We start from the raw sequence: 288,358 nt of genomic DNA, 5'->3' as shown, positions 1-288,358 counted from the left end.
AAACATGATCAAAATAAATTGTATGTTAATTTAAGTAAATAAAAGACCTAAAGAAGCAAGTAATGCAGCTGTAATGTTTCTTTAAAAAGGTTTTGCAGCCTTTAATTTTATTTTATCATTCAATAATTTGAAGAAATGAGGCATGAAACACCTACACTTGTTTAAGCATTGATCACTTTTTCAGAAATGAGTTGTGCATGAATTAGTTTCTACCTGGAGAATTATTAGTTCCCAGACTGGTCAATACCATGATTGATTTGTATTTTTGGTGTATGCTGGAGGAGAGGGATGAAGCAGCAGTACTGCATGAGAAGTAATTAAAACTCTATTAGAAGAGCTCTGTGACTGAACACGGTTTGCAGCCAAAGACTGCAAAGTGTCCAGACCTGTCTTCAGCAGTGTTATATTGCTTCCATTTTAGAAATCATTTTGTTCCCTTTCAATGACTGATTGTTTCTGAAAACAGTAAGTTCAAATTTAGTTACATTTCAATAGCAGACTCTATTAAATAACCTCCCATTTTAGACATTTTTGATGCATTTTTTATGAATTTACCCACCGGCACCATTAATCGCTATGTAATTTATTTATGAAATATTGTTTGTTATACTGAAATTCAGGCACTATATATATTCAAATAATTAATTACCAACTGTAATTATGCTTTTAGATTAATAGCTAAGGTTAGATTTCTATTTAAAAACTTGAAAATAGCTTTTATCACCGAGAAATTTTGTCTTAAGGTTTTTGCAAGGCATAAATTTTTTTCCACTGGACTTCAAATTATTCTGTATTTTAGACTGAAAACTTTGCTATTTTACTACTGTTGCCTACAAACTAACATTTGTTAATTACCTGAGGTTGGGTCAGACAGCTTGGACTACCTAATGATATTCTGGGGATTCTCAGAAAGTAGAGTAGACATTGTTATTAAATGTCAGGTTGACACTGCTTCTTGGCAGCAACTGCATTTGTGTGGTATTATTTCTACATACAGTTAGCTAAGTGAATTATTCACTGGTTCTGTGGATAACATTTTATCCAAATAACATTACAGAAAGCCACACACTAAATTCTCTTATTTATGTATAATCTGCCTTTAAATCATAAAAAATCCTTGCATAAAAGATTATGCTTTTTACAGTAACTTATTTTTCAATAAGCTTGTTTCTAATTTCAATTCAGGATTTTGAAAAAAAATCACACACACTTCAATGAAAATGATTTTTCAATCATAGTTATACTCAAAAGGTATTTTTATATGCAAATTTTCCCCATCAAAGAAAAGAAAACAGCTAACATCATATCAAAGTAACTGTGCAGAAATAGTGGGTCAATTCACTTTTCCTGTTTTCCCCTCATATTGTGAATCTTTGCAGGCAAATGATAGGTTTGTGAGTCTTAATCACGGTTTTGCATAAACATCTTTTTATGCTTCAATGAAAATGTTTTGAAATTATAATTAAAACACTCAAAATATATTCTTATTCATTATATATCCATCCCCATACCAAAAATAGTGATCCCCATAAAACATTAGGATTCAGAAAGATGCTTTTTATGACAAACAATATAAAGATATTTGTGAATTTAGAGTGAATTATTAGTATACAACCAAGGCACTGGAATTTTAAAATACTCTATGTTAGAGCTACAGGTTCATGATGAGTTTGAAATGAGTTGTTTGATAAATTTCATCATGAGCCTTACAGTATAATAATGCTTTATCCAAAACAGTGTTATAACCAGCACAAAGATGCTTTGTAAAATTGTTTCCACACTGAATTATAACATTGTTTAGCTTTAAAAACTCGGAATCTAGTGGGATTTCCCTTTTACAAAAAGGCACAACGTTATGCACCCATGGAACTTTCCACTTTTGGAAGGAGTTTTCCTTCTGTGTCACAGACACAGATGACATTATTTGCCAACAGTGATTTCTTATTATTTGTAGCTGCCATGTCAGTAAGTCGTATTTATTTTCTAGCCCAATTATATACTTTAAATACTAGAGCTAAAATTTAGCTGAAATCACAGTACAAAATAAACAAAACCAGAAATTATAGCTGTAGCATATATTTCATTTTAATGATAGATATTCCTAATTAAAGAGTATGCTTAAAGCTACCAAATATAATCATAGAATATCACAAAATATATTCTAATGCTTTTGGTGTTAGTGAAACCTGCCCATGTTTGGAGTAGCTAAAAGAATGCTTTTATGTTTATAGAAAAGGTAGTTAAATAGGATGCTGGGTAGCTTTATGCCAACTTGACACAACTTGGAGTCATTTTGGAAAAGGAAACCTAGGTTAAGAAAGTGCACAGGGTACACGTTGTCAGTGATATACAAGTCATTAGATACATGTACTTCCCAGGGTTACTGCTCATCAATTATTCCAGCAGGCTGTGTTCTGCTGGTGGTGCCAGTTTTGAGATCTTGTTGCATGACTATCTATTTTCTCAACCAAGTCAAACAATGCCGGCAACTGATGAAGCTATCATCAATAGCTAATGCACTTTTAGGCATCCCTAAGTACAAGCCTAAGAAGGGAAAGAACAGCTTTCCACACACATACATGTGATCTCTCCATGCACTGCAAACCAATCAGTTAGGCTTGGAGCCAGCAGTTGGTAAGCACCAGTTACTAACTTCAGTTCTTCAGTGTTTGACAAAAATATTAACCATTGATTTAATAATCAATATTAAGAGACAACCCCAGAAAATTGATGACCAAAATTCAGAAGATGAACTTTATAAGTTTTTTGTTGCTCAAACTTTGAATCTGGAGCCAGGGAGAAGGCAAAGCAGAGGACCTGTGGTCAATGCCCAGGGCCCACTGGGTGGAAGGAGAGAATGGTGTCCGGAGGGTTGTCCTGTGTCCTACACACACATTCACAGATGCAAACAGTAAATGTTAGGAAAAAGATTTATTCAACTCAAGTTAAAAATTAAAACAGGCTTCTAGCTGACTTCGAAGTCAAGCCAACCTTAAGTACACGGAGTTTACCATACCATTCAGACACAAATATCAGCTCTATGGAACAAAAACTGGCTAAATATGTCTCTTTTCTACATTATATATTTGTCTCAGGTTTGTGTTAGTCTGTGTCTAGTTAGTCTGTATTTCATAGTCACGTAATCTCCCAACTTGAAAGAGGCCTTCAGATGGCATCTTATATTTTTATAAACATGAATATAAAATGTTATGTTTTATTTAAAATAATTTTTCTGTAGGCAAAATTTATGAACAATTAAGTAAAAGTGAAATTTTCTCTGTTAAAAAAAGAAAATGAAAATGCCTCCACTAGATTGGCCTGTGGGCAAACAAACCTGTGGTATGTTTTCATAATTGGTGTGTGAAGAGTCAGTTTATGTGATCAGTGCCACCTGAGTGCTATAAGGAAGTAGGCTAAAGAAGCCATGATGAGCAAGCCAGTAAGCAGCACTCCTCCATAGCTTTTACATCAACTCATGCCTCTAGGATCTTACCCTGTTTGAGTTCCTGTCCTGATTTCCCTGGATGATGCATTACAGGCTGTAAGATGAAATAAACTCTTCCCTCCCAAGTTGATTTTGGTCATGGTCTTTATCACAGCAATAGACATAACTAAGACAACAGGCAGCCACAAAGCTGCTCTTGCTCACCAATCTCTCGTTTCAATCCAAACTTTCCATGACCAGAATAGTACCTGATTTTTTGGTTCTCAGTGAAGCTATTGTGGCTTGCCCAACTCTTTCAGTAGGTGGACTTACAATGCCAATAAGTTATTAGAAAAGAGACACTGCTTTTTCCTGAGCACAACATAAAGAACAAGATTTGGGGCAAGCCTTTCACACAGTAGGTAATTTGTGAACTTTCTTTTTTTACATTTAGTTATTTGTGTGTGTATGTGTGTGCTAAAGAATGGGTACAGAGGTCACAAGACAACTTGCAGGAAGAGGCTCTCTCCTTTCACCATATAGTCTCAGGGACTGAACGCAGGTCATCAGGCTTAGCAGCAAGTACTTTTACCCATACCCATACACCATTACCCATACAGTGGCTCTTAATTGTCACTTTTTAAAAATGAATGTAAAAGTAAGAGCCTGGATGACTAGGGGAGTTCTAAATAGGATATTATGAGGCCACTTCTGTGAAAGAAATTACTAATATTACTCATGTTTCTATGACTCACACATCCTGTAATATAGAAAAATCAATCTAAGAACATATTAGATGGCATTATTATGTTCCTATACTTAAGGAAGAAGGGAAAGTGAATTTTCCAAAGATCTGCAATGAGTCAATGGCAGATATGACCTTTTATCTTAGAATTTAATTACTAACAAACCCTTTTACTCATATGGCAAGTCAATACTTGTAACTTTAATTAAAATTCAGTATAATCTTAATGAGTCTGAGAATCAGCAAAAACACATGAAGAATTAAGACATCACACAAAAATCAAAGTTAATTCTATTAGGAGAGAAAGATGCTTAAAATTTTTTATTTTTGAAAATTGTATTTGAGAGGGGAGGTTGCAAGGCCAGAGGGCGGATGCAAGGGGATGGGTAGAAAAGTGGGATAGAAATGCATGATGTGAAATCCACAAAGAATCAATAAAAGTTAAAAAATCATATTTGAATGCTAGAGTTTTCCCCCAGGAATGATCTACAGAAGTCATGTATTGCTGTGACTCTGCAAAAATGGACTGTAATAGCCTAATGAATTGTGCTTTGACAGTGTGGAATATTTTATTGTTATGAGTCAATGAAATTTAAAGAACTGGCTTGGTTCACAAACTGTTGGTTACTATAGAAATTGAAAACTTTTATAATGTTCAATATTCTGCCTAGTATAAAAATAAATTGGAATTTATATTTTATATGTCTCACTTAAAACATGTTTTTCCAATAATTCATTCTTATTAATAAATAAAATATGATCTTTCAGCTAGTTTGAGCAGCTATTATTGAAGCCAAAATGCATTTTGGAAATACTTACTCAACACCTTTATTAGGCATTACAATGTATAAAACATCATATTTGGAACTGGTCATATGAAGGTGACTAAGGCTGAATCTTCTTTGAAGTAAAGGTGAGATGGGTGGTAGATGGTTGATTGTGTTTGTTGTTGTTGTTTTTATTTTGAGGTAGGATTTTGGTTGATGGTTCAGTAAGGCCCGGGAGTTACTATGTAGCTCAGGTTGGCCTTAATCTCTCAAGGATTGTGATTATGGGTGTGTGCTTCCACACATAGACTATAGGAACTTTTAAGACACTGAATCCTTGTAGGCACAGTAATGACTAGGAAACTCTTCTTTGATTGTTGTTACAGGCAAGTTATTTAATTGCTGTGATATGTAAAATGGGCATAATAAACAGTTCCTTGCAGTTGCTCTGAAAATTAAGTCAATGTATATGGGTATATTTGATCGGTATTACCTATCATTTAGGGATGACAATCACCTACCTGTATGAGTAACTATTATATAGGGCACATGTGACAAGACTCTTGTAGCTGCAAATATTTTCTGTAAGTGATGCAGGTGTCACAAACAAGGAAACATTTGAATTGATCTTTGAAGAATGAGTATGATTTGGCCACAGACTTATTATAGGACTCTAGAGTAATAATGACTTGATTTTGTAAAACCATTTGGGTTATAATCTTTAGATTATGAGGAGTTATTATCTGAAAGAATATTTTTCATCATAAATGGTGCTTGATGAAAGATTGTAAGAGCCAAAGGGGATGGATGGCACCAAGGAAGCAATGGCTTCCAGATAGAAGGACTGATGTACATATATATGAACTTACGGAGACTGTGGTGTCATGCACAGTGCCTACAAAGGTCCAAGCCAGTCAGGATTCCAGTGCTGAGAGAGGGAAGTGGACACAGCTTTCACTCCAAAACAAGAAGCTGTCTTCAGCTGATAACATCTCCAATGGAGTCTCACTGGGTATATTAACCACACTTCAGTGTAGTCCCCATGCCCAGAAGTAGACAGTCAACACAAAATGAATTCATTTGTCTTGTAGGATTTTTTGTCTCACAATGCTTTGTGTGGGCATTTTTAAACCTTACTGGTCTTTTGTTTGTATATTGTGGTTGTTGATTTTGTGTTTTGATGTGTTGGCATGCGTGTGTGTTCCTTTTTGTTTTTTTATTTTTTTTTAATTCTAGTTTATTTGTTTTTTTGTCTGTTTTTTTTTCCTAAAGAGAAAAAGAAGGCATGAAGTTGGGTGGGTGGGGAGGTAGGGAGGATCTTTAGGGGAAGTATTAGAATAAAGTTATTTTCCTAAGCATGTTTGTTATTGGTTTATAGAAAAGATACTTTGTTTCACATGTCTATTTTATATATTGCTACTTTGATGAAAGTGTTTCTTAGTTGTAAGGATTTTCTGGTGAAATCTTTAGAGTTTCTTATGTATAGAAATCTTATCTGCAAACACAGATACTTTGACTTCCTTTCCTATTATTTCCCATTGTTTTTATTACCTTCTCTTGTTTTATTACTCTGGTGTGGGAACTCACAGAGGCTTCCAAGTGAGAATTTACTCAGGGTCAGAGATTCTGAACTTGCTTTACCCAGCAGGGCTGTGTAAGGAGATGATTTGGTCACAAACAGGTGTTGGGAAGGGTCTACACTTGGCTGTGCAGTGTGCTTTGATCTAGCAAGGGGGAGGTCTTTTGCCTCTCCCCTTGGCATATTATAAAAAGCCCTTTTTAACAAAGGATGAGGCTGGTGGGTATTGATCCAGGCCCACCCAAAGCTATCCTTTGTTTCTGTCTTTCCTCTAGTCATCTAGGTCTCTCTTTCTATCTATCATTTCTTAATTCCTCTCTCTACCACCTAAGAACGCTTCAAAAGGTGGGAGCAGGTTGGAGCTGGACTCCCATATACTCCCACACTCTGGCTGGCTAAGACTTCAAGTACTATGTAGAAAAAGAGCAGAGAGAGGTTGGAGGGGATGGTTTGGCAGTGAATCATACTTACTGCATTTCTGAAGGATCCAAATTTGGCTTCCAGCACCCATATTAGGCAGCTCACAACCACCTGTAACTTTAACTTGAAGGGACCCCGAAGGGACTCTGGCCAGCTTGAGCATGGCAAGCATGGCTCTGGCAGGCCACTTAAATTTTTCCTCCCTGCTTAATGAAGGATCTCTCTATGAAAACAGGTGTTTGAGTGTGGCTTGTGCCTAATCTGGGCTTGGAAGGGATCACCTATGGTGCAGGGGGTCTCCTTCAGATCCAACATCCTCTTCTGACATTTTGGGATATCTACATATGTATGAAATATATCCACATTAAAAAAAGAAATATATCCACATCAACACTCACATATGTATAAATTGAAGGGTCCAGGAATATAGAAATATAAAATTATAAGCTTAAGAGATGAAAACTGACAGTCACCAGCTCTACAGGTTAACTGCTAACAATGGCTCTCTGCTTATAGCCAGCTCCTCTGTCAACAGCCAGGGGTTAACATTTAACCCCCTTGCCCCTTAGAGCCAACAACTGCCTGGACCAAAGTTAACTTTTAATAGTTGTTTCTACGTGATTTCTAGCATGCATCCCGTGCTTGGTCTTTCTACATGACTCTTAGCATGCACTCTGTGCCTAATGCCTTCCCCCTTACTATAAAAAGGGGCTCATAATCCCCCTCCAACTGCCAGAGCCTTAAAATCCAACTCTGGCTGTGGTCTCAGCTAGCTGATAAGCTTTTGTGCCCCACAGTGATTTTTTTCATTTCACTTTTTTTCTGGAATAAAGTTTGCTTCTGGTTTAATAGATTTTGGTGGTCTGTCCCCCATTATTGTGAGACCCCAGACCCAACATAAAAAATAAACCTTTATAAAAATAATGGAGAGGGTTTACACCATTGTCTTGTTCCTGATTTTAATGAAAACACAGTGAGTATTCTCCGTTTAGTTGTTTTTTTTTTTCAGGTATTTTATTATTTTCATCAAAGGCATTTTCTGCACCTATAGAGATGACCATGCCATTTCTTTCCTTGAATCTGTTAATATAATGTACTACATTTACTGAAGTGCATATGTTCAACTTTCCCTGGAATTAAAACCACTTGGTCATGGTCTATAATCCATTTTATGTGTAGTTAAATATGATTTTTGCATCTGCCTTCATCAGATTGGCCTGTAATTTTATTATTTTTATTGTTGTGTTCTTATCTGGTTTTGGTACCAGAGGAATATTAACTTAATCAAATCAGTTTAGTGCTACTTTTCTATTTTCTAGAATAATTTCAAAGAATATTGGTGGTTTTTCTTTTATGGTCTGGTAGAATTCAGTAGAAAATACATTTGGCTGGAGTTTTTGGTTGGGAGAATTTTTATTACTATTATTGCTTATATATCTATTAAACTTGTCTAGTTTAATTTTTGGTATGCTACATGTGTTCAAAAATTTATCCATTTCTTCTTGATTTTCCAATTTACTGGAATGATTATGAAGTATGCCTCAATGTTCCTCTGAATGTCATTTGTTTCTGTTGTAATATTTCTTTTCCTTTTTGTCCTGATTATTTTTATTGTCAGCTTGACATATCTGGGAAAAGGGACCTGCAGGTATTATTATAAAGAATTATTTCGGTAGGATGGGCCTGTGGACATGTCTGTGGGACTTTTTCTTGCTTGTTAATTGACATATTAGGACCCCGCATATTGTGGGCTCTACCATCCTTAGGCTAGTTATACAAAGAAGATGTCTGAGTAGAATCCAGAAAGAAAGGCAACAAGCAACATTGTCTACAGTCTCTGCTTCAGTTCTTGTCTCTTAAGTTCTTTCTGTGACTTCCTAGGGTGACTGACTGTTACCTAGAAGTATAAGCTGAAATAAAGCCTTTCCTCTCCAAGTTACTTTTGGTTATGGTGTCTGTCACAGCAACAGAAAAACAAACATGGAACACTTTCTAATTTTATAGGTTTGGGTCTTCTTTAACCTTTTGTTTTACTTGGCTAAGGGTTTTTCAATCTTGTTTATCTCTTTGAACAACGAACTCCCTGTTTCCATGATTCTTTGTGTTATTCAGGTCTTTTAGTTTCATTAACCTCTTCCCTGATTTTTATTATTCCTTTCCATCTGATTTTTGGGTTGGCATGTTTTTTTTTCCCCTAAGACTTTAAAGTTCATTGTTAAGTTATTGATTTGAGATTTCTCTGATTTCCTTTAGTGGAGGGTTTAGAGCTATAAACTTTCCTAAGAGTTACTTTTATTGTCTTCTATAGGTTAGGATTTTTTACATTTTCATTTTCTTTTTTAATTTTTACAATTTATTAGTCATGTCTTTAGGCATCTGCACCATCATTACAGACCAAAGTCACTACAGAATATTTACTTTTTTCTGCTGCTATTGTTATGGGTAGCCGAACAGAGGTGACTAGTCAGCTTATAGCCAAGTGAAAGTCTTTATTCTAGCGGTCTGGGACTACACCCAGGTATTTAGGGGCCTAGGTGTGGCACTGAGTATCCAAAGCACAGGGTTTTTGAAGGGACAAATCCTGTTCTGGCATCTAGGTTTCAGGGGCTGCAGGGGTCTTTGCAGAAGCAAGCAGTTTAACAGAAGCTAAAATAAGCTGTTAGCTGCAGTGAGTCTCATGCAAGCAGGCAATTTAACAGTCACTAAGATAAGCAGATACCTGGAGGGGCTCCTGCACAGGCAGGCAGTTTAACAGAAGCTAAGATAAGTTAGCTAGGGCAAGGATAATTTTCCATGGGATTCTCCATCAAGATCAAATTCTAGTTGAACCTGATGGGTGGCCCACGCCTTTAATTCCAGCACTTGGGAGGCAGAGGCAGGTAGATCTCTGTGAGTTTGAGGCCAATGTGTTCTACAGAGAGAGTTCCAGGACAGCCAAGGCTACACAAAGAAACCCTGTCTTGAAAAACAAAACCAAAAACTGAAAACCAACCAAACAAGATGAATTCAAGATGGAGGAACCTTTGCACTGTCTTGCCCTGTCACACTATCAAATCTCCAGCTCATTGCTAAGCATTTTATTCTTTTTTGCCAGCACTCATGTTGGCCTTTGTAGTCCCATGACTTTTTAAATTCTACTCTTTGCTATTTTCCTGAGGTATTTTGCTTTCATACAGGCCATGCCTTGCAAGTCTGTATTTGGGCTATACTTTTTTTTTTTTTTTTTTTTTTTTTTTTTTTTTTTGTAATTCAAAAACTCATAGGTCATGCAGAAGCCGGTAGTTTTGCCACCACCAAAATGAGTTCTGAATCCACCTACAAAGATGGCATCTGGTGTGGCATTGCACATTCTGGTAAGTTTCTCCCAAATTTATGCCAAGGTACTACTGCCTTCCTAGTGTGAAGGCCACCAATGACTGTTTCCTATGAAGTAGCTGGTTATTAACTTCCTGGTCTGGATAGTCACTGTGTCGCTCATGATGGTGGTGATTCTTAAGTAGCCCAATATGTTGCATTTTCATTTGATTCTGGTAATTCTAAATTTCCCTCCTGATTTCTTTGATCACTCATTTATCATTCAACACTGTGTTGTTCAATTTATGAGTTTATGTTTGTCTTGATTTATTGATTCCCATTATATGAGATTGTGTATTCATGATTCCTTTAATCATTACGAAGTAACCTTATTTATCTCTCCTGGGTAATTTTGGTTTGAAGTATATGTTGTTAAATATTAGAGCAGAGATAATCCACTTGCTTTCTGCCTCTCTTTGTTTGAAATATCATTTTCTATCCTTACACCTAATACTGGGTCTATAATTGCCAGTGAGGTACATTTTGTGGAGGCAATTAATAGATTGTATTTCTTTTTCAATCCAATCTGACAGTCTGTGTCTTTTGTTTGGATAATTACAACCATTAGCATTCACGGTTATTATTGAAATACATGTGTTAGTTCCTATAATTTCGTTCATTATCCATTCTAGTACAGTTTATTCATTCCTATAGCCTCATCCGTATGTTTATTTTTCTTTCAGTGTATAGTATTCATTTACTTATTTTCTATAGTAATAGCATAGTGGTCATGAATCCTATGCTTTTTTTTATCATGGAAATTTTTTCTTTCTCTGTCAACTGTGATTAGCTATCCTGAATACAGTTGTCTTGATTCACAGCTGTTGCCTTTGAGAGCTTGGAATACATTGTTCCATGTCTTCCTGGTTTTTAGAGCTTTTGTTGAGAAATTTACTGTAACTCTGATGGATTTGCCTTTATATATGACTTGGTGCTTCCTTTATGCTACTTTTAATATTCTTTGTTATACTTAAAGTTTAACTATAATATGATACAGAGACTTTTTTTTCTGGTCTTGGTCATCATTCTGAGTGCCTTTCTCTCAATAGTCATCTGTTCCCTAAGTTTAGGAAATCTGATTTTATTGAATGGATTTTTTAGATTTTTGGTTTGAAATTCTCCCTTTTTATGCAAATAATTCACAGTTTTGATGTATATATGTAAGTATTAAAAAAGGCTCGGCAAAATATCTCACATCAGTTTGTTTCTAACTGAATTTCCTGAGTAAAATATGTGCCCTCATAGACTGAGACAATTCCAGAAGGCATGCAACAACATTAAAGAAAACTGTCAGTAAAATCATTGTTGATACTTCAGAAGTTGAGCGGATTCTATAACATCCCCAAAGTTTCCAAGCTTGGGGATTGAATAGAAATACTCAAAATCTTTTTTTTTATAGGGATGTTTGTGAGCTTGGGTTTAATTAAAGTTAAATTCAAACCTAGGGACTGGAGAGATGGTTCAGCAGCTAAGAGCAATAGCTGCTCTTCCAGAGGATTCAGGTTTAATTTACAGCACCCATATGGCAGCTCACAGCTATTGGTAGTTCCAGTTTCAGGAGATCAAATGCCTTCTTCCAGCATCCTCTGGCACTAGGCATATATTTGGTGCAGATACATGCATGCAGGCAAAACACTCATACACATAAAATAAAAACATCTTTTAAAATAATAAAATAAATTTAAACCTAGTTCTTTGTTGATAAATGCTTCATATACTAAAGTGAGTTTTACATATGATAATCCTCTGGTCATTTCCAGGGTAGAATAAGCTAAACTAAGTGTCATCAGCCTATCTTTTTGTGCCATAGAGTGTCACAGATTTAGAGTGCATTATTTACCCTTGAAGTCCTGGGCAAAACTGATGCCAACCTCCACCTTTAATCTGTGCTTCAGTTCCTTAGTTTTTCCCTTCTTAGTTTCAATATAAACCATTTTCTGAAAATTTCTTATTTAAAAATTGTCATAATAGGGGTGGAGAACTTCTTTTAACATAGCCTCTGAAGTGAATATTGCTATGTCAATGAATAGCATTAATTTATCACATCTTCATAAAGATTGATGTAAAACTCAACACAGGGCTCTGACAGGTTGTTCATTGCTTATTCAGTGTTCTTTCTGTTGTTGCCTGTTGCTCCTCCCCAAGGTATTAAATAAATAGCTGACTCCTTAATGAATAAAAATAGGAAAAAAATCTGAAAACCTGGCAGGTTAGCAACCATTTTTTTGCAATGAATATGTGTATTAAAAAGCTCTCCAGGAAAACCTGGAAGAACTCACAGAGTGGATTGAAAGTATAATTTTGAAAGCATAGTTGACAGAATAAGAGTTCAAAACTTCCCCAAACATTGAGAATGGTCTTTATTAATATTTCTACAGTACTTTAGAGGCTATAGTCTCATGCTTATCACCTATGGTTAGTGATTTGTTCCCAACTAATGTTTGGCATCTGTCAGTGCAAATCTATTCGGAAGGACAGATTAGACCATGTGAAGGATGAGAAAGCAGGCAGGCCGTTCTCAGTACACCAAAGGACAGAAAACAGTCATTTATTTTGAAAACTAAGTGTTTGAGAGTTTGGAAATGTTATTGTATAAATTTCAAGAATATGACATGTTTCACTCTCTGGAACGAACAGCCAAAGATATCTTAAATAATAGAAATCATGATTTAGTCTTCAAAAGTGTTCATGTAATTATTTTCTTTTAAAAATGCATACAGATACTATTCTCACATATTCACCAATTCTTTTGAAATATTTTCTATGATGTAAGCATGAAATGCTATGTTGAAGCTAATATTTTTCAGAAATCCTATACCTCTATCAAATGCTTAATAAAAATATGGAGCAGTGTCAGTGACATTTCATAGTCCTTGGTGTTTCTACTGTTGGAAATAACTGTGAGTAGGATTGGCTTTGCATTGTCATTTTTGACCTATCTGGAGAACTTTATTGCTCTAGGATGTCTTTCTGTATGCTGTGAATATATGTTGCTCTGATTGTTTGATAAAGAAAGCTGTTTGGCCTATGGAAAGTCAACTTAGAGGCAGGCAGGAAATCCAGGGGAGAGCCAGGAAGAAGAAAGGCAGAGGCAGAGGAGACGCCATCCCACTGTCCAGAGAGCAGCATGTAGTGGCACACAGGTAAAGCCATGGAACACATGGCAACATATAGATGAATAGAAATGGGCTGAGTTTAGTTATAAGAGCTAGCTAGCAAGAAAATTGAGCCATAGGCCATGGCCATGCAATTCATAATTAATATAAGCCTCTGTGTGTTTACTTGGATCTGAGCAACTGCAGGACCAGGTAGGACACAGGAAAACTTCCAGCTACACATTATGTTGTTGTTTATATAAAATTACAAAATATAACTCATGCATATATTAGAAGCAAGACATTAAAAATTATAGGAACTGACTTGCTGCACAAATGACCTGAGTTCTAATCCCAATATGCACACACACACACACACACAAAAACCCTTCGATGTGTCCACAGGTGCCTTCAATCCCTGTGCTGTGGTAGTCTGAGATAGGATCATTGGAGCTTGATGGCCATGGGAGTTTCAGTGAAAGACCCCGCATAAAGGCAATAAGGTGAAGTGTGACAGAGAAGGACATAATAGAGAAGAGTGATAGAGACTGGCCTCTTCATGAATGCAGAGAGACATGCACTTACACACACACACACACACACACACACACACACACACACACACACACACACTATAAGCATGTACATCACATCCATATACTTATATATATCCATACACGTAATAAATTAAAGATTTCAATGTACTTCTCAAAGATGAACATATAGTATGTCTGTTTTATAGAAAATATTTACCAGCAAGATTAACAAATTGGCTCTGGAAACTGGGTACTTGAATCCAAATTTTAGCTTCATTACCTATTCTTGTAGCTTTAACATAGTTATATGGCCATTCTATGCCTAATATTTCTGAACTACACATGGTAGGGGCATTGACACCATGAGCTTCTCCTAGCAATTGTTCACATTATATTAGGTAATTTATTGAAGACCTTAGAGCAGAGCCGAGGAAATGGCTCAGCAGGTGAATGTGGTATGAGAGCTGAGTTTGATCCTGGGATTCCATGGTGGAGGGAGAGTACTGACTCCCTAAAGTGTCCTCTGACTTCCTCATGAGTGCTGTGGCATGCTTACACCCCCCCCACATGCATACACACAGTTTAAAAAGAACTTATAACAGAGCCTAATATATCACAAGGTTGTCAGTAAATACGACTGTTACTGTTATCTATTTGTGTGCCACTGCTACCGCTGTTATTACTATAGACACAATGACAGTACACACTAATATAACATATACATGAATATAAGAGAAGGCAAATGTTCCTTGTACTGCTATGCATTCATATCCAAGATTATTGTTGTTCCTAGGATGAGAAGTCAGCAGATTTTAAAATTCCTTTCTTTCTGAGTAGTCACCTTTCCTCATCTCGACTTATAGAGAAGAAATTCAAGTCACTATGGCCTTTATACTGCTAATTTCTCAACCAACACATACATTCATATGTCAGTAATTTCTGCATCAGTGCATCTAAAGTGTTGGCTGTCTTGTGAAATTTTGACTCTATCTAGAATATGTTAGGTCCAAAGGCCTGCAAAAAATGGGGAACAGACCAATGAAGTCTATGAAACCAGAAGCAAACTTTATTCTGAAAGTCATCGTGGGGAAAGAGAATCCCAGTTAACTAGGATTATAGTCAGAGTCTGAGATTCTGACACTGTGGCAATTAGGGGTGGGTCATGAGCCTCTTTTTATAGAAAGAGGCAAGCATTAGACATGGACAAAAGAATTTTTATAATTTCAAAGTTAAACTTTTAGAGACAAATTGCATTTTAGTATTGACAGTTTTGCTGACAAGGTTTCAGAAGATTCTAGCTAATTAATGTTTGTAGAAGTCTGTAGTCTTTCCTGACACAGCTAATTGATGTTTGCCCAAAACCTGCAACTTTTCCTGACATAGCTGGGTTCCTATGGCAGGGAGAATATGAAACAAAGCAAACCACGTTGTCATGTAGAACTCATTAAAGGCTAACTTTGGTCTATGGCAGCTGTCAGTGGTAGGGTTATAAGTGGTAGGGAGAATAGCTAACTCCAGGCTGCAGAGAGCCATCGTAAAAAGAAAAAAAGAAAAGAAAACAAAACAAAACAAAAAAACCAAACCTTTGGATTGCTGACAGAGCTGCCCGCTGTAAAACAAAGAAAGGCCTAGTTAAAGGTTAATCCCTCTTTGTTGGCAGAGCTGATGCCTGTCAGTTTCCATCTCTTAAACTTATAAAAAGGGAACGTTTTATTCCTACATTCCTATCTTATTTCTGTATTTCTATCTTATTCCTATCCTCCTATCTTCCTATTCCTGGGCCCTTCAGAATATACATTTTATACATCACATAACATATTTTCATTTTCTCATCTAAACATTTGTAAAGTAATGTGAACAGAAAACCCACTTTATGCAGGGCATTGGTGGCACATGCCTTTAATCCCAGCACTCGGGAGGCAGAGCCAGGCGGATCTCTGTGAGTTCGAGGCCAGCCTGGGCTACCAAGTGAGCTCCAGGAAAGGCGCAAAGCTACACAGAGAAACCCTGTCTCTAAAAACCAAAAAAAAAAAAAAAAGAAAAAAAAAAGAAAAAAAAAAGAAAACCCACTTTGTGCCATATACTTTGGACAAAAACTGACCCTTAACAAGTAAAAAATGTAAGAATAACTGAGGATGTTTTTCTCTGAAATGTTACTAGCTAGCAAGAACAAGCACTATATCTGGAGACCATAATTTCTTTTTTTAAATATATTTTCTTTTTTTAAAATTTATTTTACAATACTATTCAGTTCTACATAATAGCCACAGATTTCCTTGTTCTCTCCCTTCCTGCCCCCCTCCCCTTCCCCCCAGCCCACCCCCCATTCCCACCTCCTCCAGATCAAGGTCTCCCCCGAGGACTGGGATTGACCTGATAGACTCAGTCCAGGCAGGTCCAGTCCCCTCCTCCCAGATTGAGCCAAGCGTCCCTGCATAAGTCCCAGGTTTCAAACTGCTAACTCGTGCAACGAGCCCAGGACCTGGTACCACTTCCTAGATGCAAGGAGACCATAATTTCTATAGATTTACACACACACACACACACACACACACACACACACACACACACACGACTTACTGTTAAGATTCACAAGATAAAACAGATCCTGTTTCTAATATTGTCTTATTTCTACAGTATAATATGTAGATAATCATTGCTTCTAGTATGAGGAGACAAGAGAAGAAGCCCATACTGTAATATAGTCAAGGCAGTGTAGGTACTTCCATAATCCTGGCAACACAACCTTGATTTTACTGTTGTGACTATAAGTGAAGGGAAGAAGTGAGTCATTGGAAGTGATAGTACTTTTCCCCTTTGGATGTTAGCCATTTTAAATGACACTTTTATAGGCCATTAAATTAAAGGTTTAGTAGCTACTACTTTACAATATATACATTCTAGTTGGTTGGGATTAGTAAAAAGCAAAACTGAAAAGTCACAGTTATGTCAGTATTTAATTAACTGAAGCAAGTTGACCGGATTCAAAGCAACTCGGCTGAAATCATGCTGGATGACTTGTCTATTTTGGGAAAAAATGTATTTGGGCCTAAAATGAATGCAGTGTCATTAGCGCTGAGTTCTGGTAATTTCAATAGAGCATAAAGATGATGTGGGATGTAATTATATATATTCATCCATTTGTTCTACAGTGAGGAGTAGTTTGAAACAAAACAATAATATAAACATAATCATTGCATATAGATTTGAATTTTTAAGGTATTAGACAATTTTTTCTGGAGAATGTGATTGTGGATATTATGTCTTTCATTTTTATATCAGGATTTGTTTCTAAGAGTTTCCACTCTTATAGTAACACAAAATAATTCAAAACTCTAAGGAGAATGAAATAGTCTTAAAAAATACAAGATGAAAACCTGGACTTTTGAAACAATTCAGCTTTTATTTATTTTAAGTTAGTTGTGTTTTTATAATAACTTGACTATATTTTCATTTTTACCACATAAAATGTATTTTATTTAAACTGTTGAAAAGAAATAGGAAAATAATGCCATTCCTCTATGACCTTACCCTTTCTGCCCTGCCAAGGTGCAGCTTCCCCAAAGTCATCTGGCATTGCCCTGTGGCCTGGGAAATGCAAACAAAGGCTGGAGCCTTTACCATATGCTTTCTCCAATCCTCTGTCGATTCTCAGAGGAGCCACCCTTGACCTTCCTGAGAACTTCTTTCAGCTCTCCTCAGAAGACCCTAAATCCCTCCCAGAGAGACTTCCCTTGGAGCTTGTTGCAGCATTCCTCTGCTCTCCCTGGAAAAGGCCTTCAGTAATAACCTTGACTATGCTGGAGGTTTCCTCAACTGTGCTAATAATAGGAGACTGCCTTCTACCCTCTTAATTGCCTCCATTGATTCTCCTAGAAGACTGTCCCCCTGAGGGCCTAGTTGGAGATGAGTTGGAGCTTCTCTGCCTTGGTTAAAGACCACCCTCATTTTCTTTTTTGTTTTGTTTTGTTTCTGTTTTTGTTTTTCAAGACAGGGTTTCTCTGTGTAACCCTGGCTGTCCTGTAACATACTTTGTAGACCAGGCTGGCCTCAAGTTCAGAGATCCACCTGCTTCTGCCTTCTGAGTACTGGAATTAATGGTGTATAGCACCACAGCCTGGCTTGCCCTCAGCTTTTTAAAGAGACCCCCATAACACAGCTTGGAAGCCACCATTGACCCCAGTCTGAGGCTTTTCTTGCCCTGGTCAGAGCCTCCTTCTTTCTACACTTGTCAGAGACTCACTCAGTATGGTTGAAGCCTCCAACACTGTTGGAGACTCCCTCAAGGCCTGGGAGTCTTAGCTCCTATTAAGACCCTCCTCAGACACTACCCTCAGCCTCGTAGAGACCTCCCTCTGTCCTGGTACAAGCCTCCTTAGACTATTTTTAGAGACCCTTATTTGTCCCCATCAAAGACCTCTCTTTGTTTTGGTCAGAGACTACCTGCATTTGGCCCACCTCGGCCCTTGTGAGAGCATGGCCTCAGCCCTTGGCAGAGACTTCTGTACCCATCAGAGACTGACTTCTGCCCTGGAGACCATCCTGGATCCCATTAGAGCATCCATCAGCTCATGTGTGAGACTACCATGGACTCTCTTAAATACTTTTTTTGGCCTAGTCAGAGATAGCCTTCTGGTTCTATGCAGAAACCTGCTCTGGCTCTGGTTGCTGGTTGTGGTTTGCCCTCAGCCTCTGACAGACAAACATCATGCCCATAAGAGACAAAATTTGGCCCCAGTTGGAGCTTCCTTCTGCTCTGGTCAGAGGTGACCTTTGACCTACATTGGAGACTACCATCAGCCCTAATGAGCTTCACTCCATCCTCACCAGGGATTGTCCTTAACCTTGATGGACCTCCCTCAGTCCTGGTTGCATATGAACATCTACATCCATCAGAGACCTCCCCCTTGCCTTGGTCCAAGCCTTCTTAGACTAGAGATCCTCCTTGGCTCCCATTGGATCCTTCTTTCCATCTTAACCAAAGACTGCTAACCTTTGGCCCTCCTCTGAGACTCCCTCTGTCATCTCCAGAAGATGCCTTCCTCATCCTTCTGAGACTGTCCTCAGCCTTGATCTGGGATCTGCCTTGGCCCTGATAGAAGCTTCCTTAAGCTCTGCTCTGGGACATCCCTCAAGCTCTTTGAGCCTCCCTCAGCTACAGTTGAGCCTTCCTCGGCCCTAGTCAGATAACATGCGTCACCCACAGAAGATCTTCCCCAGATCCTGGTAGAAGACCACCCTCTGCTTTGCTTATAGACAGCCTTTAGTCCTTATCTCAGCCTCCTATCCTGGTTGGAAACTTTCCTTGGCCAGGGTTGGAGACTACCCTCAGGTTTCCATGGGAGACTTCCAAAAGCCCTGTTGGAGCCTCTCTTGACCTTGGCACAAGAACACTCCTGCTGCCACGGCCAGAGACTTTCCTTCTCTGAACTAGGGGAGCATCCCCAGGCCCTTTTCAGATATTGCCTTCCATCATTCTCCCAGCCTCCTTCTGCCCTTGTCAGAGATTGACCTCCAAAACTAATGGGAACCATACTTGGCCCTGGTCAAAGAAGAGCTTGGTCTCTCCTTACAGCCTCCCTTCTGCCCTGGTTAGAGACCTCACTGGCTATGGTCAGAGCTTACTATTGTGAGAAACTTCTCTGGCACCACTGGAGCCTTACTCTGCCTAGGCAGAAGGATCTCCTTAATAAACCCACTTAAAAGCCTCCATTGACTCTGCCAGAAACTACCATTTGCCTTTTCCCTGAGAAGAGCCTCCCTGGGCCATTGTCAGAGAATGTCTTCAGTCCTGATCCAAGACTCCCTCTGCCTCCATCAAAGAATTTCCTTTGCTCTGGTTAAATCCTCCCTCATTACAGTCTTCCACTGCTCTGCCCTGGTGGAAGACTCCATAAATTCTTTTAGAAAATCTCCCATTGCCCTAATGTAAGCTCCTATTGGTCTTGACCACATAATGGCCTAATGCCTAATCACATTCATTATTCTTGTAAAATCTTCAGAGATCTCTCCAGCCCTTGCCTGAAACCACCTTCAGCACTCATTAAAATATTCTTCTGTCCTCACCAGAAACTACCATCTTGTGCCCATTAAGAGACATCCTTAGGTACATAAGACCCTCCTTCAGCCCGGTAAAAGCCTTATTCAGCACTGGTGGGACATTACACTAGGCCCTCTTAAATACTCCTTGGCCATGGTAAGAGGTTCCATTGACCCTGGTTAGAAACTGGACTTGTCGCCGGGCAGTGGTGGCGCACGCCTTTAATCCCAGCACTTGGGAGGCAGAGCCAGGCAGATCTCTGTGAGTTCGAGGCCAGCCTGGACTACCAAGTGAGTTCCAGGAAAGGCGCAAAGCTACACAGAGAAACCCTGTCTCGAAACCCCCCCCCCCAAAAAAAAAAAAAGAAACTGGACTTGTCAACTGTTAAATACTTTCATTGACCTTGTACAGAGCATTACAGTCCCAGTAAAAAACAAATCAAAAAACTCCCCCAGCCTTAATTACATCACATCTCAGAAACCCTGCTTAGCCATGGACTAACTCTTCAGTCCTGGTCAGAAAGAAGCCTCAGCCCTGGTGAGAGAATACTCTGTTACCTTGTTCCACTCTTGCTCCTGACTGGTAGGAAACTGACTTGTGCTGCTTTTGTAGACCACCCTAGCTCTTGTAGCTGGAGAATTTCTCTCCAGCTCCCTCCACGTCCCGCCAGTCCTGGAAACCACTTATAAAATAAACACACAGACTCTTACATTATTTAAACTGCTTGGCCATTAGCTCAGGCCTATCATATTTAGCTCATTTCAACTAATCTTTACTTTGCCACATGGCTTGTGGCTTACCGGTACTTTACATCTTCCTTGTACTGGTGGCAGCTCCAGGCGGTCCATCCTTTCCTTCCTCCTTCCTCAATTCTCCTCGCTGTTAGTCCCACCTATACTTCCTGTCTGGCTATTGGCCAGTCAGTGTTTATTTATATGGAGCGATAGCCACAGCAAGCTCTTTATCAAAGACCTCCATGATCTTGTTCAGGGAAGTCTTTGGTTCCTTCTCATCGCTGCACCCTAACCTAATCAGGAATTAGCCTCTATCCTAATGGAGTCCCTCTAATACCCTTTGGACCCTCTTCAGTCATGCCTGGTGAGATGCTCTAGGTCGACTTAAGAGCTTCCCTTTACCCCATTCAAAGCCTGCCATCTGATCTATTCAGGGCTTCCCTTGACTCCAGTCAGAGACAGCCTTCTGCCCTGCTTGGCAGGCTCCATAGTCACAGTCCATATTGGAGAACCTTCTTGACCTTATCTATAGCCTTCCTTGTTTCTGTTCAGAGATACTGCTCTGCCCTGGTGTGAAAGTCCCTAGACGCTGGTTGTAGTTTCCATGGAATGTTGTATGAAACTGATTCCATCTTTTTTGAAGTCCTCTATTGTTCACACCTGGGACCAGTTTCACTCTCTTGACTTTGATCAGATCCTGCCTTTGACCATCCTAATAGATTGCAAGGACTATGGCTAGTAGCTGTCTTGATAACTGAGGTGAACTTCCATCAGCCATGGTACAGGACTTACTTTCAGACCTGTTCAGAGACTGCCTTGTCTCAGGCTCCCTCTTCTTTGGTAGGAGACTTTCCTGTACCCTTGTCAGAAATCACACTCGTCCATGGTCAAAAGTCCCATGTCCCTGGTAAGAAAATACATAGGCCCCTACTGATACACTCATTCTACCTTAATCAAATTATCCTCTATCTTACTGAAGCCTTGTCGATCAACTTTGAAACTCCCTCAATCAATCTTGTTATGAGAGGTTGCTAGAACCATTTAAAAGCCTCCCTTAGCCCTCTTTAGAGTCCATCTTCTGCCATGCACATGGCTTCTTTTGGCCATCATCAGAGATAAACTTCTGCCCTGGTGGCAACCTTCCAACTCACCAGTCCCAGACCTTGCTCAGCCCCTGTTCAATAACCCTGCTAACCCTAATCACAGCCACCCTCAGGCATGGAAGACAGGCTTCACACCCTGCCTGGAGACAGTCTTTCATAGACATGGTAAGAAATCACCTTGGTTCCTGTGCTGGGTATCCCTTGACTTCATCAGATCAGGACCTAGGCTCTCCCTGAACATAAACTCTGTCTTAGGCTTTCTAATGCTGTGAAGAGAAACCATGACCATGGGAGTCTTATAAAGGAAAACATTTGGTTGGGGCTGGCTTACAGTTCAGAGGTTTAGTCCACTATTGCCATGTTGGGAAGCATGATGGTATGCAGAAACATGGAGTTGGAGAGGTAGCTGAGAGTTCTACATGTGGATCAGCAGGCAGCAGGAAGAGAGAGAGAGAGAGAGAGAGAGAGAGAGAGAGAGAGAGAGAGAGAGAGAGAGAGACAGATAGACAGATAGACAGACAGAGACTAGGCCTGGCACACTTCCTCCAATATGGCTACACCTAGTCCATCAAGGCCACATCTCCTAATAGTGCAACTCCCTATAGGTCTATGGGACCTATTTTTATTCAAACAACCAGAGATTCCCAAGGCTTGAGCCAGAGAATATATTAGTTCCATATTAGAATGTTCCTTTTTGCCTTAGGAATAGCCTCCTTTGGGTTTGGTAAGAGTACACCTTTACCTTCTGACTGTCCTCCCACTCCCAAATCACCAACCATTCCTGTCCATTTAAGAGATTGTACTTGGAGCAAGCCCTAATCCAAACATATCCTTCCTCTTTGAAGTCTTCCTCAATCCCTAGTAAAAGAGCCCTAAGACCTCTAAAGAACTTCTTTGACCTTGTTAAAAGTTGGCTCTTTGGCTTCTGTATATTCTCCCTGGTCCCTGGTCACAGATCATTCCACACACATCACAGTGACCTTCTGCACCAGTAGCAGACCTTTGACAGACCTTGTTGGAGTCTGCCTTTGGCCCTAATCCTTCCACTTGCATATTATCAGTTCTAGACCCTGATCAAAGTATCCCAGGTTTGAGTTAGAGAATACCATAGGTCCAGATCAGAGTACTCCTTTGGCATTGCCAGAAGCCATGCTTGACCTTGGTCAGAGCACCCCTTTGCATTGTCAAAAGTTCTCCACAATGCCCATCACCCAACCACCCCAACACACATCATTTGACTTATATCAAATGACTTATATGCAAAATCTCTTTGATCCTTCCTCTTTGTCTTTGAAGTTTCCCTCAAGCCCTAGCCATTGAATTCTAGGCCCTCTTAAGAACTTCCTTTGATGCTATTCTAAGTCAGTTCCTTGCCTTGCTTGTATTCATTTTTGTCCCTGTCATATATTTCATTTTTACTCATCAAATCTACCTTTTAAACAAGCAGAAGACTTCCTTTCACTCTTTTTAGAGAATGCCTTTGGCTCCAGTCAGGGATTCGCTAAGCCATGAAGTTCCCACTAACACTGATGTTGGCTCTAGTCAGGCCTTCTTTAGGCCATAGATGAAGCTTTCTCCAACACTTTTCTGAGCATGATTTCTATCCTCTTCCATACCTTAGTCTGTCTTCATCAGAGTCCATCCATCTAGGCCCAGGTAAATACTTTGATTGACACGGATGAAAACTTTCTGGTCCTTGATGACCTCCTGGGTCTCTAGTAGCAGCTTCTGTCTGCCTGGGTCAGAGACTTCCTTGGGTCCCATTCCCAGGCCATGACAGAGTCATGTCTTCTTCTAGGTGACCAACTGACAACTCCCTGAGGACACTTGGAGTCACCTTATTCACTACAACATCCTCTGGCAGCCCCATCCACCCAGTTCAAGACTTCCTTTGGCATTCTTGAGAGATGCAACCTACTTACCATGGTAGGAAATAGCTCTACGTCTTGCTGTGGGAATCCCTAGGCTTCATATGGAATCCGTAGAGTCTTGTTTGAGACTACTTTCCTGTTCTTTGAAGTCCTACAATGCCCACATCTTAGGTGGCTTCAGTCTTATCAGAAGTCTATCTTGACCCTGAGTCAGATATTGGCTTCAACCATCCAAATAGAGGTCAAGGACTGTGGACAGAGAACTACCCTGGCCCAGGATAGAGCTTCCCTTTGCTATGATAAAAGGCTTTCCACAGTCAGATTTAGAGACTACCTCACTCTCTTCTCCCAGAATCCCTCAGCCTTGGTGGGAGAGTGGCCTTTGCCCCTGTTGAAAACCATCCTTGTCTCTGTCCCAAACTCCTATGCCTATGGACAGAGAATGCATTAGTTCCTTCTCACACCCTCACTCTAGTCTGGTGAGAGACTTGCCTTGGTACCACTGGAGCCTCTCTGAGACCCCTTGAAACCTCCTCATTCAGGCCTGGTACAAAAGCCGTAGGCCCATAGAAGAGCCTCCTTTGACTCTATTCAGTCTCTTCCCTCTGTCTTGGGTGAGGCTTCCCTTGGTCAAAGATAATTTCCATTCTGGTGGCAGCCTTCCTAGTCATCAATTCCAGACAATGTTCTGCCCTGTAGGAGAATAGTCTTACACCTATTTATAGGTTCCCTCTGCCCTGTTGAGAGACAGCTCTCACACCCTTCTTAGAGGCCTTTTCAGACATTTGTCAAAGCCTTCTATGGCCATGGTAGAAAATGTCCTTGTTTCCTGACCCTTGTATCCCTACACCTTCATCTAAGAGGCCCCATGACCTGAATAGCTTCCCAGGGTTTGGATCAAAAAATGCCCTAGGCCCAGATCAGAGTACTTCTTTGGGGCTACTAGAAGTGACCACTGGTGTTGGTCAGAGTAGCCCCCTTTATTTTTCCTCACAGCCTCACACCACCCATCCCCAAACCACCCCTGTCAACCTCAGAGACTGCCTTTGGACCAAGCACCAACACTTTCAGATTCTCCCTCTTTGCAAACCCTTGAAGCCTCCGAAAGCCCTATTCCAAGAGCTGTGGGCCTCTTAGAGCTTCCTTTGACGCTGTTTAGAGTCTGTTCTTTGCCTTGTTTATACTCTCTTTGGTTGCTGGTCATGACATCATTATGCACTCATGAAAGCCACTTCAGCAGTAACAGAACTCCTTCAGCCCTTTTGGAGAATGCATTTGGCCTTAGTCATAGCCTCTGTATGCCATAGATGAAGTTTCAAGTATCAGTGGTCTTAGAATGCCTTCTATCCTCAACCATGCCTTAATCTGTCCTCACTGGAAACCACCATCTTAGGCATCATGTGGAAACTTACCTTGGTCCGGGTCAGTCCCCCCTGGCCTTGATCACCTCCTGGGTCCCTAGTAGCCCCAGATGAAGGTTTTCTTGGGTCCTGTTCCCAGGTACCCTCAGCAATGGCAGGGCTTAATTCTCCTCTGGGTCACTAACTGAAAACCCCAAAGGCTCCTTTGGAGCCATCTAAAGCCCTGTGACATGTCCTCTGACAGCACTAGTCACCCAGTCAGAGACTGCCCTGGGCCCACTTAAGAGTCTGCCGTGCCGCCCCCTCCCCCCCCCCCCGCCCCTGCCCCCACCACCTCTGGTTGGAGAGTTCTTCCTGCCATGGTGTGAGAATCTCTAGGTCCTAGCTAGAGATTGGGAGTCTCCCTAAAAGTTTTTCTGAGAATTCTTTCCTGCTACTTGCAATACTACAGTGCCCACATCTGAGCCCAACCTCAGTGCCATTAGAAATCTCTCGACCCTGATCACGTCCTGCCTTTGTCCTTTCTCATAGGCTCCAGTGATAGTGGTCAAAGAACTGCCTTGACCCTGGTACAACTTCCTCAGCCTGGATGGAGGACTTTCTTTGCTTTGTCCAGCTACTCATTTGTTCCTTTATCTAAGGCTCCCTCTTTCCTGTGTTCCTGTCAGAGAAAACCCTGTTCCCTTGACAAGACTCCCATATCCATGGTCAGAGAGTTGTATGACTTGACGGGAGGGTAGTGGGTCTGGATTCTGTGCCACTGGAGCTATCCTGAGCCTCTTGGAGACCTCCTCACTCAGACCTGGTGGGAGTTCTCTGTCAGTGCACTTCAGTGCCTCTCTTTACCCTATTTAGAGTCTTCCCTACAACTTGCTCAGGGCTTCCTTTGGCCCTGGTCAGAGATAAACTTCCACCTCCGTGGTTGGAACCCCTTGCTCACCAGTTCTAGGCCTTGCTCTTCCTCTGTTGGAGAGTGCTTTTAGTCCTATTTGCAGTCTCCTTCAGCTCTGTTGACAGACAGCACTCATACTCTGCCTGAAGCTCCAGTTACTCGGATCAAAGCCTCCCATGCCAGGGTGAGAGATGTCCGTGGTTCCTTGTCTTTTTATCCCTCTGCTTCTATCTGTGTCAGCTATAGGCCCTGATCATTGCTTCCCAGGACTCTGCTCTGAGAATTATCCTAAGGCTGGATAAGAGTGCTCTGTTGGCCCTGGTTAAGCAGGACTTTGTACCTTCTCGGAGTCGCCCATTCTCCACACTCTAACTATGCCCCTACCACTCAGAGACTAGAGACTGTACTTTATATAGAGCCCCCTCTTTGTCCTTGAAGTGTTCCTCAAACCCTGATCTAAGGACTCTAGCTACTCTTAAGTCCTTAATTTGACCCTGTCTGTAATCTGCTATTTGTTTGCTTATAGTCTCTCTGGGCCCCAGTTACATAGGTCATTCCACACTCATCAAAGCTACTTTCTTTACCAGTAGCAGACCTCCTCTGACCATTTTTGAAGACTTATTTTGACTCCAGTTGGAGCTAAAAGCCAAAGATGAAGCTTCCATCAACACTGGTCTGAGAATTCTTATCATCCTCATCCATGCCTTTCTATGACATTTTCAGAGATGTCCTCCTAAGTTCCAAGTGGATACATCCCTTGGCACTGGTCAGGTTCCTGGGCCTTGGTCTCACACTTCCCGGGTCTCTGGTAGCAGATTTTGTCCACCCAGTGTAGATGTAACAGTCTTATTAAATAAGAAAGACAGAACCAAATGCAAAGTTAAAAGCCCAAGAGGTCAGAGCAGTAGTTAAGAGCTGATACTAAAAGCCCTTTCTTACCCTTCACTCTCGCTATTGTCTTTCCCTTCAGAAAGAGACCTACTTCCTGTGTATCTGTATTTTCATTGACTTTCTGTTCTGCCTTCTCATTGTTGTAAACCCAACCACATGACCTCCTTGTCACTGCCTGTCTGTACAGACCTCCAGGTCTTCTATGGTTGGTATTGAGATTAAAGGCGTGTGTCTGCATGCTGGCTGTATCCTTGAACACACAGAGATCTGTCTGCCATGTGATCGGGATTAAAGGTGTGCGTCACCACTGCCTGGCTTCTGCTATGGCTTGCTATTAGCTCTGACTCCTAGGCAACTTTATTTATAACATACAAATAAAATGACATTTCAGTACAAATGAGATATCACCATAACCCAGGTAAAGAATTTCCTTGGGTCCTGTTCTCAGACACTCTCAGATATTCAGTAGTCTGAAACTCTTCTAGGTTCATCCACTAACAATTCCTTGGTCGCCCTTGGAGTTACCCTCAGTCCTGTGCCATCCTCTGATAGCTCCAACAATCCAGCCAGAAACTGCCCTTGTCCCTATTGAAAATACCCACCCCCATCACTTTGGTTAGAAAACCCTCTGTACCCTGGTCTTGGAGTCTCTAGGGTCTGGTTGGAGTTCTCTCATAACCTTGTCTGAGACCTGCTTTCCACCTCCTTGCAGCCCTCCAATGTCAACGCCTGAGACAAGCCTCCTACCCTTCAGAGGTTGTTCTCCTGGAACAGATTCTGCCTTGATAGTCCTAAAAGGGTCCAAGGAATATGGACAGAAAATGCCCTGGTCCTAGACAGAGCATTCCTCAGCCCTTATCGAGGCCTTGCTTTGTTCAGAGACTGCCTTGTCCCCTTCTCCCAAGTTTCCTCTGCCTTGGTGGGAGACTGCACTGTGCCTCTGTCCAAACCCACCCTAGTCTTTGGTCATACATTCCCATGGCCTTGATCAGAGATTCCTTTGGTCCCTTCTCACCCTGGCCTCTAGCCAAGTTAGAGAATGGCCTCGGTCTCAAATGCTCTGAGCCCCCTTGAAACCTCTTATCATCCTTGTGGGAGACTGCACTGCAGAGCCTCTGTTGACTCAATTCAGAGTCTATCTGCTCTGCACAGGGCTTGTCTTGTTCCTGATCAGAAACAGACTTCCACCCTTGTGGCAACTTCCCTAATCACCAGTCACAGACTGTTCTGCTCCTGATAGAGAATCGTCTTAGCCCTATTCACAGCCTGCCTCAACCCAATTCAGAGACAGACCTTCCCTCAGCCTGGATACCTGCAGCACATGGTCCAAAACCTCCCACGGCTCTGGTCATGGATTGTCTTGGTTCCTAGACATAATATCTCTCTGTCTTTATCTGAAAGGTCCACAGTACTATCATAATTTCCTATTGGGTCAGATAGTGCCCTAGGCCCTATTGGTGGAAGTATTAAGGCAACTCCACATAGTTAAAAGGGAGGTTTATTTCGTGGGGTAACTTACAAGTGAAGGGATAGGTTACAGGGTCTGGGAAAGGTGTAGTGCAGTCCAGTGGTGTTCTCTGGGGAACTCTGCTTGGTCTACCTCCAGTGTCCAGGATCCAGGAACAAAGAGAGCTGGCACATCCAGATCTTGGGACTTAAGGGCTCCTCTCTTGGCCCTGCCTCATAGGCATGACAGTTACCCGGAGCCTCAGTGGGGTAGTGCTTCCAGGTCAAAGCTGGAACAGCTGCCCACTACAAGGCCCGGATCAGAGTGCCCCTTTGTGCCTTATAGAAGACTTCCTTGGTCTAGTAGAACAACACCTTTTATTTGTTTTTAAATCAGCACACAGTTATCATACTCTCAGCCCTTATTTATACCCCTAAGCCACTGCAGATACTGTATTTGGACCTAGCCCACCTCAATTCAAGCCTCCTTCTTTGCCCTTCAAACCTCCCTAAAGTGATAGTAAAGGGTCTCTAGCTTTCCTCTGACCCTATCCAGTTTGCTCTTTGCTTGCTTGTGAATATCCTTAGACCGCAGTCATACCTCACTCTGTACTCATCAAGGCTAACTTCTGCAACACTAGCAGACCTCCTGTAGCCCCATTTGGAAACTGCCTTTGGCCCCTCTAGGAGCCTTCTCTAGGCCATAGATGAAGCTTCCACAAATACTGGTCCGAGAACGCTTTCTATCTGCATCCATGCCTTCCTATGCCCTCATCAGAGAGGCCCTCCTAGGTTTCAAGAGGATACTTCCTTTGGCCTTGGTCAAAGCTTCCTGGGCCATGGTCATGTTAGGTCCAAGAGCATGCAAAAAATGGGAGACAGACCACTGAAGTCTATGAAATCAGAAGCAAACTGTATTCCAAAAATCACCACAGGGAAAGAGAGAATACCAGTTAACTGGGACTATAGTTAGAGTCTGATATTCTACACTGTGGCAATTAGGGTAGGGTCACGAGCCTCTTTTTATAGCAAGAGGCAAGCATTAGACATGGACAAAAGAATTTTTATAATTTCAAAGCTAAACTTTTAGAGATATATTGCATTTTAGTAGTTACAGTTTTGCTAACAAGGTTTCAGAAGGTTGCAGCTAATTGATGTTTGTAGAAGTCTGTAGTCTTTCCTGACACAGCTAATTGATGTTTGCCCCAAACCTGCAACTTTTCCTGACATAGCTGCGTTCCCATGGCAGGGAGAATATGAAACAAAGCAAAGCAGGTTGTCATGTAGAACTCATTAAAGGCTAACTCTGGTCTATGGCAGTTGTCAGTGGTAGGGTTATAAGTGGTAGGGAGAATAGCTAACTCCAGGCTGCAGAGAGCCATCATTTGGATTGTTGACAGAGCTGTCCACTGTAAAACAAAGAAAGGCCTAGTTAAAGGTTAATCCCTCTTTGTTGGCAGAGCTGATACCTGTCAGTTTCCATCTCTTAAGCTTATAACTTTTTTATTCCTATATTCCTATCTTATTCCTATATTTCTATCTCATCCCTATCTTCCTATCTTCCTATTCTTGGACCCTTCAGTCACACCCCATTCTGGGTCCCGGGGAGCAGTTTCTATCACACAGTCTTCTCAGTCCTCTTAAGAAATGATGCTCTCTCCACCCTGAGTAGAGATACCTCTTTGTCCTAGTCTGGAAATCTCTAGGCCCTTTGTTGCGTCGCTGACACCTTGTCTGAGGTGGCTTTATTCCTCTTTGCCGCCCTTCAGTGCTCACCCCAGAGACTGGCCTCCTACCTGTCAGAGGTCTCTCTTGACCTTAATTAGATCCTGCCTTCAGCTATCCTAACAAACATCAAGAACTGTGTCAGAGTATCCCCTTGTCCCTGGATGGAGCTTCCTAGACTCTGATTGAGGCCTACCTCTGCCTTGTTCAGAGAATGCCTTGTTTTCTTGTCTCAGGCTCCCTCCTCCCTGGTTGGAAATTGCCCCCTGACCCTGTTTGAGACCATCCTAGTCCTTCTCAAAGACATTATAGTCCCAGTCAGAGAATATGCTGGTTCCTTCTCACACCCTCTCTCTACCTTAATCAGAGAGTGAGCCCCATCCCACTGGAACCCTTTTTAGTCCCTTTGAAACTTCCTCTCTTAGGCCTGGTAGGAAACCACCTTATGCCCACTTAAGACCCACCTTTGTCCCCCTTCAGACTGCCTTCTTCCCTGCTTGGAACTTCTCTGCTCTGGTCAGAGACAACCTTCTGATTTTCTGCCCAGTTGCCTCTGGTCCCAGACCTTTCTCTAGTCTGTTGTTGATTTCTTTTGTCTTTGTAGTGCCTCCCTTTCTCTGCTTGTAGGCTGCCTTCTGCCATTTTCAGGGCCTTTGTCAGAAATACTTGTGTTCCTCGGCCCTTGTTCCTCTGCCATTATCTGACACCCATGGGTCTTATCACAGCATCTCAGGCCTTGGTCAGAGAATTTTCTCAGTCCCTATCAGAGTTCTCCTATTGTCCCAGCAGAAGCTTCTCTAAGCCTTATTCAAGCATTCCTTGGTGGTTCCTCACAGCCTCATTCTTCCCTCCTCAGACATTACCTTTGGTCCCGTCCCCAATCTCTTCTGAACCTCCCTTAATGTCATTTAAGCCTCTTGCAGTCCTGATTAGAGAAGATTAGGTACAAGAGCTTACCTTTATCCTGGTCAGAATCTGCCTTCTGGCTTGCTTGGAGTCTCCCTGTGGCCTGGAAAGAGATGGCCTTCTACCCTCTTGGGATGATGTCTTTGGATCTTGTCAGCACTTCCTGAGCCCTGGTGATTGCTTCCTGAGTCATTGTCACAGACCTCATGTGTCCCTCACAGCCCCTTCTGTTTTTCTAGGTGGAGATCTCCCTTAAGTTCCCTCAACTATGCCATGGTTGGATAATTCCCCAAGGACCACCACCTGAGATGTCCCTCAACCCATTGCATCCTTTCTCATCTACACTCTAAGAGGGGCCTCAACCCTCTTAAGATGCTCCCTTGGCCTTTATCAAAGTTTCCCCTCTGCCCTTTTGGGAGCTTCTGCGGGCCATGGAATAACTATGGCCATTATCTCAGTCTTTCTCTGGCCTTCTGGGAGACCTCCCTTTACCCTAGTTGCAACTTTCCTCAGCCTTGTTTAGTGAGACTGCTCTCAGCCCACAGAGACCTCCCCAAGCCCTGGTTGAAGCCTCCCTCATCTCTGTTCAGAGATTGTCTTGGTCCCTGGTTTCAGACTTCCTTTGAAACTGCCCTAGGACTTGGTCCCACATTTCCAGGACTTTGGTAGAAGATCAGCCTGTGCTAGGGCACAGTCTCTCTTTGTCCCTGATAGAAGCCTTCCTTGCTCCTGGTCAGAGAGTAACTTGGTTCCTCCTCACAGTGTCCTCCTGCCCTTATGAACAATCACCCAAGGACCTTTGGCAGTTAGAGCCTCTTTCCCTCAGCCCCTTTGAATCTTTTACTTAGCCCTTGTCAGAGAAGGCCCTGGGCCTTCTTGAAAGCTGTCCTTAACCCTGTTTTGAGACCATGTGAGTTGGGAATTTCCTTATGAACATACTGTTTTAAGCCTCTCTGGGTCCTGGTCAGAAACTGCCTTTGAGTATTTCCAAAACTTACCTATGCCCTCATCAGACATTGCCCTCCTAAGGCCCAATTGGGATACTTCTTTTGGTCCTGGTTGAATCGTCCCTCTGCTATGACCAGGACTGCCTTGGAACCTCGTAGCAACTCCCTTTGCCCTGGTTGGAGACCTCTGTATGTCAGATTCTGGTGGAAGATTGCCCCCTTGACCCACAATTAGAAGCCTCCCATAGCTCCCTTGGATCCTTCATTCTGTACCATCCAGAGACTTTCCTCTGACTTCTCTGGGGGAGTTGGCCCTATTCCTGGCTTCTCTGTGTCCTGCTGGTGACAGCTCCTGTACCCTGCTAGGAAGAAACTATCTCTAGACTCTGATCAGAGACTCCAGTGGCCCTGGGTAGAGAAAGTGTTTGACCTTTGTCCAAGCTTCCCTCATACCTGGCAGTAGACTGTTTGTGAAATGTCAGAAACTAGCCAGGTCCCTGGTCAACGTTTTCCCCTTCCTTAGTCAAAGAATATCTTAATTCCTTCTCACACTCCCATCGTGGCCAGTTGGAGACCCTTTGAAGATTCCTTCAGGCCTGGTAGGAGACAGCTATGGGCCCTCCAAAGAGCCTTCTATGACCCTCATCAGAGTCTGTCTTCTGCCCTACTTAGGGCCTCACTCATGTCTGATCAGACCATTTCTAGTACCTAGTCAGAGGCTGTCTTTTGTCCTCATACAAGCCTTCCTTCTACACTTGTTGGAGACATTATTTTGACTCCATTGGAGACTCACCTTGGCCTTAGTGAGTTCTGCCCTTTTTGGAAACTGGCCCTGGATCTTTCTTGGGGAACCCCTGCCCCTACAAAAAACCCTTCAGGCGATGGTTAAGCCCTTCTCTAACTCTTGTCAGTGACTGCCTTTGTTTCTGGTCCCAGTTTTCATCTCCTTTCAACTCAGACCCCTCACCCCTGATCATAGATTTTTAGAGCTTGGATCACAGAATTCCCTTGTCCTCATCAGAGTCTTTCTTTGCCCTGGTAGAAGCCTCCTTTGGCCTTGGTTAGAGGATGCCTTAGTCACACCTCCTTGCCTCTGTCGGCCATGATCACAGACTGCATTTGGTCTCAGCCCTGACTCCATGAGGGACTCTCTAAGCCTCATTGAAGGCTCTGAAGCCCTCATCAGCGAGCACCTTAAGTACTTTTAAAACCTTCACTGGACCCTGGTTAGTCTGGCCTCTGGGCTGCTTAGTGCTTCCTGGGGCCCTGGTCAAACACTGCCTTCAGTCACCATCCAAACCTCCTTTTCCCCTCATTGAACACCACTCTCTTAGGGACCTTTGGGAAACCTTCCTCAGCCCTGACAAGATACCTCCTTGGTGCTTCATAGTAGCCTTCCTCTATTGTAGCTGGACATCAACATAGGTCATGTCCTGGTGGGAGACTGCCTTTAGCCCACATCAAAGGCCTCCTCAGGCTCCTTGGAACCTCCTTATGTCCTGTTGAAATCTTCCTATGTGCCAGTCAGAAGGCTGCCCTTGTCCTTTTTAAGAACATCCCTTCATCGTGGTTGGAGACACCGCTTCGCCCTGGCATGCATCTATCTTGGACCTCATTGCAATCTCTTGGGACTTGGTGGTAGAATGCCTTTGCGTTCTTTGTGGCCTTCATCTGCTCTTCTGGCGACCACTCTAAGGTCCAAATTGCGCCCTTTGCCCACCTAAGAGGCTTCCTGGAAACTTGTCAAACACTTTGACTCTGGAAGCAACTTCCCTTAACCCTTGTTGAAACATCCCTCTGCCTTAGTGAGAGAGCTCCCTTAGCCCTAGTAAGAAAAAGCACTGGTTTTTGTTCCAGTCTCCCTCAGGCCTGGTAGGAGACTGACTTTTGTTCCACTTGGAGACATCCTCTAGTTCCTGGTCAAAGTCTCCTGAACACCAGTCAGAGAAGGCTTTTGTCCCTTCTCATACTCTCACTCTGGCCTAGTCAGAGACCATCCTCAACCCCGCTAGCACCCTTTTCAACCCCATCCTCAGGCCTGGCCCGAGAACTCTAGGCCTTCTTTAGAGCTTACCTGATCCTTGTCAGATTCTTCGTTATGGGTTCTCCCTGGTCCCTGGCCAGAGACATTCCTCTGATTCCTTTGGTCACCTCTCTTATCCCTAATCATGGCCATACTCTGCACTGTTCAGATAAAGGCCTTCAGACCCCACCAGGAGACATACACAAACTACTGCCTCCAGGCTTTGGTAGTAGTCTTCCCTCGTTCTGGTCAGAGACCACCTTTGTCTTTGGTCACGGTCTCCCTCTGCCTTCATCAGAGACCACCCTAAACCCTGATCACTGCTTCCTAGGGATTTGGCTGGAGAACACCTTTGTACTCACCAGAGTCCTCTTTTCCCCTGGTGGAAGCCTCCCTTCATCCTGCTCAGAGGATACCTTGGTCACTCCCCACAGCCCCTCGCAGTCTCTCCCTTGCCTGGTCAGAGAATTCTCTTAGACTCAGTCCTAACCCAATCCGAGCCTCTCACAGTCTCTTTGAAGCCTTCCTCAGCCCTGGTTAGATAGTTCAGAGAATTCCCTTGGCTCTTTTAAAACTTCCAGTGAACCTAGTCAGAGTCTGTCTTTGGGCCTGCTTAGAGATTCTTGAACCCTGGTCAGAGATTGCCTTCAGCTGGTACAGTTCTGCCAGGGCTCTCCTTTAAGGCTCCTTGGAAACTTATGGGAGAACTTACATGGACCCAATATTACATTTCCTCAGCTACGGTTAGAGAAAACATTAGGACCTGGTCCTAACTTCCATTGAGCCTGGTAGGAGATTGCCCTTGGCCCCAGTCAGAAACTACTCTAGGCCCTGGTCAAAGCCGCCATGTTTCTTGGTCAGACAATGGCTTTCACTTCTCACTCTGACCTAGTGAGAGACTGCCTTCAGCCCCATTGAAGCCTTTCTCTGTGCCTTTGAAGTCTTTCTTGGGTCTGATGGGAGACTCCCCTAGGCCCACTTGAGAGCTTTCCTTGACCCTGGGTAGAGTGAACTCTCTGCCTTGATTGGAGCTGCCCTCAGCACTGGTCAAGAGACTGCCTTTGGCCTACATTGAAGTCTCCTTCTCAGTGGCTGGGAACATTACTTGGCTATAAGGTCAGACTTGCTCTGCCTTATTTGAAGATAGCCCTCAGACCCCACCCAGAGCGCACCCTCTAGGCTCTGGTTCAAGATTCCTTGGTCCCTGCCTCCAGTCTGCCTCTCCTTTCATTGGAATCATCCTCAGCTTTTTGGGACTTTGATTGGAGAATACCCTCCACCCCCATCAGACTCATCAATTTGGCTCTGATGGCAGTCTCCCTTCTACCTGGTCAGAGGATATCTTGGTCACTTAATGAAACCTCCCTCTGCCCTTCCTCACAGACTATTCTTGGTCCCAGCTCTGATCCTGTCAGAGACCCTTCAACCCCAATCTGAGACTGCCTTAGGCACTCTTAAGAATATCCCCTGACCCTGATCAGAGTCTGTCCTTTGACTCACTTGAGACCTCCCAGAGCCCTAGTCAGAGACTGCCTTTTGCCCTCATTGAAGCCTCCTTTGTTCCTGGTTGAAGCTTACTGGGCCCAGGTCATAGAACACCTGTCTTCCTCTCAGAACTTTGTCTTCTCTAGTCACAAATACGCCTCACTTTGTTTTCAGGCTTCCTTGGCCATGGCATGGTCAGCTGCTCTCATAGGGGCATCATTAGAGACATTCATCTGTCCCACTGGAGCCTCCTTCAGATCCACTGGATCCTCCCTTATCTCTAGTTTCAGAGAGGCCTCAGCCCTCTTAGATGTCTGGTGAGAATTCACCCTCTGCCCTGTTAGGAATCTCCCTAGGTTCTGGTCACAGATTGACTTTGGCCCTAGTCACAGATTCAAAAATCCTGGTTGAAGCCTTCCTCAGTTCTCTTCAGAGGGTGTATTAGTCCCCTATTCCAACCTCCCCTTGTGTTCTTTGGAAATCAATCTAGGCTGTGGTCCAAGTTTCCCAGGGCTTTGGACTGTGACTTTCCTGGTCTGCAACAATATTCCCTTTTGAACCTTGTCAGAGAACAATTTGGTTCTTCTTCACAGTCTTTTTTGTGCTTTTCAGAGGCAATCCACAGCCCCTTGCCTGTTGAATCCTCCTTGAACCCTGCCTGGGGACTCCACTAAGCACCTTTAAGAGCTGTCCTTGACCTTGGTCTGCTACTGTCCTCTACCTGGGTAGGCACTTCCATAGACACTGGTCTGAGGTTCCCTGTACCCTGGTCACAGACTGCTTTTTGTCAGTATCAATGCTTCCCACTTCTTTCATTAGAGACAGACCACATAGGTCCCAGTGGGAGACTTCCTTGGCGCTGGTACAAACCTCTAGACATCACAGACATTTCCTTGGTGCCGCATAGCAGCCTTCCTTTGCCTTGGCTAGAGACATCCGTAGGCCAGGTGCTGGTGGGAGACTTCCCTTGGGGCACAGAGATCTTGCTTGGCTCTCTTGGAGCTTGTCAAAGCCCTATTAGAGCCCCCTTTATTTGCAGTCAGAGATTTCCCTAGATCCTGTTAAGAGCTTCTGTTGACTCTGGTGAGCCTGTTCTGGTCTGAGCACCCCTGCTTGGGCAGAAACTGCTCCCCCCTGTTTGCAGCTTTCCTATGCCCTCATCAGAGACCACCCTTGTGGCCATTTAGAGACATCCCTTGAACCTGGTCAAAATGTGTCCTCAGCTCTCCTCAGAGGCTCCCTGGACTCTCCAGTCAGAGATCTCCTTGGCCCTGTCAGAAGTTCCCTCAGCCTTCCTCTGTCACGGTCAGAGAACTCCCTCAGCTCTAGTTAGAGACTGCTTTTCCCTTGTCCCACATTCTTCCATGCCTGCTAGGAAACTGTGCTTGCTTTCTATCAGAACTTTTTTAGACTCTGTCCAAGGCCTCTGTCTGCCTTTTTCACATACTCTGATATAATCAGAGACTACCCCCAGATCCCCCTTGGCCCTCATTGGAGACCTCTTTAAATCTTGGTCAAAGCTTCCCTTGATTCTGGGTTAGAGACTACCTTTTTGTCCTTGTCTAAACTTTCCCTCTTTCTTGCTGATCACCCTAGGCTATGATTTGAGCTTCTTGTGGATTTGTTCAGAGACTACCCTAGGCCCCCATTAAAATCTTCCTTTGGGCCCGTTCCAAGTCCACATGCTGCCTTTGTCAGAGCTTCATTTGGCTCTGGTAAAACCTCCCTGGACCCTGGTCAGAAACTTCCTTCAGATCTCATCACAGCTTCCCTGGTCTCCTTTTGGAGCCCTCCCTTGGCCATGGTACCAACCACCTCTTTCTGCATTTTTTGAGGACCACTCTTAGCCCTTGTGAGAGATCCATTGAAACTTCCCTTACATTGGGTAGAAGATCACCCTGGGTCCACATTGGAAACCTACTTTGGCCTTGAGAAACTGCCCTTATCTTTATTAAAAGCTTCCCATAGCCCTTGATGGAGGTCTGCACCACCCCCAACCTTGGAGACCACCCTATGTCCTTATCAGACTCTCTCTTTGCATCACTTGTTCCTAGTTGGAGATCATTCTCATCCTCTTTGAGATTAAACATGAAGCCCTCCCTTGGCCCAAATTGTTAATTTCCTAGGCCCAGCCCTCTCTGAAGCCTCTCTCCGCCCTCATCTCCGCTCTCATCAGAGACTACCCTTGGTTTCCATCACAGACCTCTCTCAACCCTGGTTGGAGTTTCCCTCATTCTCAGTAGGACACTGCCCTGGGTCCCATTCGGAGACCTATCTTGACCCTGGCCTGAGACTACATTTGGCTCTTGATTGGCACAGTCTCTGTTTGCTCTTATCAGAAGCTACCCTAGGGCTAGATCTACATGCCATTGCCTTCAAAATGATAGGACTAGATATGTGAAGTTTTATACAGCTCAGGACTACTTGTTCAGGGGTGGCACTGTCCACAGTGGGCTGGATCCTCCTACATCAATCATTAACCAAGAAAATGTCCTACAGACATTTTTCATGGACCAATCTAATGGAGGTATTTTCTCAATTATATTCCCTTTTATCCAGATGCCTCTAGCTTGTTTTATGTTGACAAAATAACTACCTAGAACAGTCAGAATATCACATATTCACACCCATGTTTATTTATGTACTATTTATAAACCCATTCATACTATTCATATGCCCTATTTATGATAGCCAAAATATGAAATCAGACTAGTTATTTTTCAACTGATGAATGATCAAAGAAAATGTTATATATATATATATATATATATATATATATATATATATATACGATGTTTTATTTTGCAATAGAGACTAATGAAATTATTTCATTTACAGGAAAATGGTTAGATTCAAACGTTCATGTCAGGCAAAGTAGGTCAAGTTCAGAAAGAAAAATATTACTTCAAATATATGCATATCTTTATATATCTGTATATATTTGTATATATGAATGTAGAAGGGGGACTATTGAGGGAGAAAAGGGCATATAGGGAGGGAGATGGGAAGAAGAGAAGGTTATGCAAAGGGGGACAAAACCAAAATATTTATGTGTTCTTGTGTGTGTGTGTGTGTGTGTGTGTGTGTGAATGGAAGGAGAAATATTCGGGAGTAGGAAGGAACCTAGTGAAAAGATGAAGAGGGATGAGGTAAAGTAGTGGTGGTGGGGTTATAAACAAATTATAATTACATATTAGTATGAAATTGTCATATTGAAATAGTTATTTTGTACTCTTATCAAAAATAATAAAAAAGATGAAAGTAAAATGAAAGTAAAGTAAATAAATATGGTAAAATGATGAAGTGGGAGTTGAGGTCATTAAAAATGAATGACTTTCATTGCTACACATGTATTTTCTTAAATTATTTCTTTGGCCTTTGCATATAACTAGTTCTATCAAATTGCCTGTTCATTTTATTTTTTTTTCTGAAAAACTAACCTAAAAGTCCTGGAAGACATAAACAAATATATTCAGGAGCTAAATGAAATAGTATGTGAAATTTGGGCTTAAAATTTTAACAAGAATATTTAGATGGACAAGTGCAAGGGAAGTTCCACACCTCTTGGTCACATTAGGAGAAACAGTAGACCCTGAGTGTGGTCCAGTCCTGAAACCAGGTAAGGCATATCGGTGTTTGGCAAGTTCCATATCCCTTAGCAGTTTCAATGGAAGCAGTGAGCTATGAGAAGATATTTTAAAGAGAAGGATGAAACATTTGAAAATCTCAAAATAGGACAATGTTTGTCATGTTTGAGTAAGTGATAGAAGGTTGTGTAGCACAGTGGACAAGTGTGGCCCCCAAACTGAGATTTCCAAAGCAGATATGAGTCATTTGCTTTCAGGTCATTGCTGGGCTAAGACTGGGTTTTATTAAAGTTAGGACAGAAATAATGGAAATATTTTTGGGAAGTAAGAAACAAAAACTGGTGCTTTGTGCCTGTAGGTCTTGAAAGAAGAAAGCAAGTGTTAAGTCAGTTAGGAAAGAAGTCATAGTAGCTTTAATAGGGGGACACCAGTAAGAACGATGGCTATCATATGAATACAGGCTTTAAAATGAGACATATACAAAACCATTAATGGAAGCACAATTTGTAAAAGAAAAATGAAGCCAAAAGGAGTGATAAAAATCCTGTATACAAACTAAAAAACGAATAAAGTACTATGTGATCAAACTTTGTTCTATTCTACAATGGAGAAGAGTGAAGGAATTGCAGTGCAGCTACTTAGAGAAATATTAATAGGCATTGCTGAAACAGGAGTGGGATGTAGACATTCCTTTGTACTCATGGTCCTAATTCAGAGTCAAATCTTGTCTCATATCTGCCTTATGTGACTTCTTCTGACCCTTTGATTCTCTGTTAAATAAAACCTACTTATTCTTTAATTAAAAGCTAAGAATCTCCACAGAGGAGCTTTTCTGATTATTCTATGTAAGTGGAGCCCCACTTCCTTATGTTTCTCTATTATTTTACATTGGGTTGATTTTTCTTTTTGGAACATGCATCACTTTTTTTATCTATGTCATCTATTTATCAATCATCTAGTAGATATTTTGTTTTCAATTTATATAATGCCTGTCTCCTATACTAGGCAGTGCATTCCTTTAATATTTAGATCAAATAAAATATGCAATGACCATCTGAGAAATAAGTCAGTGGTTAAAAATTTGATTTAGAAAATATAGGATAGAGAGACACTCTGCTCTACAATGCATAGAATATATGAATACATTTCATATTAGAGCTATGGAATATATACATTAGTATAATGTTTTTGATCTCATAAATACTCTTTTTAATAGACTTTTTTAGGTGTTACAGATACCAACCACAAGGACTGATTCTTTTGTTTCATGGCTGCCTCTTACATCTTCAAGTAGAGAGTATAATATTAATAAGTACATACTATTACTTCTGTGAGTAAATGTCACCGAGTTTTGTTGGTTTGACATCTTAATGTTTAGGAGGCATTCATTGTGTTCTTTTTAGGGAGACCAAGTGGAATGAATTAAGGCAAGTAAGATGGAGTGCAGTGTGGATAGGTTTAAAAACACAAAGAAGAAGTTGTCTTTTAAAAAGACCAGGTCATTATGCAGGTGTCCTTAAACTTTGAAGCTTTTTTCTTGTGATGATGAGCATGATTAAAATAAGGCATTCCCCATGAAAACACTGTATGATAATTTTTTAAAATGTCAGAATGCATTTAGTGCAACCTTACAACTTAAATGTCACCTAAAATGCAATAGCACAAATTGCTTCGATAAACAATGTGAATAGAATAATCCCTTGACTCTGAGCAATTGAAATGCACTTAAAAAAATTACACATTTCCAAACCAGAAAGGATGCTTTTCAGGTGACTTGCAATTTTTATATGTTAAAAATACTTGAAGTACAGGAAAGCATTTCTTTCACATTAAAGAAACTTAAAAGCTGATAAAGGCATAAGACACCTCAACTTTCTTTTAAGTTTTAACATTAACATTAATATTGATATTAATAGAAATTATTATTTGCTTCTTTCTGCATTTTTAAAATAAGATAAAAATAGCACCTCCAGCAGCGGTGGATGCTCTGGAGGCTGCAGTCTGGTCTAGGCTTCACTCATGCTGTACCATGGTGACACTCACAGAGCTGCTTGTGTGCCTGGCCATGGCCTTAGGCTACTTTGTCAATATCTAAGCACATGATAGGAGTGCTTCTTTGAGCTAGTCACCTCAGGCACCAATATGGGCCTCATTTTCAATGTGGTGGTGGGTGGCTTCCCAGACATCAGTGTGAAGATCACATGATCAGATAAAAAAGGAATATATAAAGGAGACAAAGAGTCCAGCAGGAGGTACACATTCACAGCCCACATGGATGGGATGTACAAGTTTTGCTTTAGTAATAGGATACCCACCATGACTCCAAAGATAATAATGTTTAACATTATCGTTGGGGAGGTTCCCAAAGTACAAGACATGGAGATAGAAGATCAAAAGAACAAGCCATAAGAAATGATTAATGAGCTGGCAGTGGTGATGACAGCTGTAAAGCATGAACAGGAGAAGTACATGGAAGTCCAGGAGGACATACACAGAACCATCAACCACAGTAGAGTGGTTTTTTGGTCCTTCTTCAAAGCTCTTATTCTAGTTGCCAAAACATTGGTGTAGATCTACTACCTGAAGAGATTTTTTGGAGTCTAGAGGGTTGTTTCAAAAGCCTTTTCTGTCGATCCCAAATTCATGGTTCACTTGTTTACCAAACACCTGCATCATAATAATGTCATTAGTTTACATATTTTATTTTCTTAATGGTCATGACTCATATTTCTTTGATATATGTATACATATATATATGCTTTGATATAATAGGGACTTTAGTATGAAATTTTGAAATTTGATTGGCTTATAATTCTCACTTAAATGCTGTCCCATTATACAGGTCTTTTCAAGAGTTCAAGGCTGGACAAGTCATGCCTCCCAGAGGACCAGAGCCCAGCTATCACACCAGGGCAGGGCCTGGATATTCCAATATAGCCAGAGCACAAGAAAAAGACCTTAAAACCAACTATATGACAATGATAGAGGACCTTGAAGAGGAGATGAATACATCTCATAAAGAAATCTAGGGAAACACAAACAAACCATTGGAGGAAATGAGTAAATTCCTCAAAGGCATCCAGGAAAACACAAACATATGATTGGAGGAAATGAATAAATCCCTTAAGGAAAGCCAAGAAAGCAAAAAAACCAAACAAACAGTTGAAGGAAACAAATGAAACTGTTCAAGATCTGAAAATGGAAATAGAAGCAACAAAGAAAACACAAAGTGAGGAAACTCTGGAAATGGAACATTAGGAGTGCAAACAGAAGCTACAGAGGCAAGCTTCACCAACAGAATACAAGAGTGGGAAGAGATACTCAGGCATTGAATATTCGATAGGAGAAATGGATACATCAGTCAAAAAATGCTAAATCTAAAAAAAATTCCTGACACAAAACAGCAAAGAAAGAATACCAAAAGCTGCAAAGGAAAAAGACCAAGTAGCATATAAATGTGGACCTATTAGAATTACACCTGACGTCTCAATAGATACTCCAAAAGCCAGAAGAGCCTGGACACATGTGCCACAGTCTCTGAGGGACCCAGAACACCATGCCCAGCAAAATTTTCAGTCATCATAGATAGGGAAAATAAGATATTCTATGATAAAGACAAATTTAAACAGTATCTATCCACAAATCTAGGCCTACAGAAAGTGCTAGAAGGTAAAATTCCATCCAAGGAGGTTAACTACACCCATGAATACACAGGAAATAAATAATCTCACACCAGCAAAACCAAAAGAAGGGAAACACACACACACACATACATACATACATACACACACACACACACACACACACACACACACACAAACTACCACCATCACCAACAATAAAAAGGGATTAACAATCATTGGTCATTGATTCTTCTCTACATTAATAGCCTTAATCTCCCACTGAAAAGGCACAGATTAGCAGATTGGATACAGAACCGGGATCCATTCTTCTGCTGCATACAAGAAGTACACCTCCACATCAAGGATAGACGTTACTTTAGGGTATAGGGTTGAAAAGAGATATTTCAAGCAAATGAACCTAAGAAGCAATATTGCTTCTTTAATTGGTATTGAAGGTATTGCCATTTTAATATCAAACTACAAATACACTTCAAACTAAAATTAATCAAAAGAGACTGGGAAAGATACTAAATATTCATCAAAGGAAAAATCCACCAAGACAACATTTTATCCACCTTGGTCAAGTAGACTTCACAGAGATGCAGGGGTGGTTCAACATATAAAAATCAGTAACTGTTACTCACCATATAAATAAACTGGGAAAAAAACCACTATCATCTCATTAGACGCTGAAAAAGCCTTTGACAAAATCCAACACCACTTCATGATAAAACTCCTGAGGCGATTAAAGATACAAAGGACACATTTAAATATAATAAGGCCAGTTTGCAGCAAGCCTATAGCCAACATCAAATTAAAGGAAAATAAACTCAAAGAAATTCCTCTAAAATCAGGAACAAGACAAGGTTGTCCACTTTCTCCATATTTATTTAATGTAGTATTTGAAGTTTTAGTTGGAGCAATAAGACAACAAAAGGAGATCAAGGGGATACAAATTGGAAAGGAAGAAGTCCAATTATCATTACTCAATGATTATAGACTAGTATACATAAGTGACCCTAAAAATTTCACTAGGGAGCTCCTACAGCTGATAAACACTTTCAACAAAGTGGCTAGATACAAGATTAAGTCAAAACAATTAGTATTTCTCCTTTATACAAATGGCAAATGGACTGAGAAAGAAATCGGGGGAAACAATACCCTTCACAATAGCCACAAATAATATAAAATATCGTGGGGTAACTCAAGCAAATCAAAGACCTGTATGACAAGAACTTCAAGTCTCTGAAGAAAGAAACTTAAGAAGACAGCAGAAAATGAAAGATCTCCCATGCTCATGGATCAGTAGGATTAACATAATAAAAATGGACATCCTACCAAAAGCAATTTACAAATTCAATGCAATCCCCATCAAAATTCCAACACAATTCTTGAAAAGACAGTTCTCAACTTCATATGGAAACGCAACAACAAAACCCCAACAATCCTGAACAATAAAAGAACTGCTGGAGGTCTCACCATCTCTGATTTCAAGTTGTACTACAGAGCTATAGTAATAAAAACAATACTATTGGCATAAAAATATACTCACTGATAAGTGGAATCGAATTGAAGAACCAGACATAAGTCTACATACCTATGGACACATGACTTTTGATAAGAAGCCAGAAATACAGACTGGATAAAAGACAGCCTTATTTTTTTTTCTTTCTTATTGGGTTACCTTGTCCAGCCTCGATATGAGTGCTTTTGCTTTGTCTTATCATATGTTTTTTCCTGTTTGACTGTTGTCTCTTGGAGGCCTGCTCTTTTCTGAAGAGGAAATGGAGGGGTAGTGGATCTAGGGGAGAGGGTATGTGTGAACGGGGAGCTGAGAGGAGTGGAGGAAGGGCAAACTGCTGCCGGATGCATTATATGAGAGAAGAATCTATTTTCAATAAAAATGAAAAAATTTAGTTCAGAGATTGTTAATGCTGTACAGGACTGTAGTCTTCATTATGATTTCACCTTCGGTTTTCATACTAAAATGTAGTTTGTTCAGGAAGTAGTTCACAGCCTGACAGGACTTTGCTAACTGATTGCATTCTAAGGAGTCCCTTGGCTGTGCTTCATTGGAGGTGCATTTTGTTAAGTCATTATAGCAACAGCAATCTGAATCTTGACCCTTCTGGACCAGCCTCAGGGCAGAGTGACCTGACTGGGGGTATGTTAACAGGCTGAGCACTCAGACTTTCTCTTGGGTTTGCTTTAAACTAAAGACTCATGCCAACACTTTCCTCCTAAAGTTTTATACTGAGCCTTAGACCTGAATCAGCTCTATTCAGGTTAACACAAGCTGCTGATAACTGGTAGAAGTCGGTGGAAGCCAGTTTGCTGGGTGTTGAAACGGTCCCTTCTGTGCTGCACGTTCTGTCCATTGTTGGCATTTACAAGGAGCAAATTCGATCAAGTGGAAGACTACATTTCTCATGTCAAAGGGTTAAGCCTTTGGATTGCTTGCAGTGATAGGCAGTCACTGTTGTTTTTGTAGTCAGTGGCCTTGGGGCCACTGGTCTTCGGTGTCAGCAGTAGGGTTTTGTTTGTCCTCTGGGGTCCTTTTTTGGCACATGGCAGTTTTGCTTATATAAAATGAAGAGACTGTCACTCTGATGATGGGTTTAATGAAAGGTGCTTTGCTTTGGTTGTGGGCGATCCAGGATTATGTGGTAACTGATGTCTGTTACTTACCTGGACATTTTATTTTTCTTTTTGGATCACACAAAGGGAAAATGACAAGTAACAAGTAACAAGTTTTATAAAATTAATTTAAATTTGTTACAGGTTTTCATAGACAAATAATTTTTCAACCTTGGATGAATACCCTTGCAGCAGTTCATTGGTAAAGTGACTCACCTGTTGAATGCCATTTTGTGTGTGTGTGTGTGTGTGTGTGTGTGTGTGTGTGTGTGTGTGTGAAAACACTTCAGAATTGAATTGAAAGATGTAAATTTAAAATTGGTTGTATATTTAATATGCCCCAGGTTCAGTAAATAAACAATCCTTTTTAAAAACAAAAAACCCCCCAACTAACCAAACAACCAAACAACAGGCCCCCGCAACAGTACCTCCTAAAGAATATTTATTTTTTGAGACAAGATTTCATGTAGCCCAAGTGGGCCCCAAACTCACTATGTAGCCAAGTTTGGCTACAAACTGATTCTTTTGTCTCTGTCTCACCAGTGCTGGGATTATAAGCAGGCATCATCACATAGATACAGATGATTTTCAAAGCACAAAAATAGCAAAATTATATAGAAGACCATTTTGCAAACAAGAGATATATTGTCTGATTGTAGACATTTTCTTCATATTTCACTTCAGCATTTTGATCTTGGCTTATAATTCTCTTTAAAGTCTTCGCTCTCAGCAAATCTCTATTTTTCTTCCTTTAAATTCAACCATAATTTGAAATAAAAAGATTTTGGAAAATTCTAGCTTTCTTGTCTAGTCCTCCTTTATGTTTTCTCTCAGCATCATGGTTTCTCTATGGAAGTAAACATCACACCATCACTGTGGGGCTTTCAATGAGATGTACCCCATAAAGTCACTGGAATTTGTATACTAGGTTCCTAGTTGGTGGCTGTTTGGGAAGTAATAGAAAGTGCAGCCTTGCTGGAAGAAGTATGTTCCTGGGGGTGGGCTCTGAGGTTTCAGGAGACTGATGCCATTTCTAGTTAGTGATCTCTGCCTCCTGCTTGTGTATGAATGTGTAGGCTTTTAGCTGCTGCTCCAGCCACCTGCTGCCATCTCTTTGCTGTGCCATCATAAATTCTAGCCCTCTGGAACTGTAAGCCCAATTAAACTCTTTCTTTTATAAGTTTCTTTGGTTATGGTGTTTTATCACAGCAATAGAAAAGTAACTAATATAGAAGTTTATACAGGTAAGGGGGCTATTTTGATAGAAATCTTAACTAAGTCAAAACCCTGATACTCTTCAATCCAGACACACAGATTTCTCTAATGTGCTATGCCTTCTGGCACACAGACTAAGAGGATGGTACTAATGTCATTCTTTCTGACTAGATATGGTTCACATTCATGGAGTTAATATCCTACACATCCTAGCTCAGCTTTGGCTTCCTTAGGGAAATTTTCCTTATTTTTCAATTTAAAATGTATTGCTGTAGCATAAAAATGACTTCATTTCTTTAAAGAAACTTGGTTTTAAAGTCTGTTCTTTAATGCCATCATTTGACTAATGGCTTGCTCCCTGCACATTAAGTGCATTGCAAGCTCCATAATTCTAAGAACTTGTTCTGCTTTAGTTCCACATTAGTATATCATCACCCAATGTATAGAGTCTAGCATACAGTACAATCTCAGTGAACATTATGGCACAAGTTAATGAATGGTTATTTGTATAGAATGCTTGTTTTATCTCCCCCTTAAGAAAATTTCAAAGAAACACATCACAGGTCATAGAAAACCCGACTAATACTATTTTGGTAAGTGGACATAGTATTAAAACAACTCCTAATGGCTTATCATCATATATACATAGTTAAATGCATTTCTCAGTCCCTTACTGGAGAAGCTTCTATATGCAGTAGATGATGATTTGACACACAGGCCCAGAACCAGCCAAGGTGCTGAGATAAGAGACTGGAGAATGTTCAGCCCCAAATGGAACATATATACTGCATTCACACACCCAAGAATAAGGGGTCATTGTAGAAGATGAGGCAGAAAGGACGTAGGAGCCAGAGGTGGAGGATGCCTACAAGGAAACAGGAGCTTTTGGACACAACAGGGCAGCTGCACATGTGAGTGCAAGGTAGTTTTGATAGCCTGTAAAAGACCTGTGCAACTACAAGCCAGACCAAATTCCAACATGGAGAAATGGGGTTGGACACACTATTTCACTCCTTGATGAGGAGTTACTAGCAGATGTTAGCTGCTGAGAGAAAGAGAGAGACAGATGACAGTTTTCTCTAAGAGTGTAGACACTGGTAAGTGGACCACACGGCAGTGGAAGGTCATATAGGCAAGAATATTTGTGTAGTGTAAATTGGTCTTGAATGGTTAAAACAAAAAAGACACAAAGTTGGATGGGTAGGGAAGACAGAGTAGATCCAGGAAGGATTGGGGGAGCTGGAATTATTGTGATCAAAGCATGTACAAAACTCTAAAAAATAAACTAATAAAGAAATAATTCACACTCAAATAAATAAAAAACCCAAAAGAACCTGAATGCATTGTCAGACATTTAAATGAAAATTTATCATAGTAACTTGTTCCTATGATTTTAGTACCTATATTTTTGAAATACAGTGTTAGACCTTATACTGTTAGATTTTATAAAGTGCTGTAGATATTTGTATAAATTTGTATTTCCCATTGACCTAAGGTCCCGAATGTTGGAGGAGATCCTACAGCTACCACTCTACTAAACTGGCATAATTCCTAACTGTGTTCTAAATATGTATCCTCATTCCCACAGGTAAGTGGACATTTGACTTCTCATCAAAGAAACAGTTTTTGCAGCTGATAGGGACCATTACAGAAACCCATAGCTGTTCAGAGAGAACAACTGATTGTGAAATGACCAGTCTCAATGGCTACATCTACAACTTAAACCTTCTTCTAAGGATCAATGAACGTTAGGAGAGAGGAGGAGAAATATAAGAGCTAGAGGACCAAGCAGTCTGCTTTGAGACAATGTCTCCTAGAAATGAGAGGGAAGCTTCACACATCATATGTTAACAATATGGTTGCCCAAACAAGACTTGGACAAGGACAACTGCTATAGAGATGGAAGGGGGAAATCGTTTGGGGAGGACCCATCCCTAGTCAAAGAACTCCTAGCAACTGAGGACTGCTGAGAGTGGGAGGATGAGTTCTGTGATTGGTTGTTCAATGCCAAATGGTCAGCCATGAAATCTCACACATGCAAACAGCACTAAACAGACTCAACAGCTTATATTTATATATTATAGTATATTATTATATAACAAATAACATGTCAATATATATATATATATATATATATATATATATATATATATGCAGTGACAAAGGAAAAGAGGCCATGAATTTGAAAGGAGATGATTGTGGGAATGTGAAGAGTTGGAGCAAGGAAAGGGAAGGGGAGAAATGGCATAATTATATTTTAATTTAAGACAAAAATTAAAAAATGGAGAAATATCATAGCTTTTCTGACTGGTGTTCCGACCAAATTATCCCTATAAATTTTTATATAGTGTTCTAAAATTATTTCTGATTACAGCCGAAAATAAACACACATAAACTCATATGTCTCTCTGCCCCAATTCCCTGCCACACAAATATAGACACTCACCAGGAATATTCAAGCACTAATTTAGTATGAAAGTAATACCATCTTTTACTTTGTCATTTTGCAGTGGGTGATCATCGATCTTCTTGTTGATTCAGTAGATTTGACAAGAAGAGCAACATCTCCAGTTCTGAGCGAACAAATTCTGATGGTCAGCTGGAGCTGATTGTTTCTCTCTGGGTCCCGTCAAACCCCGGCAGTCCCATAGCCTACTTATAAAACAAACACACAGAAGCTTCTATTAACTTAAACTGCTCAGCCAGTAGCTCATGGCTACCATTGTCTAGCTCTTACTCTTATTCTCAGCCCATTTCTGTTAATCTATATGTTGCCACGTGTTCCGTGGCCTTACCTGCTGCCTTTACATGATGCTCCCTGGATGGCAGGCTGGTGTCTCCTCCAGACTTTCACCTCCCAGCCTCTCCTCTCTGTTTGTCCTGCCTATCCTATTCTTCCTGTCTGGCTACTGGCCAATTAGTGTTTTATTTATTCACAACATATAGGACATTCTACAGCAGTCAGCTGTCTTTATATCACCTTGTTGGTCTCTTGGACTGAAACTAACCCTCATATGAAGGTATTTCTATTATGGGGTTTCTTCCCTTATAAAATCATAAGGGAATGGGATGATTGAGCTGGAACAAGGAGGGAAGGGGAATGCAATGAAAGAGATACCATGATAGAGACATGAGGATAGAGAGAAACCTGGTACTTGGGAAGTTGCCAGGAATCCCCAAGGATGACCCCAGCCTGGGCTGCTAGCAATAGTGGAGAGGGTGCCTGAACTGAACTGGCTTGCCCCAGAGATAAGACCAGTGAATACCCTGTCATCACAGAGCTTTTCTCCAATGACTGATGGAAGCTGATGCAGATATCCACAGATCATCACCAGACAGAGCTCCAGGAGTCCAGTCAAAGTGAGAGAAGAGGGATTCTATGAGCAGGTGCATCAGGAACATGGTGGGAAACATGCAGGGATGACCAAACCAAACTAGAGGGAACTCATGAAAGTTGCATCAATGCCTGTAGAGCCTGCGTGGGACTGGACTAGGCCCTTTGCATGCTGAGACAGTTGTGTACTTTGATCTGCTTGGGAGGCCCCCTGGTGGTAGGATCAGAATCCATCTCTGGTGCATGAGTGGGCTTTGTGGAGCCCAGTACCTATGATGGAACACCTGTTGCAGCCTTAAGGCAGAAGGAAGGGGCTGGACTTGCCTCTACTGGATGTGCCTCCCCATGGGAGGCCTTCCCTTCTTGTGGGTGGGAGTGGGGGGGTGGGTTGGGAGGGGGAGGCTTGGGGGGCAGGAGGAGGGAAGAGAGTGATCTTTTATTGGTGTGTAAAATGAATGAAAAAATTTTCTTAATGAAAAAATAAAATCAGACATAATTTTCTGATTTTCAGGTCAATGTTTAGTATTCTTTACCTAACTGTAGTTTGGAAAATCAAAACACCAATTCAGATGAATGAGAATCTGAACGCTAGAAATTTCTGTGTTGCTATATTGCTTCCCACATTATCACTTCTGTGTGACAGTGGTTTTTCAACCAGCAAGTTGTAATTTTTTACATAAATTGAATAATCATAATAATGATTATTTTTACATACAGTTATCATGAGGGTTTTTATTTCTTTATTATACTAGATTTAAAATAATTTTTGTAACTTATGGTATTTTTTTCTTTAGTGTTATACAACTATTGCTTATATACTGAACTGTGTAAACTGCATGTTATTGGAAATTTCTTCTTTGGAACGTTTATTATTTGATGGAAGTTTTGGTACCATTGGTGGTTGTGAGAGTGGTATTTGAATAACTTAATTGTAAAATCTCATCTTTGAAACTGATTTTTAAAAGTGCTCTGGGCTAGCTGGGCAGTGGTGATGTACACCTTTAATCTCAGCACTAGTCAGGCAGATCTCTGTGAGTTCAAGGCCAGCCTGGTCTACAAAGTGAGTTGCAGGACAGGCTCCAAAGTTACACAGAGAAGCCTTGTCTCAAAAAACAAAACAAAACAAAATGTACTCTGGGCTAAAAACAAAATTTCTCTTTTCCATATTAGATATTTGAGGTCTAGAAAACTAGAGGGTAAGAAAATTTTAAATATGTAAAATTTAAAATACTGGCTTTTATTTTCTTATTCAAATAGAATTTGAAATACTAATTTTTATGTATAGACTAAAGTAAAATTTAGCAATAGAAATATTGAAATATAAGTAATATTAAGAATGATTTCAAGACAGGTGTGGAGGCACACACATTTAACCCCTGAAGTGGGGAGGCAGAGGCATGCTTGAGTTTCAGGCCAGTCAGGCCTACCTACTGAGACCCTGTCTCAAAAACCAAACCAAACCAAACCAAATCACAAAAAGATAATCTTAGCTTTCTTAATGTTGAGAAAAGTTGTTAATTTTAATCAAAGATAAGAGAGTTCAATGACTATTCAACTACTGTGCATATTTCATAATTTTCTGGGACATATTTTAGCACATAAATTTTGTGATTTTGTGTTTATAAGACATGTTTTATTAGTCACCATGAATCTAAGCATATATATGACATGACTAATAAAACTCTGAATTTTTTCCGCATTTAATACTTGACTGATCAAGTTATAAACAGAAACTTGGATTATCTTTTTGTCATTTAATGATGCTTTTAGAGTAATTTGAAAAAAATTTATATCATTGCTATCTGATTATGACATATGAAGGGATGATCTTAATGATTATATAATATATTGTATGTAGATAAGACATAATTGATTTATTTTGCCTCTTTTGCTTTGCATGTTTTGTTTACATATGTGAGTGCTAACACTGTCATGTGTTGAATCACTCAAGACTAAGTTGTAGACTTCTTGACAATGTATTCTACACACAACATGGATTAATATTTTCTAAGACAGTACATTTCAGTATATAATCACAATTAATTTAAATGAGATAGAATAAAATAGATACAGTAATGTCATGTAATTATTTATTAAAATTTTGTCAAATGTCCCAATGTACTTTTTGCAGTATTCTTATGTTAATTTAGGATTATGCATTGTAGCAGGAATCTTAAAAGTTCTTATTAATAAAATCAAACCTGAGCCAGGTATTGGGGTGAATGCTGGAAGATCAGAGAAGCAGAACAAGCCACAGCCAACCTCACCTTGTCAATTCCTCAGCTGATCCTGTTTCCTCAGACTGGAGGGCTCTGTGTCCTTATCCAAATGGATCTCAGCTGAACCATTGCTCAAAAGTCTAAAAGCTTAACCAGCTAGTTCCTGGTTTTCACGCCTTTTATACCTTTCTGATTTCTGCCATCACTTCCTGGGATTAAAGTCTCTTGTTACCACGCCTGGTTGTTTCCAATGTGGCCTTGAACTCACAGAGATCCTGAAGGATTTCTGCCTCTGGAATGCTAGGATTAAAGGCGTGTGTGCCACCATTTTCTGGCCTCTAGATCTAGTGGCTGTTCTGTTCTCTGACCCCAGATGGGTTTATTAGGGTGCACAATATTTTGGGGAACACAATATTACCACAATGCATTGTATCTAATTGTCATACTTTAGCCACGTTTACTGTGAATTATATCCCAGATTTTCATTCTTTTATGACACTGGCATTTTAAAATAAATATTTTCAGACCATCACTCAATTCTGGTTTATTTCTTCTTAGATGAATTTAGATTCTACAGTTTTATAATGCCATATAAAATTAAACATTTAACCTTAGTATTCAAACCCTTTGTTAATGACTCTCTTTATCCCACCCTTGGTTCATTTCTCTCCAGTATTCCTTATTCGTAATTTGTTTACCAAGTCCTTTATTTTCTGTCATTTATTTCACTCATGGTGTTTATATTACATGGAGTGACTTTATTTTATGCATATCTCTACTTTTTCAGGACCAGTATGAAATGCACATTTTCACATACGCCTTCACTTACTGTACATTTTTCTATTTGTTTCACACATTTGTTTTCCTTTTTGCATTAATGCACATATTCATGCAAATTTGAAAATCATCTCTATCTACTTCTTCATGTCATGCTTCTCAGTTCTCCATATGATTGAGACATGTTTCTTTTGTTTCTTCTGTAGTACCAAGCACAGATATTTGGTAGATGGCTGAATGCTTCATATGACAGTAATGGATATGAACTTTTTGAACATCAAGTTGACCATTTAAAATGCTTTCATTGGACAAGTAAGCCATCCAGATGAAATCAGTAACTTCATTGATGCCTTGAGGGATGCTTTTAAAATTAATTTTTAAAATTTAGCATATAGAGTAATAGTTTTCAATGTGGTACTTTCATGTCTGTGTTATTATACTTTATTCTAAATTATCTCCTAATTTATTTCACCCATGATTCTTTGTTTGACAGTAATTGATAAAGTTCTTTACATATGGTATATATTTGGATACATATATATTCAGATACATATCTTGCCCTGTTTTAGTTATGTTCTTCTTGGACATGGTTCATTTTTTTCCTTCCACTTGCAATAAAAACAATGGCTGGTGAAAACAAAAACAGAGATCTGATCTTTCTCTTTTACATGCTATGCAAAACATGGCTCATAGCAAATTCAAATTTCCACACTAAAACATGTGCTTTGAAATTTTCAAGGCAACCCTTTCTTTGGAGTAAGCTATGCACAGGTTTAGCAAAAGAGATTTTACATTAGGTTATAGTATCATCATAATCAAACCTCTGTATCACAGAGAAACTGCTAAAACCGCCTTTCTGCTTTCATAGCATCCTTTGCCATTTCCTATACTGCAGAGATATTATTCTTCTGTTTATTTCTTCAACCTATTAAATGCAGTATATTTTACCTTTATATATATTCATATTTTTCCCTCTACCAGATAATCATATGCGTAGTACTTTCTTGCTATTTATCTTAGCTTAAATGTCATGCCTTCTGAGATCTCTTCTTTCATTATTTAATATTTCTTTAGTGTGTCGATGTACTATAATTCTCATAACTGCATATAAGTATCAGGTATTTTATTGTTTCATGTTGTTTTTCGATTGATTGATTGATGGATTGAAACCCTAGGAATTAAAACCATAGATTCATGCATGCTAGGCAATCACTCTAGTAGCATGAACTAATTAGACTACTATGTGAATATATTTTATGTGGTTTCATGCAGGGAACTTTGTGAGGAACAACAATGGTTTTGAAAACTTCATGGATGAACAGATATTTATTATCTCCTTTCCATTTCACTCCCGTGTTTTTATCCTTCAAATAATATAGCAACTTCTTATAAAATAACACCTCTTCAAATCCAGTACATGTTTGTGTTCATTTATTTTTTTAAATGCAAATTGCTACCACAACAATTTAGACTGCCTTTATTTTTGAGCCCAATACTGCCACCTACTGTCTTTCCAAATTCATTTCAGCCTGAGAGTTTGAGTCTGGAAGCAAGAGAATTCTGAGATCCTCAGGACATCAGTATATGTATGCTGTTTAACCTGCAAAACCTTTACAGATGTAGCTCTCGATAAAGTCTTTCAGAATACATTATAATTTTTACAGTGTTGCTTAGTAACCACAAATATATACTTAGGAAACATTTTCACCCAGGGATTGTGAAGCTGAAAATTACCATTAGTTTTCATTCATTTTGTGTTTGTTTTGTAAGCTTAAATTCAGGTTCACAAAAGTACCCCATTTAACCCACATTCTTTGAACATAAATTGTATCCAGTGTGCTTTTCTTTCATGGGTTTCTCTATAATGCAGATCCTATTTGGCTTGTATTTCTGTTACTGGAAAATAAGGGTTTTTTTTTTGTTTGTTTGTTTTTTGTTTTTTTGTTCTTTGTTTTTTTCTTTTCCTTCATGGTTCAACTTAAAGCAAGAATTTCCTCTTTAACACCTATTGAAAATCAAGTTAAACTTTCTTATGAGGTCTTAATCTTGCTTTATCATATACCAAATTTCCACTGAATTGAAATAAAGTTGAAATTAGCAGTAGGTGAATCAGGCCTGGAACCTTAGACTGCAATGTAAGCCCCGCCCCCCCCCCCAAAAAAAATTAAATTCCTGAAATTTCTGTCTTTTTTTACTTCTTGCATAGATCAAAATATTTCTCTTTAAAATATTTTTATTAGCTGAGCATGGTAGCACACACCTTTAATCCCAGCACTCAGGAGGTAAAGAGGCACATACCTATAATTACAGCACTCAGTAAGTTCAAGGATAGCCTAGTCTACATAGTGATATCTAGGACAGCCAGGCTATGTAGAGAGACCTGTTTAAAAAAACATTTTTTGTTTATTATTTTACGTGTAGAGACATTTTGCCTGCATTCATGTTTGCATACCATGTGCATAAAATAATTGGTGTTTCCTGGTTGTACATCTATCAGCAGAAAAAGAGACCTTGAAAGAGGAAAATATACTGAAGGAAAAGTATTTTGATTAAAATTGTAGAATATGTAATATCTCCAGTATAATTTATTTTAATTGGTATGAATTCACTGAAGTTGCATATTTAGCTCAAGATAAACGTATTGTTTAGTTCTGCATTGTATCCACTTTTCTAAATTGATCCGTAATTGATTTGACCATCTCATTTCTCTAATTCCAGGAATTAATGCCTAAACATCTAACACTTGTCAAACAGCAATTATCTATAATATTATAATAATCCATAAAATGCTGAGCACATATGGAATAAATATTGATATGGAAATTCATGTTCATTACACTGTTGAGTGAAATGAGAATTTTGGAAACTAGAAAGCATAGCATTATCATTTTGTACAAACCAAAATTTTATTTTTCTCAGATAGAGTCCCATAGAAAATGCATTTTTATATCTGTGTCTATTTGTGTGTATAAAAACTCCTGAAATACACTATGTTTTAAGTATCATTTCAATAGTTTTTTTCTCATAGTGAAATAAATTATTTGATATTGTTTAACATACACACTTGGTAGTATGCATATAATAATTTTAATTTTGTAATGAAAAAATATATAAAATCATTTAGAAAGGAAATCTTAAGGATTGAAGTAAGTGAAAATTCAAGATTAAGAATCTTTTTGGATTTCTAAACAACCATCTGAAGTTAAGGGTGATGATTTCAATAAAAAGCAAAGTTAAGTGCTAGAACAAGATGCTAAAATACTTTTGATTTAGATCAAACAGACTTTTTGATGGGTTATAATTCATCCTTTGAATGTGGACTTCACCAGAGGAACACTACAGGCTATTACTGTTACAAATCATCTCAGCAGGATCTTTTGACACAGGGAGCTGGTAGCTGTAAGTGAAGAAAAGATAAGTGGGTATTGATCGCATGGTGTCTGCTGTAAATACAAGAGTAGATTAGACTTTGGATGTATTTAGGATGAGTAATCTTCATTAATATTTTTATGTATCATGCCAGGCTTACAAAATTAAGATGTAATGGAAGGCTTAATATAACTGATGTATTTGAGAAATGTATGCAGCAAGTTTACATTTAAGAGCCTAAATAAGAATTTCATTTTATCTAATTTATACAGATTACCTCTCACCATTGCTTCAAGTGACCATGGAATTTATTGTCTATGATTTAATAATATAAATTTGGCATTAACATCAGGATAAGAAATAAGTTTTATGATGGCTATTCTTGCTTGTCAACTTGACTACATCTGGAATGACCTACAATTCAGAAATGGAGGGCACACCTGTGAGAGACTTTTTTGTTTGGTTTGAAATGGAGGAATCCACTTCTAGTCTGGACCTTGAGGTAGGAAGGCATACCTTTAGTCTGGGCCATACTTTCTACTGGAAATCTATATATGGACATAGAAGAAGAAAGCTTTTGCTCTTTGCATGATTGAACATCCCTTCCTTCACTGGCATTGGAGCCTACTTCTTCAGGATTCCAGCATCTAGTGAAGACCAGCAGAGAAACTACTGGATTCTTGGGTTTTACATTTACAGCTAGCTATTGTTGGACTAGCTGAACTGTGGCCTCTAAGTCATTCTAATAAATCCCCTTTCTGTATCTCTAACTCTGTCTATCTATCTATCTATCTATCTATCTATCTATCTATCTATCTATCTATCTATCTATCTATCTATCCATCTGAGACTCATTCTATAAGTTCTGTTACTCTAGAGAAGCCTAACTAATGCAAGTTTATTTTTAGAATTTGATATCCTTTTATTAATAATACCATCTTCAAGATTTAAAAGGAAAATAAAGTATTGGTTACATGATTGTCATAAAAATATTGTTAAAATGTAGTATAAAGAGTAAGAGTCAATTCAGTTATCATTGTGTAGTGACAGACCTAAAAATAAATCACAGCTCCTTGAAATAGTAATATAAAGCAGCATAATTTTGCCTGGTCTCAAGTGATCATAGATATCTTATTTCTTATGCTTCTTGCTAAATGGGTAAGTGTTTGAAATGAAATATCAACAGGTGTTTCATCGGCATCTGCTGTGAGTGACTGCCCTCTGAGCCAAGTAACTGCCATCTTGGGACATTCAGCTGTGCTTCCTTGCTAAAGGTCATCTCAGCTTGGCTTGTTGACAGTTTATAGCTCCTTACAGTATTCAACTACTTACCAACTGGCCATTCTGTATGTGGCTTGTGGGAAGAACTAGAGCATATATCTTCTTTGGGAGTAGAGTGGGTTGCTCCATCTATGCCTCTATGGGGAAGTTTTCATCCCTTCTGGGTAAGACTTTCAAGGTCAGGCCAGTTGGGAGGAGGAGGAGGAGTGCCCACACCCTGTTAAGCAATCACTCAGAAGTCTAAAAAAATGACTAGTTCCCTAGAGTGACTTTTATGGAATCATGCCTTGTTTGTTATTGGGACCTTAGGAGAAAGGGTAAATGTTGCCTATGGCTCCCCCCGGAAAGGAATATTTGCAACACTTGGCATATGATATGGATATGACAAAACCAAGGATAAGTTTAGAAAGAGCAATGATATCCATGAAACGGGAAATAAGACAGATAAAGTGAAGTTGCATGAAGGGAGCCATTTGTTTGCAGAGGAAAATTTGTCATTGTGGGTTGTCCCTATAGGGTTTGTGGGGATAGTGACAGGGATATGGATAGTGCAGAGAGCAGGGAGACATGTAACGAAGGAGTGGCCACCAGGGCAAGCAAGAGCTGCCAGTGAGGGAAATCCCAGGATGACCAATCATCTTTTTCCAAGTGGTATGGAGTGGCGTGCCTGATTAATGGCTGGGGTATGTCTGATTGATGAGTGGGTTATGGGGATGTTTTGAGAACTGCCAAAGGTCTAGAGCAGACATTACAAGCCCTGGAAATAACACATCAGGGGCAGAGGTGACAGTGAGCAGCTGCAGAAGCAGCCTGGGTGCTACTGTTAATAGTTAATAAGAGATTTATCCTAGGCCCATGGAGCTGCCCAGATGGAGAATGTGGATATATGGTGGGAATTACATGAGGAAAAAGACATAAGGTTGGTGGCTTTAGCACTGGTCTCTAAATAAGTGAGTAAATGAGATGGAGAAATGGAAATGTAGGTCTGTCTTTTTTTTTATTTGTAGGGTGCCAAAAGGAGAAGAGGGCCCAGATTAGATCAGTAATACAGATCCCCTCTCAGAACCCCCAAACCTGGAACTCTTTGGAGGGATTGAGTAAGGATGAGGAAGGAGTGACCTATAATGTTGTGGAATATCAGTTTAAGAAGTGTTAAATTTGTTTATGCTGTGGAATATTTGTTTAATGATGCAAAGATGTGTTGCATTCTTTTATGTTGCATTTGTTTTTAACTCTGTGAAGCTGTGTTACTTTGTCTGCCTGAAACACCTGATTGGTCTAATACAAAGCTGAATGGCCCATAGCTAGGCAGGAGAGGGATAGGTGGGGCTACCAGGAAGAGAGAATAAATAGGAGAAAAAGAGAAGAGGGAGGGGACAAGAAAAGAAGGAGAGGGGCCAGCCACCCAGCAACACAGCCAGTCATGGAGGAAGAAGGAAAGAAAGAGATATAGAATAGAGAAAAGTAAAAGCCCAGAGGTAAAAAGTAGATGGAATAACTTAAGAAAAGCTGGCTAGAAATAAGCCAAGCTAAGGCCAGGCATTCATAAGAAAGAATAAGCCTCTGTGTATTTATTTGGGAGCTCCATGGCGGGCGCCCAAAAAGCAAAGAGTATAAAAAACCAACTACACTATAAATAATAAAAGATACCTCACAAGTCTGACATTTGATATAGAGAAAGGAAAAATTCATGATCCAGCATCCAGATGGATAGAACAGGAGATCATCAAAGAATCATCAATGTAGGGATTATTAGAATTAGTGAAAAGCTTTAAACAACCATTGAAAGACTCACATCCTAGATTGTGAGGTTGTGGAATACGTGGGGAGATGAGATGATTAGTCTGAGTGCTGTAGAAGCATAGAAACAGAGCAATGCAACCACACACCTCTTGTTGAGACATAAGCTTCATAGCCTGAGGCACTACAAAGGGTATCAGTCCCTGATGGACTGGCTCATATGAGCCATTAGTCATTATCAGTAGAGGTCCTCATGGATGTCAGGGGCTGGAGGACAATAAAGGAGGGACAGGCACTACTAAGGGAAGTAGGAATGAGAAAAGCAGTGTATGATGCCCAACTCACAGGGCCTGAGAGGACAGTGCTCATCAGAGACATAAAGAGGTATTGGATTCAGCAAGGCTTGTGAGGTATGGAGCTATAGCAGCTTTGCTGAGTTCTGTGGTGAGGAAAGATCTTTATGAAGTAGGAAATAGGAAGGAGTCTCTAAGTGATTTAGACCAGCATGTAAAGGGTGTCCATAACATGAGAGCAGCTTAGAGAAAAGAGAAAGGCAATCTGAGAAAGAGGTCTGTATGGGTGACTCAAAGCCAAATGTGGCAAGATTTCAGTCACACCCGAATTCCCAAGGAAAAAATTGACAGAAAGTCAAATTCTGCATTACTGAACTTTTGGAAGGCTTTAAAGTCTAAGGACCAGTCCACAAAAGGCCTCTATGATAAAGCAACACAGGTCCAGATGATGAAGCCTGTCCAAAGGGTGAGCAGTTTTCCTTTCAGACTGAGTAGGGCACCTTTCTCTCCTGCACAAAAGAGTACGTGAAGGGGTGAAGGGTAGAGCTGGTTTGTCCAGCAGGGCCTCCTCCAAAAGCCAGTTGGGGTGGATAGAGAGGCCTTAGCTGCAGTTATAGCCACAGTGCTAGTCCAGAGTCTCCCTGAGCCAAGGGACCAGACTAAGCAGCAGACACAGCAGGAAAGAGCAGGAACTCATGCACCATTAGTACTGAGCAGGCCTGAGTGTCACCAAACTCAGGGTATGGAAAGGCTGGGAGGCCTCATGAAAGAGCTCCAGGTTATGGAAGTAAAATGGCTTAGAGAGAATGACTGAGCATTGTGAAAAGCTAACTTACTGCTTCCCATTCATGCTACTGTATCCAACATGAATCTGTGGAGGAAACAATTGGTACTAATGGATACAATCTTATGCCCTGCTAGACCTTGCTTGTGTTTGACTTCACTATTTCTTTGGCTATGACTTTCTGTGACCGCCTGACACCTGCTTGAAATGGGTGACAGTCGACTTTCAAGGTGATGTTGTCTCCACAGACTCCCTATTCATTATGAGATGATGGCTTAGGACTTCACCCCATTGTTCTGTTCATCCTCTGAATAAAGATTGTGCTACATATAGCTAGCAGAATGCTAACTCTTAAGTGTTTTGCAGGTTTGGAGAGTCATTTAAGAGACATGTGAGTGCAAGAAGCGGGGGGTGGGGGGGAATTCACAAACAATGCAAAGGCCAAGTGTTGCTGTGGAATTCTTGGAAGTTTTATGCTTGGGAAAGATGAGCGCTAACTGCCCAGGTGATTGGGATAGTTTTCAAAGATTGGGGAAAATTAGGCTGAGCCTGTAAATGTTAGAGAGTACTCCAACATAAAACAAATGTGCTAAGAGTGGGTTACTTCCCTCTCTTTGTTGATCATGGAGGCCCTAGAAGCCCCTAAAACAATAAAAGGTTATAGCCACAACTGTTGGTTGAATTCTTGGGCCGACGGAATAAGTCCTTCCTGATGAAAAGGTTGTATACTTTGGCTGTAGGACTTGGATAAATAAAGCTAAGACCAGGCCTGAAGCAGGAATATATTGTACCATAATAAAATTTGTCTGAAGATCTGAGAGACAAAGGAATAAGCCACTGCCACATTTCACCTCACCAATTCCACGAATCCTCTGACTGAAATCCCCTGGGTCCTCATCTGAAAGGCTGCAGCTGAGAAAGCCTCTAGCTGAAAGGGACGCTTCTGCTGGAAAGCCTTTAGTTCCTGTTTCCTCATGCTTTATATACCTTTCTCTGCCCTGCCATAATATTCCTGGGATTAAAGGTGTGTGTTCTTCCCAAGCAAAGGCATGAGATCTCAAGTGCTGGGATTAAAGTGTGCCACCACTGCCTGGCTCTGTTTTCTCTCGCAGTTTGAGTCAATCTCATGTAGCCCAGGGTGGCTTTGAACTCATAGTGATCCAGACAGATCTCTGCCTCTCAAGTGCTAGGATTAAAGGTGTGTGCCACCACTACCTGGCATCTATGTTTAATCTAGTGGCTTGTTCTGTTCTCTGATCTCCAGGAAAATTTTATTGGGATACACAATATATCACCACAGTTCCCTCCGGGTTAGCTAGCTCTTATAGTGACAGAAGTTGCTACCAAGGACCCTGGGGAGAACCAAGCCCAAAAGACTCACTTAGCTTGGAATGAAAGTGCCAGTCAAGAAGCACCAGCCACTGCAATAATGGCTTTAGTGATTGCTTATAAAACCAGCTTTCTGGTTGGACTTTAGGCCTACTTCACAGGGGAATTCACATCTAAAGCTGGGAATTTAGACAAAAATCTGTGACTAAGGAAATCATAGGCTCCAGTGGAAAAGCAACTACTATAGAGTAGTTCAATGATGTACCAGCTAAATTGGCTCCCCACACTTGAGTTTACAATCACAATTGCTTTAGTCCATATTTGTTTGGATATTTTTTCTATTTCTTGTTTTTTGTCATTGTTTGTTTTATTATTTTCCCCATTTGTGTTTTGTGGTAGGAGAAATGTCCACTAGACTCATGAGCCATGATATACTGAAAATGTAGGGATGAATAGAAAGACATGAGGCTACAGCCCCTCACAAAACAGAAGAAATATAGTCACACATTGTGATGATTATTCTTGGTTGTCAACTTGACTACATCTGGAATTAACTAAAACCCAAGTGGCTGGGTACACATGTGAGGGATTTTTGTTAATTAAATCAGTTGAAATAGGAAGACCCAGTTCTGTTCCTCTAAAGACTAATTACATGCATCAGTCATTCCCTCTGCAGATAAGGAATCATCGTGGAATAGGTGGGGGGGGGGGGAAAGAATGTAAGAGCTGGAGGAAAGTGTGGAGTGCATTGTGTGTGACTGTCCTGAGCCAAAGCAACCGCCACCATAAGGTATTCAGACATGCCTCCTTTGGGAAAGTTCATCCAAGCTGGCCTTGTTGACAGTTTTGCCTCCCCTCCCCCAACCCCATCCCCATTATCCAACTGCTCCCTACCAACCTGCCACGCTACACGTGGCCTGGGAGAGGGGCTAGAGTATATATAGGCTTGGAAGGCAAGAGTGGAGGGCTCCATTTATGCCACGGTGAGCAAGCCCTCACTCTTCCTGGATAAGAATTTCTAGGCACAGCAGGTTGTGTAGAGGAGTGGCCACATCCCTGTAAGGAAGCCCAATAAACTGATGGGTTCCCCAGAGTGAACTTTGGTGGAATCATGCCTTAATTTGTTGTTGGGAGCTTAGGAGAAGAAGTTGACATCGTTTACCTCTCCCTACTGAGAAGGGACTTTAACCACAGCATATGTATTAGAATTGTTTTGGGCAATGAAATGTCAGCATTCTGTATACTTCCTTGATTTATGCAGCAGCCAAATTACAAAAGTTTTAGCACTCATAAAAAGAACTGCTCTCTGAAATACTTTTGATCATGTATCTGTTAGAATACATATTTAAATATTCTATCAATATCTGAATTCATTACACTTGATTTTTTTTTATTTTGATGAAGAGTCTTGCTTTGTAGTTCAAGATGGCCTTGAACTCAACTCTCCTGTCAGATTTCAGACATGAATCACCCTGCTCATCACATTTCTGCTTTTCAATGTGCTTTTTCTATACTATTCACTCCCAATTTCATGCTCAATTAGCCTTTTAATTCTTCCTTGAAGGGTATCTATTTGTTGCTTATTTAGCTTTTGTGAATATGTTTATTGAATTTGTATATTTGTGTGTTGGATGAATATAAGTAGCAAAGATATTTTTCCAGCCATAGTCATGAACCACAGTTAGTTCTATCCCCTATTCCTCATAATCAAGAACTCACAGCTAATAGTCAAGAAAACGCTGACCATAAACCTTTATAAAAATCAGGAGAGTGATAAGATTTGTCAAGTAAACATCACTTTATTACACAAATGGAGTGAGTCTAGGTAATTTTGTTTTTGATAGTTCCAAATGAACCTAGATCCATACATGTTGCAGGAATTTTGACATGGAAAATAAAATGAAAAGTCAGTGTATAAGTCATAGTCAAACTTCTTACTCACAGGAAAGTGCTTTAAATGTTTCTAATTAACTGCTAGTGCACGAGGCCAAGGCCCAAGGGTCCTGAAAGATGATGGCATTTTCTTAAGTATTCAGTTTTCTACAGGAAACTCTATTGTACTTGACATATTACAGAAATTGGCTGTTTAATATTGAAGTGTTTTCCTTACCAAGGAACTGTGAAATTCAACTTTTAATATATTTAGACCATGAAAAATGTCCCCACTAAATACATTGGACTTTAGATAGAATTTTTTATTAATTTAAAAATACGGAAAGTGTTAAGGCACATCAGGATCCTATCTTTTCATATTCACCAGAAAAACTTGAATGCCATTGGGTAAACTACAATCAAATTTTGAAATAAAAGTTTTCTTTTATGCTACAAATCCTGGATTAAACTTATAATTTCTAATAGTTTGCTGTAAAGACCCCCTTTTTTTTTTTTTTTACTGTTGTACACTATGTAACCTTACAAATAAATACATGTAATGGAAGTATTAGTTAAAATAAGTATGAAAAACTGATGTGGCAGTAAGTTGGATGACAGAGTCTCTCTGATATAGAAATGTATGGAGACTAGATTCAATAGTTATGAAAATCCTTTTGAGCTCATGAAGGAAAAACTTAAATGTAAATATATAATAATAAGTAATATTCTTTTAATGGCAATTCACACAAATGCAAATTATTTTCTCTAATTGGAATAAAAAGACAATATACTAATCTCATGAATTAGATGTTTATAAATACTAATCCTTACATTAGTTTATGAAATCTTTATAATATGCAAAGTACTAAGAAATATGACTATATTATTTTGTCTAGCTTTATTTTTAAGCTTAAATAATATGTGGAGGAAAAGGAAGGATACGGTGAGAAAACAGAAATAAATTATACAAGTAAAGTATAATTTCTTATAAATTATAAATGTAAGTTATAATATATTCATATATAATATTCATGCATAATATTATATAACCATTACATGGTATATATGGTTACTATCAGTGATCATATATATACTATTATATAATATGTAGTATATTAGGCAATTATATTATATAATATGAATAATAAATAAATAAATATATATATAAATATCAGTTCTTATATTTATTTTTTTGTGTCTGCATCAATAAACAAGTCTTTCTGGTGAGTTAGGTGTCAAAGTATTTAAAGGCATTAGATGATTTCTACAGATCATATCTGGCCTTGGAATTCTATGATGTTACAAATAGTAATTTGAACATCCTTCTCTTCTTTTAAAATGGTGCCTTAAACTCAAGATTAACAAAGACAATTAACTTCTATTGAAACATTATTATGCACCATGCACTCTGCTATCATTTTATAATATTATAGTAATAGTTATACTTGTGTATAAATGTTAGTTTTTGTTCATTATACCTCCATGCAGTTATTACTGTCAATATTTCCATTAAAGCACTGAGAAGTAGGTGTGGTAAATTTATATAACTTTCTCAAGGTAGTATAGTAACTAATTCAGAATTTATATCTGATAGTCTTAATTCAGAGACAGCATATCATAATTTGAAAAATAATTATCAACCAAACTATTTTCCACAGTCAAAATACTTACTTAAGTGTCTTAAGTGCTAGGCGAGGAGGCTTTCTATTCTCCATAGGCATATGAAGCCAATGTGCTGGGATGTGTTTATTTGGGTCTGAGTGGTTGAGGGCCAGGGCAGGACTGGAGATAACACCAGCAACACCAATGGTTTATTTAAAATTTATACTTTTATTTTTCAACACATAAAATAGATGATGCAATGAATAATTACCTATGTTTAACCCAGGTTTACCAACTCTTTGGGATTTTGAATACACCTATTCTGCTCTATTTCCTACTCACACTTTTACTTCGGGAATGCCTTCAAAATGAACTTTAGACAGATTCATCCACAAATACTTTAGTGGTTATCAGTATCATTATTACATATACTCCATCCTAAAATTAACAATGTGTACTTATTGTCATCCACCAAGCTTTAATATTCAGTTTCCCTGCGTTGTCTCGAAAATATCTCTTCACATTTGCTTTGTTTGAAACAAAACTTACCAAGTTTACAGAAGATTTTGAGAACCTTCTCCAAGGTTCTCATTAATGGCAGAGTATAGTGACATTCATGGGTCACAAGATGAACATTGTACATATTTTGATAAAACCATAAAAAGGTTTAGGAGATAGATCTAGGAAATTATAGTTATACACATGAAAGAAACCCTGGGAGCTTACATGTATTTTACAATTAACAAAATGTATTTCAGTAATGGTATCTAAATCTTTGTTTTTAAATTTGAACAACTTCAAGGCTGGAGTGATGGCTTAGTGGATTCCCATCACTCATATGGTGCTTTCAAGTGTTTGTAAGGCCAGTTCTGAGGGTTTCAGTACCTCTTGCTTGCAAAATACCCATACATAGAAAATAAAAATGTATTAATAATTATGTATTTGATATTTTAAAGTTATAGATATTGTTTATTATTTGACAGTATTACACATGGACATATTGTGCTTTGATCATATACAATCCCCATTGTTCTTTCTTATCTTTCTTCTTCTTCTTCAGCTGAACCCCTTTTCCCAAACAAGTTTCTACCCTACTTTCATAGCTTAATTTTGAGAAGATTGTGGGAAAGTTGTAAGATCCAGATGATGATGAAGAAAGCTATAAAATGCTGTCTCATGGGCATGCCATTGCAATCATTAAATCACAGCAGCCATGGTTATGTTCACAAACCTGCATGAGCATGAGCTTGTCAATACTCATGCAACCTGAATTAAACTCAGTGGATTACAAAATAATCATCATTGCTTTAATTCTTATAATGCATGGCTAGACACTATAGAAATAAGTATGAATTTTTCTTATATGACCCAGCTTAGTGCCTCTGGTCATTATACCTGAAGGAATCTTAAACATCATACAACATAGCTACCTGCCCTTCTACATTGACTGGAATGAGGCATGGTCACAACAAAAATAAAATATATAATGTATGAAGGTAGACTGTATTAAACCTGAAAGTTTCTGATATAAATTCAATTATTTGTGAATTGAGAAACATGTTTATTGAGCAAAATCATAGGTTTCATTATGACATTTTTATACACGATAGCATGCACTTCACTCATATTATCCTATCACCCTCTTTTGTTCCCTACCTCATGATGTCTCATTCCTCTTTCCTGCTAATCCTTCCATTTTATGTCTTATTTTCTTTTTAAATTTAGATTCCAAATATGAGAGAAGTGGTATGTGTCATTTTGAGATTGGATCTTTTCACTTAACATGATGATCTCTAGTTTCATATCTTTCCCTATGAATTAAATGATTTGTTCTTTATGGCTGAGTAAAAACTTCATTGAGTTTATACACCACATTTGTTTTATTCATTGGTCTGTTGTTGGGCATCTATATTGATGTTATAACTTGGATATTTGGAATAATGACCACTCAGTGAACACAAATGTCCACTTGAACACTTATGCACATGGTGAATCCCTTTCTACTTCTCTGTCATGCTGTGGAACAACCAGGAAACTGGCACCATGAGCTTGGACTTCCAGAACAGTGGTTTAAATGAAACTTATTTTGATAAAGTGCTCAGTCTCTGATACTTGAGAAGGTAACACAAAACAAGCTATGTGAGAGTAACATATTAGAAATGTCCATTGACCTCTTAAAGGTCACTACAGAAATATTGATAGGGATAGGACAAGGACAAAGGAAAATACCACAAATATTTCTTATAATTTTAAGTTGTCCCTCCTTCTATTAATTAGTAATTTAGTTTGTTATTGTGAGTTTTCAATTATTTTTTAGAATTCCAACACAGTTCACATTAACAGTTTTGTTTTCTGGAGCTACTTGTGCTGCTATCTTAGTTGATATCATTCAGACTAGTGGAATGTTATGTTTTATTGTGGAGAATTTGGAAAGAATATATAGATCAACAATACTAATTCTTTTCAGACATGTAAGTGGTGTCTCTCTCTCCATTTATTTATATCTTCTTTAACTTATTCCAGTAACAGCTCTTCAGTGTGCCATACTTCTATATATTTTACTAGAGTCACCCTTAAGAATTGAAATTATTGAACCTATAGAATATAATATGTATTTTCCCACTGTATAGAATAAAACTGATTCTAACACACTTATTTTATGTTCTATGATATTTTATCTTAGGTTCTTTAATATTACTAAATAACTTATTTACTTAAGTGGAATAATTTTATTCTCTATGATTTCCTATATAGAGGATGAGGTTTACTGCAAACATTAAACAGCTTTAGTAATTTATTCTACCATCTGTATCTTCTCTCAGTTTTAAATGAATTATGCATTTTAAAATATAGAATGGTCCATTATATTTCTGTATTTGAATTTCCATAAAATTTATAGAGATTTCTTCTCTTTCGTTCTTGAGACTAGGAATTTGTAACTTTGGTAATTTATTCCCGACAAAGGTATATAGAGATTTATTAATTTTTTCTGACTTCACAAAACAACCATTTGATTTTCTTGATCTTTCTATGATTTTCTATTTTATTTTATTTTGAGTTTTAAAAATTATATCTTTATTAACTTTTGGAAAATGTCACATATGCATATATTTCCTTCCCACTCTTCCTTTTTTTACTTCTAGATCTAATCCACTTCCACATACCCCCATAAATTCTATTTTAAATTTCATGTTTTCACTGGCATCTGGATTTTCATTTCTTTTTGAGTTCAATTGATCACTTTAAAAATATTTTCACTACATTTTGAGATTTTATGCATATACATACAGTTTATTTAACTCCATTCACCATTACTCTTCCACCTAACTTGTTTCAGATGGACCCCCACACATATACACTCAAAATTTCATATCCTCTTTGTAATTTTTTTAATTTTGAGAATTTCAAACATTTATACAATAACATAGTATATCTACTTCCATATTTACTTCCTACAACTTCTCCCATATTGCCCTAGCACACTCTCATTCAATTTCATATCTTTTTAGATTTTGATAACCTAATATATCCCAGTAGTGTAGCTCATGTGTGCAGTGGTGTGGACCATCAACTGGAGCATCAGAAACTTCTTAGTGTCCATACCACCAATAAAGGATTATCCTTTCACCAGGTTCAATACATATCAATAGCTCCTCTGTATGGGAACAAGGCTTGCAGATTTTCTACTTTCTCAATGCCAGGATTTTAAATGGCTTGTTTTTGTGCAGGTAACCTAGCTGCTGTGAGAGCATGAGTCTGATAGTCATGTTATGTCAGTGTAGACAACATTTTACAGCACTCTTTCCCATCCTCTAGATTTTACATTCTTTCTACCTCTTCCTCCTTGTTCCCTGAGTCTTAATTTAGTTGGGTTGGTATAGCTGTCTCAGTCAGGGCTGAACACCGAGTCTCTTATCTTCAACACTTTGATCAATTAGTTATGCATCGCTCCATTGACTGCTGTCTACTGCAAGAAAAAGAAAGGAAGGGAGGAAGGAAGGAAGGAAGGAAGGAAGGAAGGAAGGAAGGAAGGAAGAAAAATAAATCTCTGACCAAAATTGAAGCACCCCAGGTGTATGGATATAAATGCAAATATTTAAAGGTGAATTTGATGACATGACCATTTAGCAAAATAACAATAGCAAATTATACCCTAGGGCCTATGGCTTGCCCAGATACAGGCTGTTGACTAGGATTATAGTACCAGACATGAAGTTCTCTCCTGTGGAACAGACTTCAAATCCATTCAGAAAACATGTCATTACCCCATAGCAGTCCTGCCACTACTGAAGCAGTATACACATCAGTATTGCAGAATATAGGGTCCAGCACTGGGTAAGATTCATTGTCTTTTCTCCCCTAGTGACCTACGTAGCACTTTCAGGCAGTAGATGAATGCTGGTCAACAGAGAGGCAGTATCCCAGTCTGTTTGAGATTGCTCTCAAATATGTCCTGTCTCCAGTTTGTGCTGTCTCCAGCAATAGAATCTTACTATGTACTTATGATAGCTAACGAGGGCAGTGGAAATAGCCTGTGTTGTTTTGGAGACGTCTGAGACCTCCCTGACTCATTATTTATAGGCAGATATCTTATGCATGTACTGTAATTTTCAGTTAGTTGATAACCCATGTCTTTGGGAAGTGACACTGCCCCCCCCATGCAAGGCAATTCTGTCTGATGTGGTGATATTGTGTTCCCCAAAATACTGTGCACCCTAATAAACTTATCTGGGGTCAGAGAACAGAACAGCCACTAGACAGACATAGAGGCCAGAAAATGGTGGCATATACACCTTTAATCCTAGCATTCCGAAGGCAGAGATCCATCTGGATCTCTGTGAGTTCAAAGCCACACTAGAAACAGCCAGGCATGGTGACTCACGCCTTTAGTCCCAGGAAGTGATGGCATAAAGCAGAAAAGTATATAAGGCATGAAAACCAGGAACTAGAGCTCGTTAAGCTTTTAGGCTTTTGAGCCACAGTTCAGCAAAGATCCATTTGGATGAGGACTCAGAAGCTTCCAGTCTGAGGAAACAGGATCAGCTGAGGAATTGGCAAGGTGAGGTGACTGTGGCTTGTTCTGCTTCTCTGATCTTCCCGCATTCACCCCAATACCCAGCTCTGGGTTTGTTTTCATTAATAAGACATTTTAGGATTCATGCTATAGTCTGAGCTATTTTTAAAATGTTCTATTTTATTTTTAATTGAAATATAATTTATAATATACTCTCTCCTTTCTTTAATCTCTCTCATGCCCCACCCCATACTCCCTCTCAAATTCTTGGCCTTTTTTTCTTTAATTATTATTGTTACTCATGTACATACACACACACATACATGCAAACACACATATAAACACACATATATAATTATATAATATATGATATTATATATATATATAAAATTATCATTTAGTGTTATCTATATATATATTTGTAGGGCCAACCACTTTTTTTAGGACAAGAAAACTGTTCTAAGTACTCATTTATTTACTTTTTTGTTCCTTTTTATTTTTTTATTAAATTTTTAAAATTCATTTTACATACCAACCACACTTTCCCTTCCCTCCTCTCATCCCATTCCCTCCTCTCACCTCCTTTCTACCCCCCATCCACTCCTCAGAAAGGGTAAGGCCTCCTATGGGAGTCAACAACACATGGCATACCAAGTTGAGGCAGGACCAAGTTCTTGCCCTCTGCATCAAGGCTGAGTGAGGCATCCCACCATGGGGAATAGGTTCCAAAACACCAGCTCATGTGCCAGAGACAGATCTTGGTCCCACTGCTAGGGGTCACAAACAGACCAAGTTACACAACTATCACCAACATGCGGAGGAGGGCTTAGGTTGGACCCGTGCAGGCTCCTTAACTGTCAGTCCAGAATCAGTGAGCTCCCACAAGCTTGGGCCAGCTGTCTCTGTAGATTTCCCAGTCATGATTTTGACTCCCCTTGCTCATACAATCCCTCCTCCCTCTCTTCAACTGGACTCCCAGAGCTCAGCCTGGTGCTTGGTTGTGGATCTCTGTATCTGCTTCCATCAGTTGCTGGATGAAGGTTCTATGATGACAAGTAGGGTAGTCACCAATCTGATTACAGAGGAAGACCAGTTCCAGGCATCCTCTCCACTATTGCTAAGTCTTAGGTGGGGTCATCCTTGTAGATTCCTGGGAGTTTCTCTGGCAAGAGGTTTCTCCCTAACCCCATAATGTCTCTCTCTATCAAGATATCTCTTTCATCACTCTCCCTCTCTATCCCTCCCCCAACTCAACCATCAAGATTGTAGCCTGTTTTTTTTTTTCTTTACATCTAATATCCACTTACAAGTGAGTACATACCTCATTTATCTTTCTGGGTCTAGGTTACCTCACTCATGATTTTTTTTTCTAGTTCCATCCATTTGCCCGCCGATTTCATGATGTCATTGTTTTTACCACTGAGTAATGCTCCATTGTGTAAATTTGCCACATTTTTTTTATCCGTTCTTCAGTTGAGGGGCATCTAGTTTGTTTCCAGATTCTGGCTATTATGAATAATATGGCTATGAATATAGTTGAACAAGTGTCCTTGTGTTATGATTGTGCATCCTTTGGGTATATGCCCAAGAGTGGTATCAAGGGTCTTGTTAAAAGTTTCTTCTTATATACTGGTTTGTTGACAGTCTACAATCCTGTTATTTCTTTGTAAAATTTTAATTTGCTTCAAAATAATGAATTATTTTCCTTTTCATAGTCTTTGAAGCATGAATTACTTAGAATTTATTACTAAGATTCTAAGGATGTCACGATATTTTAGTTTGTCTTTATACTGTTAGTGTGGAATTTAATTCCTTTATCTGAGAACACATTGTGTGTGATGTGTGATCTAAATATTTTTATTCTATTGAAAGTTGGGTTAGGGTTATGCCAAGGTTCTGCATTCTAGTGAGGAAAGTTATATATATATATATATATATATATATATATATATATATGTGTGTGTGTGTGTTTGTGTGTGTGTGTGTGTGTGTGTGCCAGTTAGTTCAAACTGTCTGATAGCTAATCTTCTCAGTTGTTGATTTTGTTTGCTCAGTTTATCAAACATTGAAAGCATTACAATCTCAGACTATACTTTAGATTTGTCTACTTATTTTTCTTAATGTATTTCGAGGTTTTAATTATATATGTATATATAAATTTATGAAAATATTGTTTTGCTATCCTTATATGTGGGTCATTTGTCATTGTAAAACAACTTATTTGTCCTTGATTTCTATTCCCTGCACCACAACATAGGGATGTTCCTAAGGCAGTATGCCGGGCAGATTGGGATGTTTATCATCTTTATCATTTTTCTTGGTTTACACTTGCATGCTGCTTTATTTTCTTTTATAAGCCAGTTTTCTGTTTTGTCCACGTTTTGGTTGTTTCACGATATATGGTAGAGCTTATCATTGGTACATTACTTTTCCTGGACCTCTGTTTTCATGTTTTTATATTTATCCTGTTTGTATAAAATATTGATTTGGTTGTACAATTTAAGGTATTGTTTAATTCAGAAAATTTTACCTATCATCTCTGCCTCTTCCCAACTGTTCCTTCCTTCCATCTACATGTAGTGGATTTTAGTTCATAATCCCAGTTTTCTGTTTGAAAAGATAACAAAAACAACCATGATAACTGTTTTTTTGAAACCAGGGCTTGTTATGAAGCTCAGCCTGGTTTCATGCTGTGGTCTCTTGAGTTCTGGGGTTATAGACATGTTCCACTCTGCCTGAAAATTAGTTATTTTAGTTGTATTCTAATTTAGCTATGGAGTTTCAAAAGCATAAGACCCTTAAGATGAGTTTAAAAAATGTGGCTTAATGTTAAAAATGGTCTTTTTTCTGTTATATTTTATGAATATTTAAGTCAAAGAACTCTTTAATGATTTTTGCTTTGGTCTAGTGGAAACACATAAAGGATAAGAAGAGGTATATACATTTATGAATCTTTGAAGACTATGATATTTTTTCATGTACTAAAAGTTTATTTCATATGTACTATCTATAAGTGGAATTTAGTAATTCTTCTTTTTTTCATTATTGACATGAAATCTACATGTTGTACATTTTCACTAGATACAGAACAGGCAAAGGATATACCTCATTCATACATGTACAAGTGTCTGAATCAGTCTTTCTCCACATAACTCTAATCTGGCTCAGGTGGAGGTATGCTTCAGGTTTGACCCTCACTTTATTTTGCAATTTTCTCTTATATGTTACATTTTCTTTTCTTCATGTACTACTTGGCAGTTATCATATTGATTGGAGATGTATGTGCGGATGAGAATTTGTAGAGAGGGATCCTGAAAGTTCACAACACAGAGTGGCAAATCTAGAGGTTACATTGGCTTTCCTATGGGAAAATTAAGCTATTCATGTCAAGCAGTAGAGCATGAGAACCTGGGAAAGTCTAATAGCTTTTCGTTCGCTTCAATGTATAGTCCAAGTGGGCTGCATTTTAACTTTTGTAAAATAAAAACTGTGATTACTTTTATTTTGTTACCCTATCTGGAGTACATCAATGCTGCAACTCACATACCTCTTATTACGCTCATTTTATACATTAAAAACTGGAAATAAGAAAGGTATCATAATTCATCCAAAGAATTGGAATTCTAATATATTCATTCAAGATGTTTGAGAAATATATGACAAAGCAAGAATGTGTGAATTAATAGGAAATTTGACTGTTTTTACAATGGCTGCACACTGGTCTGAAAGTGAATTACTTGGCTCCCAGGCATATTAATACAGGATATGTTTTTTTTTCTTTTTATACAGTGCTGGGAATTAAACTCAGAGTATTTCACATAATAGGCAGACATTCTACCATTATGCTATATTTGAAATCCCAGTAATAGATTTTAAATGATCTTACATTCTACTGTATATCTTGTTATGGACTACATCAGGAACTAGCCTCCACCATAAAGACAAAAATAAACATCTTCTCTTGCTCTGAATGCAGAGGTCTAAGATGCAATGGAAAAATAAAGAGACACTTTTTTTTATCATTTTATCATTTTTAGAAGGTTGACATCATACTAGACCAGTAGGAATGGTGTTGTCAAGATAGCTAGCCTGCAAGCACTGCAGTCTATATTGTAGATAGAAGTACCACAGTTAGTGATCTGCCCACACTGAAAACCTCAGGACGAGGTATAAGTAGTGAATCGTAAGCTTATTATAATTTAGTTTCTAACTAAAGGGTTAATGTGAGTGAACATGGTTTAGGAATGTATGAGAATGATGTTATAAGTTTCCTCTACTTGATATATATCTCTAGACAGAAGAATTATGCAGCTTTTTGAACCAGTTTATAAATCAAAGAGTTCACTTGGTCTGTGTCAAGGCCAAGTTTATATAATTGGATATAGTAAATAGGCATCACATTCTTAGATGCACAATATCCCAACAAAATCACCCTTACAAAACTACTAAGATGGAATTAGAGACTGGAGACTAAGAGTTATACTACATTGTACAAAAAGAACAAAATAATGTAGGTGAGAGATGAGATTACAGGATAAGGGCAAACTTAAAAGATAGCTCGTGTATCTATGATTTTTTTTGTAAACTTGAGTACTCATATTAATCAATTTTAGGAAGTTGAATAAGTTAGTGACAATTCACTCGTTTTTGTATTTGATTTCATTAGTGATTTGTTAATAAAGCGTTATTGTAGTGGGTAGCCATTCCAGCTTGGTTCTGGAAGTTCCAACCCCCATTGAGACTCTGGCAACTGTCACGCCTACGAGGCGGGGCGAGGGGAGGCGCCTGGGGACCCGAGAGCTGGATGGGCCAGCGCTCGCTCTGGGCGCTCTCTCGGTGCTGGAACGCTGACCGGTGCAGATTGACTGTGCAGAGCTCCGGAGAACACCTCTGGATTGCGATACACCTTCCCCAGACCCTGCGACCTACCCATTACTTAATTTGTGAGTTACGCCATTTAATAAATATCCTTTTAACTACGTGGAGTGGCCAAAATAATTTCTCCAATACGTTATGGTTAAGGATATGTAGCTGATTGAATTCAAATTACAGTTCTCTCAAGTGCAAGTTTGATGATTTGAGGCAGAGTGCCTAATTGGGTTGACTCTCATTTTGCTTACTTGAAAAACAAAACAGTCATTTTATTGGGATTAATAATTTGATAATTAAATATAATAAACATATGTAAAGTATTTAAATCATCTTTTCATGTATGCTAGAGCTATTTTCTCAGTGCATTACAAGCAAATTTCTAAGCATTGTCTTCCTAGTCTTCCAATTTTCTCATTCTATTTTCAGTGCCCATCACACTTTATTCTGACTGTACCTTTAAATTTTAGTTGTTAAAATTACCCTTTATGAAATTTGTAATAGATAAATACGCATATTGCTCTAGTTACTTTTTTTTTGTCAACTTGACACAATCAGGGTCATCTGGGAAAGGAGACTATATTTGAGAAAATGCCTCCGTTAGACTAGCCCATATGCAAGTCAGTGGGGACATTTTCTTGCTTAATGACTGATGTGAGAAGGCCCAGCTCACTGTGTGCAGTGCTATCCTCAGGCAGGTGTTCCTGAGTGGGATGAGAAAGCTGGCAAAAAAGTCTGTGGGAGCAAGCCAGTAAGCAGCACTCCTCCGTGGTTTCTGCATCAGTTACCACTTCCAGGTTCCTGCTTGAGTTTTTAGCTGACTTCCCTTCACAATACAAACTATCAATTGAAATAGCCTCCCCCTCTACAAATGACTTTTAGTTAAGTGTTTTATGACAGAAATAGCAACTTAACTAGGAAACACGTCTTCCTTATTTTGTTTCTATTTTCTTTTGTCTTTATTACTCATTAGTTTATTAATATGAGTATGTAAAACTTATTTTTAACACTGTTTAATTTATTTTCTATTTTTTTGTCCTTTAAATTGGACACTTTTCTTCACTCTTTCTTTTTCTACCTTTATAGCAGAGTTGAAGGACCTACGGTATTACCATCAAATTCTCTCAGTCATTGTTTGAGGGCTAGCTTGGGGCACACTAATTCCTAGGCACTTGGCTTTAGTGTACGGGTATTAAATGGGGCCCCAACACAGAAAAAGGTTACAGGCAAAAATACTGTTCTAAATATTTGGAAGGCAGATCACTGTAAGCACACACTGTGTTTGCTGTACATATTAGTGCTTCCATGTTTGCTGTTCAACACTTACGTTGAGGTTGTAGTGAAGGTGCAAGTAGTCAAACACTTGTCCAGCAGGTCCAAGACTGTGGGTTCAATCCTAAGCACTAGGGAAGAGTTGGCATAGCCATGTTGAACATATTTCAGATTCAGTCACTCAGTCTTATAGAGGCTTCCCTCAGTTTTTGCCCATGATTCTGTGGTGTGTGTTCTTGAGTCTTCCAATGTGGCTACTTCAAAGAATCTGCCTCTGGCAAAGATTGTTAGCAGCATTTTATATCTTCTTTAAGAGTTGCATGCAGGATGAATAAGTCTGATCTTGGATTTAGTGGCTGAGCTCAGCCCTAGTCTCTAAGCATAACAGCACTTTCAGCTCTTAGGAACCTATTGGTGATTAAAGCCTACATTTATCTGATTTGGAGCCCAGAGAGTAACAGGTCCTAAATTTTTATCATCTAATTACTAATATTTTGACCTACAAGATATGTCTTCTTTTGAGCCTGAATGCATATGTTAATTTTTACATTTTATCTAATCATATTTTCCATTTATTTCAAAGTAGTGCTTCCAAGGGTGAACTTAAAGTGTCATAGAGATTTGAAGGGGGAGCTCTCTGTTCTTCCTCCCCAGCCCCATTTCAACAGTGCTGCATTGTCTTTAGAAAGTGTTCAAGCCACTTCTGCTTCTGTTTCTACCTCCTGCTCCTCACTAGAATATTCTTGGATATATGTTCTCTGTTTAACTCTCAAGATTGGCTCCTGAAATTTGCATCAATCCACTCTTTGATTGCAGTTTTGAGGGCTTAGCATTTGGCTTCTCTTTTCATGTAACTGTGGTCTAGCATCCTACTTCAGGTCTTGAAAGATAAACCAAATATTATCATAGTATGTCTGATGTTTCTTAGGGTTAAAAAGCACTAGATGCTTCATATGTACCACTACTGCCTCTTATTAAACCTTCTTTTTCAAATATGCTGTACTGTATTGAATTAGTTGTCTGTGCTCCTGCTGGTTTTCAATTTTTTGGAGTAAGGGAACTATATTCAGGCACCTATGGAAAAAACAAAGTTACCTAACTTTTGTTTTTACTGTGGATTTTATAAACAAAAACAGAATAAAAGAAATAAAATCACAAGATACACATAACCTATTCTGATTTTCACCACAAGATGGAACTGTTAGAATTTGGATCATAAAGAGAAAAAAAAAAGAATAATTTGAAACTGAGTGTGTGAGAACTGCGTGATTTTTAAAATCTACTTAATTAAAGATATCTTGAATAAGAATTTACTGCTCATTGTGTGAGGCAGAAAAAAAAGAGATTCAGATTTTACACATTCAAGTTTCATGTTCCCTGTCTTTTTAAAAATAAGGTATTGACATGACTTTGTATAAGGTAAGCATTCACTACGCTCCTAAAAAAGGAGGGGACCTCTGTAAATGGTACCTTATGCTTTATTTTTATTACGTGGAAATCTAAAAGAATAAAGGTTAGCAGGGCGGTGGTGGCGCACGTGTTTAATCCCAGAACTTGGGAGGCAGAGCCAGGCAGATCTCTGTGAGTTCGAGGACAGCCTGGACTACCAAGTGAGTCCCAGGAAAGGCGCAAAGCTACACAGAGAAACCCTGTCTCGAAACTCGAAAAACCAAAAAAAAAAAAAAAAAAAAAAAAAAAAAAAAAAAAAAAAAGAAAGAAAGAAAGAAAAGAAAAAAGAATAAAGGTTATCATCTATTATTTTAGCATAGGAAAACACAGGGAAGCTAAAAAAGATGCCTCTTCTAAGAGCCTTGATAAAAGCACTATTATATTAAATGATCAAATACAATTATATAAACTATTTTCTTTTCACATGCAATATTAAACAAATATTCAGTAGCTACTAATAGCAATGTATTTTTAAAAATGGTACAAGTAGGGATTGGAGAGAAGGCTTAAATGGTTTAGAGTGTATACTGATCTTGCAGAGGACCCAGGTTCAGTTCCCAGCAACTACATGGTGTCTCACAAACATTTGTAACCCTGGTTCCAGGGGATATGACACCATTTTCTGGCCTTCGTGGTTTCCTGAATGTATGTGGTAGAAGAATAATGCAAATAAACACATACAATACAAATAAAATAAACAATAAATAATATATTTTTAAAAGGTACAAATAAATAACTTTCCACTATAGAATTTCAAAGCCCATTGACTTTTAATTTTCATTGATAATATTCATTATTTGATGATATCTTCCATTTCTGTTTTTATTATCATATTTTGTGTTTTTACAATTTAAATGAAAATTATTCAGAATTTCTATGTAAAAGCATAAGTATTTCATATGTTACCTTGTCAAATTCATATATTGTATATTACTCAAATTAGTCTGCACAAACAAAGCATACTTTAAACATGTATAAATAGATAGATTGTGTGAGATCTGGATTGTTCAGGCACATCTTTATTATGCTATGACAGCCAAGCAACCCTTCACTTCACTTTGAGATGATATTATAATCTCAAAAGAGTTTATAAAAAGAGAGAGGGGGTAAATTTCTGAGTGACTGTGCATTGCGTCTCAGGATATGAAGATACTAGCAACCAGTTACACGATTGTTTGCAAGCTTATCAATAAATTAGTATAGCCACATTAAAGGTATGGAGAGAATTGTCCAATAAATGGGGGGAGGGCATTTGCTACCAACTGAGATTGGCCCTTAAGAATGTACCCAGACTTTGTGACTCACCTGCTTTCCACCTTCAGCTACAGGTTCTGCTGCACTGCCTTTGGCTTTGCGGAAGCATTTTGGGTATGGACACCTAGGAGATATTTCTTTGGTTTTGCTACTGGATAGGATGTGCCTTGGGAGCAGAGCTCCTGACCTTCTTGGTGGCTGAGGTATTGTGAATGGTATACTTTTTCCTGGTTTCTTGATAAGCAATTCACTGTTGGATTAAACAAGAGCAAGACTATTCTGTATGTTTATTTTGTGTCTTTCTTTACTTAAAGAGTTTATCAGATCTAGAAGAGTTTTGGTACACTTTATGACTTCTGAAGTACAAAAACATGTCATCTGGAGGTGTGGCGAGATGGGTCAGCAGTTAAAAGCACTCTGGCTTCCCTTCCAGAGGTCCTGGGTTCAGTTCCCAGCACTCACATGGCCTCACACTCCCAATATCAGGGGAGTTAACATCCCCTTCTGGTCTCCATGGGTGTCACAGATTATGTATAGATCAGACAAAACACCCAAACACATCATATGAAATAAAAACTAATGTCATCTGCAAATAGGGATAGCTTAACTTCATTTCAGTTTTTTTTGGTTTTAATAGTTTATTATCATTATCATTTTAAAAATGTGAATCCATTAAACCACGAAGAAATAAGTCTGCACAAACAAAGCATACTTTAAACACGTATAAGTAGATAGATAGTCTGAGATCTGGATTGTTCAGGCACATCTTTATTATGCTATGGCAGTCAAGCAACCCTTCACTTCAGCTGGGGTGAGTCTTTTAAAAGTCAGTTTCAGTGCATATCTCAACTTCTATGTTATCTTCTGTCATCTGCCCTTCAAAGCTTTCCTTTAAGGTTAGGATGGCTGTATGAATGGCGTCTTCCAGTTCTAGGCCTTCATTATATCTCGTCTCAAGGAAAGTTTTTCTGTTCACACAGTTCTTCCCCATTGCTTTGACCTTCCAGGCAAAGTAAGATCAAGGTGGATCTGTATGAAATAAATATGGTTGTCCCTCATTCTACCCACAAATAAGTAAAGAAATAACAAACGGATGACAGAGGCTGCTCTCTGTACCAGCTGGCCCATGGAAATGTGTTCTTGATAAACCAGATAGTATTGCTGAGCAAGTTTCTGAGCTCTGCACAGCACTCTATAATCTGGGCCGATGCCACTATACACCAAATCGATATGTTTGGTAATTGGATCCTCTTTGTGTACACTCCTTTTGTCATATAGGATGGATTTCTGTTTTTTCTCAATTGCTAATTCTACACCATTTGCGGCTTTAATTTCCACTTAAAGGGCCCCTCCAGCTACAGCAGCCAAAGCATATGCAATGTGGACACGTTTACCAGATGGGCTGAATGAAGTCAGGGAGAAGTGGTAACTGCTCTCTGCCATCTTTACCCAGAACATCCTCATTTCAGTTTTTAATTCCCTTTTTAGCTTTTCTTTTGTCTTATTGCTCTAGGTAAGACTTCAAGTACTACAATTAGTAAGAATTGAAAGAGTGAACAATTCTTGACATATTTTAGAGGAAATGGTCTTACCTTTTCCTGTTAGTATAATATTGACTATAGGTTTATGGCATATAGCACAGATTTTGCAACTTCTATTATGAAGACATGCTAGATTTTGTCAAATGACTTTTCTGAATCTATCTAGATGTTCATGTGATTTCTGCTTTCAAGTTCATTAATATGGTGTTACACTTATTAAGTGACATGTGTCAAGCCAAATCTGAATCCCCAATATGAAGCAAACTTGGCCATAATTTATGACATTATTATTTATTTATTTTTAAAAACTTATTCTTTGAGAATTTCATATATGCATACAATGAAATATGAATCTATCAACCCCATTTACTTCTTCTAACTTCCCAACATGTCTCCTTCCCAAATTCGTTCCCCTTCTTCCCCTTCTCCTTTTCTCCACACCCTTGCCCTTCTGTTCTTTATAACTAAGTCAAATTAGTACTGACCATATGTGTATGTCTATGTGGTCATCTATCCCAGCACAAGGAATCTGTCAAGGTCTACACCCCCAAAGAAGAATGATTCTCTGTTCCCAAACAGGTAGCTGTCAACTGCCAGTAGCCCTTCAGTTAGGGGTGAGGCCTTAGAAAACTCCTCCACTGAACTAGAATTTGAATGGCTTGGTCTTGTGCAGCAGATTTTCTTAATGTGATTTTGAATTCCATTTGCACATATTTTATTTGGGACTTTCTCATCTGTTCATTAGGAAGCTTGGTCTGTAGTTTTTAAAACTTAAAAAAAGATTATGTATATGAGTACTTGCCTGCATATATAGATATGCACCACTTACACTTCTGGTGCCCATGGAAGAGAGAAGAGGCAGTCAGATACCTTAGAACTGAAATTGAAGATAGTTGATAAGTATTAACAAAGTATTTTCTGATGATCTCTGGATTTCATTGCAGTTTGTTGCCACAACTCCTTTTCATCTCCAATTTTATTTATTTGACTTCCTTTCTGTTCTTTTGGGTAAGTTTTACTAGGGGTTGGTCTATCTTGTTAATTTTTTGAAAGAATCAACTCTGGTTATTTGGATTATTTTCTCTCCATTTATTTTCTGCTCTAATTTTTTTACTTCCTGCCACCTCCTGAATTTGGAGCTGAGGTCTTGCTTTCCTAGAGATTTTCAAAATGTGTGTTTATGATGTGTGTGTGTGTGTGTGTGTGTGTGTGTGTGTGTGTGTGTGTTGGCACACACAATTCACATTTGCATAAGGAAGTCAGCACAATTTTTGAAAGTCTGTTGTTTCCTTTTATTATGGGTTTTAGGGTTCAAACTCGGATTGTCAGGCCTCTGTATCAAGCACCTGTACATGCGGAGCCAGCTTTCTGACCCCTTTCTAGAGTGATCTCTCATTTTTTTTTTAAATGTGAGCACTTACAAAGTGTGCCAGAGACTCTTGAAGGTTCTCAGTTTCATTAAACTCCAGGGTTTTACAAACTTTCTCCAATTTCTTCATTTCTTTCAAAAGTGCATTATGCATTTTATAAGTGTTTATGGCATATTTGTTTTTTAGTTTAGTCTGGCTTTTGATTCCTTGTGTTATTCTACTGTGGTCCTATAGGATGTAGAAAGTTACTGTGATTTTTTTTCCACATTTATTAAGGTTTGCTTTGTAGCCTATAATATAACCAGTTTAATAAAATTTTCCATATTCTAAGAAGAATGTGTACTTCCCATATGTTGAATGGACTGTTCTGTAGGTACCTGATGGGATCACGTGACCCATTGAATTATTTAGTGGTGAGGTTTCATTGTTGATTTGTGATTTGGAGAGCCTACCTGTATATGCAATTAAGGTTTTGATGTAGCCTATTATTACTGTCATGACATGTTTTGTCTTTGCAGGTTTTATTGATTGTTTTATGAAATTTGGTAGGGTTACCAAGTTTTGGTGCATAAATAATTAAGATACTATGTTTTCTTGATGAATTATTATGTTTATCAAATTGTAGTGGTTCTCTATCTCTTCTGATTAGTCTTGGCTTGATGTCTAATGTCTACTTTATCAGATTACAAGAATCACTATACCAGCTTCCTTTTGTATAACAGTCTGTGTATAAAGCAGTTCTGGTCTGTGAAGAATTGTTTTAACCTCTACATGTCTTGAAATATATTTTAATCTATTTAAATATATAATTTTGATGGGTATAACAATCTTGGACAACAATTATTTACTTTCAAGTATAGCACTTCATATTTACTAGCTTTTTTCATACAATTTTAACTTTATTGTACTGAATTTTTATTTCACTGTAAACATCTCCTTCAAATAAAGTACATATTTCTAAATAGTTTTATTTATTCTTTACAAATTTCATACACTATATTTTGAGAATATTGTTTCTCCTCCCTCAGAACCTCCCAAATCCTCTACCTCCCTACCCCCTAACTTCATGTTATTTCTCTTTCTTAAAGCCAAAACAAAACTAAACTAAAACAATAACAAAAAGAAAACCCAATCACACATCCCCCCCACACACACACACCATCAACAACAACACCAAACCCTTCCAAGTCAGCTTTGTGTTAACCAACTACTCCTGAGCATGAGGAGGCTTGTCTTGGGGTACGGTTGATATACCCAGCATCTCTCCATTGGATAAAAACAAAATAAAACTGATTCTCCCTCTTCTAGCAGGTATAAATTGCAAATAGCTTCTTCGCTGGGGTGGGACTTATGCCCACTTTCCCTCCTTCGTGCTAGGATTTTGTCTGGCTTAAATTGGTGCAAATGTTTTACATGCTTTCGCTGACATGTTGAGTTCATATGTGCATCAGCCCTGCTGTGTCTATTCCCTTGGATAGCTCAGTCTGTAGAGCAGGAGACTCTTAATCTCAAGATTGTGGGTGGAGCAAATACCACTACATTCATCCACTACCTCGGGTTCTTAGAAAATTTTTGTCCCATCTTTTGTATAGATCTCTAAACATTGAGGGGAGGGGTGTGATGAAAGCCTCACATTTAGGGCAGAACACCCCAAAGTCCCTCACTCTCTTCTTGTTGTTCAATTGTGGGTCTTTGTTTTCATCACCATCTATTGCAAGAAGAAGCTTCTCTGATAAGGGTTGACTGATGTATTGATCTATAGGTGTAGAAATTTGTCATTAGAAGTCATTTTATTGCTACGTTCATTTAGCAGAATAATACTTGGTTTTTCTCTAGTGCCCATGGGACCTATGTAGTCTCAGGTTCTTGGACTCATTAACAGTGTTGAATTTAAGCTCAATTTCATGGAGAGGGCCTTAAATCCAACTGAAGAGTGGTTGATTCCTTTGGTAACATTCATGGCACTATTGTATCAGTGAGCATATCTTTCAGGTATGTTGTCATTATAGCTCAAAGATATGGATATATCCTTATGAATATATGGGTACCTGGGTAAGATTGATTATTTTTCTCCCCCAGTAGTATGAATAACACCTTAGCTATGCACATCAGCCAGGAGAAGTGGTACTTAAGTTGAGCAATAGCTAGATTTCTCCATGTTTTATGACATAAATAAGTAGCATCTTCAACAATAGAGTCTTACCATTAAATTGGGTAGGGTAACTATGCTGGCAAGTCTTATGTTAACTTGACATAAAAGCTAGAGTTATCTGAAAGGAAGAAACCTCAACTGAGAAAATGCCTCCATAAGATCTGGCTGTAAGGCATTTTCTTAATTAGTGATTCGTGAAGGAGTGCCCAGCCCATTGTAGGTGGTGCCATCCCCGGGCTGGAGGTCCTGTGTTATATAATAAAGCAGGCTGAGAAAGGCAAGGGAAGCAAGTCAGTAAGCAGCACCCTTCTATGGCCTCTGCATCAGCTCCTGCTTCTAGGTCCCTGCACTGTTTGAGTTCCAATCCCAACTTCCTTCAGTGATGAAAAGGGATGGAAGTGTGAGCCAAATAAGCCCTTTCCTCCCCAGTTTGCTTTCTGGTTATGTGTTTCACCACAACAATAGCAACCCTAACTAAGAGTAACCAGTAATATTGACAATGCCCCACAATGTTTGAGGGGATCTATTTGACAATCTTAGTCAATGAGATTAAAAGTTATAACCCATTCCTGGAACTGGACCTTTTAGTTGGCAGCATATGAAAAGACACTGGTGGTTTTTGACACTCATGTTCCAATTCTCTATTCTTGTCTTTATGGACCATGTGTGTCCATAAAAAGCAATAAATATGAAGGAATTTTAGTTAGTCTTATCTAGGAACAAGAATCACGTATGTTAGAGGCATAAGGCAGAAACAAACTAAATCCTTGTGGGAAATCGAGATGATGATCAGTTGCTGTGGGATAATGCTCTTGTACACTGTAAAGATTTGTCACTTGAATTGGTTTAATATTATGCTGATTGGCCAGTAGCCAGGCAGGAAGAATAGACAGGGTGACCAAACTATGAAAATTCTGGGAAGAGGAAGGGCATAGTCAGGAGTAGCCACCCAGATGCAGAGGAAGCAAGATGAGAATACCACACTGAGAAAAGGTACCAAGCTATGTGGCTAAACATAGATAAGAATTGTGGGTTAATTTAAGTGTAAGATCTAGTTAGTAATAACCTGAGCTACTGGTCAAGCATTTATAAGTAATATTAAGCCTCGGAGTCAATTATTTGGGAAGAGGCAGCTGGGTATTGGGAGCAGGCAGGTGGAGAGAAACTTCGCCTACTGTTAGCAATTAGTAATAGCTAAGACAATACCTCTTGCACATGGTGGACATTTGTCTTGTTTGTTGAAGTCCAGAAGTGCTGGGGAACAGCCTCAGCAATTTTGAGGGTATTGTAGGGCAGGGATGTCTGGCAGGCGCAAGAAAAGACCCAGACACACAAGTTGGTACAAGCTGATTAGTCTTGTCAAATCTGGAGATGTGTGTCTTCCCCGCCTTCTCTCAATATGACTCAACCCCAGTCTTTTGTTGTAATAATACAAGGAAAGACAGGATGAGAAAAATTCAACAGGTGAGTGGGTTCTTCACAATAGTTTCAAAAGTTCTTTTTGTAAATCAGCAAAGGGTACCCTGTGTCCCTTGATTGCACATAAAAGTTACCAGGAAGGAAGCCAGAGCACACCAGCTTATTCTTTTGCAGGTTAATAATTATCAGAACATCTGAGGTAATCACCCCAGAGGCCATCTACTACTTGTGGTTTCTCAGAAAGCACAGAAATACAAGCAATGGTTTAAGGTACCAGACTGCCAGCTTCCTCTCAGCTTAAGTCCTTCTTCATCACTCTGTAATTCGTCAAGTTGTCTTCTAACTAGTTCTGGACAACTCTTGTCTTTTATCCTATCTATATGTCACTCCATCTACAGTTTTCTGCCACCAGCCTTTTGGGTTTTTCCCATGACCTGCATAAGAGCTTTAACTCCTGCCATTGTCACAATCTCAATATCATTTCTAATTCCATGGAAACCACTGCAGGAGAGAGAAAGAAAATCATAAAGAGCAGATAGAGTAGGAGGATTACAAGCACCAGTAACAGTTGGATGGGTGAGAACATGACATGCATATGCCATAAAGTCTGTGCTCGGGACATAAGGGTTGTTTTCTCCCTGGCCCACAGAAGGCAGGCTTAGTAAAATATCCGGTGGGGCAGGCCGAGAGGGATCGATGTCCTCATTCTTGGGTACATCCAGCACAGATTCCACTGGCAACACGTCAGGCTTTTCATATGCCATCTCCGGCACAAAAGTAGACATGATGGCTGTGCTCCATGAAGACCAAGTGAGTTCCGTTTCATTGTCATATATGATACCCGATCTAATGAAATATCTCTGTGATCTCTGACTGTATTGCCTTACCAGCTTTTAGAATGTTGATGAAAGACTTGATGTTATTCTGATGTTTCAGCTTCTGTATGTTAGTTGGTGTTTCTCTTTTACAGCTTTTAATATTCTTTGATTTGTAGTTTTGGCATTTTAACAATGATATATCATGGAGAGGTTCTTATCTGGTCATGCATATTTGTGGTTCTATAATTCTATTTGCATCGGGAAGTCTATTTCTTTTTCTACTTTTGGGAAATTCTCAACCATAATTTCATTGAAAATACTGTTTAGACTATTAGCTTTTATCTCAGTTCCTTCTATCTCATGAATACTTAGGTTTCATTTCTTGAGTGTATCCCAAATTTCTTGGAGATTTTGGTTATGTTCATTTTTCTATATGCATGTCTGTATATTTTACATTCCTTTTAAAATTTTTTTCAATATGCTTCCTTTTTCTTTTCTTTTTTTTAAATCCGTTTATTTATTTATTTTTTCTTTTTATTTTACAACACCATTCAGTTCAACCTAATAGCCACAGATTCCCCTGTTCTCCCCTTCTCGCCCCCCTCCCCCTCCCCCCAGCCCATCCCCCATTCCCACCTCCTCCAGATCAAGGTCTTCTTTTTTTATTTATTCTTTTCTCATATATTACATTGTGATCACAGCTTCCCCTTCCTCCTTTCTCTCCTTCTTGCACCTCCCCCCAGATCCACTCCTCCTTCTTTCCCTTCAGAAAAAGGCAGGTCTCCCAGGGATAGTAACCAAACATGGCATATCAAGTTACAATAAGATTTGGTACATCTCCTCATATTAAGGCTGAATGAGGCAACCCAGGAAGAGGAAAAGGGTCCCAAATGCAGGCAAAAGAGTCAGAGACATCCTCTGCTCCCACTGTTAGGAATCCCAGAAGAACACCAAGCTACACAAACATAATATATATGTAGAGGACCTGGGTCAGACTCATACAGGGTCCCTGATTGTCCATTCAGTCTCTGCGAGCCCCTTTGAGCCATGGTTGGTTGATTTGGCCATTTTCTTGTGGTGTCCTTGACACCTCTAGTTCCTACAATCCTTCCTTGACCTCTTCTGCAGGATTACCTGAGCTCTGCCTATTATTTGGCTGTGGGTCTCTGCATCTCTCTGCATCTGCTTCTATGAGCTGCTGGATGAAGCCTCTCTGATGACAATTATGCTGGACTCCAGTCTACAAGCATAACAGAGTATCATTAGGAACCATTTCATTGACTTTTTTTTTTTTTTTTTTTTTGCCAGGCACGTTTGATTCTGTCCTAGGCCCCTGGGTTATGCAGACTCTGGTTCCTGGCCCTCCAGACAGTGTCAGGCATGGAATTCCTGCATTCTTATTTTGTCTTTATTTTGATTTTCTCCTTTACTCACTCACTCATACTGAGACAACTTCTAATCAGACATCTTATCCGGACATTTTTCTACATCATTTAAAAAGATAGTTTTGAAGAATATAGCATTCTTTCCTGGCTCATATTTAACTTCAGTGTTTGAAATAAATCATTATTTGTTTTCTTGGATTTGTAGGCTATGATGTGAGATCTGATATTTTTTTATGGTGTGATTTCCTTTTGAAGTGAGTTAGTATTGTCCTCTTACAGCTTATAATAGTTTTAGCTTTATATTTCAGCTTCTGATTGAAGTATGTCATAGTGTAATTCTCTAGTCATGCTTTGTTGCAGTTCTAAATGCCTCTTATGTTTGGATGTCCAGTTCTTTCTCCAGATTTTGGGGATTTTCTTTGTGATTTCATCCAACAGATTCTTCATGTCAGTGGTTCTCAATGTTCCTAATGCTTTGACCCTTTAACACAGTTCCTCATGTTGTTGTGACTGCTGACCATAAAATTATTTTCATTACTACTTCATAAATCTTCATAACTGTAATTTTGCTACTCTTATGACTCATAATGTAAATATTTTTGGAAACAGAGGTTTGCCAAAGAGGTCATGACCCACAGGTTGATAACTGCTGATGTATGTCTTTACTTTTAAAAAAATTATTCTCTTTATACAATACATCCTGACTAAACTTCCCCCCATCTACTCCTCTCATTTCCCCCAACCTCCTCTCTCTCTCAGTGGCATAACTTCATAAACACACACACACACACACACACACACACACACACACACACACACACACACACACACACATCCATACACTTATGTGTTTAGGTAAACATAGAATTATAAGATTCCTTGAGGCTTAATACACAATCTTGGCATTATTTGTCCCTCCTTTCTCTATTTCTATTTTGTGCTCCTTTCCCACTCCCTAATGGAGACCCTTTTCTAAATTTCATTCTTAGTTGATATCACCTATATCCTGCTAGGCCCCTGTCAAGCATGCCCCCATGGTCATTTTTTACTTCCTTGGTTTCTGTACTTACTCCATGTTGTAGATTTCCATCTGAGGATTTGGAGGTAGGAACTGCAGATAAGAGAGAAGACATGGCACTTTTATTTCTGGATCTGTCTATTACCTCATTCAATATAATCTTCTAGGTCTAACTATTTACCTGCACATTTCATGCTTTTATTTTTCTTTACAGCTGAATAGTATTCCATTGTGTATATGTGGTATATACTTTCATTATCTATTCTGTTGAAGGACATTTAAGTTGTTAACATTTTCAGTCTATTGTGAACGGGGCAGTAATGAACATTGCTGAACAAGTACTTGTGGGGTAGGTTCCTTTGGCCATATACCAAGGATTGGTAGAGCTGAGTTATATGGTATATTTAATTTTATTTTTTGAGGATTTTACATACTGATTTCCATAGTGGCTCCTCCACCAATTTGCATTCCCACCAATAGTGAGAGAGGTTTCCCCTTTTTGTATAACCATGACAACATTTGTTGTTAGTTGTTTTCTTAATCTTAGCCATTCTGATTAGAGTAGATGAAATCTCAAAATTATTTTAACTTTCATTTGCCTAATTGTTAATGTTAATGAACCCCCTTTGAGGAATTTTTTGGCCATTTTTATTTCTGCTATGATTAGAACCATATCCCATTTTTAAATTGGGCTATTTATTTCTATGACTCTTTTGTTCCATTTTGTTTTTTGAATTCTTCGTATAGTATGTATGTTAATTCTCTTTCCCATATGTAACTGGCAATGAGTCTCTCACACTCAGTGGGTTTATTCTTCACTTGATTGTTTCCTTAGCTGTGCAAAAATGTTTTCATTTTTATGAGATACTGATAGTCAGTTATTGGCCTTCTAGGGCAAATGGAGTCCAATTGAGAAATTCCTTTCTTACATCCAAATCTTATAAAATTGCTTTTTTTCTAGCAGTTTTAGCATTTCAGGATTCAGACTGAAGTCTTTGATCTGCTTGGAGCTACTTATTGTGCAAAGTACTAGACAGGAGCTAATCTCATTCTGAATTTATTTTTCCCTGCAAGATTTGTTGAAAAACTCATGTTGGGTCTTCTTTATTGTTTTAATGGTCTACGTGTCTGCTTTTGTGCCTGTACCATATTGTTTTTATTATTATAGCTCTGTAGTATATCTTGAAATCTTGAATGGCAGTCCTTCCAGTATTTTTACTCAGGATTGCTTTGGCTATCTGGAGTATTTTCTGGTTCCACAAGAATTTTAGGATTATTTTTATATTTATGTGAAGAATGTAGGTGTTTTATTTAGACTGCATTCAGTGAAAGAATTTATTTTGGTAGGATGGTCATTTCAGAATATTAAAAAACTATTACAGTATTGTAGCAACGATAATATTAAAACTGATCCATGAGCTCAGCGTGTCTTTCCAGTTTTTAGTATCTTTCTCAATCTCCTTCTTGAGATTTGAAGTTTTCGTTGTGGAGATCTTTCACATCCTTCATCAGACTTATTCCAAGATATTTTAGTGTCTGATTCTATTGAGTGTTCCATGATATCTTTCTCAGTGTGTTTGTTGGTGGAGTACAAAGAGACTACTGATTTTCTAAAGTTGATTTTATATCCTACCACATTACTGAAACTGTGTATTGTTTCCAATTTTTTTGGCAGATTTTTTGTTATCTCTTATGTATTATAACATATCATCTGTAAATAAGGATAATTTGACTTCTTTTTTTTCCAACTTGTGTCTCAATTTCCTTCTCTTGTTTTATTGCTGTGGTTAGTTCTTTCAGTATTACATTGAAAAGGAATATGGATAGTGGACAGACCTGTCTTCTTCTTGATTTTGATAGGATTGCATAAGTTTTCTCTATTTTGATTATGGTGGCTGTGAGTTGGTTTGTCATATATAGCCAAAAGTGTTTATCCGCTGTAGGAGTTTCCCAGTGGAGTTTTCAGGGTCACTCATTTATACATTCATGTCATCTACAGGTAAAGATATTTTGATTTCTTCCTCTCCTATTTTTATCTCCATTATCTCCTTCAACTGTCTTATTGTTCTACCTAAGACTTCAGGTAATATAATGAATAGGTATGGAGAGAGTGGGTAACCTTATCTTATTCCTGATTTTAGTGGAATTGTTTTAAGTTTCTCCATTAGGTTGCTGTTGGCTGTGTACCTGCTATAATCACCTCTACTATTTTGAAGTATGTCCTTTTGATCCCTAGTCTTTCCAGGACTTTTATCATGAAAGCATGTTAGATTTTGTCAAAAGCCTTTTCTGTATTTAATGAGAAGATCATATGGTTTTTGTCTCAGTTTGTTTATGTGATGGATCACACTTACTGATTTATGTATGAGGAACCATCCCTGCATCTCTGAATGAAGCCAGCATGATCACGGTGGATACTCTTTTTGATGTGTTCTTGGATTCTGTTTGCAAGTATTTTATTGAAAATTTTTGCATCTCTGTTCATAAGGGAAACTGGTCTTTTTTCTTTTTTAAGTTGGGTCTTTATGTGGTTTAGGTATCAGGGTAACTCTAGCTCTGTTAAAAAGAATTTGACAGTGCTCCTTCTGTTTCTATTTTGTGGAATAATTTGAGGAGTATTCAGGTTAACTCTTTTTTAAAAGTTTGGTAGAATTCTGTGTTAAAACCATCTGGCCCTTGTTTTTTTTCCCCTTGGTTGTCAGATTTCCAATGACTGTTTTTATTTCATCAGGGGTTATAGATCTGTTTGAATTGCTTATCTGATCTTGATTTAAATTTGGTAGGTGGTATGTATTGAGAAAATTACCTATTTCTAAAGTTATCAATTTGGTGGAGTACAAGTTTCTAAAGTATGTACTCAGGAATTTCTGGATTTCCTGGGTATCTGTTGTTATGTCCCACTTTTATTATCTAATTTTGTGAATTTGAATTTTCTCTGTCTGCCTTTTAGGCAATGTGATTAAGGGTTTGCCAATCTTATTTTCTCAAAGAACCAACTCTTTGTTTCATTTATTCTTTAATTGTTTCTATTTTATTGATTTCAGCCCCGAGTTTGATCAATTCTGGCTACTCCTTTGGTGTGATTTCTTCTTTTTATTTCTAAAGCTCTCAGGTGTATTATTCAGTTACTAATGTGAGATATTTCCATTTTTTTCTTAATGCTATGAACGTACTTCTTAGAGCTGCCTTTGTTGTGTCCCATAAGTTTGGGTATGTTTTATCATTTTCATTCAATTCTAAAAAGTTTGAAATTCCTTTCTTGACTAATTTTTCATTCAGTAGTGAGTTGTTCACTTTGCTTGAGTTTGTAAGTTTTCTGTTGTGTTGATGCTCAGCTTTAATCCATGGTGGTCAGTTAGGGTGCTGGGTGTAATTTCAGTTTTCTAGTATCTGTTGAGACTCACTTTGTGTTCTAATATTTGGTTAATTTTGGAGAACGTTTCCTGAGCTGAGAAGCAAGTATATTCTTTTGTTTTTAGGTGAAATGTTGTGTAATATCTGTTACGTTCATTTCATTTATGACATCATTTAGTTTCAGGAGTTCTCTGTTTATTTTTTGTCTGGATAGGCTACTGGAGAAAGTGAGATATTGGAGTCACCCACCATCATTGTGTGAGGGTCAATATGTGATTTTAGCTATAATAGTGCTTCTTTTCCAAACATGAATGCCCCTTTGTTTGGTGCACACATGTTTAGAATAGTAATGCCTTTTTGGTGGATTTGTCCTTTGAGTAGGTCGTAGACCTCCCTATCTCTTCTGGTTAGTTTTGGTTTGAAGTCTATTTTGTCAGATATTAAAAGGACTACATGGCTTGCTTCTCATGTCCATTTACTTGGAATATCTTTTTCCAACCTTTTACTCTGAGGTAATGTCTATCCTTGATATTAAGGTATGTTTCTTGGATATAGCAAAAAATCTTCTTGTCAAATCCCATCTGTTAGTGTATGTCTTTTTTATTGGGGGATTGAGAACATTGATGTTGAGAGTTATTAGTGAGCACTGTTTGTTGATTTCATTATTTTGTTGTTGTGGTATGTTACCCCCTCTTTTTATTTGCTGGTCTGATTATATATGTCTTGTGTTTTCTTGAGTGTAGTTAACCTCTTTAGGTTGGAGTTTTCCTTCTAGCACCTTCTGTAGGGCTGGATTTGTAGGTAGACATAGCTTAAATTTGGGTTTATCATGGAATGTCTTTCTCTATGTCTTGTGATTGAAAGTTTTGCTGGGTATACTAGTTTGGGCTAGCATCTGTGGTCTCTTAAAATTTGCAGAACATCTACTCAGGTCCTTCTGGCTTGTAGAGTCTCTATTGAATCATCAGGTGTTATTCTAATAATTCTGCCCTTACATGTTACATGGTCTTTTTCCTTGCAGCTTTTAATATTCTTTCTTAGTTCTTTATGTTTAGTGTTTTGATTATTATGTGCCAAGAGGAATTTATTTTAATCCCAGTTTCTATGTTTTCTTTGGTGATTCTATTTCCTTTTTATGTCTTGAACTGTTTTCTTCATTTCATTCAGCTCTGTGTTTTCATAGATTTAATTAACAGATTTAGTCATATCATCTTTAAGATTCTTAAGCATACTCTTAGTACCTATATTGAAGTCTGCCTTATGTTTTAGCTATATTAAATTTCTCAGGGCCTATTGTGGTAGAGTTTCTGAGTTCTAATGAAGACATTGTTTTGCTGTTATTGTTTTTATGCTGGTGTCTATGCATCTGGGTTTGTGAGTATTGCAATTCTAGATGCTGATATCTGGTCTTGTCTTTATTGCATGGATATATCACTCCTTGGTTTCTGTTACGTTTTCTGGTTCATAGGAAAGTGTGGAATCTGTAGGCTGCCTGGTAGAGAATGCTTCTGAGATTTTGCTGGTTGGGCCATTGGAGGTCCCAGGTGGAGTGCTGCTTCTAGGTATTGGAGCTGACACTAAAGAATTTGGATCTCCTAGAAAGAGGAGCTGAGATGGTCTGCAGGAGGAGAAAATAGACCCCAGAGAATGGGGGCAGAGAAGAAGGAGAGTTGGCAGCAGGAGTGTGATAGTTTGAATGTAAGTGACCCCCATAAGCTCTCTGGGAATAGCACTATTAGGATCTGTGGCTTTGTTGGAGTGCATGTGGTCTTGGAGGAAGGGTGTCACTGTGGAGGTGGGCTTCAAGGTTTCCTATGTTCAGGATACTTCCCAGTGTCTTAGTCCATTTCCTATTACCTGTAAGATGTAGAACTCTCAGCTACTTCTCCTGCACCATGTCTGCCATGTCCCACCATGATAACAGACTGAACCTCTGAAACTGTAAGTCCCCACCTCAATGAAATGTTTTCCTTTATTAGAGTTGCCACGGTCATGGTGTCTCTTCACAGCAGTAGAAATCCTAACTGAGACAAGGTTGTCTGCTACAAAGCTGGGGATAAAACTAGGGGTTTGGAATTTGGAGCACAGGAGGGACAGTGAAGATTGCTTACCTGATTTCCTGACCTGCATATCTGTGGGTTTCCAGGGAGTGCCTGTGATATTTTGTACTTGAGATGTACATATGCTTAGAATTATAATATTTTCTTGATTACTTGATCTCCTGGTTAATATGAAGTGCCCTTCTTTGTTTCTTTTGATTAGTTTTACTTTGAAATTTATTTTGGCAGCTATTAGGATGATAACACATTTTTGATTCCTGATCAAACATGCTTAGAATAATTTTCCCTACCCTTTCACTTTAAATTGGTGCCTATCTTTAGAACTGTTTGTTGTAGACATTTGGTGGATGGATTTTATTTCTTAATCCATTCATCTAACCTGTGTCTTTTTATTAAATCAATGAGACCATTGCTTGTGGTGATATTTTATTTATGTACCTCAATAACGCTTATTTGGGGGTCAGAGAACAGGACAGCCACTAGATTAGACATAAAGGTCAGACAGTGGTGGCATACATGTTTTAATCCTATCTCTTGGGAGGCAGAGATCTGTTTGGATCTCTGTGAGTTCAAGGCCACACTGGGAACAGAGCCAGGCATGGTGGCACATCTTTAAACCCAGCACTTGAGATCTCATGTCTTTGCTTGGGAAGGACACATGCCTTTAATCCCAGGAAGTGATTTCAGGAAGCAGAAAGGTATGTAAGGCATGAGGACCAGGAGGTAGAAGCTTTTTAGCAGCAGTTCAACTGAGAACATCATGGGTGAGGACTCAGAGTCTTCCAGTCGGAGGAAACAGGATCGGCTGAGGAGTTGGCAAGGTAAGGTTGGCTGTGGCTTTTTCTGTTTCTCTGATCTTTCAGCTTTCACCCTAATATCTGACTCTGGGTTTTTTTTATGAATAAGACTGTTCAGCAATTCATGTTTTAATTGCTATTTAGAGTTATTATTGAAAGTTGTATGTACATTATAGTCATTTTTTTCTGGTTTGTGTTTTTAGTTGTGTGTTTGTTTCATTAAAATACACTTTGTTTTCTTTTTTTAGTCTTTTTGCTAGGCCCATGTCTGCCTTCAGTTTGAAGCAATTTTTTTTGTTTATTGTAATTTTTTAGGCTGTTGTGTCATAAAAGTTTTTCTATGTCCTTCAACTATGGCAGATAGTTTTTCTGGGTACAGTAGTGTAGGCTGGCAGTCTTTTAGAACTTGGAGCATATTGTTCTAGGCTCTTCTGGCTTTCAGTTTTTATTGAACACTAACATGTTATTATGATAGGATTTCTTTTAAATGTGACTTATTTTTTTCTCTTACAGCCTTCAATGGTTTTTCTTTCTTCTGTTTATTTAGTGTTTTAACTGTGATGTCTGTGGGGAGTTCCTTTTCTGGCCTTGTCCAGTTGTGGTCCTGCATGCTTCTTGTATCTATATGACAGATCGCTTTTTTTGGGAGTTTCCTTCTATGATTTTGTTAACGATCTGGTCTATGCCATTTCCCTGGGTTTTCTTCTCTATAATTTGAAGGTTTAGTCCTTCCATTTGTTCCACCTTTCCTGTGCATTCATTTCCTGTTTTTTTAAACTTTTATATTTCTTGCTTATTTGGGTTAGATCCTCTGCTTGTTCTTTGAGTCCCGATAAAATATCTTCTGCTTGATCAATTCTACTTACCCTCAAATTGCATAATTTTGATATTGACTGTTGAAATTCCATCTTCATTTCATCTTACGTTTTTTAAATGTTTCAATCTCTTTATTGAATTCAGCTTTCAAAAACTGATTTTTCTTCAACGTTTTACTCAGCTGGTATTTGTATTTTCTTGGACATCAATAATTTATTATTAGCCTTTTGGAGTTCAGTGAAGTGTTTTTGTGTTTTCTTTAAATTCCTTGTTCTTTCTGATAAAGTTTATGACTTTTCTTTGAAATTCTGTGTCATGGGGTTCATCTATATTTTTCTTGTTAGGCATTACTTCTACAGGACTAGTAGGTTTGCTGTGAGATATATTTTTCTGGCCATTCTTGTTTTAGTTTTGCAGTTTGACCTGGTTCTGTGGACTTCTTTCTTTGGTTGTGTATCTGATATGATTATCTGGCTTTCCTTATGTTGGGCCTGTGCAGGAGCTGCATGACCTGAGGTAGGCAAAGTAAAGGTGATGGATAAGCTTTTTAACTGTATTAGGCAAAGATGGTTCACAAACCGTGGGTTTAGAGCTAGATCTGTGGGTTCAGAGATGGCAGTGAGCAGAAAAAGGATGGAAGAGGAAAGGAGTATCCGACCAGCCAGAGGAGGCTCGTGAACAAACCAAGTTCAAAGGCAATAGATCTGACTGTCCTAGCCCTGTGGGTGTGGAGATTGCTACAGGTAGGTGGGAGAAGGGGAGAACTGCGTGAGTAGGAAAGGGAAGAAGAAGCAACTTACCCAACAAAGGTGGCTCACAAAAGAAGGTACCTGGGCTGGGTCTGAAATTAGGCTCTTGGTGTGCAGATGGCAAGATGGGGTATTTTGGGATCTTATTCCTGAGTGTCATTCTCTGGGGTAGTTCAAACACCAGTACCACTCAGTAAGGAGAGAAACACCGTTATTACAACAACATAAAGCCGTAGAAGAGATAAAAGTACACTTGAAATGGATTAAAGCCCTCTAATATACCACTAGCAACCATAAACCCCCAACTGAGAAAACTAATGTAGAATACAGTATGAAGTCAAAAATTATTTGGAAGAAATCCATAAACAATGAATGAAGGAGTCAGAAAAAGGTAAAAATAGGGGACAAACTAGGTTAAAAATGGACAAGTGACCTGGCCAAGGGCTCAACAGGTAAAGGCATTCACCTGTTGGTTCTCTTGACCTGAGCTTGATCACTGGACATGATAGAAAGAGCGAACCAACCTCTGTGCATTGTCCTCTGGCCTCTAGAAGCACATAATATCACATGCTCCCATATTAAACAAATGTAGTAAAATGTTTAAATGAACAAAAGGAAAATAATTGGAAAAGATGTTAGAGAGAGGGAAAGAAAAGTACAAAATATTAGAAAATATTAAAAGTGAATAAAAGGAAAACCAAGGAAGCTTCTCAATAACAAGATAGTAAAAAAATAGATAAATGTGAGGAAAATAAAAGCTGTTTTAAAGACAGCATTCATAAAACAAAGTACCCAATAGATAAGGTAAAAATACTAATAAAAGAGTAATAATGGAAAAGTAGGAAACATAAGGGAAAAATAAAAAAAAGAGAGAAGAGTGAAAAGTGAGAAGGGAGGTAATAATGAAAATGTGTAAATAGAATTAGATGAATATATGGAAAGGAAAAAAACTACTGCTAAAAGTCTACTGAAAATTTAAAAGGAAGAGAAATAGAAGAGGCAAAAACGTAAGATGAAGAGCTGAAGAAACCTTGTGTCTGGACCCTTTACAATTTCACAATGCCACTTAAGCAAAGGAGTAGGGTCAGTGGAACATGTGGCTTCTTGTCTTCCCTATGGCTTACAGTATCTGATGTTCACTAGAGCTTTTTTCTCTTTAGTGGCTTGTCTCTTTATATTTTTTTTGAGGAATATAATCAGTATCTTTCTGAATTTCTTAAGCTCCTTTTCTCTACTTGTCTTTGCAATAGGGTTTTTCCCCTCTTGTTGTGACCCTTCTTTGGATCAAAATGATGCCACGATACTTTGAAAGAGGAAAGGATGTGGAAACGGGAGCAGAAAATGTTAGGGACTAGGAGAAAACCAATACTATAATTATATACATAAATGAATAATAATATTATTATTCGTATTAAATACTGATAATGTAAGCACTCCAAAGGGCACAGCCAAGAATAGAAAAAAGCAGAACTCTATTCTATGTCTAAGAGACACACTCATGTACATAGACAGAATTAAGTAAATAGCAGAAAATGCTGTCTTAGAAGTGTTATGCATATGAGTGGTAAAGTAGCTGTTTACTATCTGATAAAATGTGTTTCAAGACAAAGCACAGTGTTAGAGAAAAAGATAAATGCTTTGTAATGACAAACATGTTGCTGTAACATAAAGGTATGTGATGATAAATGTTTCTATTCCTGAAATAGGAAAGGCTTGAAAAAAAATTGCAACCAATATATTGAACACAAGAGTCAAGAAGTTATCTTAAAAAATATGGACAAAATATTGTGTTTAAATTTTGAGTCACAGACTTTCTATGTAGTCCAGGCTGGCCTGAAAATCTCAGTGTAACTCACGCTGGCTTCAAAATTCTTAATCTTCTGCCTCAGCCATCCAAGTGATGGGATTAAAGGTGTGTGGCTCCGTGTCCAACATGAAAAATATTATAATATGCAACACACTAAACAAAATATACACATTGCTAATTAATAAAAGAAGCATTAAATTTAGACATCAATAAAATGCAATTTAAATTCTAATCACCATAGAAGGACTACATGATGAATGGAATTACTAAAATTAAAAGCAGATCATTCTCAGTGTTGGCATTGATGTATAGCAACCAGAAAACTGATACACTGTTACACTGTTGCTAGGAATATAAAATGCTATATAAAAATTTGGTAGGTCATTCAAATGTTGAACATATTTTTAGTAGTTAAACTATTTCATTTAATATGTTTTCAATGTTTTAAAATAAATTTTAATATATGTTCCAATAATTCCACAGCTATTTTTCTGTGAGTAAAGAAAACCTGTTTTGTACTTGAAGGTGAATGTTAATTACAATTTGATCTCTAGTATCCCCAAATTGGAAGTAACCTAAATATCCATCAATAGATGTATGCAAAATCAAATTCTGGTATGTCAATATAATGAAATATGCATAGATAAAAGAAACCAAATGCTAGTGCACTCAATAATGCTAACCAATATTAAAATGTATATTTAGTAGAATACTTCACACGGCTAAGAGTAGTCTATGATTATATTTATAAATATTTCTAGATAATACAAAGGAATATCTAGTGAGAGGAAACATGAATGTTATTCTTGGAAAGGATAATTGTTAGGTGGCTACTATCTATGTATTATACATTCATTGATAAACAATAAAATTAACATCAATATTAGTTGGAGATTTAATGATAGCATAATGGAGGAGGCAGAAATAAGCAAAAGAAGGAATAATATGAATTGTTGATCTATGATGGAAGAGAAAAACAATGAAAACCAGATAATAGATCAGAGTGAGAGGACATACTTTAAATTTAATATTTTAATAGCTTAAGAATTACTGCATAGCAACATTGTAAGACATGAAGGATGAGCATTGTATAGATACGCCAGTGATGTGAAACAATCATCTGACTATAGAAATGATCACAAGCAAATTCTGAGTTGGAAAAGAATTTTTCATAAACTTTAAAGAACAATGTAGTGTCTCATGAAATAATGTGTGTGTGTGTGTGTGTGTGTGTGTGTGTGTGTGTGTGTGTGTGAAATGAGTTAGAGTTAGCCCTAGGCAAGATCATTTAAATTTCTAAGATTAAAATGTATTCCTAGTAAAATGGTAAGTGATAAGGGCTTTAAGTAGAGTGGTGACATGATCATATATCAGATTCTAGAAGGGTATTTATTATTGTGCAAAACTAAAGGAAGAAAATATGGGAACGTGGTTACTCTCAAAGTACATTAAAAAAAAACATTTATCATGGCTGGGAAGTGGTGGCACATGCCTTTACTTCCAGCACTAGGGAGGCAGAGTCAGGTGGATCTCTGTGAGTTCCTGGCCAGCCTGGTCTACAGGGCAAGAGCTGGGACAGGCACCAAAACTACACAGAGAAACCCTGTCTCGAAAAAACAAACAAAAATTTATCACGTGTCTCCCATTTTTCCGTCTGTCTGTCTATCTATCTATCTATCTATCTATCTATCTATCTATCTATCTATCTATCTATCTATCTATCTATCTATTTTTGTGCTTGTGTTCTTGCATACCTCGGTATGTATGTAGAGGTCAGAGCACAAATTTCAGGAGTGGTTTTTCTTTTTCTACCAAGGGGGTCCTGGGAAATTGAACTCAGGTGTTTAGGCTTGATAGTAAGCATCCTAAACCACTGAGCTACCTCCATGGCCCTCAAACTACATTTCTTATGAGCAGAAATACATGAGTCCCAGAAATTGCTTTGGGATACTGCAGTAGTAAAAAAAAAATCAAAGGGAAATGTCCCTAATACTAAAGCCCTTAAAACAAGTCCAGGGTTTCAGGATGCCTGCTACTTATGGAATTCTACCATATTCACTGTATCCTGGAACATACTAAAATAGGCAATTTGACTTATATCCTATGTGCAATTTCAAAAAGCAGTTTATTCAGAAAAGCTGTTTCTATGCATTCCTACCCTCAATCACAAAACGCTTCTCAGACTCTGGACAAGGAGTTCCTCTGCATCCTTGGATACTGCGATACTGTACTGGGTCTTGAGCTGACCCTCTCAAACCAATAAAAGTTTGCCCCATCATTGAGGTTGATCTTAGAATTTATTCTTTCATTTTCTCTGCCAGTTTAATTTTTATACAGATGAAATTATAGAGAAAATTTCAGTCTGAAATTAATATATTTTTTGTTTTTGAATAGTAATTGCATAAATATGTGGTGAACAATAAGAACAGTCCCAAAGAGGTTGTTGCAATAATCTAAGAGATTGCTTGGGCGAAATTGGTAGTGAAAATCATGACAATAAGTAAATTTATTCAATCTTTATTTTGATAGTAGGCCAACCAGCATTTGCAATTAATTGGTTATGGAAAATGTAATTACAATGTAGTGTTCCATTCATAGGTGATAAATCATCAGAACAAGTTTCACATATAATTCCTAACTGAATTCTAAATATTTATCCTTGTACCCACAGATAAGTGTAGCTTTCTCCTTTCACCAAAGAAGCTGCTTTTTGCATCAGAGGGACGGTACCACAGAGATCCACAATTGCTCAAAAGCAGAGAATAAGTGACTTTGGGCTGCCTATCCTCAACTGAGTCATCTTTAACATAACCCCTATACCTAAGGCTCAGGGAGCATTATGGAGGTTCTATCACAAAGACTGTGAATACCAGAACACCAGCATGCCAGATACAAGAGCTAGGACTCAAGAAGAGATGCATAGATCACCATGGGAAAGGGGAAATAGAATAGATATTGTGAGTGGACTGTGTGTGTGTGTGTGTGTGTGTGTGTGTGTGTGTGTGTGTGTGTGTGTGTGTATGAGAATAGGAGGGATGGGGACTGGTGGAGAGAGAGAGCGAGAGAGCGAGGGAGCGAGGGAGCGAGGGAGCGAGGGAGCGAGGGAGCGAGGGAGCGAGGGAGCGAGGGAGCGAGGGAGCGAGGGAGCGAGGGAGCGAGAGCGAGAGAGCGAGAGCGAGAGAGCGCGAGAGCGAGAGAGCGAGAGCGAGAGAGCGAGAGCGAGAGCGCGAGAGAGCGAGAGCGCGAGAGCGCGAGAGAGCGAGAGCGCGAGAGAGCGAGAGCGCGAGAGAGAGAGAGCGAGAGCGAGAGCGAGAGCGAGAGAGATAACTGGGAAAGACAACTGCAGTTGGTGAACATTTTGGGGGCAAGGCAGAAACCTAGTGCAGTGGAAACTCCCTGGAATCTACAAGTGTGATCTTAGTGAAGTCTCCTAGTAATGAGGGATACAGAGCCTGAACTGGCCATCTTCTTTAAGCAGGAAAGGCTTCTAGAAGTGGGACTGGAACATCAACCCAGCCACAAAACCTTTGACCCAAAATCAGTTCTGCCTGCAAGATGTTCTGGGGGCTCTGGGGACCCAAAACTTGTGGGAGTGACTGACTCATGATGTCCATGCCATGAGAAGGAGCCCAACCCTGACACTGTCTGGAGCACCAAGAATCAGAGGCAGGACAGCCCAGAGACCCAAGATAGAATCAAACACAACTCACAATTGGAAAAAAAAGTCAATGAAAAGATTTCTAACGACATTCTCTATGCTATCGGTGCCTAGCCCAATTGTCATCAGAGGGGTGTTATGCAGCAACTGATGGGAGCAGATGCAAAGACCTACAGCCAAACACTAGACAGAGACAGGGTAACCTAGCAGAATAGGGGGCAAGGATTGCAGGAACCAGAAGGGTTGAGGACACCATGAGAACATGGCCCACAGAATCAACTAAGTGGGGCTCGAAGGGGCTCACAGAGACTAAAGAGACGAGCATGAACTCTGTATGGGTCTGTAATAGGTCCTCTGCATATGTTATGGTTGTGCAGCTTGGTGTTCTTGTGGGACTCCTAACAGAGGGCATTGGGAGTGTCTCTGTCTGTGTCTGTGCTTTGAACCCCTTTCCTCCTGTTTTGTTGTCTCCACCAGCCTTAATATGCTTATTGTATTTTGTTAGGCCATGTTTGCTGGATATCCGTGGGAGGCCTGCTCTTTTTTTTCTTTTTATGAGAAATGGAGGAAGAAGAGTTGACATGGGGCAGAGGAGATGTTGGGGGAGGGACTGGGAAGAGTGGAGGGAGGGGAAACTGCAGTCAGGATGTAATGTATAAGAAAAGAATAAAAGTTAAAAAAAAGAAAGAAAGTGTCTCCAAGTTGTAACAAGGAAGCAGCACCTAAGAAATCTCAATTATATGGTTCCTTAAAGAAGATCTGCATAAGGACCACACCAATAAACATGTCAACATAGATAGGGAAATTTCATAAGTGCCCCCCACCCAGAAGAAAAGCTATAGGTGGCCACTGGCTGATGGAAAAAACAGCATCCATTTTCTCCAGGTACAAGTCCTCTAATAGTTTATCCAATCCCAAGTGGTCAGCTCTAAACATATGTGCAATGAGAAACACTAAGTGAACTCAGTATGGTGTGTGTGTGTGTGTGTGTGTGTGTGTGTGTGTGTGTGTGTGTGTGTAGCAATAATAATAATCAAGAATAAGGGGACATAATTTTGAGGGGGTATGGGAGGAGTTTGATGGGGAGAGGAAGGGGTGGAAACTGTGTAAACACAGTAATCATGTATGAAATTCTCAAGAAAACAAAACATTTTTTTTTTGAGACAGGGTTTCTCTACCTAGTCCTGGCTGTCCTGGAACTCAGTCTGTAGACCAGGCTGGCCCTGAACTCAGAGGTCTATTTACTTCTGCCTCCTGAGTGCTGGGATTAAAGGTGTGTGCCACTATTGCCTGGCTTAAAAAACACATTTAAATAAAAAGAAAACACATGAAATTGGGATGGAAAGGAGGTAGTGGGGATATAGAGTAACTACAGGGGAAAGAAAAGGGGTAGATTTGATATGAACACAGTGTGTGTGTGTGTGTGTGTGTGTGTGTGTGTGTGTAATTCTCAAACGATAAAAAACAAAACAAAACAAAACTGTCTTCTACAGGAAAGCAAAACCCCAAAGAAACAAAGGAAACAAAATTAGTGAATCTAAATTCAATTTTCTGTTTAAAAAAAAACATTAAGTGTGTGTGTGTGTGTGTGTGTGTGTGTGTGTGTGTGTGTGTGTGTAGACACAAGTGCATGTACACGTGGATGCAGAGAGCAGAGATCGGGTCTCTTCCTTTATCACTGTAGACATGTTCTTCACAGTGAACCTTCAGCTCACTATTTCACCTAAGCCAGTGAGCCCCCTACCTCCTTCTGTTCTACCCCTGCCCACAAGTACTGTGCTTGCACTGTGCACGACTGCTTTTATGTAGAGATCGGAACTCAGATTCTCATGCTTGTATAGAAAGTACTTTGTCCTCTGAGCCATCTCCCCGACCCCACTTCTGTAAATTTTTTACTTCTTTTACCAGTGCTAGAACTGACCTATGTTGTAAATATAGGTTTAAAAATTAACTTTGGATTTAACTGTTCACTGTGCTTTTTAATCCTTTACTACTGGAGAAACTTAAAATTGAATATTTATATTCTGATTAATGTCAGATAGTAATTTAAAAAATTCCTAAATCTATCAATATAATAACTATAACCAGGTAGGGGGAAAAAAGTAAAAAAGGAAATTTGATATTTGGACTTGAACTGAATAAACTGATTCTCTTTTAAAAACTAACATTTTATTTTTTGAGAATTTCATGCATGGATGTGATGTGTTGTGATCATCTTCATGTCCACTCCTTCCCCAACTCTTTCCAGATCCACTTTACACACACCCTCCCAAATGTGTGTCCTCAGTTTTGTTTTTTATGTTCTATGGAGTTCATTTTGTGCTGTCTACGTACTCATGAGTTCCATGCCATCTACTGGATTGTGGTGGACCTATCAGTGGGGTCAACCTACCACCACCTGCTCCCCTAGAAACTATACACAGTCATCCCACCTGTCTCCATGTTAGAATATTCACTGACGATTTCTTACACACTGACCTTGATTGGAGGTTAATTCTAGATACCCGAATGGCATCTTCTTGTGACCAGTCCTACATAACCATTTAGAGACTCATTTAAATCCTAATCATAGAAAGTTCCTCTTTAATCAGGGACTCTTCTACTTGAATAAAAACTGCTTATAGTTGGACACAAAAGGAATGCATTGATTTATTTCTTTCCTATTTGTACATCTTTTATTAGCTTTTCTTGTCTTATATTGTAGCTAATACTTCCAGTACCATATTCAATGAGTAGAGAAAGAGGACACCTTTGTCTTGCTTCTGATTTTAATGGAAATGCAAGAAGTCTTTTTTCTTAAATATTTTAGTATAATGATAGCTGTAGGTTTATTATACAAAGCCCCTTATTACATTGAGCTATGTTTCTTTTATTTTTTGTTTCTTCAAGAATTGTATCATGAAGAGATCTTGTATTTTGTAAAAAGCCCTTCTGCTCATATTGAGATGATCATGCAATTTCTGTCCATGAATGTATTTATGTAATGTTTGTTAATTTTTATATGCTGAACTGTCTCTACATCCCTGGAATGAATTCAAGTTGATTATGGTGAATGATTTTTTGATGCATTCTTGAATTTAGTTTGCAAGTATTTTGTTGAGACCATTTACATGTATGTTCAAAAGGGAGATGGGTTTATAGTTTCTTTTATGTTTTGTTTTCACCTGATTTTGGTAGTAGAGTACCACTTGTTTCATAAAATGTTTGCCAGTGTTCGTTTCTGTGCTATATTATGGACTATTATGTTTATTCTTCTTTAAGGATCTAATGAATTTCAGTAATGAGACTATCTCAGCCTGGACTGTTATTAATTTGGAGTTTTTCCAATTAGTTCTTCAATCTCATATGAACATTTTCTACTGGGTGATTCTCACAAGTACTATTACAAATTAGTTGGCAGAAGTCTCATTACTTAGCTTTTCTTTACAAGCTAAAGTTGAAAAATACACTTTTCATAAAAAATTAAAAGCAAATTTTCAATAAAATCTCACTGATTATATATACTTATATTTGTACATGTAAGTATTGCAGCTAAGTTGGGAGCAGTATTTTTGTTTCAATTTTTTTTTTTTTTTTTGGTTTTTCAAGACAGGGTTTCTCTGTGTAGCTTTGCGCCTTTCCTGGAACTCACTTGGTAGCCCAGGCTGGCCTCAAACTCACAGAGATCCACCTGGCTCTGCCTCCCGAGTGCTGGGATTAAAGGCGTGTGCCACCACCGCCGGGCTTGTTTTAATATTTTTAATGGTATTTTATATTTTGCATTTTTTTTTTGAGACAGGGTTTCTCTGTGTAGCTTTTGTGCCTTTCCTGGAACTCGCTTTGGAGATCCACCTGCCTCTGCCTCCCGAGTGCTGGAATTAAATGCATGCACCACCACCGCCCGGCTGATATTTTGCAGTTCTGAGACTTATATACATAATTAATAGTATATGCATATTAAAAGTGGTAATCTCAAGGTGCTTTCCTATCAAGTAAAATTCACTAAGATTCGGCTGTTTTAGTGATGTTTAATGAATTTTAGTCCCGTCTATAGTCATATATATATACATATATATATATGTATATAAATTTTACTCATTTATTTTTATGCTTAGTATATTTTTGTCCTGTGTATGCTGGCCCATCCTTATTTGAGCTGAGAAATGCACATATGCCTAACAGATTTATTTAGGTTAACTTAACTTACTAGTTAAGTTCTGTCAGTTAACAAAATGAGTAGTCATAAGCCTGGTGTTCTGTGTGCCTGTTCCATTCACTGTCACTTTTTGTGAAAATTTACATCTTAAATAGTGGTCAGTTGTCTTACTTCAGAGTGACTCTCAAACAAGGGGTAAAGTGTGTCCGTATTTAATTGGTAGATTTCCATTCTTATAACTGACTATCACTGTACACCATTTGTCATGTGGGAAATTAATTGGGAAAGACATTTTGAATGGCAAGATGTTTCACTACACTGCTTTTGTAAATAAAGGAGACAATGGAATGTATATTTTATGAACATGGATGAAAGAAAACAAACTACATTAACAAAAGCATTTGTGTCTCAGTTCTAAATGTGCAAAAATCATTATTTTGTCTGGCTGAAGACATATTTTCAATAGCTTTGTATTTATATTTATTTTTTCATGTGTGGTCAATAGCTAATAAAACAGGACTCATCAAAAATAAGAGCTGAGGTATTATGTGAATCCATACTTTTTAATTTGAAGAATTTTGGGAATAAGCTTGAAGTCTTACTCTGTGCCCTGCAGTCACAAATTCAAGGAAGTAAGGAGTATGTCATTTCCTTTATGTTTGACAGAAATCTGAGACACACTCTGATACTGTGATGTTTGGGAACAACTCTAGATGATCTTTTATCTCATTTTTTTTGAAGTGAAAAGCATGACAGAGTCTTGAAGGCAGTACACATTGCTGGTTGGTCCATCAGGATTGCCTGTTAGGATTATTTTATCTTTAGGACATTCTTTCCAAAAATATCCTTTCTTGCTTTATGCTATCTGATCTGCTGTTCTTTTTCATGTTAGAAACTTCTGTCTTATGGAGGTAATTGAAGATTAATATAACACTCACCATTGCAATTCTGTCTTAAATAACCAACAATTAAGAGATAACAAAAAGTAAATAGTGACACATCATTTTGTGATCCTCACACTCCTTGTATGGAGGCTCAGGGCATTCCATCTCCTGGTCAGCTGAGATTTTGCTTTTTTCTGTCACTTGGCACATTACCTAAAGAGGATTCTATCCTGATAATTATTTTAAGATTTAAGAAAACACCTACAGTGCAAAAATGTGGAATAAGGTGTTTTAATGCTTGGTGTAGATGTAACCAACCGTCTTATTAAATAAGAAACACAGAAACAATGTAAAAGAGAAAGCCGAGAGGTCAGAGCTCAGAGCTAAAATCTCACCCTTCCTCCTGCTGTCCCAGCTTCGCGAAAAGAGACCTACTTCCTGTCGGTTCGTATTTTTAAAGTATGTTGTTCTGCCTTCTCATTGGTTGTAAACCCAAACACATGACTGCCTCGTCACTGTCTGAATGTACAGCCCCCTAGGTCTTAAAGGCATATGTCTCCAATGCTGGCTGTATCCCTGAACACACAGAGATCTTATGGGATTAAAGGCGTGTGCCACCACCGCCACACTCTTGCTATGGCTCTAATAGCTCTGACCCTGAACACACAGATATCTATGGGATTAAAGGCGTGTGCCACCACCGCCACACTCTTGCTATGGCTCTAATAGCTCTGACCCCCAGACAACTTTATTTATTAACATACAATCAAATTAATATTTCAGTACAAATCAAAATAATATTTCAATACAATTAGATTACCACCACATTTCCCCTTTTCTATTTTAATAAAAAGAAAAAAAGCAAAAGGTTATGACTAACAAAAGAAAAACTATATACAAAAGTACAATAACTATATACAATATATACAAGTAATAAATACCTAAACAGGTATTTGACGAATCAGAGAAAATAATTCCATTATCTATCCTATTTTGATAATTCCAAGATGTATCTAATGTACTTTCTATCCTAATTAATTTTCAACTATAACTAACTAATCTTCAACCATAACTAACTAATCTTCAACTCCCTCAGAGACCCAAGAAGGGAATAATATTAGCTAACAAAAATAAAAACAGGAAGTGCATGCAAGCAACTTCCAAAAAATTTTGTGAGTTGACAGAAACAGCCAGCTGCCTGGGCAGTCACCTGAGGTTTCTCCGCAGTGTTGGGGCATCATCTTCAGCCTATAGGCTTAGTGTATCTGACAGACTCATTTGTGAATTAGGATGTACACAAGGTCAACAGTTCAACCTCACATTGGGTGAGAGCAGTCCACGTACCAGAAACACCTGAATTCCACTAGTGTCCTGTCATGATTCAGGATTTTAAATTCTGGAAATTGTTGACAGTTTTTTAATTCAGCTGTCCATTCTTCTTGGCTGTGTATATATGGCTTCATCTCAGCATCCCCTTCTTCTCCACATCCCTCTATTAAATGCCAGTCTACTTTTGAGAGGCATGAGCTTTCAGCTGCTGTTCCATTGTACAACAGAATCCATCGGCCCTCTGCCTGTTAAGCTGCCTTCGAAGAAAAGGGCACCGTACCTTTTCCGGATGCGAAGGCCACTTCAGGGATGGGGCCATATTGTCCTGGCCTCAGAAGATGCCTTTTGATAAAGCCATAACCACACTTGTTTTGGCAAGAATCAGTAGTCCCTTGTTTCGTGATCTGTCTGTCCATTTTGTCCTGTTGATTCGAGGATACTTTGTTGTCCAGTGGCTAACTTTTGCCAGAATGAAAGTTGACTCCATATGCAGTTTCTTCAATGCCCATATTTTCTCTAAAGTAGATTGGTACTGCCAGGAGCCGACATGTCTCAAAAAAGAAAAATTTTCTAAGTTATTAAAACATTTTAAATGCCATATTCTGTAGATCTCTGAAGGGTTTGAAGATGACCTGTCTAAAACATCTCTGCTCAATTTTTAAAACATATCTAATATGACTACAAGTTCTATGATAATGTCTAACTACTAGCTTTCATTTCTTTATATCCTAATAGTTGATAATAATAACATTCAAGGATCAGAAATTTGCATTACATTGTTAAATGGATGGAATAAATACAATTAGAAATATACATATAGCATTTTCTAACAATATCAGTTTCAAATTTGTGTACAATATAAAACAATTCAATCCAATGTAAAGTATTTAAAACTAGTAATTGTCTTTTTCTTTTCTTTCTTTCTCTTTTTTTTTTTTTTAAACAAGAACTTTAAATCTAATCTCCTTGGCTTAGCCTTTTTCCTAACCCTTGACAATAACTTGTAACCAACCCCCCTAAATACTGAAAATTATCCCAGACCCAAAACCCATTAAAAAGACCAAAAAACCACCCGCCCCACACCACCTCTTTGGGAATGTGGGCGTCGTATTCTTAAAATTGCTTCCTGCTGGGTATGGGCGAAGTTTTCTTTATCCTGAAAGAAAAATTTTAGGTTAATTGTCAAATTCTAGGAGAGGTAACTATATCCTTCATTATCCAGTCTGTGTATAATGCCAAAGTTGAGGGTTTATCTCAAGTCCTTATTCAAGTAGTCTTTGAGACTGGATCATCTCAGCTAGTCATCTCAAATTTGCTCTGAGCACCTTGTAGTTCAAAGCTGATCTGTGGATGATGTTTGTCAGCTTAATGATATTATTATTGTCCACGTGGAATTGTTGTTGTTGTGGGGCCCCATCTTCTTTCTGGAGACTTCAGTTGATGTTAGGCCTGGCCATGATTTCCTGCAGAAAACTGATAAGAGACTCGAACACAAAAACATATATATGCAGCTAGCCTTTTTTCTAGAATTAGTTAGTACTCTATGTGACCATTCATATCTTAACAAAGTTTAAAATGTATATATATATATTAATCTTGTAAATTTTGATATAAAATTTATACTTTGAGAACAGTTTAAAGAATCAGAATAGAATCAAAGAGTTGAGATTAGTAATAGAATAGTCCCTTAATTAATTTTGCTTTTGTCCTGTACCATAGCAGAAATGGCTCTTATTCTGGCATGATACAGGGAGTTTGCATTTTCCTTTTAACAACATGCTTGATTTTAAAGAAGGAGAGAGCCATTCTCCAACTCCAAAGTCAGCTTTAAATTTTAATTGAACTGGGACTGTTAGAAGACCAATAGTGTTAAATCTTTAGAGAAAAGCAGAAACAAACATTTAGGAAGACATAAAATTTTTTTAGATAATATATACCCATACACCGTTTCACTCTGTTTCTTGGGATAGATGATTTGTCCCTTTTCTTCAGTTGTCTCATTTGTCCAGTGTTCTTCAGATTCCTTAACCTTCATTCTCCTAAAAGACAAAAACAAAAACCTTTCCCCAAGACTAATTTTGGGGATGTTTCCTTTTGACAAGTTATTATCTGATTAAATGAAAAGGCATGTGTTATTGATACAAGTTAGTTTAAATTGGATGTTCATGCTGGTTGATGAACTATCACCTCCTCTAATTAAGAGGTCTCTCTTGTTCAAATCGAACCTTTATCAATTTTGATGGTACCCACAGCTTATCTTCTCCTGTAGAAACAAAAGCAAAACCACGTCCCCAATGTAATACATACCCTGGTTTCCATTCTGAGGTCAGCACATCCTTAAAGTATATAGGCTGATTTAATTCTGTAGTTTTTTCTATTATCCAATGTCTCTCTGCAGCTGTTGTTCCTTTCTCACTGGCATTCAGAAAATTCAAAGTTAGAAGAGCATTATGCAGTCTATTTCTGGGGGTTTTTGTTACCCATTTCTGTTTATTTAGCATATCCTTTAGAGTTCTGTTTGATCTTTCTATAACTGCTTGACCTGTAGGATTATGTGGTATGCCTGTAATATGCTTTATATTGTAATAAGCAAAAAACTGTTTCATTTTAACAGAGACATATGATGGAGCATTGTCAGTTTTGATTTGTGCAGGTATACCCATGATGGCCATAACTTCTAGCAAATGAGTGATTACAGAATCAGCTTTTTCAGAACTCAAAGCAGTTGCCCATTGAAATCCTGAATAAGTATCGATAGTGTGGTGTACATATTTCAATTTTCCAAATTCTGCAAAGTGAAACACGTCCATCTGCCAGATTTCATTTCTCTGAGTACCCTTTGGGTTACATCCTGCTGGTAATGGCGTCTGATTGTAGAAGGAACAAGTAGGACATTTCTTTATTATTTCTTTGGCTTGTTGCCAGGTTATGGAAAAATCCTTTTTTAAACCTTTACTATTAACGTGATGTTTTTTATGAAATTCTGAGGCCTCCAGCACATTTCCTATCAATAATTTGTCAATCTCTTCATTGCCTTGTGCTAGAGGGCCTGGCAGACCAGTATGGGATCGAATGTGAGTTATATATAAAGGATGATTCCTTTTCCTGATTGTATCTTGTAATTGAATAAATAGTGAAGTTAATTCTGAAGCATCAGGGATAAATTCTGCAGTCTCAATATGTAACACCACTCTTTCAGCATACTGAGAGTCAGTTACTATGTTGAGAGGTTCTGAAAAATCCATTAATACCAACAGAATAGCATACAATTCTGATTTTTGCACTGAATTATACGGACTTTGAACCACTTTACTTAAATTTTCTGATTTGTAACCTGCCTTTCCTTCTTTGTTGGCATCTGTATAAAATGTACGAACTCCAGATATGGGTTTTTGCCGTACAATTCGAGGCAAGATCCATTCAGCTCTCTTTATAAGGTCAATTCTATTGCTTTTGGGATATTTGCTGTTAATTTCTCCCAAAAAATTACTGCAAGCTCTTTGCCAAGGTTCACTTTCTGTCCATAATTTTTCAATGTCCTCCTTAGTTAATGGTACGACAATTTCTGCTGGGTCTATGCCTGCTAATTGACGAAGTCTCAATTTTCCTTTGTAAATCAAGTCAGAGATTTTTTCCACATAAGTTTTTAATTTTTTATTTGGTTTATTTGGTAAAAATATCCATTCCAATATAATATCTTCCCTCTGCATTAATATTCCAGTAGGAGAACGCCTAGAAGGTAAGATAACCAAAATGCAATCCAGCTTTGGATCAATACGATTCACGTGTCCTTCATGCACTTTCTTTTCTACCAAGGCTAATTCTTTCTCAGCTTCAGGTGATAATTCTCTTGGACTATTTAAGTCCTTGTCACCTTCTAAGGTTTTGAACAAATTAGTCAGTTCATCATTTTTTACCCCAACAATAGTTCGTAGATGAGAAATATCTCCAAATAATCTTTGAAAGTCATTAAGAGTCTGTAGTCTATCTCTCCGAATTTGCACCTTTTGGGGTCTGATTTTTTGTAGCTCTATTTTATATCCTAAATAATTAATAGAATCTCCTCTTTGTATCTTTTCAGGAGCAATTTGTAATCCCCAGCGAGGCAAAATTTTCTTTACTTCTTCAAACATTATTTCTAAAGTATCTGCATTTGAGTCAGCTAGTAAAATATCGTCCATATAATGATAAATTATAGATTTAGGAAATTTTTTACGTATCACTTCCAATGGCTGTTGTACAAAATATTGGCACAGAGTTGGGCTATTCAACATTCCCTGTGGGAGGACCCTCCATTGAAATCTTTTAACCGGTTGAGAATTATTATAAGTAGGCACTGTAAAAGCAAATCTTTCTCTGTCTTTTTCTTGTAAGGGTATTGAAAAGAAACAGTCTTTTAAATCAATAACTATGAGAGGCCATCCTTTTGGTAACAGAGTAGGCAAAGGCATCCCAGATTGTAGAGAACCCATTGGCTGAATTACTTTGTTAATTGCCCTAAGGTCTGTTACCATTCTCCATTTACCAGATTTCTTTTTAATAACAAATACAGGAGAATTCCAAGGGCTGGTTGATTCTTCAATATGCTGAGCATTTAACTGTTCTTCTACCAGCTCTTCTAAAGCCTGGAGTTTCTCTGTTGTTAAAGGCCATTGCTGGACCCATACAGGTTTGTCTGTTAACCATTTTAAAGGTAGAGCTGTTGGTGTCTTTGGAAGATCATCAGTTATTGTGCCCTGTTCTTGTATAATATGGATGGCTGGTGACCACTCATTAGAACAATATCTTCTAATATTTCTCTCAGTAACATGTGCTAGTTTATGATTTGTTTCTGAGATTGGAGGGATGTTAATCTGAGTATTCCATTGTTGCAACAAGTCTCGACCCCACAGGTTCATAGTTATGTTAGCCACATATGGTTTTAATTTTCCTCTCTGTCCTTCTGGACCTATACATTCGAGCCATCTTGCACTCTGTTTCACCTGAGATAATGTCCCAATTCCTAACAGTTGAACGTTTACCTCCTGAAGAGGCCAAGTTGGATGCCAAAATTCTGGTGCAATTATGGTAATGTCCGCACCTGTGTCTACCAGACCAGACAACAAAACACCATTTATTTTTATCGTTAATTTTGGTCTTTGTTCATTAATAGAAGTTTGCCAAAAAATTTTCTTTATGTTTTCTCCTGAATTTTCTATTCTCTCTGTTTCATCATTCTGACCAGCATGATTTATTCCAATAGGCATTTGGTTATTTAATCGCTCTCCAGAGCAGGCATTTCCTCTATGGCTGCCGGAAAGGTTTGAACTGGATTTGCACTGGGGGCCTGCCTGAGGCCCCTCTGGGAGTTTCCCGAAGACTGAGGCAAAGGATTACCCTGTCTGTCCTTTGTTGATCTACATTCGTTGGTCCAGTGTTTTCCCTTACCACACCTTCTGCATACTCCAGAAGGAAGGGGCATTCTGTTGCCATTGTTCCTTGAAGAAACATTGTTTCTGGAAATGACCTGTCTACAGTCCCTTTTCAAATGTCCTTGCTTTCCACATCCAAAACATCTAACACTCCTCAAACCTTTTGAAATTACTTCTCCTACCCATGTATCATCATGCTCATCAGCTTCAACATTAATTGTTTCTCTAATCCAATCTTCCATAGGTGCAGATCTTGCCCTTAATGGCCTGATTATTCTTTTGCATGCTGCATTCGCATTCTCAAAGGCCAAAGATTCAATTATTGCCTTACCAGCTTCTGAATCCGAGACCGTTCTCTTTACTGCTGAAGCCAGTCTTTGTAAAAAATCTGTAAAAGACTCTTTTGGGCCTTGCTTCACCTTTGTAAATGACTCAGATTTTTTTCCTGGTTCCTCAACTTTGTCCCATGCATTCAAGGCTGCCGTTCGACATAAAATTAGGGTTTGGACATCATATAAACATTGTGCTTGTGCTGAAGCATATTGGCCTTCGCCCATAAGCTGATCCTGGCAAACTTGTACTCCTTTATCCCTCCATTGTTTTTCTATGTTTTTAGCCTCCTCCTTAAACCAAGTCAGAAATTGAAGTCTCTGGCTGGGTTCCAGAACACCTTGTGCGAGGTCCCGCCAGTCCTGTGGTACTATCCTATTATATGTTGACCAAGTGTTTAACATTTGCTTTACATATGGGGAATGCATGCCATAAGATACTATTGCCTCCTTAAACCTTTTTAAATCCAACATTTCAATTGGAGCCCAAGTATTTTGTGTAGCCATTTGATCAGGCATCTGCTGTACTGTTACAGGATAAATTAAGGGTGACTGTGTGAAAACAGGCTTTCTTTCTGCAACCTTATGATCCCGACTTGAAACAACTTCACTGTTAATTTCTTCTGTCTGAATTTTTACAGGTTTAACAAGTTCTTCTAACGCTGTTATCCTGGCACTTAAATTGACTATCTTTTTAAATATTAAAATGTGGATTATTATAGTGATGAGGTGCATAATTCCACCAATACTAATATTATATAGTTGTTCCATTGCCAGACTGCCTAAAATTTCGAACAAAAACCAATTTTCTTCCAATGTACACATAAAACCCATTTGTTGTTTAATGTGGAAAAAAATTCTCTTTTAGATAGTTTCCTTTAAAATATCTGATATATTATGACTTACCAAATCTGCGTAGAACAGTAGAAATCCGAGGGGATTTTCAAAGCAGCCACCTAGTGTCCCAGGTGTAAATCCAGAGAGAGAGAGAGAGAGAGAGAGAGAGAGAGAGAGAGAGAGAGAGAGGAAAGAGAGAACGCACAAGAAAGCGTAGCCGGCTAAAGCTTAAATGCAGCCACGTGTTCCCTCTTGTGCCGAGTCAAGGCTTGGGTCTGGCTTCCTTAAGCTCCGACCACGTGCTTTACAGGCAGGGCCCTGTTCGGCAGGGCAGGTCTGAGTTGTTTGTAGCACCGGCTTTAGGCAAGCTGCTCACAGACCTAGGCCCGGGCTAGAAGTTGCTACCCGGACTAGGACGCCAGCAGCTCGGACTAAGAAGCCGATCGCCGCCGGCCGCCGTGTGCCGCCGCTGCCGCCGCCGCCGCCGCCGCGGGCCGCCTGCCGCCCTTGCGGGAAAGCGGACCTGCCGCCAAGCCAAGCAGTTTTTAATGGATTCTGGTCACGTTGGGCGCCATATGTAGATGTAACCAACCGTCTTATTAAATAAGAAACACAGAAACAATGTAAAAGAGAAAGCCGAGAGGTCAGAGCTCAGAGCTAAAATCTCACCCTTCCTCCTGCTGTCCCAGCTTCGCGAAAAGAGACCTACTTCCTGTCGGTTCGTATTTTTAAAGTATGTTGTTCTGCCTTCTCATTGGTTGTAAACCCAAACACATGACTGCCTCGTCACTGTCTGAATGTACAGCCCCCTAGGTCTTAAAGGCATATGTCTCCAATGCTGGCTGTATCCCTGAACACACAGAGATCTTATGGGATTAAAGGCGTGTGCCACCACCGCCACACTCTTGCTATGGCTCTAATAGCTCTGACCCTGAACACACAGATATCTATGGGATTAAAGGCGTGTGCCACCACCGCCACACTCTTGCTATGGCTCTAATAGCTCTGACCCCCAGACAACTTTATTTATTAACATACAATCAAATTAATATTTCAGTACAAATCAAAATAATATTTCAATACAATTAGATTACCACCACAGCTTGGCAGGAGCTCTCCATTTATACTATTTAAAATAAAATTCCAGAAGTTTTGTGCACAGACAAGATTTCCATCTGAACTTTTATGCTTTAAATAATATATAGTCCCTGGAGAAATAAACGGAGATGTAATGTATGGCAGATTAAGGGTGTATTCTTTGTTTCCTTTATATCCTTAAGGGGAGGAGTTACAATCTCACTCCAGCAGGCAAGCCCTCCTTTCTACAATAGCTTATTATCTACATCACATTATGTTGTCAAAGAAAGAATCAATGAGCATCCACAGTATGGGAGATGATGGTTTTCTAACATGCAGCCCCCGTTGTTTGCCAGGGAGTATCAGCACAGCAATTAGCAATTTCTGAAGAATAATGCAGTTCAGGTTTTACAAAAGCACTGGTGTTAAAAAGCTCAGCTACACCATTTTTTTCCCCTGGATTGTTGCTGACTGGCTATTTAAAGAGCTTCTTTAAGAGTCGTTTTGAATTTCATTTCATATAAATGTGATAGTTTTCTTTGAACCTAAATTACATTCCAAACATTATTTCTACCAGTACAATCCTAGAAAAGAGGAAGAAGTGTAGATGAGCTTTTAAGAAGTGTACCTTTGAGTGTAGGGGGGCAATTTTATTCTGACATAAAGAGTCAGTACAGGGTTTTCTTTGAGATGTAATTTCAAAGAAAATAATTTCTCCATTATTTATATCCCTGACTATATTCACAAGAACATGAAGAAAATGAGTGAATTAATTATATCTCAAATCACATAGAATCAAAAACTTTGCATCCTTTATTTTCTTCTAATTACAGTTAGTATAACTAATTTTGATCATCTTGATTTTTCTTTTCTTTTCTTGTCTCTACTTTCCGGCAGATCATTTCATTTCTTCAGGTATGAAATAGAGTTGCTTCAAGACAGTTAACTTTACTTCTAAGAATAAAAGCCTTGTAGGACAGGTAAATGAAGATGAAACAGAACAAAACCAAAAATTACTGGAGCAAGTTTGGTGATTTGTTGCTATTTATTGGAGCTTCCAGTCATTGGCTTAATTAATTCTCATTAAATAAATATTTTAAATAGTCTATTATATACTGCAATATTTCCTAAATATCTGATATGTAACAATAAGGCAATTAATAAAGGTGATGATGATGATGATGATGATGAAATGTTTAAAGTGATCCAAATTTGAAAAACATTACATTAGGTTTACATATGGGTTTTCTCTTATTTTTAAATATGTACTTTTTATTTTATGTGTATGAGTATTTGCATGCATGCATTCATATTGCAATATGAGCATACCTGCTGCCCATGAAGAACAGAAGGAAGTATCAGATTCCAGTGGAACTAAAGTTACAGAGAAGTTGTGAGCGACTAAGTGGGTGCTAGGGATGGAACTCAGGTCCTCTTCAAAAGTAGCAACTGTTCCTAAATATTGAGCCATCTCCTAGCCCATAGTTTTATTTTTTAAACATAAATTCATGAATAATAGGTGGATAACAAATGTAAAGACATCTAATAACCATTGTAAAAATTTTTATTTTGGTTATCATTAAGTAATTCTTTACTGGAACAAGAAAAGATTTTCTATTCTTTCCAATCCTGCTTAGCATAGTGATTAGCTACATACTAGAGCAGTAAGACAGGTGAAGGAGGAAAAAAGAGGACACAGAATTGAGTGAGTAGGGAAGTGGGTTTGATCTGGGAGGAATAGAGGAAGGGGATGAAATATGATCAAAGTACATTGAGTAAAAGTCTCAAACAACTAATACAAAATGAGAAATATGCATATAAACAAAACAGCAGCAGAAATAATCACTTACAGGTTTTATTTTATTGAAAATAGATTCTTCTCTCATACAATACATCCAATCACTTTCTCCTTCCCTCCACTTCTCTAGGCTCTTCCCTCTCACCTCCCTTCTCTGCCAGCTCCACTCCCAATCCATTTCCCTTCAGAAAAGAGCAGGCCTTCAAGACAACAGTTTTTTGGGTATTTTTGGTATGAGAATTAGAATTAGATTTGCCAAATTCTCGAAGAGAAGATGAACAACTTCAAATTCAATGTCATGGTGATGCAAATAAATGTTTTTTTGTGTGTGCGTGTGTATTTATGCTTGTTTTCACTAATGTTGATTCTCTCATTCTCTACTATTGTTTAAGTTACTTTGTCTCCCAGACCTGTAATTTTTTCCTGCTTTTTATCAATATCAATGTGTAAATGAAAATACATTACAAAATCTAAGTTTAAAAAGAAATAAATGAATTATATTAAGGAACATATTTGAACATTTTCAGCATTTAAATTGTTAAGTTATGTCTCTATTAAATTAGTCCCAGGGTGATGTTGAAATCATTTGGGGCTTTCAGAATTTTATTAGGTATTAAGGAAAATTGAGAGGTCATTAACTAAAACTTAGTGTTTCCTTTTATTGATATTTTATAGGTTTTGCTAGTTTCTAGTATTGGAGTATATTAATGGTTCTGTAAATTTTTCTACATATTTTTACTTCAAAATGTGGCATTGTTTTTATACAACTGTTACTTGACGCACACAAACATACCCACATCTATTCACAATATCCGAAAAGTACGACTGCTAAACCTTCAAAACAGGTTATTTCTCTTTACATAATTTTCTAATGTTTTTCTTCATATACCTAACTTCTCAATTGTTATGGTTGATTGAAAATAAAGATTTTTTTTGTTGTTGTTGCAAAGTATTACATCTTGGCTTATATCATAAAACATTTTCTAGTTACTTTCTGGTTCTAATACAATTCCAAGTAACATTTTTAACTCTACTTATTCATTTGTTTTTGTTAAAGCCCATTGTTGGTGGTCGAAAACTCTACGGCTGAGTGGAAAACTGTTAAATGCCTGGGCTTAAGCGTGGATAATGAATTCTTTGCAGAGTTCCAGTCCTTTAAAAATATTTGAAACACACTTTCATGCTGTCATTGTACATTGCATGGTTTTATGGAAATATATTTTAATAGTTTTATTCTGGTGAGCAGTTCACAAAGTTTACCCCACAAAGACTCCCTTGCCCTATTTAATGCATTGTTTCTTCCCCTGTTTTCTCACTCTTTGTCTTTCTCTTGTCATTTTAACCTTTGCATATTTAAGTATCCTTTTATAAGACAAATCCAATCTTCTTAGGGGGGTTGGGATGCCAGTTGTGAGTTGTGAATAACTAAAACTACGGCAAGATTCTGATACAAGTCTCATAATAAGGACTTTAAAGGTTGTTGCTTCTAAAGGATCCAATAAAATACCAGGCATGCTTTTGTTGCATAGAACTCAATACTAGAATATCAGCTTAGACATACACAAGGTACATTATTGTGAGCATAGTGATAATTTTTACAAGTAACAGTAACTAAGTTTTTCCATGGAAAGAAACATAAAAAGAGAATCGTTGACAAGGTCTAAAAAAAGAGGCACTGTATATACTAAGAAACCCAATACCTTTGTGCACTGAGACTAGAGAAAGGTAAACAGATTCTGAACCACTTAAAGTATACATTTTTCAGCTTATGTTTTTGATGCATCATGAAGGAGCGCCTTGTGTCACATAACGCAGACCATATTGAAGAAATCTTGCACGAGGCAATGGAAATATTTCACTTGCAAAAAACAATTCTGGTTAAGTACCAATGGAAGATGGAATAAATCCTTCTTCAAGAAAAAAATTAAATGTCATAGTTCCCAGCGAAATGAAGCTGTTGCTTCATTACTATGGATGGTAAATCATCATATCACACTGCAAAATCTTCAAAGAAGATTATAAATAAATACTCACTGCGTAGTATTAAGTTTGAGAACTCCTAATCATTCATGCTTTCTAATCCTTGCAAAGATGTACTGCAGAGGACATATGTAAACAATTCTACCGTGTGATTAAAAAAATATGGAGGAACAAGGCACTATAGCATTTGCCCTTGTGAGGTATGTGCACTGCTTTCCCAGGGGAATTTGACATAGTGCTTCCAGAAACAAAATACTTGTAGGAAGCTTGAATTATTTTACAGAGAATATTGAGGACAATGGGGTTGCTTTCTCCCTGACCAGATCATTTTAGTGTAAATTTGAAAATTCAGTACTCATAATATGTTTGCTTCAGTGATGGCCTTCTAATGTTCATGAAGTAGCAGCTATAGGAAGTTGTATCAATTACAAATTGTAGGAAAGATGAATAAGAACAAAAATACATGAAATTTGAATGTAAGAAAAATATGAGAACTGGGAAAACTTTGGTTTGAGGAATTTGAAGTTAAATGTTGTTGAATATTTGAATTAAAATGACTCCATCAGTCTGTTTCAGGAAACACAAGATTTTATGTTATTTCTATCTGTTCAGTAATTCTCTACTAGATAGGTCATTTTCTTTTAGGAAACCCAAATCCTTTGGATCTAAGGCTGTATGATTCCAAGAAGGGAGCTACTATGGTCTTATGTAATTCTGGAAGAAAACAGGAATAATTAAGAAACTGAGCAATGATTTTAACATCTGCTGTTCCAAATTCCACATTTAACTTGCACTAGATCCCCCCCCCCCCAGATGTGCTACTCCATGTGAATATTTAGAACTTCGGATAGAGTCCCTGAGCAGGGGACACAGTTTACTCTGCATGGAATGTTTGAAAACCAAAAGGAAATGAGATCATTTTCAACATGAAATACACCACTAACAACTTACTTCAGAAAATTACTATGTTTTAATTAAACAGTCTTTGTGCCTACTCACTTAAAAATAATTTTCAGAAATTTATTTACTGATCTTTTTTTAGAACTAGGTAGTCAGAAATGTTGAATGTTTCCTTTCTAACCTAGATCTGGGCACATTCTTGTATTTATTAGCTTTGTCTGCTGTATATTCATTTAACCTCCCAGCAAAGAATCAGTCTTTTTTCCCTTTATTAAAAATCTAAATGTTTTAATAAGTTCATCTTTTAGTGGGTGAGACAGAAATATAAACTCAATTATAAAGCTTCACAGTAAATGTATTTTTGAGAGACCTAAGAAGAGAATGTTCAATGTTTCCCAAGGAACAATATGAATAAATATATGGTAGCAGGAAAATATATGTATTTAAGCAAGAATGGAATGCAAGACCTAGGGAGAAAGGAAGCAAAAGCATCAGAAGAAATGGAAAATTATTTAAATTAATAGAGAAACGACACTGCAGAGATAGCTGAAAATGTTAAAATTATGAGTTTTCATGATTCCAATTTGGTCTACCTCACTTTATGCATTTCATACTATTTGTATTAAAAATCTTCGATAAAAGGTTCAAATCACCAGTTCCAGTGAGTGCTCAAGTTTTATCAAGCTTATATATATGAGTAACCTTTATCATTTGGTGCAGTTACCTTATCAAAAGGATATTAAGCCTGGATTTAGCCTTTAGCTTTACATAGCAGCCAGAATCCACTTACCTATTATTCATATTTATGAAATTGTCAGAGCAGTGTAGTTAAGGAAGATTTCCTGGGAATGCATTTAAGTTATCTTAAGTCCTTTAAGTTAAAAAAATTATTGCTACTATTTAGCTTTGAATTTAAAACTTAGATTTAAGAGAAGAACACGATAATGTTTAACTGCTTTTGATTTCATTAAATGTCTCTAGGATAAAGGAAAAGAACATATAATATCATTTTTATCTTGTCATGATGAAATAAATTGATGATAATGTGGCTGATAATAATTGTTAATGTGGTGATAATAAAATGCATTTAATTTCATCTGTTTTCAATTGCCAGTGATGAAGACTAAGGTTGTACAAAATGCCAATTAATTGTATATTCATTGACTATACTCAGCTTGAAGATGTAGCAAAGAATGAAGATGCTACTGTGAAGATAGATGCATCATTTCTTGGTCATGTCGAGAATATTGTTGTAAATATAATAGGCAGATAGCTTATAATCAAAATTGCATTTGCCTATGAAGTTTTGCTTTAGTTGCACTTATTTCTATTTCTTATTCTATTTCATTTGATAGGATCTTCAATACAATATTGTAGAGAATTAATAATAATGGTTTATTTCTCCTTTACTTTTCCTTTTCTTTCCTCTTGTTTCTTTTCATGTTGGATATCAAACTCACATCCTAGAAAATGTTGGATAAACACCCTACCAGCCTGCTACAGGTCTAGCCCATCCTTGTGCACTCCTTTAAAATCTTAGTGAGAGAGCTTTCAATATCCCATTATAAACTTTGTGTTACCTATTATTAGGTAACAAAGTCTCCCTTTTCCTGTTAAGATTTTCTTTTTAAATATGATTGTTTTGGACTTGTGGGCCATTTTCTTTTAAACCACCACAATATCCAAGAGTCATGCTGCCACCAGGAGTCCATACTAATCTGGGTGGCCTGCTCTTACACACAAGGTCATGGTGACATTGGAGCCTGAGCTGCAGTAAAGGTCCATGTCTGAGTTCGTGGGGGTCTGTGATGGTGTCTGTGTTACCCCCAAAAACTGTGTGGACATCCAGGTGTTGGCTGTCACCTGAGGCCATATTGGTGTTCAAGGGCCACATTGTCACTGGGACCATGCTGATCTGACGGGCCTGCTCTGCCACTCAGGGCCATGGTGATATCTGGGCCTGAGCTATAGTGTCTGAGTTCATGGTCCTACCTTAGCTGTGGTCTGGGATGGTGTCTGTGGCCCATGTTATCACAGAAAGCCATGAGGATTCCTGGGGTCCAGACCCACTGATACCATGTTGGTTTCTGAGGGCCATGCTGTTGCTGGAGCTACAGTGATTTGAATGGTCTGCACTATCACCCGAGACTGTGGGGATGTCTTGGCATTAGCTGCAGTTGAGGGCCATGTCTGAGTCTGTGGTCCTACTGCAGCTGGGTTTTGTGTTGATGTCTTGGTGTGTGTTACTACTGCGGCCATGGGAGAGGTGGCACGGGTGTCTTGGGCACCTGAGAGCTGGTCCCATTCCTTGCTGACTGCCTGAGCAGGAGAGCTGCCCCCCTTCTAGGAGAACTGGCCCCAGTGGCATGGACATGGGAGAGATGACCTTGACCCTCAATGGCCCTGGGAGAACTGCCCCTCCTTGCAGGCTTCCATAAAGGAGTTCTGGGCCCCTACACAGGAGAACTGGTCCCACCCATCATCATGCTCACTGGAGAGCTGGCCCTGATGGTGTGGGTGTGGGAGAGCCAGCCCTGACCCTCACCTGAGAGGGGCAGTCCTGGTGGAGGCCTGGACTGACCAGCTCAACCACCAGCCAGGTCCACATCCAGGGCTTTGAAATGGTCCACCCCACCACCTCCTCGTCTATGATCTGCTAGAGCACTTGAAGGTACTGGTCCTGTGGAATGTGGAACCATAGCTACAGGATCTCCATGACTCTGGGTAATAGCAGGATATTCAAAAGACATTTCAGTGATGGTCCAATATTGGTGATATACCAGCAGCGAGAGGCCTTAAACCAGACTAACAACTCATTGCAATGAACATTTGCAAGTAAAGCTGTTTGGGCAGAAGGGTGTACTGTGTGACACACTGCAGATACCAAGGCCACTATGACAAATGAATGTGTGATCGAGGGGCAGAAAAGATAGAGGAGTGGAGTGATTTCTTCCTTTGAAATTATTTTTATTATTTATTTTATTTTTAGGCTACAAATGTGGAGGGTAGGCATGGAAGGATCGGGAAATGAAAGGGATTTGGGGCGCATGATATGAAATTATCAAAGAATTGTGTTGATTAACAGCAACAAGGAGCTTCTTTGATGAGGGGTGAGAGCTACACTTATCTGTGGGCGTAAGGATACAGTTAAAATGTATATATTTTTTAAATTTTAAGTTGGCAGTAGAAGAGTTTCCTCTTAGTTCTATGGTTTCACTGGACAGGCAGTTGGCTTGTGTAGTACCAAGCATGAGTTACCTCCTATTGCATTGGTTTTATGTCCACTTAGACAGCTTTTGCTTACCATCAAGATATAAATTACACTATTTAACTCCTGGGAATATCTTTCTAATCTGGTCCTTTTTGAGGGCACATCTTCATTATCTATCAGTGTGTGATCATCTAGTCTATTTCCATGACCTAGCTATTGTGACTAGAGCAACTATGAACATGATGAGCATTATCTCTATAGCAGAAAATAGGGTCCTTTGGGTAATATGTCCAGGAGTGGTATAAATCAGCCATGTGGTATGTGTATTTCTAAGTTTCTGAGGAACTCCCATGATGATTTCCACAGTGGCTACAGCAATTTGCATACCCAACAACTATATATGTGTTAGAGTTCTCTATTTCTTATATCCTCACTATCACTTGTTGTCTTTTTTCTTCTTAATATTAGTCATTTGACTGGGCTAAGATAAAACCTCAAAACAGTTTTTACAACTATTTCTAATTTTTTGAAATTATAATAAAATTAAATCTTTTTCTCATTTGTGTGTATCCCTCTAACCCTTCCCATGTATCCCTCTGGCTCTTTCTCAGTTTCATAACCTTTTACACACACACACACACACACACACACACACACACACACACACACACACACACACACATACACACACACAAAAAATTATATGTAAAACCAACCTGGTTAGTCTGTATAAATTTATCTATATGTACATTATCTCATGGCTGACTACTTGGTATTGGATAACTGTCTTAGTCAGTGTTCTCTTGCTGTGAAGAGACACCATGACCACTGCAACTCTTATTAAAGAAAACATTTAACTGGGGCTTGCCTATAGTTTCAGAAGTTTAGTACATTATCATCATGGCAGGAAGCATGGCAGCAGGCAGGCAGACATGGTGCTGGAGAAGGAACTGAGAGTTCTATATCCAGATTGGCAGGTAGCAGAAAAAGAGACACTCAGGGCTTAGAATGGACATTTTGCAACCTCAAAGCCCACCCACTGTGACACACTTCCTCCAACAAGGCCATACCTCCTAATCTTTTCAAATAATGTCACTTTCTGGTGAACAATTATTGAAACCTATAATCCTTTGAGGGTGTATTTTTATTCAAACCACCACAATAAGCAACTAAGGGGCTCTTTCCTGAGGAAGACCCATTTCCCACACTCTGAGCATCCCTCAGTTGCACATTGTTCTTTGTCTCAGGTTCAGGTCTTTTCATATTTCTATTTCACATAACCTTTTATGTTAGTATGTCCTTTGGTGTCATCTTTCAGGTCTTGTAGGCAGCTATGTTGATGAGACTTCATGAGCATAGACTCCCAACTTTTCTAAGAGACAATCTCATGGCAAACTTCCTGTCCCTCTGCCTCCTACAGTTTCTCCTTTTCCATGATGAACCCTGAGCCTTAGGTGAAGGACTTGTGTTCAATTGGGACTAGGTACAAAATAATTGTTCTCTACATTTTGGTCAGTTCTGGCAAGCACTATGCTTATCTCTGGTATAAAGATAAACATTGAGAATATAGTTAGGAATTAAGCTGGTTTAGTAAATTGAAGTTGTAGGTTCTCCTCAAAGATCCATGACTCCACTTACCTCAGGTAGCTGGCTAACTTTCCAGTAACAAACATGCTCTTGTTGAGCAGGTCTGAGGTCCAATTAATTAATAAACTGTTAGTTACTGCCAAGGTACACGTTACTATTTCACCCTTAGAGTTATAGTGTCATGCTGGTCATTGTTGTGGTTCATAAGCAACTTCATTGGATAATACAGTAATACTATTGGTTGTTCCCTTGCCTTGGAAACTTGCATGGTACCTTCTGGTACCATGAAAGAGCTAATCATCACAGAGTAGGCTTTCATGTCAGATCCAAGTCCTCTGGGTCCTGTGTCTGAAGTACATGATATCTCCAGCAATAGTGATTTATCTTCTACTTTCAGTGGGCATCTAAGGGCAATAACAATATCTTGTAATGTTTTGGAAGTATCTTGGACAACCCTGACCAAGAACTCAAAAGGGAAATTTTCATTTATGGTTTTGTGATTGTTGTTGATAGTCAGTCTGTGGCCCTTTGAGGGAAGCATTCTCAGCCCAGATAAGTTTATGAAGCTATACATGCATACACAAACTTACATGTACTATGTGTGATTTTATGTAGAGTATAATATGATGCCTTATGCCTTTTCAGACATGCTTGCTGTTATTTTATCCTCGTCCCTCCCGCTGCATTTATCTCCCTCCTTTTCATGTCCCTCTCTATTGTTCACCCTACCATGGTCCCATTTTACTTTTCTGATTTCTGCAGTTATATACTTCTATCTGAAGATTTGGAGCTAGGATCACCAGATAAAGAGAACATGCAATGTTGTCTCTCTTGGTCTGAGTTAGCTCACTCAATATTATCTTTTTAATTGCCATCCATTTATCTGAAAATTTTATTATTTCATTTTTGCTTACAACTGAATACTATTTTCTCTAGGGATATTTTCCACATTTTAATTATTCACTCCTCATTTGAAGGACATTTAGGTTGTTTCCATTCCCTAGCTATTTTGAATAGAGCAGCAATGAACATAATTGAGAAAGTATCTATGGAGTCAGATTCCAATTCCTTGAGCATATGCAATACATCATATGGTAGATTTAATTTTAGCTTCTTGGGTGTTTTGTACACTGGTTTTCAGAGTAGCTGGATCAGTTCGCAATCCCACCAACAGTGCATGAGGGTTCTCTGTTCCCCACATCCGCTCTAGCATTTTTTGGCCAAATGTGTATTGATCTTTGCCATTCTGACTTGGTAAAAATGAAGCATCAGCATTGTTTTGATTTGCATTCCACTAATTGTTAGGGGTAATAAACATTTTTGAGAGATTTATTAGCCATTTGTATTTATTCTTTAATGAACTCCCAGTTCTTGTCCCAGGCCCATTTTTGGGTAAGTCATTTACATTTTTGACTCTGTTTTATGAGTTCTTTATATATTCTGGATATTTATCCTCTGTTAGATATATAGCTGGCAAATACACCTTTCTATTTGGGCATACTCTTCACTCAACTGATTGCTTCTTTAGCTTTGCACTTTTAAGTATTGCAAGGTCTCGTTTGTCAATTGTTGGTTTTAATTCCTGGGGAAATGGGATCTATTCCCAAAGTCTCCTATATCTATGTCCTGTGAAAGTACTGCCTAACATTTATTCTAGCAGTTTCAGGTTTCACATTTAGGTTTTTGATCCATTTAGAATTAGCTTTTGTACAATTTGATAGATATGAGCCTAATTGCATTCTTGCACATGTAGGTATCCACTTTTCTCAGAACCACTTGTTGAAGATGATATATTTTCTCCAGTGAATGCTTTTGTCTTCTTTGTTGAATATTAGATGGCTTTAGTTATGCATGTTAGTATTTGGGTCTTTAATTTTTCTTCCACTGGTCTACGGGTCTGTTTTTATGCCAGTACCACATTGTTTTTATTACTATGGTAACCTGTCTAAGATTGCTCTTTTTTTTCAGGACTATTTTGACCAACTGTGGTCTTTTATGATTCCATATTAATTTTAGGATTTTTTTTTATTTCTGTAAAGAATGATATAGGACTTTTGATTGAGATACCGTTGAATCTGTGGATGTTAGAATAGTCTCAAAAATTAATTTTATGAATCAAGAGCATGGAATTTATTTTCATTTTCAGTGTCTTTCTCTTTCTACAGAAATTTAAAATTTTCATTATAGAGGTCTTTTATCTCCTTTTTTATCTTTCTGTATTTTATTTTCTCCATGGTTTTTGTGAATGGGAGTACGTTCATGATCTCTTTCTCTGTATTTTTGTTGATGGTGCATAGAAAAGCTATTAATTTGTGCATGTTAGTTCTATATCCTGTCATGTTGCTGAATTTGTTTATGATTTCCAGAAGAGAAGTTTTCTGATAGAATTTTGGGATCTTATATATAAGATCATATCATATACAAATAGAGATGGTTTGACTTCTTCTTTGCTATTTGTAACCCTTTAATTTTCTCCTTTTGTCTTATTGCTTTAGCAAGTGTTTCAAGAACAATATTGAAAAGGACTGACTTCAGTGGGAATGATTCAACTTTTTTTTTCATTTAGGAAGATGTTGGCTGTGGGTTTCTCAAGTATAGTTTTTATTATTGAGGTATGCTCCCTCTAGTCTTACTCTCTCCAGGACTTTTATCATAAAGTCAAGTTGGATTTAATCCAAGATCATTCCTGTATCTATTGATATTATTATATGTTCTTTGTCCTTACATCCATTTATGTCATTTATTTACATTTATTGCCTTGTGTAGTTTGAACTATCCCTGTATCACAGGGATAAGGCTAACTTGGTCATGGTGGATAATCTTTTTTATTTATGTCTCTATTCATGTTGTGGTGGTTTGAAAGAAAAAAAAACATAGGCAAGCAGCAACTGTCACTATTAGGAGGTATGGCATTTCTGGAGTAGGTGTGGCATGGTTAGAAGAAGTGTGTCACTAAGGGTGGGCTTTGAAACTTCACATGCTCAAGTTAGGACCAGTGTAGCTCACAGTGTCTTCCTGGTGCCTTTGGATCCAGATGTAGAACTCTCAGCTATCTCTCCAGTACCATGTATTCCTGCATGCTGCCATGCTTCCCATCATGATGACAATGGACTAAACCTTTGAACTGTAAGGTAGCCTTAGTTAAATATTTTCCTTTATAAGAGTTGCTGTGGTCATGGTATCCCTTCAAACAATAGAAACACTAAGACAAAAGTTGGTACCGGGTACTGGGATATTGTTGTGATATGCCTAACCATGTTTTTGTTTGGAGGAATATGTCCTTTGGATTTGAAAAGTAGTTGAATGCCATTAAGTGGGCTTTAATGGGCCATACTACTAGGAACATGGAAGAGCATGGTGCAAAGGGTAATTTGAACTGTGGGGACCTACCTCAAGAGGTTTCAGAGGAGAAGAATTATAGTATGTGGCCTGGAGGCTGTTCTTGTGATATTTTAGAGAAGAATGTGGCTGTTTTTGCCAATGTCTGAAGAGTCTGCCTGAAACTAAATTGAAGAGTTTTGGATTAGTTGTGCTGGCAGAGAAGATTTCAAAAACAGCCTAGTATTGACACTGTTATGAGGTTATTAGTGTTCACTCTTATGAAGATCTATAATGAAAAGGAGCAATCTGAGCATGGAAAATTACAAAACATGCAGTTCAAGAAGAAAAGGATGTCATTGTTTTCTCTGCTGAGTAATACGCCATTGTGTATATGTACATTTTCTTAATCCATTCTTCAGTTGAGGGGCATCTAGGTTGTTTCCAGGTTCTAGATATTACAAATAATGCTGCTATGAACATAGCTGAGCAAGTGTCCTTGTGGTATGATTGAGTATTCCTTGGGTATATGCCCAAGATTGGTATAGCTGGGTCTTGAGGTAGATTGAGTCCCAATTTTCTGAGAAACTGCCATACTGATTTCCAAAGTGGCTGTACCAGTTTGCACACCCACAATGGAGTACTACTCAGCAGAGAAAAACAATGACATCAAGAAATTTGTAGGCAAATGGATGAAACTAGAAAATATTATCCTGAGTGAGGTAACCCAGACTCAGAAGGACAAACATGGTATGTACCTACTCATAAGTGGATACTAGATATAAAGGGTAATCAGACAATAACCCACAACTCCAGAGAAGTTAACTAACAAGGAAGACCCAAAGAGGGATGCATGGATCCCACGGTGATGGGAAGGGGAAATAGACGATATCTCCATGAGTAAATTGAGGATGAGGGTGGGCAATGGAGGGTAGGGGATAGGGGATGAGAGCATAAGGGAATAGGATGGTTGAACTGGAACAGGGAGGGAGGGGGAATGCAATGAAACAGATACTATGATAGAGAGAGATATCATGGGGATAGAGAAAAACCCGGTGCTAGGGAAGTTGCCAGGAATCCCCAAGGATGACCCCAGCCTGGGCTACTAGTAATAGTGGAGAGGGTGCCTGAACTGAACTGACTTGCCCCAGAGATAAGACCAGTGAATACCCTAACTGTCATCACAGAACTTTTTTCCAATGACCCATGGAAGCAGATGCAGAGATCCATAGCTAATCACTAGACAGAGCTCCAGGAGCCCAGTCAAAGAGAGAGAGAGGAGGGATTCTATGAGCAAGTGCATCAGGATCATGATGGGGAAACCTGTAGAGACGAACAAACCAAACTAGTGGGAACTCATGAAAGTTGGATCAATGGCTGTGGAGCCTGCATGGGACTGGACGAGGCCCTCTGTATGGCGAGACAGCTGTGTAGCTTGATCTGCTTGGGGGGGCCCCCTGGCTGTAGAATCAGAATCCATCCCTGGTGTATGAGGGGGCTTTGTGGAGCCCACTACCTATGATGGGACACCTGGTGCAGCCTTGAGGCAGGGGGAAGTGTAAGGATTTGATCCTTAATTATGTCATCAGCCTTCGCCAGCTTCCCAGCCTAAAAAGAGGGTGAGCCCTCTGTGGGCTCTCTGTCCCCTCTCCTCTCCGCTCCTTCCTCCCATCGGCTCCCCTCTCCCCTCCCCCCTTTTGTGTCTCTCTGTCTCTGTTTCTCTCTCTCTCTCTCTCTCTCTCTCTCTCTCTCTCTCTCTCTCTCTCTCTCTCTCTTTCTCCTCTCCCCCCCAAATAAAGCTCTAAAAAGGTAACCATGGCTATGATTCTTTTAATCAGCACGCTGCTCCGAAGGCATGGTCGCTGCGGGCGGCGACCAGCCACGAGGGGCAGCACTGCGGCATAACCACCAGCCAGGAGGGGCAATGCCAGGGCATAACTAACAGGAAGGGCTTGGACTTGCCTCTACTGAATGTGCCTCCACATGGGAGGCCTTACCTTCTTGTGGGAGGGAGTGGGGATGGGTTGGGAGGGGAAGCTGGGGGGTGGGCAGAAGGAGGGAAGAGGGGGATCTTTAATTGGTATGTAAAATAAATGAAAAAAATTTCTAAATAAAAAAAAGAAGGGAAAAAAGATAAAAAGGAACATCAGGAAGTGGAATGGAGCTAAATCCTGTGTTTAAAGAGATGAACTGGTCTAGTGTTCAATGGAATAAAGGAGGTGGTGACCTCAGGGTACAATCCCACCCAGCTAAACTTCCAACTTGTGAAGAGGAATTAAAGCAAAGGGCATGGTAGCACATACCTTTGATTCCAGCACAGGGGAGACGGAGACAGGTAGATTTCAGAGTTAGAGGCCATCCTGGTCTATGAGTGAGTTCCAGGACAACCAAGCTTAGGTAGCGAAGGAAACCAATGAAAACAGAAAGCTGCTGAAGAAGTAAATAGAACAAGGGAGCAGATTTAGCCCCAGCAAGCAGCAGAACTTGGCAGCTTTGGCTGTGTGGTTCTGGCTTTAGAGTCAAGGACAGAAGAAAGGGTTATAGAATCTCTGTTCATGACTAAGGAAAGCTACTGAGGCCAGGTATGTTTCAGGTGTGTCCCTGAATGGAGGCCTAGAGAGGCCATTGTGTCAAGCTGTGAAGGTGGAGAAGTCAGAGTTGTGGGATACCTGCTGAGAAGAGCTGCTAACAGAGAACCAGCCCAAGAGAAAGGAGTGTGTTGCTGTCAACAAAGCTAAAAGTGTGAGACCAAAATGAGCCATCTTAGAAATAAGACCAAAATACTTTCACCCTAAAACTAAGGCATAAGATTTCTCCTTTTAGGTAAAGGCCATGAATTACTAGAATAGGCCATGAGTTACTGAAACCAGTCAGTCCAGATTCCAGAAACCAGGAAGTGTAAAAGTAGAGTCACAAGGTAGTCATGAGGTAATGACTGCCAGACTATGGAATGTCCTCTCCCTGGTTCCCTAGGTAACCGTTTGACCAAAGAATGTTCCAACCCTGGTTTCCAGGGTAACTGACCATAAAAATGTCCTCACCTGAGGGAAGCCAATGAGAAATGGTGGTGGGCAACCACCCCCTTAGAAATAAGATTAAGCCATGATTTCTAGAAAGTCCCTAGAAGCAAGCCAATCAGAATTGTACCCATACTAGCATCCCTAAATGATGTAACCTTGTGGTTTTTGCCTTTAAAAACTCAGCTTTACAGAGAGATGGGCATTTCCTCCAGCTTCCACTGTGTTGGATGTATTGGACGAAGTCCCTGCCTAGGCTTGCATTGCTCTATTGGATATCCAAATTAAACCTTGCTTTTGCATTCTGGCATGCTTGTCTTCGGTGGTCTCTCTGGGGGTCATGATCTGGGCACAACAAAAGGAGTTGGAGATCTGAAGAGCATTTTGACATCAGACATGGAGCTGCAGAGTTTAGAGTTTGTCCAGGTGGTTTTCAGTCTTGCTTTGGTCCAGTATTTCCTCATTATCTTCCTTTTTCTCCCTTATGGAATGGTAATGTATATCCTGTGCCGTTATGTGCTGGAAGTATGTGATCTGCCTTTTTTTTTAAATTTTGACTTTGTAGGGGATTACAGTTAAGAGATTACTATGAGTCTCAGAAGAGACTTTGGACTTTGAGACTGTTATAGACTATGGGGACATTTAAAGTTGGACTTAATACATTTCTGCATTATGATATGGCTAAAAACCTATGGCAGCCAGGGAGTGGAATGTGGTGATTTAAATGAAAACCACTCCCCATAGGCTCACATGGAGTGGCACTATTAGGAGGTGTGTCATTGCTGGAATAGGTGTGGCACTGTTGGAAGAAGTGTGTCATTGGGGGAGGGCTTTGAGGCTTCAGATGTTCAAGCTAGGCCCAGTGTGTCTCATAGTCTCTTCCTGCTGCCTTCATATCTGGATGGAAAGCTCTCAGCTACATCTCCAGCATCATGTATGCCTGCTTGCCACCATGCTTCTCACCGTGATGACAATGTTCTAAACCTTTGAAGGATAAGCTAGCCCTAATTAAATATTCTTTCATAAGAGTTGCTGTGATCATGGTGTCCCTTTATACAGTAGAAATCCAAACTAATACATAGTACTTTATTGAGCAAATGTTGAATCTACATTCATCTGGGACATTTGTCTGTAGTATTCTTTTGTTATATCTTTATATAGTTTTTCTATTAGAGTGATACTGGCTACAAAATTATTGATCATTTATATGTCTGCCTTTGAGATGTATCTATTCAAGTCTTTCTTGTTTTTTTTTTGTTTTAAAATATGATTTGAAGATTTTACACATGAGTTTATTGTATTTACATTCTTTCTACTCTCCTCCCTATCTAACTCCTCTCATCTTCCCCAAGTACCCTGCCTTGTACTCATAACTTCTATATTCATCTCCACTGTATTCATAATGGAAGTGATTTCCTTCTTTGCTTATGTTTAGTCCAAGGTAATTTCTCCTCTGCATTTGTGAATGGGACTGTTTCAATAATTTCTTTCTCAGAATGTTTGTTATTCAAATATGGGAAAGCTACTGATTAGGGGGTGTTTATTTTATATTTTACTACTTTGGTGGATACTAGCCTCCCATATGTAGAAAGATAGCATATATAAATACAGATACTTGGATGTCTTCATTTCCCATTTGTATCTTTTCTTTCTTCCTTTTTTTCTTTTATGGAAAATAGAATTTTTTCTCATATAATAGATCCTGTTTATAGTTTCTCTCCCAGTTCTTCCCCATCTAACCTCTACTCCCATCCTGATCTGCCCTTTTTCTGTTTCTCATTAGAAAAGAAATAGGCTTCTAAGTGACAATAACATAACAGATATAATATAGTATAATAAAATAAAATAATATAATATAATATAATATAATATATAAGCAAACACATTAGAATAGGACAAAACAATAGCAACAAAATACAGAAGGAAAAGATTTCAAGAAAATGTATAAGAAACGTATATCTATAGAGATCCACTTGTTCCACACATTCAGGAATCCCATAAAAGCACAAAACTAGAAGCTATATTGTATATACAAAGGACCTGTAGGGTAAAAAAAACAACAAAAAACAGAAAGAAAGAAAAAACAAGTAAAAATAAAAAATAAAATAGGCAATAAAAATAAAAAATAAAAAAAATTAAAAAGAGTAAAGAAAAAAGAAAAAGAAAAAGTCTTGACATGACATTATGAGACAAGGAACCTTCATGATGCCATTGAGTTACTTTTCTGTTGGCCATCTGCAGCTGGGCATGTGACATACTCTTAAGAGTAGTTTCTTTCCCCAGTGAGACTGGCTTGGAGAAAACTATATTTTCATTTGCAAGTGGTTATCAATTGGAGAATGCTTCTGGGATAGGGATGGGGGGATGTGTCTACTTCTCCTTTCAGGTCTAGGACTCCACCTGGTGCAGACCTAGGCAGGCCTTACGTATGCTACCACAGTCTCTGTGAGTTTATGTGTGCAATGGTCCTGTTGATTTAGAAGGCCTTGTTTCCTTGGTGTCTTCCATCTTCTTCCTGCCTTAGTTTCTGCAGGATTCTCTGAGTGCTAAGGGAAAGGATTTGATGGAGACATCCCATTTAGAAATGAGTGTTCTAAGGTTTCTCTACTCCTTGCATATAGTATTGTTGTGGCTTTTCTGTATTTGTTCTCATCTGCGGCAGGAGGAAACTTCTCTGATGTCTTGTCAAGGCACTGATCTGTGAGTATAGCAGTATAACTCCTATGAGTATCATGAGAACTGAATTTTTAAAATTTTTTCCTGGTTTTACCCCAGGTGTCTGAGCTCTCTAGTCTCAGAGTCTTGGTCACCCAAGCAGTGTCTGGTGTGAGTTTCATCTCCTGGATTGTATCTTAAGTCAAATCAGATATTAGTTGACCACTCCCACAAGCCTTGTACTTTTGTCACTTTGGGCTTCTAATGCCCTTAAACTAACCCACTAAGAAAGGAATAACAATGTTATGAGCTTCTTGGGGACTATTGATGAGTTTTTTTTTTTTTATGAGGGGATTGGAAGTTGAATTTATGGTGGCAGGGTAGGAGAAACTGTTTTTGAAAAACTGCTTTTCTTTTTTATTTTATTTTTTTGACTTTTGTCATTTTAATTTCCCATAGCACCTCGGCAAAATTTAGAACAAGCACAAAAAGATATTCGTTTGAACTGTTTTTGAATGAGAATGTGCCACACCAGCTTGGAGTGGACAGATTTGACCACAGGAACAAATCTAAGCTATGAACAAAACAGAATGCAGATAACGAGTTCTAACACCGCACTAACCCACCATTTAAAATATATCTCTAAAGTGACACACAAGTCAGTTTAAAAAGAAACAAAAGCAACATTGATGTTGCTATTTCTTTACATTACTAATGAATGCCCTGGGCTATCAAATGGAAAACAAGAACACTTAGCACACAGCTTGCAGACATCTAAGCTGTACTTTTAGGAGTAAGATTTATAAAATTTTAGGTTAAAAAATAAACATTAAGTTATTTAATAATTAGATGTCTTTTAAAAAAGAATTCAAAATGTCCTCATTCAGCTAGTGAAAACTTAAATGTCTATGAATTTTCTTGAAATCTCAGACTAGGTACTTAGTATAAGACAAAGTCTAAAGTTAGATTAGTCACTACCAAATAGTAAGGAAATACAAAAACTTAGAAAAAACCCAACATATATTATATTTATGATTTAAAAAAACATCAAAAAACTGCTCTCTTTTGATTTTTATCTTTTTCATAAAATGCCAGAATTGATATTTTTAAAATATGGTAATATTAGCCAGGCAGTGGTGGCTCACGCCTTTAATCCCAGCACTCGGGAGGCAGAGGCAGGCGGATCTCTGTGAGTTCGAGGCCAGCCTGGTCTCCAAAGCGAGTTCCAGGAAAGGCGCAAAGCTACACAGAGAAACCCTGTCTCGAAAAACCAAAAAAAAAAAAAAAATATGGTAATATATATTGCCAACACAAACATCAGAAACTGAATCTCAGTATTGTTCAACTGTGTCAAAGCAGTGAACATTTAAACTAAGAGACTGATTGTTAAGGCCATACTTAATAAAAATGGAGAATGCTCTAACTCTTAGTGTAGCAATTTTGTTTTTAAAAGAATCATTTTCTCTCTGCACATAATGAAATGACGTACATCTCTCACACCAAGGAAATAAAAAATTAAATTTTCTTCTTATTTATATTTTCCCTAGGCAATATATCACTAAAATATTCTGTAGCCCCATCCTAAAACCAAAGTAGGATGTTTAACAAAATTGATGTTTTTTTACAGTTCCCTATAAATAACAATTTTATAATATTTGTGATAGTTTTGTTGAATCTTCTGTTATTTTAGCAGAGGGCATTGCCAAGGATATTAAGTTAAAGTATTAAAGAGAAAAGTTTGTCACTATGAACATAAAATCTATTTTTATATTACATATATTATGATTTTACCATTTATTATCCATAAATGCTACTTTGCATACTAATGAGAGGGATATGCTTGTTTATTTTTACATGAAGAAATAAATTGTGGATACATATTTAATAACTAGAGGACTTAGTGAGCATTAATTTTTAGAGCAGGTTGATATTTTGATCCTATAATCTTTAAAACTAAGAACATCAACTTGCATAAATGCACAGTATAAAATGGCAGAAATAAGTTTAGCGTCATTTCAGTAAAAGTTGAAAAGTTTTTCTTAATTCCAACTCAAAATTTATCAATCTCTTTCCTATGAAATACATCAGTAAAGCTATATAGCTCAGGGGTAGAACACTTGCCTAGCATATTTGAAGCTCTGTTTTCAATCCTCTGTACTGTCAAAATGAAAAGAAATGTTAGCAACTCATATTCCGATTTTTGTAGTCAAACTTTTTAACACAGTGGAATCTAAAGATTTGATACTTACAGGCTGAGGAATGGGAGTGAGAATATATATTACATCTGTATGTGTGTATGTATATGTATGTATATTTGCATGCATATATGCATGTGTATGTATAAGTGTATATACATGTATACATGTGCATGCATGTATGTAATTACACATGCATATATGAATGTATATATGCATATGTGCATGTATATACATGTATAATGTATAAATGTACACATGTACATATGCATATGTCTATGCATGTATATATGCATGTATATATGTGTATGCATATATGTATGCAATACATATGTATATGCATGTATGTATATGGGTATATATATGTGTGTGTATAAAACTTTTTGTTTTTTTAAGTTAACCATTGTGTTTTTATGAGATAAAAAATTTACATTCAATAAATGCTATGTAATTCATAACATAGTCTTTAGTCTGAGCATAGGTGTTTTAAGTAGTGTTAGTTGGCTCTTCATGATTATAAGAGAATGTGCAATGCAAAATGAATGTACTTTTGCTTTAATGAGGTCATACATTATGAGGATGAGCTCCCAGAATCACCTCAAACTCATCATGCTTTGATTTTGAATTAATTTTTTAATATTGTTCATTTGGAAACTTTTAACTGGTTTTATTGTTTTCTTTCCTGTGACTCTCATTCACTGGCCCACATGTTTGGAAACTGTCATCTATTGAAGACTCCTGTTGTGGCTGCTTAGTTTCATCTTTAGCATTTTATCGTCACATAGACTCTCCTGTGTTGCTTATGGAAGTAGTGAAACTACATGGGTGAACCCAAAACAGTTTACAATATAAAATATTGACTGAAATTATTTATAGTCCATAAATAATGAACTTAAGTCAATTTAGGAAGCATTAATTTATGCTGTTTGTATATGATATTGAGATTTAGCTTTGTTATAAAAATCATTCATTATAGCTTTTGTAAAATGAACTCAAACTCACATGAAGAATAGTTGTCAAATTAATTTTAATATAAAAAAGGAAAAAATTAGTCTGATTCCAGGAACCATATACAATTCATGTGGATTTAGCCTTACATTTTGGGTAATACTATTATTTTTCTTATTTATAAAATAATACAAATAACAAATGACAGTTTGTATTATATGGTATCAAAGTACAACAAAGTCAGAAATTATTATTTACTAAAAGTGTATCAGGGGTCCTGTGCTGGATAGTTTTTGTTAACTTGACACAAACTAGTCATCCTGAAAGAGGGAACTTCAATTGAGGAATTATCTTGGTCAAATTGCCCTGTAGGCAAGTCTGTGGGACATTTTCCTGATTAATGATTGACATGGGAGGGCCCATCCCACTGAGCCTAATCTCCCTCCCTGGGGAATTGGTCCTGGTGGTATAAGAAAGCAATTCAAACTCAGGTCATCAGGCAAGTGCCAAACACTTGTATGCACTGAGCCACATTACTACCCCTGCTCTGGGTTGTTAAAGACTGATGACATGTTTTTTTTTCTCACATGAGTTTTAAATATAAAATTATTTAAATTTATTTTTATGTGTGTAGGTATTTTGCCTGCATGTGTATCACATATGTACCTGGATCCCACAGAGTTCAGGAAAGAGCATCAGATACTTTGCAAGAGCAAGTAAGTGATCTCAATTGCTGAAGTTCATCCCATGAAGATAAATGTATTGAGAGAAGCAATGGGGTGAAAGATGAATTTTGATAAAGGAAAACTATTTCTTCGGCTGTCCATGGCAACCAGATTATTGAATGCACAGTTTATGCAGGTGGATCGTTTTATATTTCAACAACTAAACTATTTCTTTTTTAATTTTAACATTAAGCCAGTCCTTGTTTCTAAACCCCGAGAAACATCAAATCTCAGCAGACAATTCCTCCTGTACTGCCAGTTATTTCTTGTCTTAATTTTTATTACCTGTATTTTGTTACTGATTTTTTAATAAAAAATAAAAACACCATTTACTCAGCTTTTAACCATATTTGGAAAACAGATAGTTCACAGAAAAAATAAATGTAAAACCTCACACTTCTTTTTATAACAGGTGGTGACTTCCATGTGGCAGCACATCCTTATCTACACATCTTCTGAATCTTCTGCTCTGTACATTAGCTTTGACCTGGTTCCTTTCAAGCTTGACTCTGTCCTCAGAAACAATGATAATTATAGTCTTCATTAGAGGAAACTTTTTCATAAGACTGTAATAAATTTTTAGTTTGATGACACTAAGGACCTCTCTTGGCCAGAAAATAGTATCATTCCTAATTGAAGATGATTTGGATTTTCTCCTTTGCGTTTCAATTTCCTAATTGCTTTTCACTTAAAGAAAAGGTTTTCAGATGACCAGCCAGAAATTTCAGGAAAAGTTTGAATTCTTTATATAATTTGAGAATTGAAGTTGGATAGTAAGCTCTCTGGGGTATTTGGACAATGCCTGTCTTCCTGGGACAGCTGCAAAAGTCCTTCCACCTCTATTCTGCCACCTGTCCATATCCTTCATATTCCTTGGTTCTCTGTGCTGCTATAACATTCTTTGAATCTCTATATCACATTTCTGTGTTCTCTATCCCCACTTCAAATATTAAGTACTAATTCATATATAACATTCTGATCCCCATAAGTGATTGCATGATACTCAACGATGAGAAGTAATTCAATATTCTGTTTTTTCTGTCTAATAATTATTAGCACTTTATAATATATTCTGTAATATTTTATTTGATGCATATGTGTACAACTTGTTTTTCTATTGTTTTTCTATTGTTTTCAATAATAGGTGCGATAGGACAGATAAAATGTTTTGCTTCCTTTTATAAGGGAGAGAGAGAGAGAGAGAGAGAGAGAGAGAGAGAGAGAGAGAGAGAGAGAGAGAGAGAGAGAGACAGAGAGAGAGAGAGAGAGAGGAGTTTGATTGATTCTGGAGCAGGTTTGTGTTAGATAGACCATTGGCTTAATTCAACCAGGTCATCTCCTTTTAATAGCTCTTTGCCCACAGCCTGGTGAAACCTAGACCAGCTCCAAAAGGATGTTAATCCTGGTCTTAAAATAGTGACATCTGTTGAGACCCACAGACTGCTTTAGCAACTGGTCATTTCAGTGCTTCTTCTGCAAGCGATTTTCGCAAAGAATATAGTACTTTTATCATGAAGATTGGAATTGCTGCTCTTGTGGCAGGAATTATTGGTGCTGTTGGCATTATCTTATTTTTGGTAGCATTCGGAACTGAATATTGGTTACTTGCAACAGAGACCTGTGGAAGTTTTGACTCTAACAATGGAACTTTGGATATTGAAGAAGAGGTAACTAGAAATGTCATGTATTCTTGAAAAATTGTGGGACTTTAAATAGTTGCCCATTAAAGGATAGTTATATTCTCAAAAATCTATATGATATTAGGATTATTCTTTGGGACTTAATTTTGTTAAAGTTTAGTTTAATAATTTTTGTTTTGAGTTGATTCAGAGATTGGAGATTTGGAATCCAGGATAAGCTGAGAAGAATGGAATCCAGGTTGTATGGATACTGTTGTGGTTTTATTTTCACACTAAAACATATTGATTTGAATGATTAATTTACAAAATATCCTTCTTATGATTTTCAAATCATTTTGCTGTTTAAAAATAATGTAGAGATTTGAGGAAGAAAACAAACCAAAAATTTGGTCCAGTTAGTAAGTAGATTTGAAGGGTGTTTCTCCAGAGGAGCTCTCAGAAGTCAAAAATCATTTTCATTTCAGGACAGCTGAAAACTCATTTTCACTGCTTTGTTGTTGTGACTGTAGTCCAGTATGAAAGGGTATTTTATGGAAAAGTTTACATAGGAACCAAAAACTTTTCTCCATCTTCAATTTCAGGAAACTCAAAGGCAATTAATATTATAAAATAATACTCATCACCCACTGCTAAACAGTGCTTTTTGTCCTTGCAAAGTCTTCATAAGGAAAGTGCACATATCCTTTGAAGTGATTTTCCAGTACAGAAGAAAAGCTATTGTTATTAGAAAAAACAACAAACAAACAAAGAAAAACAAAAAAGAAACCTGAGTATAACTCACTGTGAATCAGTGTGGGTAAGGAATATGTTAATTCTGGTCCTAGTTCTCAGGAAATTGAGTTTGACCTCCAGTGCTATTATTCTTGTTTTTGTATGATTTTCCTTTCCAAAGGTCTTCCTTCTAAGGATATTTTCATTCTAAAGAGATCCTGGAATACATTTACTTTTCTTTGCTTGCTTCATGTTTCATGAAATATAGTCTCTCCGTACACCCCAGGCTACTATCCAACTGGTGATCCTCTTGTCTATACCTCCTGCGTCTTGAGATTGGAAATGTACACTTCTATGACTCTAAAGGAATGCAATTATAATAATGGATGCATTGTTAATTACTGAATTAATTCACTGGAAAGACAGTTTTTGGGGCACACTGGCTTGGTTTCTCTGATAGAATATCATCTAGGCTGCAACATACTGCATTAAAACTGTGATTAGACAGTGATTGTACTCCCCAGGAAACAATAATTGACAGCCATGAACAACTCTTGCAGACAATCAAAAGAATGTTATAACTGGTTATCATATTTGAAATCAACTAGGCCTATTAGTAATAAGTATCAGTTATCTCACTCCATTTCTATTGTTTTTTAATCACAGTAAGATTATTGTATTGTTTACCAAATCCATTTAAAATCTACAGTATCTTGTACATGGACTAAAATGTATTTGGATATGAGTATTTGTTATTGAATGGATTTTACCATTTTCCTCTGGTAAGGAATGTACTTGAACTCACAGAACTTGAAACTGAACAACCAAAGCATAGAAATTTTTATTTCATAGTCTCGTGTTCTACCCATCATTTCTCAGTTATTTTATTTCTTTAGAATATATTTAGTATTGTCTATGTGCATGGACAATGAAAAAAATCAGATCTAGACTGAATGGCCTATAAACGAGAGCTAATTACTATTGAATTCGTTAATTGTTTAATGTTTCTCCTATCTATATAATACTGTATTTATAAGTCATCAAAACATATGTACTTAATAATTAGAAAGAAAATAAGTTTGTATTTTCGAGACATGTACTTTGCAGCATGACTCTTTTAAATAAGTGGAATAATTGCTACCAAATACTGATGTATAGCCACCATCAAGGGATTTAATTAGTATATTAGTAAGCTTGTGTTTAAATAAATAAAGAAAAAAACCTTTATGGATGACGCTGTTAATTATTATTCTGGACCTTCTCTGTAATGTTTTGTTGTTGAGCGTAATATTTATAATAGCACTGCCTACAAATAAAAAATGATAAAAGCAATGAATTAAAAATAGCAAATTATTAGAGCTTAGTGTATTTCTTCTGTTATCTAATATGGAGTTACATAGGATGCGGAATTTGTGTTTTACTTATATGGAGCATGCAAAAAACAATATGAAAACTATGATATTGTATATATATTTTTATCTTGTCCCCACAATATAATAGTGTTAAATAAGTATAAATTAAGACACACAGAGAGAAAAATGTTGATTTATAGCTAATATTTTATTTCATATTGTTTAACTATTTCTTCTTACATTCTTTTCATATGCTACACAGCTAATCAAAGAGGATTGCATATGGAACCAGTGAAAAATTTTATCTATATCTACTTTTCTGTTTGGTCATTTTAAGTATAAGGCTTCTTCAATTACACTATGTGATAAATTTTGTGGCCTGTGGTTATTTAAAACTTTATTTTCCTATGTTTCCCTTCTCAGAGAGTTTAAAACAACACAAATAGGTCTAGCATCCATTTTTTTCAAACATTTTTATCCTAAAAGTTCCTCATACTATGTGATAAAATTGTGCATATGTAAATTAGGAATGAACGCCTTTAATCCCAGCACTTGGGAGGCAGATGCAGGTGGATCTTTGTGAGTTCGAGGCCAGCCTGGTCTACAGAGCAAGATCCAGGAAGGGCGCAAAGCTACAAAGAGAAACCCTGTCTTGAAAAACCAAAAAAAAAAAAAAAAAAAATTAGGACTGAAGAATATATCTGCTATACAGGCATGGGATTTGGAGAGCTATGGAATGCAATCTATAAAGAGAATAAATCCATAAATGATATAAATCAGTTACATTATTTTGGATCTACTAATATAACTCATTTTGTGATCAGCTGTAGTTTCCAGCTTTAAAAAAAATAAGGCTTTCTTAATGGTACTACAAGTTAAAATATTACACCCATCTTCACACACACACACACACACACACACACACACACACACACACACACACAATTTAATTTATGCACCAAAACAATATGGTAAAGCATCCTGAATATTTAAAAATACATTTAAAAACTACAGTATTAGTTGAATTGATATCACTAAAGGCTTATAATAAGCAATACATTTTTAAAGCATAGTTTATAGTTTTAATGGTAATAAAGTAATAAACTAAAGCTCTCAAAACATATCTTTAAGGACAAGCCTTTGTTCTTATTCTGACCTTTTGATTTATACTCTAAAATAAGTAAAGCTTGACTCTTCACCATTCACCTCCCTAATCACACTACCTTGAAAAATTCAGAGTGCAGACACTTTAGCTTCATTATTTTTCAGTGAATTTCAGTTCTGTAGAAAGTTTGTTTCATCCCATTAATCTAATTTTGAAACACAAATTTTGCCAATTCCTGATCACAACTCACTGATTGTTAACATGGAAAATCCTGTGCTATGATTTATAACCACAAATTATAGTACAATGGATCTTAAGGGGACATGTAGAAACATTTATAACACTTGAAGAAAATTTAAAAAACTAGGTTGTATCTATTTATACCTTCATGGAACAATTTGTTTACTTATATTGTCCATTTTAGAGCATTAATATTACAATAATATATACAAAGTAAATGGACTATGCCTTGAGTTTTAATAGGAATTAGGTGCACAGAAAAATTTAGTTTTCAAACTTAAATTGCCATTGATTAGGTGTTCAATCTATGATGCATTTTGAACATGCTGTAAGACAAATACTGTGTACCCATTTTCACTTAATTTTAAAATATATTTTCATTTATTCTTTGAGAATTTCATACATGCATACAATGTATTTCTGTCATATTTACTCACCCTTCTCTCTTTAGCTCCTTCTGTTTATGCCTCCAATGTTTCCTTCCCAAACTTCATGCTCTCTTTCACACCCCTAAAGGAAACTAACTCCTCCACTAATAGTCATCAACTGTCAATAGCTCCTCAGCTTAGAGTGACAGCCCATTTGTCCATCTCTGTAGTCAAAAGTTTTCTCTGGTTCTGTATGGCCCTGCAGTCCTGCTCAGCTCTGCAGTCCTGCAGTTGCTTATAAAATAATCACTCAGTGGCTTAATGTTATTTGTAGCTTCTTGGCCATTAGTTCAGGCTTATTACTGACTAGCTCTTACACTTAATTTAACTCATAATTCTTATCTATATTTAGCCACATGGCTTGCTACCCTTTCTCAGTTCTACCTTGTCATCTTGCTTTCTCTCTGTCTGGCTGGTGACTCTTGACTCCTCCCTTCCTCTTCCCAGCATTCTCCTTGTCTGCTTGCCCTGCCAATACTTCCTGCCTGGCTATTGGCCAATCAGTGTTTTATTAAACCAGTGTACAAGAACATTATACCACAGTATATCTCTTATCTATGATAGAATGTTGACTCACTTGATCTTAGGAAGGTAACTACGTGAGTTTTTGAGTGCTGCTTCACCTCAACTCTCCTCTATGTCTTGCTGTTACAACCTTTTTGTCTCCTCTTAGGCACTGTTCCCTGAGTCTTCTGGGGGTGGCATATGACATTAATGTCTCATTTACAGCTGAGCATTCCAAAGACACGTATTCTCTGCACTTTGACCAGTTGTGAATCTCTGTATTAACCACCATCCAGTATATGATGACACTTTTCTGACAAGGACTGAGAACTGCACCAATCTATAAATATGGAGATAGAGTATTATTTAGAGAAAAAATTGATACTATGTCCATCTAGCTAAATAATAATGGTAGGTTCATCCCTAAAGTGTATGAGATCCCCAACCATGTGTACTTGGCCAAATTTAGAGTATCATGTGTGAGTTTCCTCTGCAGAATAGGTCTTAAATCCAATCAAATCCTATCAGAGAGCAGTTGGATATCTGCATAATATTCATGCCACTACAGTACCCATTGGAATATCTTTCCAGGCCAGTTGTTCTCACAACTTACAGTGTCCAGAGCTATTTAAGACTGTTTATGGCCTTTCCCCTCATGTAGCCTATGTATCATTTTCTGGATAGTTTTCTATGAAAATTAGTCAATAGGGGGGAGCTTCCAGACCAGTGGCAGCATGATTTCTCTAAGTGCTGTGACCAAAGTATTTTATATCTTCAGCAATAAAGTTGTACCATCAAGTTCTGCTGGCTAACTAAGAACACATCCCTGGACCAACCACTTGAGGGGATACTTGGAATTGGGCTTTTTATTCAGCAACTTATGGCTTCTGGGATGAGCATTATCCTCCATGTAGGGTCACTCAACTCATACGTGTGTGTGTGTGTGTGTGTATGTGTGTGTGTGTGTGAGAGAGAGAGAGAGAGAGAGAGAGAGAGAGAGAGAGAGAGAGAGATATTTATACAATAGTTCTTTCCACATGGAAAGATATTACTTATAAAGCTCATTCAAAATGAAAAAAATTAAGATGTACTAAGAAAAAAATGAATTATAAAAGTCAGCAAGATCATTAGTTGTACACACTGGTATAAAGAAAATGCTGAAAAGCATATTCCAAAAATGCATTTCCAAACCTGTCATAAGTGGTATTCCAATATACTGTAGAATTCATGAAAAAAATCCAAGTCACATGTAGTGAAGTAATTTAAAATTTTAAATGTTTTATATCATAGTATGATGAAGATGTGAGAGACTATGAAGAAATGTCAGTGATTTACCATCATGAAGGCTTCTTCTGGAGATGCTGGTTTTTTGGAGATGATCCACAAACTTCAGTTTGGAGATACTGGTTTAGTGAGTATAAGATGTTATATGATGTGTGTGTTAAAAGTATGGCCTCACTTTAGCTTCAGAAATAATCTCTTATATAGCAATTGAAGGATATGATTTCAAGTGACAATATATACTGCATTTAAAACCTCCAGGTTTGGAAGGCAGCACTGTCTTTTATCATGTATATTCTTTGGTATAGAAGACAGTTGGAAGTTGGATTTCATTTATGTCTCTGGAATTTAACCCATCACTTTCTGCATGCTAAGCAAATGTTCAACAACCAACATTATGTAACTTATAAAACCAATTAGTAAAAGTGTGCTTAACTTATAACTGGACTGAAAACTCATCCATGTAGAAGGTTATTTGTAGCTTTGCATGCAACTCTAACTTGCTAAGTTAGAACATAAACATTCAAATTTTGGAGGCTTTTTAGTTTAATCTAGGATTAATTATTTTAAATAATATTATTTTAAAGTACTGACCAGGATTTTAATTGCCTGCTGAAATAATATTATTCCTTAGAAAAAGAGATTGTCATTGTGGATTTGTAATTATCTCTTACCATGGGAAAGTTACTTAACCATTCTTACCTTATCATCATGATTGTTAACAAATTTTACCAACATTAATTTGATATGTAACACCATGGTAAGGAATACATATTAAGCCTTGGCTTTTCTATTTGTCTAGGTATACTTTCACTCCATCAAGCTACACATCAAATTAATGACAGTTGATGAGTTAAACTTGAGGTAAATTACACAGTTGAAATATGACCAAGCATCCTATCTATTTAATTTACTATTTTCAGCATAGCACAGCTTTTAACTCATTATATAATAATAATAATAATAATATCAATATATCTGGTACCATAAATTTTATCACATCTGGTTACTTATGTAATGCTAGAATATGTATATATTCTCAAGATTATTATAGAAGCACACTTAAGAGGCTTAACTTTCCTTAAGTGAAGCAGAGAAATGGATGGGGGAAGATGGTGAGGAGGGACTGCACTCGTGGAGGGAGGAGAAACTGCAGTCAGGAAGTAATATATGTGTAGCTAAAGTTTTCTTGGTTCTGTTCAGCCCTGCAGCCTGCCACTTGGCCCCAAGTAAAAACACAGAGACTTATATTACTTATAAACAGTATGGCCATGGCAGGCTTCTTGCTATCTGTTCTTATATCTTAAATTAACCCATTTCTATTAATCTATAAGTTGCTAAGTGGCTTGTGGCTTACTGGTACTTTTACATCTCGTTTCCTCTATGTCTGGCTGGCGACTCCTGACTCAGCCTTCCACTTCCCAGAATTTGCCTCTCTCCTTATCCTGCCTACATTATACTTCCTGACTGGCTACTAGCCAATCAGCATTTTATTTATCAATCAATCAGAACAACACATTCACAGCATCACCAGCATATATGAGAGAAGACTAAATAAAAATAATTTTAAAAAGAGACTCTTCTGTAAATGGTCAAAGTAATTTTAATCTCAATACAATAAAATTCTGTTTCAGGACTCATCACATATCAGATTGGTCACTAGAAACAATCTATATCCTTTAATTGCATAATACATATCTGGAATAAAGATATAAACACATTTTAGAAATGCAGGAGAAAGTACTACTGGGAAGGAAATGTGACAAGAACTATTGCCATCATTGAAAGCATTAAGTTTTTTGCATATCTGAGTAAAGAAGAAAATAAATAACTACATAGATTAGAGCTTGTATGAGAACTTGGTTTGCAAACATGAAGACCTGACTTCAAATCCTCACCATTTTAAAAGCTGGGCGTGCATATAACTTCAGTCTTGTGGGATATGAAGAGTAGAGGATTGCTGGGCCAATTCTTAGGGAATGGAATTTCTAATAAAAAATGAATGTGATAACTTGACTCTACTGCTTGTACCCATGAATGATCAGAGTATGGAGCTTTAATAATGGGGAATACTCTACAAGGCCTGAGGTTGATACCTGTCCCTCAAAACCCACTAGTACAATGAGGGTGACATTCTTGTGCAACGGGTCAGATTTCCTGTCCCAGAATAAAGTTAAGTAGAAGATACACACTGTAAGTTTAAAGAGAAGTGAATGAAGGAAATACTTGAAATAGATATTAGAGAATTTCATAGAAAAGAGTGCTCTAAACCTTTGAAATATTTTTGCAAACCAATTTGAAAGAGGCTGATAATATCTCAAGATATGCAAAATAATGACTAAAGAAGTTTAAGAAAGGAAGCTATGGAAGAGTTCTCCTGCAAGCACAGTTAATTTTGAAGATCAGGAAAACATTACCTACATGTTACACTCTACCAACTCAGAAGCAATTGGAGCAAGAAGCAGCATAGACTTGAAATCCTTTCTCATTGTGTACAGACTCACCAACACAGAGATGAAGTATTACTGGCAAATGGGGCTTAAATACATTGTATTACCAAATCATGACAATAATCTTATGGTTGCCAGCCTGTCTCAAATACTTTGTTTGATAGAAATGGCAAACTCATTTTGGATTCCAGCTCTGGTCTGATTCTTTTTTTTTTTTTAAATCAAGTACAGTTATCTGTCTTTCAGTTTATTTATCTGTCTATAGATACAAATATAGATACAGATATGACTATTCATGTCTTTCATCCCAAATTCCTGTGGTGTTTCTCATACAGTTTGTATTGATAAATACTTTTGGTAAGATACTGGTTACAGTTCCATGACAAAGCAAGAATATTAGTAATTATAATAAAAACATCTTCTTCCATACAATTTTCTCAGGATGCTATAAGTTCTATTGGCACAAAATTGGAGTAAGTAGAGTTTCCAGCCATTTCTGGGTTTTTGTGCCTACAACATTGAAAGATATAAACATTACTTGAGATATTGCAGAAACTTAACTATGGGCAAGGACAATATAAAATGGCATCGAATGTGATTCAATATAAAGAAAGCAGTAGAGTGGGTGCTTTCCCAGTATTTTTAGATGCTTTTACTTGAATTACATTTCAATTAGACTGCTACTTGGTATTCTTAATTGTTTGGAAGAAAAGGCAAATAAACTCCATTTCATACATAAAGATTTGGAAGCACAAACCTAAACAATGAAGTAGTCAAAATTATTTCTGATGTTTGTGAAAATGTATCTTTAGTTGGGTGGTTGTGGCACATACCTTTAATCCCAGCACTCACAGGGCAGAGGCAGGTGGATTTCTGAGTTTGAGGCCAGCCTGCTGTACAGAGCAGTTTCCAAGACAGCTAGGGCTGCTATAAACAGAAACCCTGTCTCAAAAAACCAAAACATAAGGTATCTTCATGTTCTTTATTATATTATGTCTCCCGAATTAGAGTTTGAATAAACAAAAATTACCATAATAGCCAATGTAGATTAAAATTTAATAGTGTATATTTATTTTACAAAGTTATAGATTTTATGATAAGATTTCTTTCAAACATAGTATGAATGTTGAACATAGTCACCCATCACCCTATCTTTCTCCCTTCTAGAAAGTTTTCTCTCACAAAGAGTACTGTGGGGAATGGATTAAGGTTATTTTATATAGCCACTATGTATATATTTTTACACAAGAGAAATTTATACTTGGAGCATATGATAAATGTAAGAACCTTCAACACCAAGAAAATGATAATCCAATGAATAAGTGCACAAATAAAACAAACTGAGAATGAACACCAATGACCAGTATATATATATGAACAAAAGTTCAACATCCTTACCCATCAGGAGAATGCAAATCAAAATGGCACTGAAATGAAAAGCAATTCAAAATGGCATTGAAATTCTATATCATCCAGCCAGCAGGTGGCAGTTAGTGCAGAGATTTAAAACTAATCAAAATGCAGAGAATAAGTGACTGTAGAATGTTCACCCTCTATTTCCAGGGGTCAAGGAGCACTGCAGAAGAGGGGTCAGAAACAATGTAAGGATTAGAGGTCAGGGAGTCAAGTTTTCGGGATGTGAAGGAGATGTTGCACTCATAAACTCATAGCAACTGTGGCTGCTTGCACAAGACTTGCACATGATCAATCCAATCAGCATTCCAATGTGACAAGGAGAAGACAATAATATAAACATGTATGTGGAAAATGATAAAGAATCAAAACATATTTCCAAGTGTGGGATATATTTAAGAAGTAAAACCTGCAAATTTATGCATAGATAGAACAGAGATAAAATCAAAAGGAATAGAGACAATTTACCAAAATTATAGCAGAAAACTTCCTAAACCTAAAGAATGAAGTATACATTCAAATACAAGAGGCATTTAACATCCCAAATAGACATGACCAGACAAGAAACCCTTAATGATGTATAATCAACATGTCAAAAATACAAAGTAAAGAAACAATACTGAAAGAAAATTGAAAAAAGATAAACCTTAACTTACATACAAAGGTAGAAATATCAGATTGCCACAAAAAAAGAAAGAGGAAAGACCCAAATCAAACAAAATTAGAGATGAAATGAATGACATATTTTCAACACACTCCAAGAAAATCTAGAGCATCATTAGAGAATAGTTTGAAAACACCCTCCAAAAAGCTGGAAAATCTCTAAGAAATTGATGTTTTTTATAATTTCACATGATCTGCCACAATTAAAACCAGAAGAAACAAGTAACTTAAATTTATTATAAGCCATAATAAAAAAAAAATCTCCACAGAAAGAGAAGTCTAGGTCCAGATAGATGCATTGCTTAATTCTATAAAATCTCCAAGGAAGATCTATTTACCAATGCTTCTCAGTTTGTTCCACAAAATAGAAAGCGAAGGTATGGTGATACATTTTATGGCAATATGTTTTACATTCAAAGAGACTAGGAATTTTACTAACCTTATAGCTGAGTTAAAAATATGACTTGAAGTCACTTGAGGTTTAAGACTGCTGTGTACTCAGCCTTTTTGTTTAATGGCTCCATTAGAAGAAACATCCTAACTTGCCTTGGTTTTCCCATGTAATCATTTCTTTGCAATGTAAGGCAATTTGTAGCTTTAATTTTAAGATAGGCATGATTCCATGTCCCTGACCCAGAAAGCAATACATGTATGTATATATGTTTGTTATGATAATCATTTGCTAAAAATAGCAAACAGGTTAAGAGTGATCTTCTACTACAAATACAGATGTTGAAAGCAGCATAAAGACATTACTTGATAAGGGTATGTCTGCAGTACTGAGTGCTTTGGAGATAGCTGGGGTCAGTTGGAGTAAATAACTTAATTCCTTTTAAAATTCTGTTAAAGATTTCTATAAAGAAAGCCTCATTACTTCTCCACGTGGTGTTTTCTGTGCTGATTAAAAAAGAGCAAAGCTCTTTGTTAGGGAAAGGCAGATTCACAGTTATTCATCAGGCCGGCATAGGCAACACACAAACTCACAACAAGAAAAACAGTCATACATCAGGCATGCATGTATGACAAGCCACAGGCAAGAGGAACAGGTCAGATTCCAACACTGGACATACTACAGACAATCCAGAAACCATAAGTTACACAGAGACAGAATACACAAGGAAAGAAATGGATAATTCAAACTTGGGCTCATCCTTGAACAAATTAATTCAAGGTAAAGTGCTGTGATTTCTTTACTTAATGTGACACTGATGGATGTTGGTGCTTCTAAGTCTATTTTTAATACATATAACTGTTGCAGGAAGTGACATTTGAAAATTCATTATACAAAACCAGTATTATCCTGATACTAAAAATGAGTGAAAATACAACAAAAAGAAAACTACACACCAATTTCCCTTGTAAAAATAGATGCAAAAACTGCAACAAAATATTTGTAAACCAAGTTCTGGAACACATCAATACATCATACAACAAGTGGGGTTCATATCAGCGATACAAGGTTGATTCAATATATGCAAATCAATAAATATAGTATACCATGTAAATAAACTTATGGACAGAAACCACATGATCATATCTATAGATGGATAAAACCATTTGACAAAGTTCAACATGCCTTTATTTTTAAAGTCCTGGAGACATTAGAAATAAATGCAACATATTTAAAAATAATAAACTATATACAATAAATCAGAATAAAGCATTATACTAAATGGAATGAGAAAAGAGTGGCTAATCTCATCTCTTTTACTCTGTGGTGATATTTAAAGTGTGCTGAAATGTGATTTTACTTGTATATTAATAAACAAAGTTTGCCTGGAGATCAGAGGTCATAGTCAGCCATAAACAGAAGTCAGGCAGAGTCTCTGTGTGGTCAAGGACACAGCCAAGCATGGTGACATGAGCCTTTAATCCCAGTACCAACCATAGAGACCTGAAGGTCTGTATAGACAGGCAGTGATGAGGAAGTCATGTGGCGGGGTTTAGAGCCAATGAGAAGGCAGAACAGGAAGGCAATAAAAGTTCAGTTTAGACAAGAAGAAGCTCTCTCTCTGGGAAGCGATTGCGGAGTGGTAAGCTGAGGCTAGTTGCAGCTCAGAAATCAGAAATTTACTATTTCTCTGATCTCTTTGGCTATTATGTGGTGGTATTGTGTTCACCAAAATATTGTGTACCTTAATAAACTTACCTGGGGTCAGAGAACAGACAAGCCACTAGTTAGTCAGTGATAGCACATGCCTTTAATCCTAGCATTCCAGAGATAGATATCCCTTCTGGATCTCTGTGAGTTCAAGGCCACATTGGAAATAGCCAAGCATGGTGACACACACCTTTAATCCCAGAAAGCCAGCCTTTAATCCCAGGGTGTGGTGGTAGAAAGTAGAAAGATATATAAGGCGTGAGGACCAGAAACTAGAGGCATTTGGCTGGTTAAGCATGTGGCCTGGTTAAGCTTTCAGGCTATGGAGCAACACAGTTCAGCTGAGATTCATTCGGGATGAGGACACAGAAGCTTCCAGTCTGAGGAAACAGGACCAGCTGAGGATCCGGCGAGGTGAGATAGTTGTGGTTTGTTCTGTCTCTCTGATCTACCAGCATGGACCCCCGATAACTCGCCTCAGGTTTGATTTTATTAATAAGACCTTTTAAGATTCCTGCTACATCTGGCGCCCAACGTTCGTGTTACGAATTCATGAAAAAGCTGTTTGCCTGTGGCCTTGTGAGCCCCAGCTCAGGCCCAAGCTACACTCAGCCGGTTGTGGTGGTGCACGCCGGTTGAATTTGCTGAAGGAGGCAGAGGCAGGAGGATTCCGAGTTTGAGGCTGGCCTAGGAGGCTTGGGAGAAGCTTTGGCCCGGACTGAACCACAAACAGTGGTGGGACCATGGAAACAGTGGCTACTGCTCCACGTTACCAGCTCCTTCTCATCATGTTGGTGACTGCGGTGATGCTGCTACCTGGGACGAAGGATTTACTGCTGCTGGTTCAGAGAAGAATTGCCAGGACCATCGTGTTACAAGAAAGCATCAGCAAAGGTCAGTTTGGAAAAGTTTGGCAAGACAAATGGTGGGGAGAAATTGCTGTGAAGATTTCCTGTACTAGGGAAGAATGTTCGTGGTTCCGAGAGAGAGACATTTATCAGACTGTGATTGCTCCAAACCACAGAGGAGGCACAAAAAAAAAAAAAAAAAAAAAAGTCTGCAGGAAACCATGACCATGCCTAACAGTGACTTTGAAATCTTCAAAAAGATGACAGGATCCTACAACGATGATTCCACATGGACTATGATAAAGCCATTAAGCCGATTAACACCATGGAAAAATCGACTTTGGACTACAAACTGGTCAGAACAATTTCGAGAGGACTAGTTGAGATGATCCAGCCTGACAAACTACTCAAACAAGGACTTGAAATAAGCTCTGAACTTTCCTATTATCCAGAGACTGGACAAATGATACAGGACTTGATGATTAACCCCAAAATTTTCAAGATTCCCTAAAGATATCTTTACCCCTAGAAAGCAAAAAGAAAAAGAGAATATAGATATGAGATAGATCATCGAATCTACTCTGAGAAAAAAGATAAAGAAATAATAGGATAAATAGGTGGATCATTGAATCTACACTGAAGAAAAAGGGGAAGATATAAAAATGACAAAAGGTAGACTACTGAATCTATTATGAAAAGAAAAAAGAGAAAATATGGATATGATAAGATAAAAAGGGAGATTAAGGAATCTACTTTTAAAAAGGAACTACTTGTTTTAAATAAGCTAAGTAATGAAAATTTTTTGGTCTGAGTTTATCAGATGTTACTGGACTGGACATTGTTAATATATATAATGGAGTTTTTGTCTGAAAAATGTTAATGGACTAGACATCATTAATGTAATTTTTGGCTGTATATATTGTATATACTTATTGGATAGTTTTTCTTGTATTAGTTATAAGCTTTTTTAATTTTAGACAAAAAGAGAGGAGATGTGGTGGTATTGTGTTCACCAAAATATTGTGTACCTTAATAAACTTACCTGGGGTCAGAGAACAGACAAGCCACTAGTTAGTCAGTGATAGCACATGCCTTTAATCCTAGCATTCCAGAGATAGATATCCCTCTGGATCTCTGTGAGTTCAAGGCCACATTGGAAATAGCCAAGCATGGTGACACACACCTTTAATCCCAGAAAGCCAGCCTTTAATCCCAGGGTGTGGTGGTAGAAAGTAGAAAGATATATAAGGCGTGAGGACCAGAAACTAGAGGCATTTGGCTGGTTAAGCATGTGGCCTGGTTAAGCTTTCAGGCTATGGAGCAACACAGTTCAGCTGAGATTCATTCGGGATGAGGATACAGAAGCTTCCAGTCTGAGGAAACAGGACCAGCTGAGGATCCGGCGAGGTGAGATAGCTGTGGTTTGTTCTGTCTCTCTGATCTACCAGCATGGACCCCCGATAACTCGCCTCAGGTTTGATTTTATTAATAAGACCTTTTAAGATTCCTGCTACACTATTACCCCTGTATTTGGCTCTGTGTTTCTTATTTAATAAGACTGTTTAGAAATTCATCTACACTACTAGTATAGTGCTCAAAGTTCTAGCTATAGTAATAAAAAAGAGACATATATGAAAAGGATAAAAACAGGGAATGAGTATGTCAAATTATTTAACCCTATACTTAAAAGACCCCATTGAATCTAGCAGAAAACTCCTAGACTTAATAAGCTCTTTCAGTAAAGTTGTAGGATACAAACTCAACATACAATAACAGTAGGTTTGATGTATATACTAACAATGAAGTCATAAGAAAGAAATTAGGAAGAATATTTCATTCATAATAGCTCAAAAATACCTAGAAATAAACCTAACTAAAGAAGTGAAAGACCTCTACAATGGAAACTTCTAGATGTTGAAAATGAAAATCAGAGAAGACAATAGATTCTGTGAAGACCTTTCATGTTTCTGGATTAGTAGAATCATACCATGAAAATGAGTATATTAGCAAACTTACATGTTTAATGCAATTTTCTATCAAAATTCTGATGTTGTACATCACAAAACTAAAGAAAGCAACCTAAGAATTCATATAGAACCACAAACGCACACAAAAACCCAAAGAAATCATGAAGAGAAAGAGACTTTCATGTTAGATGTAGCTTAGATTATCTGAGTCCTATGTTCTGGTATGTGACATCTTTAATAGGGGCTTACCTTCAACTTCTGAGCAACAACCAACAAAACTGGATATCCACATGCCAAAGAATGAAATTAGAGCTGTATTCAGTACCTTGCATAAAAATTGGATCCAAGTGTATCAAAGACCTCAATTTAAAGCCTGAAGCACTAAAACTGTCAGGAGAAAACATAGGCAATATCCTACAAAATATAGGTGTAGGAAAGGACTTTATTAATAGGCCTCCATTTGTCCAGGAATTAAGGCTAGTAATTGACAAGTGAGACCTCATAAAACTAAAATGCTTCTGCACAGCTAGGGAAACAACTGGAGAAAAAAAAAGCACATAAGGAGATAATCTTTTGAACTATACATGTGACAAAGGATTGAGATCTAGAATATGCAAATAATTCAATAAATAAAGAGTTAAGGAAGCAAATGACCCAATTAAGAACTGGGCTAGGAGCCGGGCGGTGGTGGCACACGCCTTTAATCCCAGCACTCGGGAGGCAGAGGCCAGGTGGATCTCTGAGTTTGAGGCCAGCCTGGGCTACCAAGTGAGTTCCAGGAAAAAGGCACAAAGCTACACAGAGAAACCCTGTCTCGAAAAACCAAAAAAAAAAAAAAAAGAACTGGGCTAGGAATATAAAGAGAGTTTTCAATAGAGGAAACAAAACTGGCTCAGAAATACCTCAAAAAATGTTCATTATTCTCAGCAATTAGGATAATGCAAATTAGAACAAACTCAATAATACAACATGAATGAATCCTGAGAACATTATGTTAAATGAGAGCTATATACAAAAGTAATATATATGTATATGTAGTAAATGAAATATCAAATAAATACATATAGAGACAGAAACTAATTGTTTAACAATGAAAGGTAAGTTTAGAATTATTTTTAATGAGTTTGAGTTTCATTTAGGGTGATAAAAATTTAAAAAAATTAGAATTTTTAATGATCACATTACTCTGCCTTTATTAATGATGTTGAATCAAAGCCTTTAAATGAGAGAATTTATTGTATATAGATTAATATTTACTGAAATAAAATGCTACCTATAAGTCCCATGCTATATAATTTACACTATTGAACTTTAAAAATATATTATTTAAAACTTTTATTTTATTAAAATATGTATTTATATAATAAAACCATTTCTATCCATATAGCATATGCATTCATTGAATTTTTGTTGTAATATAGATTTTTTTAATTTGAGATTATAATATAATTACACCATTTCTCCCTTTCCTTTCCTCTATTCTAGCACTGCCATGTACCCACTCTCTTATTATTTTTCAAATTCATGGCCTTGTTTTCTTTAATTTGTGCTATACAATGTGTGTGTGTGTGTGTGTGTGTGTGTGTGTGTGTGTGTGTGTGTTACAACCTGTTCTGTCCATATAATGCTATTTGTACATGCATGTTTTCAGGACTGTCCTTTTGTTATTGGATATGAAACTGGTGTGCTTTTTCCTAAGGAAGGCTATTTCTCCCACTTTCAACATTCCTCAGTTTCCTATGGTTCCTTGTGTAGGACTAAGGCTTTTCTGAACTTCTCCCTTCCTCATTAACATGTCTATTGGTGTTTTCTTTGTTATGGTCATGCTGAAGTAGCCATGTTGGTGAAACTTCATGGGTGTAACCTCTGACATTTCTAGGAGACACAATCAAACAGAAAACTCCCTGTTCCTCTAGTTTCTACAATCTTTCTGCCTCCTCTTTCAGAATTATTCCTGAGCTTTAAATGTGGGAATTGTTTTGTAGATGTATCAGTTGCAACTGAGCTTTACAATTCTGCATTTTAATTGGTTGTAATTTTCTGCAGTGATCTCCCTATATTGCAGACAGAAGTTTTCATGATGAGGGGTAAGAACTTATCTTTGGATATAAGGGCAGATATTTAATATGTAGTTAAAGATTATGCTGGTTTAGTAAAGTGGTGGTTAGAGGTTCTCTTCCAAGATCCATGACCACACTAGCCATAGCAAGATGGCTGAGTTTCCAGTACCAAGCATGGTTTCCCTCTTGTTTAGCATTTCTTAAGTCAAATGAAAGAGCTGTTGGTTATGACCAATGTATGCACACCACCTCTCCACCTGAAGAGTTATATGTCATTCTGGTCATTGCTGTGGTTCATAGTTGTCATGTGGTTCATGGATAAGACTGTTACCTGGTTGGTGGTTGGTTGCTTCCCTCCTTGGGAAGCTTGCATGGTACTTCTGGTGCCTAGTCCTCAGGGAGTAGGAGGCTTTCAGGTTAGATGCAGGTTGGGACCTCTGGGCCTGATGTCCAAAGTACATGGTGTCTTTAGCAATATGAACATGCCTTCCACCTCAGGATCTTAGATGAACTTTTAATTTAAAAAAAAACAGAGCCAGATATTAGGGGGAAAGCTGAAAGATCAGAGACGCAGAATAGCCAGCCACTAGTTCTTACCTCTATGAAATCCTCAGCCTAAAGAGAGTGAGTTTCTGTTTCCTCATATACCTTATATACCATTCTCTGCCCTGGCTATTACTTCCTGGGTTAAAGGCATGTGTGTTTCCCAAGCAAAGGCTTGTGTGCTTCCCAAGCAAAGGCATAAGATCTCAAGTGCTGGGAATAAAAGTGTGTGCCACCACTGCCTGGCCTCCATGTCTAATCTAGTGGCTGGCTCTGTCCTCTGATCCTCAGGCAAGTTTATTAGGGTACACATTATATCACCACAACCAAAGGCAATAACAATAGCCTGTAGTGTTTTGATAGTCTATTGGACAACCTTGACCAACAACATTAAGAAGGATTTCTCAGTATACATAGATTTTTATACTGTTTACTCTTTGAGGTACAGTGTTTCTATATATCTTCATTTCATATTCATTTATCTACTTGCTATAGTCCATTAATTTACCATTTTTAACTAACAACCAACATTGCTTCATTTTATGGGGGGTTGGTTTCTATTTCTTATCAGATATTTTAATTATCATATTATATACATACTTATTCTTGTAAATGTACATAAAGCTATTTGATAGTCACTAATTAGTCCCTTTTTTATGGTTATTCCTCATGGTGGACTACATTTCATCAGTAGTTGTGGGCTTTACAACTTTTGACACATAAGCTAGATTGATATAATTGACATATAATGTCTATAAATTAAACTTAATGAGGAAAAAGTATGCTAAATAGGATTGGAATAGACATGTCAAAAGACAGACACTGAAATTTCTTGCTATTAACAACATACATTTTTAAACCATAGATAAATCTTAATTCTTCTCTTGATGCAAATTTAAAAGCATTTGATGTAGCAAATTAATTTGATATTCACAAAGCAGTAATAATCAATTCAATTGGAATTCTTTGGTAATTTAAATGGAGACAAATGTCTACTTATTATAAAGTATTACTGCTAACTAGAAAACACTTTAAGATAAGTGGTCACTCCATTAACATATCTAACATTCTCATTATATCATTAATCATGACAAGACACTGGTATCAACACTGATATAATGACACTTCCATTATAATACCATGAGTTTTCATGGACTTCTAGAATCAGAGAACATTACTATTTGAGAAGCCCATAGACATTATCTATTGCAACTTCTTACTTGATTGATGTATGACTCTCCTCAATAATATGTTGACAAGTGGCCATCAAGTCTATTCTTCAATACTTCCACTGAAGGTAACTTAGATTCTTTCACCACACATCTCATTATAATATCTGACAGTTAATATTGCAGCCTTAGTTTTTCTGAACAGAAATCAGTCTTACTGACACTTCTGACCATGAGCTCTCATTCTGTGTTTCAGAGCCACACAAATTAGTTACCTGTCAAGTGACTAACCAGTGTTATCATTTGCCTCTTCACATTCTGACCCTACCATGTACTTCTATTCTTAAAAACCTTAATTATATTCTGCTGTTGATTGAGACTTTTTGGTGAACTATAATTTATATCTATACTTAAAACTTATCAAATACCAAAGTATCCCATATTAGACTTCTGACTTTTTTGCTGTATTGTTTTTCTATTTGTGAAACTTCAAATGACATTAATTCATTGGCTCACTCAACAAAAATATTTATATATCCCATGGTCTATTCCACAAATTACCTTACTATTTAATTATTATGTTTATCCATCTGTTTTTCTTATTCTATGTGGTGCAGCTGGCATTTTTGGTACTTGAGTGCTTGTTTTATTGAAATTATGATTTTTTTAACCTGGAGATTTCCAATAAAGATTGGTATATTGTAGATCAGAATTTTTCAAAAAAAAAAAGGCCAACAGAGCATGAACAGAGACTACACAGGTTCTGCACCAGGTCTTCTGAATACATAGTATGGCTCCCAATTTAGTGTTTTATGCTGTTCCTGAGTGTGCAAATGAATGAGTCTCTAAATCTTATTCCTTCTTTTGAGCTCTTTTTCTTCTGTTTACAACTGGCTTTCTTTAAAAAAAAATAATCAAAAGCCTTTGCATTTGTCCATATTAAATTTCACTGTGCTAGGTTCAATAAATTTTGTGATCTTTTGACATTCTAATTCTATCATTTTGTTTATGAACTATAATGAACATTCAAGCAGTTACCTCATTTCAATAGGCTTTGACTGTGTCTTTTGTGCATTATGACTTTTAAGGGATTCTTATACTCATTTTAACTTGACAAATTTCTTAGTTAGATAGTGAAATGAGAATGGTATCATTATAATGTATTAGTAAAACTGGAATTATGTTTTTACCTGTAATGTACTTTTAAAATACAATATTTTACTAATTCTTTGAAAATTTCCAACACTGTATTGTGATCATTTTCACTCCTACTCCTTTCCTAACTCCTTCCAGATCTACTCCCCACATTTCCATCTCCTCCAAACTTTGTGTCTTCTTTGTTTCCTTATTAACTCACTAGGTCCAATCTGTGCTGCTTATGTACTCATGGATGTGGAGATATTACTGGAATGTGGTCGACCTAGACATGTCCAGTGTGCTCATGCACTCACAGCTTCTATGGTTGTCTAGACAAGTACATTGCCTGAACAACGTACTTTTTTTTTGAAAATAAAGATAATTTTACTTCTCTATTGTTAGTTTGTTTTTTTTTCTAAAATTTTCTTACTATTTTTCTATCATTTGCCATGATTGCACCCTAGCTCCTATCTAGAATGTCGTTCTTCCTGCTATACTTAGAAGATGGATCTATTCTTTTCTTTTGAGGTCAAAATAAAATTTCATAGCCTTCAGAAGTCCTCATTTGAAATTCAAATTTCATCTTAGTTTTGTTGTTGAGTAATATCCATACTACACTTTATACCCCTTGCAAAAGATTCCAGTTAATTGTAGCTCTTTGGTTGTGTGTTTCTATCTACAATTAAATTATAGTTTCTTAAAGTTGAAGGTTTAATAACTACAGTAACATTTACCTTACACCTTTTAAATATATAGTATATACCAAGTAACCATTTTAATTTAAATTGAAAGTTTATACAAAAATCAGCAAAGACAGTGCTCTAAGGGACACTGAATAATATTTAAGATACTTGAACTCCAATTTCTACTTTTTGTATGTGACCCTGATTATGGATGCTATTTTCATTTCTGTATCCTAGTGAAATTATCTACAAATAAAAATATTTCATATTATTTCAATTCCATCAAATATTTCTATAAACTGCTATATATATAGATGTTCAGACTTTAATTTCAACGATCTTAGAATTAAAAACAAGATGTCTTGCTTTTTTTTTATATTCAGTGAACCAGCCTCATCCTAAGCGCTGTATTCCTGGATATCTCTTTCCAATGCAAATTGCTGTTGGGCCTTTTTCACATCCATCCTTTGATGCAACTGCTGGTAAGTTTTGAAACACATTATATTGATGTGTGCACCAAATGAGAGCTTTCTCCATATTAATTGAATCAATGTTATATGTGAGATTATGGGTTAAGTTGGTTATCTCTGTTTATGCATTTCAGATACAATTTCTTATTTGACCATTTCTATCTATATGTGTTATTGTTTTTAAGTGAAAAAAGAAGGGTACACACATTAATATTTTCTAAATATTCAATGTAAACCTCAGTGAAAGTGTTTGAGATATTTATTCAAATGAATAAAAGTATTAGATATTAGTAGTCTCATTTTATAGATTATGAAACTGATGCTCAAAGTGTTTGAAAACAGTAGAACCCATAGTATTCACGATTTTAAAAATTTAAAACATATTCATTTTTATAATAATAGAAAATAGAATAAAAAGAAATCTGAATGTTTCTGCAAAAACTTGTGCCTATAATATTCAAAACAAAATTATGTTTCTATTCTTTTAGTTTGAAACACAGGTTGAATCATATATATATATTATATATGATATATATGATATATATATCAGAATATCATACATTTGAAGTTTTTTTACTTTTTAAAGACTTCATGCAGGCATACAATGAAATATGATCATATCAACCCTAATTGTTCCTCTGTCTCCACCTAATAAGGAGGCACCTTCTAAATATCCAGTCTTGATTTTTTTAATAACTCACCAAGTTTAATCAGTGTAGTCCTTATGAGTATGTACATGGGTCCATCCGGTGAAGCATGAGAAACTTACTAGTACTCACACCCTCAAAGAAGAATGATTCTCCTGTCCCCAGAAGCTATCGACCACCAATAGCTCCTCAGGGCAGGGTAGAGCCTGTAGAGCTCCTTTCCTATCTATGCTGGAATTTTGGCTGGCTTGTTCTTGTGTAAGTCTTCTACAGATCAGCACAGTGTATGTGAGTTCATGAACGTGTTAACCATGTCATGCTCAGAAAGACAGCATTTCATATCACAGTTCTCTGTCCCTCAGCTCTTAACTTTCTCTCTGCTTCCTCTTCCTTGATGTTCTTGGATCCTTAGTGGTGAAAGGGTTAGTACAGATGTCCCAGCAGGGCTGAAAACTAAGTCTATTAATCTCAAAATTTTCAACAGTTATGTAACACTCCACTGGTTATAGCTTAAAAACAAACAAACAAACAAACAAAAAAAACAAAAACCTTCCTTGACCAAGGTGGTAAATAGTCTAGGTCTGTGAATACAAACACAAATATTTAAAAGGTCATTTGACAGCATGACCACTTAGTAAAATTACAATAGCTGTGAACTTCTTAACCATAGGCTTTTGATCAGTATTATAGCAGCCTTCCCAAATTGCCTCCTATTGAGCAAGCCTCAAAACCAAATAGAGGTAGTTGGTTACTGGCATAACTATCATACCGCAATTGCATGAGTGAGCACATCCTGCCTGACAGGTCAGTATTATAGCATGCAAGTTCTAGCAATGGCTAAGACTGTTAATGTCTTTATTCCCCCAGCACTCTACATGTCCCTCTCCATCATTATGAAAGGTAGTCAACAGGGAAGAGGTTTACCAATGAGTTTGAGATTGATTTCTTTAGGTACTACAGCCAAAGTTTATAGTTTATTTGGAAACAGGACTATACTATCTAATCATGGTATTTAAGCAAGGGCAATGAAAAAGCTTGCATTGTTTTGAAGAATTGTGTGACCTCCCTGACTAATAGCATATAGAGAAGTTCCCCATGCCTTCCACTGTTCTTTTCATATAGTAATTTATGTCTTCTGGGAGTGACATTGTCTACCCATGTAAGGTCCCTCTGTTTGAAATATTTTTGTTTAAATTAATATTTTGAAACCAGTTTGTTAACTACTAGGTTTCCATGGGACATTTTTATACATCCATAGTTTAGGATACCCTCCCCACAACCATCTCCTCCACCTCATCCTCTAGCATTCATCCCCCTTAATTCTTTAATCTCTAGTGTTGAGCCATTTTCTTTCATATTGCCTGTATTCTACTATAATTTCAACATATTAAACTGGGTTGAGAGATAATAGGCTTTAACATGGCTTTTTCATAAACACTATCTTTGGGTTGGTCCTCCTTCCAATCCCCTGAGCTCCCCAACTTCTACATCTCTCCCTGAATAAACTTTTTTACTGCTTCCCCAGTGTTTCCTCCTCCATTTTCATCTCACTCATATTCTACTATTTCCACTCATATACCCTCCCTCAACAACCCATGTCTAGTTTTTTTTTTTTTTTTTTTTTTGGCTTCCACTTGTGCTCTAAGTTAAACACACAAAACAAAAGACGTGAAGCTAGGACTAATATTGGGTAGAATATATGGTATTTGATTTTCTGGATATGAGTTATGTTAGTCAGGATCTTACAGACTCTAATCAGCGCTGCCTTTATTGGCATGTGTTTAGGCCTAACCACATAGTATTAGGTGATCATCCCTGTAACAAACAAACAAACACCAAAAACAACATGCTAAAAATCAAATTAAACCAAACTACACCAAACAAAACACTGATTATCCTTCCCTCAGCAACCATTGTCCAATTGAGTGCCAGCAGCTCTTCTCTCCTCCATCATGTTGGCATGTCAACTGGTGTGGTCTTTGAAGGTATTTTCAGACAGCCATGTTGATTAGATTCATTGGAGAAATAGTCTGCTCCTGTCTAGAAGGAATTATCATGTGACAGTTGTCCTGTTTCTCAAGCTCTCACAATCTCTCTGGGCCTTCTTAGGCGATGTCCCCTGAACCTAGGTGTAGGGAGTGGGTTATAGATGTTCAATATGGGGCTGGGAACCCCACAGACATTTACTTTTTCTGTGCATTTTGACTGGTTGTAGATGTTTCCATCTGCTTAAGAAAATTTTTTTGGATGAGATGTGATAGCTGCACTTATCTATGGGTATAAAGGTATGTACTTAAAAGCCAACTGTATAACTTTAGTAATATGGCTGTAGTAGGTTTTTCTCTAGTTCATATGACCCCTACAATCATGGGTTATTGGCCAGGTTTATAGTATCAGATATGACTTACCTCCAAATGAGCAGGGTTTAGGTCCAATTAGACACCAGTTGGCTGTCTTAGGGATAAAAGTTCCACTATTGCACCACTGGGGGATACCTTGGTTGTCTTGCCACTGTTGTGGTTCTCAGGCTTTATCGCTGGGTGGGGTTTTGTAAACGTTTCTGCTTTCATAGATTATATATCAGTTTGTGACACTGAGATCTTGTTCCCATGGAGGAGGATTTCAAATCATTATCAGGTTGATTTCTCAATGATCTCTGCTAGAAGTGTGTTGTGTCTTCAACAACAGAGTTCTACTTTCCATGTTAGTTATTTTTCTATTGCTGTGATAAAATACAATAACTAAGGCAACTCAAAAGAAGAAAGAGTTTATTTGGGCTTATTGTCCCATATTGTTGGAGTTTATAGTGGTAGATTGAAGACAGGAACCTGGAGGCTCATATCTGAAACTACAAGAATAAAGCAGAGAGAGTGAATTAGAAATAGAACAAGTATTTTATCTATGAAATGCTGCTTCCAGTGACATACTTCCTCAAACAAGGCCTTACTTCCTAAGACTGCTCAAACAGTGCCACTAACTTGTGGACCAATTGTTCAAATGTCCAAGACTGTGAGAGATATTTCTCATTTAAACTATCACATTTTTCTATTGTAGCAGGTAGTCAAGAACAATAACAATAAGCTTTATTGTTCTGTGAGTCTCTTAGATGCTGGGGTGGGGCACAGTGTGGGATAACTGCATTAAAACTATATGTGTGTGTATATATATATGTATGTGTGTGTGTGTGTGTGCATTAAATGTGTGTATTTAAGTAAACTTGAAAAATAATTTCCTCATTGTTTTTCCAAGCATTCTTAGTGATTGTTAACATTCTTCTTTACCTCTGGAACTGCATTTCCCTCCTTCCCAAGTTAAGTTTTCCCTCCATTTTCCTGCCTTTTCCTGTCACAGCACCCATGTCTTTCTGCTCCATCTGTAGAGTTCCTGCTCTTCTCACTCTCCAGGCATCTAACACTCCAGATTATACACTCAAATCTGAAGATTCAAATTTAGGAGCCACAAGAAACACACACAAACATCATTTGTTTTTCTGAGTCTAAGTTACTTCACTCAGTATGATATTTTCCCACATTCATCTATTTACCTGCAAATTTCAGGATTTCATTTTTCTTTATAGCTGAAAAGAATCTCTCTCTCTCTCTCTCTCTCTCTCTCTCTCTCTCTGTATATATATATGTATATATATATACATATACATATGTATATATATGCCACATTTTTGTTATCCATTGATCAGTTGATGTACATATAGGCTGCTTCTATTCCTTATCTATTCCCTAGATACTGTGAATATTGTGAATGACAATGACTCTCCTAGCTTACTGTTTTATTTTGGTCTTTTCATGGTGTCCCTAAATTAATGCTATTCCTTTCACTTAAAAAAAATTATTATTTTCTTTAACTGACTGATTCAATTCCTCTACTTTATCTTCAAATCCTGATATTCTCTCTCCTACTTGATCCATCCTACTGTTAAAGTTTATGTTATGCCCAAATTGTGGGGACCCCCAAAAGACCACCACAGAGACAGAATCCCTTATGTAAAAGCAAAGAGCCTTTATTTTCAAGCTCAGAGCTTGGTCTCCCTTGCTGTGGGATGTCTTTCTGTACTCTGTGAATATAGTTGTTCTCATTGGTTAGTAAATAAGCTGCTTTGGCCTATGGCAAGACAGCTTAGAGGCAGGCAGGAAATCCAAGCAGAGATACAGGAAAGAGACAGGAAAGAGACCGGCAAGAGGGGATACACCAGCCCACTGCCCAAGGAGCAACAAGATGCCAGCAACTGGTAATAACACGGCCACATGACAACATAGTGATTAATAGAAATGAGTTAAGTTGTCAGGCTTCTTGTTAGCTAGCTCTTACAACTTAACAGATATAGACAGACACCCACTCATTCACACACTAAGGAATCTTATAAAAACATAAAGCCAGAGGCCATATTATATATGTAGGGTAAGAAAAGAGAGAGAAAAAATAAAAATGAAGAAGATTTTAAAAAAAGGAAAAAAAAAGAAGTAGCTTTAACATGCCATTATGAGACACAGAACCACCAAAGACAAGGGACCCCCAAAGATGCAATTGAGTTCATTTTCTATTGGCCATCTCCTGGTAGACATGCAGCCTAGCCTTAAGTGCAGTTTGTTTCTGTAGTGAGACTCCCTTAAGGGAAACCAAATTTTCATTTGCAAGTGGTTATCAATTGGAGGTAACTTCAGGGTTAGGGATGGGGACATATGTTCACTTCTCCTTTCATCTCTAGTTGTAGATCCATGCAAGACCTATGCATATGGCCTCAGTCTTTGTGAGTTCTTACAGGAAATGGTCATGTTATGCTTAGAAGGCCTTGTTTCCTTGGTGCCCTCCATCTCCTCTGACTTTTCCACTCTTTCTGCTTCCTCTTCCCCAGTGTTCTCTGAACCCTGAGGGAATGGATTTGATGGAGATATTCCCTTTAGTGTTGAGTGCCCCAAGGTCGCCCACTCTGCTTATTGTCTGCCTGGGGAATCTCTGTATTTGTTCCCATCTGCTACAGGAGGGAACTTCTCTGATGATTGCTGAGAAAGGCAATCTATGAGTACAGAAGAAGGTCATTGGGAGTTATTTTATTGCTATGTTTGTGGTTATTTTTTTCTTAAAGACCTTTATTATTTGGTTTCACTCTAGGTCCCTGAGCTATCTAGTCTTGGTTATTGTTCACCCAAAGAGTCAGGTATAGGTTCCATCTAGTGGAGTAGGCCTAAGGTCAAATCATATATTGGTTGGTTCCTCCCACAAATTTTGTGCCATCATTGCACTAGCATATCTTACAGGCAGGACTTCATTGTAGATCAAAGGGTTTGTAGCTGGGTTAATGTTTACACTTCTCCTTTGATAACATTCAGAGTGTTTCCTGCACCAAAGACACAAGCCTATAGGGGAGAAGGCTCTATATAGGCACCAGTTTGACTTCTCCATGTTCAATGAATTATGTAGATGTTGTCTTCAGTGATAGGGCTTTGCCATCCATTTGTGGAGAGTAACCCATAGTCTTAGCAACAGCTCTGGTTATTTGGGGTTTCCCATGAGACCCTTTTGGTCAACAACTCAGTTATATGTAACCCATTTCTGCTACTAAAAGCTTCATTCAATGACAAGAGATGTCCAACTGGGGCTCTGTCTCCCCCATTATTTGGTGATTTCATTTCGATCCTCTCCATATATATATGGAATCTTCTACTGTAGTAGGCTTCCACACCACCCCTCAAATGGCTCTTAATGATTTATGGGCCTTAAAGGTGGTTTGAGATTGATTGGGTGAAGTATAAAAAAAAAAACCCATTGTGCAGGCTTCTAGATGAGAGCAGCCAGACCTCTGAAAAAGCACACGAATGTGACTTTTGGCTATGACTATGCTTGGAGGGCAGCACAAGTCCAGGAATCTGGATCAGACTTAGCGAGAGAGCTTGTGTATGTGTATCTTGTCTGGGCTCCATCTAAAAGAGCTTGCAGAAGGGACTCCTGCCTGGGCCCAGAGAGACATCATGAGACTGGAAGTGTACAGTGAAGTTCCTAGGTCAGACTTGGGAAGAGAAGACATAGATTCAGGTTTACATGTGTCTGAACCTGGAGGAGAGGAGTGAAGAGGCAACATGGGGTGAGTGTCCTGGTACAGACTAGTCAAGAGAGTGCACAAATGTGGGTCCTGCCTTGGCCTGGTCCTAGAGTAGAGGTGCATGTTTAGAGTTCTGTATCCAAGTGGACGAGAGCCTGTGGATATGATCCTACATGTGTCTTGCCCCTGAGGGGTAGAGTGAAGGGTGGCAATAGCATGGTGTGAGGTTTCTGGGTCTGACTTAGCAGAAAGGCATGAGGATTAGACTCCTTGTTGGATATGGGCCTGGAGAGGGACAGAGGAGATAACTGAGTCAAACTCACCAAGAGAGCTCACAGATACAGCTTTCCTCTGGGCCAAGATCTGGAGGCGTGGTAGGGAGGAGTGGTCCAGAGTGAAGGTCCTAGGCCAGACTAGGCATGCAAGCATATGGATGTGGCTCCCACTTGCTTCTTGGACTGGAGGGGTGGCTTGAAGAACTTATTTGTTAATTCTTAAGCTTAATTATTGTGCTATTGGAGTGCCTGTATATTGAATTGTTTTATTTATGTTCTTATCTAGCATATTCTAGGTTTCAAATCTTACATTATCATCTCTGAACCTATTTGAATCGATTTTATGCAGGGTGACATATAGATCTAATTTTATTCTTGTACTTGTGACTATCCTGCTATCCATACAACATTCATTGAAGATACTGTCTTTTTTTCTCACAGTGTGCTTTTGACACTTTGTAAAAAGAAGTAGCTAGCTATCACTGTGAACATTAACTTCATTTTGCTCTATTCTGTTCCTTTGGTATCTGTGTGTGGTTTGGGCCAATACCAGGCCTTTTCAATTACTATAACAATGTAGTATAATTTGAGAACTGACATTAATGGCATTATAACTTTGCACTTTCTGATTAGGATTGCTTTGGTTATTAAGGATCTTTTGTATGTTCATATACATTTCAGGATTCTTTATTCCAATTCTGTTAAGAATGTTGAATTTTATTGGAGACTGTGTTGAATGTAGAGATTGCTTTTTCTAAGATTGCCGTTTTCATAATGTTTACCCTGACAATTCAATGATCATGGGATGTCTTTTTATCATTCATTAATTTTCATTAATTCTTTTTATAAGAGTCTAAATGTTTTCATTATAGAGATCTTTAATATCCCTATTTATGTTTATTTATAGGTATTTTATTTTTGAGGCTATTATGAATGGAATTTTCTAATTGATTTTTATTTGCAAGTTTATATTAATACATAGAATACTGACTTTTGTGTGTGTTCATTTTGCATTCTGTAGCTTTACTAAATTTTATTAAAAATCAAATTTGAACTTTTTCTGGTAGAGTTTTTAGGGATTTTAAGTATGGGAGTATTTTGTCTAAAAATTAGGTTACTTTGAATTCTTCATCTTTCATTTGTGTATCTGTTTTTCCCCTTGTCTTATTGCTTTTGCTAAAACTTGGAGTACTATACTAAGGCATGAGGCACAACATTGGCCTATTTATCAGAAATATCTGTTTTTTTGGTTTTAACAGAAGCACTCATACTCATCAACTTTCCTCTTAGTGCTGCTTTAGGTGTGTATCTTAAAGATTCTGGTTATTAATTATGTATTTAATTTTTCTTGATTCTAGAATTTTCTACTCTGATCTCTTCAATGATTAATTAATCACTCTAGAGTATATTAATCAGTTTCCATGCATTTCTGTAGTTTCTATTCATGTTGAGTCTACAATGACTTGATAAGATACAATAAATTACCTTGATTCTTATACACTTATTAACCATGTTTTATGATCTAGATTGTGGTCTATTTAGGGAAGGTTCTATGGGCTACAGGAAAAAAAATATGTATCCTATCTGTTGAATGGAAATTTCTATAGGTATTTACTAAGTCCATTTGATCTATAGGGTAGTATAACTCTGAAGTGATTTTGCTAAATTTTAGTATGGCTGGCATATCAACAAATAAGAGTAAGATACTGAAATAATCCACAATAACAACTGTTGTGGACCTTTTGTGTCCAATAGTCAGGACTATTGTGACCTTTTATGTGTGTTAGTGTTTCTTTTATGAAATTTATAACCCATAACAGTTGGCATGCATGAATTGATAATTTGTTACCTCATCTTTATGAAATGTTCTTTTATTAATACATAGTGGCTTTCTTGGTTTCTTGAAATCTATGCCAGTTTGTTTTTTGTTTCCATTTGCTTGATAGAGTGACTTCCATCCTTTGACTGTGTGTGTGTGTGTGTGTGTGTGTGTGTGTGTGTGTGTGTGTGTGTGTGTGTGTGTGTGTGTGTTGGCCAGTGAAATTTGCTTCTCTGAGGCAACAGATATTTGGATCTAGATTTCTGATAATGTCAGATTGTTTGTGTGTCTTTTTTTTTTGGTAAGTATAGCACATTTCATTTGAGGTTTGTACTGGGTGGTTTTGCGTCAACTTGACACAAGCTGGAGTCATCAGAGGAAGGAGCCTCAGTTAAACAAATTCCTCCATGAGATCCAGCTGTAAGACATTTTCTCATTTTGTGATCAATGGAGGAAGCCCCAGCCCATAGTGAGTGGTGACATCCCTGGGCTGTTGGTTATGGGTTCTATAAGAAGGTGGGCTGAGCAGGCCAGGGGAAGCAAGACAGTAAGCAGCACCCCTCCATGGCCTCTGCATCAGCTTATGCCTACAGGACCCTGGAGTTCTTGTCCTGGCTTCCTTCAGTGATGAACAGCAATGCTGAAGTGTGAGTCAAATAAACCCTTTCCTCACTGACTTGCTTTTTGTTCATGGTGTTTCATCACAGGAATCATAACCCCAACTAAGACAAGGTTCTTACTAAAAGGAAATTTACTAATTCCTATATTTTGTTTGTTTTTTATGATTTGGTTAGATTATTTGTTCTTTTATTCATTCCCTATTTATATTAAGAAATTTTTTTCTGATTTCCTATGCTTAACATGAGGTATTCCTTCCTATGTTTAATTTGTTCATCTATAGCCTCATGCAGTTTTTTTTAAAAGATTTATTTATGTATACAGTGTTCTGCCTGCATGCATGCCTGCAGGCCAGAAGAAGGCACTACATCTCGTTATGGATGGCTGTTGAGATACCATGTAGGTTGCTGGGAATTGAACTCAGGACCTCTGGAAGAGCAGCCAATGCTCTTAACCACTGAGCTATCTCTCCAGCCTGTTCTTTTTTTTCTTATATACTTGTTGAGACTTCCTTTTCTTTGTATAGATTTCTTTAAAGTGACCTTTAAGTATTTCTTAGCATTCTTTAGTACTGGCTTTGTGGTTTGTGGTTGTCCTGAAATGTCTTTATTACTCCATCTAAATTTAAAAGCTGGTTCTTGTAGAAATAGTCACCTTGATTGACAATTATTTACTCTTAGGTTTTGACATATATTTTTCTTGGCTTTTAAGATTGTGACAAAAATCTAATTGTACTCTGATTTCTAGTTGAGTTGACAAAATTTTTCCTCACAGCATCTAATATTGTTTCCTTTCTTTGTATGTTTTATATATTGACTACAATACGACATGGGAATTTTATTTTCATTCTTTTTTTTGACTCAAGGACAATTTTATTAGATTTAAAAATAAACAGACAAAACAAACTCAGAAAAGGCAAGCTATAAATCTCAACAGCTTCCCAGAGGAGAAATGAGAGAAAGAAAATAAAAGCCAAGCCAGTTAATGACATGGAAGTCTGCCGTACTGCAAGGAGGGGGCCTTTAGGGAAAGACCAAAGAAGCCCGAAATACTAGAAAAGATAACTTAGGTTCTAGCCAGCATTCAAAAGAAAGATACAGGGAGAAGTAAAGAGGCAAGCTGCACCTTTTCAAGTTAGAGTGGTGAGAACAGAACATATGACTACTTAGATTGTAGGGACTGTACAAAGAGTGGGACTTCTGGGAATGTAGAGTACAGTATCTCATTAAAAGACTAATTATTCTACCCATATCTTTAGCGTGGTTTTAGATGAATTCACCTTCCTAGGGTGATCCCTTAGCCAGGTGATTGATCCTGTCTAAATGGAATGTTAGGTTTCTACTGAGGCCAAAGAATTTATTCTTGTGACAAGACAGGATTCCTCTTAATGTTCCTTTACTGGTATTATAATCTGCCCCATTCTGAATAAGTAACTTTAAAATTGTTTATAAACCTTTGGCATACTCTCCATTTCTTATATTCTTTTTCTGCTAAATCAAGTCTTTTGATTATGTTGTCTAGTTTTAATCAATTATTTTCATTTTTAACATTTCTAATTTTTTTAAAAAATGCTTACTGGATTTCTTTCCCATGTAACTATCTTTTTTTTCTCCCAACTGACAGTTTTCACACTCATTTTGATGAACTTTTTCTTTATGTTTTTGGTATTCTATATCCTCGTTTGAATTTCTTTGCTTATTTGTATCCTTGAGGGCATCACTATTTTTTCTTACTAGTAATGGTTAGACATCTTCACCTAGCAGTTTACCCATTTCAATATCTTTGAATTTACTATTTGTGGAGTGTGTTAGTTAACTATGACAAAACACCCGAGAAAGGAAAATTTTTAAAGAATTATTTCCACTGTGTCAGGGAAGACATAGTATTATGAGTTTGTCTGATGTACCTACCTGGAAGTAGACTTATTCTTTGTTCCCTGTGCATTTCCTCTCAGTTCCCCTTCCATGCAATTTTGTTTTATAGTTTGATCAAGTGTTTGTGATCTTTTAGAAGAGTAATATTTTCTTGTTCTTATATTTTCATCTCATAGTTTAAATATCTCTCTGGGTTTTATGTAGAGATCTCTTTATTGAAAAACTGACCATTAAAGGCCAAAATTCCAATATCATTTCATAGATGAGAAAACAAAATATTGCTACAGCAACTAATATCAAGCTGTACAAGGTTTAGAAATATACTAAAAATTGAAAAAGTCCATTAATGTCACCAATGACCAATAAACCAAAAAATGCAAAATAAATGCTGAAATGAAAGAAACTTAAAAAGTATTTAGTGTCAGTGAGAAATTAATAAATTCCTAGGAAGAAAGAGAAGCAAGAGAAAGGGAAACTATGGGAGCAACATTAAGTAAATGAAAGGAACAAGAAGAGAAGTGACACAAAATATGTAGAGGGAGATAAATAAAGAGATTGGGAAAATGAGAAAAAGAAAAAAAAGACAAAAATCCAATAAATTTAAAATTAGAAAATTTGGTGTACAAATTAGTTAACCATATGGACCATGAAATTCAAAACATGAGATTGAAAACTGAAAGTATGACCAAAAGTATAGTAGAGAGAAAAACAACATGGATACTTAGGGAGAAAAATTAAGAAAAGAGAGGAAAAAGAATTGTCCAATAAAGAAAAACGTATAAATCACATTATATGAGTTATAAAGGCTAAAAATATTAAAAGTATTAAACATTACAAAGCAAAATTGCTGCTAAAGATGTAGTAAAGCAAAAAATCTGGGAAGCACAGGAAACAAAATAAAAAAAAAGATGAAGTAATGGAACAACTTTTTTCTTGTTGCTTAAATCATTGAGGCTTTGCATAAGGAAAAGTATTCAGTTGAAGTTGTGGACTCCTGATTTTCTCATGGTTTGTTCTGTATGATTCATTGAGTCTGTGTAGGAAAAGTGTCTGATGTTCAGCACAGGTGACTTCACTTTAATAGCTTCCCTCCTCTGTATGGCCTTTGCTGGCCAAAGTTAACTTCACAACTCAGACTCTCTTACTCTTCCATAGTCTGTAGCTGTTACCCCATGGGATGGCTTATGTTCTAGCTGAGAAGGTCTTCCCATTGGGAATGTGGAAAACAGTCACAGCACTGAGATCTGTTGAGGTGGAGGCTATGTCTTATTTTCAAGATCTCTGGAATATTAATCACCTTGTAGGAGGGATGTTCTTTAGAGTTCTTAGTTTCTATTGCAGTGAATGGCAAGCATATAGGTGAGTAATTTCAGGGGTTGATCCACTAAGGAACCTCAAGTTCAGGGCTTATGCACCCCAGTGTTCTCTCTGTTGAGGAGATCTACTCCTGGACACTGAGGCTGTTCTATGAACTTGTGCACCTCATTGCATGACCTCAGTCTACACATTTCAGCTTGTCATTGTCTGGCCCTCCTACCCACCACAAATGCTTCTTAGAGACATCTGTAACTCTGGAGCTTTAGCAAGTTAAACTCAGGTTCTATAACTTGTGGTTGTTCCATTCTCAAGCACCAAGTGTAACATAGGATGTGAGCCAGGCTATTGCTATCTGGATTATACAGTGTAATAAACTGAAATTCCCATCCACTGTTGACCTGTCTACCTGAGAAACCACTGTTTTATTGAAATCCTCAATATTTCACTTGAGCCATGGGAGAGCCATGGGCTTATCCCAGGGGTAGGACTGCCAGCCTGTTTTCACCAGGAATCAGACTTCTGTTTTGCTCCTCCCACACACTAAGGAGCCCTGCTCCTAGAGCAGAGTTGGAATTGGCTTATACCTTTGTTTTGTAATGCCCATCTTTAGGGACACTTCTCAGCTCTTCTTTCACTGTATTTGTGATTGTTTGGGTAAGGGGCTCTTCTTTATTGCTTTAGAATAACCTATTCTTTTAAAAGATTTACATTTATTTATTTATTCATTTGTGGGGACATGTGCCACAGCACACATATGGAGGTCAGAGGACAACTTGTAGGAGTCTGTTCTCCTTCCTTGATGTAGAATTCAAGGATTGAACTCATGTTTGGTAACAGATGCTTTCACCTGCTGAGCCAACCATTTCACAGGCCATGATTGTTTTCATGTGCTGATTCTTCTCAACTGGATTTTATGAAAAATCTTCCAGTAACATTTTAGTAAGGGATGCCATTATGGTGGCTTAAAGGAAATTGTTAAAACAATGCTCTGACCCTTTTTTTCTCTCTCACTCTCTAGTGTACAGAGGCTTTTGGACAATCTTCATTATTTTAGGTGCTGCTTCTAGTCTCTCAGGGGGATTTCTGCTGGTGTATGGGGTGCCCTTTGCCAGTGCTGGATGTTATAAAGTTGGAGGTGGCTTCCTGATGATCTCAGGTAAGTTGTTGCATCACCTTACAGACACAAAGTCATGTGTATGTTTATTTTTTATGAAATAATTACTTGAAGAGAAACTGAACTGATAAGAAATTGTAGTAAATTAGTGATGGTGACTTGAGTATATTCCTCTAATATAAACTTTTCATAAACCCTTGTTTTCTTATTCTATCATATGGAAAATTTGCTCTTACTTTTATTATAGAATGACAATATTTAACAATTTATCTGAATTTTCAAAAATACTGATCATTGATTTTCCCTCTAAATATATAGGAGAAAAAGTAGAGGTTTGGGAAGACTTTAATGTGATAAAGAGCTTTGAAATTTGAGAAACCGAAAGGCATCCAGAATGGCAAATGTGTTGGTAGATATGGGGAGAATAGTATGAAATAAGGTTAATGTTTTCAGCCAAAGGCTGAGGAAAAGCTTGTTTGTTTCTTGGGTTATGATCAGGAGTTTGTGTTTTTCCCAATTTTACTAAAAACCATAGCATTTTAGTAATGGATGCCATTATTTTAGTAAGGGATGCCATTATAGTGGCCTAAAGGAAATGTCATAGTTCTTGGGCTACATAGAAACTTTACAACATGAAGGCAATTCCTTTGCATAGATGAAAAAAAAATAAACCTATGGAAAGAATACATAACTTAGATCAGACAGTGAATAGTGCAGACAAGTTATGAAAAAAGCTAAGGTAATGTGTATGTATAATCTGTATATACATATTCATATATATGTACATCTGTATATTTATTATAGAATACCTAAATCTAGCCAAGTAACATATTCATTACTTTTATCCATAGTTATAATTTTGTCTTTAAGCCACTTAATATATACCTTTACATCATTTTTCCAGAGTTTTATGCATCAATTTTACATGTGATATATATGTGTAATTTCATATGTCACTTTAGAAAAACTGAGGAAATCTTGGAGGATTCCTGAGAAACAATTTTTTAAGTCCACAAAAAACAGAAAAACCAAATAAATGAGTCAGTATGATTGCAGAATCTTTATGGGAAATGGTCCACAGTAGCTCTGCCATGAACACAGGAATAGAGGCTTATGAGTTAATAATGAAGGCCAAGAACAGATTTTGATGCTATAAAGATATGTGACTACTTTTACTAGATCAAGTCAGTTAAAAAATCCAGCATAGAGTGGGGAAGGCTTCCTCAGACCCCCACCATGTCTAGCTGAGGGACTATTAGCCACTGCTGGATGCTAGGACAGGAAATCCAGTGCCCTCCTAGATAATCCCACAGCCATGCCCAGATGAGCAACAACTGATTGAACTCAATGGGCTGTACAACAAGACAACTACACAAAAGAAGGACTTGAAGCTGGAAGGGCAGCCAGGGGGAGTTGGAGGGAAGGAGGGGGCAATACAATTAAGAAGCACTGTATACATCTATGATGTTTTAAAGGAATGCATTTTAAAAAGGAAATTCAAAATGAAAAGAAGTAGTTGGAGTATGAAAATAAAGGGTGTACTTATTACAGTCCAGTTTGTAGTATTTGTATTCAATGTATAGTGATTGTGATCACTTTAAAAATGATAAATAAAATAATAAATGGAAAGTATTATCTGTTAAGAATTTTCGCACTTTAGTAGCATTAGTCAGAACTCACTCAACACATACCTAATTGAGTGAATTTGAGTGGAGTTTGAGAGAGAAATTTAATAATTTAAAATCTAAAATAGAGACAGCTTAGTGCACAAAGTGCAACTAGCAAGTGGGTAAGTAGAAATAGCTCAGGTGCAGAGAGTCCTTGGCAGTGACTGGTTCTAAGTTAAGAATGACTACAGAAAACATGGAGAAACTGGAGTTTCTTCTCTGCTGCAAATAAATTGAGAAGGACCCACCCACTGTATGTAAAAATTTAACCTAATTTGATCTTGTTGAAATGCCTATTTTAGAGCTCAGACCACCAAGATTTTTTGCTTGCTTAAGAAAGCTGATTTTTAAATAAATGCCATTTTTCCTCTACCCCATTAGCAGAATCTTAACTTTAAATAGAGTTGAAGTTACAAAGCATGGGGAAAGTACAATTATAGTTATAATGGCCACCACATGACATATGTATCTCAAATGTCAGCTCTCATGTTAATATGTAATTGTTTCATCTTCTGATATTATCGTGATTATGTAACTTTCTGGTGACAATAAGCAGGACACTTTTTTTTTCTTTTCTATCCTTTTTATTTTTTTAATTTAATTTAATTTTACCTATGAGCCACGGATTCCCCTGTCCTCCCTCCTGCCGCCCCCCCCTTGCCTTCCTCTCAATTCACCCTCCCATTCCCACCTCCTCCAGTAGGACCAGGACCTGTCCTTAGTGCATGAGCTGGCTTTTTGGAACCTGGGGCCTATGCTGGAAACAGGACACTTTCAAGGTCTAGCTGCAGTAACAATTGGTTCTATGCAAGCACTATCTTTGCTCTGTAGAATACATTCTCAAGCTATTGTGGCTTATGTAGAAAAGACAGCAATCTATCAACAATCTATCTTTTCTTTCTGGTAGGACTGTTCAAATACTTGGAACAATCATGAGCAGGTGTTCTCAAGATCTGGTTCTATCCTTATGATGTTGTTGAAATTTAGCTTTCTGTTTCTATATTCCTAACTTTGCCACATATATTTGTGCATTGTAGGTCAACAGAGAAGCTGGCTTCTGGAGTAAATTTATTTGTTATTTTCATTCCTGTCCCACCACCTTCAAAAGGAAATAGCTATACATGTTGAAGTAGTCACTGGTTATCTTGACTCAAATTCCCAATTTGACATCATCGTATGGAGTTAATGGCATTGAGTTAATATGACATTATTCATCTAGGTTGGAGGCATATGAGTAACTGTTCTAAGACTTTAGTTGATATGGTTTAAAAATTGTAGCTCAGATAAGTACCTGGAATTTCCTATCATTTTGAATTTAAAGAAACACATTGTCTTGAATAAGCAGGCCCCATTCTTCTTTTTATAGATTTTTTTATACCTCTAGGGCAGCAGCTCTTTTGAGTTCCCTTTGAGGTGAATTTTCTAACAGATATATCAGGTAACTGATATACCAGATAACTTAGACATAATCAGCCTTCAGGTTGACTCATATGTTGAACATGTTACCTAAGGCCACAATGATTGACATACATAAATATTTATAGATAGATACAGAGGTAGTTTAATGACTCTGCAAATCTTCAGATATAAATGAAACCCAGGCTTGTCTAACTAACTTCAATGCTGTTTTACTAACAGTGTTATAAAAGAAATAACTGATACATAGTTATGTTTCTCATAAAATTAACTGTAAAGAAGAGTAATGGCCCATGAGTCTAAGCAAGGTAATCACACTTAATGACTTTGAACTTTCCATACACAATGTGAAGTTTTCATTGTTTAATTATAGTGTCTTAAAAAATTTTCTTTCTTTGCAGAAAATTGGCCATAGGAATCATATATAAGAGGATGCTTTCCCTTAGTGTTGTCTATAAAAGGAAACATGTTTCAAAGGAGGATGAGGATCTAATAGCCAATGGTCTTTATTCATATCATTAGCAAATGCTATGAGATGAATTTAGTTTCCAAGGAGAGTTTCAATTCAATTTTGCAATTATGTTCTTTTCTGTCCTTAGAAGGTAAGGAACTACATTATTTGAGAGGAGACTAAGTAGAATTTATACTAAAATCTCATTAGTTTAAATTAATTTTGGAAAGATAAATGGCTGAATGACAGTTTGTTTTCAAAAGAAAAAAAATTACACAATAGCTCATTGGAGCATTATAGCATTGGCAAGGAGGAAAGCTGACTTAATGAATAGATAAACAAGTAATTAGAAAGCCAATTATTTGTCCAAATACATGGACTTAGGTAATTTTGTTCTGTCATGGAAGGTAGAGATGCTTTAATATAGCATTAAGATTGCTTAATGAAAGCCATTTTTATATGTAGTCCATAAGAAAATAATCCTTACATCAATTTTTCTCTTGGTTGACCAGTGCTGATTCTTTCTCTCTTTCGTTTTAATCCTTTCATTTGGATTCAGTTTTTGTTCTGCATCTAGCTTGTTAAATTTGATATTCTTGTTGGCAACATGTTTTGTGACACTGCCTTTATTAAGATCACTCTTGGAAACATTTTTATACTGAGTTTGCTTCAGCCTAGACTTTCTTGAAGGTTGCTTTTCATTTCTGTGGTCAAGCCCAGAAAGAGACTCCATAAATCAATTACTTACATATTATTTTCTTTTTGGAGATCTAATGCAAGGTTTTGAGTATGCCAGGAGAATGCTCTGCAGTGAGCTATACCCATCCCATTGTATGTGTTACTTTGATGCATGGATTTCATCATAAATTAATGGAGTATAAATCAATATTTTACTCTACTTTCAAATAACAATTCCTCACAGAGACTGAGCTTTATAACCACATGTGGATCACTAACCATTTAAGGAGGCTTCTTGAACTGATTTTTACCGTAAGAGATTTCATTTCTTTAGCTGTTGCATTCCACTAAAAATAATATCCCAATAGGGAAGTCACATTTTGAGTAAAAGATATTAGAAACTAAGACTTGATAAGGCTTGGGGAATGTGACATAATTGATATCACAAATTTCATATGGCTAATACTTTTATTATTTGATAGAAGAACTGACTAAGCACATGTTTTGTCATCTGACTTTCCAGTACATTTACACTTAAAATGTAACAGAGGAAATATAGATAATTATTCCTTCCATTTAATAATTCCCCCTTGTCTTCTAAACTTCTTCTATTGGCATACTTCATCAGTCATCCTTAGATATCTTTTCAAGTTTTACTCACTTACATATTACAAATTTATAATTTTACATACTTCATCATCTCACCCTTTGTATAAATTTATAAATAATTCATATACTAAAGATTCTCAATATTATATAGCTAGGTAAGATTATGCAACATACAATTAGATATTCAATTACCAGCATATAACTCTACATAGTCATTGATGTGTATACCCAGTCATGCTTTACAAATTTATAAAGAGGAAATTTTAATGTCCTTAACATAATCTACAATGCCCCATATGATCTGCTTCCCATTATTCTAGCACTCTTACAGTTTTAACCTTGTTTCCTACAAGTGTCCCTTGTTCAAATTCATCTGTATTGGTGTTATAGCTAATACTCATAGTTTATGTTACCAATTATTTAACCTTTTTTTGTTTTTAAAGAATCATCTATCATGACTAACATATTTAAAAATCTATGTATCCTGTCACCACCAGTGTTTATAATACTTTGTTGTATTTTTTCTTTCACATTTTACACAGACATTGTAAAATTCTAAAATAGTCTATTAATGACGTAGCTCTTATTTATAATTTTCTCCCTGTTGCTTGAGTAGGCTTAGGCAATAAAAGGATACTTACTATGTTACTGATATAATCTAAGGACTCAGACAAGTATGTGGCATATGGTAAATGCTCAATAAATATTTTCTGAGTGAATAAATATGTTGCCCAAGCTATCAAATCTATAGCACTTTAAAAATACAGTTTTCCCAACTATTATACCAGTGAATGAAAGCAGAGAGAAAATAATCTCATGATTATAAAACATTTCACTTTTAATAAGATGGCCAAAAGCAATTAAGAATCTCCTTTTAAAATGAAGGTAGATAATCTATTATTTAGGTTATAGAATTGCTTTTATATGTATATTAATATATATCACATACAGTATTAGCGAGTATTTCTCAAAAACATGACATATATTCTGTAATAAAGGGTGATAGAAGATCTAGGTAAATATACAATTTAGTAACATATTTTTTCCTTACTTTAAAATTATCTCATGGACAGAAGATTGATTGTGTTTTTTTTTCTGGAAAAAAATATATATAATGAATATGATAAGTAGATATTTGGAAATGATATTTGATGAGTTGTAGTTGGAAGTTTTCCTGTGTCCCACCCAGTCCACAGCCACTCAGACCCAAGTAAACACACAGAGGCTTATATTAATTAAAACTGCTTGGCTATTTGCTTAGGCTTACTACTGAATAGTGCTTACATTTGAACTCAGCCCATTTCTGTTAATCTATATGTCACCATGTGTTACGTTGGCTTTACCTGTGTGCCATTACATGCTGCTCCCTGGATGGTGGGCTAGTGTCTCCTCACTCAGCCTTCCTCTTCCCAGAATTCTCCTTGTCTGCTTATTCCACCTATACTTCCTACCTGGCTACTGGCCAGTCAGCTTTTTATCTATCAACCAATCAGAGCAACACATATTCACAGCATACAGAACATGCCACATCACAGAGTAGTTTTTCAAACTGTGTTCTAAGGAACTACAGTTCCAAAATGTTAATATGAACTTTCATAATAATAAAAAAATCCACTTGAGAAATGCTTAGTTAACAAAATTGAATTGATATGTTTAATCATGGGTTCTAAGGGTTTAATATAGTAAGTATTTGAGTCAACAAAGCACATATTTTAAATGTATGTAACTGAATGACTTCCTTCCACTTTTCCCCAAAAGCGTGTCACATGTCTACAATCTTGCCTCATGTATTTTATTGGAGAAGACAGGCATTAGATACATATATGGAAGATATAGGTAGGCTGATTTTACACAAATTAAGAAAGAGTGCTCTATCAATAATGCACAACAACTGTTACTTTTTGATGTAGTAAATCCCTTGCATTAAATTAGAATGCATTAAAGGAGAAAAAAATGGACCTGTGGTAAGGATATTAGGATGGAGTTTTCTTCCACAAATAAGGTATTCAGTTATTCACAAGCTCCTGCTTCCTTCTTTCCTTACTTCTTTCTGTTTCTCTCCTTCCCTCCTTCCTTCCATCCCTCCTCTCTCTCATCTCCTCTTCCTTCCCCCTCTTTCCCTTTCTCCCTTCCTTCCTTATTCCTTTCCTTTCTTCCAGAGTTAACATTTGATAATGTTGATATCTCAATATGTGAGGATAAATAAATGGTGAGAATGAATAAGGCAAATGATAAGTCATTTTCCATTAACTAGTTAAGCAGAGAAAAGTCACTCTTCCCACTAAAGCAGAGTGGGTTGTATTAATTTAATTTCTTAAAATAGTGAAAGAATAAATATGTCTTGGAAAGAAAAGCAAGACACCATTTTTTATAAACAGAAATTTTGTGCTTTTCTCATTAAACAACACTAATCCTTTTTTTTCACTAAAATACATCTAGGAACATAGAAGTTATCCCACACCTGGCACTGGGATTTTTGTTTAAAAACCCATCACTTTAAGGGACAGCATTATCAAGAAAAGCAGGATTGATTCCTTCTAATTCTTTTTTTTTTTTTTTTTTTTTTTTTTTTTTGGTTTTTCGAGACAGGGTTTCTCTGTGTAGCTTTGCGCCTTTCCTGGAGCTCACTTGGTAGCCCAGGCTGGCCTCGAACTCACAGAGATCCACCTGGCTCTGCCTCCCGAGTGCTGGGATTAAAGGCGTGCGCCACCACCGCCCGGCTTAGATTCCTTCTAATTCTTACTTTAAAACATTTATACTTTTGAATTGGCTTACTAAATAGTGGGTTTACATGTGGATTTTTTCATACACCTTTCATTTTTTAAAAATTTATTTTACAACACCATTCAGTTCAACATAATAGCCACAGATTCCCCTGTTCTCCCCCTCTCGCCCCCCTCCCCCTCCCCCCAGCACACCCCGCATTCCCACCTCCTCCAGATCAAGGTCTCCCTTGAGGACCGGGGTCGACCTGGTAGACTCAGTCCAGGCAGGTCCAGTCCCCACCTCCCAGACCGAGCCAAGCGTCCCTGCATAAGTCCCAGGATTCAAACAGCCAACTCATGCAACGAGCCCAGGACCTGGCACCAATGCACAGCTGCCTCCCAAATAGGTCAAGCCAAATGACTGTCTCACCCGTTCAGGGGGCCTGATCCAGTTGGGGGCCCCTCAGCCTTTGGTTCATAGATCCTGTGCTTCCATTCATTTGCTTATTTGTCCCTGTGCTTTATCCAACCTTGGCTTCAACAATTCTTGCTCATATAAACCCTCTTCTTTCTCACTAATTAGACTCCCAGTGCTCCACCAGGGGCCCAGCCGTGGATGTCTGCATCCAGATTCTTCAGTCCTTGGATGGGGTTAATGGCACAACTATCAGGGTGTCTGGCCATCCCATCACCAGAGTAGGTCAGTTCTTGCCATCTCTCGACCATTGCCAGCAGTCTTTTGCGGGGGTATCTTTGTGGATCTCTGTGGGCCTCCCTAGCTCTCTGCTTCCTCCCCTTCTCATGTGGTCTTCATTTACCATGGTCTCCTATTCCTTGTTCTCCCTCTCTTTTCTTGATCCAGCTAGGATCTCCCACTCTCTTTCCCTCGACCGTTGCTCTTCATTCTTCCCACTCATGACCAGGTTATTCATGTAGATCTCATCCATTTCTCCGTGTCTTTTTTGGGGTCCCGTTTTCCAGGTAGCCTCACTGGTGATGTGAGTAGCAGTCCAGTCATCCTTGTTCCACATCTAGCATCTTCCTATGAGTGAGTACATACCATATTTGTCTTTCTGAGTCTGGGTTGCCTCACTCAGGATGATTTTTTCTAGATGCATCCATTTGCCTGCAAACCGTATGATGTCATTGTTTTTCTCTGCTGAGTAGTATTCCACTGCGTATATGTGCCACAATTTATTTATCCATTCTTCAGTTGAAGGGCATCTAGGTTGTTTCCAGGTTTTGGATATTACAAACAATGCTGATATGAACATAGCTGAGCAAGTGCTCTTGTGGTATGATTAAGCATTACTTGGGTATATGCCCAGGAGTGGTATAGCTGGATCTTGGGGGAGATTGATTCCCAATTTTCTAAGAAAGCGCCATATTGATTTCCAAAGTGGTTGTACAAGCTTGCATTCCCACCAGCAGTGGAGGAGAGTTCCCCGAGTTCCACATCCTCTCCAGCATAAAGTGTCTTCAGTGTTTTTGATCTTAGCCATTCTGACAGGCGTAAGGTGGTATCTCAGAGTTGTTTTGATTTGCATTTCCTTGATGATTAGGGATGTTGAGCAATTCCTTAAATGTCTTTCAGCCATTTGAGTTTCCTCTGTTTAGTTCTATAGGCCATTTCTTAATTGGACTGTTGGTCATTTTGATGTCTAATTTCTTGAGTTCCTTATATATTCTGGATATCAGTCCTCTGTCACATGTGGGGTTGGTGAAGATCTTTTCCCATTCTGTAGGGTGTCGCTTTGCCTTGTTGACCGTATCCTTTGCTCTACAAAAGCTTCTCAGTTTCAAGAGGTCCCATTGATTGTTTTTCTCAGTGTCTGCGCTACTGGTGTTATATTTAGCAAGTCATCTCCTATGCCAATGCATCCAAGACTACTTCCTACTTTCTCTTCTAGCAGGTTCAGAGTAGCTGGATTTATGTTGAGGTCTTTGATCCACTTGGACTTAAGTTTTGTGCATGGTGACAGATATGGATCTATTTGCAGCCTTCTACACATTGATATCCAGTTATGCCAGCACCATTTGTTGAAGATGCTTTCTTTTTTCCAGTGTACACTTTTGGCTTCTTTGTCAAAAATTATATGTCCATAGGTGTGTGGGTTAATGTCAGGGTCTTCAATTCGATTCCATTGGTCCACATGTCGGTTTTTATGCCAATACCAAGCTGTTTTAATTAATGTAGCTCTATAGTAGAACTTGAAGTCAGGGATTGTGATGCCTCCAGAAGTTGTTTTATTGTACAGGTTTCTTTTAGCTATCCTGGGTTTTTTGTTTTTCCATATGAAGTTGAGTATTATTCTTTCCAGGTCTGTGAAGAATTGTGTTGGTATTTTGATGGGGATTGCATTGAATCTGTAAATTGCTTTTGGTAAGATTGCCATTTTTACTATGTTAACCGTGCCTATCCATGAGCATGGGAGATCTTTCCATTTTCTGACATCTTCTTCAATTTCTTTTTTTCAGGGACTTAAAGTTCTTGTCATATAGGTCCTTCACTTGCTTGGTTAGTGTTACCCCAAGGTATTTTATGTCATTTTTGGCTATTGTAAAGGGTGATGTATCTCTAATTGCCTTCTCAGCTTCTTTGTCCATTGTATATAGGAGGGCTACTGATTTTTTTGAGTTGATCTTGTATCCTGCTATGTTGCTGAAGGTGTTTATAAGCTTTATCAATTCCTGGGTGGAATCTTTGGGGTCACTCAAGTATACTATCATGTCATCTGCAAATAGGGAAAGCTTGACTTCTTCCTTTCCAATTTGTATCCCCTTAATCTCCTTATGTTGTCTTATTGCTCTGGCTAGAACTTCAAGTACTATATTGAATAAGTATGGGGAGAGTGGACAGCCTTGCCTCATTCCTGATTTTAGTGGAATTGCTTTGAGTTTCTCTCCATTTAATTTGATGTTGGCTGTTGGTTTGCTATATATTGCCTTTATTATGTTTTGGTATGTTCCCTGTATTCCTGATCGCTCTAAGACTTTTATCATGAAGGGGTGTTGGATTTTGTCAAATGCCTTTTCTGCATCTAGTGAGATGATCATGTGGTTTTTTTCTCTGAGTTTGTTTATATGGTGTATTACATTGATGGACTTTCATATGTTGAACCACCCTTGCATCCCTGGGATGAAGCCTACTTGATCATGGTGGATAATTGTTCTGATGTGTTCTTGGAGTCTGTTTGCCAGTATTTTATTGAGTATATTTGCATCAATGTTCATGAGGGAGATCGGTCTGTAGTTCTCTTTCTTTGTTGCATCCTTGTTTGGTTTAGGAATCAGGGTAATTGTAGCCTCATAGAAGGAGTTTGGTAATGTTTCATCTGTTTCTATTATGTGGAACAATTTAGAGAGTATTGGTATTAACTCTTCTTTGAAGATCTGGTAGAATTCTGCGCTGAAACCATCTGGTCCTGGGCTTTTTTTGGTTGGGAGACTTTTAATGACTGTTTCTATTTCCTTAGGGCTTATTGGGCTATTTAAATAGTTTATCTGGTCTTGATTTAACTTAGGTATGTGGTACCTATCCAGAAAAATGTCCATTTCTTTTAGGTTTTCCAGTTTTGTAGAGTAGAGGTTTTTGAAATATGACCTTATAATTCTCTGGATTTCCTCAATGTCTGTTGTTATGTCCCCCTTTTCATTTCTGATTTTGTTGATTTGGATTCTCTCTCTCTGTCTTTTGGTTAGTTTGCATAAGGGCTTGTCTATCTTGTTGATTTTCTCAAAGAACCAACTCTTTGTTTCATTAATTTTTTGTATTATTCTCTTAGTTTCTAATTTATTAATTTCACCTCTCACTTTGATAATTTCCTGGCATCTATTCTTCTTGGGAGTCTTTGCTTCTTCTTGTTCTAGAGCTTTCAGGTGTGCTGTTAAGTCACTAGTGTGGGATTTCTCCAACTTCTTTATGTGGGCATTTAGTGCTATGAATTTCCCTCTTAGCACTGCTTTCATAGTGTCCCATAAGTTTGGGTATGTGGTGTCTTCATTTTCAGTGATCTCTAGGAAGTCTTTAATTTCTTTCTTTATTTCTTCCTTAACCCATTGGTGATTCAGTTGAGCATTGTTCAGTTTCCATGAGATTGTAGGTTTTCTGTAGTTTTTGTTGTTGTTGAAATCTAACTTTAAACCATGGTGGTCTGATAGAACACAGGAGGTTATTCTAATTGTTTTGTATCTGTTGAGATTTGCTTTGTGGCCAAGTATGTGGTCGATTTTAGAGAAAGTTCCATGGGGTGCTGAGAAAAAGGTATATTCTTTCTTGTTAGGATGGAATGTTCTGTAGATATCTATTAGGTCCAATTGGGTCATGACATCAGTTAAGTCCTTTATTTCTCTGTTAAGGTTTGATTTGGGAGATCTGTCCAGTGGTGAAAGTGGGGTGTTGAGATCTCCCACTATTAATGTGTGGGGTTTTATATGTGGTTTAAGCTTTAGTAATGTTTCTTTTACATATGTGGGTGCCCTTGTGTTTGGGGCATAAATGTTCAGAATTGAAACTTCATCTTGGTGGATCTTTCCTGTGATGAGTATGTAATGTCCTTCTTGGTCTCTTTTGATTGATTTTAGTTTGAAGTCTATTTTGTTGTATATCAGGATGGCTACCCCTGCTTGTTTCTTAAGACCATTTAATTGGAAAATCTTTTCCCAGCCTTTTATTCTTAGGTAGTGTCTGCCTGTGGTGATATTTTATTTGTACTGAAATGTTATTTTAATTTTATGTTAATAAATAAAGTTGCCCTGGGGTCAGAGCTATTAGAGCCATAGTGAGAGCGTGGTGGTTAGAAGAGCTAGGTAGATTTCTGTGTGTTCAGGGATACAGCCAGTATTGGAGACATACGCCTTTAAGACCTGGAGGGCGGTACTTACAGGCAGTGATGAGGCAGTCATGTGGTTGGGTTTACAACCAATGAGAAGGCAGAACAGAAAGATTATTTAAACAGGGACACAGGAAGTACCTCCCTCTCTCGGGGAAGCTAGGAGCACTGGAGGAGGTAAGATTTTATCTCTGAGCTCTGACCTCTCGGCTTTTCTCTTTTACCTTGGCTCTGTGTTTCTTATTTTAATAATACGATTGGTTACATCTACATCTGGCGCCCAACGTGACAAGAATCCATTAAAAACTGCTTGGGGCCAGCTCCCTAGCCGGAGCAGCCGGCTCCCTAGCCCCGGCCCAGGTCTGCTTGGGCTCAGGCTGGACTGTGAGCTGCTTGCTTAAAGCCAGTGCTACAAACAGCTCAGGCCTGCCCTGCTAAACAGGGCCCCTGGCTGTAAAGCCAAGCCTTGACTCGGCTCAAGAGGGAACAAGTGGCTGGCTTTAAGCTTTAGCCGGCTACCCCTTCGCTTTCACTTTCACTTTCACTTTCACTTTCGCTTTCGCTTTTGCTTTCTCTCTTGCTTTCTCTCTGTCTCTCTGTTTCTCTCTCTCTCTCTCTCTCTCTCTCTCTCTCTCTCTCTCTCTCTCTGGATTTACACCTAGGACTCTAGGTGGCTGTTTTGAAATTCGCTCGGATTTCTACTGTTCTACGCAGATTTGGTAAGTCATAAAGGAAACTATTTAAAAGACAAATTTTTTCCACATTTAAAAAAATGGGTTTCCTGTGTACATTGGAAGAAAATTGGGTTTTGTTTGAAATTTTAGGCAGTCTGACAATGGAACAACTATATGAAAAGATTAGTATTATGGGAATTATGCAGTTAATCACCATGCTTATTCTCATTTTACTATTTAAAAAGATAGTCGATTTAAGTGCCAGGATAACAGCTTTAGAAAAACCTGTTAATTTTAACAATGAAGTTGGTTCAAGTTTGGATCATAAGGTTACAGAAAGAAAGCCTGTTTTCACACAATCATCCTTAATTTATCCTGTAACCGTACAGCAGATGCCTGATCAAATGGCTACACAAAATATCTGGGCTCCAATTGAATTGATGGATTTTAAAAGGTTTAAGGAGGCAATAGTATCTTATGGCATGCATTCCCCATATGTAAAGCAAATGTTAAACTCTTGGTCAACATATAATAGGATTATACCACAGGACTGGCGGGACCTTGCACAAGCTGTTCTGGAACCCAGCCAGAGAATTCAATTTCTGACTTGGTTTAAGGAGGAAGCTAGAAACGTAGAAACACAATGGAGGGATAAAGGAATACAAGTTTGTCAGGATCAGCTTATTGGAGAAGGCCAATATGCTTCAATACAAACACAATGTTTATATGATGTTCAAACCGTAATTTTATGTCGAATGGCAGCCTTGAATGCATGGGACAGAGTTGATGAACCAGGAAAAAAACATGAGTCATTCACAAAGGTTATGCAAGGCCCTAAAGAATCTTTCACAGATTTTTTAGAAAGACTGGCTTCAGCAGTAAACAGAATGGTCTCAGGATCAGAAGCTAGTAAGGCAATAATTGAATCTTTGGCCTTTGAGAATGCGAATGCAGCATGCAAAAGAATAATCAGGCCGTTAAGGGCAAGATCTGCACCTTTGGAAGATTGGATTAGAGAAACAATTAATGTTGAGGTTGATGAGCATGATACGTGGGTAGGAGAAGTAATTTCAAAAGGTTTGAGGAGTGTTAGATGTTTTGGGTGTGGAAAGCAAGGACATTTTAAAAGGGACTGTAAACAGGTCAATCCTAGAAGCAATGTTTCTTCAAGGAACAATGGCAACAGAATGCCCCTTCCTTCTGGAGTATGCAGAAGGTGTGGTAAGGGAAAACACTGGACCAACGAATGTAGATCAACAAAGGACAGACAGGGTAATCCTTTGCCTCAGTTTTCGGGAAACTCCCGGAGGGGCCTCATGCAGGCCCCCATAGCAAAACCAGTTCAAACCTTTCCTGCAGCTGTAGAGGAAATCCCTGCTCTGGAGAGCGATTAAATAACCAAATGACTATTGGAATAAATCATGTTGGTCAGGATGATGAAACAGAGAGAATAGAAAATTCAGGAGAAAACATAAAGAAAATTTTTTGGCAAACTTCTATTAATGAACAGAGACCAAAATTAACGATAAAAATAAATGGTGTTTTGTTGTCTGGTCTGGTAGACACAGGTGCGGACATTACCATAATTGCACCAGAATTTTGGCATCCAGCTTGGCCTCTTCAGGAGGTAAACGTTCAACTGTTAGGAATTGGGACATTATCTGGAGTGAAACAGAGTGCAAGATGGCTCGAATGTATAGGTCCAGAAGGACAGAGAGGAAAATTAAAACCATATGTCGCTAACATAGCTATGAACCTGTGGGGTCGAGACTTGTTGCAACAATGGAATACTCAGATTAAAATCCCTCCAATCTCAGAAACAAATCATAAACTAGCACATGTTTCTGAGAGAAATATTAGAAGGCATTATTTTGAGTGGTCACCAGCCATCCATATTATACAGGAACAGGGCACAACAACTGATAATCTTCCAAAAATACCAACAGCTCTACCTTTAAAATGGTTAACAGACAAGCCTGTATGGGTTCAGCAGTGGCCTTTAACAACAGAGAAACTCCAGGCTTTAGAAGAGCTGGTAGAAGAACAGTTAAATGCTCAGCATATTGAACAGTCAACCAGCCCTTGGAATTCTCCTGTATTTGTTATTAAAAAGAAATCTGGTAAATGGAGAATGGTAACAGACCTTAGAGCAATTAACAAAGTAATTCAGCCGATGGGCTCTCTACAATCTGGAATTCCTTTGCCTACTCTGTTACCAAAAGGATGGCCTCTCATAGTTATTGATTTAAAAGACTGTTTCTTTTCAATACCCTTACAAGAAAAGGACAAAGAAAGATTTGCTTTCACAGTGCCTACTTATAATAATTCTCAACCGGTTAAAAGATTTCAATGGAGGGTCCTCCCACAGGGAATGTTAAATAGCCCAACTCTGTGCCAATATTTTGTACAACAGCCATTGGAAGTGATACGTAAAAAATTTCCTAAATCTATAATTTATCATTATATGGATGATATTTTACTAGCTGACTCAAATGCAGATACTTTAGAAAGAATGTTTGAAGAAGTAAAGAAAATTTTGCCTTGCTGGGGATTACAAATTGCTCCTGAAAAAATACAAAGAGGAGATTCTATTAATTATTTAGGATATAAAATAGAGCTACAAAAAATTAGACCCCAAAAGGTGCAAATTCGGAGAGATAGATTACAGACTCTTAATGACTTTCAAAGATTATTTGGAGATATTTCTCATCTACGAACTATTGTTGGGGTAAAAAATGATGAACTGACTAATTTATTCAAAACCTTAGAAGGTGACAAGGACTTAAATAGTCCAAGAGAATTATCACCTGAAGCTGAGAAAGAATTGGCCTTGGTAGAAAAGAAAGTACATGAAGGGCACGTGGATCGTATTGATCCAAAGCTGGATTGCATTTTGGTTATTTTACCTTCTAGGCATTCCCCTACTGGAATATTAATGCAGAGGGAAGATATTATATTGGAATGGATATTTTTACCAAATAAACCAAATAAAAAATTAAAAACTTATGTGGAAAAAATCTCTGACTTGATTTGGAAAGGAAAATTGAGACTTCGTCAATTAGCAGGAATAGACCCAGCAGAAATTGTCGTACCTTTAACTAAGGAGGACATTGAAAAATTATGGACAGAAAGTGAACCTTGGCAAAGAGCTTGCAGTAATTTTTTGGGAGAAATTAACAGCAAATATCCCAAAAGCAACAGAATTGATTTTATAAAGAGAGCTGATTGGATCTTGCCTCGAATTGTACGGCAAAAACCCATATCTGGAGTTCGTACATTTTATACAGATGCCAACAAACAAGGAAAGGCAGGTTACAAATCAGAAAATTTAAGTAAAGTGGTACAAAGTCCTTATAATTCAGTGCAAAAATCAGAATTGTATGCTATTCTGTTGGTATTAATGGATTTTTCAGAACCTCTCAACATAGTAACTGACTCTCAGTATGCTGAAAGAGTGGTATTACATATTGAGACTGCAGAATTTATCCCTGATGCTTCAGAATTAACTTCACTATTTATTCAATTACAAGATACAATCAGGAAAAGGAGTCATCCTTTATATATAACTCACATCCGATCTCATACTGGTTTGCCAGGCCCTTTAGCACAAGGCAATGATGAGATTGATAAATTATTGATAGGAAATGTGCTGGAGGCCTCAGAATTTCATAAAAAACATCATGTCAATAGTAAAGGTTTAAAAAAAGATTTTCCCATAACCTGGCAACAAGCCAAAGAAATAGTAAAGAAATGTCCTACTTGTTCCTTCTATAATCAAACACCATTACCAGCAGGATGTAACCCAAAGGGTACTCAGAGGAATGAAATCTGGCAGATGGACGTGTTTCACTTTGCAGAATTTGGAAAACTGAAATATGTACACCACACTATCGATACTTATTCAGGATTTCAATGGGCAACTGCTCTGAGTTCTGAAAAAGCTGATTCTGTAATCACTCATTTGCTAGAAGTTATGGCCATCATGGGTATACCTACACAAATTAAAACTGACAATGCTCCATCATATGTCTCTGTTAAAATGAAACAGTTTTTTGCTTATTACAATATAAAGCATATTACAGGTATACCACATAATCCTACAGGTCAAGCAGTTATAGAAAGGTCAAACAGAACTCTAAAGGATATGCTAAATAAACAGAAAGGAGTAACAAAAACCCCCAGAAATAGACTGCATAATGCTCTATTAACTTTGAATTTTCTGAATGCCAATGAGAAAGGAACAACAGCTGCAGAGAGACATTGGGTAATAGAAAAAACTACAGAATTAAATCAGCCTATATACTTTAAGGATGTGCTGACCTCAGAATGGAAGCCAGGGTATGTATTACGTTGGGGACGAGGTTTTGCTTTTGTTTCTACAGGAGAAGATAAGCTGTGGGTACCATCAAAATTGATAAAGGTTCGATTTGAACAAGAGAAACCTCTTAATTAGAGGAGGTGATAGTTCATCAACCAGCATGAACATCCAATTTAAACTAACTTGTACCTATAACACATGTCTTTTCATTTAATCAGATAATAACTTGCCAAAAAGGAACATCCCCAAAATTAGTCTTGGGGGAAGGTTTTTGTTTTTGTCTTTTAGGAGAATGAAGGTTAAGGAATCTGAAGGACACAAGACAAATGAGACAACTGAAGAAAAGGGACAAATCATCTATCCCAGGAAACAGAGTATATTGGAGTATATGGCATATGGGTATATATTATCTAAAAAATTTTATGTCTTCTTAAATGTTTGTTTCTGCTTTTCTCTAAAGATTTAACACTATTGGTTTTCTAATAGTCCCAGTTCAATTACAATTTAAAGCTGACTTTGGAGTTGGAGAATGGCTCTCTCCTTCTTTAAACTCAAGCATGTTGTTAAAATGAAAATACAAACTCCCTGTATCATGACAGAATAAAAGAGCCATTTTCTGCTATGGGACAGGACAAAAGCCAAATTAATTAAGGGACTATTCTATTACTAATCTCAACTCTTTGATTCTATTCTGATTCTTTAAACTTTTCTTAAAGTATAAATTTTATATCAAAATTTACAAGATTAATATATATATATACATTTTAAACTTTGTTAAGATATGAATGGTCATATAGAGTACTAACTAATTCTAGAAAAAAGGCTTCAGTTAGCTGCATATATATGTCTTTGTGTTCGAGTCTCTTATCAGTTTTCTGCAGGAAATCACGGCCAGGCCTAACATCAACTGAAGTCTCCGGAAAGAAGATGGGGCCCCACAACAACAACAACAACAACAATTCCACGTGGACAATAATAATATCACTAAGCTGACAAACATCATCTACAGATCAGCTTTGAACTACAAGGTGCTCAGAACAATTTTGAGATGACTAGCTGAGATGATCCAGTCTCAAAGACTACTTGAATAAGGACTTGAGATAAACCCTGAACTTTGGCTTTATACACAGACTGGATAATAATGAAGGATATAGTTACCTTTCCTAGAATTTGACAATTAACCTAAAATTTTCTTTCAGGATAAAGATAACTTCGCCCATACCCAGCAGGAAGCAATTTTAAGAATGACGCCCACATTCCCAAAGAGGTGGTGTGGGGCGGGTGGGTTTTTTTTTGGTTCTTTTAATGGGTTTTGGGTCTGGGATAATTTTCATTATTTAGGGGGGTAGGTTACAAGTTGTCAAGGGTTAGGAAAAAGGCTAAGCAAAGGAGATTAGATTTAAGGTTCTTGTTTTTTTTTTTTAAAAAAAAAAAAGGAAAGAAAGAAAGAAAAGAAAAGAAAAAGACAATTACTAGTTTTAAATACTTTACATTATTACCAACTATTAGGATATAAAGAAATGAAAGTTGGTAGTTAGACATTACAATAGAAATTGTAGTCATATTAGATATGTTTTAAAAATTGAGCAGATGTATTTTAGACAGGTCATCTTCAAACCCTTCAGAGATCTACAGAATATGGCATTTAAAATGTTTTAATAACTTAGAAATTTTTCTTTTTTGAGACATGTCGGCTCCTGGCAGTACCAATCTACTTCAGAGAAAATATGGGCATTGAAGAAACTGCATATGGAGTTAATTTTCATTGTGGCAAAAGTTAGCCACTGGACAACAAAGTATCCTCAAATCAACAGAAAAAATGGACAGATAGAACACGAAACAAAGGACTACCGATTCCTGCCAAAACAAGTGTGGTTATGGCTTTATCAGAAGGCATCTTCTGAGGCCAGGACAATATGGCACCATCCCTGAAGTTGCCTTCACAATCTGGAAAAGGTACAGTACCCTTTTCTTCGAAGGCAGCTGAACAGGCAGTGGGCCGATGGCTTCTGTTGTGCAATGGAACAGCAACTGAAAGCTCACGCCTCTCAATAGTAGACTGGCATTTAATAGAGGGATGTGGAGAAGGGCATGCTTAGATGAAGCCATATATACACAGACAAGAAGAATGGACAGCTGAATTCAAAAACTGTCAACAATTTCCAGAATTTAAAATCCTGAATCATGACATGACACTAGTGGAATTCAGGTGTTTCTGGTACATGGACTGCTCTCACCCAGTGTGAGGTTGAACTGTTGACCTTGTGTACAACCTACTTCACAAATGAGTCTGTCAGATACGCTAAGCCTATAGGCTGAAGATGATGCCCCAACACTGTGGAGAAACCTCAGGTGACTGTCCAGGCAGCTGGCTGTTTCTGTCAACTCACAAAATTTTTGGAAGTTGCTTTTGTGCACTTCCTGTTTTTATTTTTGTTAGCTAATATTATTTCCTTCTTGGGTCTCTGAGGGAGTTGAAGATTAGTTAGTTATAGTTGAAGATTAATTAGGATAGAAAGTGAATTAGATACATTTTGGACTTACTAAAATAGGATAGATAAGGGAATTATTTTCTCTGATTTGTCAAATACAAATGGACTAGACATCGTTTAGGTATTTGTTACTTGTATATATTGTATATAGTTATTGTACTTTTGTATATAGTTTTTCTTTTGTTAGTTATAACCTTTTGCCTTTTTTCTTTTTATTTAAATAGAAAAGGGGAAATGTGGTGATATTTTATTTGTACTGAAATGTTATTTTAATTTTATGTTAATAAATAAAGTTGCCCTGGGGTCAGAGCTATTAGAGCCATAGTGAGAGCGTGGTGGTTAGAAGAGCTAGGTAGATTTCTGTGTGTTCAGGGATACAGCCAGTATTGGAGACATACGCCTTTAAGACCTGGAGGGCGGTACTTACAGGCAGTGATGAGGCAGTCATGTGGTTGGGTTTACAACCAATGAGAAGGCAGAACAGAAAGATTATTTAAACAGGGACACAGGAAGTACCTCCCTCTCTCGGGGAAGCTAGGAGCACTGGAGGAGGTAAGATTTTATCTCTGAGCTCTGACCTCTCGGCTTTTCTCTTTTACCTTGGCTCTGTGTTTCTTATTTTAATAATACGATTGGTTACATCTACATCTGCCTTTGAATTTGAGATGTGTTTCTTGTTTGCAGCAGAAAGATGGGTCCTGTTTTCGTATCCATTCTGTAAGTCTATGTCCTTTTATAGGTGAATTAAGTCCGTTGATATTAAGGGATATTAATGACCTGTGATTGTTCATCCCTGTTTATAGATGTAACCAAACGTTTTATTAAATAAGAAACACAGAAATAATGCAAAAGAGAAAGCCGAGAGGTCAGAGCTCAGAGCCAAAATCTCACCCTTCCGCCTGCGGTGTCCCAGCTTCCCGAATGAGGGCCCCTTTTCCTGTCTGTTAGTCTATTTAAAGAGACAGAACAAGCCACAGCTATCTCACCTCACCAGTTCCTCAGCTGGTCCTGTTTCCTCAGACTGGAAGCTTCTGTGTCCTCATCCCAATAGCTCTCAGCTGAACTGTGTTGCTCCAAAGCCTGAAAGCTTAACCAGCCAAATGCTTCTAGTTTCTGGTCCTCACGCCTTATATATCTTTTTGCTTTCTACCACCACTCCCTGGGATTAAAGGCTGGCTTTCTGGGATAAAAGGCATGTGCCACCACCGCCACACTTTTGCTATGGCTCTAATAGCTCTGACCCCCGGACAACTTTATTTATTAACATACAATCAAAATCACATTTCAGTATAATTAGATTACCACCACATTTCCCCTTTTCTATTTTAATAAAAAAAAAAAGCAAAAGGTTATGACTAACAAAAGAAAAACTATGTACAAAAGTACAATAACTATATACAATATATACAAATAATAAATACCTAAACAGGTATTTGACAAATCAGAGAAAATAATTCCATTATCTATCCTATTTTGGTAATTCCAAGATGTATCTAATGCACTTTCTATCCTAATTAATTTTTCAACTATAAGTAACTAATCTTCAACCATAAGTAACTAATCTTCAACTCCCTCAGAGACCCAAGAAGGAAATAATATTAGCTAACAAAAATAAAAAAACAGGAAGTGCATGCAAGCAACTTCCAAAAAATTTGTAAGTTGACAGAAACAGCCAGCTGCCTGGGCAGTCACCTGAGGTTTCTCCGCAGTGTTGGGGCATCATCTTCAGCCTATAGGCTTAGTGTATCTGACAGACTCATTTGTGAAGTAGTATGTACACAAGGTCAACAGTTCAATCTCACATTGGGTGAGAGCAGTCCATGTACCAGAAACACCTGAATTCCACTAGTGTCCTGTCATGATTCAGGATTTTAATTTCTGGAAATTGTTGACAGTTTTTTAATTCAGCTGTCCATTCTTCTTGGCTGTGTATATATGGCTTCATCTCAGCATCCTCTTCTTCTCCACATCCCTCTATTAAATGCCAGTCTACTTTTGAGAGGCATGAGCTTTCAGCTGCTGTTCCATTGTAGAACAGAATCCATCAGCCCTCTGCCTGTTAAGCTGCCTTCGAAGAAAAGGGCACCGTACCTTTTCCGGATGCGAAGGCCACTTCAGGGATGGGGCCATATTGTCCTGGCCTCAGAAGATGCCTTTTGATAAAGCCATAACCACACTTGTTTTGGCAAGAATCAGTAGTCCATTGTTTCGTGTTCTGTCTGTCCATTTTGTCCTGTTGATTCGAGGATACTTTGTTGTCCAGTGGCTAACTTTTGCCACAAGGAAAGTTGATTCCATATGCAGTTTCTTCAATGCCCATATTTTCTCTGAAATAGATTAGTACTGCCAGGAGCTGACATGTCTCAAAAAGAAAAATTTTCTAAGTTATTAAAACATTTTAAATGCCATATTCTGTAGATCTCTGAAGGGTTTGAAGATGACCTGTCTAAAACATCTCTGCTCAATTTTTAAAACATATCTAATATGACTACAAGTTCTATTGAAATGTCTAACTACTAACTTTCATTTCTTTATATCCTAGTAGTTGGTAATAATAACATTCAAGGATCAGAAATTTGTATTACATTGTTAAATGAATGGTATAAATACAATTAGAAATATACATATAGCATTTTCTAACAATATCAGTTTCAAATTTGTATACAATATAAAACAATTCAATCCAATGTAAAGTATTAGTGATTGTCTTTTTCTTTTCTTTCTTTCTTTCTCTCTCTTTTTTTTTAACAAGAACCTTAAATCTAATCTCCTTTGCTTAGCCTTTTTCTTAACCCTTGACAATAACTTGTAACCAGCCCCCCTAAATACTGAAAATTATCCCAGACCCAAAACCCATTAAAAAGACCAAAAAACCACCCACCCCACACCACCTCTTTGGGAATGTGGGCGATGTAGTCTTAAAATTGCTTCCTGCTGGGTATGGGCGAAGTTTTCTTTATCATGAAAGAATGCTCTGAGCACCTTGTAGTTCAAAGCTGATCTGTGGATGATGTTTGTCAGCTTAATGATATCATTATTGTCCACGTGGAATTGTTGTTGTTGTGGGGCCCCATCTTCTTTCTGGAGACTTCAGTTGATGTTAGGCCTGGCCATGATTTCCTGCAGAAAACTGATAAGAGACTCGAACACAAAAACATATATATGCAGCTAGCCTTTTTTCTAGAATTAGTTAGTACTCTATATGACCATTCATATCTTAACAAAGTTTAAAATGTGTATATATATCTATATATCTTTATATGTTAATCTTGTAAATTTTGATATAAAATTCATACTTTAAGAAAAGTTTAAAGAATCAGAATAGAATCAAAGAGTTGAGATTAGTAATAGAATAGTCCCTTAATTAATTTTGCTTTTGTCCTGTACCATAGCAGAAGATGGCTCTTATTCTGGCATGATACAGGGAGTTTGCATTTTCCTTTTAACAACATGCTTGATTTTAAAGAAGGAGAGAGCCATTCTCCAACTCCAAAGTCAGCTTTAAATTTTAATTGAACTGGGACTATTAGAAAACCAATAGTGTTAAATCTTTAGAGAAAAGCAGAAACAAACATTTAGGAAGACATAAAAATTTTTTAGATAATATATACCCATACACCGTTTCATTCTGTTTCTTGGGATAGATGATTTGTCCCTTTTCTTCAGTTGTCTCATTTGTCCAGTGTTCTTCAAATTCCTTAACCTTCATTCTCCTAAAAGACAAAAACAAAAAACCTTTCCCCAAGACTAATTTTGGGGATGTTTCCTTTTGACAAGTTATTATTTGATTAAATGAAAAGGCATGTGTTATTGATACCAGTTAGTTTAAATTAGATGTTCATGCTGGTTGATGAACTATCACCTCCTCTAATTAAGAGGTCTCTCTTGTTCAAATCGAACCTTTATCAATTTTGATGGTACCCACAGCTTATCTTCTCCTGTAGAGACAAAAGCAAAACCTCGTCCCCAATGTAATACATACCCTGGTTTCCATTCTGAGGTCAGCACATCCTTAAAGTATATAGGCTGATTTAATTCTGTAGTTTTTTCTATTATCCAATGTCTCTCTGCAGCTGTTGTTCCTTTCTCATTGGCATTCAGAAAATTCAAAGTTAGAAGAGCATTATGCAGTCTATTTCTGGGGGTTTTTGTTACCCATTTCTGTTTATTTAGCATATCCTTTAGAGTTCTGTTTGATCTTTCTATAACTGCTTGACCTGTAGGATTATGTGGTATGCCTGTAATATGTTTTATATTGTAATAAGCAAAAAACTGTTTCATTTTAACAGAGACATATGATGGAGCATTGTCAGTTTTGATTTGTGCAGGTATACCCATGATGGCCATAACTTCTAGCAAATGAGTGATTACAGAATCAGCCTTTTCAGAACTCAAAGCAGTTGCCCATTGAAATCCTGAATAAGTATCGATAGTGTGGTGTACATATTTCAATTTTCCAAATTCTGCAAAGTGAAACACGTCCATCTGCCAGATTTCATTTCTCTGAGTACCCTTTGGGTTACATCCTGCTGGTAATGGCGTCTGATTGTAGAAGGAACAAGTAGGACATTTCTTTACTATTTCTTTGGCTTGTTGCCAGGTTATGGAAAAATCCTTTTTTAAACCTTTACTATTAACGTGATGTTTTTATGAAATTCTGAGGCCTCCAGCACATTTCCTATCAATAATTTATCAATCTCATCATTGCCTTGTGCTAGAGGGCCTGGCAAACCAGTATGGGATCGAATGTGAGTTATATATAAAGGATGATTCCTTTTCCTGATTGTATCTTGTAATTGAATAAATAATGAAGTTAATTCTGAAGTATCAGGGATAAATTCTGCAGTCTCAATATGTAACACCACTCTTTCAGCATACTGAGAGTCAGTTACTATGTTGAGGGGTTCTGAAAAATCTATTAATACCAACAGAATAGCATACAATTCTGATTTTTGAACTGAATTATACGGACTTTGAACCACTTTACTTAAATTTTCTGATTTGTATCCTGCCTTTCCTTCTTTGTTGGCATCTGTATAAAATGTACGAACTCCAGATATGGGTTTTTGCCGTACAATTCGAGGCAAAATCCAATCAGCTCTCTTTATAAGATCAATTCTATTGCTTTTGGGATATTTGCTGTTAATTTCTCCCAAAAAATTACTGCAAGCTCTTTGCCATGGTTCACTTTCTGTCCATAATTTTTCAATGTCCTCCTTAGTTAATGGTACGACAATTTCTGCTGGGTCTATGCCTGCTAATTGACGAAGTCTCAATTTTCCTTTGTAAATCAAGTCAGAGATTTTTTCCACATAAGTTTTTAATTTTTTATTTGGTTTATTTGGTAAAAATATCCATTCCAATATAATATCTTCCCTCTGCATTAATATTCCAGTAGGAGAACGCCTAGAAGGTAAAATAACCAAAATGCAATCCAGCTTTGGATCAATACGATCCACGTGTCCTTCATGCACTTTCTTTTCTACCAAGGCTAATTCTTTCTCAGCTTCAGGTGATAATTTTCTTGGACTATTTAAGTCCTTGTCACCTTCTAAAGTTTTAAACAAATTAGTCAGTTCATCATTTTTTACCCCAACAATAGTTCGTAAATGAGAAATATCTCCAAATAATCTTTGAAAGTCATTAAGAGTCTGTAATCTATCTCTCCGAATTTGCACCTTTTGGGGTCTAATTTTTTGTAGCTCTATTTTATATCCTAAATAATTAATAGAATCTCCTCTTTGTATCTTTTCAGGAGCAATTTGTAATCCCCAGCAAGGCAAAATTTTCTTTACTTCTTCAAATATTATTTCTAAAGTATCTGTATTTGAGTTAGCTAGTAAAATATCGTCCATATAATGATAAATTATAGATTTAGGAAATTTTTTACGTATCACTTCCAATGGCTGTTGTACAAAGTATTGGCACAGAGTTGGGCTATTCAACATTCCCTGTGGGAGGACCCTCCATTGAAATCTTTTAACAGGTTGAGAATTATTATAAGTAGGCACTGTAAAAGCAAATCTTTCTCTGTCTTTTTCTTGTAAGGGTATTGAAAAGAAACAGTCTTTTAAATCAATAACTATGAGAGGCCATCCTTTTGGTAACAGAGTAGGCAACGGCATCCCTGATTGTAGAGAGCCCATTGGCTGAATTACTTTGTTAATCGCTCTAAGGTCTGTTACCATTCTCCATTTGCCAGATTTCTTTTTAACAACAAAGACAGGAGAATTCCAGGGGCTACTTGATTTTTCAATATGCTGAGCATTTAACTGTTCTTCTACTAGCTCTTCTAAAGCCTGGAGTTTCTCTGTTGTTAAAGGCCATTGTTGGACCCATACAGGCTTGTCTGTTAACCATTTTAAAGGTAGAGCTATTGGTGTCTTTGGAAGATCATCAGTTACTGTGCCCTGTTCTTGTATAATATGGATGGCTGGTGACCACTCATTAGAATAATATCTTCTAATATTTCTCTCAGTAACATGTGTTAGGTTATGATTTGTTTCTGAGATTGGAGGGATGTTAATCTGAGTATCCCATTGTTGCAACAAGTCTCGACCCCACAGGTTCATAGTTATGTTAGCCACATATGGTTTTAATTTTCCTCTCTGTCCTTCTGGACCTATACATTCGAGCCATCTTGCACTCTGTTTCACCTGAGATAATGTCCCAATTCCTAACAGTTGAACGTTTACCTCCTGAAGAGGCCAAGTTGGATGCCAAAATTCTGGTGCAATTATGGTAACGTCCGCACCTGTGTCTACCAGACCAGACAACAAAACACCATTTATTTTTATCATTAATTTTGGTCTTTGTTCATTAATAGAAGTTTGCCAAAAAATTTTCTTTATGTTTTCTCCTGAATTTTCTATTCTCTCTGTTTCATCAACCTGACCAGCATGATTTATTCCAATAGGCATTTGGTTATTTAATCGCTCTCCAGAGCAGGCATTTCCTCTATAGCTGCAGGAAAGGTTTGAACTGGATTTGCACTGGGGGCCTGCGCGAGGCCCCTCTGGGAGTTTCCCGAAGACTGAGGCAAAGGATTACCCTGTCTGTCCTTTGTTGATCTACATTCGTTGGTCCAGTGTTTTCCCTTACCACACCTTCTGCATACTCCAGAAGGAAGGGGCATTCTGTTGCCCTTGTTCCTTGAATAAACATTGCTTCTAGGAATGACCTGTTTACAGTCCCTTTTCAAATGTCCTTGCTTTCCACACCCAAAACATCTAACATTCCTCAAACCTTTTGAAATTACTTCTCCTACCCACGTATCATCATGCTCATCAACCTCAACATTAATTGTTTCTCTAATCCAATCTTCCATAGGTGCAGATCTTGCCCTTAATGGCCTGATTATTCTTTTGCATGCTGCATTCGCATTCTCAAAGGCCAAAGATTCAATTATTGCCTTACCAGCTTCTGAATCCGAGACCATTCTCTTTACTGCTGAAGCCAGTCTTTGTAAAAAATCTGTAAAAGACTCTTTTGGGCCTTGCCTCACCTTTGTAAATGACTCAGATTTTTTTCCTGGTTCCTCAACTCTGTCCCATGCATTCAAGGCTGCCGTTCGACATAAAATTAGGGTTTGGACATCATATAAACATTGTGTTTGTGCTGAAGCATATTGACCTTCTCCCATAAGCTGATCCTGGCAAACTTGTATTCCTTTATCCCTCCATTGTTTTTCTATATTTTTAGCCTCCTCCTTAAACCAAGTCAGAAATTGAAGTCTCTGGCTGGGTTCCAGAACACCTTGTGCAAGGTCCCGCCAGTCCTGTGGTATTATCCTATTATATGTTGACCAAGTGTTTAACATTTGCTTTACATATGGGGAATGCATGCCATAAGATACTATTGCCTCCTTAAACCTTTTTAAATCCAACATTTCAATTGGAGCCCAATTATTTTGTGTAGCCATCATTTGATCAGGCACCTGCTGTACAGTTACAGGATAAATTAAGGGTGACTGTGTGAAAACAGGCTTTCTTTCTACAACCTTATGATCCCAATTTGAAACAACTTCACTGTTAATTGGATAAATTAAGGGTGACTGTGTGAAAACAGGCTTTCTTTCTACAACCTTATGATCCCGACTTGAAACAACATCTTCTAAAGCTGTTATCCTGGCACTTAAATTGACTATCTTTTTAAATATTAAAATGTGGATTAGCATAGTGATAAGGTGCATAATTCCACCAATACTAATATTATATAGTTGTTCCATTGTCAGACTGCCTAATATTTCGAACAAAAACCAATTTTCTTCCAATGTACACATAAAGCCCATTTTTTTTTAAATGTGGAAAAAAATTGTCTTTTAAATAGTTTCCTTTATGACTTACCAAATCTGCGTAGAACAGTAGAAATCCCAGTGAATTAAATCTGCGTAGAACAGTAGAAATCCGAGGGGATATTCAAAACAGCCACCTAGTGTCCCAGGTGTAAATCCAAAGAGAAAGAGAGAGAGAGAGAGAGAGAGAGAGAGAGAGAGAGAGAGAGAGAGAGAGAGAGAGAGAGAGAGAACAAGAAAGCGTAGCTGGCTAAAGTTTAAATGCAGCCACGTTTTCCCTCTTGTGCCGAGTCATGGCTTGGGTCTGGCTTCCTTAAACTTTGACCACTTGCGTTGGCTTTACAGGCAGGGCCCTGTTCGGCAGGGCAGGTCTGAGTTGTTTGTAGCACCGGCTTTAAGCAAGTTGCTCACAGACCTAGGCCCGGGCCAGAAGCTGCCGCTCGAACTAGGAAGCCGGCAGCTCGGACTAGGTAGCCGGCAGCTCGGACTAGGTAGCCGGCAGCTCGGACTAGGAAGCCGGCCGCCCGGTCTGCCGCCCTTGCGGGAAAGCGGACCCGCCACCAAGCCAAGCGGTTTTCAATGGATTCTTGTCACGTTGGGCGCCAGATATAGATGTAACCAACCGTTTTATTAAATAAGAAACACAGAAATAATGCAAAAGAGAAAGCCGAGAGGTCAGAGCTCAGAGCCAAAATCTCACCCTTCTGCCTGCGGTGTCCCAGCTTCCCGAATGAGGGCCCCTTTTCCTGTCTGTTAGTCTATTTAAAGAGACAGAACAAGCCACAGCTATCTCACCTCACCAGTTCCTCAGCTGGTCCTGTTTCCTCAGACTGGAAGCTTCTGTGTCCTCATCCCAATAGCTCTCAGCTGAACTGTGTTGCTCCAAAGCCTGAAAGCTTAACCAGCCAAATGCTTCTAGTTTCTGGTCCTCACGCCTTATATATCTTTTTGCTTTCTACCACCACTCCCTGGGATTAAAGGCTGGCTTTCTGGGATAAAAGGCGTGTGCCACCACCGCCACACTTTTGCTATGGCTCTAATAGCTCTGACCCCCGGACAACTTTATTTATTAACATACAATCAAAATCACATTTCAGTATAATTAGATTACCACCACACCTGTTATTTTTGGTGGTAGTGTGTGTGTACTTCCCTTCTTTGGGGTTTACTGTTGTGGCTTTATCTATTGCCTGTGTTTTCGAGTGTGTATCTGACTTCCTTCGGTTGTAATTTTCCTTCTAGTGCTTTCTGTAGGGCTGGGTTTGTGGATAGGTATTGTTTAAATCTGGCTTTGTCTTCGAATGTCTTGTTCCTTCCATCTATGATGATTGAAAGTTTTGCTGGGTATATTAGTCTGGGCTGACATCCATGGTCTCTTAGTGTCTGCATTACATCTGTCCAGGTCCTTCTGGCTTTCAAAGTCACCATTGAGAAATTGGGTGTTATTCTGATGGGTTTACCTTTATAGGTCACTTGGCCTTTTTCCTTTGCTGCTCTTAATATTCTTTCTTTATTCTGTACATTTAGTTGTTTAATTATTATGTGTCGAGGGGACTTTTTTGGGGGGTCTAGTCTGTTTGGTGTTCTATAGGCTTCTTGTATCTTCATAGGCATTTCCTTCTTTAAGTTGGGAAAGTTTTCTTCTATAATTTTGTTGAATATATTTTCTGTGCCTTTGAGTTGGTATTCTTCACCTTCTTCTATCCCTATAATTCGTAGGTTTGGTCTTTTCATGGTGTCCCAAATTTCTTGGACATTTTGGTTCATGACTTTGTTGGCTTTAGTGTTTCCTTCGACTGATGAAACTATTTCTTCTACTGTATCTTCAATGCCAGAAATCCTCTCTTCCATCTCTTGCATTCTGTTGGTTATACTTGCATCTGTAGTTCCTGATCTTTTACTCAGGTTTTCTATTTCCAGCATTCCCTCTGTTTGTGTCTTCTTTATTTTTTCAATTTTCCTTTTCAGTTCTTGGACTGTTTCCTTTGTTTGTTTCATTGCTTTTTCATGATTTTCTTTCAGTGCTTTATTGTTTTCTTCCAGGACTTTATTGTTTTCTTGGAGGGCTTTATTGTTTTCTTGGAGGGCTTTATTGTTTTCTTCTAATTTGTTTGCCCTTTCCTCTAGTTGTTTACAGCATTCTTCCATTTTTTTTTGTCTTTTCCTCTACACAAGCCTCTACCTTCTTCATGAAGTTACTCATAAGGCTACTTTCTTCTGCTTCTTCCAATTTTTGGTGTTCAGGTCTAGATGTTGGAGGCGGGCTAGGTTCTGGTGATGCTGTATTGCTCTTCATTTTGTTGTATGTACTTCTGCCTTGACGTCTGCCCATCTCCTTGTGGTTCCTTCTTGGTCTTCTCAGTGTACTTGTTTCAGAAAGAGCTGATAGATTCAGGAAGACTCTCTCTCTTGTCCAAAAGGGAGTTCTCTTGTCCAACTCTGGTCCAGAGGGGAAGTCGGGGGCAGGATGGGAGCTGGGGGCCGGTCTCTAAGTCTCAGGATGTGGCTGGGGTCTCGGGCAGATGGGCGTGGGGGCAGGGTGCGGAGATTGCAGGGGCTGCCGGGGGGCTTGGAAAAGGGGATCCCTCCCGGTGGGGCTAGAAGGGGACCTGCCCGGTGGCTAGAACCTGGGACCGAGTTGGGTGGGTATTCCCGGAGTGGCTGGTGCCCAGGGATGGGGTCCCGGTTGGACCCGGATACTCACCTCTGGTCCAGAAGGGAAGTCGGGGGCAGGATGGGAGCTGGGGGCCGGTCTCTAAGTCTCAGGAAGTGGCTGGGGTCTTGGGCATATGGGCATGTGGGCAGGGCGCGGAGATTGCAGGGGCTGCCGGGGGTCTTGGATCCCTCCCAGTGGGGCTAGAAGGGGACCTGCCCAGTGGCCAGAACCTGGGGCCGAGTTGGGCGGGTCTTCCCGGAGTGGCTGGTGCCCAGGGATGGGGTCCGGGTTGGACCCGGATACTCACCTCTGGTCCAGAAGCCACCTTTCATTTTATTTAACCCTCCTTTCCTGCTCCCCATCTTCCTCATCCTCCACCCTCATTCCTGGTATACTTCTTTACCCTGAGTTTTGCTCCATTCAATTTTCATATTACCTGTGATCTATGATGAACCACCCTTTCTCTTTCCTCCTCCTCCTCCTCCTCCTCCTCCTCCTCCTCCTCCTCCTCCTCTTCTTCTTCTTTTTTTTTTGGTTTTTGAAGTCAGGGTTTCTCTGTGTACCTTTGGACCCTGTCCTGGAACTCACTCTGTAGACCAGGCTGGCCTCGAACTCACAGAGATCCACCTACCTCTGCCTCCCGAGTGCTGGGATTAAAGGCATGCGCTACTGCCACCCAGCAGAACCACCCTTTCTTAAGACAACCTTCTATAATGACCCTTTGTAGCCAGAGATTTCTCTTGTCCCACCCAGTTCTCTAGTCCCACCCAGCCCCAGGATCTGGATGAATCTCTCCTACTTTTGGTCCCACAACCACTTATAAAATAATTACTCAGAAGCTTAATATTAATTACAAACTGTTCAGCTTATGGCTCAGGCTTCTTGCTGGCTAGTTCCTAACATAATTCAACCCATTCCTATTTATCTATGTTTTGCCATGTGGCCCACGGCCATGCCATTACTGGTCTGGTGACATGTTGCTCCTTGGGCAACAGGTTCACATCTCCCAGACTCTGCCCTTCTTCTCTCTGTGTCTGTTTGGATTTTCCATTTGGCTCTTATCCTGCCTCACCATAGGCAAAACAGCTTTATTTATTAACCAATGGGAACAACATATATTCACAGCATATAGAAAGACATCCCACAGCAAATATTTATAGTTTGCTAGATACTACAAGTACTCTAAGTCTCTAATTTAAACACACAGATCTAAATATTCGAAGCTAGGATCCACATATGAGAGAGAACAGGTGGTGTTTTTCTTTCTGGGTCTTGTTTATATCCCTTAGTATAATTTATTTCCAGTTACATTCATTTACCTGCTAATTTCATTATTCTTTAAAGCTGAATAAAATGTCATGTACCACATTTTTATTATTCATTCATCCATTGATGGTTATCTATACTGTTTCCATTTCCCAGCTATTGTAAATAGAACATCAATGAACATGATGAGCAAGTATCTCTGTTGTAGAGTCCTTTGATTATATGCCCAAGAGTGATGTAGCTGGTTCCAATGGTAGTTCTATTTCTAGCTTTTGAGGAAATCTAGCACTGATTTAAAAAAAATTAAAAATCCAAAATCAATTCTTATGTATACATACAGGCAACAATTTCTTTTTAGAACATTGATTCCCACAGCAGCTGTACCAGTTCACATTCTTGCTAACTATGAACAAAAGTTCCTCTTTTCCTACATCCATGCCAGCATTTGTTTTCATTTTATTTATTTATTTATTTATTTATTTATTTATTTATTTATTTATTTATTTATTTATTTGGTTTTTCGAGACAGGGTTTCTCTGCGTAGTTTTGCGCCTTTCCTGGAGCTCACTTGGTAGCCCAGGCTGGCCTCGAACTCACAGAGATCCGCCTGGCTCTGCCTCCCGAGTGCTGGGATTAAAGGCGTGTGCCACCACCGCCCGGCTTCATTTTATTTTTTGATGATAGCCGTTCTGACTGGGGCAAGAACGAATTTCAAAGTAGGTTTAATCTTCACTTCTCTGATGGATAAATGTTGCTGAACCTATTTTAAAATATTTATTAGACATTTGTGTCTATTTTTTAAAAATCTCTCTATTTAGATCTATAGCTTAATTTTTGGTTGAGTTTTTGGTTTGCTTGATGTTTTGTTCTTTGAGTTGTGTGCTCTAGTTATTCATCCTTGTTAGAGTATAGCTGCTAAAGATTTTTATCCCATTCTATGAGTTGCTTATTACTCAACTAACCATTTTCTTTCCTTTACAGAAGATTTTTTTTGTTTCATCAGTTCCATTTGCCCACAGTTGACCTTTATTTATTTCCCTATTGAAAGAAATTGTATTTAGAAAGTCTTTACCTATATATTTTATCATGTTGTGAGTGTTTTACCTTTTTTTCCAGAAGTTTTTTTGAAATAATAGTTTTAATTTATACATTTATACAATGTATTTTAATCAGAGTTTCAGATTTTATGTTGAGGGCTCTGATCCCTTTGGAACTGATTTTGCACGTGGTAAAATATAATAGTATATCAATGCCACACTATTTTAGAGTGTAATTTAAAATAAGAATATAATGATACCACCATATTTTTTTCTTTTTGCTTGACTACTTGAAGTGTTTTAGGGCCATTCAAATTTAGAGATAATTGTTTCTCCTGCTTATTGTGAATAATGTTGCTGTTAAATATCTTTCAGTCCACATAGATTGATTAGGTAGAATAATGGAAAAAATTTAAAAATCCAAAATCAATCCATATGTATACATACAAGCAACAATTTCTTTTTAGAACATTATTAAAGGTGTTCATAAAACACAGTGAGGCAAAAATAGTCTTTTTAATGGTTCTAGAAACATTGGATATCCACGTGTACTGTCCTATGTATAAAATTCGAGACATAAGAAAGTAGTGACTGTAAGATCATCCTTTAATCATGATTCCCCAGACATAACAAGTTGAACAATTACTCATGTACTAAACTACAATCATAAGAGCTAAGGAATCAAGTCAGATTATAGTGACTGCTTGTAGAATAACAAAACAAAAAGACATTCTGAAGAAAGTAGGGAAGAAAGAGATGCTCACACCATTCACTTTAAACCACTAGGCTTGGAATGAAATATCTCCCATTTGGTTCTGGGACAATTATTCTAATCCTTAGAATTGAAAATATGTGCTAGACCCAAAGCATTGAAACCCAGTACTAGGCAATTCTTTATAAGACCCAGAGACTGAATTGAATAAGAAAACTACTACTTAGTATCCTCAATGAAAATGAATGCAAAATTCCCAAAGAAAAATTTACCACACTGAATCCAAGCATGTTAAAAAGTTTAATTTCCATGACCAAGAGCACTCAATCACAGGGATAAGAAACAAAAATGATTCTATATACTTATGCAAAAAAACATAATCCATATCAGCAGAAGGAAGGACAAAAGTAACAGAAACATTTCAATAGCAGCACTTGATAAAATTCAATGCTCAGGAAAAAATCCAAGGCAAATTAGGCATAGATAGCAAACACTTCAACATACTAAAGAACATTAGATTTAGGTATACCACCACCATGTACCACTTGTTTTAATATAGTTCTTGAAGGCTTAGATGAAATTATCTGTCAAAAAAAATGAAATAAAAGCATTCATATTTAAAAAGAAGCAATAAAATTGTCATCATTTCCAGAGACATGATCTTATTTTAGTACTCTAATTATTAATCATCATTATTGTTATTTTTTGCCGAGCTCAGGATAGAATTCAAAATATTGTACATTTTTTGTATACCCATTAATACTGAATTATATTATCATGACAATATGATCATATATATCCCATTAAAATTTTCATCAAAATCATTTAGAATTAAATATAAATTTAGAAATTTTAGGATATAAAATGAATTTGCCTTTTGCGATTTAACACATAAATGATTAACTCTGAACCACCAATAATGTATTGGTGTAACATTAAGGAAAAACAGAAAAGCATTTCTCCTTTGAGTCATTTAACTAAGAAAGAGTCCAGATTTGAATTCTCTTCTTGCTACTTGTGTCCTCTTTCTGCTTTTCTGTTGTATGAGTCTGAGTCTGTGTCTGCCTAAATTGTGAATCTGTCCCTGTATCAACCAATATCCATAAAGAATGTGTTCAACATGTGTGTTGAATATTCATTTTGGAAGACTGCTTTCAATCCCTGTATTTTCTGCTTTCAGCAAATAATACACATGTATTGTTCTGGATCAGGAGCATAGAAGAGTATATAATTTAAGATTACAGCTATTGTAAAAACTGATTATATGGAAGATACAAAGTAAATAACATCAATTGTTACATTGTTATCTTGGAAGCAGGTTAAAAAAAAACCAGGAGAGTACAAAGTATGATAGCACAATAGGATAACAGTCTTCTTAAGTGATCTCAAGTTATATTACTAACTTTGACTTCAAGGTCCAGCAAATTTCCAGTGTCTTAGAATGTAAGGGATGTTTTCAAAATACTGCATTGCTACAGTGCATGAGTACTCTTTCCATATTGCAAAAGCAAAGTATATGAAATAGAAAGCATAAAGCAACCTCATTTACATAGTTACAGAAATGACATTAGTGAGTCACTGCACATAATTGTTGGGAACTGAACTCAGTTCTTATGCAAGACAAGTATAGACTCTTAACCACTGAGCTATCTCCTGAGCCCCAGAACTGATACTTTTGAAAATAGTTAAAACAGCCTATAGGTTCAATACAAATACCTATCAAAATACCAATGACATTCTTTGAGAAAATAGAGAAAACAATCAAAATTTATATAGAACTATAAAAATCACCAAGAACCAAAACTACCTTGAGCAAATAGTACAAATCAGGAGGTATTTCAATGTCAGGCTTCAAAATACACCATAAACCTAAGGTAGTCAATACAACATGGCTTGGCATCAATGCAGAATCATCTAGCAAAAAACAGAATAATATAAAATTTGAAGAAATGTAATTGTGTGTACACCATTTTCAACAAAAATAGTGAAGTGACAGTCTTTTCCATAAGTGATGATGCTAAAATTTGATATACATGTGCAGACATGAAAACCGACTCCTATCTCACATGAATCCAAAAATTCAACTCAATATTGGTTAAAGTCTCAACATGTAAGACTGGTCGCTACGAAACTATTACAACTAAACAAAGAGGAAATGCTCTGGAAACTGAATTGGAGATCTCTTAACTACAGGAAAGAAAATAATAAAAATTAGATGAAAGACTACATCAAAATAATTGTTCCTATACATGTGAGAATATAGTCAACAGAATGCAATGACAATGTACTGGATAAGAAAAAATATTAGAAAAAAATTCAACAGAAAAGGAACTAGTAACTACAATATATAAAAAGCTCTACAAAATAAACTCAAAAATTAAAAAATATGTACTAGAATATTTTTCAAATGAAAATAAATAAATTATATTTAAATGAGAAGATGGCTAATATCACCAATTATTAAGGATTTTTTAATTGAAAGCCAAAGAGAACTATTATCCCAGGAAGAACGGCTATTATGAAAAAAAAAAAGATAACAAGATATGAATAAAATGGAACCCTTGTACCCTTTTGAGAGAAATGCAAATTAGTACAAGCGTTATGGAAAGCAGTATGGATACTTCTCAAAAATTTTAAAATGTAAAAACCGTATAGACAACAGTTCTACCACTGGATTTTCATGCCCAAACTTCATTTTACATTGATTAGAATAAGACACATTTAAGGAATTCATGTAGCACAACTTTAGAAATGTCTTTGAGAGCATTTCCAGAGAGGATTAATTGAAAAAACAAGATCTTCCTTGAGTATGGGCAGCCCTATGAAGTGAGCTGGGTATTTGGAGTGAATAAAAAGAGGGGAAAAGCAGTGTAAGGGTTAACGGCAGTGCTGGTTTGGTCAGTGCTAGATCAGCTACTGCAGTGGCGCTGGTGTCTGGTGCTGGATATTGTGATAGATACAGTGGTGGCCGTGGCAGCAGAAGAGAGGGGAGGAATCATGAGCCATGGATACCAGAGTTAGAATGGGCTTTATTAGAGAGAAGAGGGGATAGGACAGGAGAAGCCAGGCCTGGAAAGGAGGAAACAGAAAGAGAGGGGCACAGAGAGGCGCCGGAGACCGAGAGAGCACATAGGTGCGCACCTCTGGCTTTTAGGCTGAGACACTGTCACCTGCTCATGATGTGATAAGGTGCGAGCTGCGCATATACAGAATTCTTACAGGCAGAAAAGTAGCTGAATACTAGAATTCCTCTCTTTCTGCTTCCAAATTCACTTAGATTCCAACCAGCAAACTCATGCTCCTGTTGTGGGATAATGCTCTGGTAAATTGATTTAATAAAATGCTGATTGGCCAGTAGCCAGGCAGGAAGTATAGGCGGGGTAAGCAACTAGGAGAATGCTGGGAAGAGGAAGGGCAGAGTCAGTAGACGCCAGTGAGCTGCCCAAGGAACTACATGTAATAGGATGCAGGTAAAGCCACAGAACATATGATGATACATAGATGAATAATTATAGGCTAATGTAATATATAAGAGCTAGCTAGCAAAAGCTTGAGCCATGACCATGCAGTTATAATTTATGTAAGCCTCTGTGTGTTTACTTGGGGGACATGAGTGAGAGAGATTTGTCCCTACTGCCGTCAGGCTGGGACACAGGAAATCTTCCAACTATATGCTCCTGCTTCCAAAATTTCCTCACCATGAGAGACTGAATGAATAGAACATGAACCAAACAATGTTTGCACTTATAACATGCTTCTTGTCAGATATTTGGGCCCAACAATGAGAAAGTTACTAATATGTGGGTATATTTTCAAAATAAATAAAACATATTAAAAGGATACCTACAGTCTCAATATTATTTGGGCACTACTTGTGGTGGTTTGAAAGAAAATGAACCCCAAAGGTAGTGGCACTAATGTGAGGTGTGACCTTAGTGGGGTTGGTGTGGTCTTGTTGGAGGAAGTGTGTCACTGTGGAGGCAGACTTTAAGGTCTCATAAATCCTCAAGCCTTGCCCAGTGAGACAGACCACTTCCTGTTGCTTGCGTATCAGCTTCTTCTCTAGCACCTTATCTGCCTGCATGCTGCTATGTCCCATCTTAATGATAATGGACTGAGCCTCTGAATTGCAAGCCACCCCATTACATGTTTTCCTTTATAAGAGTTGCCATGGTCATGGTGTCTCTTTAGAGCAATAGAAACTCTAAGAGAGAAGTTGGTATTAAGGGCTGGGATATTGCTATGATAGGCCTGATCATGCTTTCATTTGAAGGAAAATGGATCTTGGGACTGTGGATTAGAAAATCAGTTGAATGTTTTAAGTGCTGCTTAGTGGGAAATCCTAGTAGGAACATGGAAGACAGTGGTGCGGGCAGGGGGGGATTTAAACTGTGGGGGCCTGGACCAAGAGGTGTCAGAGAAGAATTTTAATATGTTGCCTAGAGATTTTTCTTGTGATAATTTGGTGAAGAAAGTGGCTGCTTTTTGCACTTATTAGAAGTGTTTGCCCAAGGCTAAAGTGGAGAGTTTGGATTAATTCTGTTGGCAGAGAAAAATCTCCAAACAGCCTAGTATAGACTCTGTTGTGTGGTTATTAGTGGTAGTTCTAATGAAGTTGTATAATGAAAAGGAGCAAGCTGAGCAGGGTAAATTATAAAATGTAAAATTTGAGGAGAAATGAGCATCAGGAAGTGAAATGGAGCTCAGTCCTGTGTTCAAGGAGGTAAACATTTCAAAAATGGAATAAAGAGAGTGATGACCTCAGGGCAAGATCCCACCCAGGTAAATTTCCAACTTGTGAAAAAGAAGTAAAGAAAAGCCTTTATCTGGGTATGGTGATGCAGGCCTTTAACCTCAGCACTGGGAAGGCAGAGGTTGGCTTATCTCTGAGTTTGAGGCCAGCCTGATATATAGATTGAGATTCAGGATAGCCAAGCTTAGGCAGTGAAGGAAAACAGAAAGCTGGTGAAGATGTAATTGAATGAAGGGGCCATGTTCCAACCCCAGCAAGCAGCAGAACTTGGCAGCTTCAGCAACATGGTTCTGGCATTAAAGTCAAGGATGGAAGAAAGGAGTTATGGAACCTTCCTCCATGACTAAGGAAAGTCGATGAAGCCAGTCGTGTGTCAGGGGTGTCCTTGAATGGAGGCCTAGTGAGGTCATTGTGTGACGCTATGAAGTTGAAGCCTGGACTGCCTTGGAGACCCCAAGAACTTGGAGATACCAGAGCCTTGGGATACCTGCCAAGGAAAGCTGATAACAGGAAGTGGAACCAGCCCAGGAAATAAGTGTGTTGCAATCAACAGAGCTGAAAGGAGTTGGAGATCTGAAGAGCATTTTGACATCAGATGTGGAGATGCAGAGGTTGGAGTTTGCCCAGCTGTTTTTTTATTCTTGCTTTGGCCCAGTATTTCCTCATCATGCTCCCTTCATTACATTTTTGAATAGTAATATATATCCTGTGCCATTATACTTTGGAAGTATGTGATCTTTTTTATTTTAATTTTATAGGGGATTATAGTTAAGAGATTGCATGATTCTCAGAAAACACTTTGAACTTTAGACTTTTAAATAAATTTGAGACTGTTATAGACTATGGGGACTTTTGAAGTTGGACTGAATGCATTTTTGCATTATGATATGGCTACAAGCCTTTGAGGACCAGGGAGTGGAATGTGGTGGTTTGATAGAAAATGTCCCCCAAAAGGGAGTAGCACTAACGGGAGGTGTGGCCTTGTTGGAATAGATGTGGTCCACTTCCTGTTGCCTGCATATCAAGATGTAAAACTCTCAGCTCCTCTTCCAGCACCATGTCAATCTGCACATTACCATGTACTACCATGATAATAATAATAATAATAATAGATGGAACCCATGAATTGTAAGCTACCCCATTAAATGTTTTCATTTATAAGAGTTGCTGTAGTCATGGTGTCTCTTCACAACAATAGAAATCATAGCTAAGACACTATAACAGTCAAACCATGGAAACCACCTAAGTATTTGACCTGTTGAATACATAGAAAATGTAATGTTTATACAAAATCAGAACATTTGTTCAATCATCAAAATTCTAAATCCCATCAAATGCAGCATGAATAGAGCTAAAGATCATTATTCTAAAGGAAATAATACAGGTATAGAATGACAAATAAGTATGTAATGTCTATGTCAGACAGAATCTGAAAAGTTGTTTTTATGGAAGCCCATTTGTTCCCTTATTCACAATTTTGTTTTCCATGTCAGTTAGTTATAGTCAACCACAGGCCAGAAACATGAAGTAGAAAATTCCAATGGAATTAACTCATATGTTTTTACGTTATACACTTGTACACTTGTATAAGCTATTGTTTTCTAGAAGCCCAGATATTAGATCCATGAGTTCCATCCTATTGGCTAGTGCTACCCAAACTAAGGGTGGATCTTTCTTCCTCATTTCTTCTTCCTCCCACATTAGCAAATTCCAAGCTTTTTTGCAGTTTTAAAATCTTTTTCAGCTTTTAAGAATACCAGATACTTCTATGTTTTGGTACTTTTGATAGCAATGAATTGTTTAACTCAACCACAAATTCTGATAGTATCATGAGATGGTGACACTCTAAATTGAAACAGACATAATAGAAAACACTGGTTAATCTGGGACTTTGGAATTCCTGTCCCAAGAGAAACTATACACTTCCTACTTGCATTATTACCTATCACCTGTTTTCAAATATGAACAGTAGTTTTTCTATTTTTTAAACTTTGCTGTGCAAGCATACAGGTACCATGTAGAAAAGAAAGAAAGGTTCTCTAATTCACTATTAAATTCAAGCCATAAGTACATTTTATGAATTTCAGATACATAAAAAGCAGACTTATTTTTGTATAAGGCTTACAGAAGTATTGATTATAAAATTAAATTTATTTTTCTTGCCTTTAAAATTTTTTTTTTATTTTTTTCATTTATTTTACATTCCAATCACAATTTCCCCTCCCTCCTCTCCTCTAGTTCCCTCCCTGCCCCTCCCATCCACTACTCCAGTTCCATCCATTCAGAAAGGGGCAGGCCTCCCAAGGGCATCAACAAAGCATGGCACTCAAGTTGAGGCAGGACCAAGCTCTTCCCCCACATCAAGGCTGGGCTAGGCAACTCAGCATGGGGAATAGGTTCCCAAAAGCAAGCTCAAGCACCAGGGACAGGCACTTTAATGAATACTTAAATATTATTCAAATCAATAGATTAAGATGACAATTTGATAAATTTATAGGTTGTATGGTCTCAAAATCCGGTTAAATATTTGTATTCTCAGAAAAAGTATGGATTTGGAGGGCAGGAGGGGTAGATCTTGGAGGAGTTAAGGGAAGGGAAACCATAGTCAGAATATACTGTATGAAAAACTCTATTTTCAGTAAAAAATAGAAAAAAAGTATCTTCTTAACACAGAATGATTCAAACATATGTTACAATCGAACTACTATGTTACTGATATAAATATAGATACAAAGTAACAAATGGAGAGCCTAGAAATGAACTTACATATCTATAGCCAACTACTTATTTTTGTTGTTGATGTTTGTTTGTTTCAGGACAAGGTTTATGTGTGTAGCTCTGGCTGTCCTAGGCTAGGCTGTAGACTAGGCTGGCCTTGAACTCACAAAGATCTGCCGGCCTCTTCCTCCCATGTGCTGGAATTAAAGGTGTGTGCCACCACACCCAGCTAGCCAACCAATTTTTCACCATGCTGATTATCATCTGATAGAGAAAAGACAATATTTTTTTCCAGATGTGTAGGAGCTATAGATATTCCTTGATTTCCGACTACAAGGATACCTTTCCCTTCAGAGCTGTAATATAAGCACTTTCATTTATTTATTTGTTCATATAAGGGTATATACTAAGGTTGATTCTGTGTCTTGGCTGTAATGAAAAGGATTAAATGAAAATGGGAATGCTGGTATCTCCATAGGGAACTGGCTCCATTACCATTTTTTATATACTTAGAATAGGAATTCCTATGCTGTAGTTCTATTTGTTATTTCATAAATTTCATAGTTTTCTAAATAATGATCTCATTAACTTCATTCCAACCAACAGTATACAAATGCTTACTTTTTTCCATCCATTTGGCCAATTTTAACATGCTTTTTTAAAGATAATTGTTGTAGGTTTGAAATAACATCTTGTATTTTTTATTTACATGGCTGGTGGTTATCAGTTGATTATCAGTGACACTGAACTGTTTGATCAATCATTTGTGTACTTTGGAATAAACACATTTTTCTGAAAACCTGAAAAATTTCAGACATTTTGTCCATTTAAAAAACTGATTTATTTATCTTCTTTATAGCAAATAGAGCAGTTAATTAAATGAAAAAAGGAACCTATACAATGGGGAAATACTTGCACATGATATACCTAACTATATATAAGTGTGTGTGTGTGTTGTGTTAGTTTATAGTTTTAAATGTAGCATAGCTGATTAGCATAAATGTAACTATTAAAATGTACATCACATATCAAAATGTGCATTATATTTAAATGGGTTGAGAATCAGCTTAGTTTAGCTGGGTATTGTGAAAAGTGTCAGAATGTATGTGTTTATTGATGCGTCTGAAGGAACATCATTCTACAAACTGTGTTGCTAGCTGGGGGAGATACAGTTTTGTTTCCCTTTCTTCGGTGTGCTTGTTTGGGGGACTTTTACTTGGCCTTGTGAAAGGGCAAATGAATCTTATACCCTCTTAGTAATCACCTAACCTTTTCCTGAACTACATGTTCTCAGCATTATATATACAAAGCCTCTCCCATTGACAATCTGAACCATTTGAAGAAAACGCTGAATGACAAAAATGATACTGTGGAAAAGAAACCTCTTCTGTTAGTAAAATGTATTCATCCTTCTTTCTCAGATTTGATAAGTAATTGTGATCTCATCAATAATGGAGGAAGTCATTTGATTTCTTTCTACACCATTGGGATTCACCCAAGGGTTGTCAGTTTCCCTAACATATAAATGAATATATAATGCAATAATTGAATTTCTTCTTAAAATACTGTCTAAACACTGGAGAAATACAGAGTTTCTTCCTAAGTTCCTAAACCATTTTAATACTATGTATTTGTCATGTGCCCCAAAGGACTAGTCTTTCATTTAGGTATATTCAGGTTAGTATTGTATGTTAATAAAACATGAATTAATTGCAAGAAGGATGTTTAATGAGGTTCACTTGCCATCCAATTAATTTAATTTAAAGTTACATGAGCAATAAAGGTTTAATTACATTATTATGGATGTATTGTATTTCCTGAAGAATATGTGGCTATTAATTTATGGCTGCAGCAATTTGTTTATGGCCAATTAATTGGTACTTTAAGTACAAAAGTGTATATAAATGTAAATTGCTTATTTGTTACATTTAATTTAAACTAACAGCCAATGCTATAATTAACATATATGTTTTAGGGAAGATAGCATTTAACACTTTAGTTTCTGGACTTTCATATGCAAATGCTTTCTTCTGACTATAAACTAAAAAAACAAAACAGTAGTATTTTTTATTACAGGATTTTGGGTAATTTCAAAGTTCTTAGTTATTGTGGTGGAAATGAGTAATAAGTTTCATGACACAAGGAACTTATAATGGTCTGTCATAAAACTTCTGGATATTTAATTCATTTAAATAATAACTTACAAGATTTCCATTTATTGCATAACCAAGATCATGATTTCTGCCCTATGTATTCTAAGTGCTATGTTCATAGGATGCAGTATAAAATTTAGTATGATAGAATTATGTAAAATTGTTACTATATGTTAATTTTTTCTAGTGTACACTACTTATACCAAATGATAGGTTTACATTTACATTTTTATACATGCGTGCAACATATTTTCATCATACCCATTCTGGCAACACTATTATTTAGCCTTCCCTATCTTATCTCCCCAAATCCTTTTCTATTTCCTGAAAGTCTCCAGTGCTTCAGATCCTCTGCAGGTAGAATTAATATGCAGTTGTGTGCTGTCCAGTGTGGGTGCTGAGAACTAAATCTGAGTCTCTACAGAAGCAGGATGTGATTTTAAGCACTGAAGTGTCTCTCAAAGCCCTAGTATCTTCACTTATTAAATAAGAAAAATGACCTTTTCTTCTCATGAATTTAGATTTTGAATAAACTGGAAAATAGCAAATTCATACTAAATTGGACATGAGTTGATATTAAAAGGAAATTAATTTTTTATAACTTTACTGTGAAGTCTTCAAAGAAATATTATTAAAGAACTATGATGTAGCAAAATAATCACATGTAAGTATCCAATGTTTGGAAAGACAAGGGATTTATTTGGTCAGATTGTAGAACTGTAGTAAATTTTTCAAGTGTTTCTTAGGTATGATTCAAAACTGCTTCTGAAGTACTGGATTTCATATGATATTTTACACTTGATTTCATTAAATGTGTAGTTACCTTTTGTGGTGCAATATATATACTTAATTGTGATAGCAAAGACAAATGACGTTGATGAAATGTTTAGTATATACAGTATCCCAGGTAGTTAAACATCCAGTATCATTTCACATATTTAATTTTGAAAATGCTTTCCAAAATCTCAAGAGTTTAGATAGTATTCTTTTTATAGTAAAATTAATAGCACTAATATACTTCATGTTTTGCATAGTAGTTAGTGTTTTATGTACATCCCTTATTAAAATTGTATGGCTGTAATATAGAATTATTTAATCAAGCTAACAAATCCAATGCTTTATAATAAGCATGGTTTTGGGCATAAATACCTAGGAATTACTCTTGAAAGTTTTGAAATATACTGTAACAAGTAATGATGACAGCCTGATCAATGTAATTAGGTAGCTATAATAGAAACTCACTTAATACAAAAGGTAAAAATGAAAGGGAGGTTGAATTTTCTTTCTATTTTGTGTATATGATGTGTGTGTGCGCGCGCACGCGCACGCTTTTATGTTCATGCATGTTTGTATGTGCAAGTGCAGGTGCACACTTACTAAGTGCATGTGTAGAGGGCAGACAACAGCCTGAGGGCTGGTCATCACCTTCCACTTGGTTTGTGACAGTCTCTTCGTTTGTGCTGCTGTGTATGCAGGGATAGTTGTCCCACATACTTCACTTAAGTCCGTCTCTGCTCTTTGCCTCCATCTTGCTATAGGATCAATGGGATTACAGGTGCATGCTACTATAGCCAGTTGTCTGTGGGCTCTGGGCATTCAAGCTCAAGTCCTCACACTACACCACAAGTACGTGCTTTATCCACTAAATCATCTCCTCAGCCATGGGAAACTGTTTTTCGAGTGCTTACATGACATGAACAGGTTGTATTTATTTATTTATGCACATATATGTATGTATATGTAGCAATGGTAATTAAAGGAAAAGAGGCCATGGCTTTGAGATGGAACAGTAGAAGGACATGGGAAGGGTTAGAAGGGAGATGGGGAAAATGTTGTAATTATATTTTAATTTCAAAAAAATATAAAAAATAATATTGAAAAAAGTAAACACCAAATACTTTACATGCATTTGGGCAGCTTGGAGTGACAATCAGAGTACATAAAAAATACATTACCTATTGTAGAATATGAAAAACAGTTCAATTTGAAATAGTTGTGGAGTACTAAAATGCTGGTATACAGAGGTTCCTTAGTCTGTGTTTTTTAAATTTCAAAGTATAGATAACATAATGTGATATATGTTTCTTGAATGTAAAATAAAAATTTATGGGTTAATATTTGTAATAATTTCTTTATTGTATGGGAAATGAGTTCAAGATTCTGCCACTTCTACTGCTCAAATGTATTTATTTGCTTTTCTTTCATAGGGGCCCTGTTCAGCCTGATCCTCAGCCTATTCGTACTATGGAAGGAATATGCTGTTGATTTTCCAAAATATATATCTATAGAAAGGAGCAATAGGTGTGTTCCAGAAAATGTCCTTATTGATGTCAAGTATGGATGGTCTTTCATGTTTGCTGCTTTTGGAACTCCCTTTGTTTGTATGTCAGGAATTATGTTTCATTTCATTGGCCGACAGCTTGAGGAGTTTCAGAAATGAACAAGACAAAATGAAGAGACCACAGTGAAATCTGATCAGTTCCTTCAAGATACTTCTATAAAACAAATTCAAAAGGTAGAGCTTAGGCAAGCACTAGGATTTATTATTATTATTATTATTATTATTATTATTATTATTTTACATGTGTAACATGACATTGCCAAATGAGTGCAATTTGCACAAAGGGTGCTACAAAGGAAAAGTTAAGAGAAGCAGTTTCTAAGGGAACTTGTGTGAGCTGGAATTTGCTGTCTATGTGCAGAGAGAAAATGGTCAGCTCTGGTTTCTGAAAGACATCACAACTACCTACCAGTGTGAGAGTGATCTCAAACTCTCTGGTGCTATTATTTAATTTTCAGTCTTTCCAAAGTTAACCCAATTTACAGTAGAGCTATTCCTTTTATGAGGAGTTAAGTTTGAATCGTGAATCATTTAATTTATTTAAAATAACCTTTTAATCATAGCTAACACACAAGGGCAGCTATGATTTATTCTACTCTAAAAACTTGGAAATTTGAAGAGAAGAATACAGAATTTTCCTTTCATGTCTCTCAATAGGTAAACTTCAGCATCAGTTAATGCAGGCACATTTCAATTGGATAAATAAACACAGTTACATCTCAAAAGTCAACTATTTTATAGTCTTATGTCCCACATCACATTTCCTTCCAACACAAATCTGTACTTGAGCAAGAGATTTATGAAAATATTACAAAATGTAGGCTGTTCCACTTGAATAAATACAACCAACGGTCATATTTTCAATCTGAACAAAAAGGCCTCTTGTGGCTAAGGGATAATTAAATCCAGAGAAGGTAAATTCTGGCCTGCAGGATGATTGAAAGAGTTGCATCTATTTCATTATTTAAATAGCATCTATTTATTATTTAACCATTTCTATTTGTTCTTAAAAGTCTCAGCAGAATTAATAAGCCTTAGTGCAACTGAACAGAAACCTGGTGGGAAAGTCCTATGTTAATTTTTAATATATAGCAGAATCTAAAATAAAATAGAGAGTTGTATTAAAATCACCAATAAGATAAAAGTTAACCTATGATTTTTGGAGATCTTATATGTTGTGGTTAGTCTGTGAATTTTATAAGAAGAATTGGTAGAGTAGTCTTCACTGATAAATAAAAATGTATCATTTGTATGGATTAATTTTCTACTGGCATATGTTTTTAGTGACTCAACTTGAATAAGTGTCTTTAAATATGAGTAAAACTTATGCTCACATTTAAAAATGTTTTAGTAATTGCTAATTATTCTCTGCTGTGGCTGTTAGTAGCCATTCAGTAATTATGACATAATTTTTACATACATGTTTTAGTTTGATACAAAGCATTAAAACTTGAACAGTTCTAAATGATACCTATCTGTTTATTTCATTGTACTTGGAGGTTTAAAATTTTACTAATAAAATACATGTTGTACTATGGACCATCGTATAAGTTGATATTTCTGTTGCATGTATCTAATCTCCTTCGCATTTAAAAAGAATTCTGAGAGGGGATTCTAGCGATAACATGTTTGAAGTGAAAAGATCTTGGAAATTACCATTTGGTCATGGTCTGATAGTGTACACTGAACAGAGTTCAGTACTGAGAAATTGAGGCATTACACAGAGACAGATTCAGCTACCAGAACTGAAATTCTAATTCTACTTGGCTCCTATATTAGAAATGCCTAGAATGGCAGGTCTAATTGACAGGTCATAGATTGCTTTGTAGAAACTTGAAGTGATTTTATTTTCATTTTTTGTGGGGTCAGCAGTCTTCCGTTAAAATGAATGTTACTAGGACAGAAAACGAGAATATCTGTAATCTTAAGCTGAGCTACTACCAATATGTAGAATGAGCATACTTTGGAGAAACTGAGGGGGAAAGGAGTTAATTCATTCTTAGTTTTTCATATTTCTGGAGGAGACATACTTCATATTAACCCCAAATTATGTTTCTCTCTTCATAGCTTAATTTATAAGACAGAATCAGTAAATATCAAGTCAAATGATTTCTCCAACCTAACCATTCAAGAGCATCAGGATTATTTCAAGCCTCAAAAAGCCAGGATTTTTAATTTTTAATTTTGTTTGTACCGAGGAAGATATTAGGATGGAGTGAAATTTGGGAATAAGTGTGGGCAGTATCTTCTCTCTTAATATTAATTAGTGAGAATATGTATTGCTGCCTCTTATTTTATGACTAGAAAATAACAAAGTAATAAAGAAAAGAATTACAGTGTATGTTGATTGTATGAGAAGGAATATATAATTAAAAATAATGTTCAGTTGGCTTATTCACTTGCCTTCACATGAAATAGCACAAACTTTATTTGTTCATAGTGCAATAGAGAGTGACATTATCTAAGAATATATATCATCACTTCTCAAATTTTACAATGTCTCATGTGACCATTTCCTCATTCTCAGTAGCTTTACACTGTGATAATTTGTTTTTACAGAGCTATGTTTGTTTATTTATGTATAGTCATAGTCATGCATATACATATTTATAAGCCCAGGGATATGCATCAACAGTGATTTGTATCAATAACTACTGTGGTGAATAGTAATTTTTCTTTTCTTTTTTTAAATTTATAAAATGAGAAAATGATATTTTTTATCAAAACATGTTGTTTTACTTGTCTACTAGTCCTTTGTATGTACATATTAAAATATATATTCTGCAGCTCTCATGTGCAGATCGATGTGGTGAATGGACTCAAACTCATCTCCCCTGTAATGATGGTGCCTATCCACTGATCTATAGTGCCCTGGAGATAGCTGTGATATCACAGATAGACCACTGTGAAAGCTGGGACTACGTGGGTTTTCTGAAGAACTGGGTCAGAAAAGAGTTTAAAATATAACAAAATGGATGTGGAGAGCAGATCTGTCAAATTTGGAAAACTTCTAGCAAATTTCTAAGAGTATGTAAAGAGTATGAACAATGTTTACCAATAAATGTCTTTTTAAAAACTTAAATATATGCATATATATAATATAGATATAAACACACACATATACATATACACACAAATACATGAGTCAGTACTGTATTAGATTATGGAAAAGTTTAAAATTAAATGACTTTACATAAAAAGGTATAGATTCCACCAGTAAATTTGCTCATTAAGTCCACAGTAGCACAACCATGACTGTTTCCTAGTTATGAAATGTATGAATTAAACACATTAGTGATTAATTCCAAGTCACCAATAGCTTAGCATTGGTGTCATATCAGGGAAAAAAAGAAAAACACTTCCTCTTGGAGTTATTTAACTGTTGAGTGAGTTCAATCTGACTATGCTACTTCATGCTCCCTGTTTTCTGGCCTCCATCTGTTTGTTGTATGAGTCTGAATCTGTGCCAGCCTGAAGGCTGTCTTGTGGATGTCCCTGTATCTGTGTCTTAATCTGTATGTGATTGTGTGTGTTTCTGTACCTAATAAAGACCTTTGCTCAGTCTGTATAGCATAGAACAGAAATCATCACATGGGGGAAGGAATGTGGTACTTTACAAAAATCATTAACAGAGTTTTACAAGGGTTTAAGTCATTGGCTCTAACTGATCCCAACTGATGCCGACAACAAACAGTACTTTGAATCTCATTATTTATCCATAACTGTTGCATTCCACCTTTCTGGCAGATTTTGGAAGGTTGCTTTCAACCTCTGTATTTGTTGCTTTCAGCAATGTACACATGCATTGTTCTGGGTCAAGGTGTGGAAGAGTAAATAGGGTAAATTTGTAACTATGCATTAGTTTAAGTTGCAAAAGCTGATTAAATGGGAAATTCAAGGCAAGTGGGTTTGATTGTTACACTGTTTTCTCTCTTTTAAAAAGATTATTCTTGGGCTGGAGAAATGGCTTAGAGGTTAAGAGTACTGACTGCTCTTCCAGAGGTCCTGAGTTCAATTCCCAGCAACCACATGGTGGCTTACAGCCATCTGTAATGAGATCTGGTGCCCTCTTCTGGCCTGCAGCTGTATACATAATAAATAATTTTTTTTTTTTTAAAGAGCGGTACTTTCTGTGCAGATGAGAAAAGGGGGCTCTTTAAAAAAAAAGATTATTCTTTTATCATATAAGACATCCTAATCACAGCTTCCCCTTCCTCCATTTCTCCAAGTTCTCCCCATCTCCCCTCTCTACAAGATCCACTGCCTCCCAACTCTGTCTGTCCCAAGAAAAGAGCAGGCATCCCAGGGAAACCAACCAAACACAGTACAGCAAGATACAATAAGACCAGGCACAAACTCTCACATCAAGGCTGGACAAGGTAACCCAATAGGAGGAAAAAGAGACCCCAGACTGGTCAAAAGAGTCAGAGACACAATCACTTTCACTGACAGGAATCCCTCCAAACACCAAGCTAACAACCGTAACATATATGCGTAGGACCTAGCACAGAACCATGTAGGCTCTGTGATTGTCCTTTCAGTGTCTGTAAGCTCCTATGAGCTCTGCTTACCTGATTCCACAAGCCATGCTCTCCCTGTCTTCAGCTCCTCTGCTTCCACTATTCCTCCTCCCTGTCTTCCCCAGGGGTCCCTGGAGCTAGGAGGGAGGGACCCAATGGAGACCTCCAACCTGGGCTCTCTCTCCACCTAATGGTTGGCTGTGGATCTCTGCATACGTTCTCATAAGCTGCTGGAGGCAGCCTCTTTTATACAACTGGACTAGGCACTGATCTATGAATATAGTTGAGCATCATTAGGAATCATTTAATTAATTTATTATTTATTTTTGACCAGTGGCATTTGATTCTTGCCTTGGTCTCTGGGCTATCCAGCCTCCTGTTGCTAGTCATCCAAGCATTCTAGTACAGAGACTCCTTGTGGGGTCTGCCTCAAATTAGACCAATCATTGATTGGCCACTCCCACAAGCTCTGAACCTCCATTGACCCAGCACATCTTGCACACAGGACAGTTTATAGGTGGAAGGTTTTGTGGATGAGTTGATGTCCCAGTCCCACCACTGGAAGCCTTGCCTGATTACAGAAGATGGATGTTTCAGGCATCATATCCTCAATTACTAGGAGTCCTCAGTAGGGCCACCCTCATAAATTCCAGGAAAATTCCCCTATGTTTCCTCATCTCCCCCAAATGCCCTCTAACTCCAGTCATCTCTCCCCTTACTCTCTCACTACATCCCTCCACCCCATCTGATCCCTCCTATTGCCATCTCCACAGCCCCCCAGTCCACTTGTAAAATCTATTCTATTTCTTCCCAGGGAGTACCATGTACCTCCCCCCAGTCATCCTTATTACTTAGCCTTTCTGAGTCTGTGGATGAGAATGATTATCATTTACTTAACAGCTAATATCCACTTACAAGTGAGTACATACCACATTTGTCTTTCTGAGTTTGGGTTGGCTCACTCTGGATGATTTTTTTCCAGCTCCATCCATTTGACTTCAAATTTCATGATGTGATTTTTTTTTAGCAGCTGAATAATACTTCATTATATAAATTACAATATCTTCTTTAGCCATTCAGTGGTTAAGAGAAATCTAGGTCATTTCCAGTTTGTGGCTATTATTAATAAAGGTTCTATGAACATAGTTGAGCAAATGTGTTTGTGGTGAGATGGAGCATCCTTTGAGTGGTGTATAGTTGGGTCTTGAGGTAAATTAATTACCAGTTTTCTGAAGAATTGTCATGTTGATTTCCATAGTGACTGTATTCCCACCAGCAGTGGAAGAGTGTTCCTCTTGCCCCACATCTTCACCAGCATGAGCTGTCATGTATGCTATTGCTTTTAGCCATTCTGATAGGTGTAAAATGGAATCTCAAAGTAGTTTTTATTTGCATTTCCCTGTTGGCTAAGGATGTTGAAAATTTCTTTAAGTGTTTTGCAGCCGTTTGGGATTCCTATATTGAGAATTCTGTGTTTAGATCTGTACCCCATTTTTAAATTAGAGTATTTAATTTGTTGACGTCTAGTTTCTTGAGTTCTTTAAATATTCTGGACATCAGCCCTTTTTCAGATGTAGAGTTGGTGAAAATCTTTCTGTAGGCTGCCATTTTGTCCTATTGACAGTGTCCTTTGCCTTACAGAAGCTTTTCAGTTTCACAAGGTCCCATTTATTAATTGTTGATCTTAGTGCCAGCACCATTGGTGTTCTGTTCAGAAACTTGTCTCCTATGCAGATGCATTCAATGGTATTCCCTACTTTCTCTCCTATCAGGTTCAGTGTGTGTGGTTTAATGTTGAAGTCTTCAAACCACTTGGACTTGAGTTTTGTGTGGGGTGACAGATATGGATCTATTTGTATTCTTCTACATGTTGACATACAGTTAGACCCTTTGTTGAAGATACTTTCTTTTCTCTGTTGTGTATTTCTGTTTTTTTTTTAATCAAAAATTAGGTGTTCAGAGGTTTATAGATTTATGTCTGGGTCTTCAATTCAATTCCATTGATCAATGTATCTGTTTTTATGCCAATACCTTGAGGTTTTATTATGACAGATCTGTAGTACAGCTTGAAATCAGGAATGGTGATGTTCCCAGAAGTTCTTTTATTGTACAGGATTGTTTTAGCTACTCTAGGCTTTTTGTTTTTCCATATTAAGTTGAGTATTATTCTTTGAGGGTCTGTAAAGAATTGTGTTGTAATTTTGATGCTGATTGCATTGAATCTGTATATTACTTTTGGTAAGATGACCATTTTTACTATGTTAATCTTATCAATCCATGATCATGGGAGATCTTTGTATCATATGATATCTTTTTCAGTTTCTTTCTTCAAAGACTTAAGTCCTTGTCATATAGGTCTTTCACTTGCTTGGTTAGAGTTACACCAAGATATTTTATATTGTTTGTAGCCATTGTGAAGGGTGTTGTTTCACTGATTTCATTCTTAGTCTGTTTCTCATTTGTATTTAGAATGACTGATTTTTTGAGTTAAACTGGTATTCAGCCACTTTGCTAAAAGTGTGTATCAGCTGTAGAAGTTCCCTGGTAGAATTTTTGGGTTGCTTATGTATACCATCATATTGTCTATAAATAATGATACTTTGACTTCTCCCTTTCCAGTTTGTATTCCCTTGATCTCCATCAGTTGTCTTATTACTCTTGCTAAAACTTCAAGTGCTATATTACATATGTTTGAAGAGAGTTGACAGTCTTGTCGTGTTTCTTATTTTAGTGGAATTGCTTTGAGTTTCTCTCCATTTAAATTAGTGTTGGCTTTAGGGTTGCTGTAAATTGCCTTTATTATGTTTAATTATGTTCCTTGTATTCCTAATATCTCCAAGACTTTAATTATAAGGGGATGTTGGATTTGCCAAAGACTTTTTTGGCATTTAATGTATTTTTTCTTTCAGTTTGTTTATATGGTGGATTAAATTTACTGATTTTCATATATTGAACCATCCCTGCATTCTCTAGGATGAAGCTTACTTATTCATGGTAGTTTATTGTTTTGATGTGTTCTTAGATTAGGTTTGTGAGTATTTTATTGAGTATTTTTGCATCTATGTTCATAAGGGAAATTGGCCTGCAATTCTGTTTCTTTGTTGGATCTTTGTAAGGTTTGGCTATCAGGGGGACTATGGCCTCATTAAAAAGAATTTGGCAATATTCCTTCTGTTTCTACTTTGTGGAATAAATTGAGGAGTATTGGGGTTAGATCTTCTTTGAAAGTCTCATAGAATTCTGCACTAAAACTGTCTGGGCCTGGGATTTATTTGATTGGGAGACTTTTAATGACTGCTTCTATTTCTTTAGAGCTATAGATCTATTGAAGCTGTCCTATTTTTAGTTAATGTGGGTAAGTGGTATCTATTGAGAAAATTATCCGTTCTTTTCGTTCTTCCAGTTTTGTGGAGTACAGATTTTCAAAGCACTACCTAATGATTATTTGATTTCCTATGTCTCTTGCTATGTCCCCCTTTTACTTTCTGATTTTCTTAGTGAGGACATTCTCCCTCGTCTTTTAGTTAGTTTGGATAAGGGTTTGTCTATCTTGTTTATTTTCTCAAAGAACCAACTCTTTGTTTCAGTTATTCTTTGCATTGTTCTTTTTGTTTCTATCGTATTGATTTCAACCCTCAGTTTGATTATTTTCTGTATCTCCCCCTCTTGGGTGAGCTTACTTCTTTATGTTCTAGAGATTTCAGGAGTTCTGTTAAGTTACTAATGTGAGATTACTTTTTATGTAGACACTTAGTGCACCTTTGTTTTTTTCATTGTGTCCCATAAGTTTGGTTATGTTGTGCATTCATTTTCATTGAATTCAAAAGAGTCTTTAATTTCTTTCTTTATTTTGTGTCTTGAACCAGTTTCCATGAGTTTATAGGCTTTCTGTTGTTTCTACAATTGAAACCCAGCTTTAATCTGTGGTAGTCTGAAAGGATGCAGGGGATTATTTCAGTTTTCTTGTATCTGTTGAGACTTGCTTTTTGGCTCAGTATGTGGTCAACTTTGGAGAAAGTTCCATGATCTGCTGAGAAGAAGGCATGTTATTTTTGTGTTTGGGTGAAATATTCTGTAAATATCTTTTAGGTTCCTTTGGTTTACAACATCTGTTAGTCCCAGTATTTGTCTGTTTAGTTTCTGTCTGGATGACTTGTCCATTGATGAGAGTGGGGTATTGAAGTCTCCCACTATCAATATGTGAGGATCAATGTGTGAGTTAAATTTAAGTAGTGTTTTCTTTACAAACATGGGTGCCCTTGCCTTTTGGACATAGATGTTAAAAACTGAAACATCATCTTGGAGGATTTTTCCTTTGATGTATATGAAATGAATTAATTTTGCTTTGAAGTCTATTTTGTTAGATACTAAAATGACTACACCATCTTGCTTCTTAGGTCCATTTGCTTATAAAACGTTTTTCTAACCTTTATTCTGAGGTAATGTCTATCTTTGATGTTGAGGCATGTTTCTTGTATGCTGCAGAAGAATGGATCCTGTTTTCACATTGTCACATCCATTCTGCTAGTTTGTGTCTTAGAATTGGGAAATTGAGTCCATTGATATTGAGAGATATCCATGACCAATTATTGTTAATTCCTGTTATTTTGTTGTTGTTATTGAATTTTGTGTGTGTGTGTGTGTGTGTGTGTGTGTGTGTGTGTGTGTGTGTGTACTTCTCTTCTTTTGGTTTTTCTGATGTAAGATTGTTTCCAGTGTTTTCATGTGTGTAGTTAGCCTTTTGGGGTTGGAATTTTTCTTCTAGTACCTTCTGTAGGGCTATATTTGTAGATACATATTGTTTACATTTGACTATCATGGAATATCTTATTTTTTCCATCTATGGAGATTGAAAGTTTTGCTTGTACCATTATAAGCATCTCCTTTAGGTTAGGAAAATGTTCTATGTTTTCATTGAAAATACTTTTAGGGCCTTTGATCCCTTCTATCCATTATTCTTAGGTTTGGTCCCAGATTTTCTGGCAGGAATTTTTAGACTTAACATTTTCTTTGACCTATGTATCAATTTCTTCTATCATGTCTTCTACACATAGATTCTTTCTTCCATCTCTTGGATTCTGTTGGTGAAGCTTGCTTCTGTAGTTCTTGTATGCTTACCCTAGATTTTGATTTCCAAAATTTCCTCAATTTGGGTTTTCTTTACTTCTTCTATTTCCCTTTTCAGATCTTGAAGAGTTTTATTCATTTCTTTCAACTCTTTGTTTTTTTCTTAAGTTTCTTGGCTTTCTTGAAGGGATTTATTTATTTCCTTCATTTTTTTTTGTTTGTCTTTTCCTTGAATTCTTTAAGGGGTTTTTGCTTTTATACTTTAAGGACCCCTATCATCTTCATAAAGTTGGTTTTGACATTGTTTTGTTGTACATCAGCTGTATTTGAATATTCAGAACTTGCTGTAGTAGAATAGCTAAGCTTTGGTGGTTTCATATTGCCCTGGTTGATGTTGATTATATTCTTATGCTGGCATCTAGGCATCTGGGTTTGGGGTGGTTATATGTCTAGATGCTGATTTCTGAGTTTTTCTTTGTTGGATGTGTATTTTGTTCCTTGGTTTTTGTTTCCTCTCTGGTTTTCTGGCTTGTGTGGCCTGTGGTTGAGCAGGGGTTCTCCACCAGATTTAGGGACTGAACCTCTGGCAGTCAGCATGGTCTCTCATCTAGAAGGAGGTCTTTACCCAAGTTGAGGGCTAGGAGAAGGTAACAAGGAGGTGTGGAGATTGGGGATAAGGTGTGGGGTACTAAGAGAATGGGGATGTCCATAGACAGGTAGCACAACCATATCTAAATGGAATGATAGAAGTCATAAAGCCAGCACAGCTGCTTGACAAATATCCAGCAAAGTTGAGCCACATGATGACTTCAGTGCCACCTTTGATTTTCATCTCCACCTGTTACACACTTGAGGGCCTTTTAATATTTTTACAATTTGGAGATATTGGATTGATGAATTTTTTTATGAATCATTTATGCCTTCTCCCAGGAATGCTGCTTCTAAATTTCCCCCAGACAGTCCTAAACATACTTCCCCTGCCTCTTTTAGGGAGATATCCTTATCTAATTGAAGGTCTTCCTTGTGCCTTGGAGGTTGTGACACATAAAGAAGCCAGAGGTTTCTTCATGAGGCCATGAGACATTCTTGAAACATCTGTCCCTGTACTTACTCAGGAACAAGATAATCAAAACAAAGTATACATAAAAGGTCAACCAGAATCATTGGGCTAGAGGAGTTATCCACAGATCAGACTGCAAGCCTCTTCTATACACTCAGGCAATTACGTGGCATATATCTCTGCCCTATAGAGACATATTGATAAGAAGTATGGAGTGGAAGGATGATAAAAGAATGAGCTATCAGGACCCCCCTTTCTTAGAAAAGTTATTACATACAGAACCACTATGCTGTTATATGGCCAAAGAATAACAGTGCCAGGATTAGACTTATAAACAAATTTTATAAAGATATAAATGTGAACATTGTATTATGCCAGAATTTGAATAACAACTGCAGCAGCTTCGACCTGAGGATTTTTCCTGGGCATGCTGACTGATAAGCGTTAATAATACACTACTTGGGACATGGCACTGAATATATAGACTGTGTTTTGAAAGGATGACCACTTTTGCAATCCTACTAATCCATGAGCATGGAATGCCTTTGCAAATCTGGTGTTTTTAACTTCTTGTTTCAGTATTATAAAGTTTAATTTTTATGCAAGCCTCTCATTTGCCTACCTAGAGTTATCCCAACATTTTTAAGCTATTGTGAAAGGTACTGCTTCCTTAATTTCTTTCTCAGTATATTTGTCATTTGTATATTTAAATTATCCACAGAGGTTAGGTAGTGTGTAAGGGACCAGGGGGAGAGGGAGATCTTCTATGGAAAAGGAAACAGAATATAGTGTTATAAAGTAATAAAGTGGAAAGAAGAACAGAATGGTTAAATGGGGACAGGAATAGCAGCAGGGCAGGTTAAAGAAAGAAATATGAGGAGGGACAGCTAACAGTAAAGGTCTTTTGAAAACTATGAAAACCTACTACTCTAGAAGCTTCCTAAAATATATAAGATGAATTTAAATGGAATTAATTAATGGAGGAAATAAAGCTCCACCTAGACATTATATGCTATCAGGTAACACCATGAGTACCTGGAATTGGTTACATCTTGTTGAATTGTTGGCTAAAGGGGTATGATAGACTACCTGCAAACATCACAGCCTATTGCCACGACTCTTAGTTTACTCTCCATAACCAGATGTAAGACCCTGGTGCTAATGATGCCATTTATTTATGTCATTGAGCATAGAAACATTGAACTGGTACTTAAATAAAGACTTTACCTCTACTGACTAGCATTCATAGTGCTAGAAGGTTCTATACTTGCTAATGGGGTAGAAAAATAATCTTCATTCTCACCTAGCTACAGACCCTGCAACTTAAAGCAGTGACCTGCCTATAAGATATAGTAGTGCAATTGCAGTGCAAATGTCATGGGAATAACCTGTCATTTTTTGGGATGGATTTGAAGCTCACCTTGTGAGATGCAACCCACATCTGACCCTGTTAATGAGGCTAAAAATCTGAGAATAGATAGATCATAAACACAAAGGGAAAACCTGCTACTATTATTTTGCCAAATGAACATAGCAAAGGAAGGACTCCAGAGGACATATCGCTACACTCTCAGTGCATCACTCAGCCCTCATCAGAGAAGTTTCTTTTTGCAAAACCCGGTAATTAACATAGAGACCTGCAACTGGACAATGTGCAGAGAATGAGAGGCCTTTTAACATTCAGTCCTAAGTAAGATTTCTTTATCAAACTCTTCTGCTCAAGTGCAGAGATAATGCAGGAGAGGAGACAGAAAGATTGTTAGAGCTAGCAGTCATCCCTAACACCAAAGAAATAGCATGTCCCTGACACTACAGGAGTGATGCACATGTGCACTCCCAGAGACTGAGTGTTTCAACAATCTCAAGCTAGACACTTCCCTGCAGGAAGAAGGGAAAGTGGCCAAAGGTTCCACCCCTAACCAAGAAGCAACTTACAATTGATACCTGCCAGGTGAGGGGAAATCAGGTTTTTTTCCCCGATGGAGTGACACTAGGTACATCAACCACACTCCAGGCCAGGCTTCATGCTCAGGAGGAGCTGACCAACACAAATCAGCCTCCATGTTTTTAGTTTGTTTTCTTTGTTATAGTTTGGAATATTTTTGGTCTTTTTTGATTTTGTTTTGTTTGAGAGAGAGAGAGAGAGAGAGAGAGAGAGAGAGAGAGAGAGAGAGAGAAACAAAAAACATGAAATTTGGTAATTGGGGAGGTAGAGAAGATCATTTTTAAAAAGAAAAACTTTGTTTTTATTTGTAGTGCCACATAGATATCACCACACCCATAGATTAGCATAATTCTCAGATCCTATCAGAGAAGGATTTTTCTTTGATTTTTTTATGCAGTTGACAGAGGTCAACTCAGATTTCCTTGAGAAAAGTAAATTTATGTGTTTAAGATAAAAATAATTAATAATATATTTTTTCATGAAAGTGCATTTATTATCTAGTAATTTAATATCGGTAGCTATAATATCTGTCAGAAGATACTAGTTTTGGCCTTTTTTTCAAATTCAATATCAAAATTTTTCTGCATTGTGTATAGGAATGTCTAATGCATTTTACAGTTTTTATTTTTGAATTGTCTATTTTTAAATGGTTTGACAGCATGAGGTAAAAACATGTGGGATAAACACAAAGAGAGAAGTGGCAGGGGTAATTAGATCCCACTATCTGCAGAATGGGAATTTAGGACACATGGGTAGGTCATTTTTCTTTAATGAAGATCTTTTTCCCCTTTGAGATTTGGAAGGATAGCAATTCAGCAATTATTTGACCAAAACACATATTTTATTTTTTGTATTCTATTCTTGGTGATGTATTTAGAAATGATAACTAGTGATGCATTTCTACTGTCTTATAGAAAGAGTAAGTGCACTTTCTATTTACAAGTTACACCCAGTGAAGGGCTCCTGAGATCTCTTACACGATACACCACTGCCTCAAACACACAGAAAATCCGATTCTGTGACATGGATCATACTTGTATTTAAATGTTTTATTTAAGTGCTTTAAAATGATATATCAAAGTTATACTTATGCCATATTGGCAATTCAAGTGGTTATTCTTTTCTATGGATTCTCTTTAGATAATAGTTTTCTCTTTTAATTACCTATTCAATGTAGGGATGAGCATTTATGTCCAAATATAGTAATAGTATATTATATAGGAGCATAGAAAGTTAAGGTGTAAAAATCACTTGTCTCTCAATCATACCTTAAAATAAATGGAGCACACACAATATTAGTTCCAATGTGAAACAGATGCTAGAACATAGAACAAGTAGTTTAAAATTTAACAGGTTTTTGATAACTGATATGGTGCTACTAGAGTATGAAGTTTTGACTATAGAAGTTAATTCTCCCTTGGTCAGTGGTAGTTTATTTTATTTCCTTCAACTTTTATTTTTTAATTTATTCTAGTGCTATCAAGGTGTTAGGAAATGCTCAACTTCTTTGTGCAATCATGTCACAGAGAAAGCAATTCCTAGCTTCTTTCATTCTTCACCTGGTTTATGACTAATAATAATTCAAAACTCTTGCTTTTTAGAAAAATCACCATTTGAAGTAAAATTCTATAAAAAAAAACCAGTGAAATGTAATACTTTCTAATTGAAATCAATTTGGAGCAAATGTAATCTCCCCATTTAAGCCCATTCTTCTCTTGATTGTAAGAGTCTCATTTGCTCAGCTAGTAGATGAGAACAGAAACAAGATCATAACATTGTGTGACTGGATTTTATGAATCACATTGGGAATTAGCACAATTTCTTCTTATCCATGGCTATATATTTGCCACAAACCATGTCTCATGATTACAACTGACTTCAAGGAAAGCTGAGTAATACACTTGAACTGTGTGTCTAGGTGTAGGAGGGAAGCATCTGATGGATGACTCATTAAGTTCTGCTTCACTTACTTCCTCAAGAAAATTAGAAAAAGGCCACCATCTCAGACCACCTGCTGTACTCACTTCCAGGAAGGACCTCAGGAATGTGCCATGACAACAGAGCATTTTCCTCCTGCAGACATCTTGTCTGTTTATGGCCCTTGAAGATATCTAGATAATCCTGCTGAGCAGTTCAGATAATCCTGTTCAACGGGTTGTGGTTCCCTGCTGTAAGTCTAACTCAATGGTTTCAAATGTGGTTTCATGCCCAAAGTCTAGACCAATAGTTTGAAAAAATCACTTTGCCCCACGTCCCTTCTACCCAATCCCAAGTTGCCAATTCCAGGCTTGTGGTTTTTCCCTATAAAAACTCTCTACACTTGGGTTCGTGGCTGCCGCCACATTTCCTTCCATCTGCCATGCAGTGGCCCAGGTTGAATCTGAATAAAAGGATCCTTATGTGCTTGCTTCGGAAAAAAAAGAAGAAAAGAAAATTAAAGTATCCCCTGGGGATTCTTTCAACATTTAACCGCTGTATTTTGTTATACTGAGTTTTTTTTTTCTTGACAAATGTCTTCTTCATAAGTAAGGTGGCCATATAACTTATTACCCAAACTATAACACTTTGAGTTATGGTGTGTTCTATTCAGATGGGACAAATGGCATAAACAAACAATGTCTTGGATGAATCTGGACATGTGTCTATCCAATATATTGGCGAATAATTACCATCTGAGACGAAACAATGGGTATTTGTACATACCACATAGCATTTTGTGCTGTATTCATCATTCAGTGAATCAATAAACACCTGTAGGTTTGAATAAGGTTTGAAACATTATGCAAGCATAATTGTTCCATTTAAGGATAATCTCCTATCATTCTTTTTTTAATGTGATGCATGTGGTAATGTGCAGATAAAAAAGATTAGCTTCATAAACTGTTGTCCTTTAGCTACTTACCAATTTTCAAGAATGTTCTGCACACAATGATTAATGAAAAGTAGTAAAGCATTTATATCTCTATGATTTCCACCACCAGTACATGAAATCACAGTGATATTCCATGTGTTTTCCCAAAGCTATTATCTTGTTTCTTTCTTTCTTTTCTTTTTTTTTTTAATTTTTCGAGACAGGGTTTCTCTGCGAGCTTTGCACCTTTCCTGGAGCTCACTTTGTAGCCCAGGCTGGCCCCAAACTCACAGAGATCCGCCTGGCTCTGCCTCCTGAGTGCTGGGATTAAAGGCGTGTGCCACCACCGCTCGGCTATCTTCTGTTTCTTGATTGCAAAAGAAATACATGGGGTAAAATTCAAATTACATTTTTACTTTTCAAGATTAAGAAGGATAATTTGCAGTGTATTCAGAGAAGGGTGGCATAAGAAATTTAAAATTTTGACTTAAAAACTTAGGTGAAAAATCTAGGAATATTTATATTGAAAAAATATTCAAAGCATAATCAGTATAACTACAGTCAAATGTTTAAAGAAAGAAAGTAGTAGAATTCTTCAGGGGTTAAGACAGTACCAGTGTGTAGAGATGAAAAGAAGGCATATTTGTGACTTGTATCTTAAAGAAGGAAGAGATAACACTGATAGAACATTGTGTTGTCTCTGGAAAAAGTAAGTTTATATATGGATTAGACAATTAATTGATGAAGATATTACACCAGGTTTGAGGATGTTTTGTGCTCCTTTCAAGTAGGAAAGAGATTGAGCCATTTTTTACTATAATTCTAAAGGTACAGAATATATGCTACATATAATTTCTCAATCTTCCAGTAAGAATACATTAACTATGAGGTTCTGCTTAGTCATATGTCACTGATACTTAATTCCACACATTTAAATGACCCCAAAGCCTATTTCATGTAATCTATCATCTCTATTTTCATAGTAGCAATAATTTGAAATAATGTTTAGATAAGTTAATATGAGTACTAGAGAAATATATAGTAAGATATATGTATACATTTTATGATATGTATAACTAGGAAAACTTACTTCTTCTTTCACTCCACAAGCATAAACCTGTCATCTCAAACATATATGCTTTGGCTGAAATAGAAATGAAACCATTTCCTGGGACCTGACACTTGTAGAAAACCTATCAAATTATACAAGAGAAGCTTTGCTCTCTGAAGTGGGTTTTATCATGTAATGACTCCGATAAGGTAGATGATATTTTATTAAATTACAGATTCCTCCTGGCACATTAAAAAGTATGTCTGTCAGAGTTAAGATTACCATTTGGTGAAGCAAAGAATGATCTGTTCAGTCTTATCAATAATGAGTTTTTCTCTACAGCTCAGTGCACAGTCTTCCTATTCCAGGACTTGATTGAAAGACATGTGCAATAAACCCAACTTGATGTACAGTTTTAGCAATTAAAATGAATGTGTGTTTGTACATTGCATATCCCTATTTCAAGGCTCATTTCTCAAAGGCCTGGGATATCAATAAGAATGAGGATGGGTCCATGATAGGATCAGTAGGCAATAACCTGTTCAGTTAACAGTAGGGCTCTGAGAAGTACTTTTTATAGAGTTTCACTGGATGACTTGACATAATCCTATTTCAGAGAAAACATCAATTTTCAGTAAAACTTTCACATGAAACAATTTGTCTTTAATGTTTATTTCATGTCTTTTAGTGGTTGTTTTTATTCTCGCTCTGGCTACTAAATATAATTTCAATGCTCCATTCTTAGGACATATAATTTCCACATTTCCACTTGATGTTTCCTTTAAAAGTTCCATTTCTAGAGTTCCTTCATCTCTACTAGGAGACATGAACAACTTTGATGTTGTTTTGCTAATAAACACATTATGTGTTATTCTTTAAAAATTTATTCATTGACATTTTCATAGACATATACAATTCATCTTAATCATGTTATCTCTCCCTCCTTCCATCTCTCCCTTGCTGCTCTCTCCAAAACAACTCCCTTTCTGCTTCAAGTCTGGTTTTTGGAAAAAAAATAAGCTACTGAATTTAATCTGTGCGGCTAATATATGTGTCGCTTTGAGATTATCCATTAGGATATAGTCTACCTGCCAATCATTACCCCTCAGAGAAAGATAACTCTCTGCATGTAGGGTACATACAAGTGCCAATAGCTCTTCAGCTAGGGTTACAGCATAAGAAGCTCCTCCTTTCACCATCCTGGAATTTTTAATTAGCTTGATAAGATGACCATGGTTACTGTGAGTTTACATGTGCAATGGACATGCCTGAGAAAAACTAATTCTCCTTCCGGCCATCATTAGTTGCTTGGATTCTTTGTCTATAGATGGAACACTGAAACTTTTTGCCTTCCATGCTAGCATTATCTGGTCATGTTTATACAGCTGTTTCACAGAAGGACAGATTCATAGAAAGCTTCCTGATATTTTGGCTCCTACAACCTTTCCTCTCCCTTTCCCACGGTGTTCACTGAGCCATAGATGCAGGAACTGTGATGTACCCATTGGAGCTTGGCTTCCTATGATCCATAATTTCTGTATTGCATCTTGTTTTGGTTATCTGTGAGGGTCTCCATTTGCTATAACAGAAGCTTTTACAACGAGGTATAGTATCTATATTTCTCTATGGGTATAAGGGTACAATTTAGAATGTAGTAACAAATTATGCTGGTCTAGCAAAGTGCCATTAATAGATTCTCTTCTAAAGTCCACGATTTCATTGGGCCCAGGAAGCTAGTTACATTTCCCATACCAGGTATAATTTCACTACTGTTCCATGGCATTAAGCCAATCAAACAGCTATTGGTTACCACCAACATGTGAATGCCACTTATTACATGTTTATATGTATCTTATCATGCTAGACATGTTGTATCAGAGTAGTACTCTTCAATGGCTTCCCTCCCTTGGCACCATTCATAATACTTTCTGGAACCATGGAAGCTAGACCTCAGGAAAGGGGTTTCCAGGTCAGATCCAATTTGAATCACCTGAGTCCTATGCCCTAAGTGTGTTCTGTCTTCAACAGTGGGGCAAAACCTCAACCCCGAGAAGCAATCAAATGCTACATAAATAGTCTATATTGTTTTGACAATAAGTGACTACCCTGTCCGTTCATTATAAAAGAGGTTTCTTGTGCCTGGTATTTGTGTTGATGTTAGCCTATGGTTCTTTTCCAGAGTCATCCCTAGTGGCATAAATTTCATTCATTCATTCACACACACACACACACACACACACACACACACACAGTTTTATATATGTAGTGATATATATATGTGTATATATATATAGTGTGTGTGTATGTGTGTGTGTGCATGTGTGTGTGTACATTTTGTGATGGCTGTTCTTGGTTGTCAACTTGACTACATCTGGATTAACTAAAATTATAAAATGGAGGGCACATTTGTGAGGAATTTTTGCTTAACATGAAGTAGAATGATCTACCTCTAATCGGGATCCATGAGGTAGGAAGGCACATCTTTAATCCAGATATTTTGAGCTGGGAAAACCCACCTCTAATCTAGGCCACACATTCTGCTGAAAGGAAGCATGAAAGAAGGATGCTTTTGCTCTTTGCCTTCTTGCTCTTGCCTCACTAACAAGTCCATTCCTTCACTGGCATTAGAGCTACTTCTTTAGGATCCCAGTTTATACTGAAGACCGCCTGAGACATCTAGCCTTGTGGACTCAGCAACTACTGGATTGTTGTCTTTCTGTTCATAGCCAGTCATTATTGGATTAGCTGCACCACAGCCTGTAAGTCATCCTAATAAATCCCCTTTCTGTATATGGAGACAGATCCATTCTATAAGTTCTGTTACTCTAGAGAACCCCGATCAATATATATGGATTGTGTATAATTTAGGTAAATATAAAATAATATGATTCTTTGAGTTTTTTTTTTTTTTTTTTTTTTTTTTGGTTTTTCGAGACAGGGTTTCTCTGTGTAGCTTTGCGCCTTTCCTGGGACTCACTTGGTAGTCCAGGCTGGCCTCGAACTCACAGAGATCCACCTGGCTCTGCCTCCTGAGTGCTGGGATTAAAGGCATGCGCCACCACCACCTGGCTCTTTGAGGTTTTATTAAAACAACAACAACAACAACAACAACCTTGTTTTTTTCCCCTCATCCTTCCTTCTCTGTTGCAGAGTATGTGACTGCACTGTGAAGTCCAAGACTGTGTTAATAAATTAACATTAGGTCAGGAGCTGTAGCCAAGAACTTGTTGACACGAATTAGCCATAGAGAGTACAGAGAGGCCAGGAAGACTGATAGAAAAATGCACATGAAGGAGAAGGGAAGGACTTGGAGTTTCTAGGTTTTTTGTTTGTTTTGTTTATTTAGTTTGAATGGCTGGAGAGATTATCTCTTGCTGGGTTGTCTCCAGCCCCAAGGGAAGGTCAGTTGCTTACTTCTCAGCCTCTCTGAGCTAGCAGATTTTTACCCCAACATCTGACCCTGAACCTTTATTGGCCAATAGAATGATAGAGATTTAGTTAAAAACTACATTTGGTGGCAGTGGCACAGCCATTGCCTGCAGAACTGGAAATCCCACCAAACCACAGCCTGAGTGGTGTTGCCTGTAGGGCTGTGGGGTTGCAGACAGTAGTTAAAAAAAATCAGTAGATTTAGATGCAGCTGCTAAGCTGAGGGAAAGAAAAAACACTTAACCTTCTACATTGACCTCTCTCCCACCACCCCCAAGTTGGAATCCCCTCCCAGGTTTTCTATTTACCACTTCCTATCTGTATCTTTCTATTCCCCTCTCAATGCCTCCCCTCTTCTTCACCTTTGGCCACTTTATATTTTCCCGGTTTCTTTGGTTATTCCATATTGTATACCCACATTTGAACATTTGGGGATAAGAACCATTGATGAGAGAGAAGATGCAGTATTTTATCTTCGTGAGTCTGGGTTACTCCATAGAATATTTTCTTGTTCCATCCATTTACCTGCAAATTTTGTTTTTCCTTATAGCTGAATGTCATTCAAATGTATAACACTTTCATTATCATTATCAATTTATCTGTTGAAGAACATTTGCTTTTTTCCATTTCCTTGCTATTGTGAATACTGTAGCTGTGAACATTGTTGGTCAAGTACTGATGAGAAGGGTGTCAAGTCCTTTGTGAACATTCCAAGGAACGGTATAGCTGGGCTATATGATAGATTTATTTTTTGATGGTTTCCATATTGATTTCCAGAGTGTCTGTACCAATTGCATTCACACCAACAGCCAGTGAGGCTTTCTTTTTATAACCTCCCCAGCATTTATTCTTAGTTACATTATTTTCCAATCCTTCTTCCAAGGTGTTCTCTGAGCCTTGGGGAATGGAGTCAATGCAGATGTTTCATCTGGTTGAGCACTCATAGTGTTCTGAACTGTTATGAGTCTGTGCAATAAGCACTAGCAATTGAAACAAGAAGCTTTTCCAGCTAAAGTTGAAAGAAGAACAAACCTATGGATGAAAACATAAATATTTAGAATGCAGCTTGATAACTGTAACAGTTTAGAAGGGAAAAACTACATCAAAACATTCCCCTCTTAGTCCATGACTTACCTAAACTTAGGTTTTCATTGTGCTTACAGTACCAGGCATAAAATCCTTCTTGTGGAACAGGCCTCAAATACAATCAAGAAACTTGTTGGCTACCCTTATAAATAGTCTTGCCACTGTGTCACTAGTGGGTACATCTCAAATGGTACGCTGGATTTGTATCACAAAGAATCCAGTGCTGAGTAAGATGATTGAAGCCTTTTACTCCCCAGTAGCCAGGGTTAGTTGGTTAGTTGTTGGTTAGTTAGGTTGACATTTCTCTATGTCCTGCATCCAAAGTAAAGATGTCTTTAACAATCAGATCTTAGCATCTAGCTATGGGTGGGCACCAAGACCAATCATAATAGCCTGTGTTGATTCGTGTGCCTCTGGGACCTCTCTGAACAACAATTCACAGGAAGGCCTGACACTGACATTTTTGTTTAATAAACTATGTCCTCTGCGAGCAGCATCATTCATGCTTGTAGGGTACACCTGTTCAAACTTCTTTTTTGCCACTGTTACATGTTTTATTAGCTTATTAAAATTGTAGCTTCATAATTCTTCTTCATACGTCCTTAATCTTCATTAAGCCATCCCTTATGACTTCTTTCCCTCTTTTCTTTTTAAACATTTCCCTCTCAGTGTTCTTACTCCCCCAGTTCTTTTGGGTACATTAGTAAGTTATTATTTTGAAATTTTTGATGTATGTACACACTTAGTGCCATAAGCTTTCCTTTTAGGGCTGCATTCATTGTGTCCTATAGGTTTTGATATTGCTTTTTCACTTTCATTAAATTCTGAGAATTTAAAATTCTTTTCTTTATATCTTCAGTGACTCAACTACCATTAAATAGTGTGTTGATCAGTCTCTATGAGTTTGTATACTTTATGATTTTGAATTCTATTCATATCTAGATTTATTCTATTGTGATCAGCAGATAGAATGTGGTCTTCTATTTTAATTTTCCTGTATTTCTAGAGATTTGCTTTGTACCCACTTTAAAGTTTCATGAGATGCTGACGAGAATTGTAATCTTTATGATTAGTTCCTGTACATCTACTAGTTCGATCTAGTAGTATTAATTTTATTAAGTTAGGTGTACCTACATTTGGTGTATATATGTTTAGAATTTGTAATATGTTTTTGGTGTAGTGGTGTCACATACCTTTGATTCCAGCATTCTAGAGGCAGAGGTAGGTGGATCTTTGAGTTCAAGTCCAGCCTGGCCTACAGAGCAAGTTTCAGAACAACTAGGATTCCACCAAGAAATATTATCTTGAACCCCCTTACTTCCCCCCAAAAGCTATAGCTATTCCTGCTTGTTTCTTTGTTTCATGTTTGGAATAACTTTTCCAATAGGGTTATACCTATCTTTGGTGGTAAGTTATGTTTTTTTTGCAGGCAAAAGATTGATCTTGTTTTCTAATTCTTTCTAATCCAATCTACTAGTCTGTGTCTATTTATTAGGAAACTGAGACTGTTAGTATTAAGAGTTACTAATGAATATGTATAATGATTCCTGTCATTTGTTGTTTTTCTGGTGTTCGTTGAGAGGGTCTGCAGTAGTTTGAATGTATTTGGCCCCCATAATCTCATAGGGAGTGGCATTATTAGGATGTGTGGCTTTGTTGGAGTAGATATGGCCTTGTTGTAGGAAATGTGTCATTATCAGGGCAGGCTTAAAGGTTTCCTATGCTCATGATATCACCCAGTGTCTCAGACCATTTCTTGTTGCTTGCAAGATGTAGAACTCTCAGCTACTTTACCAGTACCATGTCTGCTGCATTCTTCCATGCTTCCTGTTGTGATGATAATATACTGAACTTCTGAACTCTAAGCCAACACCCCAATAAATATTTTCCTTTATAAGAGTTGCCATGCTTATGGTGTCTCTTCACAACAATAGAAACCCTAACTAAGACATAAGTATTAGAGTGTCTATTGATATTTCCATTGTTCTGGTCTTGTTCATGTAGCTGTTACCCAGGGAGGCTATTCCACAGCAAATTTCCTGGTATTCTGACTCTTACAGTCCTTCCTTCTCCCCTTCCTCCATAATATTCTCCAAGCTGTAGATTTAGGATCTGTGATTTTGATGTATCCATTGGAACTAGGTTCCCCATGATCAACTGTTATCTGTATTGTATCTAGCTGTGTTAGTCTGTAATAGTCTTCATTTGCAATAAAAAGTTGGAAGTTTGATGAGGGGTGGTAGCTACACTTATCTGTGGGTATAAAGAAAAGGTTTAGAATGTAGTTAGGAATTATGCTAGTAAAAATGGCAATAGTAGATTCTTTTTTAAAGATCCAAGACTATATCAGCACCAAGAATTCAGTTAAGTTTCTATAGGGATTAGGTATTATTTCCTGTTGTGTAGGCCTTAAGTTTAATTAGAGAGCCATTGTTTAACACCGACATATAAGATACACTTTTTGCACCTTTATAGCTATATTAAAATGCTTATACTTGTGGTTCATAGGTGCTGCAGATGGGTTTGGCTATTAATTGTTTCCTTCCCTTGGCAGTTCGCATAGGATTTTCTGATGCTATGGAAACTAGACCACAGGAAAGAGGCTTTCATGTTAGATCGAGCTCTAAGCATCCAAGTTTTGTGTCCTAAGTATGTGGTGTCTTCAAAATTAGGGGCTAACCTTTAATCTCTGAGAGGCAACCAAAGGCTATATCAACAGCCTATATTATTTTAGGAGTCACTTGGGCTACCATGATCAAGCATTCTAAAGGAGGTTTCTTTTTGTTGTTGTTTTGTTTTAATCTATTGTTCTTATACAGAGCTGTAACAACCTGGTATTGATACACTTGTTAATCTATGAATCTTGTTCAGAGAGCATTATGAACTCAAGTGGCATAACTTCCACATATCTATAGTATAATTTTAGATAAATATAAAATAATTTTTGAGGCTTTATCATACAATTTTGGTGTTATTTTTCCCATGTTCTTCCTTCTCTTCTGTATTGATGTCCCTTCTTCCTCTGTAGTTGGAGCCTCCTTCTCCACATTGTTCCATTCATATTATCTCACTTCATATCACCTGTACCCTGCTATTTACCTCTTAACCTTACAAGCTTCCCTGTTAGAAAAATTACGGCCTCTCTATACTTTTCTGCTTTCTGTGGTTATTCCATAATGAATACTCACATCTGTAACATGAATATTAAAAGGTCTTACTGATAATAATAATAATAATAATAATAATAATAATAATAATAATAAACCAGAGCCAGATATCAGGGTGAAAGCTGAAAGATTGGAGAAGCAGAACAGCCAAAATTGGTAACTACAGAGTTACCAATTCTATGGAGGCATTTTCTCAATTAAGATTACTTCTTTCAAAATGACTTTATCTTGTATCAAGTTGGCATAGAAACTCACCAGCATGCAAGTCCCATGGGAGTAGTATGTGGAAATTTGTTTTTAGTTTTTTTTGAGGATTCTCTATACTGATTTCCAGAGTGGTTGCACCAATTTCTGTTCCCACAACAGTAAATGAAGTTCCTTCTTACCCCACAACTTTAATAGCATTTCTTATTGGATCTTTGTTTATTTTAGCCATTCTGACTGGCTAAAAATCCCAAAATTCTTTTAATTCTCATTTCCTTAATTCCTATGGATGATGAACACTTTTTGAATTGTCTCTTAGCCAGTTTTAGTTCTTTCTGTTGATAACTCTGTTTAGGTTCCTAGCTCATTTTGTTGTTTTATATATATATATATATATATATATATATATATATATATATATATATATATATATATATATATATATATATTATATGTTTATTATTTAAAATAATTTTTAACTTTAAATATATTTTTATTATATTTTACCCTCCCCAAAGTCCTTCCAGGTCCTCTCCCCATCTCTCCCCACCCAACTTTAAGTTCTTTCTCAAAAAAAGAAACAAAAACCCAATAAAATAACAAAACCAATAAAACTATGCCTACTCGTCCCAAAACCACCAAATGGTAACCAAACAAAAACACACAAAAAACTGTGGAGTCCATTATATGTTGGTAAATTACTTCTGAACATGAGGCCTGTTCTGGAATGTTTGATGAACCCAGTGTCACTCTCCTGGGGAAAATTAATTTTCCTTCTCCCAACAGTTCAGGTGTTAACCTTTAACCAAGTGACTAGGTTTTCATTCATTCATTAATTAATTTTTAAACATGTAACAAGATAAAAGAAAAACTATCACTTCAGAGTTGGACAAACCAATGGAAGGAAAAGAGCCTAATAGAAACCACAAAAATCAGAGACCCATACATTCATTCACTCAGGGATCCCATAAAAACACTAAACTGGAAATATATAATATTTACATAATATATACATAGAGGTCTTAGGTCATTTTTTAATTGGGTCATTTATTTCCTTGGCTCTTTGTTTATTGGGTTCTTTGAAAATTCCATATATTAATCCCCTGTCAGATATACTGCTGGCAAAGAATCTCTTCCATTCTGTGGCTTTCTTCTTAAAGTGTTTTCTTAGCTTACAGAACCATTTTAGTTTAATGAGGGCCCATTTATAAATTATTGGCCCTAATTGCTGGGCAATAGATTCTTGTTCAGAAAGTCCTTTTTCTATACCTGTATCTTGTAGGATACTGTTTATTTTTTCTTCTAGAAATTTTAGTATTTCAGGTTGGAGTTGAGGTCTTTGATCCTCTTGCATCTATTTTTTTTGTGCAAGGCAATAGACATGGGTCTAATTTCCATTATCATCATGGTAGGGTATGGCAGAGTACAGGCTGACATGGTACTGGAGAAGGAGCTGTGTGTCCTACATCTTGATCTGCAGGCAGCTTAAGTGAAGACTGTCACAGTGGACATGGCTTGAGATTATATATTGGGCCTCAAATCCAACCTCCACAGTGACACACTTTTTCCAACAAGGCTACACCTACTCCAGCAAGGCTACACCTCTGAATAGTAGGAGTCTGAATAGTCCTATACCAATGGAATTAATCCAAATCTCTTTACTCTAGACTCAGGCAGACTCTTTGGACAAGGGCAAAAGCAGTCATATTCACCAAAATATAAGAATGATCCCTAGGAAACATACTAAATATCCTCTCCTCTGAAACTTCTATTTATTTATTTATTTATTTATTTATTTATTTATTTATTTATTTATTCATTTTATAATTTGATTTAATTTTATATATCAGCCACAGATTCCCCTGTCCTCCCCTCCCACCTCCTCCTCCCGCCTTGCACTCCCCCCAGCCCACCCCCCATTCCCATCTCCTCCAGGGCAAGGACTCCCCTGGGGATTCAGCTCAACCTGGTAGATTCAGTCCAGGCAGGTCCAGTCCCCTCCTCCCAGGCTGAGCCAAGTGTCCCTGCATAAGCCCCAGGTTCCAAACAGCCAGCTCATGCACTAAGGACAGGATCCAGTCCCACTGCCTGGATGCCTCCCAAACAGTTCAAGCTAATCAACTGTCTCACTTATCCAGAGGGCCTGATCCAGTTAAATGAAGACCCCATGGGAATAGGAAGAAGCAAAGTGCTAGAGAGGTCCCCAGAAATCCACAAAGATATCTCTTCTGAAACTTCTTGAGCCAAGACTCCACAGTTTAAATCACCCTCACGACCACTGTCTTCCGTGCTTGTACTAGTATGGCCCATTAAACAGAGCTTAAAGCATTCCACTACTTTCCTAACCCAAAGTACCAAAGTGTGAATTCCTCCAAACAAAAACATGGTTCAGGCCAATTACAACAATAGCCCAGTCCCTGGTACCCAACTTCTGTCTTAGTTAGGGTTTTATTCCTGTGAAGAGACATCATGACCACAACAATTCTTATAAAGCCGGGTATGCCAAGTATCCTGAAGGTACTGGTTGACAAAGTTCACAGTGCTTGGACAACTTGGACTGACCCTTCACTGTCCTTGATGGAATATGCTGCAAAATTCTTCCCTATGTCTTTGACATGTTTAATGTTTGAATTTCTTGCTGGTAAGGGCCCCTCACCAAAGGCTAGAATTGGGACAATGTGATGTTAAGAATAAAACTCACAGTGATTCCCTGGGAGAATTAGCTATGCAAGAAATTGAGTCTTCCATAGAATTTATTACATAATTGGTATTAGTAAGCACAAGACATGGGATCTAGACTAAAAACTTAGGGAAATTTTAGAAGCTTACAAACTATAACTAAATTATTAGGTTTTCGTGTTTTGACCCAGAAACAGAACTAGCATGGACAAGGAAAATATTTTTGATTATAATATTAATGACAAGCCTTGGTACTCTCCTGAAGGCAAAGTAAGCAGTTTTAGGAATCTTGATGTTCTTTTACTCTTTGCAGGATTGTGATTAAGATAGAGACCATATTGAAACAAGAGTTTATGACAGAGACACAAAGAGAAACATCTTGGCTCAGTGAACTGCCTGGTTTCCTGAGCAGACTTGTCAGATCAGGACTTCTCTGATTATAGAAAGAATAAAGAGCAGAACATGGTATTTCAGCAGTCAAGGGAAAGGATGGTGGTCTTATGTTAGATATAAAAGAAAGAATTTAAACAAGGCACTGAGGCATTAGATTTCTGTAGAAAGATCAAATATTACTTAAAGTATATTAATAGAATAACAGGTAGCAGGGAATAACTTATCTATTAACTTTGTCAAACTTAAATAGTTTTTCTGTAACCACAAGGCTTTATGACACAAATTTTAGGGAAAATGATACTGAGTTAAAAGAATTGATTTTATCATAATGTTAGATTTTAGTTTTCATGAAATTTGCTGTTTGCTCATTTTTTTTTATTTTGATATGCTTATGTAATCATGGAAGACTTTAGAAAAAGTATGTACCAGGAAAAGACTTTGTAATAAATGATTAAAGTATGTGAGGAAATGATTTTGTGTATAAATAAGATACAGGTTGTCAGAATAGGACAAGCCATACCAAGATATGCTTCCTGTCTGACAATTTCTGGTAAAATGAAACTCAGAAGTGTCCAGTGTCTGATTTCTCCATTATTACTCTTGCATTCAACCACTCAAACCCTGCCTTCATCTAGAGATGGACTCTGGCATAAAGGAAAACATTTAATTGGGGCTGGCTTCCAGATTCAGAGCTCTAGTCCATTATCATCATGGCAGGAAGCATGGCAGAGTGCAGGCAGACATGGTGCTGGAGAAGGAGCTGAGAGTTCTACATCTTGATCTGGAGGCAGCAGAAATGTAGACTGTCACACTTAGCGTGGCTTGTGCATATTTGACACCTCAAAGCCTTCTTCCACAGTGACACACTTCCTCCAACAAGACCACACTTACTCCAACAATGCCACACCTCTTAATAGTGCCACTCCCTATGGGCCATATATTCAAACACAAGGCTATTGGGGCCATACCTATTCAAACCAGCACATGAGCTTATGTCTCTATCCTCAATTATATTCTATTGATTAATATGTTTATTTTAATGCCAGTAGCATGATGGTTTTACTATTATATATCTGTAAGCTACAATAATGACTGCTCTGGAAGATATGGCTTAGCAGTAAGAATATTATGTCAGTAACCAACCACTTTCTGAGTGGATTTAAAGTTCATTCCACAATGTGGATCCCATATCTAGTACCATTAACTAGACCAGAACACAAGGTTATCTAAGTCTAAGTCATAATCCTTAAGGAAAACATATTACTATTATTCTGTGATAAATTTATATCTCATTTTTTTTTCTATTGCTGTGATAAACACAATGACCAAAAACATTTGGGGAAGAAATGGGTTTCTTTGGCTCAAAGGTCCTTATCACAATCTACTAATGAGGGAAGACAGGACAGAAATTAATCAGAGTGATAATCTAGAGGTATGTACTGAAGCAGAGACCATGATACAACACTCCCTACAAGCTTGCTTCCTAGATATGTGTTCAGCTACCTTTCTTAACATTTTCTAGGACTACCTTCCCAGGGGTGACACTGTCTATAATGGATGGGACCCTTGTACATTAGTTATTAATCAATAAAATTCCTCAAATACTTGCCTAAAAGATAATCTGGTGGAGATACTTTGTCAGTTGATGTTCTCTCTTCCCAGATGATCCTAGTTTGTGTCAAGTTGATAACAAACTACCCAACACATATCTGTGGATCAGTGCATCTATACCCTTGTCAGAGAAGTTTATTGCTGCAGTAGATGGTGACTAGTACAGAGGCCAACAACCAGTCAACATGAAGAAACTGTGGAGTTCTTAATGCTAAATAAAACACCAGTATCATATCCTCTTCCCCAAGTCTCAGAGATCATCATGGAAGAGGGGGTGGAAAGATTTTATGAACCAGAGGTTGTGGATATTTGTATTGAGATAGAATTTGCCAGATATGACAGCGCAATCACACACATGAAATTACAATGGCTGATGCCTAATGAACAAGATTTACAAAGATCAAGCCAGGCAACATCCCAGCATAGATGAGTGGTGGCTCAGGAATCTCTCTTTCCTGAGGAGGTATGGGCAGTTGATGGATATACTGTGAGATGAAAAAGTCATTTTCCTTCAGTATATGGACCTCTAGATGCTAGCTACTCTTGTAACAGTAGATGGTATCACACGTAGGCACATACAGGCAGGCAGAATCAATTGGGGGTGAAAATATTGGAAAACTTCTTAGATGGGTCAGAAAGAAAAATAGTGTAAAACTGGAGTGAACAAAGGTATGGATGCTGAAGAAATTATCACCCTTAAAATGACCTCTCAAGAACATCTCGGCAATTTTCCTTGTCTCATGCAATGTGGGCCAAAATATGAAGCAGAGAGTGCCGGGACACATGGCTGAAACAGAGCCATCTAGAGAGTTGTTTTGTCAAGAATTTCTGTCAGTGTATTCATTCTGGTCACCGAGGTTACCAGAAAACACTGCAGCCTTGGTCTAACTATGCAGTCATAGTTGCCGCTCCATGTGGTGGCTGACCTTGGCATCATACACGTGATGCCTGCTTTTCAGGCATATAGATTGCAAGTTTGATGGAGTTATTCGGGCTTCCACTAAGATTTCAAAGAAAGAACTTGGAAGGTAGGCAATGTGTTGTAAGAGTCCTAGTAGAAAACCCCTGAATAGTTGAGGCATTTTTTTCTGTGAAGATGAAGCTGATGCTGTATTAGAGTCTTGGAAGCTTCAGATTCTGTGACATGAAACTTCTGCCATTAAAGGTAGGTGAAAGAGTCAGTCAACCTAAGACAATGGACAAGTGCAGATGTCAAAGTCATTCTGGCCACTCAAGCTTTTGGGAGCTCATATTGCCCCATTTTGTGACTTGGGTGCTGAATATTGAGCCACAGCATTTAATATTTTCTCTAATGAATTATGGTCTTGCTTTGGTCCCATTCTTTGTTTCCTCATTCTATTTTTAATGGGAATTTTTATCCTTTGCAATTGTGCATTAGAAGGTTGAAACCAGTTTCTTATATTTAAAAGGGGTTTATAAATAACCCCTTGAGTACCAGAGAAGATTTTGGGTTTGGTACTTTGAACAATATGGCATCTATTAGAACTATGGGATTATTAGAGAGGGAGTGAATGAATTTTTCATTGTAAAATGTACATGAGTCCTAGTGATCCATAGTCAGAATGATATGGTTTGGACATAGAAAATTGCAAATATGTCAAAACTTGTTCTCCAAAGCCTTGAGTTCTTGCCTTGGCTTCTCTTGGGGATAAACTATAAGCTATTAGCCAAATAAACCATTTCCTTCTCAACTTACTTTAGGTCAATGTAGTATCATAACAACTGAGAAGCAAACTAAGACAATGAACTTAAATGTTAATTAGCTGTTCAGAGGTGTGCCTTATGTAGAGAAAGTAGAACACTTTGGGCATCTTTGAATGTAATAATTTGTTGCTAGACCATTCTTCCCTTCATTTTATTTCTGGATATCATGAAGTGAACAGCTTTGCTCCATCATTTACTCTCAGACACTTTTAGCCTTTTCTCAGGCCCCAAATGCTGGGCTTTTCAAGTGACCATGGGTGTAATCCTCTGAACACATCAGCTCAAATCAATTATTCCTCTTTCATCTTTCTTTACTGAGATATTTTGTCACAATGATGATCATTTGGCTATTACAAATGTATTTCAGTAATAAATCAAATGTATGAAAACATTACATAAATGATTTATTAATACTTGCTTTGTGGTTTAACATACAGTCTTCTCTGGAGAATGTTTCATGTGAACAGAAAAAGATTTTGTATTCTGTTCCTAGAATAATGAACAGTCTAAATTCTATTAGGTCAGGTTGATTGGAGCATTATTAAATATTTTACATTTTAGTTTTGTTCCAGATTTATAACATTTACTGAAAGTGGCTTGTTGAAATATTCAATATTATTTTTCAATTGTATATTTCTGTTTGGTTCTGGCTGTAAAATAAATTTACTTGCATTGGCATTGTTTATTAAATGAATATATGTTTTTCTCTTCTTCATGAATGACTCTCAAAATGTCAATGACTTTTCTAATATACCTCTTTTTTCTTTAAAGCCTATTTTTAACTTCAGGGTTTCTTTGGTAACTGCTATACATGATATATCTTTTTCCATCATTCCACTGCCAACCTATTTGTGTCTTTAAACCTAATGTTCTTAACTTGTAGATACTATGTTTTGGCCCATGGGATTTTGCCAATTACTGCGTGGATTAACGTATTTAATTTATTTGTATTTATGACAAGTAGGGATTATAGTGCCCCCCTTAATTTACATACTAAACTCTAGACCCTGTAAATACTAATGCATATGTTGTGGTGGTTAGTATGCTAGTATTGGGTACTCAGCAGGATCTAGAATCACCAAGGAGACAAGCCTCTGGATGTGCTTGAGGAATTATCTATATTAGATTAACCACTGGACATGCTTATGAAGAATTAGCTAGATTAAGTTATGTGAAGACATCTACTTTTCCCTGACTGTGGATGGCATCACTTGGTTGAATGGGTTGAATAAAAAGGAGAAATAGAGCTGAGTATTAGCATTCACCTCTCCCTACCTCCTGATTGTAGATACAGTGTGATCAGAGCTTTAAACTCCTGCTACCATACCTTCCCAGTCATGATGGCCTGTATCTCCTGGAAGTCAACATAAAACTAATTTTCTGATGGAAGATGCAGATATCATTAGGGATAAAGACATTGAGAAAGGCATATTCCTTAGATTTTTTTTTCAGTAGGTCTACTTGGATCACCTAATACTTTATGTTTTACATTCTATTTTTTTATTTAATTTTTTTCCCATTTTACATACCAATTGCAGTTCCTCCTCCCTCTCCTCCCTCCCTTCCTCCCACTTACCTTCCACCTCCCCCTCACCACCCATCCACTCCTCAGAGAAGGTAAGGCCTCCCATGGGGAGTCAATAAAGTCTGGAATATCAAGTTGAGGCAGTACCAAGCCCCTATATCCCTCCATAGACAATGGGCTCTAAAAAGCAAGTTTATGCACTAGGAATAGATCCTGGTCCCACTGCCAGTGGCCCCACATACTTCCCAAGCCACACAACTGTTATTTACATTTAGAAGGCCTACTTTGGTCCCATGCAGGTTCCCTAGCTGTCAGTCCAGAATCAGTGAGCTCCAACTGGCTCATGTCAGCTATCTCTGTAAGTTTCCCCATCATAATCTTGACCCCTTTGATCATATAATCCCTCCTCCCTCTCTTCGATTGACTCCAGGAGCTCAACTCAGTGCTTGCTGTGAATCTCTGCATCTGCTTCCATCAGTTATTGGATGAAGATTCTGTGATGACAATTACAGTAGTCACCAATCTGATTACAGGGGAAGCCCAGTTCAGGGACCCTCTCCACTATTGCTTGGAGTCTTAGCTGGGTTCATTCTTATGGGTTCCTGGGAATTTCCCTAGCACCAGAGAGGGAAAGCAAGGAAAGAGATATCTTGATAGAGGGAATCATTATGGGGTTAGGGAGACAACTAATGCTTTATAAATGGAAATATTTCCTGAGGCTAGTCAGTCTGAAAAATACATGGGTATGTAAGAAAGGCAAAAAAAATATAAAAATAAAAAATAAAAAACCAGTAAGAACTGGTTTTGAAAATGGCAATATGGTATTACTATTTAAAAGCTGTGTGATTAGCATTTAGAAAGTAGAAAGACCTTGGGAATAGTTTCTCCTTGAAAATATCCTCAAAAGAATACATTAGTGCTTGTCCTTTTTCTTTTTTATTGAGACAGGATCTCACTATGTAGCCCTGTCTGACCTGGAACTCACTATATAGACTAGCATGGCCTCAAACTCAAAGAGCCTCTGTATCCTCTATCTCTTTAATCCTCTGGGATTAAGGTGTATGACACTATAATTGGCCTTTATACTTTTGTCTTAACTTTCTGAGAAGCATATTGAAAGTGTAACTTACAAGATTTATAAGATAATAAATGTAACCTTGTTACAGGATATTTTAATCATACTTTGAACTCTGAGATTGTGTTATTTACTGGAAAAAAAACATCTTTCCAGTTGTGGCATATTTCAGCCCTATTATACCCCTTTAAAAGATTAAATAAAATCCACCATAGGTCAAGAGTTGGGGCAAGCAACCAGTTGACAGGAAAAAAAAGCCAGAGTAGGAGGAAGTTAGGAAGATAGATAGAGAGACACACAGGAAGTAGTAAGGAGGGATGTTGAGTTTGGTGGTCCGTTTTCGTTTGGGATGGCTGCAGGAAGGTGGCAAAGGAAAAAGAAGCAGCTGTGTACTTTTTCTTACTCTTTGAGCTAGCAGGTTTTCACAGCAGCATTGGGCTCTTGAGTGTTTATTGATAAAATAGAATGGTAGAGCCTTAGTTAAAACTTATATTTGATAGCAGTGGCAGAGGCAGTGGGATGTGTAGTTGGAGTTTTCCTGTATCCCACCCAGTCTGCAGCTGCTCAGACCCAAGTAAACACACAGAGGCTTATATTAATTAAAACTGCTTGGCCATTAGCTCAGGCTTACTACTGACTAGCTCTTACACTTAAACTCAGCCCATTTCTGTTAATCTATATGTTGCCACGTGTTCCATGGCTTTACCTGTGTGCTATTACATGCTGCTCCCTGGATGGCAGGCTGGCATCTCCCTACTGAGCCTTCTTCTTCCCAGAATTCTCCTTGTCTGCTTATCCTGCCTATACTTCCTGCCTGGCTACTGGCCAATCAGCATTTTATTAAACCAGTGTACAAAACCATTATCCCACAGCAGGGATATAGAAGTTCTGGCCTGGCCTGAGAAGTGAGGAGATTACTGTGGAGCCACTGAGACAGCAGTAGATTCAGGGGCAGCCACTGTGCCACCAGTAAAATAACACAGCCTTTTTATGTATGTCACTTCATTTACAGCAATTTGTTACATTAAAAAATGATTATATGTAATTATTGATAAAATCAATATACATACATTTTTATAAATTACAAACTTCATGTTCTTATTTCTGTATTCACCCATTGTATCTTTACTTTATGTTAAGCAGAAATATTCATTGTATAATTTCATTTTATTTTTTTATATTTCTTTGTGTATGTACATGAATGTAGGTATGCACGTGGCACAGTGTGTACGTATATGTATCAGCAGACAAACTTGGAGGTTGGTCCTCACTTAACATTTACTGCCTTGTTTGATACAAAGTATATGTTGTTCAGCACTTTGTATACCAGGTTAGCTGGCCTAGGAATTTCTTGGGATTCTTATGCCTCCATCTCCTGTCTCTCCACAGGATCATGGAGATTACAGATTCATGCTACCATGTCCAGCTTTATGTAGATTCTGTTGATACAAATTCAGGTACTTACAATTGTGCTTTATCTACTGAACCATCTCTCTAGACTTTGCCTTTTATGTTTTTAATGTTTTCACTATGTATTTTAGGACATTTTCTTAACGGTATCTTTAAACATTAAATTGAACATATTATTTTGGGTTAATATGATCTCAATTTCAATATTATACACCAATGATAATCACATGAATTACTTAGTGACATAAAATACCCCATTGGCAGTTTATTGTTACATTAATGCTATTATTTTGTTTATTTAAATAGTTGGATAAAAAAGAGATAAAATTGTTTATTAGTCTTTCATGTAGTTAAAATTCTGTTTGCTAGTCTTTTACATAGCAATGCAACTCATGTTGTTGCCTTCAATTTCTTCGTGTAAAAAAATGTAGCAGGAATCTTAAAAGGTCTTATTAATAAAAACAAACCTGGAGCCATGTACTGGGGTGAATGCTAGAAGATCAGAGAAGCAGAACAAGCCACAGCTTCCTCACCTTGCCAGTTCCTCAGCTGATCCTGTTTTCTCAGACTGGAAGCCTCATAGATCTCAGCTGAACTGCTGCTCAAAAGCCTAAAAGCTTAACCAGCTCTAGTTCCTGGTTCTCACACCTTAAATACCTTTCTGCTTTCTGTCATCACTTCCTGGGATTAAAGGCTCTTGTTACCACGCCTGGCTATTTCCAGTGTGGCTTTGAACTCACAGAGATCCAGACGGATTTCTGCTTCTGGAATGCTAGGATTAAAGGCGTGTGTGCCACCATTTTCTGGCCTCTATGTCTATCTAGTGGCTGTTCTGTTCTCTGACCCCAGATAAGTTTATTAGGGTGCACAATATTTTGGGGAACACAATATCACGACAAATAAAAGCTGTTGTCTTTTAGTTCTAGGCATTTGAAAGTTTTAGTATACTGTATGAATGAATGCCTTTGAGTTTATCTAACTTGGAAATTTTAAGTTTTTTTTTTTTTTTTTTTTTTTGTGTGTGTGTGTGTGTGTGTGTGTGTACTGATTGTCTTTCATTATGTTTGGGAAATCTTGGCCATTTGTTTCCCAAATATTTTTAATCCCTTCTCTTGTCTCACATTCTGGAACTCTAAATATGGTATTCTTGGTGTCATTTTACACAAACATGGGAAATGTTTTGCCAATTAAAGCATAGTGTTTATGTGACATTCTTAATGTCTATATTCTCACAGGCACTTCTGTTTTCCAGGTGTATTAGTCAGGGTTTTTTAGAGGAACAGAACTAATAGAATGAATATATACATCTAAAGAGAGTTTATTAGAATGGCTTATAGGCTGTGATCTAGCTAGTCCAGCAATGGCTATCTACCAATGCAAGGTCCAAGAACCAGTATTTGTTCAGTCCACAAGGCTGGATGTCTCAGATGGTCTTCAGTATACACCAGAATCCCAAATAAGTAGAGTCTAATGCCAACGAAGGAATGGATTTTCTCATGAGAGGGAGAGCAAGCAGACAAAGAACAAAAGCTTCCTTCTTCTATATCCTTTATATAGGCTCCCAGCAGAAAGTGTGGCCAAGATTAAAGGTGTATCTTTCCACCTCAAAAGATTCAGACTAAATTTTTTTCTTCCAATTATAAATGATTTAACTAAGAAAAATTCCACACAGGTGTACCCACTCATTTGGGTTTTAGTTAAACCTAGCTGTAGCCAAGAATTGCTATCACAAGTCCACCCCTTGCCAACTTGACACACAAACATATTTACTTATACCATGCTTAATTTCCAAATGAAAACAATGACCAGGTCATAATTATGCCTAACATGATATAGCCATCCTATGTAAAACAGCAAATGCATTATATAATTTAAACAGGTCATGATTATACCAAAAATGATAACTATATCTTATATAAAGGCAAACACATTATACATTTTAGAATAGGTGGAAATGTACCTTGAGGGACATTCTTCTAGCATCTCAAACTTAAATAAAATAATCACTGATATTCTCTTAATTAATGCTGCATTATATGATAAAGAAATTGTGGAAGAAAGCACACATATTTGTACAAACACATTCTTTAAAAATTTGAGGGTAATACTTTATGTCAGTTATAATCCTCATTTCTGCAACTGGTCATGTAGCCTTAGATGGTATTTATAAATACCTTCCTTCACTACCCATTCTGTATTTCAGCAACTCTCAACAAGGACCTCAGCAGGTCTTGGTTCTTTTCCTGGACCAGTGACCCATACCTTCATTCCTAAAGGGTCTATGGCTTTTGTCATCCTGCCTGGATTAGGCTGTTGCAGTTTCTGACTTTAATCACAGGACATGGTGGTACCATGAGACATTTTAATGGATCTCCTACTCTCCAGACATAGTCTTTCCTACTAACACTATAGATAAACATTCCAATTTCTCCATGGTAACCTGAAACAATCACCCCTCCTAACACTGTTATTATTTTCTTGCCTATTGGCTTAAGGGCATCAGAAGCCCAGAGTGGCCAGAGGGAAATCTGCTACCACTTCAATGGAATATTTGTTGTGTCTTCTAGTAGGAGCTCTCCTCAATCTGGAATCAAACTTCTAGGCTAGAAAACCTTAAGGTCCTTGGGAACAGGAAGCTAAAATTTTCCTAGTTTAGGGGTGATAGTGAGTGAACCATTCTCTTTTCACCTCTTTATCCTTCTACCTGTGAACTCAGGCTATGGGAGAAACTGTACCATATATTATGTGATGATTCAAAGCATAAAGTCCGTTCTGGAGAATCCTGCCCAAGCCTGCCAGGCTGCTGCCACCTAATTAGTACTGTGTTTTCTAAAGGCCATTCCATCTTTCTTGACCCGTCCAGCAGGCCAGGTTATTCGAGGGTCTCGAGGAGGGACCACCTGTGAATCAATGGGGGGCGAGAGGGAAAGGAGACCAAGCGCGTGAAGAAAGACAAAGCAGTCTGAGTTGCGTCAGTTGAGCCAGCAGCTTCAGGATAGTAGGGAATGTGGTAAGACCAATTGATCCCATGATCGTGGACCAGCTGTCACATTTCTCTGGCTATGAAGTGAGTTTCTTGGTCAGAAGCCATACTGTGTGGAATACTATGATGCATTCTGTAAATCCATGACTTGTAGTCTGGGCAGAAGCCTTACATGCAGGAAGGCAAATCCACAAGCAGAATAAATATCTTCTCCAGCAAGGACAATATGTTGTGCTTTCCTCTAAGAAAGTGGTCCAGTCTAGTAAACCTGCCTTCAGGTTGCTGACTGGTCACCCTGAGGAATGGTGCCATATCTGGGGCTCAGTATTAGTCTCTGTTGCCGGCATATTCGGCACTCAACAGCAGCTGTAGCCAGGCCAGTCTTTGCAATGTCAGTCCTTGTTGTGGAAGCCATGAATAAGCTCCATTTCTACCACCATGGCTGCCCTATTCATGGGTTCATTGGACAATGGTAGGAATAAGTGGAGGGAGAAAGAGGTTGACATTCTACAGAAAGGGTCATATTATCTACTTGATTGTTGAATTCCTCCTTTGTTGAAATTACATTTTAATGGCCATTTCCATTAGACACAAGTATCTTTGCATCCCTTGTCTGTTGAAAGTGATCTCTCCACATTCTTTTTCCGCAGATGTCTTTTTCGCCAATTTTTCAACCATGCTTTTTACAAGTCCCTAAACATTCAGCAAATCCATTGGCTATTTCCCTTGAATTAGTGAACAATCACACACTTGGCCACTTCTTATTCCAAACAAAATTTATGAGCATGTGTGCTGTCCGAAGTTCTGCCCACTGTGAAGATTTCCCTTCATCTATGTCTTTCAGTGTTGTTTCAGAAAGGGGTTGTAATGCTACAGCTGTCTACTTCTGGTTCTTGCCTGCATAACATGCAGAACCAACAGCAAACCAGGCCCTAGTCTTCTCTTCCTTGGTCAACCCATTACAGAGAACACATCATGATACTATAGGTATATGTTTGGGAGCAGAAAGCATTGTAACGGAAGAGAAACCATAGGTATTTGGGGAACATTTTCATGTAACTTGATTGGTTACATTTGACAATGGATTGCTGCTGTGCACATCTCACTTTAAGACTTGATGGGTCAGATGGGACCGAGCTCATGATGGGTAGCTCAGGTTGTATGGTAACTTGGTTGCTCATTGTCAAGTGTTCAGTTTCTACTAAGACCCAATAGTAGACCAAGCACTGTCTCTCAAATGGGGGGACAGTTGTCTGCAGATGCTGCAGAAGTCTTGCTTCCAAATCCCAAATGTCTTTTCAGTAATTCACCTATAGGTGCCTGCAAAAGGCTCCAAACATCATCCCAATCTGCCACTGCCACATCAAGTACTATTGGGTCTGCTGAATCATATGGTCCAAGTGGTATAGCAGCTTGCATAGCATCCAAGATCTGTTGAAGATCTGTCTCCTACTCCAGGCCACACTCAAAGCTAGCAGCTTTCTGAGTCACTTATATGAGCTGGAATAACACACTCAAGTAAGGAATGTGCTTTATTCTGATTCCAAATAGGCCCATTAAATGTTGTACTTCTTTCTTGATGGTGGTAGGGGCCAGGTCCAATAGCATATCCTTCACCCTAGAAGAAATATCTCTGCATGTCCCACATACTAGACTCCTAAGAATTTCAGTGAGGTGGAAAGCTTTTGAATTTTGTTTGGGTTTATTTCTCACCCTCTGATATACATATGTGTTACAAACATGTCCACAGTGGTTGCTATGTCCTGCTCACTTGGTCCAATCAGCATAATGTCATTAATATAGTGCGATGTTTTGTGGAAGAGACAGATGATCAAGATCCCTTACAACTAAGTTATGACACCGTCTGGAACATTAATATATCCCTGAGGCAAAACTGTAAAGGTATACAGCTGGCCTTGCCAACAGAAAGCAAATTGCTTCTGGTGGTCCTTATGGACAGGAACCAAGAGAAAGGCATTTTCTAGATCAATAGCTGCATACCACGTACCAGGAGAGGTGTTAATGTGCTCAAGCAAGGACACTACATCTGGTACAGCATCTGTAATTGGAGTTACTACTTGATTGAGTTTTTGAGAGTCAACGTGATTCATCTGTTGTCTGAACTGGCTAAATAGGTGAGTTCAAGGGAGCTGTGGTGGGAACCACCACCCTTGCATCTTTCAAGTCCTTGATGGTAGCACCAATTTTGCATTTTCATCAGGGATGTGATACTCTTTTTGATTTACAATTTTCCTTGGCCAGAGGCAACTTTAAGGGCTTCCTTTCAGCTTTTCTAGCCATTCAAACAAACTTTAGACACATTTTAAAACTGTGCCAGCTTCCATATTAAACCTAGAATCTCCACTCAGAGGGCCTGTATCAATAGACTCAGCTTGATCCAGTTTTATGTTCCTCTCACTGTTATTCCACATCCTTAAAATCCATGCCTACACATATTTCCCAGACTTCTGCTTGAATGAATTAACAAACTCATTATGTCCTTTAATAGTGTATCACCCCTTCTCATAGACTATACTTTCTATCTTCTGTTTAGAAGCCTGCTTATGTTTAAGTCTAGTTATAGGTCTAGATACAACTCTTGATGGGTCCTGAGGGACATCAGTATTGTCTTGCTGGGCATTTTCTTCAGAGAAATTCGCTGTTTGTTTAGTAGATAAAGAAAGATTAATTTCCTCAAAGACAGATAAAACATTTCATGGGGTGAGAGTGGCCATAGTCCTCTGCTGAGGCTGAAGCATCCTATTTTTTACCCATCAAGGCCCTTACTTTAACCATAAACCTTCTGAGCCTGAGACTTGAATTTTCATTTGAATTCATCCAACCTTATAATAAGGACTTCAGTTTGATTTTCTTCAACTTGAGCTCTGTGGCTGCTGGACAGAATATTCTCTTCCAGGGTTAACTTAGAAACCTTTAGATGATTTATGCACATTTGAAATCAGTCATATTTATCACTAAGTTCATTGTCATTCAACATATCCTGAGATACTAGAAGTTGGTTAGTTTTATCACAGAGATCTTTCCTGTCCTTTGTCAATTTATCTAGAGATGCTAGGAACAACCAGACAGAATCATCATTTTCCTTATTTTTGCACAAATTGTCAAAAGTTTTATGTACAGATGTTGCTGGAGGGCTTCTCCTCAGGTTCCACCAAGCCCCGCAGTCCCACAATCCACGTATAAAATAATCACTCAGACGCTTATATTACTTATAAACTGTATGGCCATGGCAGGCTTCTGGCTAACTGTTCTTTTATCTTAAATTAACCAATTTTTATAAATCTATACCTTGCCACGTGGCTGGTGGCTTACCAGCATCTTTACGTGTTGCTTGTCCTGGCGGTGGCTGCAGTCTCTCTCCTTCTTCCTGTTTCCCCAATTCTCCTCTCTCCTTGTCCCGCCTATACTTCCTGTCTGGTCACTGGCCATCACTGTTTTATTTATATAGAGCGATATCCACAGCATACAGAGTCACCAAATCTATTGCCTCTCACAACTGGTGAATGAGAGTAATCAAAAGAACTTGTCTCAAATTTGTAAAATAGTTCACATCATGGGCTTAGCTTTCAGTGCTTTCTAAGCATTCAGGAGAGGCTTCAGTAACTGTAGGTGTTGGCAAATTGGAAAGCTTATCCCAGATATTCCATACAAACATACAAACATACATACATACATACATACATACATACATACATATGTACACACACACAGACACACACACACACACACGCACGCACGCACGCACACACGCGCGCTCAGATGATTTATCAGAATAATTTATAGACTGTGGTCCAGTTAGTCCAACAATATCTGTCTACCCATGCAATTCCAAGAATCCAGTAGTTGTTCAATCAATGAGGCTGTATATCTCAGCTGGTCTTCAGTATAAACCCAAATCCTAAAGAAGTAGGCTCTAATGCTAGTGAAGGAATAGATTTGTCAGCAAGGGCAAGAGCAAGCAGACATAGAGAAACAGCTTCCTTCTTCCATGTCCTTTATATAGGCTGTCAGCAGAAGGTGTGGCCTAGATTAAAAGTGCATCTTCCCACCTTAAAAGTTCTAGATTAAAGATATATCTGTTCCTCTCTATCTCTTTCTCTGTTTCTGTGTCTCTGTCTATCTCTGTATATCTCTCTCTGTATCTGTCTATCTTTCTCTATGTATCTCTATTTCTCTCTGCTTGCTGACTTCAGATCATGATATAAAACTCTCATCTTCTTACTGCTCCAGAGCCATGTCTGTCCATTTCCTGTTATGATGATCATGGACTAACCCTCTAAAACTATAAGCAAGCCCTCAATTAAATGATTTCTTGTATGAAAGATGCCTTGGTCATGATGTCTCTTCACAGCAATAGAACAGTAACTAAGACATCTTTCTTGCCACCATGCTTCTTCCCATGTATGTTGCCATGTCTTCCCCTACTGTGATACACTATATTCCTTTGGAGCTGTAAGCCAAAATAAACACTTTCATCTTTCAGTTTTCTTTTTTTTTTTTTGAGTCATGATGTTGTATTTCAAATGAATTTCATACTTTCTAAAAGGTTCTTTATTACATTTTATTCACTTTTGGGTGAGAGCTATCATGTGTACATGTGCAACAACATGCACATGCACAAGTAAGAGAATATCTTGCAGGAGCCAGTTTTCTCCTTGCATTTTGTAGGGTCTGAGGGATCAAATTCAAACTATCAATCTTGGTACCAAATACCTTTACCCAGTGAACAGTCTTGCCAATGCAAAATTACTAGCAATAAATTCTGTGTCTCTTGACAATGTCTTTATTTTCTTTGCATTCTTGAAGACTTTTTTTATTGTATATTGAATTCTGAATTGGTAATTCTTTTTTTCCAGCACTTGCCAAATTTTGTCCCATTTTATTCAGACTTCTGTGATTTCAGATGAGAAATCCATTGTCATTCTATATGGCAGTCCTCTAGAGATTATATGAGTATGCTGTTCAGATAATTTTATGATTTTCAATTTCAAAGTTTAATTATTATGTGCCTTAAAATGGATCCCTTGGCATGTGCACTACTGGGGAGTTCTTCAGCTTTGTGGATCAACAGTCTTGTCCCTTTGACAGCTGAGGAAATTTTCAATCATTTTTTTCAAATGTTCTTTTAGCCAATTCATTCTCAGCTTAAAATATTAATTGCATAAATTTCGCAGAGCTGTTGAATTTTGTACTATTTTCTGAGTTTTTTCAGTGTATTTAAACAACAAAATATAACAAAATAAATATTATAAGATAAAATAAAAAAAAACATCATATCAAAGTGTACAAGGCAAACCAACAGAAAGAAAAGAGCCTCAAAAGAAGGCACAAGAATCAGACTCAGTCTCTCATACATTAAAGAGTCCCATAAAAGTGCTAAATTGAAAGGTATCATATATACACAGAAAACCTGGTGCAGACTCGTTCTATAATATTTTTAAAATAAATGTTCTAATGTTGCTCAGACTGGATCAATTGTATCATTCTTTCTTCAACTGTACATTTTCCATATTTTAAAGTTATCTTTTATCTATTTTTGAGAATTACATACATGTATACAATGTATTTTGACCACGATCACCCCTACTCCAAGTTTTCCCATATCCCGCCCATATTACTCTCCCAAATTCATATGCTTTTCTTTTAAAACCTACCAAGTCCAATTAGCACTGAGCATATGTGTGTGGATGTTTTTGTGCCAGTCCCATATTCTTCTTGTTACTATGGATCTATAATACATTTTGAGATCAGGAATGACCATTCCTCCAGTATTGTTCTTTTTTCTCGGGGTTGTTTTGGCTACCTGGGATCTTTTGTGTTTCCATGTGAATTTTAAGATTTTTCCCCCTATTTCTGTGATAAAAGAGATGGGAATTTTTATTGGGATTGTATTTTTGTGTTATCAAGTAAACTAGAGTTTGGTGCATTTATGTTCAGAAATTGTAATTTACCTTGATTATAATGAAATGTCATTCTTTATCTCTTCTGATTAGTTTTAATTGCACTAATTTTGTTGTTGCTATTGTTGACATCTATTGTCAGTTATCAGTATAGAATGCCTGTAGTTTTTTTTTTCTGCTTTGTTCTTTGGGGGTCTACCACCCAGCTCCCAAATAAATACACAGAGGCTTATTCTTACTTATGAATGCTTGGCCTTGGCTTGGCTTATTTCTAACCAGCTTTTCTTAAGTTATCCCATCTACCATATGCCTCTGGGCTTTTACCTTTCTACACTTCTTACTCCTTGGCTTGCTGTGTAGCTGGGTGGTGGACCCTCAGGTGTCCTCTCTCCTTTTCCTTCTTGCTCTTCCCTCTTCTCTCTCCTATTTATTCTCTCTGCTTGGCAGCCCCACCTATCCTTTCTCCTGCCTAACTATTCAGCTCTTTATTAGACCAAGCAGGTGTTTTAGACAGGCAAAGTAACACAGCTTCATAGAGTTAAACTAATGCAGCACGAAAAATGCAACACATCTTTGTATCATTAAACAAATATTCCACTCGCATAAAAAATGTAAATATCTCTAACTAATATTCTACAAAATATGCCTGCTTTCTTCCTTGTTCTATCTGCTTGGAATTCTTTTTTTTTCCTTTCCTTTCATTTTAAGGGATGTTTGTCTTTAAATATGAGTATCCATGATCGTAGAAATATGATTTTTTTGTTTCCTAAGGCATTTGCTAACCTGTGCCTTTTGATTGGAGAGTTGAGTGCATTGATATTTAGAGTTATTAGTGAGAAGTACGCGTTGATTGCATTCATTTTCTGGTTGCTATTGTTGTTTTGGTTTGCATTCTTAGTTTTGTTTCAGTAAGCAGAGCTTTGTTTGCTTCATTTATAGAGTCATTTGGCTATGCTTCTTCTGCTCTTTAATCTGCTCTTTAATCTTTAATCATTGCTGCCATTAATTTCAACTGACATTCTCTTTGGTATTTCTGTCTGTATATTGAATTCAGCTTTCAAATCTTGAAGTCTTTTCATCATGTCATTTACCTGTATATTTGTGTTTGCTTGGGCATCACTTTGGTGCTTGTTACTATTCTTGTTAAGTTCATTGAACTATTTGTTTGTGTCTTCTTTAAATTCCTTGAATTCTTTGATGAAGTTTATGATTGTTTCTTTGATTTCTATGTTCCTCAGAGCACAACTTGGCCTAGGTCTGGGTATGGGGGGTGGGGATACAGGCATATCAGGGTTAAGAAAGTTCATTAGGAATTAGCTGAACTGGATCTGGACAAAGGATATGATTTCTGGGCAAGGCCTGGAGGTTGGATATGACAAGAGCATCTGTAGTAGAGTAGGGAGAGGTTGGACAGTGCAGGTATAGTATCTAGATCCCTACTGTGTTTGGTGGTATGGCTATGGGGTCCTGGTAGGAACTGGGCCTGGAAATGGTAGCACATCACAGAGGAATGTAGATGTGCTGGGACACTGGTGGAGGTATGATTCAGGATACCCCTAGAAAGACAAGGATGGAAGACAGAAGTGAGGATTCTGATAGTTTACTTGTGTCCCTATTGAGTGTGGTGGCTGTTGGGTGCCTATTAGAAAACAGATATGGGATGGATTAGTAGCTTTTCTTAAGGAGCATGCTGTTGTGGCTTCTCATAGTACTTTTGTTTCTGTGCTGAGACTTGCTCCTCTGAAATAGTTTGTGAGCTTTCTTTCCCTTCCTTCCTTCCTTCCTTCCTTCCTTCCTTCCTTCCTTCCTTCCTTCCTTCCTTCCTTCCTTCCTTCCTCCCTCCCTCCCTCCCTCCCTCCCTCCCTCCCTCCCTCCCTGTCTCCCTTCTTTTCTTCCTTTCATTCTTTCTTTCTATTTGAGTAATCTTTCTTCTTCTCACAAATTATTTGAACTCAAGGAAGGGTACCTGGAGAACTAATTTATAGCAGAAGGTCAAAAACACAAAGGAAAACATGTGCTTGCAACTGACATCAGAAGAATGAGATGTTTTGTGGGATTGATCTTTTCATCTTGTCATATAATCTACATCCAAGTAGATAATGTCAGGGCAGAAATAAATTTGAAGTCATTTAACTAGTATTTGCTGGAGAAGTCATCTGGAGAATTTCTTAGTGTGAATCTAAGATTACAGACTGTTTCATGTTGTGTCATATAATAGGAAAAACTTTGTTTTTCTAGAATTTTCTCATATGTTTTATTACATACTGTGTGATCATTCCTTAAATTTCAGTTAAAAATGTCTAACTATGTATGCTTCCCGAACTTATTATCTTTTAAATTTTCTACTTTTTCACAGATTTATGATAAAAATGTAAGAATTTAAAGTGCACAATAACTTTCTGTATAAGAATATATTATGTAATTATTTCTACTGATAAGCTAATGAGCAAGTCTATCCATTAAAATGTTTACCTTCTAATTTTAAGTATCTGTGTATATGGGCTACATAGTGTTGCCCTCGGTCAAAAAGAAAAAAAAAAGACTTGCTTTTTGTCCTAATTTGTGGTCAATTTTGGAGAAAGTTCTAAGAGATGCTGAGAAGAACATACATTCTTCAGTGTTTGCAGGGAACGTTCTGTAGATGTCTATTAGTTCCTTTGGTTTTATTATCTTAATTTAACTCCAGTATTCCTGATTAGTTTTTGTCTAGATGACATGTACATTGGCAAGAGTGGTATATTGAAGTAACCCACTAACATTGTTTAGGATCAATATGTGATTTGTAGATGTAGGAGTATTTCTTTTCTGAACTTGGATGCCTTTATGTTTAGTACATAAATGTTTAGACTGTAATATCATTTTGATGAAATTTCTCTTTAATTAGTATGTAGTGGCCTTCCTTATCTATTCTGATTAGTTTTGGGTTGAAGATATTAAAATGACTTGATTCTACTTGCTTAGAATGCCCCTTTCCCATCCTTTCACATTAAGGTGATATTTTTCCTGGATGGTCATGTGTGCTTCTTGGATACAGCAGAATGAAGTATCCTATTTTCTAGTCTGTAATATTTCTGTCTTTTTATTGGAGGATCAATACCACTAATATTCAGAGTTATTACTGAGCAAGGATTATTAATTTCTGTTACTTTTTTGTGGTGGTAGGGTATTTTCTTCTCTTTCAATGGACTGATCTAGGATTACTTATTCCTTGTGTCCTCTTCAGTGTAGTTAGCTTTCTCTTCATACTAAAGTTCAACCCCTCATCACCCAAAAAGAAACAGTCTAGACAGGGAGCCATTGAAGAGAACTCTTAAAAACTGTGATAGGGATCCTGAAATGCAGCTCTTCACAGTTGATGGTTTCTGTTGCAGATGTGGGAGGGAAAAAACTCAATTATCCTTAAGGGCTGGCCACTTCATTTGGGCCATGTTCCAGTGAGTACATGGGCAACACAAATTGGACTTGGTTATTTTTTCTTCTTGTTTTTTTTCTGGGGGGGGGGCGGTAACAAGAGTGGGGTTGAAGTTGGGAGGACTGGGAAGTGAATGTGATTCGGGTGTATTATGTGAAATTCCTAAATAAATAAAAATATTATGTTGGGAAAAAACGCTCCAATTCTAATGTCTTCTGTAAATCTTGGTTGGTGGACAATAATTATTTACATTTGTTTATATCATGAAATGGTTTTCTTTATCCATCAATTGTGATTGACAATTTTGCTGGATAGGGTATTTTATACTGGAATCTGTGGTCTCCCAGAGCATGTAGAACATCCATCCAGGCCCTTCAGGCTTTCAGAGTCTCGACTGGAAAGTCACATGTTACTCTAATGGACCTGCCTTTATATATGACTTGACCTTTTTCCCTATAGTTTTCAATAATTTTTTTCTTTTTCTGCCATTTTGTGTTTTGATTATCTTGTGTCATGGGAAGTTTCTTTTCTCATGCTGGATTTGGTGTTCTCTGTGCCTTTTGCACCTTGATAGACATCCATTTCTTTTATTTTCTTTTTTTTTCCTTTTTGTTTGTTTGTTTTTCAAGACAGGATTTCTCTGTGTAGCTTTGCGCCTTTCCTGGAATTCACTCTGTAACCCAGGCTGGCCTTGAACTCACAGAGATCCGCCTGCCTCTGCCTCTCAAGTGCTGGGATTAAAAACGTGTGCTACCACTGCCTGGCTGACATCCCTTTCTTTACCTTGGGGAAATTTCCCCATGTTTTTGTTTAAATTATATTCTATGCCTGACCCTGACCTTGGTTTCTGGTCCTTTCTCTATGCCTATTATTCCTTTTTAGCCTGTTCATAGTGTCCCAGATATCTTTGGTGATTTGTGACCAAATTATTTCACATTTAACATTTTCTTTGCCTGAGCTTTCCATTTCTTCTTATCTCAACATCTTCAACACCTATCCTCATCTTCAACACCTGAAATTTGTTCTTCCATGTCTTTTAATCTTTTCACTTCCTGAATTTTTCACTTCAAGTTTGATTTCATTTTAGCTTTTCCTTGTGATTCTATTTCTTTGATAAATTCTACTTTCATATCTTCAATTGTTTTCCTCCTGTTTTAAGCTTTGTTTTTGTTTTCATTTGTCTTCATTGAAGCATTTATTCATATTATCTTTAAGGTTCTTGAATGTGTTCATAATTGCTATTTTCGAGTCCCTATCTGATGCTAAATTTGTTTTCTTGCGGCATATTATAATAGGGTCGCTGGCTTCTCCAAGAGTATATTCCATTGATTATTCATGTTTGTTTTTGTGCCAGGATGTAGGCATCTGAAGTTAAGACATTTGTCATGTTTCATAGTGTAGATATCTGATCTCACCTTTGTTAGGTGAGTGTTCTATTCTTTTGCTGTTGCTACAATCTAATAGATTGTGCACAAGAATAATGATGCTTGCTTTTCAGTCTTGGGGTCACTCTGGATTTTAGGGTCCAGACTCCAGCTAGCCCCAAATCTGAAGTTCAGGTTGGAGCTCTAATTTCAGACCCAAGTAGCCAAAGATTGGTACAGTGGGATACATAGGTAACAGGGTAGCAATGTTTCTTAAAAGGGATATAGGTGAGCTAGGGGCAGTGGCTGAGGTGGATAGGCAGTAGCAGGTCTAAGATACTCCAGTGATGCCAGAGTAAAGGAACAGGAGCACAGATAATCTACCTGAGTCCCACCCAAGTGTGCTGGCTGTGGGGGCCCCTGGTAAGAAGAGGTTCTCTGGGTTTCTGGGGAGTCACAAGGAATAGATATGGCATAGGAGGAATAGCTGAAGGGTCAGTGTGAAAGAACCAGGGTAGCCCTGAGCCTGCAACACAAGGCCAAATTCCAAGAAACCATTCATTTTGATTTCGAAATTTTGCTTTATTTTATGTTACTTTACCTTATTTATTTTTTTTTGAAAAAGGATCTCAGGCAAATGTGGTTGCTTTAAAGCTCGCTGTGAAACTAAAGCTAGGCTTGATCCTGATTTCAGGATATACTACCATGACTCGATAAATTTCATTATTTATTTATTTTTTATTTACCTGTTAATTTTTGTGTTTAATTATTTATTTTGTACCTTATATTCCAAATTATACTGGTTTGAATGCCAAGTGCTGTGTTCAATGGAAACTATAAGAGAGGGCATCTTTGCCTTGTTCCTGATCTTAAAGGAACATTTCATATTTTTACTGTTAATTATTATGCTAGCTCAAGGGGTTTTGCATATAACATTCATTATAGTGAAGAAATTCTATTCTATTCCTAGTCTTTTGAATGTTTTTTAAAATATATTTTTACTTAAAATATAATTAGATCACTTCATCCTTCCCTTTTTACCCTCAAACTCTTCCTATGTGGCTACCATTGGATTCATCCTGTGTCTACCACACAGCTCCCACTTAAATTGCTGGCATATATATATATATATATATATATATATATATATGTATGTATTTATTTTGTATTTTATATTGTGTATATAAATTACATTGTATATATAAATTTATATTGTATATATAAATTATTTTGTATATATTTTGTATCATATATCCTAATGAATCCATTTTTGTTATTTATTAGTATATGAATTTTTTTTCAGGGCTGACCACTTTGTACTGTATAAACAGTTAGGGGTTCATCTCTGGAAGATGTTAATTCTCCCTCTCTCAGCAGTCACTAGTTGCTTGTAGTTCTTTGTCTAAGACTGAGATCCTATGAGATTTTTCTCCCTTTCATGTTAGCGTGTTTTTTATATTATCAGTGTTCAGGTCCTATTTAGGCAGCCATTTCTAGGAGACAAAGTCTCACAGCAGATTTCCTGATGGCTCTTTTAATCCTTCCACTCCCTCTCTTATGATGTTCCCTGGGCCTTAAGTGCAGGAGCTGTGCTGTGAATGCATCTACATGGGGGCTGGGTGCCCCATGATCTATTGATCTGTATTGTGTCCAGTTATGGTTTTCTGTGGTAATCTCCCTTTGTTAAAAGGAGAAGATTCTTTGATGAGGAGTCAGAGATACATTTATCTGTGGGTATTAGAATAATGTTTAGAATGTAATTAGGAATTATACTGGTCTAGTAAAGTGGCAGCAGTAGGTTCTTTTCAAAGACTCATGACTTTGTTAGCCCCTATTTTTTTTATTGTGGATGTATCCTAAATCTTATCAAATGCTTTTTCACAAATTGTTAAAATAATCATTTTTGTCTTTAATTCTGTTAATATCTGTAAGTCATTTTGAATTGCAGAGATTGAAATCTTTGTCTCAAGTATATATCACACTTTTATCATGTTCTGTTTTTCTGCTGCCTTTTGCAGTGTTTTTGCCTTATTTGGGATCAGAATAATGCTGGCATCACGAAATGAATTTGGAAGTGAAAGAATTTCAGTGCTGCTGAAATTTTAAAGAATTTGTTGCATGATGTCGAAGCTAGTCTCCAATAAGCATTTGAAAGAAGTCAACAGTAAAACCATTTGACCCAAAGCATTTATTATTTTTTTAATTACAGGTTCACTGTCATCACTTGTTGTGGTGGTCTGAATGAAAATGGCCCCCAAAGACTCATAAGGAGTGGCATTATTGGAGGTATGGCCTTGGTGGAAATGTGTCATTGGGGGGCAGGGGGGTGCTTTGAGGTTTCAGAAGCTCAAGCAAAGCCTACTGGTTCACTTCCTCTTCCTACTGTTGCCTGTGGATCCAGATGTATAACTATCAGTTCCTTCACCAGCACCATGTGGTACTGCATGCCACCATGCTTTCTGCCATGATGATAATGGGACTAAACTGGAAGTCATCTCCAATTAAATGCTTTCCTTTATAAGAATTGCCATAGTCGTGGGATCTCTTCACAGCAATAGAAAGCCTAACTAAGATATATATTATTGGCATTTTTTTCTCTTATAGTTTTGTGAAAAATTCTTAGTACATTAAATATCTTTTAAGTTATACAATTTGTTGCCATAGGATGAGTATGAAGAAAAAAGCTTATTGTGTATCCATGAATTGTTGTGGTGGCTGTTAGTGCATTTCCTCTTTCATTTGATAGTCTTTGAAGCATCTTTTTCTTGCTATTGTTAGGAAAGCTGTAGTTTTATCACATTTTCTTATCTTAAGTTGTCTTGCTTGATGTCTTCTTTTGGGAATATGGACTATTTTGCAGATGAGTTTTAATTATTTTCTCATGAAGAGTAATTTCTATTCATATACTAATTAGTTTTGTTTTTAGATAAAATAAGGGTGATATTATAAAGTTTAATAGTCTTATAACAGTATACCTTTAACTGATAACTTTGCTCATATACAGTTTTTTTTTTCATTTGCAAGGTTTCTACTGAGTATAATGCTAAAGGCCTTATGGAGGTGTAACAGGACTCTCTGAAAACTAGTCTTTATCAATTATGATTCCCTACCCTGATGTCTTGGCCCTGGTGCAGATCAGGACTCACTCCTTTATTACCTCTCTGGGATCCAGAGCTGAATCTACATAGGTGTATGACACTGCTGTAAGGAAAGTGGTGGTGGACTTTCCCGACGATTTTGTCCAGAATTATAAGTAAAGCCATTTTTCTATTTTATATTTTATACAATGCTTCTTATAATGTGAATAAATAACCAAATGAAGTACAACACTCTTTGATTTTATTCAGATCACATATCAATAGATCCAAAAGTGTTACTTGAGAGATATTAACAGATACTGAGATAAATATTAATGGAAAGACATTTGTTTGGTATTAATAATAACTTGTGATGGATGCATCAAATTGAAAATACCTATATTAAAGTCTTGCTATTATTTTATGTCTGTAAGTTTATGTAATGATTCATAAGGGTTTGTCTGAGTGTTGGGTGCCTTAAAGGCATTCTAGTGTAGTGAAATGAAGTTTAAATTCTGACACTTATCTTCTCTATGTCCTTTGAAAAGCAGTTCCACAAAACCAATCAATTTACTTCCACTTAAATTACTTGAATCTTAAGCTCCAAAGAAGCTTGCCTCTACCAGATGTGCCTCCTCGTTGGAGGCTTTGCCTTCTTGTGGAGGGGAGTAGGGGGTGGGTTGGGATGGGGAAGCTTGGCGGGTGGGAGGAAGGAAGAGAGGGATCTCTGGTGTGTAAAATGAATGAAAAAGTTTTCTTAATAAAAAAGAAAGGAAGGAAGAAAGAAAGAAAGAAATTACAGCTCTAATGAGGTGAAAACATACATATAATAAACTATTCATATTTAAACTACAAGAAAGAAAGAAAATTTGAAGTAGTTTGTATGAATTAGAGTTGGAAATAGAAAATGTTTCTCTTCAAAATAAAAAAATATCTACTGTTTTTTCTCTCTCTCTCTCTCTCTCTCTCTCTCTCTCTCTCTCTCTCTCTCTCCCTCTCCCTCCCTCCCTCCCTCCCTCCTTCCCTCCCTATCTCTTTCTCTGGTTTTCTGTCCCATTTATCTTTCAATCTTTCCCATCTCATTATCTTTCTCCTTTACTTTACTCCCTTCCTATCTCCCCCTTTCACTCTGTTTTTCTCTCTCTCCTCTGTACCCTTTGATTTGTTCTTTCATGGTGTATCTACCTCAGTCAAGGACTTCTTGTTTGTCTCTGCATGTCTCTCTCTTATTTCTAACTTAACAACCCTCCATTCAAAATTTTGGAATATGTAATATGAATGATCTTCGTTAGTTAATTAGTGTTATTATAATTTCAGAAAGACCCTTTTGTCAGCCTACACCAAGTCACCGACAGTTTTTTCCCCTAGGGCCAATTATCAGTCCTGTTTCTGTTTTGATAATCTTTGTATAATAAAGCACCATAGACAAACACAACCTAGCATTATATAGTGAATTTACATAGGCGATCTCATTCAGGTATGTTCAACCTTTTGACATTGTGACACAAACACAATAAAGTTAGCAAAAATTTTCATAGTGTTTTAAGTAAGTATATGCTTTGTTTTGGGCTGCATTCACAGGTCTCCTTGTTCCCATTGCCCTTTAGATGATACTGTGAAGTAAATAAAATGCTGTGTCATACTCTGGGTCTCATCACTTTCCTGACTTTGGTGAGCTGTACTGCTGTATGTCTATTGACTTCAGTTATCCCATGTTTAGGACTCTAAGTGAGTTGGAATCAATGATACTATCCCACCATATTAAAATATTCTAGGCCGGGCGGTGGTGGCACACGACTTTAATCCCAGCACTTGGGAGGCAGAGGCAGGCAGATCTCTATGAGTTCGAGGCCAGCCTGGTCTCCAAAGCGAGTTCCAGGAAAGGTGCAAAGAAACACAGAGAAACCCTATCTCGAAAAACCAAAAAAAAAAAAAAAAATATTCTAGGAAATCAAAATGTATAACAGGCAGCGTGAATGACAAAGAGGAAAATTTTGAGGGGAAAGAGATCCTCATATCTGCACTACTATTCAGGTACCTAAGAGACTAGCTGATATTAAACATTATTCTGAGGCTTAATTCTTTAGTTTCTCCTTTATTTTTTCTTAAGAGCTAGACATTTGAGAAAACAAAGGACAATAAATGCAATTAAATTCATTTTAATGTAAATATCCATCTTGGTAATGTATATTGAAAAATCAGCACATAATTGTTTCTTTAACCAATCACTGACGTCTGTGTATATTGGTTATCTCATAGGAGGGCCACTGAAAGAGTTCAGTCTCATGAATACCATACTTGTGGAAAATATAATTAAATACTTTTAAAATTTATTGATAATGGAATGTATTTTTATCTGTGTATATTTACTAATTGTACATGGTTGAGGAAGATTATAGCATTGCGTTACAATAAAATTATAGCAGAAAGATTCAAAGTTCATGGCTGTTCAAGAGTCTCTTTAGAACGCTAGTCATGAAATCGTTGAGCCAAGGAAATGCACAAAGCCACAGGTGGAATTTATACTAGAATTAGAGGGAAAATGAAAGAACTATTCAAAGGAAGAAATAAAACAATGATCCAAACCAGAGACTCATGGGAAAAATTAAGAAATATCCATTATTTTGTATTTCTTTAACAAATATTCAATTTTAATTTTTTTAAAATTCATTTTACATACCAAACACAGATTCTCATCCCTCCTCCTGCTCCCTCCACTCCTCCCCCCGCAACCCATCCCTCATCCCCTCCTACAACAGAGTAAATTCTCCCATGGGGGCACAGCTAAGCCTGGTACATTCAGTTGAGGCAGAACCAAGTCCCTCCCTGTTGCCTCAGGGGTGAGCAAAGAGTCCAACCATAGGTAATGGGATCCAGAAAGCCAGCTCATGCACCAGGTTTAGGTCCTGAACACACTGCCAGGGGCCCCTCAAATAGACCCAGCTACACAACTGTCTCCCGTTTGTAGAGGGTCCAGTCCAGTCCCATTCAGGTTCCATAGTTGTGGGTCCAAAGTTTGTGAGATCCTTTCAGCTTGGTTCAGTTGTCTCTGTAGATTTCCTCAGCCTCTCCACTTGCTCCTATAATTCCTCTTCCCTCTCTTCACCTGGACTCCCGGAACTCAGCCTGGCAGATGGAAGCAGATGCAGAGATCCCAATATTCATTTTTAAATAGCTGTCTTTTAGTTCACAAAGGAATAGACTCCAGGGAATAGGTATACCCTAGTACTTCAAATGTAGGTTTAAACAGTTAAGCTTTTCTGGTTCTCTTTCCTCATCTGGAGGTAGAAATAGTAATAAACATCTCATAGGCTCATTGTTCAGATGCAGTAAGTTCACTTTTATATAAAAACTTTTAGTTCATTTTTAGTAAAATTTCCAACTATGATGGATGCAATAAAACATCACTGCAACTATTTTTTATGTTAAGATTCTTCATTTTGCTGTATCTGTGAATATATACACACTATATATTTATATATTCTATATGTATTAATATACTATGATATATAATATATATTATGTGATTAACACTGTATATAGACCAAAGCAAGTATGAAGAGAAAGAAGCCAGGACTGTGGACCTGTCACAGATTTGAAAGGGTATTTCTCTTTGTCAGCCCTAGCCAAACTTTATTGGCCAGGAAAGGTTCTGTAAACAAACCAAAGAGGTCTGTACATTAAGGCATTCCTAGAAAATAATTTAAAATTAAGCTTAGGATGCATCATTTGGTTATATACAAGGTCTTCATATAATTCACAACCATGCTGTGTTTATATATATATATATATGTGTGTGTGTGTGTGTGTGTGTATACATGTATATATAGCACATACATACACAAATGTGTATACAACCTCTCCACCCACACCATATATATGAAAAATTAAAGAACATTTTTATTGTTTAATGTGACAGCCTCATCATCAAAATACTATTTCTCAGAAACCCATCTCTAAATAAGGGACAAGCACCAGCCTTTTAAGCAACCTTTTCGCCACGTTTTCTTAGTGACTCGTGAAAGCTAATGTGCAGAGCTGGTGATAAGGAGCTGCTCTGCAGCGGGCAGTAACTGCTACCTAAAAGCAAACTGAACTGGCATAAATAATTGTGCTGTAGAAAGCCTTTCTGTTGCACCTTGCCGATCACTGACAATTTACATATCTTAGGAAAACCTTTGTTGGCTTCTGTCATTTCCTCACTATTATGTGCCTTTCTGGATAATTACCAGTTAATGTGAAAAAGCAGATGGAAAAAACCTTGAAATTTCTGATAGAGAATCCTCAAACCTCTCCTCTTATCTGTGCATAGCAGCTTCCTGATTTCAAAAGAAGTTTCAAAACCTTTGTTAAAAATGTCCCTGATTCCCAGTTTGAATGAACCAAATGACATTCAGCTAAAATTATTCTCTTTTTTCCACAATTAAATTCCATTATCACGAACTGTCAAAGTAAAATAGAAGGCCTCTTAACTAATGTGTCAGTTGTTTGCTTGGTATATTTTGTGGCACCGACTATATAAAGCTGTGTAAAGTGTTTGTGGGGTGGAGGGAAACAACCATGGTTTTACAACAATGTGTCTGGGGATAATATAGTCTCTTTCTCCCTATTACCTTCCCCCTTCCAAAACAGTGTTCTTTTACAGAGAAACTAATTGACCATTTCACAAAATTTATCTCTTCATCCTTAAAATAACGTGTCTGTCCTGACTGCATGATCATTTGTGTTAGACATTAAGAAAATTCAAGTGTCACTCCTCTTATTAATTAAGATGTGATTGCAGCTAAATTAATGGATGTTATTACAAGATTATATTCAACTCTCTATCATGAAGTGTAGCACGTCAGACTGGTTTATATCTAATGGTAAGAGATAAACAGGTTACCACAGTAAGAGTCTTGAAATACCCTTCTGGCATTACCTTCTATGAGCTTGTCTCAACTCACCTACTAGCACATCTTCAGCATATAGAGTATTTACCAGTTTTAAAGGAGTCAAGCCCTCCATTCTTGAATTCCTACAAAGAAAATGGGTTAATTCTAGAGTGAGCTTGTGAATTCTCCATTAAGGAATTACCGAGTTCATGGAGCACTCAGAGGCACTTACAGTCTCACCCCAGCCTTTGTCACAGCTACTTTTGAACTCAACCTTCTGGGTACTCCGAATTAAACAGGAAAGCTCATCGATATGTTTCCTTCAAGCACTTCCTATGCCATATTTTGTTCCTTATGTAGAAATGGGAGATGCCATTGTAAGCCTGGATAACTGATAAAGTATAAATTTCTTTCTCATGGTTCTGAAGACTGGAGAATACCACATTATGTACTAACAGAGTTCAATGTCAAGTGCAATTCATATGTGGTGATTCTTGCTGTATCCTCACGTGAAAGAAGAAACAATTAGGGCAAACAAGGGTCCTCAAATCTTGATATGGGGACACTAATCCCATACATGAAGGTAGAGTACTCATTACTTAATCATGTCACAGAGTCCCCATGTCTTAATATCAGTACCTTTAAAGGTTAAGTTTCAGTGCACATTTTGCAAAAATATTTTATTACAACAATTAATTAGTGTGTTCATGAGGCATTGATGTGAAAGTCAGAGAACAACTTGCAGAACTTGATTTTTCCCTTCCACTATGTGGGTTCTGGGTATCAAACTCAGGATATCAGGCTTAGTAACAACACATACCTTTACACACTGAGTCAGTTCACTTTAACTCATGACAGGTTTTTCTTGAGACATAAATATTAAAAACTAACAATATTTTATTTGATTCTTACAACAATTCTAAGTAGATGAAATAGTTATTTTGTATATCTTACATGTGAGAAAACAGTGTTTGGAGAAATGGAATAATAGTGAAAAGGTCAGAATGCGGAATTGTGGAAATTAGTCACAATCTATAATGCAACTCCTGTACCTAAGGCTAAAGAATGTGGGCCAAAGAATTTGCAAAATCCAGAGAACAGGAAATTTGCCATGAGATTATGTCTCCTAGGAATGTCAGAAGCTTCACCCATAAAGACTCACCAACATGACTGCCTAAACATGAGCTGAGCAAGGATGACATCAATAGATATGCTAATGTGGATGGGGAAAGACCATGAGGACTCAGTCCTACACAAAGAACTACAGGCAGCTAAGGAATGCTGAGATCAGGAAAGTTAGTCTTTCCCATGGAAGAGCACATCAACTGGTTACCAATATCAAATGCTCAGTCCTGAAAAATATTTTTATATGGCATATATATATAAATATGTGTGTGTGTGTGTGTGTGTGTGTGTGTGTGCTTTAACGTATACAAGAAAAGTAACGAACTCACCTCATCTTCAGTTAAGTAATATATATATATATATGAATGTATATGAACATATATTTTCAACTCTATTATATCAAAGAGATGTATTCTTCAGCTATGAAACTGCCTGATTCATGAGTTACAAAAAAAGATAATTACATCCTTGAGTTAAACTTTTGGCATATTATTTTTAATACTCTAAATCTTGGGAATACTATTTATGCTGGCTCAAGTCCCTCTCCCAATAATACATTTAAAGTAAAATCTATTTTAAAAATCCATTTAAAGTATCTTTGAGAACTCAAAACAACTAAACATCAAAGAAAAAAAAAACAACCCATTTAAAAATGCAACATGGAACTAAGCAGACAGTTCTCAAAAGATGACAAATGAATGACAGAGAAATTCTTTTTTTCTTAAGTTCAACATCCTTAGCCATAAGGAAAATGCAAATTAATACTATCTTCAGGGCCCAGTGGTGGTGGTCCACGCCTTTAATCCCAGCACTTGGGAGGCAGAGGCAGGCGAATCTCTGTGAGTTCAAGGCCAGCCTAAGCTACAGAGTGAGTTCCAGGAAAGGCACAAAGGTACACAGAGAAACCCTGTCTCGAAAAACCAAGCAAGCAAGCAACCAAACAAACAACCAAACAAACAAAAACTATCTTCAGGTTTCATCTTATCCTAGTCCAGATGCCTGAGATAAAACCAGCAAATAATGACAGATACTGGCATGAATATGGGAAAAATAGAAAACATATTCACTGCTGATAGGAGTACAAACCCATTCAGGGACTGGAAATCAGTGGAGGTTCCTAAAAACTGGATATAGCTCTTTGACATGATCTAGATATACAGCTTTTGGACAGACACCCAAAGGACTCTATATCCAACTATAGAAATACCTGCTCATCCATATTTATTGTTGCTGTATTCACAAAAGCAAGAAATGGAAACTCCTTAGATGCCCAACAACTGTTAAATGGACAATGAAAATGTGGTATATTTACAAAATGAAATATTATTCAGCTATTAAGAAAAATGAAAATTTTAGGTAAGTGTATACAATTAAAAGCAATCATTCTGAGTAGATAACATAGACCAGAAAAATAAACATTACATGCTTTCTCTCATTTGTGGATGTTAACTTTGAATCTTCAGATATGTGTGCTCCATGCAGAATAATTGTAGAGTTCAGGAAATTATCAAGGGTCTTTGTAGCGGGTCAAGGGAAGGGAGAAAGAACTCAGTGGTATAAGAGTTAAAGGGACAGACATCTGTAACTAGGCAGGAATTGTGTGTGTGTATGTGTGTGTGTGTGTGTGTGTGTGTGTGTGTGTGTGTTAACTTCCTAGAATCTATGAAGGTGAGCCTAGTGAGAAGGATGGGGGATATGGAATTTGAAATGGCATCTTTTGTGACAAGGCAAGGCTTCCAGAGATGGGAATGGGTTACATTTAATTGTGTTGTTGGCTAAGAGGTAGCATGGAGATCCCCAAACAACCCAGGCTTGTGCTAGGACAGAGGATCACTTTCTGAAAACTGACAGTGGGAGTCCCATTGCTGGCGACAACATCCACACAGCTCATTGAACATAGAGAGGTTGAGCTGGTGCCTGCGTGGAGCCTTCACCTTCTAGTCTCTTTGGTACAGGAAGGTATTCTGCAGACTATAGAAAGAGAAACCAGGGCATCAACACAGTCACAAAACCCTCCATCTGCAATCTGTCCTACCTACAAGATGTGTTGGGGCAATGGTAATACTCTTCAACTTGAGGCCCCAGCCACTAGAGGGAGCCCATGCCCTACCCTACCTGGAGGGCCAGGAACTGGAAACCCAGGGCAGAACCCTAGCAAAATAAACAAACTAGCAAAACAAACAAACAAACAACAATGAAATGACTCCTAATGATATTCTCTTGTACTCATAGATCTGTACCTTGTCCAGTCATCATCAGAGAGGCTTCCTCTGGCAGCAGAAGGGAGCAGATGCAGCCACAGCCAGACATGCCTGGAGAGTCTAAATTTGAGGTCTCCATTGGGTTCCTTGCCTCAGATCTTGGTGAACCCTGCTGGAAAGGGGGAGAAAGATTGTAGGAGTCAGGCAGGGTGGAAGACACCAGACTTATTGAATCAACTAAGCAGGGCTCATATGGGCTCACAGACTGAAGTGGCAAGCACGGAGCCTGAATAGGTCCATACCAGGCCCTCTGTGTATATGTTACAGCTGTTAGCTTGATGTTTTTGTGGGACGCCTAACAGTGGGAGCAGGTGTGTCTTTGATTCTTTTGCCTGCTCTTGTGACTCTTTTCGTCCTATTGGCTTGCCTTGTTCATCCTTAATATGAGGGCTTTTGCCTTGTCTTATTGCATGTTATTCTGTCATGTTTGGTTGTTGTCTCTTGGAGGCTTGCTCTTTTCTGAAGGGAAACAAAGGGAGAGTAGATCGGGGGAGAGGAGAGGTTGGGGAAACTGTGGTCAGGGTAGTATGAGAGAAGAACCTATTTTCAATAAAAAAATAGAAATAGAAATAAAATAAAGGGATAAGTGAGAATAACAGAACAGAAAAAATAAATGAGGTGAAGGATGGAAGGTAGCATATAAGAGGGAATGTTGGACAGGATAACCAATACTAAAGATATTTCAAAAAAGCCATATAGAAATCCACTACTGTAGAAGCTTCCTAAAATATTTACATACACATATATAATATGAGCTTAAAGGAAATTACCCTATAATTAGAAGATAATGCCCTTACTAGACACCACAAGCTAACAAATAAACTCCCTGTCTGGAATAGATTATTCTTTTGGAATAGTTGGCCACTGAGGTCATGTAGATGCCCAGATATTACAGACTGTGGTCACTGTTCTTATTTCTCCATCAAAAGAAGATCCTTTCTCTGCATACACCACATGTTTTAGTCATAGAACAGAGAAATTGAGCTGGTACTCACCTGGATACTTCTTATAAGTTAAGTCTCAAACTCAGTACAAATGGCTAGCTGAGGTGTCTATTTAACATATCAAAGCAGACCTATCTGGCTGCCAGATTTTCCCAGCATCCCTCAGTCCCTTCTTGTTAGTGGTATGGCTGGCATACTTTGCCCCTACTTTAAATTTCCCCAGTCTAGGGGCTGAATAGGGCTTCCCTAGCTGCCCTTCCCTACAAAATACAGCAAATTTTGATTATCTGGCCCTTTAGTCTTCCGTTTTCCCTCCTGGCTTCTTAGTCTCCTGGTTCCCTGGTCTCCTGCTTTCCCATTTCCCCTCCACGCTCTCCTCAAACGGCCAGGCTCAGGTCATGTTCACTCTGGACTGTCCCAGATGTCTCTGACTCTGGCTCTGATTTCTCTTTTATCTACAATAAACTTTCCCCTCCACCATAATACTTAGAAGCAGGTACGTCCTCCTTTTTAGTTTCTTTTTTCTATTCATCTGGTGCCAAAACAAATCAGGATTGGCAGATGAGTTCCCTTCTGAGGAAACTGGCCTATCTGAACCAAGCTGCTGATCTGACTCTTGTCAGGTATCTATGGATCATTTGTTTCTGCTGGCTTCTGCCACACACCATATTTGGCTCTAAATTCTAGAGTCTGACTCCAGCTGCTCCCCCTCCCGACCTCCTCTAACCATTCGACTTTCAGTAAATGTCTCTTTGGCTCCTGAAGTCTATGTCCTTCTGGGCATCTCTCTATATTAAGGCACTTCTCCTCTATTGACACCTCCCCTTTCCCTAAAACTCTCTTCAGATCTACCTCTCCAGGTGTTTTATCCTCTACCTGCTCTAACCACTTGTCTCTTCTCATCTACTGGGTAAATATTGTCACCTCAGAGTGCTTTCTCTGCTATTACCACAAAAGCCATACTGGTATGCCAGGAAGCTCCTCTCATCCTACTATGACTCCAGTAACATGAGAAGGGACACCTCTCTATGATTGGGAAATTTTTTTGGACAAATCTCTCATTCTGTTTGGGGATGACTTGTATTAAAATTCCTGTCACCAGGATACTTTGTCCATCTCAGCTTAGCTCCTTATTGAGGCTTTCTTTCACCTCCCTCTAGGAGCTTCAGTCCCTCCAGAAGTCCCACCTAAGACCACCATGACCCCTTTCTTTCCTTCCTCCCCTTAGGAGACAGCTGCTCCATCTCCCCTTGTGCCTTCCAGGGCATATTCATTGGGAGTTTCTCTCTTCCCGCTTGGAGCAGCCTACTCTGTCTCTCCCTTATGCCCTTGTGCATCTGCAGTACTCTTCTGCCCTGTTCTCTGTCTCTCAGCTCCCTCCTAAAAGTCTCACAGCTTCTCTAACTCTAGGCCAGAAGCCTCTTCCCAGGTTTAAAAGGAAAGTTTCCTTTAAAGACTCCATTCATGTTGTTTCTTATGCAGTGTTCTATTTCATTCTAATACTTTCCTACCAAAAAGCTAATCATGGCTCCAGTGATCTTGAGATCTTTTTTCCTAATACAGTTGTTTTCTAAAGGGTATATTTATATTAGCTCAATTTCTGAACAAACCTAGACATTGTTCTTCCTCTTTATTTAACAAAATCCTACAATGTACATATTACTCCCACTTTTTTTCGTATAAAAAAATGAATGTGAAGGAACTTGCTGGTTATCACTAAAAATGTTCTAGGGTTGGTCTCCAAGACAACCCTGTCTCCTTTTAAACATCATGGAACAATGTGGTCTTTGAGCTAAGCATTAAAGTAATCAGCTAGATTGAAATGATCAATTTGGCAAACATTGAATTACTACTATGAACAAGATACTCTGCTCACACAAACAAAATATCTTGAGATTTTAATCAAAGAACAAGTTATCACCGAAAGTTTTAAAATTCTTTGATTCATCCATTTGTGGATTAAAGAGGCTTTTGGAAACTGGCTTAGGAATCCAATTGCCATAAGGCAGTGTGTATGCTAATATTCATAATTAATCATAGCACAACAAATCCATAAATTAAGAATTGAAATAGAGCATTGCTAACTATGTTTACTGAAGGGTTGAAGTAAACATGGTTGCATTCCCAATGTAAAAAAACTAGATGGGGTAGGGGGCAGATAGTTTTATATCAACTTGACAAAGCTGAAGTCATCTGAGAGGAAGGAACCTCAAGTAAGAAATACATCCTATACAGCATTTTCCTAATTACTGATTTATGGAGGAGGGCCTAGCCCATTTTTTGATGGTGCCAACCCTGGGCTGGTGGTCCTGGGTTCTACAAGAAAACAGGCTGAGCAAGCAATGGGGAGCAAGTTAGTAAGCAGCACTCTTCCATGGCCTCTGCATCAGCTCCTGCCTCCAGGTTCCTACTCTGTTTAATTTCCTGTCTGACTTCCTTCAATGATGGAATGATGTGGACATGTAAACCAAATAAATCATTTCCTCCCTGACTTGAATTTTGGTCACAATGTTTCATCATAGAAATAGTAATCCTAACTAGGACAACCACCCACTCCTCTTTGTTAAGCTAGTATTTCATATTATTCAGATTTTGAAATTGACCAGGAGTTTGATTGGCCTATTAACATACTTAATATTAATGGACTTAGAGTTGGGAAACTTTCTAATTCTACAATCATTCATTTGCAACTGTTAATGTTATAGATCTTCCGATGTTAGCAGCTTTGCTTTTGTTGTGGTTACAGTGGCTAAAAAGGAAGCTGTCCTTAATAAGCACTAAGTACTCATTGAGAGACTATTCATTTACTCATTTTCTGAAAGATGTCACATAAATGTGGGTGTAAACACAAATCCTCAAATATAAATCCCAGATTGTTTTGCAGCTGGATTTCTAAAAACATTTAGACTGTGTGAAAAGTTGCTGCCTGCATTAGGAGAAACAAGAGGATTCCAGTAGGCAATTTGGCACTACCGAGATGCCACTGAGATATTGTGTCTTATATCTCTTCATCCATTTAAGTGATAAAATAAAATAATCTAAGTACTCCATCAAAAATGAAAATCAACAGCCTGGTGTGTGGTGCACACCATTAATTCCAGCACTTGGCAGGCAAAGGCAGGCATATCTCTGTGAATTCTAGGCTAGCTTCATCTACATAAAGTTCCAGACCAATCAGGGATGCATAGAGAATGCCTATCTCAACAAAACAAAACTGAAAATCAATCAGCATTCTAACTCACAAGAGCATATATTTATCAGCTAACAGTTGTCTAAAACATAGGAATTATACACAAAGGAAAAAGCACAAAAGGTTTTGTTAGAGTGAGGGCGTTAGAGAAAGCTTGAAGCAAAATACATAAGTATCAAAATTTATTCCATAATGAGTAATAACTGCATTTTAACTTTCTCCCTTCACACTTCACATCCCCATAAACATTTCATCTCTATGGTAGTTTTCAGTCAGACCATGCCTTCAGAAACAAGGAGAGCATTTATATTCTGTAAGAAAATGGATAATCACATGGCCACCCTACTGAGAATGTCTTGATGGATACTTTCAGCAAAAAAATTATTATTGAATGACTATCACAACCTATCCCCCTTTGGAATGTTCACTTTTCCTGGAACTCAAATGTGAATTTATTTAACTTTCCAAGAGTTAAAAAACTTTATTTCAGCTGGGCAGTGGTGGCACATACCTTTCATCCCAGCACTCAGGAGGCAGAGGCAGAGGCAGGCGTATCTGTGAATTCCAGGCCAGGCCTATAGTGCAAGTTCCAGGACAGCCAGGGCTGTTACACAGAGAAACCTTGTCTTGAGAATCCCTCCTCCCCCCAAAAAACCTTTACTATTTCAATTGATTAGAGGCTAAGGTCACACATGTCTTGATGTGGGCCAGATATCTTTACTCTGCACCAGTTTGACTTACAACCTCATCATGTTACAGATAGTGCTGTTGTATGTGCTAGTCACAAGAAATGAAGTATAAATGGGTGTGGTCCCTGTCTCCTCATTTATGCTACCATTTGTAGATGTAACCAACCGTCTTATTAAATAAGAAACACAGAAACAATGTAAAAGAGAAAGCCGAGAGGTCAGAGCTCAGAGCTAAAATCTCACCCTTCCTCCTGCTGTCCCAGCTTCGCGAAAAAAGACCTACTTCCTGTCGGTTCGTATTTTTAAAGTATGTTGTTCTGCCTTCTCATTGGTTGTAAACCCAAACACATGACTGCCTCGTCACTGTCTGAATGTACAGCCCCCTAGGTCTTAAAGGCATATGTCTCCAATGCTGGCTGTATCCCTGAACACACAGAGATCTTATGGGATTAAAGGCGTGTGCCACCACCGCCACACTCTTGCTATGGCTCTAATAGCTCTGACCCTGAACACACAGATATCTATGGGATTAAAGGCGTGTGCCACCACCGCCACACTCTTGCTATGGCTCTAATAGCTCTGACCCTGAACACACAGATATCTATGGGATTAAAGGCGTGTGCCACCACCGCCACACTCTTGCTATGGCTCTAATAGCTCTGACCCCCAGACAACTTTATTTATTAACATACAATCAAATTAATATTTCAGTACAAATCAAAATAATATTTCAATACAATTAGATTACCACCACATTTCCCCTTTTCTATTTTAATAAAAAGAAAAAAAGCAAAAGGTTATGACTAACAAAAGAAATACTATATACAAAAGTACAATAACTATATACAATATATACAAGTAATAAATACCTAAACAGGTATTTGACGAATCAGAGAAAATAATTCCATTATCTATCCTATTTTGATAATTCCAAGATGTATCTAATGTACTTTCTATCCTAATTAATTTTCAACTATAACTAACTAATCTTCAACCATAACTAACTAATCTTCAACTCCCTCAGAGACCCAAGAAGGGAATAATATTAGCTAACAAAAATAAAAACAGGAAGTGCATGCAAGCAACTTCCAAAAAAATTTTGTGAGTTGACAGAAACAGCCAGCTGCCTGGGCAGTCACCTGAGGTTTCTCCGCAGTGTTGGGGCATCATCTTCAGCCTATAGGCTTAGTGTATCTGACAGACTCATTTGTGAAGTAGGATGTACACAAGGTCAACAGTTCAACCTCACATTGGGTGAGAGCAGTCCACGTACCAGAAACACCTGAATTCCACTAGTGTCCTGTCATGATTCAGGATTTTAAATTCTGGAAATTGTTGACAGTTTTTTAATTCAGCTGTCCATTCTTCTTGGCTGTGTATATATGGCTTCATCTCAGCATCCCCTTCTTCTCCACATCCCTCTATTAAATGCCAGTCTACTTTTGAGAGGCATGAGCTTTCAGCTGCTGTTCCATTGTACAACAGAATCCATCGGCCCTCTGCCTGTTAAGCTGCCTTCGAAGAAAAGGGCACCGTACCTTTTCCGGATGCGAAGGCCACTTCAGGGATGGGGCCATATTGTCCTGGCCTCAGAAGATGCCTTTTGATAAAGCCATAACCACACTTGTTTTGGCAAGAATCAGTAGTCCCTTGTTTCGTGATCTGTCTGTCCATTTTGTCCTGTTGATTCGAGGATACTTTGTTGTCCAGTGGCTAACTTTTGCCAGAATGAAAGTTGACTCCATATGCAGTTTCTTCAATGCCCATATTTTCTCTAAAGTAGATTGGTACTGCCAGGAGCCGACATGTCTCAAAAAAGAAAAATTTTCTAAGTTATTAAAACATTTTAAATGCCATATTCTGTAGATCTCTGAAGGGTTTGAAGATGACCTGTCTAAAACATCTCTGCTCAATTTTTAAAACATATCCAATATGACTACAAGTTCTATGATAATGTCTAACTACTAGCTTTCATTTCTTTATATCCTAATAGTTGATAATAATAACATTCAAGGATCAGAAATTTGCATTACATTGTTAAATGGATGGAATAAATACAATTAGAAATATACATATAGCATTTTCTAAAAATATCAGTTTCAAATTTGTGTACAATATAAAACAATTCAATCCAATGTAAAGTATTTAAAACTAGTAATTGTCTTTCTCTTTTCTTTCTTTTTTTCTTTCTTTCTTTCTTTCTTTCTTTCTTTCTTTCTTTCTTTCTTTCTTTCTTTCTTTCTTTCTTTCTTTTTTTTTTTTTTAAACAAGAACCTTAAATCTAATCTCCTTTGCTTAGCCTTTTTCCTAACCCTTGACAATAACTTGTAACCAACCCCCCTAAATACTAAAAATTATCCCAGACCCAGAACCCATTAAAAAGACCAAAAAACCACCTGCCCCACACCACCTCTTTGGGAATGTGGGCGTCGTATTCTTAAAATTGCTTCCTGCTGGGTATGGGCGAAGTTTTCTTTATCCTGAAAGAAAAATTTTAGGTTAATTGTCAAATTCTAAGAGAGGTAACTATATCCTTCACTATCCAGTCTGTGTATAATGCCAAAGTTCAGGGTTTATCTCAAGTCCTTATTCAAGTAGTCTTTGAGACTGGATCATCTCAGCTAGTCATCTCAAAATTGCTCTGAGCACCTTGTAGTTCAAAGCTGATCTGTGGATGATGTTTGTCAGCTTAATGATATTATTATTGTCCACGTGGAATTGTTGTTGTTGTGGGGCCCCATCTTCTTTCTGGAGACTTCAGTTGATGTTAGGCCAGGCCGTGATTTCCTGCAGAAAACTGATAAGAGACTCGAACACAAAAACATATATATGCAGCTAGCCTTTTTTCTAGAATTAGTTAGTACTCTATGTGACCATTCATATCTTAACAAAGTTTAAAATGTATATATATATATATATATATATATATTAATCTTGTAAATTTTGATATAAAATTTATACTCTGAGAACAGTTTAAAGAATCAGAATAGAATCAAAGAGTTGAGATTAGTAATAGAATAGTCCCTTAATTAATTTTGCTTTTGTCCTGTACCATAGCAGAAGATGGCTCTTATTCTGGCATGATACAGGGAGTTTGCATTTTCCTTTTAACAACATGCTTGATTTTAAAGAAGGAGAGAGCCATTCTCCAACTCCAAAGTCAGCTTTAAATTTTAATTGAACTGGGACTGTTAGAAGACCAATAGTGTTAAATCTTTAGAGAAAAGCAGAAACAAACATTTAGGAAGACATAAAATTTTTTTTAGATAATATATACCCATACACCGTTTCACTCTGTTTCTTGGGATAGATGATTTGTCC

At 37.5% G+C, this 288,358-nt stretch overlaps 1 protein-coding gene and 2 pseudogenes across 5 annotated transcripts; 2 read left to right on the top strand and 1 right to left on the bottom strand.

Moving 5' to 3' along the window:
* Window positions 1-40,960: 40,960 nt before the first annotated feature.
* LOC102910087 (transmembrane emp24 domain-containing protein 2 pseudogene) lies at window positions 40,961-41,643 on the top strand (annotated as a pseudogene).
* Window positions 41,644-79,635: 37,992 nt separating this feature from the next.
* On the bottom strand, window positions 79,636-80,834 carry LOC102909761 (proteasome subunit alpha type-2 pseudogene; annotated as a pseudogene).
* Window positions 80,835-86,056: 5,222 nt separating this feature from the next.
* On the top strand, window positions 86,057-224,265 carry LOC102909439 (transmembrane protein 182-like). 5 transcript variants are annotated; one of them, XR_013048327.1, is made up of 7 exons: window positions 86,059-86,156; window positions 138,054-138,135; window positions 145,415-145,535; window positions 160,823-160,921; window positions 174,533-174,670; window positions 220,266-220,573; window positions 223,187-224,264. XR_013048327.1 is itself a non-coding variant. In XM_076562984.1 (7 exons), exons 1-7 carry the CDS (start codon window positions 86,146-86,148, stop codon window positions 223,257-223,259), a joined length of 618 nt encoding a protein of 205 aa, XP_076419099.1. In that variant the 5' UTR covers window positions 86,059-86,145; the 3' UTR covers window positions 223,260-224,265. The 5 variants fall into 5 exon arrangements, 4 of the variants coding, with proteins under 4 accessions (XP_006992383.4, XP_076419099.1, XP_076419097.1 ...); XM_076562984.1 differs by having other exon boundaries at window positions 220,266-220,359; window positions 223,187-224,265; XM_076562982.1 differs by lacking the exon at window positions 223,187-224,264 and having other exon boundaries at window positions 220,266-223,170.
* Window positions 224,266-288,358: the final 64,093 nt, after the last annotated feature.

Source organism: Peromyscus maniculatus, chromosome X (genome assembly GCF_049852395.1).
Source record: "Peromyscus maniculatus bairdii isolate BWxNUB_F1_BW_parent chromosome X, HU_Pman_BW_mat_3.1, whole genome shotgun sequence".
In the NCBI taxonomy this organism is placed as follows: Eukaryota; Metazoa; Chordata; class Mammalia; order Rodentia; family Cricetidae; genus Peromyscus; species Peromyscus maniculatus.
The sequence above is the reverse complement of the archived record's forward strand: the minus strand, read 5'-3'. Positions and strand labels throughout refer to the sequence as shown.

Bases quoted from the DNA above. Each gene is read 5' to 3' on its own strand.
- LOC102909439 (XM_076562982.1), top strand. The intron at 138,136-145,414 runs GTAAGTGATCTC...TTTATATCATAG, and splicing joins CAGATACTTTGCAAGAGCAA to TATGATGAAGATGTGAGAGA. The intron at 174,671-220,265 runs GTAAGTTGTTGC...TTTCTTTCATAG, and splicing joins TGGCTTCCTGATGATCTCAG to GGGCCCTGTTCAGCCTGATC.